This window comes from Aquarana catesbeiana, linkage group LG13 (genome assembly GCF_042186555.1).
Source record: "Aquarana catesbeiana isolate 2022-GZ linkage group LG13, ASM4218655v1, whole genome shotgun sequence".
NCBI classification, from domain to species: Eukaryota; Metazoa; Chordata; class Amphibia; order Anura; family Ranidae; genus Aquarana; species Aquarana catesbeiana.
Window position 1 is genome coordinate 62,980,088 of NC_133336.1, and position 288,358 is coordinate 63,268,445.

The 288,358-nt window shown below is 43.1% G+C and overlaps 1 protein-coding gene and 1 pseudogene across 1 annotated transcript; both read left to right on the plus strand.

Moving 5' to 3' along the window:
* Positions 1-63,152: 63,152 nt before the first annotated feature.
* PRKCH (protein kinase C eta) lies at positions 63,153-231,792 on the plus strand. The gene is made up of 13 exons (XM_073609127.1): positions 63,153-63,235; positions 74,824-74,974; positions 81,151-81,185; positions 103,566-103,654; positions 111,428-111,557; positions 118,958-119,085; positions 129,291-129,425; positions 140,736-140,909; positions 158,431-158,585; positions 191,957-192,095; positions 199,229-199,417; positions 221,914-222,057; positions 227,303-231,792. Exons 2-13 carry the CDS (start codon positions 74,829-74,831, stop codon positions 227,480-227,482), a joined length of 1,644 nt encoding a protein of 547 aa, XP_073465228.1. The 5' UTR covers positions 63,153-63,235; positions 74,824-74,828; the 3' UTR covers positions 227,483-231,792.
* LOC141120734 (U2 spliceosomal RNA) lies at positions 167,279-167,394 on the plus strand (annotated as a pseudogene).
* Positions 231,793-288,358: the final 56,566 nt, after the last annotated feature.

The following is a 288,358-nucleotide window of genomic DNA, read 5'->3' on the forward strand; positions in this document are numbered from 1 at the left end:
ATGGTTTTGGTAAATCTGAAGACAAAATCCTGCAGAAAATCTAATAGTGTGTATGGGGTATTAGTCTTTCTTGTATTTAGTGATTTCACCTGAAGTGGAACTTAAAGCTGAGCTATAGGTAAAACCCGCAGTACAGGTTTTATAAGGGGGCAGAAGGGGGGCAGAAGGGGGACCTGCCCTGGGCCCCTAACCGTAGGGGCCCGTCTCTATACAAAATATACATTTTTTATTAAATAAATGATAAAATAATATTACATTTATAATAATAAATCCTTTTTTTTTAAATGTTTTTTTATTAAATATATCTTGGGTAACAATATTTTGCTGGCCATCATCTGTAAAAGTTTTCACTCTAGACTATTATATTGCATTGTTTTAAAAAATAATTTTAGCAGCTCAAATAAATCACACATAGAGCGCTATGACTGCTTGTGGGTGTGTGTACCCATGACCTCAGAAGGACTTTGTGTCATGCATTTTAAAAATGTATAACTGTCATTGAGAATGTAAACCAACACTGTGTATGAGGGGGCCCCCAAAACCAGAAATGCCCCTGGCCTCCCAAGGTCTAAATATGCCTCTAAGTAAGGGAAGGTTATAACTCCTGTTAAGGTTTTTAATTTTTTAATTTATTTTTTTATTTTTGGCCATCTGGGGCCCAATTATGGAGATTTACCTTTACTTCCTGTCCCATAGCCAAAACAGAAAGTAAGATCAAATACCTTCAAATTAAGGGAATCCCCTGATTTTAGAATTTTCTGTTACTTTCATTTTCGATGATAATGGTAAACAGGAGAATTCCAAGGACACAGCAATGAAAGCCTAATAGGTGTTCTAACCCCTCTCCGCTCTGTGCAAAACTGAAAAAAAAACTAAAAAACTTTTGCCTCTAGTTTAGACTTTACCTTGCCAAATGCAAATAGCTGGAAGAAACTCTTTTTATTGCAGAAGAGACACACTAAAGGATTTATTCTAAAGAAATGTGTAGAGCTATTCTTCCTGTGAAACTGCATGTACATTTGTTCTGTGCAAAGGGGGCAAATCGAATGTTATTAAGCCATTTTTCTCTCCAGGCCAAATGTTCTTTATAGTGTGAATTAGAAAAATACTGCATTATAAAGCAGATGGTAATAGTAAAAAATACTTATTTACTCTGATTTACAGCTCCATCTAGTGACCATAATGTGGTATTTTCCTGATCCACTCTATTAAAGGAACACTAAAGGTAATTTTTTTTTTTAAATAACAAGACATGTTATACTTGCCTCCACTGTGCAGCTCGTTTTGCACAGAGTGGCCCTCGAACCTGGTCTTCTGGGGTCCCTCGGCGGCTGTTTCAGCTCCTCCCCGCAAGAACTAATCACCTTCATATGAGCTCCCTCGCATGGTGGTGAGTTCTTGCGGGCGCGCTTCCGTGATACAGCCGGCGGCCATAGCCGCTCACTGTGTCACTCGGCCCCGCCCCCCGGCGCGCCGCGTCATTGGATGTGATTGACAGCAGCGTGAGCCAATGGCTGTGCTGCTTTCAATCCATCCACTCTAGCCAATCAGCGGTCAGGCTGATCAACGAAGAGGATGTCGGGGGCGAGCACGGGACTTTCGAGGGCTCAGGTAAGTAAAACGGGGGGCTGGGGGCGGCGGTATTGTCAGATGTTTTTTCACCTTAATGCATAGAATGCATTAAGGTGAAAATTTTTTTACCTTTACAACCCCTTTAAGGATAAATGTACATGCTGTTTCACAGGAGGGATAGCTCAGTAAAATTTTAATAAGTTTCTTCTGCAACAAACGCTTCTTACCTACTACCAAACTTGTTTAGATTGTATGCTGTAGGAAGTTGTAGAACGTGGCTGTGTCTAGGACAAAGGCATGATTACATTGCTGCCTCATCAGACTCAGCAAAAAAGGTTTACTTCTCTAATTAGTGAATTGCTCATATGGAGTGTTGGTTCACTTTAAGTACAGCTCTCCCACATAATTTAACATATTTGATGGGACAGATTTATTATGTGAAGTATTAAGTGGCTGAGGACTAAATGACCTCTAATAAATCTTACTGGCTGTGCCGTATATATCATTTCATCCCTATAGGGCCCCATGGGTCACATGAAATAGGCACAATTAAATTCCTCCATCCCCCATGTGATCTTAGTCGTAGAATCAAACCTTTTTTTTTTTTTTACAGATAGTAATTACATTACAGACCAGTAAAATCATGAGTTATTGCCTGAAGCCAGGCCCAACCAAGAACTAAGATGAGGATCAGTCATTTCACACTGTGTGGTCTCTGTCTAGATTAAAGAATTAAATATTTTGTAAGAAAAAATGGCATGATGTGGTGTGTTTTTTTTTTTTTTTTTTTTGGAAATTCCAAGACCGTACACTTTAGGCTGCATTCACACCTGAGCGTAGCGTCTTTGAGCGCTTTTCCCGCATTTTTTGGGGGGCATTTTTTGCGCGTTTGTATGCAGCGTTTTTTGGTGTTTTTTATATTAGCCAATGGAGAAAACTATTATCTGTTGCATCATTTGATGCTAGGTATTTCAGCCTTTTTAGCTTTTCCATTAGCTTTTATTTCTTCTTTTATTATTATTATTTATTATAATGTTTTTTTTTTCATTCGGGTAAGGGGTTTGAGTTTAGGTTGGGGTTAGGGTTATTTATTTATTTTATTTATTATTTTATACGAATAATAAAAAATGAATAAATGTAAAATAAATACACAAATAAAAATCATTAAAAAAAAATGTAATACTAAGTAACAATAAATAAATAATTAACCCTTAACTTTAACCCTTACCCCTTAAAAAAAAACTAAACACCCTAATACAAAAATTATTATTATTATTAATGTTTTTTTTTTTGTTTGAGTTTGGGTGTTATTTTATTATTATTAATATATTTAATATTTTTTAAGGTTAGAGGTTATTTTTTTATTTTTTTTTAATGTATTACATATTAATTTATTTTACTTATTATGATTTTTAGTTATTTGTGTGATTATTTTACATGTATTTATTCATATATTGTTACTATTTTATTTTTAAAATTTTTAATTTGAGCAGACAATCGCACAAAAACAGGAGGCAAGACGCACAAAAAACGTGCAAATGGCGCGTTTCCATTAATTTCTATGTGAATAAAAATGCCCAAATCTGTCCGATTCGAGCGACAAAAAAAGCTCCAGAACTTGTTTGAGCTTCAGGCATTTGACTTCAGGTGTTTTGGAGTGGAGATGTGAACCATCTCCATAGAGAATAATTGATTTTTTTTTTCCCCCTCCAGCGCTTTGGAGCTTCAGGCTTCAAACTACAAAACGCCGAGGTGTGAATGGGGCATTAAAGCTGAGCTGTGAGCAAATTGCTAAATACAAAGATAAAATACATATTAAAAAAGTGGTTTTACCTGCCGAGGGCTTTGTATTTGTCCATCCAGCTGTGAGATTTACACATCTCTGCAGCCCAGTCCAATCTAGCAGAAGGAGAGGACCTGATTTTCTCTGCAACAATTTCACTTTTACTTAGAGGTAGAGGTGCACCGAATGGAAATTTTGATGCGGAAACCGAAAATTCAGAATGCTCTTTGCCGAAACTGAAAATGACAGTGTTTAAAAATATATATATATTTTTATATATACAGTGCCTTGCAAAAGTATTCACCCGCCTTGGCATTTTTTGTGTTTTGCTGCCTCACAACCTGGAATTAACATGGATTGTTTGAGGATTTGCATCATTTCATTTACAGAACATGCCCACAACTTTGAAGATTTTTTTTTTTTTTTTTTTATTGTGAAGCAAACAACAAATGGGACAAATAACAGAAAAGGTCAATGTGCATAACTATTCACCCCCCTAAAGTCAATACTTTGTAGAGCCACCTTTTGCGGCTATCACAGCTCCAAGTTGCTTTGGATAAGTCTCTATGAGCTTGCCACATCTTACCACTGGGATTTTTGCCCATTCCTCCTTGCAAAACTGCTCCAGCTCCTTCAAAGTTGGATGGTTTGCGCTTGTGAACAGCAATCTTTAAGTCTGACCACAGATTTTCTATTGGATTGTGGTTTGGGCTTTGACTAGGCCATTCCAATACATTTACATGTTTCCTCTTAAACCACTCAAGTGTTGCTTTAGCAGTGTGTTTGGGATCATTGTCCCGCTGGAAGGTGAACCTCCATCCTAGCCTCAAATCACACACAGAGTGGTACAGGTTTTGCTCAAGAATATCCCTGTATTTAGCACCATCCATCTTTCCCTAAACTTTGACCAGTTTCCAAGTCCCGACTGCTGAAAAACATCTCCACAGCATGATGCTGCCACCACCATGTTTGGGAGTCTCCCACATGCCTTTTCGCAAACTCAGAATGTGACATTTTTTTTTTTTGCTGCAAGTAATGGCTTTCTTCTGGCCACTCTGCCATAAAGCCCAACTCTATGGAGCGTACGGCTTATTGTTGTTCTATGTACAGATACTCCAGTCTCTGCTGTAGAATTCTGCAGCTCCTCCAGGGTTACCTTAGGTCTCTGTGCTACCTCTCTGATTATTGCCCTCCTTGCCCAGTCCATGAGTTTTGGTGTGCGGCCGTCTCTTGGCAGGTTTGCTGTTGTGCCATGTTCTTTCCCTCTGGTTATGATAGATAATGGTGCTCCTAGGGATCATCAAAGATTTGGATATTTTTTTAATAACCTAACCGTGACTTGTACTTCTCAACAACATTGTCCCTTACTTGTTTGGAGAATTCCTTGGTCTTCATGGCAGTGTTTGGTTAGTGGTGCCTCTTGCTTAGGTGTTGCAGCCTCTGGGGCCTTTCAAAAAGGTGTGTATATGTAATGACAGATCATGTGACACTCAGATTGCACACAGGTAGACATAATTTCACTAATTATGCGACTTCTGAAGGTTATTGGTTGCACCAGAGCTTTTTATGGGCTTCATAACAAAGGGGGTGAATACATACGCACATGCCAATTATCAGTTTTTTTGTTTCTGAAAAAGTTCTATGTATATATTTTTCTAATTTTACTTCACCAACTTAGCCTATTGTGTTCTGATCCATGACATATAATTCAGATTAAAAAACATTGAACTAAAGGCTGTAATGTACCAAAATAGTTAAAAAGCCAAGGGGGTGAATACTTTTGCAAGGCACTGTAACTAGATTATATTCAACTTTTTAATTAATTTCATGAATTTAAATGAATATGATGTCGACCATTATTGGCACCTTTAACGCAAGAAAAGCTCAAGAAAAATGCATCCCTTTAAATTCTATGATTTGTCTTCACACTGGTCCGTTGCGCTTCCGTTGTGGTGTTAAAAATCTTGCTTGCAGCATTTGTGGTCAGTTAAAAAAAAAAAAAACCACACCAAAAACACACATGCCCGTTGAAATACATTTAAAAATGCAGCAAGAACGTATCAACAACGCACCCGTGTTACACTTTTGATGCGGTTTTTGAGTCGCATGACCAATAAAAAACACACCATAAGCACAGTAAAATCGCCGCAAAATTACATTTATCGGCACCCTTTTCTCTAAAAAGGTGAACAAAGATGAACTTTAGCCTTTAAACTTAAAGTGGTTGTAAACCTCAATCTTGTACTTGTGCCTCTAGGTAAACCTATAATGAGGCTTACCTATAGGTACTGTAAACATCTCCTAAACGTGCGCCGTTTAGTTGATATTTACGATGTATACGTTATCGGCACGTGGCTGTTCCTTCAGACTCATGTGCCGTAAATGATGGCTCCCCCATGCTTGCGTGGGAGTGACGTCATCGCAGCTCTGGCCAGTCACACAGCTGGAGTCCATGGACCTGGAAGCAAAACAGGTGACGATGGAAACAGCCTCCAGCGATGACATTGCATCGCTGGAATGCTTTGTTTTCAGGTAAGTTTCACATAATGTGCAAGTTCTGCAATGCCATGGTTTCTTCTAGTAGAGGATCAGTGCCTTGCACGCATAAAACAATAACAAACTAAGCAAAATATGCTGGGCCCTAGTAGGTGCCAAGCCCTCCACCAAGCCAAGCAAGCATGTTGCCACCGTCAAGGGCACAGGCACAGATGTAATCTCCGTTTATACAGCAGTGGCTCTTCATTTTTGACAGAAGTTGATCAGTAGATCGAATGCTGTTAAACAGGGTTGTTGAAAAACTTTCATTCGATCGGCTGCTGCAGCAAATCAGCTGTAGTGCTGATCAGTGTATTCTGGGGTTCCTGCTGTCAGGATATAAGGGCACAACATGGAGGATTCCTTGCTTGTGTAGATGAGGGTACCCGTTCATTTGTTTTTTTGTTTTTTTTGTTTTGTTTTTTCGTTCAGCCTGCCAGCTGTATACCCAGCTTAGGCCATCGTTGGCCTAGATCAGAGTGGGCCCCCGCACGGGCCTTGGGCTTGGTAAGAGTTACTTCTCCTTTTGTTCTAAAAATGTTTTTTTATCATGTGTGAACGGGGCCTGATTCAGCATGATTACATCAAGCCCACATACATTTTTATTTTGTTATTTTGTTTTTTTGTACTTTTACTTGGCTCATCTGTCACACTGAACATTTAAACATCTAACATGAGTAATGGAAAAAAAGCTTCCTGTTCAGTAGTAGCGACTATATTAAGGTCACAGTTCCTGTGCAAAGAAACGACTTGTTTTAAAGATATTCAGCTTAATGCAGCCATGGTGCTGTTAGATTCCAGACTGTGATTATATTATGCTAAACACTCTGTGTCCACTATTCTATCAAAGGCCCACCTCTGTTCTAGAATATCACGTTTTCACCATTAATATAGTAATGAACCCAATCTGTAATGGACTGTTCAATCATATGTGTACTTTAAAGTGGAAGTAAACCCTGATGCAAAGTAAAAACATAATGGGCTAGTATGTAGGCCTTGGGAACAAATCGATTTGAATCTTGAATCGAGTTGAGAGGTCAAATCGATTCAAATTTTCAGCAAATCGATTTTTTTAGATTTTTTTTTTTCGCTGACACTGCGCCGGTCCTGAGGAGCTGCGGGCAGGAGTTTTTAGGCGAGACGCTGCGGACTAGGCCGAAGCCGAGGCCTCGCCTAAAAACTCCTGCCTGCAGCTCCCCAGGACCGGCGCTGACACCGCGCCAGTCCTGAGAAGCTGTGGGCAGGAGTTTTTAGGTGAGGGCGCGGCTTCGGCCTAGTCCGCGAGGCCGGACGTCGTGGACTAGGCCGAAGCCGCGGCCTCGCCTAAAAACTCCTGCCCACAGCTCCTCAGGACGGGCGCGGTGTCCATCAAAAAAACTTGAATTGTGAATCGAGTTTTTTGGATAAAATCGCCCAGCTCTACTAGTATGCATCGCATACTAGCCCATCATGTGCCACTTACCTGCAAATGAAGCCCGCGTTGTCTCCGCTGGTGGCCGCATGCACACGGGAGCCATCAGTCACGGCACTTGCTAATAAATGGCACAGAGCCTGTCTCTTCACAGCGCATGCGCTGATGACATCGGCGCACTACAAGGCAAATATCTCCTAAACGTGCGCCGTTTGAGTACCTATCATTAAGCCTTATTATAGGCTTACCTATAGGTACAACTTCCGCATTGGGGGTATACAATCACTTTAACTGCCAGGTGTTGTACGAAAGTCAAGTCAGATATGACTAGTGTTGTCCATGGCAGCACTGGCTTAGAGCTTCTTCACCTTCATTCATGTTTGAACCCATTTACTATTGACTGATTCACTACCTCTACCGGAAGTCTATTCCAAGCATCAACTACTCTTTTAGCAAAATTATACTTTTTAAGTTTAGACTGGTGCTTTGCATCAGTCAAAAAACTTGTTTGCTCCCCTTTAGGGGTTTTGATCTGTATGCAGGTATACCCAAGTTATACATATACAGATATAAATAACTCCCTGAATGGAATAGACTAAAACTGCCCTATAGAGAAAAGCTACATACTTAAAATCGGTCACTTTGCCTGTTCAAAGTAATTTGACAGGTTCACCCCCCACCCCACACACACACCATCAGATATTTCCCTTTGCTTCTGTTCCATTATAGCCCTTGGGAAATCCCCAGTGCTTCCCCTTATGGAGTAGCATGTGGTCTTCTCCTATTTCTACCAGGAGACAGTGCTTGGATTAGATTGGTCAAAGCAGTAGAGACTGCAGTTCAATGTTTCTAAATGTAAAATAATGCACCTAGGGAAAATGCATGACCTGAGAGAGTACAACATTGGGGTTACAGTGTTATCTAGCACTACAGAAGAAAAATATTTGGGGTGCCTATTTCAGATGGTTGCAAAATGAGCAAACCGTGTGACCAGGCAGTGGGAAAAGCGAATAGAATACTAGGATGTATCACTAGAGGGATCACCAGCAGGAGGAAGGATGTCCTGATTCCTCTATAACGATCTTTATATCACTAGAGGGATCACCAGCAGGAGGAAGGAGGTCTTGATTCCTCTATACAGTATAGATCTTTAGTGAGACCTCATTTAGAATACTGTGCCCAGTTCTGGAGACCTCGCTTACACAAAGATATTGATGAGATAGAACGAATCCAGAGACGGGTAACAAGAATGGTGAAAGGTTTGGGGGATAAAGCCCATCAAGAGGGACTTCATGAACTTAATATGTACAGTCTGGAGGAAAGAAGGGGAAACATTATTGAAACCTTTAAATACATCAAATGGGTGAATAGGTTTCAGGGGGCCAGTTTTTTTCAATATGAAACCAAAATTAAGAACACGTGAACATGACCTCAAACTAACTGGAGGAAAGTTTAAAACTAATCTTAGAAACTATTATTTTTCTGAAAGGGTAGTTAAAGCTTGGAATAAACTACCAGCAGAGGTAGTGAGACAGTCAACAGTAAATAGCTTCAAACATGCTTGGGATAAACATAGATCTATAGTCAGACAACAAAGTTAATGGAAAAAAAAAAACAAAAAAAAAAAAATTGGCAGACTCGATGGACTACTTGGTCTTTTTCTGCTATCACTTTTCTAAATCAATTGAACCCCCGTGGGTCTTTTCAAGCAGAAATAGAAGTCACAGAGGTATGTAATACATAAAATGTTCAAGGCTTTATTTAAAAACACTAAAAGGTGAGCCACAAAGTCACAGTATCAAAATCATACTCATAAAAAAGTTATTAGACAATGTACATTACAGTAGCAAGATACCCTAATACTCATATAGCTGGAGCACTGGATTGGCCTTATGTAGCAGGTGGCCAAATCATAAGGGGTGTTCGCAGATGCCATCCCAATGTGTTTCAAAAAATCGAAAGTTTCCTTCTTCAGGGAGAGAGTAGGGTTCAATGGTCTGAGGATGTATTGCAAATATACACCGTTACACGTGAGGTACACATGGTGTAAATCGAGAGGTCTCCAAACTTTCTATACAAAGGGCCGGTTTACTGTCCTTCAGACTTTTGGGGGTCGGACTGTGGGAGTAGAAAATGTTCCGGCATCAGTGGGAGTAAACAATGCCCTATCTTTGGTGTCAGCGAGAGGAACTATGCCCCATCATTGGTGTTATTGGGCCCCATTGTTGGTGTTGTTGGGAGGAACTGTGCCCCATCATTGGTGTCATTGGGAAGAATTATGCCCCTTCATTGGTGTCAATGGGGGAATCATGCCCATTCACTGGTGTCAATGGGGCAATTATGCACCATTGTTGGTGTCGGTGGATGAAATAGTGCTCCAAGGGCCAGATAAATGCATGGATTGTGCCCCATCATTGGTGTTATTGGGCCCCATTGTTGGTGTTATTGGGAGGAACTGTGCCCCATCATTGGTGTCAATGGGGGAATCATGCCCATTCATTGGTGTCAATGGGGCAATTATGCACCATTGTTGGTGTCAGTGGATGAAATAGTGCTCCAAGGGCCAGATAAATGCAAGCAAAGGGCCGGATCCAGCCCCCGGGCCACAGTTTGGAGACCACTGGTGTAAATCACAGGTACAAAAAATACAGGCTGATAAACATATACTTACAATTGTTTTTATGAAATGTGATTTTGATAATGTGACAAATGATCACCTTTTAGTGTTTGTACATAAAGCCTTGTACATTTTTATTTATGACCTACCTCTGACTTCTATTTCTGCCTGAAAAGTCCCACAGGGTTCAATCCATTTGTATGCACTACATAGGGATGTGTCAGATACATTTATGTTCTACACAGCACCCAACCATTATCTTGATTAACAAGCAAACATGGAGCACTGACAACTTTAATCTGATCTGTTGTGAAGATGGATGTTCTGTTAACTAGTTGAGGGGGGGAGAGAATCTCCTCAACGGGGATCGGGAAAAGTAAAATAGGGGTTCCTTGAGCAAGGAACAATTTTTGATTCTCAGATAAGTTCCCACTGATCCTTTTAGCTATCTGTATGGGGGTTATTCTTCCTAATGACCAGAAGAGTAAGGAGCATTCTTCCCAGTGACTATCACACTAATGTATCATGAGTTGTAGATTTAGTCATTTTTAACAGGGATTCCCTGAGACTGGAAATTTTATTTCAAGGGTTCCTCTGTGTTAAAAAGGTTGAGAAAGACTGCTCTAGGAGAACAGAGGACATACTTCATTGGAGGCAAGTTATGTCCTTGGTGCTGTATCCAAACATTTTTAACCAAACTTTATCTTTAATACATGTCAATATAGACCGTCTTCTGTACACCTCCCTGGAGTACAAGTTTCACTGAGAAGTTCAGATTGTTTTATTAGTGCTTATTTGCAAATCTCCATGGGAAACTTAAGGTACGGTAAATAGTGATGCCTTAGATACCATTGTAGATAGACAATGCAATTCAAAGTGAGTGTCATTAGGATTAGTGACAATACAACAAAAGGCTCCGTAATTGTTGAACCCAATATTTGCTTACACTAGAGACCAAGTAGACTTTTATATAGAGTTTATTTTAAAGCGGTGTTCCGCCCCAAAAAATAAAAAAATATTAAAAGCCAACACACATACTGCAGCTGCTGGCTTTTAATAATAGGACACTTACCTGTTCTGGAGTCCAGCGACGTCGGCACCGCAGCTGATGTTTCCATCAGCTGTCGCGTGCTGCTGCCACCATTGCGGGTGAGGGTACCCGGCAATGTAGCCTTAAAGCTTGACGCCGGGAAATCTACTGCGCATGCGCAAGGCCCTGCTCCTTTCTCCTACTGGCCCAGTGACAGGGAGAGGAGGAGGGAGCCCCGCGGTGATGTCACAGGCCGCGACCCGGACTCCCGGAAGTGGGAACAGGATACCTGTCCCCCTCCCCCCAATTGTGGCACCAGAGGGGGAGAGGAGACAAATGAGCGGAAGTTCCACTTTTGAGTGGAACTCCGCTTTAAGATCCGTCGCAAAAAAAAAAAAAGAACAAACGTTATATCTGTAAATCAATGGTTACAATTTATTCTGACTTTCAGGTGGTTTATCAGGAACTATCCAAATGTGCATAGTGCATGGCCAGATTTAGTTTTGTTAAAGCTCTGTGTATAAAGGGTTTCCTTTTCTTGAGTATGAAATACTGTTTTTACCTAATTTGTTACATTTTTTTAAAATTCAGCAACAGAGTTGCTATTACCTGAAAATGTGTCCTTTTTTATGTTTCTGTTAAAATATTTTAGCTAATTTATACGCTTGCCCTCGAGCTTTTTCCAGTATCTCTACTGCTTCTACTTTTGAGAAGTTGCTTCTTCAAACAACGTCCCTAAATCCCACTGTTCCCTACCTTCCTATACTTCTGCCTGGGAGAGAGAGCCTCTGACTGTTACAGCGGGTAAAATAAGTATTGAACATGTCACCATTTTTCTAGGTAAATATATTTCTAAAAGTGCTATTGACATGAAATTTTCACCACATGTTAGTAACAATCCATGCATACAAAGAAACCAAAACTAATAAGTTGAGAAATTAAGTTATGTGTAATAAAATTGAATGACACAGAGAAAAAGTATTGAACACATGAAGAAAGGGAGGTGCAAAAAGGCATGGAAAGCCACCAGTTGAAATCTTTCAGTAATTATAAAGCAATCCTGCCCCTTGTCAGTGCAAATTAATGTCAGTTGGTTCAGTCTCAACTGATGGCCTATAAAAAGGAGTCTGCTTACCAAGGTGTCCCACAAGAAACATCTCATGATGGGTAAAAGCAAAGAGCTTTCTCAAGACCTTCACAACCTTATTGTTGCAAAACATACTGATGGCATTGGTTACAGAATGATTTCTAAACTTCTGAATGTTCCAGTGAGCATTGTTGGGGCCATAATCCGAGTCAGATGAGACCAAAATTGAACTCTTTGAATTCCATAATACACACCATGTTTGGAGGTCAAAGGGCACTGCACATCACCCCAAAAACACCCCCATATCAACAGTAAAGTTTTGAGGTGGGAACATCATGGTGTGGGGCTGTTTTTCATCATATGGTACTGGACTGGCTGAATGGAAAAATGTACCAAGACATTCTTAAAAAAAAATCTGCTGCCATCTACCAGGATGATGAAGATGAAACAAGGGTGGACATTTCAGCAAGACAATGATCCCAAACACAAAGCCAAGGAAACTTTCAAAAGAAAATAAAGCTGCTAGAATGGCCCAACCAATCACCTGACTTGAATCCAATAGAAAATCTATTGGAAGAACTAAAGATCAGAGTTCATAGAAGAGGCCCATGGAACCTTCCAGATTTGAAGACTGTGTGGAAGTATGGGCCAAAATCACACCTGAGCAATACATGCGACTAGTTTCTTCATACAGGAGGCATCTTCAAGCTCTCATTACCAACAAAGGATTTGTATGAAGTATTAAATACGTTTCAGTTAGCGTGTTCAATACTTTTTTCCTGTGTCTTTCCATTTTATTACACATAACTTCATTTCTGAACTTATTTTTTTTTGGTTTCTTTGTATGGATTGCATTGGTGGTTACCAACATGTGGTGAAAATTGCATGTCAATAGCATCTTTAAAAATATATTTACCTAGAAAAATGGTGACGTGTCCAGCACTTTACCTGCTGTATCTCTCCTGAGGAATGGGATAAATGTTTCATTCTGACTCATTAACTGTCAATGGCTACACAGATACAGAAAAAAGGGTTTAAACATATTACTAGGTAGTATAGATGCCTGGTTGTCCTCAAGCGTAAATTTTCATCCTACTCAGATACCTGCTGGCGATGTCACAGTTCCATGGGAACATGACACACATATGTTGGGATTGTCCCCTATTCAGACATGAATGGGTGCGTTGGAAAATTTTTCTTCAATTGGGGGCTATAGCCAGTAGGCTGCAGCGCTGATCAGTGTATTCCGATGGAGGAGTCGTCTCACTGTTAGAATAAAATGACACACAACATGGAGGACCTCATTTGTGTGGGTGATGGAATCCGCTGGCTGATATAAAACAAAACGATATTTGTATGGCCAGGCCATGGGAAGGGGGAGTGTGGACGTTGTGGCCAAATGGCCTACAGGTATGGCAATTGCAATGATCTACATTTTTCAAAGCTGCACATTTGTTTTCTCTATTGGTGCCCCTTGCTACATAGGTCATTTAGGCAAAGGACGCCATTGTGGAAAGCCAACGTGTGTGTGTGTGTGTGTGTGTGTGTGTGTGTGCTTATGGTGGGGATTCTTTTTGGACACCCTGGTTGTTATTGAGATCTGCCATGGCCATCTAAACTCAACAGGCACCTTCGACCAGTATGGATGGAATGAAGTCTCCTACTGTCTTCTCTGCACAAATAAAGCTGAAGGGAGGCCAGAAAATGAACATGTGCCTTTCCTCATGTGAATTATTATGGGTGCTTTACTAGTTCAAAACACAATGAGTCACCCTCCGCAGGTTGCTGTGAACGAGCCGGTCACCTGTGCAGCATGCTGCTATTCAACTCGTGTCACTGACAGCACCATCCCACTCACCTGAAAGTCAAGGTAATTGAAGACTGGAGAAAGAACACACCTGGGGATGTGGCCGTGTGAAAAGCTAGTTTAATTCTTAGTGTTTCCTGCTGCGTCTTAGTGGATTAGGTGTCGCCTCCCTTTTTACTACGTCCTTTTTTTTTTGGTTTAACTAAAGTGTTTATAAACCTTAACCATTACCTATTCTTCTTTGCTCACGTTTGGTTTGTTTATTCTACTACTGTTATATCTGTTTGCAAAGTGCAAAAAAAATCCTGTGTGCTCTACACACTTTCTATGTTTGATCTCAAAGAGCCCTCCTCGTTCTTTTTTACGGCCTATAGAATGATTGACTTTTAATTGGTTAAGTTCTAAGGCCGCGTACACACGAGCGCACCTTTCGGCAACAAAAGTGCAATGGCCATTCCGGCGGACTTTCGTCAGACTTTTGATGGACTTCAGACGGACTTTTGATCGAACGGACTTGCCTACACACGATCACACCAAAGCCCGACGGCTTTGTACGTGGTGACGTACAATCGGACTAAAATAAGGATGTTGATAGCCAGTAGCCAATAGCTGCCCTAGCATCGGTTTTTGTCCGTCGGACTAGCAAACAGACAAGCTGATTTTTCGACCGGACTCGAGTCCGTCGGAAAGATTTGAACAATGTTTCAAATCTAAAGTCCGTCAGATTTTCGACTGGAAAAGTCTGCTGAAGGTCCGATGAAGCCCATACACGATCAGATTGTCCGTCGGACCAGTCCGGTCAAAGTCCGCTCGTGCGTATGCTGCATAAGAGTAGGTGTGGTTGAGTAGTTTAGCAAAATACACAGACCAGGGCTGACACCTGCAGTGTGGTCAGTCTACAACAGGGCTTAAAGATGGGTATTTAACTCAAAAACAAAAATGTTGTATATCACAGCTTACCTGTCCATACAACCCATATTAGTGGCCCTCTGAATGCTGCCACACAACACATCCCTGTTTGGAGGGCAAGAGACCTATTTTTTGTGCTACATTTAAAGTGTAATTCCACTTTTGTCTAGAAAAAAACCTTCCCCTCTTTGTGATCTATGCACATTGCAGGGATTGTAAAAACCTTTGCAGATTCCTACCCTTTGTTATTCTGAAGAAATCCCTGTGTGTTTGTCTGTGCCTCTGGACTGAGTGGGTCTAATGGGAGTGGTTTCATATTTATCAGTCAGCTGTGGCATCTGCAGGGCACTAATGAGGAAAGCTGCTGGGCTTGCATCCCTTTAGACGTGTTCCTATTGGAAATATCTCACCAAAAATGACATTTTTGTTGCAGGAGATGCCTGAAATCTGATCTGTATCTTAGGCAGACTTCTGGGAAAATTGGTGAGCCAATCACACAAGTAGAAAATGACGTATCTGGGGAGTGGTCAGTACACATTTTGTGTACAGAATAACTCCAGGTAGCCATATTGCATTGCTTTGATAGAAATTTACAGCGGCTGCAGATTGAAAAGGAAAGGTAATTTTTAATAACATTCAATTACAATATGACTTGTATCGCAATTGTACACGCTAGATTATTTTTTCTTTATTTGCTATTTTTTTATCCCCATGAAAGCGGAGTTATCCTTTAATTGTAATTATAATAGTAGAAAATACTGCGCTAAGTGCAAATCGAGGAAAACAAAACAAAAGAAAAAAGCGGCTGCTAGAAACGTGAGATACACGCATATACAAATATAGAGTTAAGCAAAGCTGCACTAAAAAAAAGAAAATAAAAAGAATGTGAATATAGTCCAAAAAACACAATGAATATGTGTGAGCTTCCAACACAACAGCAGCCTATGTGTTGCACAAATTCAATCCATATGGATCATCAACAAGTCGAGGGAGTAGGTCAATCGTTACCCAAAAATGTAACTCACCATAATCTAAAACCTACCAAATAAGGTTTATTAAAGCTAATAATTGCACTTACAGGAATGCAGAATAAAATCATCAAGAAAACAGCCGGCCGGTTTGTGAACACCCGTCCACTGCGTTACAGCGCGATGACGTCAGCACGTCAAACCTCCCGATGCGTGTTTCGTCACAATCTGATGTCATGGACACAGCTCACTCTACTCTGTCTCTCAGTGGTGTTTACCCTTTAATTGTATTGGCTGCATTAGTTTCCAATTTTTTTTTTCCCTGGTGATCCGACCAGTAGCGTTTTCTGCTTTGGCCTCTTCCCCACTTGCTCAGCAGGGAATCTGTCCGCTGATCCCAGCTGAGCAGGCTGATGACAGGTTCATGTCAACTCTACTCTGCTATGCAGAGCGGACACGGTCACAGCCCGCTCTACTCTATGGGTGGTCGGATGGAAATGGACCGCCTGTCCGTTTACACTCGACTGCCATCCGATCCGCTAGACGGAAGGATCCAATCGGATTGGATGTAGGTGGGTGTAAATGAACACATATTCATTTACACCATAGAGGAGAATGGGGGGTCTAATCGAGTCCACCTAAAAAACTGATAGGCAGACCCGATTGGTCCACTCGTTTGAAAGGGGCTTTAGGGTGTCTCCACTCTGGATGGAGGAGCAACAAAGATCCCTTTGGACAGCAGCATATTCAGTCTGGGGGGAAGGGTAGTGTTAGGCAGGCCTTAGATTATACAATTTTCTTTTCTTCCACCACAAGTGATCAACACATCCTCCCACAGCGCTATTGTGTTCAGCAGGCAGGGAGCGCAGGTAGTCTTCCCTGCCAGCAGAACACAATGACTAGTGTTGGCTGCTATCATTTGACAGGCTGGTTGTATACAAGCTGATCGATAGAGTACAATCAGGGTATCTATAAATGGATCGCACTTCGTCCGGTCCCTGCTGAACCTGACAAATCTTGATCTATGTAGGGCCAACTTTAAAATAACAGATTTAGATGGACTTGAATAACAAATTCTCACCACCCGCATCCAGGGTAAGGACTGACCAGCAGACAGGGGGGGGGGGAGGTGTTAGTGCCGCGTGGGGGAGTTGTTGTTTGCCACCCCCCTCCAAAGAAAATACCTCCACCAGCCGCCAATGGGTTTCACACTGACAGGAAGAATCAATGAACTACTAGAGCGCTCAACAGAGGCCTCATATTTCATTGAGAACTACAAGCCGTCCGCTGCAAAGGCTGTCGGTACTTTTTTTTAAATTGTTACAGCGAGCAGGGGGAGAAGATCTCCAGCTCGCTGTCACAACTAGGGATCAGGGGGATGCGGGGGCCAGTGCTACAGTCACATGTGACATGTTACACCTTGAATATGGGTGTAACATGTAACGAAAGTTGAACTTATCCTTTAAAGCTTGAGGCTGGGTTCACACTAGCTGTGCCTGGGGCTCACAGCAGGGGGGCGTCTCTCTTCATTGTTTTAGGTGCGAATCTGATCTGAATTTTTGGCTAAATTCGCACCTGAAATGGACCGGAAGACGCACAGTTCTGCAGTTCGGACCGCGGCTGGCCCAAAGGGGTGTGAACCGGCTCCACTGAGAGCCGGTCACGCTCGCCTGTCATGCGAATTGGATGTGGAGAAATCCACATCTAATTTGCATCAGTGTGAACCCAGCCTGACGTGTTGGGTATCTATTTACTCGCCGCAACCTCCTCATTTATATTCTACACAATTGGGGAATATATTACGTTTGTTCGCTCTAACATCAATTTGAGTGTAACAGTTTTATTCTCCAGGATCTCTTTTAAAAATTAAATAATGTTTCAAGGTTTAACTAATCCTCAGGTTTAACTTTTTTTCCAATGTGTGCAAAAGGCACAAAAATAGCTCTGACATGGAAAGGGTTAAGAGCGGAGTACATTCCTGGCAAATTTACAGGTATTTTTTCCTTTCCCTGCAGGTTCTTTAAAAGGACAAAACAGTAAAAATATGCATACTCTACATTGCAGAAAAGTACTGCATGTCTTTTTAATTTTGCCCTGACATAAGCTTTAAAGAGGAAGTAAACCCTACACTTCATATTACTGATGAGCCTGCTGTACCATGTACTTGTATGAGAAAGTCTCCTGACTTTGTATTGCTTCCACATAAGTATAATATATTATTGTAGCAATTAGAATCATTAGAAAACCAAAACACACACAGTCCGTGAAAAAAGGTGACTTCCGTTGTCAACAGTCCTTATTATATTATATTCCACCCATAGTGACTGAAGACTTTAAAGACATCTTGTGAAAAAAATCCACCACCTATGAAGGTATATGATTACCAGAGATAGGTTGTAATGAAGCTTTATGCCAGAAATCCACTCAATAGGGACATCACCATCTGTCTCAGCATGGAGGAAAGATCACCCGGGATTCATCGGTAATGATTGGCTCAGTAATGGAGACCCAAGGAGATAAGAAATACATCCACCATAGTGTAAATCCGTTTAACCAGTTTATTTATAGATAAAGTAGCACACTTACCAAAAGAAACAGTTAAAATAGCATGTATAAAATCAGCCGGCCGGCCTGCATACACCCGTTCGTTATGGAGTGGAAACGATGACGTCAGCGCGTCTGCCTTCCGACGTACGTTTCGTCCTATTGGACGTTGTCATAGGAACATTTTACATTTTACCTATTTTATTCTATACCTAAGAATTAGAACTGCAGCTTGGAGTTAGAGGGAAGCGCAGTAATTTTATATTATTTTTTGTATTGCTTCCCTTGTATGAAATATCTGGTGTCCCTGCCAGTCCCCCTGCTTTCCTATTAACAACTGACCACACTAAGCAGGGGAGCACACCGTTCAGTTCTCTAGCTGTGCTGGGAAATCAGTATGCTCTACCCAATGATCAGATTTGTCCTGACATGCCCCCAATGCACAGTCATTCATTGGCAAGCTCAGTGTGCTGCTGCTTCTCCTCCCCCCAGCTCTTATGCAGCTGAGGAGAGAGGGAATGTGATGATTTAGAAAAAATGGAAAAAGGTATTTTATAATTTTTTTTTTATATTTATATAAAAATGTTTTGCCATTCATTTCTATTTTAAACGGAACGGTTTGTTTTACAAGGTGATCATTTACAGTCACTTTAACTTCATTCATTTCATGTCATTAAATACAAATGGCAGGAGATGGTAGTAACTATTTCTTAAAGGGCCCAAGTTATGAAAAAAAGTATCTAAATACAATTCCATTATGCGTTTTGGTTCCAGTGTTATCCAATATAAAGAGCACCTGTCTGTTACTTGCAAAATGTGAAGATGGAATGCTATGTCAGTAGCTTCATCCATCTCCAGGCCAGTGATAATTTTGTTGACTAAAACATTTTAGTCGACTAAATGAATACTATTTTAGTGGACTAAAATACAAATAAAACTAAAACAATTGAATTCCGCTCAAGCTTGGCTTGCATACACACAGTCACACAAAAGTTCTCTGAACTTTCGACCGTCAAGAACGCGTGATGTACAACACTACGACGAGCCGAGAAAATGAAGTTCAATGCTTCCGAGCATGCGTAGAATTGTTTCCGAGCATGCGTAGGAATTTTGCGCAACGGAATTGGTACAGACAATCGGAATTTCCGATCGGAACTTTTTCCGACCGAAAAATTGAGAACCTGCTCTCAATCTTTTGTTGGCGGGAAATCCGCCAGCAAAAGTCCGATGGAGCATACACACGGTCGGAATTTCCAACCAAAAGCTCACATCGGACTTTTGCTGGCGGAATTTCCGATCGTGTGTACGGGGCATAAGACTAAAACTTATTCGAAGTTTGCTGCCAAAATTAACACTGCTAGAGGCAGCTGCCCTGAAACGTAAATTCCAGGGCAGTCAAGCTGATCCTTCCTTTTTAAATGTGGTTGAGCGCCCGTTCACATTGGCACGATTTGACATGTGAATTAACATGTCAAATTGCATACCAAATCGCAGCCTATTGCCGGCAATGGCACTGTCCCAAACGGTGTGATGCTGACTTTGCGGCGCCACACTGATTTCCAAAAGTGGTTCCTGCACAACTTTTGGCAACTTCGGGGTCGGTTTCAATAGACATCTGTGTATGAACCCGCTCAAAGATGTCTTTTAAATCACCCCTAAACTCGCACTGAAATATGGGTTTGAAATTGTGCGTGTTTAGCTGAACTCGCACGATTTCAAACTCAGGTTCAGTGTGAACGAGGGGTTACGTTTCTGACTAGCAGACAGTGGAGTTGGGACTCCAGAACCATCTGAACTTCCTTCCCTACTTGTAGCAAGGCTGCATGATCAGTTGGACTCTTGCAATGGTTCCTTGCATGCAGGAATTAGAGTTGTCTCCCCATAGCCTAGAGTGGCAAGGCATTCCCCTATTCCTCCCTCCTCTTCCTCCCTCCTCTTCCCCTCCCTAACTGACTCCAGACTGCACTGTCCAGCTGTGTAAGCTTTTGGATGAAGACTGGAAGACTCCAGATGAAAACTGGAAGTTTAGGGAAGTGGCACTGAGAGAGTAGGATCCAGCAGCATTGAAAGCTGAAAGCTGCCACTGTTACATTAAGAATTTTCCCAACTAGTTTACTGGGGAATGTGTGTTTTTTATTGTGCTCAAAGTGTTGAAATAAAAAACGCTGAGGGTTTAACACTGCTTGAATGCAATTCACATTAATGCCAAACTCCACTCTGGAAAGTCTTTATCAAGTCATTTTTGCAGCCTCAGTGACTGAGTGCATTATACCTGTTTACTTTTTGAAGTGATGTAATTTCAGCGCACAATAGGTAAGAGTTAGTGGAGTAAAGTGGGGATTCCCCGAAAGGTGTTCTTGGAGCTTCCACTGTAATAATAATCCCAGAAACAAACATGCTTAGCCTTGCAGGTCTTTTGCAAAATCAAACAACAAGGAAATGGTTGGCGGAGGGGTTTAAGCAGCCGGGAGGCAAAACAAAGACTGTAGTGCTGTCAACATAGCTGGCCTGATTTCCCAAAGTCAGCTTAAAGTGGATTTAAAGGCAAGACTTTTTTTTTTTTTTTTTAGCTTCAAGCGGTAGTAAACCGCAAATAAAAAAAAAAAAAGAGATAATGTCATAATGTGCTAGTATGCTGATGACGCGCTTACCTTGAAGCGGAGGTCCGCCCCCCGCTGCAAAAATCAAAAGCCATCAGTTACACATACTGCAGCTCCTGGCTTTTAATAAGACGCTTACCTGTCCTGGAGTCCAGCGATGTCGGCACCACAGCTGACGATTCCATCAGTTGTCCGGTGCTGCCACCGCCATTGCAGGTTAGGGAACCCAGCAGTGTAGCCTTATGGCTTCACGCCAGGAACCCTTCTGTGCATGCGCGAGACTCCGCTCCTCTCTCCTACTGGCCTGGCGGCAGGGGGAGGAGGAGGGAGCCAAGTGGTGACAGAATTGGGAACAGGATACCTGTCAGGATACCTGATAAAAAGGTGCCAAATGTGGTACCAGAGGGAGGGGGGGAGAGAAGACAAATCAGCCGAAGTTCCACTTTTGGGTGGAACTTCGCTTTAAAACGATGCCCTCCAGCAGCGTGCTGTCGCTGCTGCCGGGGCTTTTATCTGGTCTTCCTTCTAGGTTTGTGGGCTTCGGCTGTTTGACTGAATGACTTTACTCTCATGCATGTGCACGGAAAACACGGCTGCGGCACAGAGCTTAAAAGCATGTGCACATGCGCTGGTGACGTCACCAGCATCAGTGACGTTACCTGTAGGTATAAATCAAAAAATTGGACTTTACTACCACTTTAATGCATTCCCTGCATTAGAGTAAAGAATGGGGTAGATTTACTAAAACAGGAGCATTCAGAATTCGGTGAGTGCACCAGTTTTAGTACATTTTTAAAGCTGTGAAGGGATCCTAGCAGTGGCGTTATGGGCGCCGCCCCCCCATCCACGCGTGGCCCCCCTGATTTACATACAGGGTCGCCGGATGCATGGATTCCAATGGCAGGGGTGTTTTTTTTTAAGCATGTGGTTAGAGCCAGAGGCTCTAATTGGCTTCAAAAAAGGGTGGGGGTGGGCCCCCACTGTGTGATAACGAATGAACTGATCCTCCTCCTGGCCAAACGCGAAGTGGGTCTGAGACCCGTCACCCGATTTGCTGAATGGACAGGTGATCCTATTGGACACATAGCAGGAGGAGAGGAGAGACGCACGGCGGAAGCCGCCATGATCTAGGAGAGGACACAGGAGCCACTGCCTGATCCACAGCTCACCGCCTGTTACCCACTGCCTGACGCACAGCTCGCCGCCTGTTACCCGCTGCCTGACACACAGCTCACCACCTGTTACCCTCTGCCTCGCCTGACGCACTTCTCGCCGCCTGTTACCCGCTGCCTGACGCACGGCTCGCCGCCGGTTACCCGCTGCCTGACGCACGGCTCGCCGCCGGTTACCCGCTGCCTGACGCACAGCTCGCCGCCGGTTACCCGCTGCCTGACGCACGGCTCGCCGCCGGTTACCCGCTGCCTGACGCACGGCTCGCCGCCTGTTACCCGCTGCCTGACCTACAGCTCGCCACCCATCACCCGCCACCTAGCTGGGGTAAGTGCCGGACAGACCGGCAGACATCGGGGACCACTGGATCCTAGCTTGCAACTTGCTACTTTATCAGTTCTTTGACACACTTCAATGTTCATTTTTTTCTTCTGTTGTCATAGCGGAGATCTGATAGTTGGAAAATGTGGTGTGAATTTTTAAAGCTGAAGTCCAATTAAAAAAAAAATCCTGCTGCTTAATTCCAATTCTTAGTATACTGCACATCTGGAGGGTTGATGAGGATGCTAAAAATCTTCATTGTGTTATGTCGCATTCTACTATCTGCTTTGATCTTCTGGCTCAGCTGCTGTGAGATCTATTGTTCATGCAGTGAGGATAGGAGGCCACTCGCGCTTTACCTCCTTAATTCAGAAAATACCCTGTATTCTTTTTCCTGAATAAAAGGTTTTCCCTGTACAAGGTGAGATCCTGGCGTTCATCCTTCATTCCCTCTTTTCTTGTCCATTCAGAGAAAGCTTTGTATTCAGTGAAAAGTATACAAGACATTTTCTGAATGGAGGTGTTAGTGAGTGACCCCCTATCCTTATTGTACCAGTTGTGGAGCTCACAGATTCTAAGCCTGAATATCAAAGCTGAGAATGTGGTTTAGGCCCGGTTCACACTTGTGCGATGCGAGAACCCTGCGAATCCACTGCGGGTTCCGACTCGCATGGCAGTTCACACTGCCATATGCGAACTGCTGGGGAGTGTCAATACATTGTTAACGACACCCCCAGTTCAGCTTGCGTATCGCACTGCGAACTGACAGTTCGCACATGAATCGGATCACATATGTGTGAACACACATGCGATCCGATTCTGGTCCGAACAGAAAAAAGGGTCCTGTGCATGTTTGGACCGAATGCGGTGCGATATCAGGCATACTCTGTATGGCTAAAATCGCACCGCACAGACATCACATGTAATGTGAAGCAGTGCGCTGCAAATTACATGCAATATCTGTCATCGCACAAATGTGAACCGGGCCTTAAAGTGTTACTAAACCCAGGACCCTGCATTCACTATATCTGGTCTCACACAGTACACAGAACATGGAAATGCAATTATTTTAGTAAATATAAACTGCTAAATACCTTTTCTCATCAGCAGTTAGGAAAGTCTTATGACTTCTATCAGTGTTCAGCTAAGCACTGGTTAAAGCTTGTAGAAGGAGTTTTCTGACTGTCCAATGAGACTGCAAGACTCCTTATTCTCTGCCTGGACAGTGCTTATTGGCCCTATGCTGATCACATGCACCCTCCCAAGAAAAAAAAAACTCTCTAGCAATACACACCAAACTGAGCATGTGCAGCCTGACTCCATAGACTCTGTGTTATCAGGAAAGTATCTGGGGACAGTGGAAGGAGGTGAGGATCAGAGATCAAACAGCCTTAGGTTCCACAGTGAGTATAACAAGCATGCTTTACTGCATATACAGACTGATTTTACTGTTGTGGGTTTAGTAACATTTTAATGCACCAAAGTTTTTTTAGCATCCCCAGCAACTCTCCGGATGTAGTATACCAAGAGTTAGAGGTAACTAAGCTTAAAGTGGAGGGCCACCCTAAAATAAAAAAGTGCATTAATATTCTTAAAAAAAAATTTGAAAAAAAAAATGAACTTATCTGAAACCCCTGTTGTTAGGCAGTCTTCCTAATCTGCCTCTTCCTATTCCACGGCATTTCCTCCTCTTCATCGAGCCCCATGTGTGTGTCCCAGAAAACAACGGGGCCATTCACAAAGCGCCGCGCGACTCGCGCATGCGCAGTAGGTAACTGGCAATGAAGCCGCAAGGCTCCACTGCTTGTTTCCCTTCGTTTTAAGATGGAGGTGCCGGCAGCCAATCCGATGGATGGATCGGCCTCGGGGGGGCGACATTGCGGGCTCGCTGGACAGGTAAGTGTCCTTATTAGAAGTCAGCAGCTACAGTGTTTGTAGCTGCTGACTTTAAAAAAAAAAAAACATTGCAGCCGGAACACCGCTTTAACAAGCACACAACAAAATATATATATATTTTTTTGGAGTTTAGTTTTTAGGGTGCAAACAGAATTAGCAAATTTTCAAAAGCTGTGACCAAGGCGTGTGGAGTTGACCCAAACCAGTGGATGAAACCACCGATGGCTTACAGGCACAAAGGAGGCTTGTATTACTAACATGCATGTACAGCATTTTATTCCAATTTCTTAGGAATGGGGTAAAAAATAATAAAATGCATGACAAGTGGAATCTTATTTGGTGACGTATTGAAGGGAAACAACAAGTTCTATTAAACAAGCACTTTATAAAGAATGAATGTGTGAAGTGGAACATTTAATAGTAAAATGAAATGGAAAATTGGTGAAAGAACTTCTTCACACATTTATAAATAGGGTAGATTTCGGTTTCAAGGTCTGTTGATTACTAGATATGCAGTGTTTTTTTCTTCTGGGAAATATATGTTCTTTCCTTTTCCAGAAGACTGACAATTCAGAACCCTGGCCTGGACACTTCAGATCCCGAATGTATTGGGGTACATGCACTAGATCTCATACACATGGGTGTACAATAAGTTGGGTTCAGATCCATAATTTATACAAATCTGAACACAGAAGCGTTGCATACTACGGGCCCATTCACACAGCTGAGTTTTTTTTTTTGCCCAAATCTAAACTGCAAAACTTTGAGTTCAGTCTCTTTTTTTTTATTTTTTTTTACCATATCTTATGCTGTACCCATGTAAATGTTTCTTCTAATGTCAGCGCTTGGGAGCCGGTCAGCAGACCTTTTTCGGTCATGACCCTTCGACAGAAGCTAGCCGTTCTGCCGTACACACGAGCCGAATGTCGGCCCTTGTGTACTAGGCTTTAAAATGTACTGCCTGTCCAACCAAAGCTTTGTTTTGGATTAGGGGGGGGGGAGATAAAATCTCCTGTCAGGTTTAGGCCCTATTCACGCTTGTGAATGGTGCCGATACCAATTACATGCAGGAGTCCCAGCAGGGGTTCTTAGCAATTAGCTGTGGGCAGCAGCATCATTGAAAGCAATGGGAGGCTGATTGCTCCCGCAGCTAATCATGGCCGCTCATGGAGTGGTTACTTGTGATGATCGGAATTGGACGCAGACTGTCTGTGTCCAGGGTCAATTATCGCAGGTTATTACTCCATGAGCGATTACATGTGAGCAGCCATGGTTAGCTGTGGGAGCTGTTAGCCTCCCATTGCTTTCAATGAGGCTGCCTCCGGCAGCTAATTGCTAGGAGCACCCGCTGGGTCTCCTGCATGTATTTAGTTAGTGCTCCAATTGCAAATGTGAATGGGGCCTTGCTATCCAGGGCTCCATTATAGAGCTGCCTCTTATTACTTTCACAGTGACAACAGTTTTAACATAAAGGAAGTAAATGTTTAATAGAGAAGCGAAAACAAACCTCTAACGGGGGTTCTAGCCTTCCCCTAATCTACTCTTAAAAAGCACTTTTTTTATAATCATAAAAAGCAATAATACCTGGCAGAGGATCGAATTTTCCCACTGTATCCAAACTAAGAGAGGATGTTTTTGCTTGATGTATACGTAAAAGGAAATGTGTACTAAAAAGAATAGGGAGGCTGCAGTAGTTGACCTCCTTTTGAAAAATCTAGTTACCTGGCCATCTTTGGCTTCAGCATTCTGAGTAACTCGCTTAGAACGCAGAAAAAAAGTAGAGGATTCAAATCTCCAATCCACCTCCCAGGTCAGTGAGTCACAAAGTGCCGACCCCATGAGATCGCATCATCCACCCCATTAGATTGTAAGCTCTTATGAGCAGGGCCCTCTTAACCCTCTTGTATTTTATTTTATTGTATTGTAACTGTACTGTCTCCCTTTATATTGTAAAGTGCTGCACAAACTGTTGGTGCTATATAAATCCTGTATAATAACAGCCAGGAAGCAAGCATTTTCAGTAGAGGAAGTCAGCAACTTGTTCTCTTGAATTTTTTACCCTTTTGGGAATGGGAATATTACATTGTTTCTTTGGACACCAGTGTTATTTATTCCCTGTATTATGGCAGCCAGTGCACACCATAATCGTGATAACCGTGATGTTAGAAAAAAAATTAATAAAGCATAATTAACCTTCCTACCACCCCCTCTAACTGCTGGTATGAAAAAATATTGCGCCCATTTTAATTACCATCTTCTTTTGGGGGAGGCAACACTTCCAGTATCTGGGTCTCCTCTGGCTCTAGAGGGAAGAGAGCTTCTAGGGGCAGTGAGGAGACCAGGATCCAAGAAGATACCCAACAGAGAAAAATGTCTAGTCCCCAGAGCAAAAAAAAAAACCTGAGGTGGCGGGGGGGGGTTGGCGGAAAGATAAAAAATGGAGGGGGGGGGGGGCTGGGGCACACCAAAACAGGTCTACTGAGCATCCAAAATAAGAGGTGGTGCGCTAACCCTGACCAGTTTGCGTGGAAGAATCTTGAGGGACCTTATCTACCAGGTACGTAGCATAGTCCCGAGAATAGTGGAAAATATGCCAATAAAACCATGTTTTGTGAAATTGCCCATCTTTGCGTTTCAAAGCAGCCATCAATCTTTCCATATCAATTTCGTTTACCACAGCTATCCGTTACCCAATTGTCGGTGGGTCCGTACTTCTCCATTTATGGAGTGGCATTGAGAAGGTGGATCAAGAGGGTGAAGTTGAGCTTTGTCTCTGTCTTGCAGAATACATTTATGGTTTACAAAATGAAATACAGAAGATACATTTGTCTGTTTTGTAAATGGAAAAACACCCAATTAATGTCCTTGTTTTTATAGACTCATCCAAGATACCCTTGAACTCTCTACAAGGTAATGAGAGCAGTGAGCCAGTTGCTTACAAAGGCTGGTAACTCTAGATGGCTACATTTAGTTTCAGCTGTCTTCAAGGCCACCCTCAAAGCCTTGAAATATGGGATGCTCGGTTAGTCAAAGAACAACATACGCTAAGAAGTTAGCACAGCAGCTCATCTGCTCACTTATCTCACTTATGTCCTGTGCTTGGTGGCTCATTTGTCAAGAACGATGAAATGGTCCGGGTGGACCACCAAATCCCATCCTAGCTCAAGTCTGTATTTGCATAATGTTTTTTTTAGACTTGGGGGCACTTTAGAAGAAAGCTGAAGCTTCAGCAAGGCATCTATAGATGCCTGCTTTTGCATACAAGTGGCAGATTGTTAAACATTTGTATCACTGCAGGCACACTTTAATAAGTTAAAAGATAATGTCTATTGGGATTTAGGTTTTCATGACCACCTCTTTTTGAATTGTGTTTATCTGTAAGAAGTAGGTAGGCAGTTACTGGTTTATGAGCTTCCACAGACCAGTAATTAACCAGTAGGAGTGATCATTTTTTAAAGAATATAGTCACAAAACCGTAAGTCCATCTGTTCTTTTATATATACAGTCCATCAATAAATGATTGAATGTTCGTAAAAAAAATAATGTGCAGTCCTATACACCAGAAACTCTTCAATAATTGCCTCTGATCACCGCAGTGCCCTTCACCCCACCTATGGGTGTCTTCACACCTGCTTGAATGGACCTCACTAATTACAGGAGCTCTTAATGCACTTTGCAGTGTTATAAGTGGCACCGCTCCCCTGGCTGTACACTCCAAATCCGTGGCTCTCAGCAGCTCTCAGCATGGTGTCAATCATATAGGAGGCAAGAGGAAACGACCATAGTGCAAATCGCTAATAAATATTGTTTTCCTTATAAAAATTCATTCACATTTCAGAAGTAATTAATAAACAAGTTATACTCACCTGCTCTGTGTAATGGTATTGCACAGAGTGGCACCGAACTTCCTCCTCCTCTTGGGTCCTCCACTGGCTATCTTGGCTGCTCCTCTTCTTTGTGTGCCCCCATAGCAAGCTGCTTGCTTGCTATGGGGGCACGCATGCATGCTTTCTCCCGAGCAGTGTGTGTCTATGGAGCCATGCTCCATAGACCCACACAGCGCGGCTTAGCCCCGCCCCCCCTTCCTCCTCACAACATTTGCTCCTGCTGCTGCCTGGATCCCTGTGAGAAGAGGATGAGAGGGGAGAGAAGAGATGCAGCCATGCACGTCGCTGGATGGATTTGAGGAATCAGGTAAATATTTAGGGAGACGAGGGAGGACAGAAAGCTATGAAATATTGTTTACTTTAATGCAGGGAATGCCTTTCTGAACATGTTACACCCTTATTTAGGATGTAACCTGTTCAGCATCTGACCCCTCTCTCCCCGATTCCCCCCCCCCCCTTGTGACAGCGAGCCAGGGATCTTCTCTCTGAATTCACTGCCAAAATTCAAAGAGCGCACGGCCATGTGAGACTCTGCCCATTGAATCGCAGATCCCTGTGACTCAATGAACTACAAGTACCGACAGCCTTTGCGGCTTGTAGTTATCAGTTAATTCCCAGGGCGCTATTGAGCACTCTAGGTAGTACGTTGAGCTTCCTGTCATTCAGTAACTGCCTTCCTGTTTGGGCAGACATCTATACAGACAGTCTGCAGGACCGTGGCTTTATACCCACAATCTGCTGGTTTTGACTGGTACCCGCTCCCACTTCCTGACGGATTGCCAGGGCGGATCCACTAAAAGTTCCCATACATCAGTACCTTATGCAGGGACCCATGTGCTGTATTATGTTGTGGACCTTTTTGGTTTTAGTACAAGCTACAATTTCCGCAGCTCAAAATTCTGTAACTGTTCATTTTCTGTTTTAGTTCCCGTTTTCTATAAAGATTGGTTTGCGTTATTAATTGGTTTTGTTTTATTTCCTATGAGATCCATGAAAAGATACAACCTGTTGTGTGTATTGTATAAATAATAGATATAGCAGTGTCACAGTGCCTACCCATACTAAACAAAGATCATCTGGGGTTATTTAATGATTAATAAATTACGACTAGAAAATGCAACAGTTCTTAAACAGATCAGCGCTTCTTATTTGCAGTCTTCATACGATTATTCTTGCACCTATCACTGACTTTTTCCATAATGGTTCCCCTGCTGGCATATCTGCTTCCTCATTTGTTTTGTCGATCTGTATAAAAATGAACAAGTTTAAATCATGTGAGTACTTTTGGAAAAGAATTGTTCTGTTTTGTCCTTTATTGTGCCAGATAAGACATGCCCCAACTTGGTGGATTAATAATGACTTGTTCCAGCAGTCTGAAGCTTTAAAAAGAGAGCTTTCTCCGACAGCATGTCTGCGCTTATTGACAGAAACTGCCTGCGCTATGATTCATCCCGGCTAGCAGGCTGTTAAATGCAGACTGGGAGGGAGTATCGTACTGCTCCTCTACACCCAGGTGAAGGATGAACTTGACTGGCAGGTATTACATTCACTGGGATCATCTAAGAGGCCCTGTCTGTAAATGCAGTGAGAGATGTTGTATGGACATGTCCAGGACTAATGCTAAACAAATGAAAAATGGCAGGCCGTGTAATTCTTATCCCAGGCTTCCTTTACCATGCAGTTAGGTTTCATTCTGCATGAATTGTCCTCCGCTGCTGGCAGTGAAGCTAGCTATGGATAAATTGGCAGTGTGCTTGGGTATAATAAACATATAACATGTTGCAGTTTGTTTACGCCGTTGATTTGTTGCCTGTAAGGCCATTAAAGCATATGGAGAGAACTTCTTTCACAACATCAGCTGTGGAAATCATGGCTAGGTTCACATTTTTGCGGCTTACCTGCAGTTACTTTTGCACGGGCACAATTAAATGGGCTGCTGTACCTGCGGGAAGCACAGGGAGAAGGTTCCTGCACCTTTTCTGAATCTGCAGCCGCATGGAAACCCCATAGTGCTATGTGTTTCCAATGTGTGGTGGGACGGGGGAGTTAAGAATTAATGGCACTCCTGTGTGCCTGCTAAACAGCAACACATATCGGCTGCAGGTGGGGGAACATGTGCAATTTACACATTGTCCCACCCTGCAAAGATGTGAACCTAGTTTAAAGTGGAGTTCCACCAACATTTTTCACTCCTCACCATGCAGCACCAATGTGCATCCTTAAAATGTATTGGCAATTTATTTTTTTTTCTGTTCATTGATTTATGCCTATATCTAATTTCACTTCCTCCTCTAGGGCACCGTGCGTCATTTCTGGTTTTGCATTTGCTCCTGGGAGATCTTGGTCAGCTTGGCATGGCGTCTGGAAATTCCTGGCCAGCTTGGCATTGCACGGCTCCAGTAACATTTAACATTGGCGTCTATGGAAATTGCTGGCCAGCTTGGCATTGCACGGCTCCCAGTAACATTGGCGTCTATGGAAATTCTTGGCCAGCTTGGCATCGCACGGCTCCAGTAACATTTAGCATTGGCTTTTATGGAAAATCTGGGTCAGCTTGGCATGGCTGTGCCATGCCAAGCTGACCAAAATTGCACTGCACATGCACAAGATCGGCAGGTGCATGCTGTGTAGCCAGCATGCACGCAATCCAGGAAGGACACTGTGGCTTCAAATGCCCACACTGGAGATGGCAGCGCTGTGCAGAAACTTCACAAAGTAAGAAAACAATGCTACACAGATAGAAAACTGGCTATAGTTTACAGCATACCTATGTTACATTGCACGAGGCATGAGTGCACGAGTTCAGACTGGTGCGTCGTTGCACATTGCATGTGATTTGCACCGCATTGCTGTGCAGATCACATGCGACGTCTGTGCAATACGAATTCAGCCATACTTCCTGTATGGCTGAATGCACATCACATTCGCACCAAAGTGGTGCAGGACCCTTTTTTGGTCCGCACTGCAATCGGATCGCATGCATGTTCACACCCATGCGATGCGATTCCTGCACCATTTGACAGTTCGAGTTGCGAATTGCGAACTGATCTGGGGGTGTCATTAACTGTCTGTTGACACCCGCAGCGGTTCGCAGAGGGCAGTGTGAGCTGCCTGCGAGTTCTATGCGATGTAGGAACTGACACTGGAATTGTGCTGGTTCCCGCATCGCGCTAGTGTGAACAGAGCTCAACAGTGCCTTCCCTGCGTTGTACTACATATGAAGGAATCAGCTACTGTAATATGCCCTGCTGTGTACCCAATAATGTGCCTTGTCCCCATGTAATGTGCCCTGCTGTGTGCCCAATAATGTAATGTGCCCTGCAGACATCATGTGCTCTTCCCTGCTGACCCCCTGTACACGGTTATTTCAAGCTTGACCCATAATTGAGCATTTGTGCAGAAAAAAGCAAGCACACATTTCACATTGAGTAGGTCTGTTTTTATTACGGGTTCTATTATTTGATGCTATTTCTAAAAATAAATTGTTATATCAACACCCCCCTGATCGCACCAATGTTCCGTGAGCTGTAGATGTGAACATCATTGCAGGGGTTCCCTGAGATCTCAAACTTTTTACCAAGTGTTCCTCCAAGGTAAAAAAAACAAAGTTGAGAAACTCTGCTGTAGAAGCTGGAAATTACTGTCGTGGATATCGCTATTCAGGTGATCTCCACTTGCTTCCGGATCCCGTGGTGAGTGGCTGGGCTGCTGCATTGTGATCACGGTAGGTCAGCTTCTGGGCACAGGTGCCATTTAGAGAATGCTTTGCATCTTCTCAATCAATGCAAAGCATGCCCTTAAGGAATGAGGTGGACAGCATGATGTCAGTACAATGCACAGGCCATACGCATATGTGTGTTGCGATGAGCCATAGTGCGGGTGTGTTGCAGCACACGGTAGATTTTCATTGGGGTGCAGTTAATTGGGAAATTTACTGAGAATATTTTAGAACTGTATTATTTAATTTATAGGTTTGGGCTGAAGGGGAAAATGGAACAGTCACTTTTATTTATAATAAAACATTGAGTTTCATTAAGCAGTTATAGTGCCTCCATTCTTAATTTAAAACACATATTAGTGGGAATTTACTAAAACTTGTGCACACAGAACCTGATGCAGCACAGAAACAGATCGGCGTCTAGGTTTAAAGAGGAAGAGTAAGCTTCCTCTGCTAACATTTACCTATAGGTAAGCCTATATTAAGGCTTACCTATAGGTAGTGTAAATATCTCCTAAACGTGCACCATTTAGAAGATATGTACATTACGTGCAGCCAGTGACATCACTGGCGCATTCCCTCTGAAGGAACGGCTGCGGGAGCCGTTCTTTCCGAGCCCCGTGCTGTAAACGACAGCTCCCATGCGCATGCCAATCACAGAGCCGGAGCCCACAAACCCAGAAGCAAGACGGGTGAAAATGGAAGTGGCTACAGCGCTGACATTGCGGTGCTGTTACACCTTCGTTTTCAGGTACCTTTTTCACATAATGTAGTATGCGGTGCAGGAAGAAGGAAAAGAAGTAGGGGGAAAAAAAACTGAATTCAGTAATTTGAAATCAGTTGCATTGCTCCTCCCTCATGCTGGTATAATAAAAACTACTACTTTCCAGTTCAGCCAAAGGCCTCTTGTAGGCATACAGGTGTTTTATTTTTTGTAAATGCAAACTATCCTTTTCAATGTGGCTGTACACACAGGTGGGTAAACGTGCTACGTACAGTCCAGTAAAACAAATGACAGAAATCAGTGTTGCCGGTCAGTATTTTTATGCGTATACGTGGAAATATCTGCATACGCCACACTTCCTTGATTAAAATAAAGCTAGAAGAATTTTTATGTGTGCGTATGCTGAAATACACACAAATGCTATAGGCCTCATTCACATGGGCAGAAAAAAATGCATCTACTAGGGGCGCCTGGCTTTTTTTTTTTTTTTTTATGCCTCTGAAAGCAGCTCTAGGTTTTCTAATGTGCTTATGTGTTTAGAGACATATTTAGGAGTGGTGTTACAGGGGTATAAAAAAAAAATAAAAATGCCCCAAACCTGTGTTTAGAGAGGAGTTTTTCAGCTTCAACTTTATGCCTGTATGAACATAAACACATCTACATGTACTTTAATACATTTATTCTAATTTATTTATTCTATTCTAGCCAATAGAATTAGTTTAAATGTATTCTAAATGCAATGCATACATAAATGTGTGTGTGTATATGCACTAGAGCTGCACGATTCTGGCCAAAATTAGAATCACAATTTTTTTGCTTAGAATAAAAAGATCATGATTCTCGCGGCATAAAATCTTTCACGTTATACAAAAAAAATTGGGGCCAACTTTACTGGTTAGTTTTTTTTTTTTTTTAATTCATTAAAGTAATTTTTTCCAAAAAAATTGCATTTGGAAGACCTCTGTGCAAATACAGTGTGACATAAAATATTGCAACAACCACCATTTTATTTTATATATATATATATATATATATATATATATGTATGTATATATATATGTATGTATGTATGTATATATATATACTGTATTTATTGGCGTATAACACTCACTTTTTCACCATGAAAATCGGGTGCAAATAGCATGTGCGTGTTATACGCCAATACTTAAATTTTAGCTGCCTCGGAGGGCACAGGGAGCGGGGCGGGACGAGCGCCGTAAGATTACATGCAGTGAGAATCTCCTGTTTACTTGGTTACCTCTGTAATAGGAAGTCCCGTTTCCTGGGCCACCATTGGACCACTGTTCTGTCTATCATAGGATTCTCACTGCATGTAATCTGTCGGCACTCATCCCGCCCCCCTCCCTGTCCCCTCTTGCTGCAGATGGGCATCGATCAGGCTGCAATGATGGCAATGGTGAAGCTGCTGCATTGAAGGCAATGGTGAGGCTGCTGCATTGAAGGTAATGGTGAGGCTGCTGCATTGAAGGCAATGGCAAGGCTGCTGCATTGATGGCAATGGCGAGGCTGTACTGATGGCACTTGTGAGGCTGCAGATGGGCATTGATCAGGCCGTATTGATGGCAATGGTGAGGCTGCAGATGGGCACTGACCCTTCTTTTGCTTCTGCTTTGTTCCTTATTTAAAATTTAAGTTTTTTTCCTGAAATTTCCCTCTTAAAATGAATGTGCGTGTTATACGCCGATAAATACGGTATATATATATATATATATATATATATATATATATATATATATATATATATATATATATATATATATATATATATATATATATATATATATATGTTTGGGGGTTCTAAGTAATGTCTAGCAAAAAACTTGAAAACAACAACTGTCAGAAAAAGGTTTAGCGTTTAAGCGGTTAAACGTTCTTAAATTTACATACAGAAGTCTATTCCTTTGATGTAAAAAACAAATTGATACAATGTTTAGACTTAACATCTCACTGATAGAATGTTTTAGAATTTGGCAGACTGCCCAGACTTTGACTTTTGATGGCAGAAAGCAGAGAGAATATTCTCTGCATACCAAAGATCGGGAAACCCTTTGTCAAGATTGCAACGGGGGAAAAAAATCGCGATAACGATTCTTGACGATTAATCATGCAGCTCTAATATGCACATAAAAATGCGTCATTAGAGGCATAGGGCCGTACAGCCAATGCTTGTGTTTGTTTTTTTTTTTTCTGCCAGGAATGTCTGATGTTTATAGTGTGCAAGTACCCAAAATGTTGGTGACACCCCCATGAAATTGGGTTTGCCCCCTCAAAGCCATTGCATAAAGATAAAGGCCCATTCACACCTATCTGCTTCCTTGTGGTGTGCTAACATGCATTGCATTCATTATACTGTGTTGTGTCTTGTCACTAATGCAAACTGAGCTCTGTAAAAGCAATAAACACGAAAATAAAACTTTATAGTGTAGTAAATTGTTTTGGTTTTGAGACACATTTCCCATCTGAACTTACAATATCATAGTATAAATCTCCACAAATGTGTGTATTGTTATTACCACACACACTATGAAGGAAAGAGAGCGGATTATCTGGGTGTGACACAATCGTCATGGTTTATCCTGTCAGACTATACTTTACACACGCCGTTCACCTCAGACACCTGTGATAGTTGACCTCTGTGTTTATTTAACATTGTGTCACTAGCCAAGGCCTCATTGTTTGGAGGTCATTTTGAAATGACTAATCAGTTTCAGCTTTTCTTCTGTGCAAGGTTTAGCACGCAGGCCTGGGGTGGCCATTCAAAAGCCTTTGTCAAAGGAATCGACGCTATTTACAGTGCCTTGAAAAGTATTCACACCCCTTAAAATTTTCCACATTTTGTCATGTTACAACCAAAAATGTAAACGTATTTTATTGGGATTTTATGTGATGGACCAACTCAAAGTGGCACATAATTGTGGAAGTGGAAGGAAAATGATAAATGGTTTTCAACATTTTTTTTACAAATAAATATCTGAAAAGTGCGGCATATATTTGTATTCAGCCCCCTTTACTCTGATACCCCTAACTAAAATCTAGAGGAACCAATTGCCTTCAGAAGTCACCTAATTAGTAAATGAAGTCCATCTGTGTGTAATTTAATCTCAGTATAAATACAGCTGTTCTGTGAAGCCCTTAGAGGTTTGTTAGTGAACAAACCGGATCATGAAGGCCAAGAAACACACCAGACAGGTCAGGGAGAAGTTGTGGAGAAGTTTAAAGCAGGGTTAGGTTATAAAAATATAGCCCAAGCTTTGAACATCTCACAGAGCACTGTTCAGTCCATCATATGAAAATGGAAAGTGTATGGTACAACTGCAAGCCTACCAAGGCATGGCCATACACCTAAACTGACAGGCCGGGCAAGGAGAGCATTTATCAGAGAAGCGCCCAAGAGGCCCATGGTAACTCTGGAGGAGCTACAGAGATCCACAGCTCAGGTGGAGAATCTGTCCACAGGGCAACGATTAGTCGTACACTCCCAAATCTGGCCTTTATGGAAGAAGAAAGCCATTGTTGAAAGAAGGCCATACAAAGTCTCATTTGCAGTTTGAGAGAGGCCATGTGGAAGGAGGTGCTCTGGTCAGATGAGACCAAAATTGAACTTTTTGGCCTAAAAGCAAAATGCTATGTTTAGCGGAAAACTAACACTGCACATCACCCTTAACACACCATCCCTACTGTGAAACATGGTGGTGGCAGCATCATGTTGAGGGGATGTTTTACTTCAAAAGGGACAGGAAAGCTGGTCAGAGCTAATAGGAAGATGGATGAAGCCAAATACAGGGCAATCTTAGAAGAAAGCATGTTAGTCTGCAAAAGACTTGAGACTGGGGCGGAAGTTCACCTTCCAGCAGGACAACGACCCTAAACATACAGCCAGAGCTACAATGGAATGGTTTAAATCAAAGCATATTCATGTGTTAGAATGGTTCAGTCAAAGTCCAGACCTAAATCCAATTGAGAATTTGTGGCAAGACTTGAAAATTGCTGTTCACAGACGCTCTCTATCCAATCTGACAGAGCTTCAAATCTGCCTGGAGTTAGCATGTTCTCCCTGTGCCTGCGTGGGTTTTCTCCGGGTGCTCCAGTTTCCTCCCACACTCCAAAGACATGCTAGTAGGTTAATCAGATCCTGTCTATAAAATTGGCCCTAGTATGTGTATATATGTATGTGTTTGTAAGCGCGTCGGGACCCTTTGGGGTAAAGGACCGCGCGCTATATCAAGATGCAACTCAACTCATTCGTATTCTCTGAAAAATGGCCTAGAAATCATAAATTCTGCCAGGGTATGTAAGCTTATGAGCACAACTGTATTATATAAATTAATAGTACAAATTTCAAGGAGTGGAAACTGCGTTTATTTTTCAACATACTCCCCTGCTACATTTATACACTTATCCCAGCGTTTAACTAATACCTGGAATGCTTCTGCATAGAAAGGATGTGTCAGTAGGACAGCCTGCTTCACTTCACCATCAGTGCTAAAATGCTGACCGAGCGGAAAGCTGTTTTGGTACCCAGCGTGCGCTAATTTATGAAAATGCAAATGTTCGTGAATTATTGTGGTCACCATTCCCAAAGAAAGATTTGTCTCTTGTGCAATTTCACGACAGGTTATGCTTCGATTAACCAGGATCAGGCGTTCCACGTGCTGAATGTTCACAGGAGTGACTGCTGTGGGCTGGGAACCACCACGGCCGGGATTGTCACTGATGGACGTACGGCCATCTTTTAAAAGTTTACACCAATCTTACTGCAGCTGAGCATCTCGCTGTACTGTGTATGAAGTATTCTGTAGATATCCGCGTGTTTTACATCTTCGTTCAAGAAACATAATCATCACATGCTGTTTCATGAATGCACTAACAACTGTTGTCTGCCATCTTTGATTAACAGTCTCTGGACACACAGTGGTAGTGACAGAGACCTTGTGGAAGAAGACACCTTGCCCGCATCCCTTTAAGGAGGGAGAGGAGAAGAAGCGGCTGTCAGCTGCTTTATTGAAAGGCTATACAAGGGGATCAGTGCTTGTAACTGCCCCACCGCCACACCGGTCACCTGTGCGGCTGCCCGGCACCCCCCTGTTACACTGAGGACACTTGGCCCGATGCAACAGGTATCAGATTAGGCATCGGAGCATTTGCATGAGTACTGATACTCGTGCAAATGCTTGGTATCAGCACCGATACTAGTATCGGTACAACCCTACTAGACAGGTCTAGATGAAACATACAGATTGCCAATACTGCATGTTTATTCTGTCCTGTGAAATTTACGAGAGGCGCTCAAGTCAAACTGGGACTTTTCATTTTACAGGTATAAAAAAGGATGCCAGCGTGGCGGTACTACACTCAGTAGTAAGTGGCAAGTGTGTCTCATTACTGACGCACATGCTGCAGGCCAGTCCAGAGACTGTTCAATGGGAGATTTCCTCCAGTGGGACTTTATAAGGCAAGAGTCTTTGAACAATGATGTATCAAAAAAGTATATAATTTTATTATCAAAAGTTAAAACATGACAAAAATAGAATTAAAAGAGGTGGATGCCAGCAAATTCAGATGGTGGTAACAAAAAGGAGTATACATATCTGTTTACAACAATGCAAATAACCCCACACAAACTATTTCAGCGGGGGGGCTAAAAATGGAGGTCCGATGCGTTTCTTCTCCTCTCCCTCCTGCAGCTGTCAGCTGGTTTATTGAAAGGCTATACAGGGGGATTAGTGCTTGTAACTGCCCCCACCACCGCACCGATCACCCCCGACTGTCCCCTGTGTGCTCCTCTGGCTCCCCGGGTCTTCCTCTGGCTTCCGGTGTCCTCCTCCCTCTCTCCGGTGTCGTCCTCTGGTCCATTCATCTGCAGGGGTCTGTTTAGATCTCCAAACAAAACCCCCCTCCCCCCAACATGATCGGCAAGTGCTTGAAAAAAAGTATTGGTATTTGTTCTTAAAAAAAAGTGGTATCTGTCTACCTCTGCTGTTGGTTGATCTTAAAAGTATAACTAAAGGCAAAACTTTTTTTTTGTTTTGGATAGAGGGGAGGGGGATTAGAACACCTGTCAGTTCTTATTGCTGGCCAAGCCCCCCGTTATGCAGATTCTCCCTCTCTGTTGGTCCTGTATACCATTCTCTGTGAAGATAAAAGAAAATCCAAAATTTTGGGTTGTCCCTAAAAAAGAAATAGAGGGGAAATCTCCCAATAGGGGGCTCTAGTTATGGTGTCCTGGGGGTTCCCAAGGAATTCCCTATAATTTTCCTGGATTTCCACTCACTTCCTGTTTGTTTATGGGACAGGAAGTGAAGGGAAATCTCCTTAATGGGAAACAGATGGCGGAAAAAATAAAATCTGACGGGTTAATACCCTCCCTTACTCTTTCCAAAATGAAAAAAAAAGTTTTGCCTGGAGTTCTACTTTAACCTTTACCCTGTTGGTGAATGCACAGCCTTACCGGTGCTGCTTTTGGCTGTGTTCATTGTACACAAATCACAAGATGAGGAATTATATTCAGCGCTATACAATCCACTTCCCTGTGAATCATTTCTCCACAGGCTTCTAATCCTAAAGTGTCTGTCACAAGCTCATAAATACACGGAGCGCGAACACTGTTTTAGCAGTTATTTTCACATCTTGTGCTGGAGTAGCTTTATATATAGGTACCTAAGTGACAAAATACACTTCTTTTAGCAATTGTGCTGAACGCTAGTAACTTAATGTCTGATGACTGCCTTCCCTGCTCATAGTTCTGCAATAAAATTCTATCTTGCAAAGACCAAAAAGGGGCTTTTGTACATACGGACCCTCATCTTTAAGAAAAAAATATGCTAGTTGATTTGCTGTAATGATTATCCTAGGCTTCAGTAATATTTGAGTCACTGACCGACACAGGTATGCTGTTAAAATGGAACTAGAGAAATAAATACATTTTATATATATATATATATATATATATATATATATATATATATATATATATATATATATATATATATATATAATTTATTTGTTTCTCTAGTGTCATTTTAACAGCATACCTGTGTCGGTCAGTGACTCAAATATTACTGAAGCCTAGGATAATCATTACAGCAAATATATATTATTAAATCTAAATTATTATTCTTATTATTATACAGGATTTATATAGTGCCAACAGTTTGCTATTAATGAATAAATGTAATTTTTAAAGTAAGAGTAAGTACCTAAAATAAAAAAAAAATAAAATAATTTTTGCTCTAAATTTCTTGCTACTACCAACACCTACCACCCAGAAACAATGGTCCAAGTTTTACTTTTTTTACCCTACCTAAAACGCACTGTTACCGATGCTAATTTTTAAAAATGTTTTTTTGCTTTTGTTTTTTTAATTCTGTCTAAAATGCGCGGACCTTGGCCTTGAGCCTAACTCTAAGGATTATTGTACATGGAACATTTTAAAACCTCACCTGAACGATTTAACTTGACAGATAGTAACCAACATTTAAAAACATCAGGTTTGCTGCGTTTACATGCGTTTTTGCGTTTAGAAGCAAAAAAATGAAAAACGCCTGTAAACGAAAAGCGTCGAGGTACCGCGTTTACAAACTGTTACAGGCATTTGGTGTTTCAAATGTCTCTGAACATCCATCCTGAACGCGTTTTTTTGCTTTCCAAAAAAATGCTTCTAAACTCAATTGCCTAGAAACGACTATAAACGACCCTGTGTGCATGTACTAATAAGATAACATAGAGGAGAGTTCAGGAGCAGCTGAAAAAAAACGCCTAACTGCTCCTAAACATCCGTTTACCAGAAGCAGTGTACATAAAGCCTTAGGCCTCTTGCACACTGCAGCTTGAAAATGCTCAGTACAACTTTTTTTTTTTATTGAGCTAAAATACAGCCCATTAATTGTAATGAGCCTATGCACACAGGCGTCTAAACAAGCGCCGTGTATTCTTCAGTTAAAAAAAAAAAAGAAAAAGAGGAATCTGCAATTTTGGTCAGTAATTTACGCCTCATGCGCGCATTTGCACAAATTCGCACATATTTGTCCATTTGACATTATGAATGCGAGAACAAGCTTCTGCACATGTGTGGAAATTTGCGCAAAAATTGCGCGAACGCATATGCATTTAAAAAAAAGTCTGAAAAAGTAGATGCTCAAACAGGAGTATCGTGTACAAGAGGCCTTACCCTGATACTAACCTAGATCAAACGCTTATCTGGCTCCTTTTTTTAAATTTTATATACTGCACACATTTTTTTTGCATGCTTCCTCTCTAGCAAGGAGAAATAGATACAGTGTTTCTTTCTCTCCATTCAAGAGGAGAAAAACACTGCGGGATATGTGCAGCGTGTTCCCAACGCAAACACATGTACCCATATATGTGGCCCCACAGAAGAAGACCCTCATATATGTGTAGAGTCAGTGGCCAGGGGTTAATAAAAGGCATTATTACTCTTATGCGGTTCCACTATGGGTGGAATTGGAAAGCACATCCATGCTTTTATTGGCATCCTTAAGGGTATACTTACGTTGGCATTATGTGGTAAATTGCTTGTCAGGGCATTTTTATAGGCGTTATATCTCCTGTTTTAGCCCCTGAAGACCAGGCATTCAGTTGAATTTATGTCGTGTGGCGGAGATAATTTTTGCAAAGCATCACAGCCACAGTACATATATACAGCCCCGCCTGTTGCTTTTGCTGCTTAAGGGGTAGCACTTGGTTGGTAACTACTTGTCTCAGCCTCATGTTTTTAATGCCCACACACACACACACACACACACACACACACACACACACACACACACACACTGCAGCTCAAAAAAAGCTGCTTTTACAGGCATTTTAGCTTTTATATCTCTCCATAAAAGCTTGAAGCTTGTGCTTTTTTGTGCTCTTTTACATGTTTTTATTGAGCTTCTTTGAGCATAAGTGTGTTTGTTTACAAACACTCCCCTGAGCTAATTTTTTCTCTCCCTTTTTTTTTTTTTTTTTTGTGTGTGTGTTTTTAGTGCTTTTTTTGAGCGTCTTCAAGCTTTATTGTGCTTTTTCATGCGTTTTCCTTTTTGGGCATTTAGGTTTCTTTTCTGCTCAAAAACTCCTCTCAGAAACGCAAGGTTTTTTTTTTCCTCCCTGTAAGAGCTTATGTCTGTAAACCCCTGAAAAAGCCAAAGTGTGCACGGACACATTGGCTAACATAGAGGGGAGTTTCCAGGCAGAAAAATTGTGAGATCAAAAAAAGCTCAAAAGCCTGTAGAAGCCGGTCGCTTCTATGAGCTGCAGTGTGCATGAGCCCTTAAGATTTTTTTTACCCTCTGTATTATATGCAGGAAGGTAACAAAAAGCCTTCTCTGTGCAGCAGCCCCCCTAATACTTATCCGAGCCCCATTGAGATCCAGCAACGTGCACGACCGCCTTGGCTTTCTGGGGACTCTCGCTCCTCCATTGGCTGTCAAGTGGCTGTCAATTGCTGTCACAGCAATTGAGCCAATGAGGAGAGAGGGGACGGGCCGAGCTGTGGCTCTGTGTGTGAATGGACACAGGGAGCTGCGGCTCGGTTTGGGTGCTCTCACAGCAAGCTGCTTGCTGTGGGGGCACTTGGCAGGAGGGAGGGGCCTGGAGCGCCGGCAGGGGACCTGAGAGGAGGAGGATCTGGGCTGCTCTGTGCAAAACTACTACACAGATGAGTAACAAGCAAGTTTTTTTTTTGTTTTTTTTGTTTTTTTAACAAAAACAACAAGCCTTTAAAGTGATTGTAAAGGTATTTTTTTTTTTAACTAACAAGTATATTATACTTACCTCCACTGTGCAGCTCATTTTGTACAGAGTGGCCCCAAACCTGCTCTTCTGGGGTCCCTCGGCGGCTCTTGCGGCTCCTCCCGACATCTGATAACCCCCTCGGAGAAGCGCTTCCTCGATGTGGTTACCTTGCAGGCGCGCTCCCAAGTCCAGCACTCGGCATCCATAGAGGCCGATTGCAGGACTCGGCCCCGCCCCCCCGGTGCTTGTGTCATTGGATTTGACTGACAGCAGCGAGAGCCAATGGCTGCGCTGCTATCAATCTATCCAATCAAGAGCCGAGAACCCCAGGCAGACAGAGAGCATGTCCCTGTGAGTTAAGTTCAAGGGTTCAGGTAAGTAAAACGGAGGGCTGGGGGGCCGGTCACTGACAGGTGTTTTTTTCACCTTAATGCATAGGATGCATTAAGATGAAAAAACACGAAGGTTTACAACCCCTTTAATATCAATGTAAGCAGCCCATAGGTGAGTCCATTTTTTTTCATTCAACCAATGGGTTGAATGAAAAAAAAAGTTGACTGGATTCCCCCATTCGCACTTTCGAGATGGATATAAGAATCCTCCCCACAGAGCTATTGTATTCTGACAGCAGGGTGACAATGCAGTGTTCAGTGTTGAAGGCTATAGCCTGCAGCGCTGATTGAGTGGGGAATATCCTTTTTCATCTTTTATCTCAAGAGAGTTATGGAATAATATATTCTTGGTAATAAGGGAATAACACAACAAGTAAAGTATTATGGAGAATAATCAGTTGGTTGGCGTATATGGCATTGCAAAATGGTGCGACTCTGTGGTCTGTGGCACAGTTTGATCCCATTGGGGGTGCCAGGAGTCGTTACTGTACCTAGTATTGATTCAAGACCAACATAACCAAATAATTCTACACAAAGGGAGAACTCCTTTTCTTTAAACATACATGATGTACCATTAATATCCCCATTGATGGGAGCTTATGTATTTGACAACATTATGTAACTCCCAACTATTTTATGTACTTGTTAAAATTCTAATAAAAACTAATTGAAAAGAGTGGGGAATATCCGACAAGGCTGTCGTACAGAAGTGGATTGGTAGAGGAACATCTGTACAACCTCCCTGATCATACATGGATTGACTTTTGTCCGGTCCCAGCTGAACCAGCTGAATTTGGATCCATGTAGGGCCACCTTTAGTTCTACTTTAAACGTTTGTTCCTACATTCATCCAATCTCCTTCATCGGTACATCGTAGCTGAGCAGGTTTGAGCCAGAAAATAAGATCCCATGATACAATGGAGGGGAATCTGCTATCTACTGATCATGGACGAGTCAAGTGGATAAACCTGTAATTTGTGACTTCAGCTACTGTACAGTTTTTATTTTGTATAGAAAATAAAATAGTTAAAACCTTCATACTAAACTCACAATAGCGTAAAAAGTCCCTTCTCACAAACAGGTGCAGAACCTACGAAAAACCTTTTCTCTATTTTCTCTAAAATTCCCTATTTTTGTTCTTTGAGAATTGAAGTGAAGGATGAAGAATACAATATTGTGCCTTGTATGTGAAAGTCTAGCAAGTTCCCTTTAGACAGTGTGTATTTGGGATTAATGTGAAAAGTCCGATCACATGGTTAGCACAAGACTGCTCATGTGTTTGGGTACATTCAAACTTGATGGGAGAGAGATGAGGCTCTTTTATATCATTGCTGTAATCTTTTTTTCAACACATTGCCAGCACTGACTTTTCTCCCCCATTGGTAGCATTCTACAAAGGGGACTGCTGTTATCTGTGTGTAGTGTAGGCTCTCCCACAGGCAGCATTCTGCAGTAGGGACTGCAACTAATTATGTGGAAGCAGTGGTCTCTCCGCTTCGGTCTGACAAGCTCCCGCTCTCTATTGATTGCACAGCTCTAGCTCTGGGTCAGTGGGGGTGTTGGACAGCTACATTGAGGCCTGGTTCACGCCTAAGCATTTTTTAATGTGTTTTCAGTTTTGCAGAAACACGCTACAGTCCATTTAACATATTTTCCTATGGATGTAGTTCACATCTGTGCATTTTATGGGAAGGGCCAGGGACTTTTTTCTGGTTTTTGGTTCCATAGACTTCAACGGATGAAAAGCATGTATTGAAAAATGCAAAGTGCACCTGCAATATGCAAACTGCAACCGGCATAGGTGTGAATCAGGCCTAATGCCGCGTACACACGAGCAGAATTTCTGTCTGAAAAATCTTAGATGGTTTTTCCAACGGAATTCCGCTCAAGCTTGCCTTGCATACACACGGTCACACAAAAGTTCGCTGAACTTACGTCAAGAACGCGTGACGTACAACACTACGATGAGCCGAGAAAATGAAGTTCAATGCTTCCGAGCATGCGTCGAATTGTTTCCGAGCATGCGTGTAGGAATTTTGCGCGACGGAATTGGTACAGACGAACGGAACTTTTTCCGACCGAAAAATTGAGAAAATGCTCTCAATCTTTTGCTGGCTGGAATTTCGCCAGCAAAAGTCCGATGGAGTATACACACGGTTGCATTTTCCGACCAAAAGCTCTCATCGGTCTTTTGCTGGCCGAATTTCCAATCGTGTGTACGCTGCATTAGACCACTGCTTGGATTGATGACTTATAAGCTTAAAGCAGAATTTAAGGCTGGATATATATGGTGCAAATTTCTTTCCTGCAACCACGGGTTGCAGGAAAGAAATTTCCATGTATTCCCCATCAACACTGACAGCACTGACAGGGGAACCAGCAATTATCTTCACCACTCATCTCATTCGGTTGTTATGCTGATTTAAAGTGGTTCTAAAGTCTAATGCCCCGTACACGCGGTCGGATTTTCCGATGGACAATGTCCGATCGGAGCGTGTTGTCGGAAATTCCGACCGTGTGTGGGCGCCATCGGACATTTTCCATCGGATTTTCCGACACACAAAGTTGGACAGCAGGAGATAAAATTTTCCGACAACAAAATCCGATCGCGTCAATTCCGACCATGTGTGGCCTGTTCCGACGCACAAAGTGCCACGCATGCTCAGAAGAAATTCCGACACGGGACAGCTCGTTCTGGTAAACGTAGCGTTCGGAATGGATACAGCACTTTCGTCACGCTGCAATGTTCAAAATGGTTTAATACAGCGCACTCTCTTCTTCTTTATAATGTGACAAGAATTAAGTAGTTTTGCTGCTCATATTCACACACACTTCTCACAAACTTATTTCGTTACTATTTATCGGGATTCCCTCAATATATTTTGATTTCTCACATCTGACAACAACATTTTTTTTTTTTTGGACTTTAATGTAGATTCTTTTTGTGTTTCTCTTTTTTTATTTTTTTATTTTTTGGTGATTTTGATTTGTATTCCCGAAAATGTTTGTGTGTGTTTTTGGTGACAAGTTCCCACAACACCACTAATATGTTGTTCTATTTAATCTGTAGGAGATTGTTTGGTGTTGTTGTCCCTTGTTAATTTCACATTGTACTTTAGAAATGTACTTGAATCGTCACCAACAAACTGTCCTTTTTGGATGAAAAAACACACACAGGAGAGTAGAATTTACCCAAAAAAATTTTATTAAGGGCTCACAACTAAACAAAGAGGGAGGCAACGCTGGAGAAACTGCAGAAGTGGGCGAAGCCTTGGACCCCTGGGGCAGACATCAACTATTTAAAAGCAAAATTGGTGGCCTGAGGCGTCCATATCATAAGGGAGGGCAGTCTGGTCCAGAAGTCCCAGAGATCCGGAAAGCAGCAGATGACATCTGTGTCCCCAGGCTGTGGTCATACAAGAGACTGCATCTTCTGTCAGACCAGACTGAACCCAGGGTCATCACTCTCAGGTCTTCCTTCCACGCTTCCTTCCAGGCTTTGGCTGTGGTGGTGGAGTTGTGGCAGCAGGAGGAGGAGGAGGAGGAGGATCGTCCCTCTCAATGACATCCGTCTTGTGTGTCAGTTCCCCACTCTCCCCCTTACGAAGGACTTTATAAATCAGGTCCTCAGAGATCTTGCGTTGACCCTCCTGCATGCCCTGCAATTTTGTGGCAGCCATGCAGGCAAAGGCCTCTTCAGGACTGGGGAAGGCTCGGAGGGACGCCGAAGCCTCCTGGATCAGCCTGTACGCTGAATCCTGCACGGGACTCGGAGTGGCCTTCCTGGCTCGTTTATACGGCAGGCGGAGGGGAGGGACCTGAGACTCAGTCAGGCTGCGACTTGTCCCCGGCTTCTCTTGGCTGCCACTTAGCCCCGCCTCCTCCTGGCTGCCACTAATCCCCGCCTCCTCCTGGCTGACACTAATAATCCCCGCCTCCTCCTGACTGCCACATTCCACAGCCTCCTCCTGGCTGAGGTCTTCCGGTGTATGAAAAAGGGACATAGTTTTAGTTTTTTATTCATCAATCACACACAATTTTCACCTCCTGACTGCTGCAAATTGAATGTTAACAAATATAACAGACTATCCTTCTGAGCCCAGCAGTTTTCATTCTTTTCCCAATTTTGGGTGCCCACTACTGTCTATTGATATGTAAAGCACTTTTTTTAATCAGCAATTAGTGATCAATAATAACATCTAATAAACATCATTTATTTATTGACCAGAAATCTGTAGAAGAATGCTATACCTGACTCCAGCTGGGCTCCTCCATTTCTTCCTGGCTGGAAGGCCCAGGTTGGACATCGGAAGCCTCAGCTGGGATGGAAGGAAGCGTGGAAGGAAGAGTAGAGAGGGATTCCCTGACTTCAGTGTGGTCTGACAGAAATCGCAGTCTCTCATAGTACCACAGCCTGGGGACATAAACGTCATCTGCTGCAGCTCCGGATCTCTGGGAATCTGTGACCTTCTTGCGCTCCCTAAGATAAGTGCTCCTCAGGCCACCAATTTTAGCTTTCAAATAAGGGATGGTTGCTATGGGGACCACCGGCTTCACCAACTCCAGCAGTTTCTCCAGCGCTGCCTGCCTCTTCTGTTTGTGATTATAGTGGGGGTGTCTCACTTGCCACAGACAGGGCAGCTCCCTGTACTTGTCTATGAACAGGGGCAGGAAATTGTGGTCGTTGAACCCATCCATTTTCTCTGTAAGACACAACACAAGACAAAGCCTAATGTCAGGCCAAACTCCCCTAATCTTGTTACAATATAGGCTTCCGTTTCGAAGCAGTATAGGCCCAAGTTTAGATCCTACCTTCGTTAGCACGATCGGCGTCTCCGATGCTCCTTCCTCCGCTCACAGATCGTACGTAAGACGTGCGCGTTACGATTTATACACACTGCGCATGCGTATAACTCCGCCCGCCCCTGACGTTCTTTCTAGTCTATTCCCCGCCCCTTTTCGTTCGGCGCAGTGGGGGAAGAGCACATGGCGGATAGACAGCAGGATCGTGCTAATTGTAGCAACAAGGAGGAGGAGGAGGAAAGGCTGGAGCCTGAAACGTCCCGATCCAGAAGGAGATTAAAGGACTCAAATATGTCCTTTGGGGAGATGTTGGAGATGGTGGACATCCTGAAGAAGGCCGACTATGATGGAAAGTATGGGCCTTACCCCAACCCCAATGTCAGAAAGGCCAAGATCATGGCGAAAGTGGTCAGGAGTCTGCACCGGAAATTCGGGGTACGACGATCGAAAGATCAGCTCAGGAAGCGGTGGTCGGACCTGAAATTACGAGAACACGAGCAGTACAGAAAGATCCGGAGATTGCTGCAAAAAAGTAAGTAGTTGTGCTGTGTTCCTATTCTTTATGTCTATTACGTTCGTGCTGCTCCATGTGCTTTTAGGAACTGTTGTACAGTTTAAAATGGCAACTTTCATGTTCATGGGCACATTATTCGTTCGGATCACACATTGTTATTTCGGACGATAAAATACCATTGTTTAGGCCACATTTGGCCACCATTTTGACGCCCTATACTTGTCTTCAAAGAATTGGGGTGTGTAGATGGCTTTGTTACTAGAATGAAATGCAAACTAGATTGTGTGTAAGGAGAGGACACTGAGCAGCTGTTTTCACATCTGGACACTGGAGCACTAGTGTGGGACACAAGAACACCATTTTTATTAGGGGGGCCACACAGGTGCCCCAGTGTATACTATAGGGGGGGGGCTACATCTGTGAAGCTTTTACCAAACAGGTAAAGTATTGCAGCTTGACAAAGGGCACTAAAAAAGCTACATCTTGGAACTCGGCTAAAATAGACAATTGTACCCCACTTCCAAGCAATGTTTCATCTTTATAGTTCTGACATTAAATATCTGTGTGCTAATTATACCATTTTTGTTTTACATAGGGGAGAAAAGACTCGGAGGACACCCCTCATCTGAGGAGACCAGAGCCCCCCCCCCCCCTCTGGAAGAAGGGGAAATCCCCCCAACACAAGATGAGCAGGAGGAAGAAGACGTGGTGGAAGTAGTTACCACAACAGGTGAGTGTCTGCGACCACAGGCTCCGATAAGAGATGGATTGCGGCATTTTTTTTCGACCTAATTTATTTTGGGTTTCCTCTCTTTTTAGGTGATCGTGAGGTTGTGGATCCAGATCCTTTCACATCTTAAAGTGCCCAGATCCTGATCGGGGAGATCATGGGGTGTAATTTACAATTGGAAAACATCAAGCAAAACATCAATGATGTTATTCCAAAATATAAAAACATCATTGATGTTTTGGGGCGAGTTTAAAACCCCTCCAAATCACTTTCTTCTTTTGTGTGCTACAATGTGCGAAATGTTTTTGTGATTTTTCCCAAAGCCAAATTTGGAGGATGCACACAGTGTGTCAACATGTGCTATCTGCCATCACGGGAGATCAATGGACGCGTTTTGGGGGTGCAACCCCTTCCTCAATTATAAAGTAGCGGTGAGGAAGGGCTTTCTCCCCCAAAACACATCCCTTGATCCCCCGTGATGGCAGGTCGCACATGTTGACATTGGGAAATTTGTGTGCATCTTCCAAATTTGTCTTTTCCAGGGGTGATTTCCCCCCATCTGAACGCAATATCAAACACAGTTCCTAAATACTCATGTCTGATATTGCCTTCCAGTTCTACCAAATGTGAACTTTGTAAGATCAAGATTTGTGTCTTTCTTGTGGGTTTTACACAGGCCTGTTTTCTATAAAATGCACATTTTGATTTTGGATAATGACACCACAAAAATTGTTATACAACAAACATGTCGGTTTGTCAGAAAAACCTTTGGTAAATGCACATGTGATTGTGCAGGTATTAAAAAGATTGTTCATCAAGAATGTGTGGATTATTGCCTCAACGCTACAACACTTTTGGGGTGATGTAATTGTTGTTTTATGAGAAAATGGGGGTAATTTCCTAAGGGCAAATCCACTTTGCACTACAAGTGCAGTTTCAGTGCAGTTGCAAGTGCACTTGTAGTGAAAAGTGTCTTTGCATTTAGTAAATAACAGCCAACAGTGCTTTGTATAAGGTTACACAATCATGACATTTTCTGCACTCCACACATTTCTGTCAGGGTCAGCTAAAACAAACACAAGCAGTAAATGTCCACAAAGAAGAGCCTGGGGGGAGATGCCTGTCGAGAACTTGAGGTCCTGCAGGCTTCTCCCTGTGGCCAAATACCGCAAGGTAGCGACCAACCTCTTCTCCGGAGTGATGGCTTGCCTCATGCAGGTATCCTGCCTGCTAATATAAGGGGTAAGCAAAGCCAACAAACGGTGAAATACGAGGTCCGTCATCCTGAGAAAGTTCCTGAAATCATCAGGATTATTCTCACGGATCTCACGGAGCAAAGGCATATGAGAGAACTGGTCATGCTGAAGCAACCAATTCTTGGTCCATGAATTCCTCCTCGCCCTGTTCATGGACTGGACTTGTGTCAAGGTCAGGACCCCAACACCAAGCCCCCGCACAGCACGAACTCTACGAGGAGTACGCATACGAAACATGGCTAGAAAACGGTCGGCTGCTCAGAACGAAGTAACAGAACGCACTGAAGAACAGCAAGGCCTGTGAAGAGCGACCTGAAAAACAGCAACGAGCAGGCAAGATCACACAGAAAACTCCGATACGAACTGACTGCATGCACTGAAGAGCAGATACAAACCCACAAGCACAAACTGAACGTCAGAAAACGATCTGAAAGCCACGAGTCTGAAAAAGCGCGAATCGTCTCTCACCAAACTTTTACTAACACGAGATTAGCAAAAGGAGCCCAAAGGGTGCCGCGCTTGGTTCTGAACCGGCCTTTTCTAGTCTCGTCGTACGTGGTGTACGTGACCGCGTGGTTGTCGATCGGAAATTCCGACAACTTTGTGCGACCGTGTGTAAGCAAAACAAGTTTGAGCCAACATCCGTCGGAAAAAATCCTAGGATTTTGTTGTCGGAATGTCCGAACAAAGTCCGACCGTGTGTACGGGGCATTAGTGTTTTTTGTTTTATCTTAATGCATTCTCTACATTAAGGTAAAAACCTTCCCACTACTTCTCCTCCATCCCCCAATCCATACCTAAACACTTACCTGACTCCTTGCACCACTCCAGCGCTGTCTGGACAGGAGCACTGCTCCCATCACTTCCTGGTCTTACAGGGGATACTGAAGGCAGTGGAGCTATAGGTTCCTACTGCTGTCAGTCAAACTGTGAGAAGGGAGAGGGGGCGTGTCTAACCTGTGTGTCTATGGATGCACACAGCTCGGCTCAGGAGTGCCCATCTAGCACCGCCCTAGCTGAAGGGGCATTTGGAGGAAGGTGGAGCAGATAGAATCCAGCAGGGGACTGCCAGAAGAGGAGGAAAGAGACCAGGTAAGTATAACACCTTTTTTTTTTTTTGTTCTTTCTAATTTTAGCCAAAAAAAAAAAAACTTTAATATCACTTTAAATACAAAATACATACTCGCCCTTCCATTGGATCCAGTGTTGTCCTGCAGTGATCTGATGTTCAGCTCTTTATTCCTTCCGGCCATCTTGGTTCTCTTCAGCTGACTGCCTCTTCTGCCCAGTCTCCAATGGTGTGAAGTTCCTGGGCCCTTGTATTCCAGCTTTGATAGTGAGCAGTCTATTATGATGCAGAGAATGGTGCCACATACATACCTCCCAACATTTTGAGATGAGAATGAGGGACACCTACTAACAAACGTATGTAGGCATAGGACACGCCCCCTGCCACACCCCCTTAAAGGAAAATTAACCAAAAAAAAGGTTAATCAAATCCACCATTTTTTGGACCACTACTATTCCTTTTATATTGGCTCTTAAAATGTACAAATTAAGCAGTTTAGAAAACACTTTTTGAAAGATAAAAAGTACATTTTATATACGACTTTGAGCATCAGACCAAAATGAGGGACGAATGAGGAGTAAAGAGAGAGGGATAGACGGACATTGCTCCAAATTAGGGACAGTCCCTCGAAATCAGGGACAGTTGTGAGCTATGCACATAGTGACATCAGCGCTGTTCTCGCCAGCATTCTCCTGTGAGCTTAGGTTGGCTTTATGACACTCCCCAGGACAAGTTGCCTTAATTCCCTGGGATTACAGGACCCTCTGATTCCTCCTGTATTAAATTGTATTGTAATTGTACTGTCTGCCCTCATGTTGTAAAGCGCTGCGCAAACTGTTGGCACTATATCAATCCTGTATAATAATAATAATAATTACAGGAGTGGGTTAAATGACACTGGGCATCATTCAGCTGAAAAAGAGGACCAGTGCCGAACCACAAAGGAGGACTACTGGATGAGAGAGTGAGGTGCAACGATTTAATTAAGTGCTGGTTCACACTAATTCAAGTTCTGATGCGACTTGAGGCAAGTCATATATTCAATGATTCCCCTTCTCATCAATGGGACTCAGCACGGTTCAATTTTGGAAAAGATTACTGTGCTACTTTGATGCAGTTTACAGTGCGACTTGGCCCCATATAATATGCAAAAACGCAGTGAAGTCACATCAAAGTCACACTACATAAACAGAAAATCGCACCAAAATCGAATCGCAGTAGTATGAAGCAAGCCTAAGAATATTGGCTGGATGTGGACTTTTAAGTGCTGGTTCACACCAGATGTGTTTTAATCTCAATCACAAATGCATGCACAGTGTTTTCCATGTATTACAATGACCCTAGTTCACACCATTGCAGGGTATCCCAGTGCAATCAACAAAAGTAGAACATGTTGCATTTTTTTCTGTATGAAATGCATCTGGAATAAATAAAAAAACGGCACTAGAATTGAGGAAAACCCACCAGAATGCAGAAAAAGGGGGAAAAAAAACACATGCATAAGAATATCCGGAACGCAGAGCTTGTGGTGTGAACTGACTGTAAAGCCTGGTACACACAGGTATTTTTTTTTTTTTTTTTTCATTCAACCCAGCGGACTGAATAAAAAAAGCTGCGGAGCTCGCTGTACTAACTATGGGATATTAGTACAGTACTATTGTTTTCTGGCAGTGGGACTGTCCCCCAGCCAGAATACACCAGTCATTTTATTGATTACACCTTTTATAGTGTACGGCTTAACTTCGAAGGCTTGTGTGCAGAATTTTTGGTTTTTATTAAGCCTCTTTGTGCAAACTCTAGGGAGTAAAAGCCTGGCAGAGGTTTTGACACTTTCCAAGTTTAAAAGTAACGTTTTTTTGTTTTGTTTTTTTGTTTTGCTGTTATGGGTATCCAGTAGCAAGATATACCCTTTCTGCCTATCACTAGGACAGGAAGTGAGAAAATCTCCCCCAATGGGGACACAGACAGCAGCTAAAGAGTGTTTTTGTCTCTTGTCAATGCAATAGGTTTGGGTTCCACTTTTGGCTGATGCCGGGCACACCTTAATCTGTTACCATGGTTCCAATTTACAGAATCTGGAGCAAAGAAAACTAGAACCAATTACCCATAGAAACTGCTGTGAAACCTCGCTTTTACCTTTTTTTTTTAACGTTTCATTTTTATTTATGAAATTGTTTTCTCTGAACAAGCGCTCTGCTCTTCTATCTCCCAATAATACAATTTTCCCCATGCTCTAAAAACAGCAGACCAGATTACAATTAAATTTTAGATAAGATTACAAAGAATCCTCATGTATCTATTCAAAGAACTCTGTTTTGTTGGATTTGTTGTACAGAACATTGAGCTCCACCTGTAAATTTGTAGCCATGCTACGAATAGAAACCAGACCATTTCCTGCGGTATTCGAATGGTGAATCAGTTTTATAGGTTGGGCAACTGCTATATGTTTGATGACTTTGCTCCAGTTTATTTAAAAATGTCCCTACAGGTTTATGCTTATTGGAAGGAGAAACTGCGGCGTGTCATGTGACCGCGAAAAGGTCGCCACTGATGAGTGAAATGCACGTCTTTTGCTACAATGTTTAAAGATTTGAGATGATCAGCAAAGCATACATACATGTTTGTTGTGAAGTTACTCACAGGGAACAATGGTCTCTGTATAATCATCAATCTGGAATCACATAGTACCAGTAGACATTGTATTGTCACCTGATCTCAATGGAACTTGCTGGATTGGAACTTGCACTTGCATGTACCTGATTGGTTGCGATGTCTTGCTGCCAGTGGCGGCTGGTGCTCAAAATTGGGGGGGAGGGGGGGCGCGCAAACAAACTGAAAAATACTAAATCCCCCCCATCATTTGCAGCCTCACTGTGCCCATCGAATGCAGCCATTGTGCCCATCATATGCAGCCACTTGTGTGGCTGTTGCACTTTTCGCATTTCTTTTTGCATGTGTGATATTTATCTGAGCAGTTACCTTTTCTTTTACCTTTGTTTTGTCAGTTTCTTAGAAATACATGAAAACTTGGCGATAGACTAGTTGAGTGGGGGGGGTACAAGATCCGGCCAGCTCTCTCACCACTGATAATCATATGCTATGTATACTTGGCTGCAGGGATTTTTTTCAGCAGGAATGCAGGGGAACGTAGTTTCGGCACCTCCTTTACTGAATGTGTTTAATGGAAAGGAGTGCAGGTTCTATTGATGTTAGCTGCTCGGGGATCAATTGTTAATGGAGAAGATCTGTTGATGTTGGGGAGGTCTATTGTTGCCAGGGGTGGGATCTACTGTTGATGGATCTATCAATGCTTGCTGCAGGGGGATCTGCTGTTGCTGCTGGGGGGTCTATTATTGCGGGGGGTATTTTGTTGCGGGTGCTCCATTGTTGACGGGGGGGTCTATTCTTGCTGACTGCTGGAGTGTCTTTTGATGCTGGCTGCAGGGAGATCTGTTACTGCTGGAAAAAGAGGAAGGAATCCCTAGTGCCGTACATCCACGTAGTCCTATAGTGGTAATGACAGTGGCAACCTCAGCCTGGGCTCTTGCCGGGCCACGCTTAGTCATGGGGAATGGGGATCTGTTACTGCTGCTTGGGATCTTTTATTGCTGGAGGGGAGGGGGTATTTTGTTGCGGGTGGTCCATTGTTGCTGGCTGCATGTGATCTATTTTACTGCTTTTCTTGTTGTCATTAACAAATTCCATACAAATTACTTAGCTATAGCACGGTCGGCAAGTGGTTAATTGCTATGTGTTGTTAATTATTGTTTTATTTATTAATATTTATTTTTTGTGTTACTAGACAACATAGTTATTTTGTTTTACACATGATACATAATGTTGATTTTCACTTTATTACTGAAAGTGATTTAAATATTAACATGTAAGTGTTACTACAGTTGGCGAGTTCCTACTGTTACAGATCAAGCTAAGGACTTGTTTGTGGACCAGTTCTTTATGTTTACATTATTAAAGTTTGTCTAAATAAGTCTATGTGTGTGTTTGTTTTTTTGGGATGTTGGGGTGGAGAGCAAAATTGCAAGGGGGGGAGGAATGTTTGCCCAGGGTCCGATCCATATTAAAGACAGCTCTGCCACTAATGATTAGAAATCGAATGAACAATTAAAAAAATATGAATTTTGAACAAGATTCTACTAGTAAATGGCCACTTTAAACCAGCTCCATAAATACATGTTTCAAGAAGTTTGGAGTGGAGGAACACAAGTGGTCAGAGCCCACAGCCCTAACGTCTCTCTTACTAAACACCTTTTGGGATGAATTGGAATGCTGATTAAGATACGGGTTTTCTCATCCAACATCAGATCCTGAACTCACAAATGCTCTTTTGAATGGGACCAAATTCCTATAGACCAGGGGTCCTCAAACTACGCCCCGCCAGGGTGATTTACCCAGCCCACAGACTGCCCCTTCCATAAAATCGCAGCACTCGCACTCCCCCTCCCCTCTGCTACCTTATTCACGCAAGACAGGAAACATGACAGGCCCGGACAAAGGGCTGGACTTTTCATGTTAAGAAGCAGGTGATTGGTTACTGGTCAGCGGGGCAGTCCCAGCAATCAATTACCTGCCTTTAACATGAAAAGGCCCGCCCTTTGTCCAGACCTGTCATGTTTCCTGTCTTGCGTGAATAAGGTAGCAGAGGGGAGGGGGAGTGCAAGTGCTGCGATCCTTTGGAAGTGTGTAATATCAAAAGGGGTGGGGGGGGTCTGTGATTTTAGGGCTCTGTGGTGGAGGGCTCTGGGAGGGGGGGGGGGGGGCTGTGTGATGGAGAGTAATCTGTAATGGAGAGGAATCTGTGCTATGGGGCTCCATGATGGAGGGCTCTGTGGGGGGGGCTCTGTGATGAAGAGGAATCTGTGATCGCGGGGCTTTGTGATATTGGGGGGGCTTGTGATGGAGAGGCATCTGTGATGGGGGCTCTGTGATGGGGGGGGGCTCTGTGATGGGGGGGGCACTGTGATGGGGGGATTTTGTGATGGAGAGGAATCTGTGATGGGAGGACTCTGTGAGGATCTGTGATGGAGAGGAATCTGTGATGTGGGGGCTCTGTGATGGAGAGGAATCTGTGACGAGGGGGGCTCTGTGATGGGGGACTCTGTGATGGCGAGGAGTCTGGCCCCCCCAACAGTCTGAGGGACAGTGAACTGGCCCCCTGTTTAAAAAGTTTGAGGACCCCTGCTATAGACACTTCAAAATATGGTGAAAACACTTTCCAAAATAGCCTTTAGCCCTCATGCACACAGGCTGTTAAAAAAACGTTATGAAAACGCCAGTATCTTTGCAGTGATTTTTTTAAACTTTTTTCAGCTTTTTTCAGCGTTTTTGCAATAGCGTTTTTTAGCGTTTTTTAGCGTTTTTCCGCGTTAGCGTTTTTGAGCGTGTTTGAGCGTTTTTTTTTTTTTCAAATTTTTTTTTTTTTTTTTTTTTTTTCAATGGATCAAAAACGCTAAAAAACGTTGGTGAATGACGTTTTTGAGCGTTTTTGAGCGTTAGAGTGTTTTTACAGCTGAAAAACGTCTTTCAGAACCCACTGGTCCTGGGTTTTTTTTACAGCTTAAAAACGCCTATGCCACTTGCAGCTCAAAAACGCCTAGGTGGGCATGAAGCCATAGACTAACATAGACAGGCCTTTTTAAGCTGCAAAAAAAGCTCAAAAAAGCAGCTGTAAAAACGTCTGTGTGCATGAGGACTTATAGCCACAAAAGAAAGGGGAAAGGTAGGGGGGCGGCAGCATGACTCCATATCAATGCCCATGGTTTTGGAGTGAGATGACCAGCAAGCTCATATAGGTGTGAAGTTCAGATGTCCACACACCTTTGGAAATCTAGCGTAGTTCACATGCGATGTGTGGCAGGCAGTCAAAGATGTTGTTTCATGTTATGAAAGTGTGCATTGCTGTATCTATTGGATTGCCAGGAATGAAGATCGCAAAGTTACCTAGCAAGTTCTTAGACATTTTTTTATCAGGTGGGCCAGTCATCCTGACTAACCAATTATTGGGTATCCCCATAACCGGTACTCCAAGTTTGCGCAGCAACTCTGCTTTGACATCGTGGCATTTTCTACGTAATGGGACATTTAATTTCTTAAAGTGACAGTAAACAGGTTACTAAATAAGTGGAAGGTATGATGGCATTTACTGATAAATCCAGGAACAAATCAGGCTTCTGTATAGTCTAATTCCTGTACAGGGGACATATGGAAAAAAATCAACCACAATGTTCTTTCCTCTTGTAGCCTAAAAATAACAGATATGGAAACTTTTATATGTGAGTTAATAAATGTGATGTTTCATGGGAAGCTGCGGTGTTTCTTCAGAGTAGATACAGTATTCAGGGTTTTTATAGAAAAATTTACTTTTTTGTGATTATTAGTTTAGAAGATACTCCCTCTAGCCGGCCCAGACTGGGACAAAAAATATGCCCGGGCATTTTAGGCTGAGCAGCATTTTTTATTTTTTAAACCAAATTACAAATGATGACAACTACTGGTTTCTCAATGTCTTTTAGTCCCCGGTCACACCGGTGCGACTTGTCATACGATTTGATAGTTTCAAATTGCATGACAAGTCGCACCCTATTGTCCACAATGGAAGCTGTCAAATCGGTGCAACTCGGAGTTGCACCGATTTTAAAAGTAGTTCCTGCACTACTCTTTGCAAGTTCAGGTGCGACTTGCATAGACATCTGTGCATGAAGTCGCCCAGATGTCGTGGCTTCAAGTGAAGTCGCACGATTTCAAAGTGGGATTCAGTGTGACTAAAGACTTAGTTGTATTTAGCCTGCTTCAGTCACTGTAATTTATCTATCATTTGGAATTATGTAAATCTATCATAATAAATAAAAGAAAGAATGCAATATATAAAGTGCTATATCTATATGAACGATTCAAAACAGTAACAAATAGCAAAATATATTACATTTTTTGGCATATATTTTTATATATTTAAAATCACAGGACAAAATAACTGCACTCTACGTCCATCGTGTATTCTGAGCATGTTGCATATCCAACGCAATGTGCATACCCTGATACATCTTTTATATCTCCTCCTGCCTAGGTTACCAACCTACTATCCCTCTACTAAATGGCAGCATCCTCTACTGAGCGCCGAGAGAGGTGACACCCTGCAGTGGGAGGATTGCTCGAGCAGAGTAAATTCCTGCCCATGTCACAGTCCCTCCCTGGAGGTCCCACACCAGACCCAAAATGGAAGTAGAAAACAGAATCTGGATACGCACATCGTGTAACAGATTCTGTTTTCTGTCTTCCTCTGCCAGGTTTTTACAGCCGGGATCCTGTTTCTTGTTGAGGCTGAAGAGAGGACTCGGAGTCCTGCTCAGTAGGTGTCACTTCCCTAGAGGCTCACATGGTTTTCGGGTGAGAGCCAGGTTCATGATATATGCAATATAATCACATATTTTCTGTTGCTGTTCTCACCCTCTGGAGCTCGCTCTCTGGCACCTTAGCCACCTCTTGTTAGGACATGATGCGGCCCCGGCAAATGCCTGTGTGCCCTATTGCCACACCGGGCCTGCCCTTTAGTAACTAAAGATATTTGAGAAAGTACCGTATATACTCGAGTATAGGTCAATATAAGCCGAGGCCCCTAATTTAACACAAAAAACTGGGAAAACTTATTGACCCGAGTATAAGCCGAGGCTGAGAAATGCAGCAGTTACTGTAAGTGGAAAAAGAGGGTCAACAATGCCCATCTGCAGCTGTATACCTCCCTGTGTCCTGTGCATGCCTCCCTGTGTCCTGTGCATGCCTCCCTGTGCCAATCTGCATCCTCTCTGTGTCCTGTGCATACCTCCGTGTGGCGATTTGCAGGCTCCGTGTGCCGCTCTGTATCATCCATTGCACTGATCAGCATGTCATAAAAACATATGGCGGCCATTCCACTGTTCAAAAGCCGCGCCTCCTCCTCGTCTGTGATAGGCAGAACAACCAATTTCCCAGCAGTCAGTGTTCAGCCTATCACGGACGTCCGCTCATCCTCATACCACGGACAAGGATGAGAGGATGTCCGTGATAGGCTGAACACTGACTGCTGGGAAATTGAGTGTTCTGCCTATCACAGACGAGGAGGAGGCGTGGCTTTTGAACAGTGGAATGGCCGCTGTATCTTTTTATGACACGCTGGCCGCCGTCTGTCTGCATGACACGCTGATCAGGTAGGCAGACGGCGGTGACTCGAGTATAAGCCGAGGGGGGCACTTTTAGCCTATAATAAAGGGCTGAAAATCTCAGCTTATACTAGAGTATATACGGTATATGGCTAACATTTCAGGGGGTTAAAAAAAAGTCCTCAGACTTTTCTTGAGCCCTCCTGCACAGAAAAGAAAACCACAAAGCTGTTCTGACCAGTCCACTGTCGCGGGAACTTCCTATTTACTTCCATGGTGGGAGGTCTTCACTTCTGCACTGCTCAGTGTAGTAATACATTGACACCAGACTGTGTGATGACACTGCCCAAGGGGGCGGATCCATGACAGCCTGGGCTCAGAAAAAGTGTGCTAAATTACACTTGCTGTCGTTTGCTCTGGTTATGCTTTTTTTTTTTTTTTTGCCTCAGTTTTTGAATTCTGACAGACTTATGCTAAAGCTGAACTATAGATGCTAACACTTCAAGTATATTGTCTTTAATAGCCACAAAGGATATAAATCCACTTTGTGTGCACCAAATGCCTTTGCAAACCTGCATATAGATGTCTTAGTGTGAAAAAGTAATGAGAACTATATTTTAAAAATTATTTTATTGAAAAATTTTACAATTGAACATTTACAAAGTATGCACTTTGTAAAGTGTACACAACGGTCCCAGACATTTCTCTATTCTTCATAGCATCCCTGGAAGTGGTGAGATGGCATTCAGAGCCTGCATAGTGGCTCTGTGGACGTTATCCCCGCTACCAAAATTGTGTCTTTCAAACCCTTCAAATCCTGAGTCTCGATTTCATGAACAATTGAATGACTTGGTAATTCCCGTTTCCTCTTAATTCTGATAGTGAGCCTTTGGTCACAGTAGAGAACAGACCTCACGGCATCCATATTCAATTCAGTTTTTGACGAAGAGGTGGTCCTGATCATTGTTTGTCTTCAACATCTCCTCCTCCTTCCTTGAAGGCCTTGTGCACACTTGCGCAGATGATAACCTAGCTTCTCTATTCGCTTTACTCACCATTTCCAACGTTTCTGATGCACTTTTACCCAATTTCACACAAAATTTTATTGTGTACCGCTGTTCCAAACTCGCTTGCATTCTTCTTAATATGAGGCACTTGAACAGGGTGTCACAAAAAAGAATGTCTCGACTCTGATAGGCCAGGAAAGCAACTGATCCGTGTTCTAACGTATACATGGAACCCAACCTCAAGTGACCTTTGCAACTTCAGAGTACTAATGACGATTTTATATTAACACAAAAACAATAAAAATGAAATGCTTGTTGAGCCTTCAAGAAAAGAAAAGTTATAATCTATGACCTCCAGGCACACCCTGAACATACCTCTGCTGTGCAGTCACATTAATTGATACTCCCATGTGTTGGCCATGTTTTGTTGGCATGTGCAGTTCAGTGTACAGAACGGGTTGTTGTGTAGTAGAATATTGTAACGTTTTAGCCACTGATTTAAAGTGAATGTAAATGATCACCTTGTAAAACAAACCATACAGTTTAACATAGAAATGAAAGGCAAAACATTTTTTTATAGATATAAAAAATACATTATAAATACCTTTTCCCCCTTCTTTTTATAAATTATCACATTCCCTCTGTTCTCAGCTGCATAAGAGCTGGGGGAGGAGAAGCATCAGCACACTGAGCTTCCCAGTGAATGGCTGTGAGGGGGGGGTTTCAGGACAAGTCTGATCATTGGAGAAGAGCAGGCTCCTACTTTCTCATATAAGTACATGGTACAGCAGGCACATACAGTGATGGGCTCACATGTGGCTGCAGTTTGTAGTGTCATGGCAGATTGATTTCCCCTATGTCCATGTATTCATTCACCCAGCTTGTATCTAAGGATAGGCAACTTCTTGTTCTGGGTTACATAGGGAGTGCTAATGTGATGAAAACACATCTCCTCCAGCATAGTGATCTCTCTGTGAATGCCCCATCTGCTTGTGGCTATGTCAGATCTAATTAATGCGCCCTGGGATTGTAGGATATGTAGTTTATTCACAGGAAGTGTTAGTTCTCACACAGGAGACAGAGGTCTTGCATTAACCTGTGCAGTGCCATGCTGCATGCCTCATGTTTGAATACAAACAGAAGCTTCTGACTTCAGAATGTGAAGATTTACTCTACTATAAACTTGTATACAGGGCAACAAATTACACTATGAAATTACATTATCAATGCACCTCTTAAGCCTCGTACACACGATCGGATTATTGGCCAACGTTGGCCCAAACTTGTCTTGCATACACATGGGCGCACAGTTGTTGGCCAACAATTACGAACGTAGTGACGTATTACGTTGTTTTTCAGCTCTTTAGCACCACCCTTTGGGCTCCTTCTGCTAATTTCGTGTTAGTAGAAGTTTGGTGAGTGTTGATTCGTGCTTTTCATTTCGTTCTTTTCATTTTGTTTCTGAACGGCCGTTCGTCAACCAGACATGTTTCGGAATCGGAGGAGATAATGTGTTATTTATTATCGGCCTTGGAGTTATTGCTTTGACATTATTTTTTTGGTTGAATAATGATTTGATTTGGTATATTTTCTATATTTTTGGATGCATAGAATGCACTTTTTGGTTAAGTTCTATTGGCAGATATCATGTCTAATTGTATTTGATTTCTTTAATGCACAATAAAAAAAATTGTGTAGAATAATACTTGGCTATGTGTTTTACTTCAAATGACAGTTTGGGAGTAGGCAGTTACATTTAAAAAAATACAATGTAAAATTAACAAGGAACACCAACATAGTTGTGTCTTTGATCTTAAAACTACGGGATAATGGTGTTGTAGTAACTTGCCAGAAATAAAAAAAAAAAAAGCATAATATTATTATTCTTGATATCACTAGAAAAAAAAAGCCTTTGAAAATTTGTTTGCAATAACTCCATCCGTATCACCAGCAAAGCAGCTTCATTATTATCCCATTAAAGAAGAGAATTGTGCGCTGCATTTCGAGATTTCATAATTTGCCACGTCACGAATGTTAATTCTCCATTACGAACGCTAGTTTACAAGACCAGCCGCTTCTGGCCCGTCCTTACTTCCGAGCATGCGTGTTTGTACTTTGGACTTTTGTCCGACGGACTTGTGTACGCACGCTCAGAAAATCCGACAACACACATTTGTCCGCGTCAAATTTATAAACCTGCCATCCAACATTTGTCCACGGAAAGTTGGCCAACAATTGTCAGATGGAGCATACACACGTTCGGATTTTCCGCCAACAGCCTGTCATCACACATTTCCCCTCGGAAAATCCGATCGTGTGTATGTGGCATAAGGCCTCATGTACGCTGTTGCTCAGCTGCTGTAAATAACTTTTCTTCTGGCAGGAGAAAAACTGCCCAAAAAATGTGGTAAACGCTGTGTTTTGCATACGCGGTTGGTGTTTATTCTGGCCATTAGAATGCATTAACATGGGAACACGTCTAATGTTAACACGCACTCGTGGTTTATGTGCATTCAGGCTTTTTTTTTTTTTTTTTTTGCCCATACGCTCCTCTTCTGAACGAGATGGCACATAAGCTAACATACAAGTGCGTTTACAGGCTGAAAAAATAAATGCCAAATGCTTGTCAAAGAGATGAGTTTTCCAGTGTTCCTGAGGCCTTATGCTGGTGAAAAGCACAGGGTGCAGGTTGAAAAAAGTTTATAATGCATTTAAGTTGTCTCGATTAAAGGTATCACTAAAACTGCAAACTTTTTGAAGTTATTGTGTGTGTTCTAACCTATAGAAGAAGACTCCTGTAACCTGTGAAGGTGACACAGGGAAAGCTAATAAAGATGTTTGTATAAAATGTAAGCAGACAAGCAATTAGCAGTACAGTAGTGTATATCAACATTGTTTGTTTATTTTTGCAGATTGATTTGGAACCTGAAGGCAAAGTGTTTATTGCCATCACCCTCGTAGGGAGCTTCACAGAAGGTAAGAGACTTTTGAATCCTTGCTTGTCCAACACTATAGTGGTCACCTGTGTCTGATATCCTGGGAAGGGCCAAAGTTTTGGAGATTTGTCCCTGGAACTAAACAGGCCTCACAACCCCAGTTCCAAAAAAAGTTGCAACGTTGTGTAAAATCTACAGAATGCAATCACTTGCAAATCTCATAAACCCATATTTTATTCACAATAGAAAATAGAAAACATATCAGATGTTTAACCCTTCCTTGTTGTGACCCAGAAAGCGACGTCTATGACGTCACTTCCGGGTCAAGCTCCCGGTGTTCCCATCTAGCTTAGCCAGGAAAAGATGTTTTGCAATGCGGTCTGACACCTAAAAATCATCACATAGGGGACTTTTCGTCCCCTATGTAATGAAAAAAAAAAAAAGTTACACCCAAGCACATAAACCCCCCATCCCCAAAAAATTATTTTTGAGGCCCCCCACCCCCACATATAGGCACATATGAACGTAAACACGTTGCGTATTACCTCGCGCGCCAGAGGGAGAGCAATAATTCTAATGTAAGACCTCATCCGTAACACTAAACTGATTCCTATAGGGGGCTTTCGAAGCATCCCCTATAGAAATTATAGGGTACTGAAGTTTGTCACCATTTCACGGGTGCACACAAATTTTAAGGTTCGACATGTTGGGTATCTGTTTACTCGGCGCAACCTCGTCTTTTATATTTTACCAAAAATGTGGGTAGTGTATTGCGTTTGTTTGCCCTAAAATTCACTTTAGTGTGTTTTTTTTACTGAAATTTTGCATTCACTAGACCTTTGTGGTAATAACATGTGATATAAAAATTTGGAATTACCACTATTTTATTTTCTAGGGTGTCTGCTTTCAGAAAATATATAATGTTTGGGGGATTTGTGTAATCTTCAGGCCTAAAAAGATTTTTAAACATGTGCAAAAAACACAAAAACGCCTGTGGCAGCGAAATGGTTAAACTGAGAAAATGTACCATCTTATGTAAGAAAAAAAAAAAAAGATAATTTTGAACATTGTGGCAGCAACATGTCTCAAAAAAGTTTGGATAGAGCTATGTTTACCACGGTATAGCATCCCCTCTTATTTCAACAACACTCTATAAATGTCTGGGAACTGAGGAGACCAGTTGCTGGAGTTTTGGGAGAGGAATGTTGTCCCATTCTTGTCTAATATAGAATTCTAACTGCTCAACAGTCCTGAGTCACCTTTTGTAGTATTTTTTTGTTGCAAGATGTGCCAAATATTATCCATTGGTAAAAGGTCTGGACTGCAGGCAGGCCAGTTAAGCATCCAGACTCTATTACTACAAAGGCATGATGTTGTCATAGATGCAGTATGCAGTTTAGCATTGTCCTGCTGAAATATGCAAGGCCTTCATGGAAAAATACATCATCTGGATAGGAGCATATGCTGCACTAAAACCTGGATATATGTTTCAGCATTGATGGTGCCTGAACATCTTTGTTCAGGTTTTATAATGTATAGGCATCTACTTTCTGGGCTGAGATTCTGGTTAGGAGGTATACATAAATGTCTGGCACAGATCAGCCCTTACTTCAGACTCATGCCTTATGACTTGCAATGTTGATTGAGGGAAAGATTGAAAATGCTTCCTCTTGCCTGCAGCAGACTGATGACATCATCTTAGCCTAGGCAAAGTCACTTGGCTGGAGCCTATCTTTTTTTTATCATGAAAAAAAAAAAAAGAAAGATGTTATGAAAAAACTACACTGTTATTGTATATTGTGAGGGGAGCATATCAATGGGGACTTACTGAAAATTCATTAACATTGCGAGGTAGGTGCAGCTCTCAGTTGATCTAAGACTGTTGTTTTCACAGTTTTACTACTTATTCCAATCCTTTGTTTTATTTGAGCTTTATATGCTTGTTCTAACTAAACAAGGAAAAAAAAATAAGAAACCGGTGTTTTAATTTGCTTTTAATTTTCCCTAAAGCTAATGTTCCCATGAAAACTGTCACCAGGATAGGTAGGGAGGGGAAATCTTTCAAACAGACCATAGTCCACAATAAAAAGTAAAAAAAAAAGTTGTAAACCACCTCTGTTTAAAAACTAAATTATTTTTATTGGACTTTCAATTTAAGTCCAATCTTTTTGTAAGATACACATATAGAGTGTGCTTATGAAGATGATTTAACAAAAGTAATTTAATATTTATAAAAACGAGTGCAAAGCACCACATAATACCACGTAAATACTAGATCAGATGGCAGGGGTGGGGTGCGGTTGTCAGATAGATAGGTTATTGTCTTAAGTAGAATGAAGAACCATGCAGATTTCTCACTTGTAAACTATAATAGCTGCTATGATGATGTTTGACATTGTAAAACAATAAGTAAGGTCTTGTCTTTCTTGCTGCGGGTTATGTGCCCTGTGCAAAACTGGGAAAGCAGCACAAGCTGTGGTGTAGGGCTGTATAGCAACTGGGGAAGGGGGAAGAATTAATGCAGCTCCAAAAGGCATGGGAAAAACCAAATAAAACGGTCTGGTGTTGTTTTATAACAATTCTTATTAGCCATATTGACTGTTACATGTGCCATCATATTAGGCTGTCAGATACTTGTAAATGTCAATTCCAGATGGCTTGACCTTGAATATATTTTATCACCCATGGTAATGGCCAAAGCCACATATGTTCACAGGTCATTGAAATTGATTGCATGAGAGCTACATCCATGAGTGTATGCAGCTCACATACAATTGCTTCTTCCATCTCAGCTGGTGAGTATCTTTTGGCCTTATGAATAAGTGATGGCCCACACATGGACTAATTATCTGCAAAAATATTCTAGGTGTATAGACACCTGTTCGGTTTCCATTACATTATTTAATGGATCGAAATTTGAGTGTTTGGTTAAAGCGGAGTTCCACCCAAGAGGGGAAGCTCTGCTGGTTTGCCTCCTCCACCCCTCCGCTGCCACATTTGGAACCTTTCGGGCGGGGAGCGGGTACTTGGTTTTGATCGTCGCCAGGCTATTCACAAAGAGCAGCACGGTTCGTGCATGCGCAGTAGGGAGCTGGCTGCGAAGCCTCAAGGCTTCACTGCTGGTTTTCCGTAGCCTAGGTAACGGGAGCAGCACCCGAGAGCTGATTAAAAAATCTGCTCAGGTGAGGACAGCGCATGATTTGTAGACAGGTAAGTGTCCTAATAGTGTCCTAATAATTGTCTGAAGGAGCTTGGAGCTCCGCTTTAATTTTATTGTAATCTTTGAAAGTTAACAACTTTCAGACTGTTGGCTTGTATCATTTATTTATTGTATAAAATGTTAAACCTTCAGACATGGATGTTTCTCCCTGGGTGCTGCGTACTTTACCTGTGCAATCTGTGAATCATTCGCTTGATTTGTATTCAAGCAACTTATCTGCAATTTGCTCAGCTAAAGTCTGCACCAACCAGGGAGTATGCACGTCAAAAGAGATGTTGGAGATATGTTCTTTCCTATAGTCAGGGCTTTTTTTCTCAGAAAATAGGTGTAGGAACTCTACCACGACTTCTCAAAAAAACCCTCCCTACCCCACACAAACCCTCCAAACCGCATCAAATAGTGAGTGTGGTCAGATTTCACTAAGAGTGGAAGGGGCAATAAATACCAGGAGTGCATTATGTACAGAGTGCAGAGTGACCTTTGCATGAAACCCCCCTTCCACTGTCTCCATCTTTCCCTTCCTTCCTTAAAAGCTCCGCCATCTTCCACTTGTCTTACTTGTGTTGGTGTATTAAGCTGAAGCACCCAGCCGGCTATAGTACCTCCCCGCACACTGTAAGTGTCTCTGCCTCTCTCACTCGCAGGGGATCATTCATTTGGTATCTTCACCTGCATCTCCCTGGTCCCCATCATGCACTCAGTGGCAGTCATTTAGGAGATTAGATCTATGGGAGCCGTTGGGAGACAAGCTTTCACTTGTAAACACAGAAGCCGGAATTCTGTGTTTGCGAGCGATAGTGGTGATCAGGGAGCGGAGGGTCTGAGCCAGAGGTGGTGGAACTGAGTTCCACCAAGTTCCAGCTGAAAAAAAGCCCTGCCTATAGTGCTAAGGAACAAAATTATGGCACCACAAGCAAATAGGTGTGAGAGGAGGGCAACGACACTTAGGGATCAGGAGGATTGATTGACATTGTTCAAACAAAAAATGAAGGTGGGCTCAAGATGGCTGCTGCAGCTTTAAAGAGTTATGTTGTGGATATGCAAGGAAATTGAGAGGAGTCAATTTCAGCACAGGAGAGGATTTGCTAAAAGTGTGTAGAAAATAGTAAGGCTGCAGTTCAACTTTTAAGGCTGGGTTCACACTTCTCTGCATTCAATTCGCATGACAGGAGAGTGTGACCAGCTCTCAATGGAGCCATTTCACACAGCTTCGGGGCTGCAGCAGTCCGCATTTAAAAAGGGTTTTGTGTGCGTCTTTGGCTCTGAATCAGGTTTTGAATTTAGGCAGAAATTCATACCTGATTCGCACCTGAATCGTGAACAGGGACGCGCTGGGCCCCCTGCTGTGCCTCAGAACTTCACCCTAAATGGAGAGTTCCAATTTTTTAAATTCAAAAATGGAACTTCCACCTTAAGTGTTGGTGACCCCCTGACATGCCACATTTGGCATGTCAATTTTTTTTTGGGGGGGGGGAGCGGGTACCCTGTTTTTACAGGCACCCAGCTCCCACTTCCTCTCCTGGTGCCAGAAGGAAGATCACCTCTCCCCCTCCCTCCCTGCAATTTTCTGGGATACGTCACAGGTCCTAGAAGATTACCCAGGCCAATCACAGCGTACAGCGTGGCTCGTGCGTGCGCAGGGCACCCGGTTGTGAAGCCACAGCCGAGCACCCACAGTTAGAATGCTGGGGAGAGGAGCGAGGCTTCATGTGTGTCTGATTATTAAAATTCAACAGCTACACTCTTTTTCGCTGCTGACTTTTAAGTGGGTGGAACTCTGCTTTAACAACCCCCTCCCCCCCCTGCTGTACTAATGTGAGGTTTGGCAGGTACCCGCTCCAACTTCTGCTGAAATCGCCTAGGCAAATTCATCTGAAGTTTTCTTCTCTTCCCTCCATGCCCGGAAACTCTTTGAACGTGTCACAGGTCCCAAAAGACTGTGAGACTATTCGCAAAGCGCAGCGAGACTTGTGCATGTGCGATGGAAAGCCAGCTGTAAAGCCTCAAGGAGTCACAGCCGGCTTCCCACACTAAACATGCTGGTGCTAGGGACCAAAAGCCTGGCGAAGAACTGGCTCGGTTGAGGACAGCGCTGTATCCATGCACAGGAATGTGTCCTGAATGATATTAAAAGTCAGCAGCTACAGTATTTGTAGCTGCTGACTTTTTAAATATTTTTTTTTTCTAGAGATGGAAGAACCTCTTTAATGATTAAAAAAATATATTCTGTTGCAGGTATAAAGTGCAGATACCTAAAGGTGTGGATACCTGCAGTAGCTCCCTAAACCTTGCTGTCAGTGAATACACTTCCTATGGGCAAAGCTGTGACACTTCAGGTAGTGTCAGTGCTTGAAGCTAAGCTCTGGCCCCCACACATTTCTGTTGGACCACCACTCTGGTGGGCAGCTTCATTGGCCAACAAGAATGTGGATGAAACAGAGGGTAAGCTTTGGCAGCAATACATTATGAAAAATGTGGGAACACATAGGTGATAGCAGCAGCTTACTCTATCAAAATATTTGTTCAATTATCACTAGGTGGCAGCGCGCAGCTATTCTGATTACTAAGCTTTGGCAGCAGCTTCACATGGAGAGCATTCACATAGTACGCAGCCTTAGTCCTCATGCCACTGCCCTTTTTTCACCTATGACATGGCCTGTCTTCTCTAGAGGCCTGGTCACAGTCACAACCTTGGTAAACCCTGTTTGTAGGCCTCTCTGATTATTTTAACACAACATTCAAAAAAAAATTGAGTACTGTCCATTATACTTTTTTTATTTGCACTAACATCCACATTTTCAGGACAAGCTTTCGGGGTGCAGGGCGTACACCTCAAAAGCTTGTCCTGAAAATGTGAATATTAGTGCAAAAAAAAAAAAGGATCCACAGACAGTACTTTTTTTTCTTCTTTTTTTTTTTTGTTGGTGCAAGTGCACTAATACGGCTACAATCCGTACAATCCATAAGATGTCATGCTTTAAAATTGCACAGGCTCGTTGATTGGCGACAAACTACAATACTTAAAAATCTCCATAGGCAACATTTTTACAGGTTACCTGTTTTGAGTTCCAGAGGAGGTCTTGGGCTAGAATTATTGCTCTTGCTCTACCGCAGTGATACCTCACATGTATGGTTTGAACACTGTTTACATATGCGGGTGCGACTTGCTTCTGCATGCGAGTTCGGAGGAATGGGGTGATTTAAATGTATTATTTTCTTTTCTTTAATTATTTTACTTTTTATTTTTACACTGTTCCTTTTAGTTATTTTTTTTTATCACTTTTATTCCTATTACAAGGAATGTAAACATCCCTAGTAATAGAAATAAGAATGAAAGGTCCTCTTTATTGAGAGATCTGAGGTCGAAAAGACCCCTAATCTCTCATTTACCTTTTAAAAGCAAAAGAAAATGTAATTTTGACTTTAAGAAGGGAAAAAAAATCCCTTTAAGCCCGAGAGGCAGAAGTGACGTCAGACGTTGCTCCGGTCCCCCAAGGGCTGAGTGCAGGCACCTTGCCCTCACTCGACTTCCTGCTCAGGCATCAGAAGGATCGGATCGACCGTGAAGCTGCGGGAGGGGGCATCTCTCCCGCTGCCTATAAAAATGATCTCTTGGCAAGTACCCTGCTGGGACAACTTTTATATGAAAGCTGACCGCCTGACTGAAAAAAAGATACCGGGGTTATGGTAGCTACCTGCTGCCATAATACCGGCATTTAACGTTAAAATAATGACGTACATTTACAATTAGGCGGTCGGCAAGGCACCTGTATGACAAAAACAAGTACCAAATCCAGTTACTATGTGATGCAGCCTCATAAAGTAAACAAAAAACTTTCTTTACGCTCCCTGACTGAGCCAAAGCCACCTTCCTTTGGGTCTCACACGCTCCCCATCTCAGGCACTGCAGCTCACAGTGGGAGGAGTTCAATAATAGACGCAATGCTGCCAATCCAGAAAGCAGTGGGCAGGACTAGGTGTGGCCAGGCGCTAATTGACAAGCTACAGTTTTATGAATAAATAGTGACAGTTCCAATAGCGAAATGTTTTACATCCCACTGTACAGTATACAGTACAAGCAGGCACAGCCAACATGAGAGTGGCAACTCCGCTCTGAATTCAGGTGCAGTGTAGCATTGTTACCACACCTTCACAGGAAACTGCATTAGACTTCAGTGGCAGGATCAACTGAAATTTTGTGGGACTTTGAATGGGGACTAAGAGAAAACCGTAAGGGAAGATGCACTTAATCAAGTGCTGCAGCACATGTTTTTGGGGAATTCTGCTTCAATAATCGTACTGTGTTTATAAAATGCATGCAGCTGTGTAATAGGGAGGTATGATGTATTATGGTTCTATGCACTCTGTGTTCTTTATTATACAGCTCTCTATCCACTTCCTGTGCTAAGCACTGACCACAGGTTCACAACGCCGTGTGCAGTGCCGATATTCTAACAGAGACTGTTTTCCTGTGGGTCGTATTTCATACTGATATAGAAAGCCGCATAAAGCACATGCTATGATCAACCAACCACAACACATACACTACAGTTCACACACAGTCTGCAGACTGAAGAGGCGCCATTTTCTGGGTTGGATGAATATTTCTGGTTAATGTGCCTGAAAGTCGATGACATCAATGAGGTATAAGTGAAAAGGGTTCTGCATTGTGGCTAGCTGTGTGTTTGTAAATTCCTAACCTTCTTTTTTATAAAAGGCTTACAAAACAGCAAAGAGTTGCATTAAACCACGAGCCAAGTGCAAAACATGTACAGTATTTATTAAAAGAGGGGTTAGGGACTTTAAATGAAACCATGACCGGATGAGGTCATGTGTTTCCATCCCCATACTAATCTAAAAGAAAGGAGCAACAAGAGTGGGACTTTATGCGTGATTGCAAAGAAATAAAATTGGCGAACAATTAGGAAAATGTATTTGGTTCATAAAAAATAAAACATGCATATAATAATAATATCAATCACAAATAGAAATATTGGCATTAATAGCAACAATTATACATGATAATATGAATACAACAATTTTCCATAGTGCACCAATAGATGTTAATATATAGCCATATAATATAGGGTATTGCCTACAAAACAAGCCTCCAAAACCTCAAAAAATATTAATTAGCATAACACTGATGAAAGATGCGACATTGATAGCTCTACGTGTTTCGTGGCTGGAGTGCCACTTGTCAGGAGCAAGCGCGTGTTTTATCTAGGATAAAGAATGGTCTAGTAAATGCAGACATGAGGTGGGGTAATGAGAAGGGCCCCACACAAAGTACATGCTTACGCACTATGATTCGCGTGATGGTGGCTGAAGGCCGTGCACCGCCGGCCACTCGGAAGCACCAGCCCCCGGGAGCTGAGGTGGGTGGATCGGCGGGGGCAACCCACAAGGCGCAATCCAGGCCTGGCATGAACCCACGAGGCCTGAAGTGGGGAGTGAAAATAGAAAACTCAGAGTGTGACGATACCAGAGAAGTGAACAAGTGATAGGTGAGGGTGACAGAGAAGAAGGAAAAAAATAGAGTCGAGTCATGTTGAAAATAAAAAGGAATTTGGACTGAAATACCTGAAAGCAAGTGCTGGGGAGAGAAGACCAAGTGCCACAGTGAAAGTGGAATGAAGAGAGAGAAGACAAGTGAACCATGCGGACGTAAATAGTACATGATGTGAGAGGTGAACCAATGTGAAAAAAAGAAACAGTAACAGTCCCCAAACAAGCGTGGCATCCGATGGAATGGGAGCCTCGAGAGCCAGCACAGCCGAGGCTACGCCTATATAGGCGCCACCACGCAGACCGCCCACCAACGTCACACCGCACACACATTGGAGGGGCGAACGGCTCCGCCGAATGGGCACGGAGCGCCTGGCCAATCAACGACAACGTCCCATCCCTGTAGTGTGCGAGATGGACACCATCCGATTGAGCGTGTCAGCGTCCAAAGGGCGCGCACGTCCGATGGGGAGTGCGTGACGCTGACGCGCAGTGGTGGCGGATCTGCCCCCCCCCCCCAAGAGGGGAGGGACCGACAGGCGCATCACAACTCCCGGACAAGAGGAAATCCGAAACAGCCGGCGGTGTTGCCCAGCCAATTGAGCCACTACAAATACAGACGAACAATGAACATGACTGATACCAAAATGAAACACAAAAAATTGTCCAAGATAAGATAAGTAATAATGAAAAAATTGAGCAATTCAATGAGGGGAGGCAAATAGGAAAGTTAGTACATCATGACGGATGTAATAAAATTATAGGGCAGTAATAAAACAAGGCATGCACTTCCTTGAAAAAGTATCCATACCCCTTGAAATTTTCCACATTTTGTGATGTTACAACCAAAAACGTACATTTATTTTATGTGATGGACCAACACAGTGGCACATAATTGTGAAGCGGAAGGAAAATGATAAATGATTTTCATTTTTTTTTTACAAATAAACGTGAAAAGTGTGGCGTGCATTTGTATTCAGCCCCCCTCAGTCAATACTTTGTAGAACCGCCTTTCACTGCAATTACAGCTGAAAGTCTTTTGGGGATGTCTCTACCAGCTTTGCACATCTAGAGAGTGACATATTTGCCCATTCTTCTTTACAAAACAACTCAAGCTCTGTCAGATCAGATGGAGAGCATCTGTGAACAGCAATTTTCAAGTCTTGCCACAGATTCTCAGTTGGATTTAGGTCTGGACTTTTGGGACATTCTAAGATGAACCTCTGCCCCAGTCTCAAGTCTTTTGCAGATTCTAACAGGTTTTCTTCTAAGATTGCCCTGTATTTGGCTCCATCCATCTTCCCATCAACTCTGACCAGCTTCCCTGTCCCTGCTGAAGAAAAGCATCCCCACAACATGATGCTGCCACCACCATGTTTCACGGTGGGGATGTTGTGTTCAGTGTGATGTGCAGTGTTGGTTTTCAGACACACACAGTGTTTTGTTTTGTTTTTAGGCGAAAAAGTTAAATTTTGGTCTCATCTGACCAGAGCACCTTATTCTACATGTTTGCTGTGTCCACCACATGGCTTCTTGCAAACTGCAAACGGGACTTCTTATGGCTTTCTTTCAATAATGGCTTTATTCTTGTCACTCTTCCATAAAGGCCATATTTGTGGAATGCAGGACTAATAGTGGTCCTGTAGGCAGATTCTCCCACCTGAGCTGTGGAAGTCCGCTCGTGTGTACGCGGCATAATTGGTAACAGTGAATTAAAATCAATTTGTTTATACAGTATATAAAGAAATATAAACTTGTAATCACGATTACAAAATAGCTAAAATTGGTCTATTTATAAATAAAAAAAATTTCTCAGCCATTTGTCTGTTCAAATTGGGCAAAGACCAATGTTCTTTAGGCTATTTTCAATTATGAACAAATGATTTTCTTTTTTTTCTTTTATAGTCCCTAGAAGGAGCCGAGGAGCATAATAAAAATACACACATCCTTGTAATAAGAGATACGAGGAACAATTCTAGAGAACTCTAGAGGGAATTGGCAAATGTAACCATGATTACATGGTTGTACATTATGGTCATCTTTTAGCTATTGATCAAAATCTACTTCCCTGAGTGTGGCATACCAAATGGGTTGGTGACTATACATTGATTATTTCTAACAGAAGAGATCAATTGGGAAAGAAATAATTTATTGAAGTGTCTATGGGCAGCATAAGACAGATATGTGAGTGGTCTTCAACCCAAATTGTCATGCACTACACTGCAAGCTGTGATGAAAGAATAAGAAGTGACTGAGAGTAGTAATAAAAGTATGCTTGTATTAGATATAAATATTGAATATAAGGTATAAATATTAAAACACGTGTCAGGCTCTTAGTGCTGTCTATTTGTTTGTTTATTTAGTGTTATCACAGAGAGCGAAAAGAAAACCCAAATTTTGGGTTGTCACTAGAACAGGAACGGAGGGGAAAGTATCTAGTGGGGACACTAGTACTGGTAACAATCATAGATTCCCTTGCTTTGCAGGGATTTTCTCCCATTTCCTGTTTTGGCCAGAGAGCAAGAAGTGAAGGAAAATCACCCCAATGGGACAGAAATTGAAAAAAAAAAGTTTTTTGCAATTTCTCCCTCACGCTATCCAAAATGGAAAAAAAAATAGTTTCGACTTTAGTTCCACTTTAACCCTTTGCAGGATGGGGAAGTTGGATTTGGGGAAAGGGGTGGGAGCACAGCAGGGGTATTTTATGTGCAGATCCCAGATTTCAGCTTAGACACATTAGAACTTATGAGATTTAGTGATTGGTTTAGCTGTACTTGAAAAAATATATTTAATATAGCATTAGTCCTATAAATGTAAAATAGGTGCCTGTAGACAAGTATAATGTGACAAGTACAATGAATTGTGTCACCTGTAATTTTTAAATGTGACTCCTATTTTAGGAACAATGCGAGATGGGCGGCTGCTGAGACACTTTACGAGAAAACGCCAGAGAGCCATGAGGCGGAGGGTGCACCAGGTCAACGGACACAAGTTTATGGCAACCTATCTGCGACAGCCAACATACTGCTCCCACTGCAAAGATTTCATCTGGTGAGGCTCACCTATAAGGTTGCCTTTATGGTATAGTCAGTATATGCTGGGACAAACATGGTTTAGATAAAGGAGAAGCCTGTAATTTACATTTATTCTTTATTCATTCTAATATGTGTGCTGCCCAGCATGTGGGTGCAGAATTACTCATTAATATCAACGTGGTCCCTGTGTCTGGAGCAGCATCAGGGTTGTCAGTTTTGCGGCATGTTTACATTGGGGAGGGGGTTTGCCCTGAGCATTGACACTGACAAACTGCAAAGCTTGGCTGGGGTTCCAGTCTAGGCTTGCTTCCATGGCAGTCTGCAGTCGGACTTCCCTTTACCCTCTAGCATGGGTCCATCCTCAAAGGTTCTCCCATATCAGTGCACAGCAAACAAACTCTATGCTAAGGCTGGTGTCCAATAGAACCTATTCAGGCCTCCAGTGTCCATGCTCAGGGCAAACCTATTCCCCAATGTAAGCATGTTGCAAAACGAACAAACAACCCTGATGCAGCTCCAGACACAGGGACCACATTGATATCCATGTGTAATTCTGCATGTACTGTAAGGAAAGGGAAAAAAATTGCCTAGCTGGAAACTCAAACCCTTCAATATCCAAATGTTATTTTTAGTTTTGGATAGAGTAGGCCAAACTAGGTTGTCAGTGTGGTTTGTGCTCCTGTTAGGGAGATTACCTCTACTTTCTTCTACCTTGAAGTCATTTCAAACTCTTTGGCAATATATTTTGGTTTTATATAAAGGCATCTACACTATTACATGACTTCTGAAGATGAATACGACACACTTAGTTAAAATAAACCGTTTAAACATAATAATCATATTAAGGACATAATGAACTATGGATGAGTCAAGTGGAATTGTATAACAAATACTGGACCGACGTCTCCTATTCCTATTCATTTTTTTATATTACATTAGGTTACAAAAAGTAGGTCTTCTCAGCTTTGCAAGGATTGGCGGGGTCCAGTCTAGGTTTGCTTCCATGTCCAAGCCCAGGCAATTCAAGGCTGTAATAGTGGTAAATGCCTTACATGCAGAATTATGGCTTGATTTCAATGTGGTCCCTGTGTCTGGAGCAGCATCAGCAGCAGCTAGTTTTTCAGCATGCTTACATTGGGGAGGGGGTTTGCCCTGAACTTTAACACCGAAGGTCTGAATGGGTCCCATTGTACACCAGCCTTAGCAGTGAGCGTTTTTGCTGTATGCAGAAATGGGAGAACCTTTTTAGGGTGGACTAGAGGGGAAAGAGAAGTTTCACTGCAGACTGCTATGGAAGTGTCAGTAACCATGAATCTGACTGAGACAGAAGTACAGTTAAATCTCACTTGTTTAATAGTAATAAAAAGGTAAACGGAGTAAACGTAGTCAAAATATAGCCAGAGTTCAGGAAGCGGAAACAGATAGTCAGATAAGCCAAAACCTCAGGGAGCCAGAGATGAGCGTAGCAGAACAGCAAGCAGGATCTGGAGCCAGAAGAAATGTCAGCCAAGCAAGTCTTTAACAGGAACACAGGAGAGCGTCTCTATAGATGTGAGCAAGGCGAAGACAGAGATCATCTGGGCAGGACGGCATAAGTAGGCAGGACTGACGAGCAGGATATCATCAACAGGTGAGTCACTGTGGAGAGATAGGAGCTGGCAATTAGCCGACAGCTGAGCGGCCAGCTCAGAGAAGGAAGGGCTGAGCCCAACCCTGATAGGAAGCAATCCTAGACTGGAACCCTACCAAGCCTGGCAAAGCCCAGAAGACCTACTTTTTCTAACATCTTCTTTGAGTCATTAAGATTACATACAACACAAGCTTGCTAGTACTCAGAAACCTCTCCCTACCAATGCTGTGCTATCAGTTCTCTAATAGTATGGTTATAATGAGATAAACAGTGCTGAGTCATGTGCATACTCCTGTGATTTATATGTTTGGGATATTTTGTGTGGCTGATGTGAAATTGCATAAAAAGCCTGACATTGAAATAGGTGCCCTGGTGGACACTGCCATGTTGGAAAAAGGCCCAGTGGAATCACATGAAGAGCACCCTGCAGCTTTTGGTTGCTATATAATAACCCTGCCCTGTTCGCAAGATTGTTTTCACATAAATGTACTCTTATCACTAAATGAAAATATAGCTTAGAAAGCTATATTTCCAACTGCATTTTCACTTGGGGGACAGGTGCTTTCTATATTGGGGCTTGTATAAGAACCAGAAGGAAAAGGGCCTACAGTCGCACTCAATACTTCCTTTATTTCAATAGTTTTTGTTATGGTTGGAACTGGTTAAAACACCGGACTGAGGTTCTAACACTGCCCATGCTATTCAAAGAAAAAAAAATTACTTACAATATATTTTAATTTTGTCCCAGTAATAAACATCATTGAAATCTATATTACTTTATATCAACTTTCTGGTGAAAAAACAACTATATAAAACACAACACTGTATTTTTCCCCATAATCCTAGGCACATGCAAGATATTGATCAGAAATTGGTATAGAAAATGCTTATAAATCAGGAGTGCATGATGGTACATAATGATATTCAAAAATGGATAGGAATAGGAGACGTTGGTCCAGTATCTGTTTTCCAGCTCCACTTGACTCATCCATGCAGGGCCAATACAAGGGGTGGGCAGAAGGGACAGCTGCCCTGGGCACTGTGGTATAATGTGAGATGGGGGCACCACAATGTGGTTGGGGGGAGGCGGAATTTGGGGGGGGGAGGAAGGGATAAGAATTGTTCTAGGAGGGGAAATTTGGTGAGGTGTGCTAGGAGTGGTAAATTGAGGGGATTTGTGTTGGAAGAAGGGATGGGGGAAGAAGATTTGTGCTAGGAGGGGAAATTGGGGGGGGGGGGGGGGGGCGTTTGTGCTAGAAAAAGTAATATGGTGGGGGGGGAGGGGATTTGTGCTAGGAGGGGAATTTTTTCTGGGGGTGGGGTTTTGCTAGCAGGGGGGCAATTGGGGGTATTTCTGATAGGAGTGGAAATTTGGGGGGGATTTGTGCTAGGATGGGGGATTGGGGGGAATTTGTGCTGGAAGGGGGATTTGGAGTGGGGTGAGGGGATTTGTGCTCACAGGGGAAATTTGAGGGGTAGAGGATGTGTACTAAGAGGGGGGAAATATTTTTCGAGGGGGGAGTGGATTCGTGCGGGGGGCATATGGGGAATGAGAGGATTTGAGCTAAGGGGGTTGGAGGGGCAAGATTTGTGCTGGGAAGGGGATTTCAGCAAGGGGGGATTTATGCTTAGGGGGTAAGCATGCAGAATGGTGCTAGTTTTTTTTTTTTTTTTTGGGGGGGGGGGTATTTTTCTGATACACAATGCTCATACATCTTGGGGGGGGGGGTTCACCCTGGGCTCTAGATGACTCCCCCAGCACTGCACCCATGGTTCATTATGTCTTTAAAATTATTGTTCTGTTTAAACAGTTTATTTTACATAAGTGTATCGTATTCATCTTCAGAAATCAAGGCTGTAATAGTGTAAATGCTTTTATACAAAACCGTATATTATATATTCCCAAAGAGTTTGAAATGGCCTCAAAGACCTCATCAAAGTTCATCTTGGTTATGAGTAGAGAGCAGGAAGTAGAAGTAATCTCCCTAACATGTGCACAAACCACAGTGACAACCTAGTTTTGTCTTACTCTAACCAGAATTAAAAATACATTTTGGATATCAAAGGGTTTGAGTTTCCAGCTAGTCAATTTTCTTGTACAAATTTCAATTAAAATTTACCAAAAACATGTAATATGAGGTCAAACCTAAACACTTTAAATTTGAGTGCGAGCAGGCCGGCCCGTGCACTACATGGTTTTGGTAAATCTAAAGGAAATCGAATAAGAAAATTGTATAATGTATGGTCAGCCTAACTCTGTGTATATATTATATTTTCCCTTGAAGAAACAACTGTAGGGTCAAGTCTTGCTTTGAATAGTTCCCGTCAACAGATCTCCTACAGCAGGGGTCGGCAACCTACGGCTCGCCATCGCTAAATGTCCGGCCCGTCAGTGCATGTGATAAATTCACGTGCCCCGACCCGCGGACATTTTAACCTCGGCTGGCTTTCTTGGGATAACAACCGATGCGGCCAAGAAGCTGCTCAAGTATTTTCCCAAGCAGTGGGGGGAGACGTCCCCCAATCCCCCCCGCAGTCTTCTGTGGCTCACCAGGCTCTCCTGTCCCATCGGGAGGCTGAAGCGACCAGTCAGCACGAGGGGGTTGGAGGGGCAAAGATTCATGCATGACCTGAATGTAGCTGGAATCATCACCTACTGAGATTTTTAAGTACCGTAGCTTGTCGCTATTCTACGAGTGTGTGCAATTTTAAAGCATGGCATGGGGGGCTGTGTAATGTAAAGGGGCCCAGAAGTACGGGGCTGTGGTAATGTAAAGGGGCCCAGAAGTACGGGGCTGTGGTAATGTAAAGGGGCTCAGAAGTACGGGGCTGTGGTAATGTAAAGGGGCCCAGAAGTACGGGGCTGTGGTAAAGTAAAGGGGTCCAGAATTGCGGGGGCTGTGTAATGTAAAGGGGTCCAGAACTGCAGGGCTGTGTAATGTAAAGGAGTCCAGAAGTGCGGAGGCTGTGTAATGTAAAGGGGTCCAGAAGTGCGCGGGCTGTGTAATGTAAAGGGGTCCAGAAGTGCGGGGGCTGTGTAATGTAAAGGGGTCCAGAAGTGCGGGGGCTGTGTAATGTAAAGGGGTCCAGAAGTGCGGGGGCTGTGTAATGTAAAGGGGCCCAGAAGTGCGGGGCTGTGTAATGTAAAGGGGTCCAGATTATTATCTTCATTTATTAGCAGGTGAATGAGGTCCTCCACATACATTTAATCTTGCCCTTAAGTGGAAAAAGGTTGCTGACCCCTGTCCTACACCCACTCTGTTGTTTACAAAATGGCTGGTCAGGGAGATGTGGAAAAATTGTTGGTTGTTTTGTGAGCCTGGCTTTTGTGTATATGTGCACATGTATGTATAGGTGTCTTTTGTTTTTCTTTTACTTTTAAGTGTTTTTTTTTTTTTTTTGTTTTTTTTTCCAGTCAAAAAACTTTATTGAAGCAATAATCAAATGCAATGCACATTTCATTTTTTTTTTTTAAATCAAGGTTTAAACAGGAATTTTCAACAGAAAGAACTATATGTATAGAAAGCTAAGGCTCTGCTTACCTCCCTATTGGTTGAGGTGTTATTGTTATTCTTAGACCAGTGCTTCATCTCCTGTATTTTTAATCTTCTCTCTTAAAAAAAAAAAGAAAAAAGCCTCTTTCCACCAGACTTTTTTGGTGCAGGGGACACTATATTTTTCCACCACAGTTTCCAATAGAAGGGACACCATCTCTTTGTAAATGCAGACTTTGGTGTCACCATACAGAAGTGCCTACCTTAGAGTCTGCTCCAGACCCTGCCCCAAAAACCTTTGGTCTTTCAGGGGATGTGAAGCAAAACAACGTCCTCTTTGGTATGCAGAAATGAGAACGTCCATCGGCCGCAATAACTAATAGGGTTTTAAAAATAGCACAAGTACCCACAGAGCTTAAAATCTAGTTGCCCCAAAGCAGAGCTGAATCGTCCACAATGCAATAAAGGGACCAGCTTCAGCCATCACCCTCATTAAATAAACCAGGAGGATAGCGAAAAAGTGTTACTAAACCTAAATCTGGTCTGTCACAGTACACAGAACAGGGAAGTGCAATTATTTTAGTAAATATAAACTGCTAAATACCTTTTCTCATTAGCAGTATATAGCAGTCTTGTGACTTCTACCAGTGTCCAGCCGAGCACTGATTAAAGCTTGTAGGAGGAGATGTCATTCTCCTCTGACTGTCCTATGAGGCTGCAGGGACCCCTGACCCTCTGTCTGGACAGTGCTGATTGGCCCTTTGCTGATCACATGCACCCTCCCAAAAACAAAAAAAACACTGTCTAGCATTACACACCAAACTGAGAATGTGCAGAGTGTCCCAAGGCTCTGTACTATCAGAATATGGATTGGGGTCAGTGGAAGAAGTGAAGGATCAGAGAAGACAGGCTCAAACTTTTTTTTTTTATGAGTGGAGACTTGCCTGTATATAATGGGAAAAAAAATAATCTGAAAAGTATTTTCTGGTATTGTTATAACTGTTCTAATGCAGCTGTGAGATCTTGATGACAGAAATGTGATAACTGTAATTTTTTTGTTCATTACAGGGGAGTGTTTGGCAAGCAGGGGTATCAGTGTCAAGGTAAGGTAACCAGATCCAGTATCATTTATCTGATGGGATTGAGTTGTAGGCAAGATATAGACACTAAATGACTAATGGCTTTCTACATAACTTGGAAATGCTTGCATGCAAACCAAATGCATATCACTTTTACTTGGAAATTACAATTTTTTTTCAATCCCATGATGCTACCAGTGGCGTTCAAGTCAATCTAGGACTTTTGAGTTTATATAATAAAAGAACAAATTTCAAGGAGTGGAAACTGCATGTATTTTTCTACATACTCCCCTGCTACATTTATACATTTATCCCAGCGTTTAACATATGCCTGGAAAGCTTCAGCATAGAAAGATGTGTCCGTACGCCTGAACCACCCTAGGACAGCCTGCTTCACTTCATCCATAGCTCCCAACTGTCCCTGACTTTGAGGGACTGTCCCTGATTTGGAGCAATGTCCCTCTTTCCCCCTCATTTGTCCCTCATTTTGGTCTGATCCATATAGTTGTATAAAAAAATGCACTTTTTATCTTTCAAAAAGTGTTTCAGAGTGCTAAACCTTTCATCCAATTTCTAAATTGCTGCAGTTGTAAATTTCAAAAGCCAATATAAAGGAATAGTAGTGGTAAAAAAAAAGCCCTTGTGGATTTAATTAACATTTTTTTGTTAATTCTCCTTTAAGGGGGTGTGGCAGGGGGCGTGTCCTATGCCTACATACATTTGCTAGTAGGTGTCCCTCATTCCCATCTCAAAATGTTGGGAGGTATGCTTCATCCTCAGTGCTAAAATGCTGACCGCCTGTGGGCTGGGAACCTCCATGGCCGGGATTGTCACTGACAGACTTACAGCCATTTATGAAATGTTTACATTCATATGTCTTACTGTGGCTGGGCGTCTCATCACCGTACTGTGAAGTAATTAGAAAAAGTCCTGGACAGCCGTACTCAAAATAATACGTTGCCTTTATTGAATAAAGATCATCAAAGATACATGCCACAGCAGAAAAATGCAGGAAAGCTGACGCGTTTCACACTGTAGTCAGTGCTTAATCATATGATTAAGCACTGACTACAGTGTGAAACGCGTCAGTTTTCCTGCATTTTTCTGCTGTGGCATGTATCTTTGATGATCTTTATTCAATAAAGACAACATATTATTTTGAGCGCGGCTGTCCAGGACTTTTTCTAATTACTTCATTGTACAAGCATTGCCAGCACCTGTTGCTTCCAGCATGGAGGAGATGTTCGTTCCTAATTGGCCTTCCTGGAAGCGGTGATATCTCTCTTTCTCATCACTGTACTGTGCTTGAAGTCTTCTGTAGATATCCGCGGGTATTAATTCTTCGTTCACAAGCAATTTCATCACCACATGCTGTTCCATGCACACAGTAACACTGTAGTCTGCCATCTTGATTAACCGTCTCTGGACTGGCCCACGGCATGTGCAACTCCTCTTAATGGGTCCAAATGCAATATTCGCCACGCACACATTTTAAGAAAATGGCTGTACAGTAATGCTGGGTGCAGTAATGACCATAGGGTTTAAACCATGGACAATCAAAGTGAAGAAATGTCATCAGCACACCATCTGGAAAGGGTCCAAAGCTCTATGCACATGGTCACATGGTAAACATACAGCAATGTTTCAGAGCCACACAGGGCCCCTTCATCGGGCAAGTCACTTGCCTGATGAAGGGGCTCTGCGTGGCTCCCGAAACATTATAGTATGTTTACAATGTGATTACCAAAATAAAGCTTTGGACCCTTTTGAGGAATCCTTGGTGTGCTGATGACATTTCTTCACTTTGCCTATCAGTAATAGGGCACACTTGCCACTTACTGCTGCGTGCAATTCCGCCACGCTGGCATCCCTTTTTATACCTGTAAAATTGAAAGTCTGGGTTTGACTTGAAGCCCCCTCGTATGTGTGAATGAGGCAACATCAGGTAGAGATATGGTTCTCATCAATATCTAACACCTCTCCGTTTGTTAAGGCATCCACTCTTAAATACACATACTGGCCTCAGAGCTGTATTTGCCATCATTTGAGCTTCAGATAATGTAATTCTGACTTGCAGTTGTACACAGTATATTTGTGCAATACAAGCCAATGCTTTGTCTTTTTAAAAAAGCTGCTATTGAAAAATACGGGATGATCCACCTGAAATCCACTGAGTTTCTAACTTTCTGTTTTAGCTGATAACTGCTGCATTGAAACCAGTGTTGTCAGTAGGGATGAGCTTCGTGTTCGAGTCGAACCCATGTTCGACTCGAACATCGGCTGTTCGATCGTTCGCCGAATTGCGAACGATATGGGCCGTTCGCGCCAAATTCGTGTGGCGCGTCACGGCCCATGATTCACTGCGGCATTGCAGTGCATTGCTTGCTGATGGTTGGCCAAGCATGCACTATGACCCGCATGCTTGGCCAATCACAGCGCCGCCTTAACAGAGAGCCATAATTGGCCAAAGCCAAGGAGGCTTTGGCCAATTATGGCTCAGGGGATTTAGTACACGCCCCACACTATATAAGGCCGCCTGCACGGCGGCCCTGTGCAGTGTGTTCCGGTGTGCTTAGAGAGAGAGAGAGACAGTGTCATTTCATTTGAGTTAGCTAGATTAGGCAGGACAGTCAGTCAGTTAGCTGCACTTAAAGTGTATTATATATGCATCCCAGGTGTTGCATATATATATATATATATATATATATATATATATATATATACACTGTATTCAGTTTAGCTAGATCCGTTCCTGTTATCTTCTAGACTATTTACATTTAGTGCAGTGCGTCCTGCTCACAGTGTTCAGCTAGATCCGTTCCTGTTATCTTCTTACTGACAGGCAGGCTTGTCTTGTTACAGTATTTTAAAGAAAATTACTGGTGTTCTTTTGATCCTATTAGTACCACAGTCAGGCAGCTAGACTATTTACAGTTAGTGCAGTGCGTCCTGCCCACAGTGTTCTGCTAAACCTACAAGTAAGTGGGGTGCGTCCTGCTCACAGTGTTCAGCTAAACCTACAAGTTAGTGGGGTGCGTCCACCTCACAGTGTTCAGCTAAACCTACAAGCTAGTGGGGTGCGTCCTGCTCACAGTGTTCAGCTAGATCCGTTTCTGTTATCTTCTTACTAACAGGCAGGCTTGTCTTGTTACAGTAAATACAGCTACCTGAAGAAAATTGCTGGTGTTCTTTTGATCCTATTAGTACCACAGTCAGGCAGCTAGACTATTTACAGTTAGTGCAGTGCGTCCTGCTCACAGTGTTCTGCTAAACCTACAAGTTAGTGGGGTGCGTCCTGCTCACAGTGTTCAGCTAAACCTACAAGTTAGTGGGGTGCGTCCACCTCACAGTGTTCAGCTAAACCTACAAGCTAGTGGGGTGCGTCCTGCTCACAGTGTTCAGCTAGATCCGTTTCTGTTATCTTCTTACTGACAGGCAGGCTTGTCTTGTTACAGTAAATACAGCTACCTGAAGAAAATTGCTGGTGTTCTTTTGATCCTATTAGTACCACAGTCAGGCAGCTAGACTATTTACAGTTAGTGCAGTGCGTCCTGCTCACAGTGTTCTGCTAAACCTACAAGTTAGTGGGGTGCGTCCTGCTCACAGTGTTCAGCTAAACCTACAAGTTAGTGGGGTGTGTCCACCTCACAGTGTTCAGCTAAACCTACAAGCTAGTGGGGTGCGTCCTGCTCACAGTGTTCAGCTAGATCCGTTTCTGTTATCTTCTTACTGACAGGCAGGCTTGTCTTGTTACAGTAAATACAGCTACCTGAAGAAAATTGCTGGTGTTCTTTTGATCCTATTAGTACCACAGTCAGGCAGCTAGACTATTTACAGTTAGTGCAGTGCGTCCTGCTCACAGTGTTCTGCTAAACCTACAAGTTAGTGGGGTGCGTCCTACTCACAGTGTTCAGCTAAACCTACAAGTTAGTGGGGTGCGTCCACCTCACAGTGTTCAGCTAAACCTACAAGCTAGTGGGGTGCGTCCTGCTCACAGTGTTCAGCTAGATCTGTTCTTGTTATCTTCTTACTGACAGGCAGGCTTGTCTTGTTACAGTAAATACAGCTACCTGAAGAAAATTGCTGGTGTTCTTTTGATCCTATTAGTACCACAGTCAGGCAGCTAGACTATTTACAGTTAGTGCAGTTCGTCCTGCTCACAGTGTTCTGCTAAACCTACAAGTTAGTGGGGTGCGTCCTGCTCACAGTGTTCAGCTAAACCTACAAGTTAGTGGGGTGCGTCCACCTCACAGTGTTCAGCTAAACCTACAAGCTAGTGGGGTGCGTCCTGCTCACAGTGTTCAGCTAGATCCGTTCCTGTTATCTTCTTACTGACAGGCAGGCTTGTCTTGTTACAGTATTTTAAAGAAAATTGCTGGTGTTCTTTTGATCCTATTAGTACCACAGTCAGGCAGCTAGACTATTTACAGTTAGTGCAGTGCGTCCTGCTCACAGTGTTCTGCTAAACCTACAAGTTAGTGGGGTGCGCCCTGCTCACAGTGTTCAGCTAAACCTACAAGTTAGTGGGGTGCGTCCACCTCACAGTGTTCAGCTAAAGCTACCTGTAGAAGGTTGGTGGTGTTCTCATACTACAGGCAGTTGATTTTGCTAGCTGCAGTATCAGTACATATATATATCCCAGCTTAGTGCAGCTACAGGCCATTAGTATGTCTGGAAGGCCAAGAAGGAGAGGCAGACAGTCACAAGCCAATAAGAGAGGGCAAGCAGGCTCTGTGTCTAGTGCTGGTCGTGGAGACGGTGCATCCTCATCAGCACGTGGCCATGGGACACGCTTGGCCTTTTTTTCGGCAGCTGGCCATGTTGAGCCGCAACATGCGGAAGACTTGGTCGAGTGGATGACCAAGCCGTCCTCATCCTCCTCATCCTCTCTCACCCATGCCCAGGGTACTTTGTCTGGCAAAGCAGCAGCCTCTTCCCTTGGCTCAATGTCATCAGTGACTCCTTCCCTAGCCCCACCATGTCCTCCTGAGGAGTCCCTCGAACTGTTTGACCACAGTGTTGGGTACATGCTCCAGGAGGATGCCCAGCGTTTGGAAGGCTCTGATGATGATACTGAGCTCGATGAAGGCAGTAACACGAGCACGGACAGAGGGGGTGCCCAAGAAGGACAGCAATCTGGCAGTCATGCTCCCCCTGCTGCAGCATACTGCCAGGTTTGCTCCAGTGATGAGGAGGGAGGGGATGATGAGGTCACTGACTCAACGTGGGTGCCTGATAGGAGAGAGGAGGAGGAGGAGGAGGAGGAGGAGGAGGCGGCGGCACATCACCAACGAGGCAGGATGCCCTCCAGGGGCCAGCCTAAGGGCAGCACATTGACTGCATCACACCCCAAAGCTCCACATGTGCAGGGCGCTGCAGTCTCTGCGCGTTATTCAAAAAGTTCTTTGGTGTGGGCCTTTTTTGAGACGAGTGCATCAGATCGTACCGCTGCTATTTGCAACATATGTCTCAAGCGTATCTCGTGTGGCCAAAACATCTCCCGCTTGGGTACCACATGCTTGACCAGACATATGTTGACCTGCCATGCAGTTCGTTGGCAAGCGTATCTAAAAGACCCACACCAAAGAACAAAGAGGACCTCTGCTTGCTCCTCATCAGCTGAGATTTCCAACCCCACTAGACCTTCAGTCCTCTCTGAGACCTGCACTGAGAGGAATGAAGGTGTAGAATTAGGTGTGTCACAGCCACGTACTTGTGGGCAATCTGATTTTGGTACACCGACGTCAGATTGTACCAGGCAAATTTCCCTGCCCCAGCTGCTGCACCGCCGAAAGAAGTTTGCTCCCAGCCATCCACATGCCCAACGGTTGAATGCTAGCTTGGCAAAATTGCTAGCACTTCAACTGCTGCCTTTTCAGTTGGTAGACTCTGCCCCCTTCCGTGAGTTTGTGGAATGTGCGGTTCCTCAGTGGCAGGTACCCAAACGCCACTTTTTCTCACGGAAGGCAATTCCGGCTCTCTACCAGCATGTGGAAGGCAATGTCCATGCCTCGCTGGACAGGGCGGTCAGCGGTAAGGTGCATATTACCGCTGACTCATGGTCCAGCAGGCATGGACAGGGACGTTGCCTAAGTTTCACGGCGCATTGGGTGACTCTGCTGGCAGCTGGGAAGGATGCAGGACAAGGTGCAGTAGTGTTGGAGGTTGTTCCGCCACCACGCCTCCAAAATGCTAATGATTGTGACACACCTCTCTCCTCCACCCCCTCCTCTTCTTCTTCCTCCATGGCCTCTTCCTCGGAACCAGCGGTGCTCCGTAGTCGTTCAAGGGGCTACGCAAGTACGCAGGCCAAAAGATGCCATGCGGTGCTTGAGCTGGTGTGCTTGGGGGACAGGAGCCACACTGGGGCAGAGGTTCTGTCAGCTCTGCAGGGGCAGGTTCAGAGGTGGTTGACGCCACGCCAACTTAAGGCAGGAATGGTGGTTTGCGACAATGGCACCAACCTCCTCTCTGCCCTCCGACAGGGACAAATGACCCATGTGCCCTGTTTGGCTCACGTCCTTAACTTGGTGGTGCAGCGGTTCTTGGGCAGGTACCCGGGCTTACAGGATGTCCTGAGGCAGGCCAGGAAAGTCTGTGTGCATTTCCGCCGGTCATATAATGCCAGTGCTCGGCTGACGGACCTCCAAAAGGAGTTTAACCTGCCCAAGAACCGCCTAATCTGTGACATGCCCACCAGGTGGAACTCAACGTTGGCCATGCTGCAGCGGCTGCACACGCAGCAGAGGGCCATCAATGAGTACCTGTGCGACTATGGCACCAGGACAGGGTCAGGGGAGCTTGTTTTTTTTTCCCCACGCCAGTGGGCCATGATCAGGGATGCATGCACTGTCCTGTCACCATTTGAGGAGGCCACGAGGATGGTGAGCAGTGACAGTGCATGCATCAGTGACACTGTCCCCCTTGTCCACCTGTTGGAGCACACGCTGCGTGGAATAATGGACAGGGCACTTGAGGCAGAACAGAGGCAGGAAGAGGAGGACTTCCTTAGCTCTCAAGGCCCCCTTTATCCAGACAGTGTTCCTGCGTGCCCGCCGATCACACAGGAAGAGGACGAGGAGGAAGAGGAGGAGGAGGAGGAGGAAGATTGTGTCAGTATGGAGGTGGAGCCTGGCACTCAGCATCAGCAGCAGTCTTTAAGGGATCAGTCCCAAGAAACACATGGACTTGTACGTGGCTGGGAGGAGGTGGCTGCGGACCATGTCGTCCTTAGTGACCCAGAGGACTCCGGACCGAATGCCTCAGCAAACCTACGCTGCATGGCCTCCCTGATCCTGCAAAGCCTGCGTAAGGATCCTCGTATTCGTGGTATCAAGGAGAAGGACCAATACTGGCTGGCAACCCTCCTTGATCCACGTTACAAGGGTAAGGTTGCGGACCTTATCTTGCCATCGCAGAGGGAGCAGAGGATGAAACATCTTCGGGAGGCCTTGCAGAAAGGTCTGTGCAACGCGTTCCCAGAGACTGGGAGGTTACAAACTCCTGTTTCTGGACAACGTGTTGCTGAGGCTTCGGTCAGTCAAAGAAGGAGCGGTGGAGAAGGTGGCCGTCTGACCGATGCGTTCAGACAATTTTTTGGTCCGCAGCCCCAAGGTATGATCGGTTCCAGCAACCATCGCCAGCGTCTGTTTTACATGGTGCAGGAATACCTAGGGGCAAGATCAGACTTGGACACCTTTCCCACCGAAAATCCTCTGGGTTACTGGGTCTTGAGGATGGATCACTGGCCAGAGCTTGCACAGTATGCAATTGAGCTACTGGCCTGTCCTGCATCCAGCGTTCTTTCGGAACGCACATTCAGTGCTGCTGGAGGCGTGGTAACCGATCACAGGGTGTGTCTGTCCACTGACTCAGTCGATCGACTGACCTTCATAAAAATGAATGAGTCTTGGATCACCACCAGCTACCAAGCACCTGATGCTGATGTAACTGAATAATTTTTTTTGAAATCTCAGATCCCTTCAAAGACTGCCTATGCTGATGCTGAGTGACTATCCCTGAGTAATTATCCTCTTCCTCCTCAATCATCACGCTGATAGCTTGTAAGAACATTTTTGGTTCTGGGTGCCACCACCAGTGCCTAAGGCACAATTTTTCAGCCCCTGTTTAACAGGGGCGTGTAATTACGATTTCTGATGCAATACTTTGCAGCAGGGCTCGTTCCTGCATTCCAACTAGAGTGTCTGTGAGGGGTTGCAGTGTTGTGGCACCAGCACCAGTGCCTAAGGCCTAATTTTTCAGCTCCTGTTCAACAGGGGCATGTAATTACAATTCTTGATCTAATATTTCACAGCAGAGCCCTGTGAGGGCTTACAGTGTTGTGGCCACAGCAACACCTAAGGCCCAAATTTCTGCTGAGTATATAGGGCAGGACCCTACTTTCAAACAACTAACTTACAAACGACTCCTACTTGCAAACGGAAGGAGACAACAGGAAGTGAAATCTACCCCTAGGAAGGGAAATTCTCTCCTGTAAGAGTTAATATGGGAAAAACATTTCTCCTTTCCACTGATGCTTTCCAATCCATTGGGACAAAAAGTGAGGTGAAATCTTCTGAAGAGGAGGAAAGACAGCAAAACAAATGTCACAGGGGTGATAACCCTTCCCTATGTTTTCCAAAAAGCTTAAAAAAGATTTTTTGGCTGGAGCTAAACACGTTAAAAATGTACCCGTTCAAAATTACAAAGAGATTCTACTTAACAACAAACCTACAGCCTGTATACTGCTGTTCAGAGTATATAGGGCCTGGTGGCCCCACACCTTTCCTTATTTTAATTTGGGTGCGGGGTCCCCCTTAATATCCATACAAGACCCAAAGGGCCTGGTAATGGACTGGGGGGTACCCATGCCGTTTGTCTCACTGATTTTCATCCATATTGCCAGGACCCGACATTACATTAAACCCGCAAGCAGTTTTAAATGAGATTTTTTCCTTTAAAAATGACATTTGGTGCAGGGACTGTTCTAAACACGGGAAACACGCGTCACTTTACAGGCATACTATAGACACCCCTCAGGTACGATATTTAAAGGAATATTTCACTTTTTTTTTTTTTACTTTAAGCATCATTAAAATCACTGCTCCCGAAAAAACGGCCGTCCCCAAACCCTTTTTAGGACAATACCATGCAAATTAGCCTTTAAAATGAGCACTTTTGATTTCGAACGTTCGAGTCCCATAGACGTCAATGGGGTTCTAACGTTCGTGCGAACTTTCGGTCCGTTCGCAGGTTCTGGTGCGAACCGAACCGGGGGGTGTTCGGCTCATCCCTAGTTGTCAGTAGGGATGGGCCAAACACCCCCCAGAACATGCAAACAGGCAAAAAGTTTGAGCGAATATGCGAACCCTATTAACTACTTAAGGACCAGCCGCCGCAGTTGTACTGAGACAATGTGGCTGCTTCCTGCGAATCTCCGTCATTGTACGTCGGCTCGTACACATCGATTTGTGGGCGCGCGCCCATTGGCCAGTTGGGGGAAGCCAATCAGCGGGTGGGGCGGACTCGATGGCCGCCGGCCACACGCGATCATTCCTTGCAGTGACAGAACGTGGATCTGCCTGTGTAAACAAGGCAAATCTCCGTTCTGACAGGGGAGATCACACAGATCCTGTCTTTCTGCTATGCAGGAAGACTGATCTGTGTGTTGTCCCAGTCACACAGTCCTCCATACAGTTAGTAAACACACTTAAACCCTTGATAGCCCCTGATGTTAACCCCCTCCCTGCCAGTGTCATTAGTACAATAACAGTGCATATTTTTAGCACTGATCACTGAAATAGTGTCACTGGTTCCCAAAAAAGTGTCAAAAATTTCAGTTAGGTGTCCGATCTGTCCGTCGCAATGTCGCAGCCCCGCTAAAAATCACTGATCACCGCCATTACTGGTAAAAAATAAATAATAAAAATGCCATAAATCTTTCCCTATTTTGTAGACGCGATAACTTTTGCACAAACCAATCAATATAGCTTATTGCAATTTTTTTTTTTTTTTTTACCAAAAATGTGTAGGAGACCACATATTGGCCTAAACTGATGAAGAAATTTTGTTCTTTTACATTTTTTTTTTGGGATATTTATTATAACAAAACGTTAAAAAACATAGATTTTTTTTCTTCAAAATTGACGCTGTTTTATTTTTTATAGCACAAAAAATAAAACCGTGAAGGTGATAAAATACCACCAAAAGGAAGCTCTATTTGTGGGAAAAAAAGACATCAAATTTGTTTGGGTACAGCGTCGCACGACCGCGCAATTGTCAGTTAAAGATACGCAGTGCCATATCGCAAAAAATGGCCTGGTCATTAAGGGGGAAAAAATCTTCCGGTCCTTAAGTGGTTAAAGTCTTTGGGACACGAAGATGAAAAATCAAAAGTGCTAATTTTAAAGGCTTATATGCCAGTTATTGCCATAAAAAGTGTATCAGGACCTGGGTCCTGCCCTATGGGACATGTATCAATGCAAAAAAAAGTTTGTAAACTACCGTTTTTTCAGGGGCAGTGATTTTAATAATGCTTAAAGTGAAACAATAAAAATGAAATATTTCTTTAAATATTGTGTGTGTGTGTGTGTGTGTGTGTGGGGGTCCCTTAGTCTGCTTGTAAAGTGGCGCATCTGTGCATGCGGGAACCAGCGCGATTACATCGTTGGTTCCCGCATCGCATCTCTCCCACAGGCAGGTTCACATTGCCTTCTGTGAACCGTTGTGGGTGTCAATACATTGTTAATCACACCCCCAGATCAGTTCACAGATCGCAGTGAGAACTGTGAACTTGCACAGGAATCGGATCGCATAGGTGAGAACACCCATGCAATCCAATTTCAGTTCCGGGAAAAAAGCCCCTGCACTTTTTTTATGGCTGAACTCGCATCTCACAGACATCGCATGTGATCGGCACGTGCAGTGCGGGTGCGAATCACATGCAATGTCTAAGATCGCACTAGTGTGAACCTGGGCTCAAGGTCCAGGGGGTTTGGTCCCAAAGTATGGGCCAGCGGTCTCTGTTGCAGATTAGGTGTTCCACCAGAAAAGAAAAGGGTGAGGCAGGAAAACCCCTATAGTGTAGTTGGTTGACTCAGAAATGATGGTAATTGAGTCAAAAGGTAAAAAGAAAACTCAAAAGTAACTTAGTAGCATCTGTTGAGACTGGTCACGCTATGGAGTGGAAACGCGCAACTTTCTGAGTATGCAGGTGAAGGAAATCTTGTCTCCACACAGGATTCAGCTGGTCATTTTCCATTCCACAGGGGTCCCAATCCTGGAATCTCTAAGTCTGGTGCAGGTGTGAAATCTGTAAGTTAAGAGGTCTAAAAAAAAAAAAAAAACACACGGTAGTCTGATTGGCAATGGCGCCCGTTGTTATGTCTAAGAATAGGTCTGAGTCATCTGGTTTGATGAACATTAGGTTTCTTATTTCAGAAAAAGAAAGTGTTTTGTGGCTTCAGATTGCCAATTCCTCATTTTCGGGGTGATAAACTGATGTTAGAAACCGTACAATGATACCATGTGATCAGGGTGAATGTGTAGGGCCATTGTACTGTTTCTAACATCAGAGTTTTTTGTGACATAAAGAAACTTGATGTTCAGTAAACCAGATGACCTCAACCTATCCTTAAGCCTCGTACACAGGATCAGAAAATCGTACAAAAAATACCGCTTTCGAAGCAATTGTATGATAATCTGATCATTAGTACACAGCTTTCATCCAAAATTATCCAAAGGGACAAACGCGAAAATTTTTCTTTCACGATACTAGATCGTACGATTTTCGTATCAATCAGTACAGTTTTCGTCTGAAAATACAGTGAGGGGAAAGAAGTATTTGATCCCCTGCTGAATTTGTACATTTGCCCACTGACAAAGAAATGATCAGTTTATAATTTTAATGGTAGGTTCATTTTAACAGTGAGAGATAGAATAACAACAAAAAAATCCAGAAAAACACATTTGAAAAAAGTTATAAATTGATTTGCATTTTAATGAGTGAAATAAGTATTTGACCCCTTCACAAAACATGACTTAGTACTAGGTGGCAAAACCCTTGTTGGCAATCAGAGGTCAGACGTTTCTTGTAGTTGACCACCAGGTTTGCAGACATCTCAGGAGGGATTTTGTCCCACTTCTCTTTGCAGATCCTCTCCAAGTCATTAAGGTTTCGAGGCTGTTGTTTGGTAACCTTCAGCTCCCGCTACATATTTTCTATGGGATTAAGGTCTGGAGACTGGCTAGGCCACTCCAGGACCTTAATGTGCTTTTTCTTGAGCCACTCCTTTGTTGCTTTGGCCATGTGTTTTGGGTCATAGTCATGCTGGAATACCCATCCACGACACATTTTCAGCACCCTGGTTGAGGGAAGGAGGTTCTCACCCAAGATTTGACGTTCCTTTGATGGGGTGAAGTTGTCCTGTCCCCTTAGCAGGAAAACACCCCCAAAACATAAGGTTTCTACCTCTATGTTTAAAATAAACCTACCATTTAAATTATAGACTGATCATTTCTTTGTAAAGGGGCAAACGTACAAAATCAGTAGGGGATCAAATACTTTTTTCCCCTCACTGTACATTACTTCCGAATTTGTATTCTGTTGTACGAGAATTTCCATACTTTAGTAACCTCTTTGTTTTCAATATAAACACTAGCATGCAAAAAAAAGAAACGGACAATCATTTGTCTGATAATCTCATCGTGTATACTAGGCTTTAAACCCATGACAATGGCCACCTCTGCTGATTTGACTGCTGATGGACTTTTCAACCCCTTGGTGCTGGCCGCCGCCAGCCCTTTAAGGGGTTTTCTATGCCAGGAGGCGGGCCTTTTGGCCACATGACCGCCGTGATTGACTGCCACATGATTGGAAAAGTCCCGATCAACTTTCCGTGAGCCGTCGGACACTGTGCCAGGAGCGCGCAAGGCAAACACTCTCGCCACAGCACTGTTGGTGCAATGGCACATAAATATGCGGCCGCTAGGCGCCAAGGCCTGGCCACCGAGAGTCTGCATATTTGCGTACGCTGGGCGCCAACTGGTTAAAGACCTTTTTTTTTGACCTAGTAACTAATTAAATGTTTTATTTTTTTTTTTTTACTTTGCCCAGAAGCACGCTTCAAACTTAATGCTTTTATGTTTGCTTAGGCACTGGCCCACAAGTGCATTATGTTTAATACAGCTTTTCTTATAGGAAGCGTTCTGTCTCCTGCATTATGTGTTTCTGATAAAGATGAGATCAGTCAAAATCTATGTAATATTTATAAGGTCATAAAACTGATTACTGTCCCTAGTGACAAAATAACTGTTCTACGTTGGTCATTGACTGAAATAGGCTGCAAACTTTTTCATTAGAGCTACAAACTCAAGTAACAAGAGAATCACATAGGAAAGGCTGTGGCTAGATGGTGAAGGTTAGGTTAACATTGTAAATAAGATAAGACATCTAAAATGAATATGCATTACACACTTATCAAGATGGCATACTTCAAAGGTTGTGCCTTAAAAGCTGTTCAGACTGACAAGTATTTATTCCCAGTCGTGAAGTTTCATTTTGGGAAATTCCTCAAAGAGCAAACAAGGAAAGATCACCCCTAAGTATTACCGGCTCATTTATTTATTGTGCCTGCTGGTTATTAATATTGTAGTCTATAAAGCTGAGCTCCACATAGGTCAGATAAAGAGAGGTTTAATAGATTTTTGCATTGAAATGGGTTTCACGTATAGCATAAGTTCCTGTGTCTGTCAACCCTTGCACAGTAGCACTCATACTGGGAGAGGGAGGGGTAGCACAGGGAGCCAATCATGCTCTGCTGCATACACATGTACTGACAGGAGAATGACTAGCTCTGATGATTTATTAGTGTGTTGCTCCTTTATTGTCCAATCAGCAGGCTGTTGGAGGGAAGGCGATGCCCCTGTTTTCCTTAACCCCTTCATGTCTAGGGTTAATCAAAACTTTGGGACAAGATTTTGTAGTATTAGTATGCAGCCGATTATTCAACAGTATATTTCAAACCACTTTGCATACCAAAGTTATTTTCACACTTCTTTTTAGAACACGAGGCCTTTAGTTAGTTGAGGTAGCGATGCTGCTCCAAGCGTGTTGGTGTCTCTAATAACCGCCCTCCCCCACTCACAACTTCAGGTGCAGGCTCTGCAATGGTGTAGAAAATTGAAGAAAACAACTGCAGCACTCTGAATAACACCTTTTATTTGTGGCAAAACAGTGTAGAAGATCCAAAATCTCTTACATCATGATAAAAGGTGTAGACAGAGCCTGTCCGTACCTTTCATCACCATGATGTAAGAGATTTTGGATCTTCTACACTGTTTTGCCACAAATAAAAGGTGTTATTGGAGGTGTGGCCGTTCAGCTGTTATCTTCAATTTTCTACGCCTTTAGTTAGTTCTATGGTTTTATTAAAAAAAAAAAAAAATACCCTGAATATATTTTTTTATAATAACCAGGAAAATGGACAAAATTGCAAACAAATTTAGTTTTGGTTCAATATGCAACGTATTATGTGTAATTAAAATAGTACTAAATCTGCTTGCCTCGTCCCAGACAGGAGTGTGCATGTCCTCATGTGTGTCTCCTTTAGTAGCCGACTAGCTAAAGGTGACACCACAGAAGGGGGGGGGGGTTTGGGGTTGCTAGGGGCTTGTGAAGTTAGCCAGCAAGAAGAAAAAGGACATTTTTCAGGAAGAAGACCAATCTTGTGTTATTGTGAACCTCCTCTTCTGAAAAGAATGGTTTAATACAGTGGCGGCTGGAGCTAAACTTTTTGGGGGGGTGGCAAACAAACCCCCCTCCATGGTCCCCCTGCATTCAGCCCCCCCATGGTCTCCCCGCACTCTGCCCCCCCATGGTCTCCCCACACTCTGCCCCCCCCATGGTCTCCCGCACCCTGCCCCCCATGGTCTCCCCGCACCCTGCCCCCCATGGTCTCCCCGCACTCTGCCTCCCCATGGTCTCCCCGCACTCTGCCCCCCCATGGTCTCCCCGCACTCTGCCTCCCCCATGGTCCCCCCGCACTCTGCCCCCCCATGGTCTCCCCGCACTCTGCCTCCCCCATGGTCTCCCTGCACTCTGCCTCCCCCATGGTCTCCCCGCACTCTGCCTCCCCCATGGTCTCCCCGCACTCTGCCTCCCCCATGGTCTCCCCGCACTCTGCCTCCCCCATGGTCTCCCCGCACTCTGCCTCCCCCATGGTCTCCCCGCACTCTGCCTCCCCCATGGTCTCCCCGCACTCTGCCCCCCCCATGGTCTCTCCGCACTCTGCCCCCCCTCTGTCTCTCCGCACTCTGCCCCCCCCTCTGTCTCTCCGCACTCTGCCCCCCCTCTGTCTCTCCGCACTCTGCCCCCCCTCTGTCTCCCCGCACTCTGCCCCCCCATGGTCTCCCCGCACTCTGCCCCCCTGCACTCAACCCCTTCAAGGTCCCCCCCGCACTTAGCCCCTCTGTGTTTTTCTCTGCTTCTCCGCCTGGCAAACCCAATCCGCCTCCTGTCCTGATTGGCCGGGAGGAGAAGCCGGAAGACAATAGTGAATGTTGATTTGCTAGTGTCACCAGTAAGTGGGTTCATTTTAATGCTGTTGCAGATTTCCCTTTATTTTCTCTCTGGTGAAACCATTGTCAATAGAACAGGAAGTGAGGAAAACTTTCTCTAAGGCCATACATGGTTCGAATCTTGGCCGTTTCAGCAGGAACTGGCCGAGATTAGAATCATTAGTGGGCAGGCTGAATGTACCAAATTGATCAATTGAACAACTTGGGTACAACCAGCCTGCCGGATTTGCTTGTGGTTATCACTAGTGGCTGCTATAGCCGCTAGCAATAATCACTGTCTTCTCCTGGCAGGGACAGCTTCCCCCGCCGGGAGAAGACAATTGCTGATTTCCCCTGTCAGCACTGTCTGTGTTGATCTGGGAAAGAAATTCACTTGATTCCCCCCATCAACACAGACAGTGCTGATGCCGGAATCCCTCCTGCCGGGCCATTGTTGTTTGTCGACGGGGGTCAGAGGAAGTCATCCCCGCTGGGAGAAGACAGCGATTATGGCTAGCAGCCGCTGGGGATAATCGCAAGAGAATCTAGCAGGCTGGTTGTACCCATGTTGATCGATCAACTTGGTACATTCAGCCTGCTCATTAATGGTTCAAATCTCAGTCGGTTCCTGTTAAACTGCCCGAGATTCGAACCATGTAGGGCCGGCCTATCAGAGCCCTGATAGCAGTAAAAATCTGATAAGGGACCTAATCTTTCCTCAGTCTATCCATAACTAGGAAAAATATTTTTTGGCTTGATGCAAACCCTAAAAGCATTTTTTTAATCTAGGTTGTGACTGATGCAGAAACTGACTCTGTACTTTAGTAATCCGGTGATTTCTGGATTTTCTTCTGTACAAGGAAGTTACCAGCCTGTATCTATAGGTCAAAGATTGTACCTAATGCAAATAGTTTAGTCTGTCTGAATTGTATCTTTCTATAGTTCTAGTTATAAAAAAGCACTTATAGTCAGTGGATAAATACTTCAAGGCTCATGCACACGACTGTAAAAAGTACTGACGTGTACGCAGGATTTTGCTGGTTGAAGGACCCTGCATTAAAAATGGTGGTCCATAGTGTCAGCTGTATTGACACTGTCTGCTTTCATCTCCCCCCTGGCCCTAAACGAGCCATTCAATGGGGAGCAGCGGGCAGCCCAGGAGGATCTCATGCAAGATGAAAGAAGGCGATGTCATTCTGCGTCGTCACTGTCTAGAGAAGTAAACCTTAACAATGTGTTCTTAAGTGACACCAGGCAGTGCTAACATGTTACATACCGTATAACCTCAAGTATAAGTCGATCCGAGTATAAGTCGAGGCCCTAATTTACCACAAAAAATGGGAAAAACGTATTGACCCGAGTATAAGACGAGGGTGAGAAATGCAGCAGCTACTGTAAGTGGAAAAAGAGGGTCAACAATGCCCATACTTCAATGTCCTGTGCATGTGTCCTGTGTATATGTGCATGTGTCATGTGCATGTGTCCTGTGTATGTGTGCATCCTACCTGTGTCCTGTGCATGCCTCCGTGTGCCGCTCTGCATCCACCGATCAGCTTGTGCTATTACTATTCAGCGGCCATTCACTGTTCAAAAGCCGCGCCGCCTCCTCGTCCGTGATAGGCAGAAAACTCCATTTCCCAGCGGTCAGCCTATCACGGACATTCTCTCATCCTCATACCATGGACGAGGATGAGAGAATGTCCGTGATAGGCTGCTGGGAAATGGAGTTTTCTGCCTATCACAGACGAGGAGAAGGCGCGGCTTTTGAACAGTGAGAGGCTGCCGAATGGTATGTAGCACTCGCTGGCCGCCTTCTGCCTGCATGACACACTGATCATGTAGGCAGATGGCGGTGACTCGAGTATAAGTCGAGGGGGGCACTTTCAGCCCAAAAAAAGGGCTGAAAATCTCGACTTATACTCGAGTATATACGGTATGTAAAGTTCACACCAGCCTTTACATATGCACTGAGTAAAACATGATTCACATCAGATAGCTGATGCACAATTTTTTACTTTTGATTTATGTAGCTCAGCAATACGATGGGGATAATGACTACAACACGGCGGTGTGCATCGGCCTATAGCCTACAATACTGCTGTGTTCAGGTCCATATAAAACTATACATACAGTGTTTTATACACCCAAAATGTACATGATATTCTAAGAGTTCATCTTGTAGAATAAATTATCACTCACATAGTGTGTCAAATGGATAAAGTGTCTCTGGCAGTCTCTGCGTCCTACAGCAGCCAATCAGATTCCATCTTTCCTCCTCCTATGTTCTAAAGCAGGAGCCTGATTAAAGCTGTGAGCCAGTGCAGATCGTCGGAGACAGATACTTTAATAAATGAGGAGCTTTGTGTTAATCAGTTTAGGTCTGATGGATATCAATGTCATCCATGCACTCTGCAGTTTGGTTGGCAGGGTGAACAATGCTGCCTGTATTCAGTGATAGGGTGGTTCCGAATTCATTTGTGGGACTGCAGTTATCGGATGTCTAAATAATTCAATTAGATTCTAAGAGTAGGTCATAATCTGCAGTTGTTCGCATGCTAACTGACCCTGTGTAATGCAGGCACCAAACTCTTTGAAGTCCATTTTTGCACTTAGACACAGATAAAAAAAAAAAAAAAAAAAGCATTTTCATGGAAATTATGCTTTGTAGAGTTCTTTAACCCCTTACTGCCAAGCCTATGCAAATGTATGCATGGTCTTCTTCCATAGGACCGTACATGTTTATGATGAGAGCATGCTGTACAGCGTACTCCCAACATGGAGGCCAAGCTGTCACCGTCAGCTCTGGGTCTCATACTAACTGGGTGCTGGCAGGGAACGGCCCTTGATAGCCCTTGGCTGTCAAAGTGGTCAGTCGCTGTTTAATCTGCCTCTGTGTTCTTTTTCCTCTTGAATGAAGAAGAAGATGCATTGTATATTTTTCTTCTTGCTAGAGAAGAAGATTGTAATCTCACACAAGAAAAAATTAAAAACTAAAAACAAAATAGCTATATCAGGGTTTGAGTCAAAGGTCAGAGTCAGTGTGTTTTAAGTAGGATAAAAAAAAAAAGCAACATGTTCACTATTGTCTTTGGATCCTGCTACAGGTGCAAACAAATAATACACACATATGTATGAAAGGTAATAGATCATGGGAAACCGTTCAATGGGGACACTCATTCTGGTGACCTGGGGGACCCCAAGAGATTCCCATAATTTGCAGGGATATCCACTCACTTCCTATGTGGCTATGGGACAGGAAGTAAAGAGAAATCTCCCCATTAAGGCAAAGATGGCAAAAATAAACCTTACAGGGGATATACTGATAACCCTCCCTTACTCTCCAATAAAAAAAAGTTTTGCTTCTAGTTCTACTTCAAGTATACATTATTGAGTGCCGAGTTGCTATCCTGTACCAAAGTCTGTAACAAGATTATTTCAGCTGGTTCATTTCTCCTAGTATAATTGATGCAGTAATAAATGTATCACTATGTTATTGGTATGGCGAATAATTATTAACCACTTCATGAACACTCATTTAATTTAATCTACAGTGCATTTCTACAGATGTAGGTGTTTTAATAAAGCTGTGCATTTACAAAAATGAGTGCTGCCATTGCTGACCTTGACAGGATGCATTTTCCTTTGCTGTCATCCTGATACCCTGTTCACTTTCCAGTGAGTCATTGAGGAAGTATGCATCCATTGTCTGGAGTTTGGACCCTTAGAAAAAGTCAACGATGGCTTTCCACAACGAGCCATCTTAGAGAGCCATAGTGTGAAATTAGAAGTCACGTTCATTCACAAAGTTGCTTTCTCTGTGTAGCTGAATGGGGATTTTTGATTGGTTAATATAGATAACTGCCCACCCAGCAATCTTTTCTTTGTCATTAAACAATCCCTAAAGGAACCTGTCCCCGAAGGCAAGCTGGCCAACACACCCTGGTAGGTATACATGAGAACCTAAAAGAACTTTCTTGCAGTTTCCTTGCTTTCTCTATACAGTTAAAAAGAATCGCTTTTTAAAAAAAAAATTTTAACCAATACACCTTCCAAAAGTGTTTTTTTTTTTTTTAGCTGTACCATTTAAAGTGATCAGCTTTATGTGTATAATGTGTTCATTGCTTTTTAAAAAAAAAACTTTTTTCTGTTTTTAAAGGTACTAATTATAAATGTGTAGGGGGGGGGGGGCACAGCGGTAGGTTATTGGTAGCAATGACCTTGATCTGTTTTCATTTCATGGGCTCCCCAGCAGTTTCCTGGGATCATGCAATACAGTTTAGGCATTTCCTACAGGTACAGGGAGAGTGCATTTGTATTATATATGGTTTATTTGAATACCTTCAAGTGACCCTGTCATTATAGGGAAGATCTTAAAGCAGCCCTACCTATAAAAGAAGTCAATACCTTCTTTCCCTGCTACCGATCCTGAAGTCTGAAGGGAAACTAATACTTTGGTAAGTGTTGATCTCCTGGGTCTCCTGCACCTCCTTAAAGTTCCTCCTGCTGACCTCATTGCTAGTGATCCACTTGGCGAGAGAAGGGGGGAAGGACAAGGACAAAAAGTTGGGACTTTAGATGATCCACTTGGGTTTGAAATGAACGTGGTTCGGCCAGAAGGCAGCTTTTGTTCCCTGGCCACTGAGCTGTGGGCAAAGGATTCCCAGCCCCACAGCTGGGTGCACAGAAACAGGTGAGGATGCATGTGACATCGCTGACGAAATAAGGTCATGTTGGGTTATTGATGTCACCAGCATCTCTGCCCCTGTGTGTACATGCAGCCAGGGGGTGGGGAATCCCCCACCTACAACTCATTGGCCCAGCACTAACAGATGACATCCGGGCTCAGCTGAACATGGGTTAAGTCCAAACCTGAAGCCAAACCCAAGCTCATCCATACTCCCTGTTATATGCTGTCATTGTTGGAGGTCAGATGGAGAAACCAGTGAGAGCTGTAAGGCACCCAGGAGGTCAACTCTCCCAGAAGTCTCATGGGTTAAGTCCAAACCTGAAGCCAAACCCAAGCTCATCCATAGTCCCTGTTATATGCTGTCATTGTTGGAGGTCGGATGGAGAAACCAGTGAGAGCTGTAAGGCACCCTGGAGGTCAACTCTCCCAGAAGTGTCAGTTTCCTTTTGGGTTTTTGCACAAAATGTCTCAGGATCTAAATGGCATTCGAGGACACAGGCAAAAGGAAAGGCAGGTATTCTTTCACTTCTTTTACAGGCATGGCTGGGTTTATAATCTTTACTGAAGAGTTGCTTAGAGGGAACCTTTCCTGAGAGAGGCTAGTACTGCTTACCACATTCTGAAGAAGTCTATAGGTTTCTAATTCAATGAAGTTGGGGGAGGTGCTTTATACAGATACTGGCCTCTGGAGTGTAGAGAAGGAGCCCCATGTAAGCTCCAAGTTGCTCTGGTTAGAGCTGATACAGAGATAAGGGCTCTCTCCTTGCCCCCACAAAGCAACCATGGGGCCTGGAGATTGACCACTAAAGCACCCAATAGTGCATAATTGGAAGAAGGGTAAGGAGTCCCTACTGGGTATTTCTTTTTACCCCTATAAGAGAAGGTTAGCATGCGCAGTTAGGAGGACAAGAGAGTATGTAAACAATGAAGTTATCTTATTTGATTTCTTTTAATCCGTTAAATATAACATTAAAACATTTTATTATATCTGATCTGTGCAAAAAAAAAAAAAAGTTTTGTGTTGTCAGAAACTGGAGTCGGACTATGTGGATTCAGTAGTGTAGTACAGCTGGGTCAGGCTGATACAATTTATTACAATTTCTAGCTAGAAAATACACTGTTGTCTGCCCAAACAGAAAAGTATGAGCTGAGTTAATTTTTGACAGATCAACAAATATATTTTTATTGTACTTCAAGGGTCTTTAAAGGGATTGTACATGGCGAAATGTGCATGTATTTTAGATATGTACTGCATGTGTTTTTTTTTTCTGTTGCCTTGCTCTACAGAGGCAAAGCACGTACTCACTTTAGAGTTTTTTTTCTGGCGTTAACATGGTTTGACAGATATGCTTTAAAATGTTGAGTGCTACAGTTTGGTACCTATCCCTTTGGTTGCCCATTTTATTAGCAGAGTGTGGATACAACAAACTGCTGGACATTCATAAAATGCTGTGGTGTGGAGTCTGCAGTGTCCCACTGAATGGTCTCTACCTTACCCTTCAGAGAACCCTTCATCACTGGAAGCTAATTTCCTTTTGCAACTGTTTTTTTTTCATAGGAATAAATGGAGCTTTGTTGGCTTTGGCGTTCCAAAGAAAGTAGAGAGTCATGAACATTTAGAAAGTACATTGTTTTTTTCCCCTTCTTTTGAAAGCAGTGGAATTCCCATGGTAAGGCCATAGATACCACCTGCTCTGGATTTGCCAAGGCAGTCCCATATCTTGACCCTCCCTCCCCTAGTGATGTGTCTTGAATCAAGGCATCAACCTAATTTGATTTACTGCAGATGCCCAGTAACTCAAAAAGACATATATTGCAGGGATTCGGGCTTCAAGTGGGACCTGGATGGGACCAACTCATAAAGTGGGCATAATTTGAACGTGGGGTAATAAAATGCAGACCGTGGGCGTAGTTATGTTTCCTGGGATCTGGGACCATAATGTTGGTAAATATGGGAAAGGCTATACTACTGCTTTCTAAATGTGACCCTTTGTGAGCTTAAGACTGCCAACCCCCTGCACATATGATTTACCGTATTTATTTTTTTTTTGTAAGTTTGTTGATTTGTAATATTTTTTACAGTATATAACAAACATTTAAAAAGTAGTGGTTAATGGATAGAAATTGTGTTTTTAAATGGCTGTTTTTGTATTCTTTTCTAGTCTGCACATGTGTGGTTCATAAACGCTGCCACCAGCTGATAGTGACGGCCTGTACATGTATGAATAACACCGCTAAAGTGGAAAAAAAGGTGACGTACAACGCTTCTTTTTCTTAATTTTTTTACTTTTCAGCCTATTCTGGTCTCTACGGCTCATTCTCCACAACCACATCCTGTCTGTTAGTATCAGAATTTATATTTTAAACTAAAAATCCCCCCTATATCTATAGTTAGATACTCTTCATAGTGCTTAGTAATTTAGCTCTTTTCTTTGCAGCCTATATACTCACTGATGGAGCAAGGTAATTGCTTCACCTACCTGTTATTATGATTGTATTCTTATTATGGTTTTAGAATTAATATAATTATATAATATATATATATGGTGATATATTTCAAGCATTTTTCTTTTAATTTTGATGATTCTGGCTTACAGTTAGTGAAAACCCAAAAATCTGAATCTTTGAAAATGAGATAATTAGAATATTACATAAAACCAATAAAAAAAATGATGTTTAATTCAGAAATGTTGGCTTACTGAAAAGTATGTCCATGTACAGTATGATATGCACACAAGCATGAAGTGCTCTAGAATTTCCTGGTAGAGGGCCGCACTGACTTTGGACTTGATAAAACACACTGGACCAACACCAGCAGATGACATGGCTCCCCAAATCATTACTGACTGTGGAAAATTTTGCATTTCATTTGGAAATCAAAGTCCCAGAGTCTGGAAGAAGAGGTGGAGAGGCACAATCTAAATTGTATGAGGTCCATTGTGAAGTTTCCACAGTTTGTGATGATTTGGGGAGCCATGTCATCTGCTGGTGTTGGTCCACTGTGTTTTATCAAGTCCAAAGTCAGCACAGCCCTCTACCAGGAAATTCTAGAGCACTTAATGTTTCCCTCTGCTGACCAGCTTTATAGAGATGCCAATTTCATTTCGCAGCAGGATGTGGCACCTGCCCACACTGCCAAAAATACCAATACCTGGTTTAAAGATCAGTGTATTACTGTGCTTGATTGGCCAGCAAACTTGCCTGATTTAAACCCTATAGAGAATCTGTGGGGTATTGTCAAGAGGAAGATGAGAGACACCAGACTCAACAATGCAGATGAGCTGAAGGCCACTATCACCGCAACCTGGGCTTCCATAACACCTCAACATTGCCAGAGGCTGATCGCCTCCATGCCACACCGCATTGATGCAGTAATTCATGGGAAAGGAGCCCTGATGAAGTATTGAGTGCATATTATACTGTACATGGACATACTTTTCAGTAAGCCAACATTTCTTTTTTAAAAATCCTTTTTTAATTGGTCTTATGTAATCTAATTTTCTGAGATACTGGATTTTGGGTTTTCGCTACCTGTAAGCCATAATCCTCAAAATTAAAAGAAACATTTTCAAATACAGGAAGTCCCCGAGTTACGAACGGCTCCTACTTACGAACGGCCTCAAATGCCGGCCACTTGTGCTCCACGCTGGTCCTGGATACCTTGCGAGCACCTCCGGACACACCCCACACTGCCGTACTATGCCCCAGATAACATAACAGGCGCCCGGAACATCCCACATCCATGCACAGGCGGCAGTTACACTTACGAATACTTGCGAATGCAGTGTTCCGACCGGAACTTACACTTACAAATGCAGTGTTGCGACTTAAGAACAACTTTGACTTATGAACAAACCTACAGTCCTTATTGTGTTCGGAACTCGGAGACTGCCTGTATGTCACTCTGTGTGTAACGCATTTATATAAATCATATGAGTTTCACTTTTTGAATTGAATTATTGAAATTAACTGTTTGATGATATTTTAATTTTATGAGATGCGCGTATGTATGTATGTGTGTATATATATATATATATATATATATATGTATATCTCTTCAAATGTGGTTAAGGAAAGCTGCACCTGGTCCCCATTTAGTGCAAAGCAATCAGGTCTTCCCACTGACCATACATATAAGCAAAAAAGTCCAAAGGATTGCTGCTCTTAAAAACATTGTTTATTCGTTCAAAGATATGTAAAGTTACATCTCAGAAAGTGTTCAAAAAGATTTCCATTTCGGGCTCACATGCTCACGGCCTTACTCAGATCAGAACATTTTGATCACAGACATTGCAATTTAACATTTTTTCCCCCAAAAAAATCACATATGGAATCAATCTATGGTTGATCGCTCATTAGTTCAATTGTATTCCTTCATTCATTAATAATTTCACACCACTGATATACAAATGGTTAACCATGTAGAGACTCTTCTCACTATTCACTCAGGAACCATCACATTGTCATTCTGTAGAAAAAATATATATATATATGTAAAAAAACATCATAATCCAAATATTCAGAAGGATACCATAAAATACTTTTATAGATAATGTATTATAAATCATACAAATAAATAAAGATCCAAATCTGTGTTTAAACCTTTTGTAGTAATAGTATTAAGAAAACGTATCCAATGAGCCTCACGTTTTCTTAAGATTAGTTCACGATCACCTCCTCTCCTGTTTTTATTAATGCCTTCCAGCACCATGAATTTTAACTGGGAAATTGTATGCCCCTTCTCTATAAAATGTCTAGCTAGTGGTAACTGTATTCATTTATCTCTAATTGAATATTTATACCTGGCTATATGATCTTTAACCTTTTGGGTTGTTTCCCCAATATATAATAATCCACATGGACATTTTATGGCATAAATCACATATGGTGATTGGCAGGTATAGTGGCCCTTGATAGGAATATCAACGCCTTTATGTAGGTGTGATATACTTTTTCCCTTTATCATAGAATTACATTGGATGCATGATAGACATGAAAATTATCCCAGGTTTTTTTTTTTCCCAGAAAAGTTATCCTGGGGATAAGAGGAGAAAGTTGATCGGATCTTACCAATCAATCCCCCAAAGGTCTCCCCCTTCTATATGAGGGTAATGGTAAATTCCAAAATTCTTCTATAGTGGGATAACTTTCCCTTAGTAAATTCCAATGTTTCTTAATTATGTTAAACATAGTATGTGAAAACGGATGAAATTGTGTAACAGAAGGTATCCTTTTAGTGTGTTTTTTATTTGGATTAGTTGGGTATTGGGTATTGAAGCCTATAAACGACTTTTGAGGCTGTCGGATTGCTACAATAGTCGACAGATTGACTTTTTTGTTGGACCTACTAAAAATTGTCCTTGAGGAAAATTATTTTCTCTTCAAGGAAACTCATTATTTGATGTGAATGTACAATGTATATGTAAAGCGCTGCGTGAATTGACGGCGCTATATAAGTACCTGAAATAAATTATTTACAGCTTAAAGGCGCATTGATGGGTTCCAATGTCGCACCCCCATACACAAACGCATTTATGAATATGATTGAAATGTCCTTTATATTTAATAATACAATCTTTATGGAAAATTGCCAGGGATGGTATAGATTTGTGGACGATGTGTTTGCAGTGTGGGGAGGCGAGATTGGAACCCTATTATTGTTTGATCGATATCTGAATGATCTTATTCCTGGTTTGAAATTCAATATGGAGTACAGTGGGACAGAAATTTCCTTCCTGGACACCATGTTGAAAACCAACCAGATGAAAATTGATAGCGATCTTTATGTTTAAAGTACAGATCGCACCCAATTGTTACTTTTTGACAGTTTTCACCCTCAATCTGTTTTTAATTCTATTCCTAAAAGCCAACTAATGCGGGTTCAGAGAATAGTTAGTGATCCGCAACGTCGTAAACAAAGATTAAAAGAAATGGAAACTAAACTAATCAACAGAAATTATCCTGAAGCATCAATAAAAAGGGAACGTTTAAATTTAAATAAAACTAATCCAAATAAAAAACACGCTAAAAGGATACCTTTTGTTACACAATTTCACCCGTTTTCACATACTGTGTTTAACATAATTAAGAAACATTGGAGTTTACTAAGTTATCCCACTATAGAAGAATTTTGGAATTTACCATTACCCTCATATAGAAAGGCGAGAACTTTGGGGGATCGATTGGTAAGATCCGATCAGTTTTCTCCTCTTATCCCCAAGATAACTTTTCTGGGACCAAAAAAACCTGGGATCATTTCCATGTCTATCATGCATCCAATGTAATTCTATGATAAAGGGAAAACGTATATCACACCCACATAAAGACTTTGATATTCCTATCAAGGGCCACTCTATACCTGCCAATCGTCATATGTGATTTATGCCATAAAATGTCCATCTGGATTATTATATATTGGGGAAACAACCCAAAAGGTTAAAGATCGTATAGCCAGGCATAAATATTCAATTAGAGATAAATTAATACAGTTACCACTAGCTAGACATTTTATAGAGAAGGGGCATACAATTTTCCAGTAAAAATTCATGGTGCCGGAAGGCATTAATAAAAACAGGAGAGGAGGTGATCGTGAACTAATCTTAAGAAAACGTGAGGCTCATTTGATACATTTTCTTAATACTATTACTCCAAAAGGTTTAAATACAGATTTGGATCATTATCTATTTGGATGATTTATAATACATTGATTAATGAATGAAGGAATACAATTGTACTAATGAGCGATCAACCATAGATTGATTCCATATGTGATTTTTCTTTTTGGAAAAATGTTAAATTGCAATGTCTGTGATCAAAATGTTAGATGTGTTCTGATCTGAGTAAGGCCGTGAGCATGTGAGCCCGAAACGGAAATCTTTTTGAACACTTTCTGAGATGTAACTTTACAAATCTTTGAACGAATAAACAAAGTTTTTAAGAGCAGCAATCCTTTGGACTTTTTTGCATATATATGCACGACTACCCATTTTTGTAAATATTTTATTATATCTTTTCATGTGACAACCCTGAAGAAATGACACTTTGTTACAATGTAAAGGAGTGAGTGTACAGCTTGTGTAAATTTGCTGTCCCCTTTAAAATAACAAAAGTGAGTACACCCCTAAGTGAAAATGTCCAAATTGGGCCCAAAGTGTCAATATTTTGTGTGGCCACCATTATTTTCCAGCACTGCCTTAACCCTCTTGGGCACGGAGCTCACCAGAGCTTCACAGGTTGCCACTGGAGTCCTCTTCCACTCCTCCATGATGACATCACGGAACTGGTGGATGTTAGAGACCTTGCGCTCCTCCACCTTCCATTTGAGGATGCTCAATAGGGTTTAGGTCTGGAGACATGCTTGGCCAGTTCATCACCTTTACCCTCAGCTTCTTTAGCAAGGCAGTGGTCATCTTGGTGTTTGGGGTCGTTATCATGTTGGAATACTGCCCTGCGGCCCAATCTCCGAAGGGAGGGGATCATGCTCTGCTCCAGTATGTCACAGTACATGTTGCATTCATGGTTCCCTCAATGAACTGTAGCTCCCCAGTTCCGGCAGCACTCATGCAGCTCCAGACCATGACACTCCCACCACCATGCTTGACTGTAGGCAAGACACACTTGTCTTTGTACTCCTCACCTGGTTGCCGCCACACATGCTTGACACCATCTGAACCAAATAAGTTTATCTTGGTCTCATCAGACCACAGGACATGGTTCCAGTAAATCCATGTTCTTAGTCTGCTTGTCTTCAGCAAACTGTTTGTGTGCCATATCTTTAGAAGAGGTTTCCTTCTGGGACGACAGCCATGCAGACCATTTGATGCAGTGTGCGGCGTATGGTCTGAGCACTGACAGGCTGACCCCCCACCCCCTCAACCTCTGCAGCAATGCTGGCAGCACTCATATGTCTATTTCCCAAAGACAACCTCTGCATATGACGCTGAGAATGTGCACTCAACAACGGCAAGGCCTGTTCTGAGTGGAACCTGTCCTGTTAAACTGCTGTATGGTCTCAGCCACTGTGCTGCAGCTCAGTTTCAGGGTCTTGGCAATCTTTTTATAGCCTATGCCATCTTTATTTATTTATTTATTTATTTCAGGTACTTATATAGCGCCGTCAATTTACGCAGCGCTTTACATATATATATTATACATTCACATCAGTCCCTATACCCTCAAGGAGCTTACAATCTAAGGTCCCTAACTCACATTCATACCTATACTAGGGCCAATTTAGACAGGATCCAATTAACCTACCAGCATGTCTTTGGAGTGTGGGAGGAAACCGGAGTACCCGGAGGAAACCCACGCAGACACAGGGAGAACATGCAAACTCCAGGCAGGTAGTGTCGTGGTCGGGATTCGAACCAGCGACCCTTCTTACTGCTAGGCGAGAGTGCTATCCACTGCACCACTGTGCCGCCCGTAGAGAAACAATTCTTTTTTCAGATCCTCAGAGAGTTCTTTGCCATTAAAAGCCATGTTAAACTTCCAGTGAATGAATGAGTGACTTGTATAGCTCTACCTATGCGAACTGAATCACCTCAGGGCGCTTTTGCCGCCAGTGTCCATCTGCGGTATAGCGCGGTCCTTTGCCCCATGGGGTCCTGACACACTTACAAACACATACACATACAACATACATATATTTGGCCAATTTTTCCGACATGATCTAATTTAACTATCAACATGTATTTGGAGTGTGGGAGGAAACCGGAGTACCCGCAGGAAACCCACACAGGCACAGGGAGAACATGCAAACTCCAGGCAGATGGTGTCGTGGTCGAGATTTGAACCAGCGACCCTATTGCTGCTAGGTGAAAGTGCTATCCACTACACCACTGGTCACCAGGGAGGGAAAATGGCTAATTGGGCCCAATTTGAAAATTTTCACTTACGGGTGTACTCACTTTTGTTGCCAGCAGTTTAGACATTAATGGCTGTGTGTTGAGTTATTTTGAGGGGACAGTAAATTTACACTGTTATACAAGCTGTACACTCACTACTTTACATTGTAACAAAGTGTAATTTCTTCAATGTTGTCACATGAAAAGATATAATAGTTACAAAAATGTGAGGGGTGTACTCACTTTTGTGAGATACTGTATATCTATAGATCTATATATCATTTTTATTTGTTTTGTTTTTTTGTTATTTATATTGTTTTTAGTTCTGCAGTATCATTATTTACTGCTTGGCTAAAGAATGATGTGCTGGGAGGAGGAGAAATGATGTCATATGACCAGTTTAAGGTCATGTGACAGTGGTGTCGTCCTATCCATGAATGTTCTCTGCAGCATCATGCAGAGGACACATTGCAGAACATTGGCAGATCCACTCTGCACCCTAGATTCCTAAAATATCAGCACAGTGTGGAGTCTTTCCAATACTGTCCTGCAGTACACGGGGGGGGGGGTGGCACTATGAGTTTTTATAAATAGGCCCCTTCGTATACCTGTGTGGTTTCTTTAAAACTGATGTTTAGCTAGAAAAATACACAACTTTAATCACAGCACTTACCCACCCTGAGTAATGTCCCATGTTGTGCAGGCAGCTGGATCCTGGCGATATCCTCACTGTAGGGATGCCCCGTCCTCTTCCTGTCTCTGAACTTCCAGCACTGCAATGATTACGAGCTTTGGGTCTTCAGACAATAAAGCAGTAAATTGTCTGATGGGGACATGCCCTGCCCTTCCTTCCCCTCCATCAATCTGTGAATGGACTATCTGTATTATTCTGCCTGAAGACTTGCCACTGTTAACCATTGCCATGCTGGAAGTTCATAGACAGGAAGAGGACAGGGCATCCTTGCAGTGAAGATTTCTCCAAGATCCAGCTGCTAGCGCAAGGTGAGACATATTCATTACAGGTAAGTGATATGACTAAAACTATAGGATTTTTTTTTTTTTTTTTTTTTTAGTCAAACTTCTGCTTTAATGGGGCCAGTTTGGATGCAGATTTAGCTGTCATCTGCTTTAGAGTTTTTCCCTTCATATCGCTTACATCTTTTTCTATCATTCATCAGATCTTTGAACAAAGATTTGGGATCAATTTACCACATAAGTTCCGCGATCACAATTACAAAGTGCCAACATTCTGCGACCACTGTGGATCTCTCCTATGGGGGTTGATGAAGCAAGGACTGCAGTGTAAAAGTAAGATGCACTCAACATTTATTTGACAGATTGTTGTTTTTATGTACAGTACAGTTATTGCTGAATGCTTTATGCCTTTTAACGGAAGAATCTTCTGGACTAATGTATAGTAAGTATGCTAGCAACTACATTACTTGCTGCCTGTAGCAATCAGTCCGCTTCCTATGGTCATGTCTGCAGCTGAAAATGAACCCTCAATTCTGTTATTCTTCCTGCAGTGGTGTATTTCATAGTAAGACCAGATATTGTCTATAGAGATTCCATACATTCTCCTAGTTTGCTGATAAGCAAAGATTTTGTCTGGTAAACCCGTCTTCTAGTTCTAACACTGTAATTTGATTATCACACTCACATACACTGTGAAATAGTTATCATGGGCCTTGATATCAAACCGCTCCTTATACTGTATGGATACCTGTACTTACTCAGGGCTGCTAGTATTTTCAATTATTCTGCAAGATATAGTTAGGAGGAGTTATTATTTATAATCATGTACAGAATAAATCTCCAATATCTGCAAGTGTTGTGGTTGATCTGAGCATTACAATTTAAGGAATAAGGCTCAAACCATTCTGGCAAGTAAGCAGGAAGTAAACATAAGACAAAATTTACCCTAAGACGAATTACTTTGTAGCTAGGTATCCCAAATGTGTATTATCACGCTAAAAGAAAAATGGCAGCAGCAAGTAAACATGTTGTCACTGAAGTTGATTTGTTGAAAGCGGAAAAAATCGGCATCGCAGTTTGTTGTGTATGCAAACCAGTCAGGGTGCCCATGCTGACCTGTGTCCACAGCCAAGAGTGCCTACAATGGCCACGTGAGCATTAAAACTGGACCACTGAGTGATGGAAGAAGGTGGCCTGGTCAGATGAATCGTGTTTTTTTTTTTTTTTCACATCATGTAGATGGCCGGGTGTGTGTGCGTCACTTACCTGGGGAAGAGATGGCACCAGGATATATACTATGGGAAGAAGACAAGCCAGTGGGGGCAGTGTGATGCTTTGGGCAATGTTGTTCTGGGAAACTTTGAGTTCTGTCATTCATGTGGATGTAACTTGACACGTACCACCTACCTAAACACTATTGCTGACCAAGTACACCCCTTCAAGGAAATGGTATTGCCTGGTGGCAGTTGCCTCTTTCAGCAGGATAATGCACCAAACCACACTGCAAAAATGGTTAAAGAATGGTTTGAGGATCACAGGTTTGAGGTGTTGACTTGGCCTCCAAATTCTCCAGATCTCAAACCAATTGAGCATCTGTAGGATTTGATGTGTAAACAAGTCTAATCCATGGAGGCCCCACCTCCCCACCACCTTACAGGACTTGAAGGATCTGCTACTGATGGCTTGGTGCCAGATACCACAGCATACCTTCAGAGGTCCAGTGGCGACCATGCAGGTCAGGGCTGTTTTGGAGGCAAAAGAGGGGAACCTACTCAGTATTAGGTGGGTGGCCATAAAGTTACGGTTGACCAGGTGTGTATATACAGTGTATGTATATGTGTGTGTGTATGTGTATATGTGTGTGTATATATATATATATATATATATATATACACACACACACACACACACACACACACACACACACACACACACACACACACACACACACACACACAATAAAACCCCTTAAAGTGATTGTAAAGTTACATTCTTTTTTAATATAGCGAACACATTCTACTTACCTGTTCTGTTGAATTAAACAGAGCCACCCCTATCTTCCTCTTCTGGAGCCCCAACCCCGGTGCTCCTGGTTCTTCCTCTTCTCAGTGTGCCACCATAGGAAGGTGCTTTCTATTGTGGCACATCTGTGGGCTCGATCTCAATCCATGCTGCCTGCGTCCATCATAGACACACACACACAGAGCGCAGCTCGGCCCCAACCATCTCAACCCCCACTCCCTCTTCACAGGATTTGACTGACAGCAGTGGGAGCCAATGGCTCTCGCTGCCTCACCAAAGCCCATGAGAGCTGGTAGAGCTTCTGCAGAGGGGCACAGTGCTGGATCAAGTTAGGTATGGGGAGGGGGGACTTTTTTTACTTAATGTAGGGAATGCATTAAAAAAATGGTTAGGCTTTAGAATCCTATCATAATGTAGTACCTACAGTAATGCAGTATAACACCTTAAAGACACAAGCACATGCAAGGAGGATTTTCACAATAGTCTTTTAAAAGAGTTAATTCTTCATATGGCCCAGTGGTCTCCATACTGCTGCCCTATGCTTGCCCCACCGCCAACGATGAGGCATAATTCCATCCACTGCGGCCAAGGATGGGGCATAATTCCATCCACCGCCGCCAAGGATGGGGCATAATTCCATCCACCGCCGCCAAGGATGGGGCATAATTCCATCCACCGCCGCCAAGGATGGGGCATAATTCCATCCACCGCCGCCAACGATGAGGCATAATTCCATCCACCGCCGACAACGATGGGGCATAATTCCATCCACCGCCGCCGCCAATGGGGCATAATTCCATCCACTGCCGCCGATGGGGCATAATTCCATCCACCGCCGCCAACGATGGGGCATAATTCCATCCACCGCCGCCAATGATGGGGCACAATTCCATCCACCGCCGCCAAGGATGGGGCACAATTCCATCCACCGCCGCCAAGGATGGGGCACAATTCCATCCACCGCCGCCAAGGATGGGGCACAATTCCATCCACCGCCACCAAGGATGGGGCACAATTCCATCCACCGCCGCCAAGGATGGGGCACAATTCCATCCACCGCCGCCAAGGATGGGGCACAATTCCATCCACCCCCGCCGCCGATGGGGCACAATTCCATCCACCGCCGCCAAGGATGGGGCACAATTCCATCCACCGCCGCCAAAGATGGGGCACAATTCCATCCACCGCCGCCAAGGATGGGGCATAATTCCATCCACCGCCGCCAAGGATGGGGCATAATTCCATCCACCGCCGCCAAGGTTGGGGCATAATTCCATCCACCGCCGCCAAGGATGGGGCATAATTCCATCCACCGCCGCCAAGGATGGGGCATAATTCTTCAGATCATATGCTCCACACGTATTATGTCCAAGCCACTTCACCAAGAGTGACACAGCTTCCAGTGATATGGCTCAGCCACGACACTTGTGTGGCCTTTTTTTGTTGCTTCAGATAGGGTAAGTATAAGAAACCATTTTTTTTTATTTTCTGTATCCCATTAAGGAGATTTATCTCAACTTCCTGTATCAGAGACACAACAGGAAGTGAGGGCAAATTTCTCCAAAGTGAGGGGGAAGCCCCCTCAGTGATAGTTGTGAAAAATAGTGGCATCTGTACTTGAAACAATAGATTCTGATTGCCATGTCTTTAAGAAAAAGATTTCAGGCCAGGATTGCATAACAGAGACAGTCCAAATTATTGTGAGTTTCAGCCATGATTGCAGACACTGGTCATCAGTGTAATCATTGTCTGTTATGAAAGGCAGCTGAGTGGCTGATCCCAAAGCTGCTTATTTTTTATTTTTATTGATTTAACTTCCAGTATCTCACAAAGAAAATACCGGCCCAAATGTTCTTTCAATCACAATGGAAAATTATACTTGCGGGATTGCCAGTTGTACTCAGAAATTGGATTTGGTTTTTAGAAAAGTTTTGACGTCAATTTATAGGATTTAGTAAGTATTCATTGTTCTGTATTCATGAAGCCTAAACCCTGGGACACAATGTCATTCTATAATAACATCACCCGTTGCATGTATGGCTTAACGATGAACTCCGGACACAAAAACTATTACACAAATATATTCCTCAATAGCCTCACAGGATATACATCTATTTTGTGTGCACCAAATGCATTTACAAACCCAGATATTGCCATGTAAATTTATCAGTGATATTGAGACTATGCTGTACAGAGAGCCTGTGCAGAGAGCAAAGCTGTGGGAGGGGCCCAGCAGGCAAGAGGAGCACTACAGGAGGGGGCGGAGACAAGACCAGTCACCCTGCACAACGAGAGAGAGGAGCAGTGACTGGTCTTTGTTACAGGAAGCTCCTGCACAGAGGCAAAAGTTCACACTAGAATATGGAATACACATGACTTGTGTTTAGACAGTATTTGATTATCCCAGAGTTCAGCTTTAAGAACTATCCATGAAAGTCCACCACCAATCTACATTTTTTCCCCTATGTTTTGGATAGAATGCGGAAGAGTTAGAACAGTTTTTTGGGGGGTTTTTTAATGCTTTTTATGTCCCCATAGAGGAGATTTATTTTCTCCTTGTTTTGTGTCACCTGGACAGGAAGTGAGATGAAATGTTCCTTATAGGAACACAGGACTAGAATACTGACAAAGGTACACATTGGCCCCACTTTACTAGTAAATGTATTTTTATTGCTACTGCAGTACTAGGGAGTTTTAAATGTTCAAATTGAACACAGCCTACTCTTTCAGGAACTCTTTTATTAACTGTTTGAACTGGCCAAGTGGAATATGTAAAAGTTTGTCAACTCTGGACAATTTTTCTAGTTTGGACAGCAGAACCTCGGTCATGGTTTTTGGCCATCTGTGGTAGCATTATCTCTGGAAGGGGAATTATCCCAACCGGGAACGTTGATGGCAAAAACCTGACCCATGATCTAACCCTTATCCAATAATATATCCAAAACCAAAAAAAGTTTGGATGGAGTTGCACTTTGAAGCCCAACTTGGAGCAATTTCTTTTCACCACTAGATGTTCTCCGTCTTATAGGTAAATGCTTGGCTGCATCATTGAACCTGGAAGACTGAGGGAATCTTTTAGGTACATGGACCCACCCCTTAAAGGGGCATCACCACGGCACCCAGCACTTACAGTGAGGGGAAAAAAGTATTTGATCCCCTGCTGATTTTGTATGTATGCTCACTGACAAAGAAATGATCAGTTTATAATTTTAATGGTAGGTTTACTTTAACAGTGAGAGACAGAATAACAACAAAAAAAATCCTGAAACACACATTTCAAAAAAGTTATAAATTGATTTGCATTTTAATGAGTGAAATAAGTATTTGACCCCTTCGCAAAACATGACTTAGTACTTGGTGGCAAAACCCTTGTAGGCAATCACAGAGGTCAGACGTTTCTTGTAGTTTGCCATCAGGTTTGCACAAATCTCAGGTGGGATTTTGCCCCACTTCTTCTCTTTGCAGATCCTCTCCAAGTTATGAAGGTTTCAAGGCTGACGTTTGGTAACTCAATCCTTCAGCTCCCTCCACATATTTTCTATGGGATTATAGTCTGGAAACTGGCTAGGTCACTCCAGGACCTTAATGTGCTTCTTCTTGAGCCACTCCTTTGTTGCCTTGGCCGTGTGGTTTGGGTCATTGTCATGCTGGAATACCTATCCACAACCCATTTTCAATGCCCTGGCTGAGGGAAGGAGGTACTCACCCAAGATTTTGACGGTACATGGCCCTGTCCATCGTCCCTTTATGCGGTGAAGTTGTCCTGTCCCCTTAGCAGAAAAACACACCCAAAGCATTATGTTTCCACCTCCATGTTTGATGGTGAGGATGGTGTTCTTGGGATCATAGGCAGAATTCCTCCTCCTCCAAACACGGCGAGTTGAATTGATGCCAAAGAGCTCGATGTTGATCTCATCTGACCACAATACTTCCACCCAGTTCTCCTCTGAATCATTCAGATGTTGATTAGCAAATTTCAGAGGGGCCTGTACATGTTCTTTCTTGAGCAGGGGAACCTTGCGGGCGCTGCAGGATTTCAGTCCTTCACGGCGTAGTGTGTTACCAATTGTTTTCTTGGTGACTATGGTCCCAGCTGCCTTGAGATTATTGACAAGATCCTCCCTTGTAGTTCTGGGCTGATTCCTCACCGTTCTCATGATCATTGAAACTCCACGAGGTGAGATCTTGCATGGAGCCCCAGACCGAGGGAGATTGACAGTTATTTTGTGTTTCTTCCATTTGCAAATAATCGCACCAACTGTTGCCACCCTCTCACCAAGCTGCTTGGCGAAGGACTTGTAGCCCATTCCAGCCTTGTGTAGGTCTACAATCTTGTCCCTGACATCCTTGGACAGATCTTTGGTCTTGGCCATGGTGGAGAGATTGGAATCTGATTGATTGCTTCTGTGGACAGGTGTGTCTTATACAGGTGACAAGCTGAGATTAAGAGCACTTCCTTTAAGAGAGTGCTCCTAATCTCAGCTCGTTAACTGTATAGAAGATACCTGGGAGCCAAAAATCTTGCTGATTGATAGGGGTTCAAATACTTATTTCACTCTTTAAAATGCAAATCAATTTATAACTTTTTTGAAATGTGTATTTTTGTCGTTATTCTGTCTCTCACTGTTAAAATAGACCTACCATTAAAATTATAGACTGATCATTTCTTTGTCAGTGGGCAAAAGTACAAAATCAGCAGGGGATCAAATACCTTTTTCCCTCACTGTATATACAGTTATCCAAAAGGAGAAAAGAAATGTTTTACAGGGGAGTCTACGAGCAATTCTTGCTGTTTATGAGCTTTCTCCAAACCCCTCTCATCATCACTGATGAAATCGATAAGTAAATAATGTATGTCCAGCCGAAAACGTCTTTCTTCATAGTTTGGAACCCCCGTCAGGTTTTACTGCCATCTGTGGCTTCATTAGGCCTTGTTTAGACTTGTGGTTAGGGGGGCATAAAAAAGATGTGGTTGAGATGCATTTTGCCAGCCACCAACCACCCCCCTTTCCCCCTTTAACCCATGGTAAAGTGGACACAACATCCAATGATCAGCAGATGGCAAGCCCACCAAACGCAATCAAGTCAATAGGGAAACGTCGCAAACACCCTGCAACGTTGTGCAATGCGGAGCATTTGCCTGGGGGGTTAAAACAGGCAGTGAGGAGGTATGCAGATTGGGCTTCAGCGGTAAGGGAGATTTAGTCTCTTGTCTTAATCTATCCTTAGAGAAATTTCCCCTCATTTCCTGTTCTACTGAAAACAATTTACCAGGAAGTGAGGGGAACTCTTCAACAGAAGCACGGACCAAAATAAAATTGTTTTTTGGTAGAATATTGAAAGGCTGTTGGATGTTTAGTTCTGCTGTCTGTGTCCCTGTTGGAGTTTTTCTCTAATTTCCTGTCTAGTAAGGCATTGTCAGTAGGACAGGAAGTGAGGGTAAATCTCTCTGACAGAGCCATGGATAGCAGGAAGAACCTGACAGCGGTACTAATCCTTCCCCACACTAAAACTAAAAGAACGTTTTTGGCTTGACATACACTTTAGTGAAGGAAATAAATCTACATACATTGAATATTGTCTTGTGACAATTGTCCTTTGAACAAGGGAACAAGGTTTCTGTGTTTCTTGAACATCTTTCCCAGTTCCCGGATTGGTCTCAGTGGTCGATTGTAGTATTTAATAACATTCTCATCCTTTTCTCTCTGCAGTGTGTAAAATGAATGTTCACAAGCGGTGCGAGGCAAACGTGGCTCATAACTGTGGAGTGAACTCTGTGGAGCTGGCAAATGCCTTGGCGGGGATGGGCCTGCAGCCGGGAAACATTGCGGTCACACGGGTAAGTCTATGGAACAAAAAAGAGGCATATATCTGTTGCTGGTATACAGTAAGTACAGGAGTGCAACACAACTATCACCTATGATGACCAGAAGCTTGTTTCCATTATAATCTGCACTAGTAAAAAAAGCTATTTAAATCTGGTAGTAACACAAACACCTTGAGGACTTTTTGACCCATAGAATCCAAAGTGGATCACTTTTCAGAGGGGTTTGACAGGCAGTAAGGAGGCGTCTTCCTCACTACCTGTTTTAACCCCTAAAAGCCTTTATCCCTGCACTGCACGCAGTTGTAGGGCGGTTGCGCCGTGGTCCTATTCACTTGAATGGGTCACCTTTGGCAGGCTGTACTGCCCAACAAAAGCAACAAAGGGGTAATTTTTGCTGCATCTCAATGAAAACCATCACAACTGTGGCTTATGTATACTCCTGTACAGCCGGCTTGGCAGCTTTTGAGGAGGCAAGGGAAAAAACGCAGCTCAACTGCCTGTTTTTTCTGCCCCCCAACTACAATTGTGAACCAAACCTAACCGCTTTTGTTAATGGGTAAATACACTTTGCTATCAGGGGTATTCTAATTGCATTTGACATCAGTTTGAGATTCTTCAGAGATCATTCAGAGTTTGTTCACAAGGGCATTTGACCTACTTCAAGTGATTTTGGGTTCTGTTGACCTATATGGGAGGAGGGGTAGTCCTGATGCAAACAAAAGCTTGTTGACACAGGCTGTAAACCAATTTTTATAAATGGTCCCTACTGTGTATTGGTTAAAGTGTCACAGTGACTTCAAATCCCATATTTATTTCTGATTATGGACACTAGACAATCCATTTGTTGATATTTATTCCAGATACCTGTAGTATGACTGTTGACAAGATCAGGATATGAAAGGACTATTCTAATCAACTACTATAAGCAAAACAAATTATTTTCTTTCAGTATGTGAACCTCATAAAGTTGCGTATACCCAAACTAGTTATTTATATCTTTCATATGCGTCAGTTCAAACTGTAGCAGTTTGAGTTTAAATGTGTTCCCCAAAATATCCACAAGGTGGCAGGCAAGGACAGCATTTATTACTGTTGTTCTTTCTGTTGTGGAAGCAATGGAAGGATATTCCAGATACTGTACATACTAAGAGACATTAGATCTCCTGTTTATTAATATCCAGCAGTATTGTGAATAATGATTTCATGATTAAGCTGAATCGCTTTGGTGGGGCTGCTTCGATATACCAAAGCAACCCCCCAAAAAGAAGTGCGTCCTAAAAGAAATGCAAATAAGTAAATATATATATATATATATATATATATATATATATATATATATATATATATATATATATATAAATACATACATTTTTTTTTCTATATGCAGTGGGGAAAATTATTATTTGATCCCCTGCAGATATTGTACGTTTGCCCACCTACAAAAGAATTAAAGGGGCTATAATTGTTATCATAGGTGTATTTTAAATGATAGAGACAGAATATTAACTAAAAATCCAGAAAAAAACGCATGATACAAATGTTATAAATTGAGTTGCAGTTCAGTGAGTAAAATAAATATTTGATCTCCAAACAAAACATGACTTAGTACTTGGTGGAGAAACCCTTGTTGGCAAGCACAGAGGTAAGATGTTTCTTGTAGTTAGTGACCAGGTTTGCACACATCTCAGGAGGGTTTTTGGTCTACTCTTCTTTACAGATCTTTAAATCCTAAAGATTACTTGGCTGTCGCTTGGCAACTCGAAGTTTTAGCTCCCTCCATAAACTTTCTATGGGATTAAGGTCTAGAGACTGGTTAGGCCACTCCATGACCTTAATGTGCTTCTTCTTGAGCCACTCCTTTGTTGCCTTGGCGGTATGTTTTGGGTCATTGTCATGCTGGAAGACCCATTCACGACCCATCTTCAGTGTTCTAGCTGAGGAAAGAAGGTTCTCATCTAAGATTGTACAATACATGGCCTCGTCCATTGGCCCCTCAATGCAGCAAAGTCGGTTTGTACCTTTAGCAGAGAAACAGCCCCAAAGCATCATGTTTCCACCTCTGTGTTTGACTGTAGGGATGGTGTTCTTAGGGTCACAGTCAGCATTTTTCTTCCTCCAAACACGGCGAGTCGAGTTAATGCCAAAGAGCTCAACTTTGGTCTCATCTGACAACAGAACTTTCTCCCAATACTTCTCTGAATCATTTAGATGTTCATTGGCAAACTTCATACAGGCCTGTACATGTGCCTTCTTGAGGGGGGAGCCTTGCCTAGTGCTTCCGGATTTCAATCCATGGCGGCATATGCTTACAAGATAAAAATCTGTATTTCTTGCTAGAAAATTACTTAGAATCCCCAAACAATTTATATATTTTTTTAGCAGAGACCCTAGAGAATAAAATGATGGTCGTTGCAATATTTTATGTCACACTGTATTTGCGCAGTGGTCTTTCAAACACAATTTTTTGGAAAAAAATACACTTCAATGAATTAAAAAAAATCTGAACAGTAAAGTTAGCCCATTTTTTTTTGTATAATGTGAAAGATGATATTGCGTCATGAGAGAATCGTGATCTTTATTCTAAGCAAAAAAAATTGCGATTCTCATTTTTTCCAGAATCGTGCAGCTCTACTTGAGATCCTTCACAAGCTCCTCCTGTGTAGTTATGGGCTGATCCCTCACTTTTCTCATGATCATCCTTACACCAGAAGACAAAGTCTTGCATGGAGCTCCAGACCGAGGGCGATTGATGGTTATTTTGTATTTCTTCTATTTGCGAACAATCACCCAACAGTCGTCTCCTTCTCACAATGCTTCTTGCTGATGGTCTTATAGCCCATTCCAGCCTTGTGCAGGTCTACAATCTTGTCCCTGATGTCCTTTGACAGCTTTTTGGTCTTGCCCATGACGGTGAGGTTTGAATGGAAGAGATTCTGTGGACAGGTGTCTTTTATACACATAACGAGTTGTCGTTAGGAGCACCTTCTTATGTTGACGGGACTAATCTGTGTACCACATGAGCACATTCTGTAGCCAGTCTGTGGGAACCAGAATTATTGTTGGTTGGTAGGGGATCAAATACTTATTTTACTCACGGAACTGCAACTCAATTTTATACCCTTTTTATCATGTATTTTTTTCTGGATTTTAGTTGATATTCTGTCTCTATTTAAAATACACCTATGATTAAAATTATAGACCCTTCATTTCTTTGTAAGTGAGCAAACTTACAAAATCTGCAGGGGATCAAATAAAAATTTTCCCCACTGTATATTATACAGTTGCATAGTAGGTGAGGTTGAAAAAAGACACAAGTCCATCGTGTCCAACCTATGTGTTTGATTATATGTCAGTATTACATTGTATATCCCTGTATGTCGCAGTTGTTCAGGTGCTTATCTAATAGTTTTTTTAAACTATCGATGCCCCCCGCTGAAACCACCGCCTGTGGAAGGGAGTTCCACATCCTTGCCACTCTTATAGTAAAGAACCCTCTACGAGTGGCCACGTGTCTTAATAAACTTCTTTCCACAAAAAAGTTTTATCCCTACTGTGGGGTCACCAGTATGGTATTTGTAAATTGAAATCATATCCCCTCTCAAGCGTCTCTTCTGCAGAGAGAATAAGTTCAGTTCTCGTAACCTTTCTTCATAACTAAAATCCTCCAGACCCTTTATTAGCTTTGTTGCCCTTCTTTGTACTCGCTCCATTTCCAGTACATCCTTCCTGAGGACTGGTACCCAGAACCGGACAGCATACTCCAGGTGCGGCCGGACCAGAGTCTTGGAGAGTGGGAGAATTATTGCTTTATCCCTGGAGTTAATCCCCTTTTTAATGCATGCCAATATTCTGTTTGCTTTGTTAGCAGCAGCTTGGCATTGCATGCCATTGCTGAGCCTATCATCTACTAGGACCCCCAGGTCCTTTTCCATCCTAGATTGCCCCAGAGGTTCTCCCCCCAGCGTATAGATTGCATTCATATTTTTGCAACCCAAATGCATTATTTTACGTTTTTCTACATTAAACCCCATTTGCCATGTAGTTGCCCACCCCATTAATTTGTTCAGATCTTCTTGCAAGCTTTCCACATCCTGCGGAGAAGTTATTGCTCTGCTTAGCTTAGTGTTGTTAGCAAATACAGAGATTGAACTGTTTATCCCATCCTCCAGGTCATTTATGAACAAATTAAATAGGATTGGTCCCAGCACAGAACCCTGGGGGACCCCACTACCCATCCCTGACCATTCCGAGTACTCCCCATTTATCACCACCCTCTGAACTCACCCTTGTAGCCAGTTTTCAATCCATGTACTCACCCTATGGTCAATGCCAAAGGACCTTACTTGGTACAGTAAACGTTAATGTGGAACTGTGTCAAATACTTTTGCAAAATCCAGATACAACTCGTCTACGGGCCTTCCTTTATCTAGCTGGCAACTCACCTCCTCATAGAAGGATAATAGATTGGTTTGGCAATAATGATTCCTCATAAATACATGCTCATTACTGCTAATGATACCGTTTTCATTACTAAAATCTTGTATGTAGTCCCTTAACATCCCCTCCAAGAGCTTTCATACTGTTGATGTTGGGCTAACTGGTCTGTAATTCACAGGGATGTATTTTGACCCTTTTTTTAAAATTTTGGTGCTACATTGGCTTTTCTCCAATCAGCTGGTACCATTTCAGTCAGTTGACTGTCAGTAAAAATTAGGAACAATGATCTGGCAGTTACTTGACTGAGTTCCCTAAGTACCCTTGGGTGCAAGCCATCTGGTCCCGGTGATTTATTAATGTTAAGTTTCCCAAGTCTGTTTCTAATTCTGTCCTCTGTTAGCCATGAGGGTGCTTCCTGTGGTGTGTCATGAGAACAAACACTGCAGTTTTGGTTACTGACCCCCCCCCCCCCCACCCGATTCCCTCGTGAAAACTGAGAAGAAGAATAAATTCAATAAATCTCCCCATCTTTTGTAACCATATGTGCTTCCTCTGTCTTTATGGGGCCAATATGGTCTGTCCTCCATTTTTTACTGTTTATATACTTAAAGAATTTCTTGGGATTTTTTTTTTGCTCTCCTCCACTATGTGTTTTTTGTGTTCTATCTTAGCCGCCCTAATTGCACCCTTACATATCTTGTTCCATTCTTTGTAAAGTCTGAATGCTGATGATGATTCCTCAGCCTTGTATTTTTTGAAGGCCTTCTCCTTTGCTTTTATATGCATTTTTACATTGGAGTTAAGCCATCCAGGACTTTTTGTTCGCTCTTTTAAATGTATTTCCCAATGGGATGCTCTGGCTAATGCCCTTATTTAATATGCTCTTAAAGCAAACCTATCTCTCCTCTGTGTTCTTTGTTTCTAAGATTTTATCCCAATTTATTTCTTCTAGCAAGGTTCATAGTTTAGGGAAGTTGGCTCTTTTGAAATTCAGTGTCTTTGTGTTCCCCTTGTGTTTCCTATTTGTGTGATTTATACTGAAGCCAATTGACCTGTGATCGCTGTTTCCTAAATTGCCCTGTATTTCCACATCTGTGATCAGGTCTGTGTTGTTGGCAATCAGTAGATCTAGTAACGCCTTGTTTCTAGTTGGTGCGTCTACCATCTGACCCATGAAATTGTCCTGCAAGACATTTAGGAACCGGCGAGCCTTAGACGAAGGCATGGTTCCCTCCGCCCAGTCTATGTCTCGATAATTAAAATCCCCCATTATGATAACACTTCCCATCCTTGATGCTAATTCAAATTGTGATGTAAGGTCCGTCTCCCCCTCCCCCCTCAGGTTAGGGGGCCTATAGCATACTCCCATTATTATTTTTCCCTTAGCTTCATCCCTTTGGAGTTCTACCCATAAGGATTCCACCTCCTCCCTAGCTCCCCTAGTGATGTCATCTCTCACATTCACGTGTACATTATTCTTGATATATAGGCATACCCCCCCTTTTGTACTCTCTCTATCCCTGTGATAAAGGTAATACCCTTGAATGGTTGCCAGCCAATCATCAAAGCTGTTGAACCAGGTCTCTGAAATTTCCACAAAATCTAAATCTTCCTCGTTCAACAGTATCTCTAGTTCACCCATCTTGTCCGCCAGGCTCCTGGCATTGGTGAACATGCCACGTAGTTTAGACCGGTTGCATACTGTTCTTTTATTGGGTGTTCTGAGATTACAAACAGGACTTGTAACTATTCTTACCTCGGGTTTATGTGCTTTAGTCAACCTACCACTAATGCACCCCAAAACTACCCTCTGGAATATGTTCATTGCTGACTATCTCTACCTCTGGACCCTCCCCCCTCATCGCCTAGTTTAAAAACCCCTCTAACTTTTCGGCCATCTTTACTCCCAGCAGATCTGCACCCTCCTCATTTAGGTGCAGTCTGTTCCTTCTATAGAACTGGTGACAGATTGAGAAGTCGGCCCAGTTCTTCAGGAACCCAAACCCCTCCTTACTACACCAGCTCCTCGGCCACTTGTTTACTTTCCTAACCTCCCTCTGCCTTTCTGGTGTGGCTCGAGGTACCGGGAGTATTCCTGAGAACTACCGTGGAGGTCTTTTTCCTCAATTTAGCTCCTAGGTTTCTAAAATCATTCTTTAGGACACTCCACCTGCCTCTGACTTTGCCATTGGTGCCAATGTGCACCACGACAGCCGGGTCTTCCCCAGCCCCTCCCAGTAATCTGTCCACCAGATCCATGATGTGCTGAACCAATGCACCCGGTAGACAACATAAAGTTCGTCGCTTCAGGTCTTTGTTACAGATTGCCCTCTCTGTCCTTCTAAGAATTGAGTTCCCTACCACCATATCATTTATAGACTCATAAAAAGTATAAATATTTTGTTATAAAAAGTCCAACAGTCACTTGATATTATAAAATGGTAACCACAAATTATAAAAATCTATTTACAAAAAAAGAAATAAAGTATTTTTTAATAATAGAAACACAAATTGTAATGATTTAATGTAGAGAAGTATTTTTATCACACTGTCATAATACACAATGGGGTTATTGCCTATATAAATGGATTATGCATCTCAAGAAACTTTTATTATTCATGGAAACTACAATGAAAGGGAAAAATGGATGCACCTTCGCTATCTGATATTATTTATGATGAACATTGAGCTGGAGCATACAGGATATGGTCACAAATTGTATCGTTAGTAGGAACCACAAAAAACAGGAAATGCATACTAAAAGCACTAGAAACTATGTTTGCATAAAGAATCACACAAACACAACAATGAAAAACAATACCAGAAAGAGAGAAAAGCGGTCTTTTTATAACACAGATGAGAGCTAGCACCAGTTAATATATGGCTAAGGCTGGCCATACATGAGTCATTTTCTTTAATTCAACCTGCTGGTTGGATGGGAGAATCCTTCTGCTGAGCCTTTGTATTCTGACAGAGAGGAGACTTCCCTGATGTTAAAATACACTAATCAGCACTGCCAGCCATAGTTGGCTGCCTGATTGGGATTTTTTTTTTTACAACAGCCTGGTTGCACACAAGTCGATCAGTAGATCAACTTGTGTACAACCAGCCTGCCCATACATGGATCAAAATCCGGGCAGTCTCTGCTGACCCGGAGAAATTTTAAAGCATGTATGGCTGGATTAACAAGTGTACTTGTGTTAAAAATATGTACATTAAAAGGCATAGATGTAAAGGAGCCCTTAAAATCAATAAGAGGTGTCAACTATGGTCCAAAAGGTGATGTCCCAACATCCTTATCTATACAGTATATGTGTATGCAAAACCGACCACTGATAAAGATATCTACAAAATACAATATAAACCATGTGTGTTCTGTCCTCGCTACAAGTTTCCCTGTGTGTAACTTGACATGCAGCTAAACCCTCCTATTCTGCAATAAGCCAGACTGAGTGTCATTTTGAAGATTTATTAACAAAACAGGGTTGGGCAAAACTATTGAGAAAAAACAAATACAGATATAATCCGTATATATAAAGTATACAGAAATGCAATGAATAAACTAGGCTGAAGATGGTGATAAGTAATTTTTACCAGCAATGCTGCATTTAGGGGATGCAAGTTTTAGTCCAACATGTGCTCAGATAGCTGGTTCCTTATTTCAGTCTCTAAGATTGAGTCTGAGTCTCCAGGATACACCTGTTATTCTTCCTTAGACTAAAGAATGATGGGAACTTTTAGTAAAAGTTTCTAGTTTCTGCCTAAATAATAAATTTACCACTGGCTCCATCTTGTGGTCAAATCTGATATTGCAAGCAAAACAACCTAATTAATATCCTGTTAGAGGCAGAACAATGTGAGTATTCTAGCAGGGCTCAAAATTTCAAGTCCTGAGCTACTCGCGACCAGTTGCCTCACCCAACCCCTTCCCTGCCCCTAATTCCGCCCCTAAACACGCCCTCGTAAATTATCTCATGAATTGATACTTAAATGTTTTATGCAGAATTAAGTTACAAAAAAAAATCTGAACAACAACTTTATCGGTGCCTATCAGTGCAGCCTCACCAGTGCCCATCAATGCAACCTCACCAGTGCCCATCAATGCAACCTCACCAGTGCCCATCAATGCAGCCTCACCTGTGCCCATCAATGCAGCCTCACCTGTGCCCATCAATGCAGCCTCACCTGTGCCCATCAATGCAGCCTCACCTGTGCCCATCAATGCAGCCTCACCTGTGCCCATCAATGCATCCTTACCTGTGCCCATCAATGCATCCTTACCTGTGCCCACCAATGCAGCCTTACCTGTGCCCACCAATGCAGCCTTACCTGTGCCCACCAATGCAGCCTCACCTGTGCCCACCAACGCAGTGTGACCAGTGTCCATCATTGCAGCCTCACCTGTGCCCATCATTGCAGCCTCGCCTGTGCCCATCATTGCAGCCTCGCCTGTGCCCATCATTGCAGCCTCGCCTGTGCCCATCATTGCAGCCTTGCCTGTGCCCATCAGTGCAGCCTCACCTGTGCCCATCAATGCAGCCTCACCTGTGCCCATCAATGCAGCCTCACCTGTGCCCACCAACGCAGTGTGACCAGTGTCCATCATTGCAGCCTCGCCTGTGCCCATCATTGCAGCCTCGCCTGTGCCCATCATTGCAGCCTCGCCTGTGCCCATCAATGCAGCGTGACCTGTGCCCACCATTGCAGCCTTGCCTGTGTCATCCCCCCTCACTCAGAGGCAGCCCACACCCGCCAGAAACCATTTTCCAGTAGGCGAGTGGAAAATTTGGGGGCTGATAGATCAATATTATAGAGACATTGAAGATGTCACTATGTCTCTATAAAATTCATCTATGCTTTCCATACTATACTGTTTATGGATACTACTATACTCACATGGTTTATTTTGTATAACTGCATTTTGTAGATATCTTAATAATAACATCCACTCCTGATGAAGCAAATTAGAATTCACGAAATGCGTTGCAAAAACTGTCCCACCCAGTGGGCCTGTGTGAGAGTTAATATACGGATAAAAAAAGGATACTGTGTAAAACCTAAGAGATACTGTGTTTGTATTAAATCAGCCATTTTGTTTTCAATTGTACTTGTGCTAATAAAGTGTAAATATTTGTTTAACTATATGGAAATTATTGTATGGATGGTGATGTACCCTTAGAACAGTCCGATGGGTATCATTGATCTGTTTTGCATATATAGATATGCCAGGGCCATCTTTAATAATTATTGGACCCTGGGAAAACATTTTCTTGGCCCTCCTGAATCTACTTATTAACTATTTGCAGATAGGGGGTGGCTCAAGGGGCAGCTGCTTTGGGCCCCACGACAATGACTAGGCCCGGGGCAGCTGCCCCTTTTGCCCTGTGTTAAAGACTTTCCCCTATTCTGTAGACAAGGGCTATTTAAACCTTCCACATTCTCTGAAACTTCTGTCCGAGGGTCTCAGAATTCATGTAATTACATCATAGTTATGAGCATGATGACCTTACATACTGTAGCAACTCAGAATGCAATATCATAGTACTAGGAGCCCAAGCAAGTGACTGTTATTATTTCCCATTACATATTTCCCAAGCCTTTTTTACTTTAAAGCCGGCCATAGGTGGATTGAATCTCAGATGGTTCAGCAGAGACTGTCCAAGATTTGATCCATCTATGGGCAGGCTGGTTGTCATGAAGTCAATACATCAATTGTTTAGCAATGCTATACTATACTAACTACTATAGCTCTACTAACTATAATCTGACTCTCTTTGTAGTGTTCTGATGGCAGCCCTGCAAGATCAGAAAATGGTTCTGAAGAAGATTCGCTTTCCAACATGTCTACACAGTACAAATTAGGAATTGAGGATTTCACCTTCTTTCGTGTGTTGGGAAAAGGAAGTTTTGGAAAGGTTTGTATTCCAATTTAAATACATTGCAACAAAATATACTGTATGTGGCCTCATTTAATCAATGTATGGTCTGTATCTTTTTATGGGGTTCTCACATTCCTTGTTCCACACCTGAGCAAAGGATACGGCTGCTATAAGCAACAAGAACACTTTGAAACAGAAAACATTTTGAGATCATATCACAAAGCTATACACAAGGATAAGGATCTTTATTTTCAGCCATGTGACTATAATGCCCCATACACACGGTCGGATTTTCCGACGGAAAATGTGTGATAGGACCTTGTTGTCGGAAATTCCGACCGTGTGTGGGCTCCATCACACATTTTCCATCAGATTTTCCGACACACAAAGTTTGAGAGCAGGCTATAAAATTTTCCGACAACAAAATCCGTTGTCGGAAATTCCGATCGTGTGTACACAAATCCGACGGACAAAGTGCCACGCATGCTCAGAATAAATAAAGAGATGAAAGCTATTGGCCCCTACCCCGTTTATAGTCCCGACGTACATGTTTTACGTCACCGCGTTCAGAACGATCGGATTTTCCGACAACTTTGTGTGACCGTGTGTATGCAAGACAAGTTTGAGCCAACATCCGTCGGAAAAAATCCTAGGATTTTGTTGTCGGAATGTCCGAACAAAGTCCGACCGTGTGTACGGGGCATAAGGCTTCATGTACACGGGATGTTTTTACAACCTCTCCTGAACGATTTAAGTTGACCGATAGTAACCCATGTTTAAAACGTCCGTTTAGCCACGTTTAGAAGCGTTTGAAATGCCTCTAAACTCAGCTTCTGAACCCATTTTTTTGCGTTCCAAAAAAAGGCTCTAAACTCAACTGCCTAGAAACTACTAGAAACAACCCTGTGTACATGTACTGATAAGATAACATTGAGGAGAGACCAGGAGCAGTTGAAAAAAATGCCCAACTGCTCCTAAACGTCCATTTTACCAGCAGTAGTGTACATGAGGCCTAAAGCTGGTCTTAACCACAGAGATTTTTATTGTTTAGCCTGTGTAAGAAATCTAACAGATTTCAGGGCTAATCACAGATTGAGGTAAGAAGCCAATTAGGGGCTCTTTACCCCATAATCAGCTGTGTCCAATCACAGCTGATCACGGATGTAAATAGAAGCCGGTTATCAACACTCCTTTCTTCATGCTTACTGTGTGAGGAGTAAGGATGAGCTCTGGTGTCTTGTCGAATACTGTCCCCCATCCAAAGGTGTCCGCCCTGTACTGCGCAGGCGCAGTACAGAGGACAAACAAGAGCCGAAAGTCTCCGAAGTTCAACAGCTGATCGTCAGCTGTACACGGCGCCTGCGCTTTTATTCTTACCCTGTGTCCAGGTTCATTCCCTACTATCCAAGTGGACATAGAGCAAGAATAAATAGATGCCGAGCGCAGCGAGGCCCTGCCTGAAGCGTGGCGAGTGAAGCGAGCCCGCGAGGGGCCCTCTTGCAAAGCCATCGCTAATAAGTGCCCAAGCGCCGTGTACAGCTGATGGTCAGCTGATCAACTTCGGACACTTTCGGCATCTCCTTCTCCTCCGTACTGCGCAGGCGCTGTGCCTGCGCAGTATGGAGTGGACACTATCTGATAGGAGGACACTTCTCGTCAGAACACCGGCATGTTCGCAGAGCCCGCCAGGAAGTCAGCACTGCGCTCCGCTAATCACAGGCAGTGAGACATTGTCCCGATGCGTGGCTGCAGAGATCAGGACAATATCTCACTGCCTGTGATTAGCGCAGCATAGTGCTGACTGCCCGGCGGGCTCTGCGCGTGGGCTGTGTGAACACGCCGGAGCTCATCCTTAGGAGAGAAGAGAGCCGATAACCAGCTTCTCTAAACGGGACATATGCACTCATAAACACAGCACTTATTATCATTGTCCTGATTACCAGTGCAGTCCCTACAGTGCCCACCAGTGCGGCCAATCTGTGCCCAGCAGTGCTGCCAATCAGTGCCTCCTCATAAGTGCCACCTATCAGTGCAGCCTCATTAGTGCAAATCAGTGCAGCCCATCAGAGCCAGAGAAAAAATGCATAACAATCTATGAAAAAGTTTATATTTATTTATTTATTTTTGTAAACCTAGTGGCGATTAAATACCACCAAAAGAAAGCTCTATTTGTGTGAAAAGAAATTATAAAAATGTCACATGGGTACAGAGTTGCATGACCGTGCAATTGTCATTCAAAGTGGAACAGCGCCGAAAGCTGAATATTGGCCTGGGCAGGAAGGGGGTGAAAGTGCCCTGTAGGCAAGTGATTAAAGCAAGAGCTAAACCCTTCAACTTAAGTTTCCAGAAGCAGTTACATTCAAGAAAAGCAGTGAATGATAATTGTCACAGTTGCTTGTGCTCTCTAGAACTGCTGCTACAGAACTGTTAAGCCATCAAATGGCTGCTGTCATAACTGATCACGAGCAGCACCAGGGCAACTGCAGATCAAACCGGCAACTTCCGTGGCTGTGAAGGATGGGAGGATTCATTCTGGTGTTTTAGCTTTGTTTTAGCTTCATGAGTTGAGCTGGTTGTCTGATATAAACACATACAGTTATGGAGCCGTATGATCAAGCTATATCATCTTTCATCACATCAGATCTGACAGCTTCTAATTTGTAAAGTAGAGTCGGGACACTTTGGACAACTAATACTGTTTTTTTTTTTTCCTTTTAGATGTTTAGTAGGAACCCTTTTTTTCCTTTTCTGCTTTTGAAGCTTTCAGATTTATAATGTTCACACAGCTGATTACCGCCGTGTGCCACATGGGGCAGTGTTCTGCCAGCACAGGTTTTGCATGCATCCCCATTTAGGCAGTCCATTGGTGTCTACTGGAACACAATGCTGCACGGACACAGACGCTGTGTCTAAATATGACATGCGGGTTCCCAAACCCAACCCTGTGTGCATTTGAAGACTCCAACCTGCATGTCATATTGGGACATGGTGGCTGTGTCCGAACAGTCGTGTGTACCAGTAGACAACGATGGGATGTCCGCATGGGGATGCATGCAGCACTTGTGCATCACCATGCCAGCAAAAGATGGCCCTGCACTGGGCATGCATGTCATTTCAACAAGGCCTAAAAGTTTGCAATGTTGCATTGTTCCAGATAAAGAGATATCTGCCTGTATGGCAAACTTTAGGCTACATTCACACCTGGGCGTTTCTGGAACGAGCGACAAAACCATAGAAAAACACGCATTTTGCTACACGTTTCAGAAATGTGCTACAAATACACTGTAAATACACGTTGAGTTCCCAGTAATTGTTAATGGCACCCTAACCTTTGGTAGAAAATGTGCATTGTGTGGCACACGCACAGCAAAAAAATGCACCACGCTCCACTCCAAAAAAGTTTTGGAGCTTCGTTGGAGAATTTGCCACGCATAGGTCAGCCCATTTAAGTGAACGAACTGCCCTTTGCGAGACGAGCACAAACACTCCAAAATGCGCAAAAAACGCATTCTAGAACCCGAGTTCCTGCTCAGATGTGAATGGGGTCTTGGAGTCGTACTGATTTGTGGAAACTGGGGCAAACTTTTTAGCTTTCACCTATAACTGTTAATCATATTGTTCCTTTTTCCAAGTGCAGTTGGATTATTATAAACCAGTTTCAGATTTGCTCCAGTTTCCATACATCTGGCCCAGAAGTGGTGAAGCAATCCTTTTTAGGCATATAGAAACTTTCTCTTCCCTTGACTTGATTTTATTAGACTGTTTCAGTTCCCCATTCCAATTTTCAAGAGAAATATGCACTCTGCTACTTCCTCCTCCACTCCTACTGAGTGCCACATAAGTAGGTCGTAGCCTGCAACATATATTACCTGTGTTCTTCATTTTCCCAGTTGTATACTGTACTTGCTCCTTGTATTCTTGCAGCTGCAGGGCGGGGAATGCTCTGGCCACAGATGATTGGCCCAGTACAGTGACAGATTCCTGGTTGGCTCACTCAGGTGGGTTCTGATTAGGATCTGAACATGCCAGAGCTAATCCCTAAGGCTGGGTTCACACTGCTCAAACATGGATGTCGGACGACTTCTGATCCGACTTTGCCCTACGACTTCATGTCTGACTTCCATGCGACTTCAATGAACGGGATCCTACTTTTATGCGATCATACCAGGCCCTTTGAGTCTGGTATGAATCTTGAGGGGAAAACCCCACGCCAAAATGTAAAAAAAAATGGCATAGGGTCCCCCCCAAGACCATACCAAACTCTTCGGTCTGGTATGGATTTTAAGGGGAACCCCACGCCAAAATGAAAAAAAAAGTGGGGTTCTCCCCCAAAATCCATACCAGACCCTTACCTGAGCACGCAGACTGGCAGATCAGAAAAAGAGGTGGATGAGTGAGTGCCCCAGGCCACAACATGGGGGGGTGCATGCTTTGGAGCAGGAGGGTCTCTGCGCCCCCCCACCCCAAAGCACCTTGTCGATGGGGACAAGGGCCTCTTCTCGACAACCCTGGGTGGTGGTTGTGGGGCTCTGCGGGCAGGGGGCTTATCGGAATCTGGAAGCCCCTTTAACAAGGGGACCCCCAGATCCCGCCCTCCCCCTATGTGAAGGAGTATGGCCTACCCATTCACCACAAAAAAGTGTAAAAAATAAATGAAGACAGTACACAGGTTTTTGACAAAGTCCTCTATTAAAAATGAAGAATGTCTCCCGTCGTAGCTCCAGTGGGTCTTCTCCCTCCGGGTCTTCCCCCTCCACTGATGTCTTCTTCCTCTGGTTCTTCTGCCGGTTCTTCTGCCAGTTCTCCCTCCGCTGATGATTTCTCCTGACGCTATCTTCCGCTGTTATGCCGGCTCCCGCTGTCTGCCATTTCTTATATGGCCATGGGGCATGGTCATTTGGTGATGTCATCTAGAGACTCCACCCTCTTGTGATGTCACCACCTGAGGCAAAGCACCCACCCACCCTCGCTCCCCCCCCCGCTCTTCCCCCCCCTCGCTCTCCCCCCCCCCCCTTTTCTGACCTGTCAGGCTTCATGCTCGGATAAGGGTCTGGTATGGGGATGTTTTTTTTATTGTTTTGGTGTGCGGTTCTCCTTCAAGATCCTCGGAGCACAAGTCACATGCCACAAGTCGGATCAGTTTAGATGATGATCCGACTTACATTTAAATCAATGGGCTGAAATCGTGCCCAAGTCAGACCAAAGTAGTACAGGAACCTTTTTCAAAGTCGGACCGCCACATGTCATACCATTGATTTTCTAAATGTCATGTGACATGTGCTCTTAAAGTCGCAGTGTATGTTGCACCAGTGTGAACCGAGCCGAATGGTCACATTAATTAGACTTCGATCATGTCTGCCTTTGTTCATTCACATTATATAGTTGACTGATAAGATTAGTAGTTTACAAAAAAGAGATAACATTGTTTTTGGTGCCTTTAACCTCTCAGGAAGCGATGAGGATACTGCATTTCTGGCAAGAATAACAGGTATTTTCTATACTTGCTAAAAATGTCCTTAGCCTGCAAACAGAAAACTTTTGCAGCCACCATATTGACCGACTGGTAAGCTGCAATATAGTACATTTGTGTTTTCTGTTTTTAGATACACTTAAAACAGGTGTCGTGGGACAAACCAAGGCACCCAGCGAGGGACGCGCTTTCCCACACACCTAAAAGTGTTAACCTGAATGTATCTGCTATAACCATAGTGCAGGTCACCTAAATCCCAAGAGAGAAACAGGATATTTATTTTAGGCTCGGTTCACACTGGAACCCACTGCGGATTGCACAGGAGCGCTGTGCGTCCCTGTTCCCTGTTTCAGGGACGAATCGGGGCCGATTCTATGCCTGAATTTGGCCCTGAAACCGAGCCAAAGACACACAGCGTTTCTGTGCAGTGCGCTCCACAGCCACAATGGAGATATGTGAACCGGCTCCATAGGGAGCCAGTCACATTCTCCTGATATGCCGCATCTAATTCGCATAGGTGTGAACCCGGCCTTAATCAAGGTATTCAATATTTTATCCTATCCTGAACCCTCCTGACCGATCCTGCCACTGCACAAATCAGGCATGTGCCGACCAACAGGACTACTCGGAGTTTCCCGGTGGGCTGATGGCGGTTTCAGAGGCAGCGCTCCTCTGTCCGTCCGCCCCCCCCCCACACACACACACACACACAGTGCTCACCTCCTCTCCCTGCCTAGTTATGCAGTGCGACTGAATAATGACATGATTCTCAAGAGTCGGCACTGAGAAGCTCATCGTATGATCCGGAAGGAGGGCAGCCCACACTACTGTAACATAAGCTTCCCCGACACTCGTTCTCTCCTGCTCTTTCCTTCCCCCGCTCTCCACCCTGTCTGCTGTCAAGGAGAGTCTAGTACTGGGAACTCAGCCTGCTCTCCTCTAATGGTCAGACCTGCCCCCCCCCCCCTTCACAGCCATTTACTCGAAAGACCTGTGTTCTGCTGTTTGTCCTCTTCCAGCTCTCTGGTACACCCCTCACATTTTTGTAAATATTGAATTATATCTTTTCATGTGACAACACTGAAGAAATTACACTTTGCTACAATGTAAAGTAGTGAGTGTACAACTTGTATAACAGTGTAAATTTGCTGTCCCCTCAAAATAACTCAACACACAGCCATTAATGTCTAAACCGCTGCCAACAAAAGTGAGTACACCCCTAAGTGAAAATGTCCCCAAACTGTCAATATTTTGTGTGGCCACCATTATTTTCCAGCACTGCCTTAACCCTCTTGGGCATGGAGTTCACCAGAGCTTCACAGGTTGCCACTGAAGTCCTCTTCCACTCCTCCATGACATCATCACTGAGCTGGTGGATGTTAGAGACCTTGTGCTCCTCCACCTTCCATTTGAGGATGTCCCACAGATGCTCAATAGGGTTTAGGTCTGGAGACATGCTTGGCCAGTCCATCACCTTTACCCTCAGCTTCTTTAGCAAGGCAGTGGTCGTCTTGGAGGTGGGTTTGGGGTCGTTATCATGTTGGAATACTGCCCTGCGGCCCAGTCTCTGAAGATAGGGGCTCATGCTCTGCTTCAGTAAGTCACAGTACTCCAGTAATCCATGTCCTTAGTCTGCTTGTCTTCAGCAAACTGTTTGCAGGCTTTCTTGTGTATCATCTTTAGAAGAGGCTTCCTTTTGGGACAACAGCACTCATAGTCTATTTCCCAAAGACGGCCTCTGGATATGACGCTGAGCATGTGCAATCAACTTCTTTGTTTGACCATGGCGAAGGCCTGTTCTGAGTGGAACCTGTCCTGCTAAACCGCTGTATGGTTTTGGCCACCGTGCTGCAGGTCAGTTTCAGGGTCTTGGCAATCTTCTTATAGCCTAGGCCAGTGATGGCGAACCTTGGCACCCCAGATGTTTTGGAACTACATTTCCCATGATGCTCAACCACACTGCAGAGTGCCTGAGCATTATGGGAAATGTAGTTCCAAAACATCTGGAGTGCCAAGGTTCGCCATCACTGGCCTAGGCCATCTTTATGTAGAGCAACAATTCTTTTTTTTCAGATCCTCAGAGAGTTCTTTGCCATGAGGTGCCATGTTGAACTTATAGTGACCAGTATGAGAGAGTGAGAGTGATAACACTAAATTTAACACACCTGCTCCCCATTCACACCTGAGACCTTGTAACACTAACGAGTCACTTGACACCGTGGAGGGAAAATGGCTAATTGGCCCAATTTGGACATTTTCACTTAGGGGTGTACTTACTTTTGTTGCCAGCGCTTTAGACATTAATAGCTGTGTGTTGAGTTATTTTGAGGGGACAGCAAATTTACACTGTTATACAAGCTGTACACTCACTACTTTACATTGTAGCAAAGTGTCATTTCTTCAGTGTTGTCACATGAAAAGATATAATAAAATATTTACAAAAATATGAGGGGTATACTCACTTTTGTGAGATACTGTGTGTGTGTGTATGTATATATGTGTGTGTATATGTGTGTATATATATATATATATATATATTGCCTTTCATTTCTATACTGGGTTATTTTACAAGGTGAGGGTTTACATAAACTTTAACTTCCATAAAGTTTAAGGGAAAAATATATTGAGAAATAAATGTAGGCTGCCATTGCTGACCTCCTTCTAAAAATTTTAGTTACCTGGTTGTTATGCTAAACATCTGGCTTTAGAAGTTACTCAAAAACAATTCAGAAAAGTGTTGGTTTTCCATGACTCGTTGAAGGCAGAGACATACAGGCAACTAGTATTACCATTTCTTTTTTCCATATTTATATACCACAGATCTTACACCAGTGGCAGAACTACCAGGGATGCAAAGGTCACACTTGCAAAAAGGGCCCTGGTGAGGGGGGGCGCAAGACGGCAGAAAGGGGCCTACTGCAGAACATGGGCTTGGTTCACACTGCTGGGACCCCAAAGTCCTGTGACTTGCTTGCAACTTTTGTAATTTAACATTGAAGTCTTTGACCCTCAAATTGCACCAAAGTTGTAGAAAAGTAAAGGGCCTCAGGAATGACGGAAAAAGGGCCCCGATGGTCAGGGGGGGCCCTTCATGGTTTCACCAGGGCCCTGAAAGTTCTGGTTAAACCTGTGCTTACGCAGTACTTCATAAGCATCATAGAACCCTTAACATCAGTCCCAACCCTAAAGGATATTTCCATATTTGTAGGTACATTGGTATAATGCCTAGTTTATATTTGTTTCATGTCCCAAGTCACATAGAGTAACTAACTGAAAAAATATTTAGAAATTGTAGCTTACTTTTTTAGATGCTCTATTCTGGACCCTCCAGCAAGAAAAAAATGCTAGGTATTTTTCTTTGAGGGGTCTGAGCAGCTCGTTTTGCCATAATTAACTCTGTCTGTACTGTGCAGGCAGATCTTCATTATCAATTGCAACTAAACTTAACAAAGGGTTAAAAGTGTAGAGTCTGGACTTCTTGCTTGCATTGTATGCTAATAAGAGCAGACTTGGGACAGGCTCAGTCCAACATTATTAAAAAAAAAAAAATTGCAGTCAACTATGACACCTTCTGGGAAACCTCTAAAAGGTAAGAAATCTAAAAAAATGTTTCAGGTATGCTCTGTGAATTGGAACATATAACAAAAGTATAGTGTATACACTTTAAAGGAACCTACATTCCAATACCCCTAACACAGTCAGAGAAGCACTCACATACACCCTCTTGTTGATACACCAGTTAACCTACCAGCATGTTTGTGGATTGTAGGAGGAAACCTAAATAAAAAGGAAATTTATACTAATTATATGCAAATAGTCATCAGAGAGTGTTGACTCCAGGTTCCCAGTGCTGCAAAGGAACCTATTAGTTGTGTTGCCGCCTGCATTAAATGTATCCAAAGAATAATAGTGTGTAAAAGCACTTCCAACAGCCAAGCTGATATAATGGAGGTGAAAATTGACACTTTGGCAGTTGAAGACACATTCCGTTCAACGGGTTTTAATGCTGCAAATCCTGCCTGACAGGTTTTCTCCAGTATGACCTTCACTCTGAAGACCTGGCTAGGAGTACATCTCCATACTCTGAAGTGATTCATAAACACAAGCAGAGGAAAACTGATCAAACAGAGCTTAAATCGGAGGTCCACCCATCGCTGCAAAAATTAAAAGCCAGCAGCTGCACATGCTGCAACTGCTGTCTTTTAATAATCGGACACTTACCTGTCCTGGAGTCCAGCGATGTTGGCACTGCAGCTGATGTTTCCATCAGCTGTCAGGTGCATGCCGCCGCCATTGTGAGTAAGGGATCCTGGCAGTGAAGCCTTATGGCTTCACGCTGGGAACCCTACTGCGCATACGCAAGGCTCTCTTCTACTGGCCCGGCGCCCGGGGAAAGAGCCGGCGGTGATGTCAATACCTGTGGCTGAGGCTCACGGAAGTGGGAACAGGAAACCTGTGAAATACAGGTATCCTGGACCCCCATCCCCACTTTAGGGTGGAACTCCGCTTTAAGGAAAATCCATGCATTGCCTATTCTGGTCAAAATAGGTCTACATTACAATATAAAACAAGCAGAGGCCAACGCTGTGCAAAAACAAAGAGAAATGGAAGTTCAGCTGCCAACATCTAAAGTCAGAATACAGACCCCACAGATAATGATAAAATAAAAAATGCAGCTCTAGAACAGTAGCATAAAATGGTAACAAATATCAAACAATGATGAGACTAATGAAAGTCCATATATTGAAGAATGGGTATAATAATCAACATCCGTGCTCCTTGCCCGGACAGTCGGCTTAGTTCCAGGAAGCTGTAGGACATTCTTGGTATCTCTGGTTTGGAGGAGCATGTGGCTCACCCCATGTAACATTTCTGGGCTGTTAAGGAAACAAATAGAAGGAATATTTAAAGTCCATGTAAATATGGTAATGGAAAGATTTATTTTTGTGAAACCGGTTTACAGCAAATATAAAATAATACAAACCTGAGTAATTAGAAAAAAGCAGATGGTAAAAGATCAGTAAGTGGAGGTTGCCCCCTGTTAAAACTGTTAAACCTGTCAGTAAATTGAGAGCTGTAGCTTGCTGAAGATATGTGCAGATCATGACCTGTAGTTGAGCATGACCATCCCCACGGAGCCTCCTGATAGGCCGGTGAGACTGTTCATCACATTACCTGACCAATGATGAGGTTTCGGAGGCCAGGTTAAAGAGGAACTGCAGTCTGCTCACATGATTTGTAATAAAAACATCTTTGCCAATTCTGAAGCTTCCCTCAGACCACTTTGCATATTATTTAATATATACTGTGATTCTGTTCTTGCCAAATATGCTGCAGAAATCCCCCTCCAATAAGTCTGGCTGCAATCATTTTAACTGTAGGCAGCTGAAGCTGCTGCCTGTTCACTTCTTGGATTTACACAGACACACCTCCAACCCTGCAGCTCTCATTGGCCCACTTATATGACTCATCCCCCTCCCTTCTTGGCAAGCTCTCAGGAGAGTAAGAGAGCTGTGCATGATGTCATAAGCCTAGGCTTTTTTCCAGACAAGAAACAGGAAGTGGGCTGTATAAGGTATTTACTGGCAGAAAAAAAAATGTTTTACTATCCAAAGTTAAAACAAGGGCAGAAGATTTAATAGATGGAAAGATGAAAAAAATGACTGAAGTTCCACTTTAAGTTCAAATTCAACAGGGACAGTCAAGATTTACAGTCAGTGTCAGCTGATCATTTTCACACTCCGTTTTCACTGAAGGTAACCTCAGCGTATTTATTTCAATAGCACCTACTAAAGGTATATTCTCATTATGTTTGTTAAACTATTGACTAATTCAGATGTAAATGTAAAGTTCTACAATCTCCCTCTGGTCCTCAGGTCATGCTTACCAAGTCTCGGGATGGGGATAACCTCTATGCAGTAAAGGTGTTAAAGAAGGATGTGATTCTTCAGGACGATGATGTTGAATGCACCATGACGGAGAAACGCATCTTATCTCTGGCGTGTAACCATCCGTTCCTAACACAGCTCTTCTGCTGCTTCCAGACTCCGGTGAGTCCCCATATTGCAACAGCTGAACCTGGATTCAAGGAGCACTTTACATTGAGCATACTCTATGTGGGCTCACTTGAAAGCCAATTCCACCTTTCTGACCACGTTTAGGGTGTAACATGAAACATTGTCAGAGTCCTCAGCCCCCCACCCTCAAGCCACCCCACTACTTACTAGATCTTTGGATTCTTCTTCCTGCAGGTAAATGGCAAGACAACAAGTCCCATCTGCCACAACGGCTGAGGGTCTCGTAGTTCTCAATGGAGCACAAGTCCTGTGACTTCACTGCACAATGGGGGAGTAAAAGGTGGCTGTCCCAATACTCGGTTCGAAAACCTATGCTTGGAATTGGGTCCCACCACACATACTATCTCTATAGTTTATAAGCTGTTGCTACTACCAGATGAGTCTTTTGTGCCCCCATTCCTGTCAAAATGGGAAAAGGACCTGAGCATAGAGTCTTATATTTTGCTCGTTACTTATTAGTTGCAAGAAAATACAGGAGCCTGGGTACAAAGTACTCACTCAGTGATCTAAGCAGGTCCCCATGATGTTAAAGATAAAATATTCTGAGGCAACGAATGTTTGCTGGAGGTGTGAGCAGGAGGAGGGTACCAACCTTCATGTCTTCTGGGCCTGCCAAAAGTTGGAGAACTTCTGGTCCCAGGTGCAGGAAACAAATAAACACTGATTTTGACTTGGTAGGGATCCATCCAAATACCGGTTGCATCTCTCTGATCTCCCAAGACATAAATACAAATGTTGGCCACATGGACAATGCGGCTAGTGCCTGGAACCCAGCGATATGGAAGCAGGAATCCCTTTCCTGCTACTGCCAACCTGGCCCCCACACGAATGCTGAAATTACAGCCTGATAGGGCTGTATACGAGCTGTGGCCACAGCATTGGGCTGCAGAGTTGGACAGACGACACCACCAGTCAAAGTTGGCCACTGAGAACAATGAGGCCACACTGCAAATGTGAGCCAAACATGTAACTCGCAGTTGCGGTGTCCTCCCACAGTGTAAAATTGGTATTCAGCAATTAAACAATAAAAAAAAAAAAAAGTGGCAGGAAACGGGGATGTAGAACCTCCCCAATGCTTGTCGACTGCTGCTTTACTGCCCTCTGAAAAATTATCCACCTTGGATCGCTTTTCAGGGAGTGGTAAGCTCTACACCTGACTGAAAGACACTTAACTGAATGTCTGTACTTCGCTATGGACCTATGGCTGGAGGAATCATTTTTAGGGGCATGAGCATTGCACCTATGATCCACTGATTGCAGCTGCAATGCTTTGCAAAACATCAAAAAATGCACTTTTGTTTGTTTAATCAATGTTCATTGTTTTTGTTTTATTTTTGCAAAAGGTGCAATATGGTTTTAAAGCCCAACTCCAGTAAAAAAAAAACTATTTTGCTTTAATACTTTAGACATTTGGGAAATTTCAGAACCTTTCTCAAAATGTTATTGCTGTCTGGGTCCCCACTCGGGAGAATTCTCCTGTTTGATGTAATTGTGTGGTCCTATCTTGTAGTGACCAGCAGTGGGCACTGTTACATCAAGATCAGTTGAACTTTTCCTGCTGAATGTTCTAATCACCTGCGCCTGCCTACTTCACATTGCACATACTGTAGCTAGAATTGTATACATTTTGTATTGTATACATTGCAGTTGCATTGTACATTCCCAGGGCATGCATCCTTCAAATTGATCATTAAGTGGAAGACAAGGGCTTTAAAGAACTATTCCACCATTCTGAGATATGTATTGTGGGAAAGTGTATCAAGTAGAATGTTTTTTAAATGGTATCTTTGACCCATAGGTGTGCACAGCTTATTGCATTAGGGTGTGCGCCTCAAAGCTCAAATGCATGTGTATATATACTGACGTTTTTCTGTAGATCAGTGGATGGTGTCAGTTTTTATTATTATTATATTTTTTTGTTATTTTTTTACACATTTTTTAGGTGCCCTGTTAGGGGGCTTTGGTAAAACAGGAATCTGCGCCACACAGGGTGACTAGGGTGTGCCCAGGCACGCCTATCCTGTTACCCTTTTTATTACATTGGTTTTTACAGCCTTTTAAAGAATCTTTTAGGCCGGTATTTTTGCTGTGGGAGCCTAAAACGGAAAGCTGTGTTTATCCCACAGATGACCTCAGTCTGGTTAATAATTGTTCGATGCAACCGCTCTACAGAATCCAGGAACAGCAGATTCAGTCGATGTCAGTCTACTGAGACACAAAATGAGATTTATCAACTTCATACTGCCGCTAACTGCACAGCACACACATGTTGTAATATTATGTTTATTGCAATTGCTAATATGCAACAAAGGGATATTCCCAAATATCAGATAAGCCCAATGATCTTGCTTGTGTTCAGTAAATCTAACTTTGTTGATAGGTTTTTGTTTTTTTGTGTTCACACATACACATTTATCTATTGTGGCTACAGTCCCAATCTAACTAGATAAAAACAGACTGACCTTCCCAATATCTGCACAGCACAATGATTGTACCTTCCTATGTCCATGTAAGTCTATGGGCAATGCTGTTAATAACCTATTATATAAAGTGGTTGTGACACTGAGCAAAACTTTCTGGAGTCAACACACATTCTTTGTGGTTTTCTGGCAAGAGTCCTTCAGCAAGGATGCCAAATGTACCTGTACCTAATGGATAGCCTTGATGTATTTTAGCTTAATATTTATTATTCATAATTGTCTAACAAATTATTAGACAATAATGAATAATAATTGCAATAAAACCATAAAGGCAAAATAAGAAATATATTTAAGGGGAAAAAGTGTGTGTGTGTGTGTGTATGTATATATATATATATATATATATATATGTGTGTGTGTGTATATACATAAAACAGTGGCGGCTGGTTTTTCCTTTTGGGGGGGGGCCAAACAGCCACCCCCCTCCCCACCCGGTCTTTGGCGACAAACCCCCGCGCCCCCCAGTGAGGACAGCCGGGACATAAAAGCCCTGTACTTACCCCATCTAGGAAGTGGGCAGGCAGCGTGTCCGGCGACTTTCTTCTTCCTCCTGTGGCGCAGATCACGGCGCCTTCCGCCGTGCATCCCCCCCCTCCTCCTCCTCCTAGGCATCCAATAGGATTGCCTGACCTTACGGGTATCAGACCCATGCTTCCTCATTGGCGGAGAGGCGATTCAGTGTTGGAAAAGCGAATATTCATTTGCTTTTCTAACACACCTGGGTGGGCTCTGAGCGCAATGCTCTGCGCTCCGAGTTCACCCCATTTTGAAGCCTATTAGAGCCTATGGCTCTAATCAGGTGCTTCAAAAAAACCACCCCCGCCGCTCTAATTCATGCGCCTGGCGTCTCGAAAGGGGCTGGACTCATGAATAGGGGGTGGCCACAGCAGCCGTGGATAGATTTATGAAACTATCCATTAACCATAAAGGGGGTGGCGTGGAAAGAGGGGCCGCTCCTGATTGACAAAGAGTTGGGGGGGGGGGGGCACACCCTAAACCTGACTAAATAAAGTTGGTGCTGCTATAAAGACCAATATATAAATAGAACCACAGAGAATAGCGCACACATACAAAAATGAAAAAGGAGTAACTTATAGATCTTACAAGGCTGCTTAAAAGCACCTAATCTTAATGAGTAAATATGGGGATTTGGTCACATAATATGGGAATACCATGCTTAAGCCCACCACTGCTTCAAAGTACCATTTTCAGTGGGCCCTACTATTCATAAAAAAGAAATATAAATCCCACTTCTCTTAACCATGGGAGATCCTCAGCCTTTACATGGGAGATGTGTCATAGCTGCAGACTATACTGCTTAAACTGTACTATGAAGGGACTCTCCCGGAGCAACCAATTAGTGGACACTGACAATGAAGTACTGGTGTAGGAGGGTGGGGTGCTCCACCCCAAGGAGTCCCCTTATGAATAGTGTAAGACCCCTAAAAATGGGGTACTTTGGCGAAGTGGTGGGTTTAAGCATGGTATGACCAAATTATGTGACTAAATCCCCATATTTACTCATTAACCGCTTGCCGACATCATTATACTGCAGAATGTCGGCTTTCCTGCGTGAACCGCCGTAGCTATACGACAGTCCGTGCATGGGAGATAGTGGGTGCGCGGGTCCGGCGGACTCGATGTCTGCCGGCGACTCGCGATTGCGGTGTACAGAGGCAGAACGGGGATCTCCCAGTGTAAACAAGACGATTCCCCCTTCTACCAGATGACAGTGATTGGGAACAGGGTTCTTTGTCATGTCCCTGGCAGCCCATCCCCCTACAGTTAGAACACACCCAGGGAACACACTTAACCTCTTGATCGCCCCCTAGTATTAACCCCTTCCCTGCCAGTGTCATACATTGATCAGTGCATTTTTTTTTAGCACTGATCAATGTAATAATGTCACTGGTCCCCAAAAAGTGTAATTTGGGGTCAGATTTCTCTGCCGCTGTCACACTCCCGCTAAAAAAAAACGCAGATCGCCATAGGGCTGGGGAAAAAATCAATTTAAATCTTGAATCGAGTTGAGAGGTCAAATCGATTCAAAATTTAAGCAAATCGATTTTTTTAGATTTTTTTTTTTTTTCACCGCGCCGGTCCTGAGGCGCTGCGGGCATGAGTTTTTACTCAATGCCGCGGCTTCGGCCTAGTCCGCGGCTTCGGATGGATGCCGCAGACTAGGCCGAAGCCGCGGCCTCGCCTAAAAACTCCTGCCTGCAGCTCCCCTGGACCGGCGCTGACACCGAGGAGCTGTGGGCAGGAGCCTTTAGGTGAGGCCGCGGCTTCGGCCTAAAAACTCATGCCCGCAGTGCCTCAGGACCAGCGCGGTGTCTAAAAAAAAAAAAAAACTCGATTCGAATCGTGAATCAAGTTTTTTTTTAAGAAAATTGAAGATTTTTTTTTAAAGAAAATCTCCCAGCCCTAGATTGCCGCCATTACCAGTAAAAACAATAAAAAAAATAAATAAAAGTCCCTAAATCTATCCCATAGTTTGTAGACACAATAACTTTTGTGCAATCAATATACGCCTATTGCGATTTTTTTTTTTTTTTTTTTTTACCAGAAGAATGTATATCGGCCTAAATTGATTACAGTTTATTTTTCTATATATATTCGACATGTATTATAGCAGAAAGTTTTTTTTTTGTTTATAGCGCAAAATAAAAACCACAGAGGTGATCAAATACCACCAAAAGAAAGCTCTATTTGTGGGGAAAAAAAAAGGACATTAATTTTGTTTGGGTACTGCGTCGCACCACCGTGCAATTGTCAGTTAAAGCGACGCAGTATCGCAAAAAATGGCCTGGTCAGGAAGGGGGCAAATCCTTTCGGGGCTGAAGTGGTTAAGATTAGGTGCTTTTAAGAAGCCTTATAAGATTTAAAAGTTACTCATTTTGCATTTTTATATGTGTGCACTATTTTATGTGGTTCTATTTACACACTCACACACACTCACTTGTCAAAAGTATTGGGACACCTGCCTTTACACGCACATGAACTTTAATGGCATCCCAGTTTAATATGTAAAGTTTAAGTTTTCCTAAATATAAATAACCAACTATATGGTTAGGCAGCAAAATCTCTAATCCACTGTGAGAATAACAGACAGAAGAGATATACTGTATATACTATTAGAGGTTGAATATGGTAAATATCATCAGACTCAGAAATCAAATTTTTTATTCAAATAAAAATAAAGACATGTTTGGTGATTTTCAGACAGAATTGTAATATATTATGTATGACAGACTCCCTTGTCATAGGCAGGTGGCTTGATAAAAGCTCCCCCCGCCTGCTGTCACTTATGCTGGCCATACACAAACAATGTCTTCCTTAAAATAAAAAAAATTATTTTAAGAATGTCAAATCAACGTTCTTTTTCGACCATAGTGACGGGAAAATTCGAAGGAGCAGAATAGAGAACTTCTTAGTCAAAGGAGTTTTCAGACATTATATGTGGTTTTCGTTCAGAAATGACATTCATTTTAGAACTGAGTGTTAAAAAGCAAGTGAAATTTTCAAACATTCTTTCATTCATCAAATGTACACAGATTAGAAATATTCTCGTCTGAAAATCGATACATGTATGGCCAGCATAAGGCTCGGTCCACACCTATGCAGTTTGCTTTTAATCCATTTCTGCTGTGCGTTTTTGCACAAGCGATTTTGCTGCAATATGCGTTTTGCATTTTTTTATGCTTTTTTTGGGAGCAATTTGTTGTTGGGCAGATTAAAAAACGCAAATTGCGGCAAAAACGCACTACATGCTTTTTATGCAGCTTCTCGATTGAAGTCTATTGAACCAAAAAAGCAAAAACAAAAGCAGTTTTGCATTGAAAAAAGCCCTTGACCCTTTCCAAATACACAGCTGCTAAAAAAAGCAGAGATGTAAACGTGTCCCATAGGAAACCATGTTAAATGAACTGTAGTGTGTTTCTGCAAAAAGCACCAAAAATGCATAGGTGTGAACCAGGAGAAGACGTTTAGTAGCAGCAGCATGCTTTTTTTTGTATCACCTGTCATAATAGGGTTAAAAAAACTAAAATTAGCCCTTTTTATAGTACAAAAAGAGCAGATAATCTCTACTATAAGGGGTTCATTTATACTGTGAAATATAGTTGGACATGAAGCTATATGAAGGGTGGAGGGGGGATATAAATCTTTTATATTATAGTAGTACTAAAAGCTGAGCCTTTTTTTTTCATGGATATGATCATTTTAAATATAATGCACAATACTGATAAAAGTTTACTTTAAATGTAATGCTTTATATTACCTCCACCATAAGGCACTTACTGACATGTATGGATGGTGTACTGAGCTGTATGTGTGCTGCACTGTATTTCCTGATATAGTTACATAGTTAATCAGGTTGAAAAAAGTCCATCTAATTCAACCATAAAAAAAATAAATAAAAATAAATAAATAATAAAATAAATAAAATAATATAAAAAATATCATACAATCCCATATACCCAGTTCTATACCCACAGTTGATCCAGAGGATATGTAAACAAATAATGCATTCTGTATGCAGGCCAACTAATCGGCTGACCAACTAATCGATTATGAAAATAGTCGACAACTATTTTCATAATCGATTTGTTTTCAATTATTGATTAGTTGTTTCAGCCCTAATTGAGTTGGCCCACCCTTTGCAGCTATAACAGCTTCAACTCTGCTGGGAAGGTACACAAAGCAAGGTCCATAAACACACAGATAAGCGAGTTTGGGGTGGGGTAACTTGACTGGCCTGCACAGAGTCCTGACCTCAACCCAACATCAGTACCTGACCTCACAAATACGCTTCTGGAAGAATGATCAAACATTCCCATAGACACACTCCTAAACCTTGTGAACAGCCTTCCTAGAAGAGTTGAAGCTGTTATAAGTAAATAAGGGTGGACCAACTCAATATTGAACCCTACTGACTAAGACTGGGATGCCATTAAAGTTCATGTGTGTGTAAAGGCAGGCGTCCCAATACTTTCGACAATATAGTGTATATATAAGGCCTTTAAAATACTCATTTAAAAATAAAATAAAGCCCAACTGTGTACCTTTATAAGCCCACTAGGTGGCGCTGCCTGTCAATTTGAGATTGACTTGGCTGGAGGGGTTGCGACACCTATATATTTTGCTGTTTGTAAAAAAAAAAAATAATTAAAAATAAATAAATAAATAAATATATATATATATATATATATATATATATATATATATATATATATATACACACACATTCAGCAGGTGGCAGGATCACCTTCTGAATGCCTAACAGTGACTCCTTAGCTGCACTCTGAAGAGCAATCCCCCATTAATCATTTTTCAGGGCATGGGCTATTGTGATCTACCCCAAGGCTCTGTTTACATCTGTGCTTTATTGGCACCCTAATCATGCCCAGCAAACATGCGTTTACACGCATGGCAAAATGTGGCCAACATGCTAAAATGTGCAGTAAAAAACACACCAAGCTTTACACCCGAAAAAGGCGTAGGAGCTTCTTTGGCGCATTTGTTCCATGTAGGGTATCCTTTCAAATGAACAGGCTGCCCTATGCATGTTCCCTGAAAAACATGCAAAAAAAAATAACACATTGCAATCACTATCCATGCAGCCTAAGGGAAAAATCATATCTTTTGATCCTGCCAGAAATCCAGTGCTGCCCTGTGTACTCTGCAATGTTGTCTCGAGCAGTCCTTCCTTTCTGCACAGATTAATGTTGTCGCACTGAGGCATGAAGTGTGTTACTGGCGGGATCACCAGGTGACAATAAAGGGGGAAACAAGCTAAAAGAAGATGAACTTTAATATCTGTATGATTAGGTGTATTGGATGCAATATCTGTTGTTTTTTTTTTTTCCCTTGGCTTGTAAAGGTGGAGCTCCCATTTAAGGTGATCTCAGTGCTGTTGCTTGTCAACATTTGAGACAAAACACATTTGCCCCGAGGGTCTGATCTGGTGTTTAGTTAAATGTCAGGATCATGTTCTGTACAGGTCCTGCTCTCTACTACTTATTGCATGAAATGTATGTGGAGTAATTGTAAACCGCAAGCTCTGCGGCCATTCCATGGTGACAAGTGTCGTGTTTCTGCAGTGTCCCCCAGGCTGCCGCTGACAGCTTAGGCATGTGACTTCAGCCTAATGTGTAGATATGTCAGGACATGTGGGAAGGGGTCCTTCGGGTCATGTGCTGGGAATGCCACGAAAGTCAACCTTGTACCCCCATAGTGCCCAGAGTTTTCAGCAAGGTGACCATCAGTGTGTATTTCCTATTGATCTGCTGCAGAGGAGATCTAAGGTCATGCAAAACACACTTATGATATATATTTATAGTTTGTGGCACCGATATCATCTGTCCTGTACACAGGGGGATTAGGTTGCCTGCTATAACATAAGAACATATATTGCTATTTTTCTTGTTGGCCAATGTTGTGTCCTTAGGAAGACCATACATGAGTCTTTTTTTTTTTTATTAATTCAACCTTCACATTTAAGGTGGGTGGGGGGATCCTCTTCACTGACCTATTGTATTCTACCTTCAGGGCCTTCAGGGAGCCTTCCCCACTGGCAGAATACAATGATCAGTGTTCCTGGCTATAGCCAATTGCAAAGATCGTTTGGGAAAAACCCGACATGCTTGTTGTACACAAGTCGATCATTCAACTTGTGTACAACCCCCAAAAACTCATACATGGATCAAAATTCATCCGGTCCCTGCTGAACTGGCTGAATTTCGATCCATGTATAGCTGGCTTTAAACACAGATAATTCTATTCTGGATCGATGGAGAGGATTTATGCCTACCTACAAAACACTTTTGTTTTGGATAGCGTGAGGAAGAGTTAGGCCCTCTTCACACTGGGGCGGTGGAGACGTCGGCGGTAAAACCGCGATATTTTTAGCGCCGATTTACCGTTGTTTTAGCGGCGGTATTCGGCCGCTAGCGGTGCGGTTTTAACCCCCGCTGCCGGACGAAAAAGGGTTAAAACCGCTCGCATAGTGCCGCTACAGCGGCGGTATAGCCGCGCTGCCCCATTGATTTCAATGGGTAGGAGCGGTGAATACACCGCTCCTTCACCGCTCCAAAGATGCTGTTTGCAGTTTTTTTTCTCTCCTGCCAGCGCACCGCTTCAGTGTGAAAGCCCTCAGGATTTCACACTGGAGAAACAGTAGCGGCAGTTTTAGGTCGGTTTGCAGGCGGTATTTTTAGCACAATAACGCCTGCAAACCGCCCCAGTGTGAAAGGGGCCTTACATATTTTTGTTGTTCCATGTAGATAGTCATCAACCAGGTGAGGATGGATACAATTTCTCTTTATTTCATCTAAGGAGTACACGTGTTCCAAACAGAGCCAATACGAACGCGCTTCAGCCTATCAAGGCCTTGCTCATAGTTGATAGGCTGAAATGCGTTCGTGTTGGCTCTGTTTGGAACATGTGTACTCCTTAGATGAAATAAAGAGAAATTGTATTCATCCTCACCTGGTAATGACGTTATCTACATGGAAGGACTCTTGTGCTGCGGGGTGGAGATCGCAAGTCAGGCACGGTGAGTGGAAACGAGGAGCTCTTGCCACCCCTGATTGCATGATTGGGTTGCAGTGCCATTATCCTGCATGTGTGTTTACATATTTTAGTTGGGTTTTTAGTTATGTCTGTGGTAACATTGGGAAGATTTTTTGGAAGAACTTCCGGTTCCTGTGACACCCATACATGAAATCACCAGGACAGGAAGGCATGGTCAGCAATGAAAACATTATCGTTAGTTCTAACCCTTTCCCACATGACTGAACATTCTACTTTGTTTTGTTTTTTCTTTTGTGTCCCATTGAACAGATTTCCCCACAGGTCCTGTCCTAAAAGGAAGTGAGAAAAAAATCCCCAATAAATAATCTGGGGCTATTACCCTTCCACATTTAGCGCCAGGAGTCTCCAAACTACTGTTCACGGGAGATTTTACAACCTCTACGAGATTTTGTCTGGCCCACACTAGGGTCAGTGGTGTATTCTGAGATTGAGGATTTGGATCCATTGGTCTCTTCTTCTTCCCCCACCCCAACCCAAACATCTCTGTCGCAGTCTCCAGTGGACTCTGATGGGGACCCTGATGTAGGGGGAACTCTGATGGGGACCCTGATGTAGGGGGGACTCAGATGGGAACCTGATGTAATGGGGACTCTGATGGGGACCCTGATGTAGGGAGGACTCGGATGGGCACCCTGATGTAGGGGGGAATCTGATAGGGACCCTGATGTAGGGGGGAATCTAATAGGGACCCTGATGTATGGGGAATCTGATGGGGACCCTGATATAGGGGGGAATCTGATGGGGACCCTGATATAGGGGGGGATCTGATGGAGACCTTGATGTATGGGGAAATCTGATGGGGACCCCAATGTATAGGAGACCCTGATGGGGACCCTGATGTTGGGAGGGCTTCTTATGCGAAGTCCTTTCTTGGAGCATGTTTATTTATTAATTTATATTGTATTCATTCAATTATGAAACTTTTTTTTTCAGCCTGCACATATTTGTAGTATATATGATGTGGTCCTCCTTGTACCTAAACGTTTTGAGACCCCTGCTCTATACCCCCTAGAGCTGAGTCTTTATAAATGAATTATTTTGCAGTATATTTGTCTACCTTACGGCTTCTGTACTGCACTATTCCTCCCAATCTCATGAGAAGACATAGGCGTGTGCAAAGGGTGTGCCGGTTGTGCCCGGATACACCCTAATCACCGAGTGCGCATTAGCATTATCGATCTGTGTAGCAGTGGGGAGATGGGAAAGATCTCCCTCTTACCAGCTCTGCCATAAGAGAAATGTATATGCACTTCTCTTTCACTGTGCTGGCAGGGAGATGAATGTGCCGGGGTCATATATACGTAAACACATGCATGTGTGTTTGAGCTTTGGGGTGCAAACCCTAATGCAATACGCTGCGCACACCTATGCAAAAAAACATTCCTGCATTGTGCTAAGGCAGGCCACAGATGATGCGGTTTTTTTTTTGGTTTTTTTTCAACCGGCAGGTTGAACAAAAACATTTTCTGTTCCCCCATCAACACACAAAATACTGGGACTTAGAGGTTCACATACTTCCAAAAGTCGTCCTCCTCCTGAGCTGAAACCTACCTCTTTACAATGATGGGCAGCCTCCCTGACCAATGGGAAGTAGCAGAAGGGGTGCTAGCTGAAGACAAAACTATAAAGTGTTTTATCATGCTTATTAGAATACCCTGGGAATTGGGGCAATATTGGCAATCGTGGAGACCTCTGATGGTATCAGAATATTCTTATCGTCAGCATTGTATTTTTAACATGGCAGGTGGACTTTAAGCGGTGTTGTGTTTTTGAAATGTAGAGATCCCAGGGTGTAGGAAATAGTTGTTGTGTGTTCCAGAGCAATGGTTTGGAATGTGAAACAAAGTATTTTCCTCCCCTATCTTGTGATAGATAGAGCCCTCTCCTGCTGTGCTACCAGTAAAGGGCAAAGCATTAACCCGTGTCAGGTGACATTCGGTACATGGATTTCATACTGTACATGTCTCACATTGTTTTCTGCAAGTGCACGGGATGGGAGAGGACAATAATAGTCCCTAATGAACTGTTTTTAAATGGCAATCCTGAGAGCAGGTCAGAGGAGTTGGGTGGGGTGTCCCCAGTACTTGCATGTCACCAGTAATAGTCCAAGTGCAGGCAGTGCTTGTACTTGGCATCTTAAAGTGTAAAATGTAAAAAAAAATGTAATCATTAAATCAAAAGATCATAAAATCATTAAAAAAAAAAAAAGGTTTAATAGGGTGGGGAGTCAAATCTTTATCTCCTGAACAGTATGGGTGCTGCTACTACCTGAAACTTCCAGGTATATTAGATCCCTGGTCTCCCATTGGGTGCTAGGGTTCCTCCTGCAGGCTGATACATCATTATGCTGAAGCAGCCAGCAGGTGGAACCACAGAAAATGTCCGTAGCACCCTCTAGCTGGTGTGCTAGGTATACATAGTTTAGTTGTTAGTGTTGATAAATTGGCATGGCTAAGAGCCAGGCCTGGGTGGAATCTGAGTCAGGGTTTAGTGAATCAGGGAGGCTGGATGACTAATCTGACAGTTCTTCTGGTGCCTCCCCCTGTTTTCTGGAACCTTGGAGAAGGTTCTGGATGTAGTTAGTGGAAGCTGGGGGGGGGGGGTCTGTCAAGCATTTTTATGAGGACTCTGACCAATCCCCAGCAAAAAAGGTATGAATCAGGCCAGCAGGGGCAGTAGTATGGATGGATATGGAGTGCTGAGGAGGCTGTCGGAGGCTCAAGCAGGGCGCCCCCTAATCTGGGGGGGGTGACCTCGACTTTGACCTCGGGTCTGGAAGAATTTCCCACAACATGGAGGAAACCCTTCCTGGAAGCATGGGAGCAAGGAGAAGTCGGCGGGAGCAGGTCAGCATGTTTGGGAGATCTCCTGGGAGGTCAGCTAGGTTGGCTGGGAGGACTGTGGAGAAGTTAGCCAGGAGGGCTAGTGATGGGGGCAGCTGCAGCCAAGCGGGACGGCAGTGCCTGAAGAGGGGGTGCTGGGACCAGTAGCCACAGAAGGAGTGAATAATGCTGGACACTGACTTTTGCTACACGTCTAAGGGGCCTGCCTATAACAGGCTTTTGCTTTAATCTAAGTGCAAGTGCGTGCTGGAGGAAGCAGTGTAGTGTATATAAACCGTATATAGGAAGAGCTGTCCCGGACTCTTCTCTGAGTCACATGTGCCTGTGGAAATTCGGTGTGCCTGGCTGTGCAGGGTGGGGGATCCCAGTTCATCTGTGGCCCTTAAGGGGGTGCGCTACATGTCACTCATAAAGAATGCACAAATGGTTCCACTCCTACTATGAGCAATATAGATCCATGAGATCACATAACAGGAAAACTGTAATAAAGCATATGTAAACCCTACAAACCAACCCCTTTAGTCTGGTAAATATACCATTTAAAGCATTTTTTATATCTGTTTTGTAAGTCCAAAAATAACGTCTGTTGAATGTTGATATTGCCGGCAATCTTGTCAGCTTATAGTTTTCTGAGCTCTCTGCCTGTGCTGACAGTTATCAGTTTGCATTGTTTCCTGTTGTCCCTTTAAAATGCAGAACAACTCCAGATTTTGTTAAGGAGATGGGGAGAGAGGGGTGTTTTCTGTAGTCCTAACACATGTCTTGTTCTAGGGCAGTTATGGCGAACCTTGGCACCCCAGTGGTTTTGGAACTACATTTCCCATGATGCTCATGCACTCTGCAGTGTAGTGGAGCATCATGGGAAATGTAGTTCCAAAACATCTGGGGTGCCAAGGTTTGCCATCACTGTTCTAGGGTGACAACCCAGCTCCTCTACAAATACGATGCCGTGAAGTGGTCTTCTAGTGACACTGAGTAAAAATAAAGGGGAAAACAAGCCTGAAAAAAAACAAATACTAAAGCAATGAATCCTATTATTCAATTTCTGTCCGTTTCTTTATTAAAGTGTTACTAAACCCACAACAGTAAAATCAGTCTGTATATGCAGAATAGCATGCTTGTTATACTCACTGTGGAACTTAAGGGTTTAATCCCCTGCATTGTGTAAAAATGCTGTTTTATCCCGTATGTACAGATCCTTCCCTCCTGCACTGTGTATCTGGGGAAGGCCAGCTAACACAGGCAGGGTAGCCAACCTGCACATGCTCAGTTGTGTCTTTTATGCTGTAGAGGATATTTCCTTATTGAGCTGAACTAGCCAGGTCACATGATTCTGACATCACACATGTGGGCGTGTATAAATGCTGCAGTGGAAATCTCCTCCTACCTGAACTCTCAGCACTGGAGAAACTGTGCAGTTTATCGCTGACCGTGGTGTACAGATCAGCCAAAAAGGTATATAGTGGCAATATTTTAATGTAAAAAGATGATTTATAAGCTGTGGGAAGATGAACTATTTTCATATTACTGGGTTTAGTAACACTTTAAGTATAACTAAAGGCAAAACTTTTTTTTAGTTTTGGATAGAGGGTAGAGGAATTAGAATCCCTGTCAGTTTGTATTGCTGTCTGTGCCCCCGTTAAGGAGATTCACACTCTCGGTTTGTCCTGTGTACCATTTAACATTGAAAGTGAAAGTAAAAGAAAATCCCAATATGTGGGTTGTCCCCAGAAAAGTAATGGGCGGGTGGGAGTTCCCAATGGGGTACTAGTTCTGGTGACCTGGGGGCCCCAAAGAAATTCCTTTTATTTGCAGAGATTTCATCTAATTTCCTGTTTTGGTTGTGGGACAGGAAGTGAAGGCAAATCTTCCCAATGGGGCAAAGAGGACAAAAATAAACCTTACAGGGTTTATAACCCTCCCTTACTCTTTCCAAAATGGAATATAGAAAAGTTTTGCCTATAAATATACTTTAACCACTTCCTATCCTGCGTATATTAAAATGACGTCTGCAGATGGGATCTCCCATCCTGGGCGGGTGTCATATGACGTCCTCCGCTTCCTGCTGGGTGCGTGATCGCTCGTGACAGAGCAGGAACATGGATCTGTGTGTGTAAACATACAGATCCATGTTCTGTCAGGGGAGAGGAGACCGATCGTGTGTTCCTAGTATATAGGAACACCGATCATTCTCCTCCCCTAGTCATTCCCATTCCCTTAAAGTTAGAACACGCAGAGGGAACACGTTTAACCCCTTGATCGCCCCTCTAGTGTTAACCCCTTCCCTGCCAGTGACATTTATACAGTAATTGGTGGCTATTTGTAGCTCTGATCGCTGTATAAATGTCCATGGTTTCAAAAAAGTGTCCGATCTGTCCGCCGCAATGTTGCAGTCCCGTTAAAAATCGCAGATCACCGCCATTACTAGTAAAAAAAAATAAAAATAAAAGTGCCATAAATCAATAACCTATTTTGTAGGCGCTATAACTATATCAATATATGCTTATTGCCATTTTTTTTTTCTTACCAAAAATATGTAGAATACATATCTGAGGAAAAAAATGTTTTTTGTTTTTTAAATTTGGGATATTTATTGTAGCAAAAAATCCAAAATACTGTGTGTTTTTCAAAATTGTCGGTCTTTTTTTGCTTATAGCGCAAAAAATAAAAAATGCAGAGGTAATCAAATACCACCAAAAGAAAGCTCTATTTGTGGGGGAAAAGGGGCATCAATTTTGTTTAGGTACAGCTTCGCATGACCGCTCAATTGTCAGTTAAAGCGACGCAGTGCTGTATTGCAAAAATGGCCTGGTCAGGAAGGGGGTAAATTCATCCGGGGCTGAAGTGGTTAAACATGTGATCAAGAAGCTGTTGTTTGTACACATTCCAGAACAGTTACTATGTTGCCATCTAGCAGACTGGCCAGTAAAAAGGACTCACTATGCTATAATTTATAGTCTGTCTTGTAACATGAAGTTTTATGTTCTATGTATTCATGTGCTGCAGCTACTTTGTCTATTTTCTTTTACATCAAGCTTGACAGGCAAATAAAAAAACTGATATTTGAAACTCTGGAAATTCCACACAACCCAAAGCATAGGCGAAATCAAGGAAAATTAAAGTCCAATTGGACTTTTAGATTAAATCCCCCAATACATTAAAAAACAAAAGGTGTGCAAGTCTTAGTAATTTTTTATGTTGTCCCGACAAAGCTGAGTAGAAAAGCCTACTAGACATGCGCACTGCCAAAAAATTCATTCGTTTTCGTTTTCGTTTCATTCGTTTTTCTTTTTTCAGTTTTTCGGGTCATTCTTTATGATCGCAATTTGTAAATTCGCACATATGTAAATTTGTATATTGATATAAATTTGTACATTCGTAAATTAGAAAATGTGTAAATTCACACATTCGTACATTCGTAAATTAGAAAATTCGGAAATTTGGAAATTCGAAATTAGAAAATCCGAAAATTCGAAAATCTGAAATAGTAACTAACTATATAATTTGGTATAGGTATTGTAATTTCCTTTCAAATTTGGCTGTTAGTAAACGTGACGAATACAAATTTATCCGAAGTTATGAATTATCCGAAATAACGAATGCCTAATCTAAACAAATGGAACGGAACAAACTAATAATAATAATAACATTTTTTTATTATTATTATTATTTATTATTATTCATTACATTCCATTCGTTTAGATGCAGCATTCGTTTTTTTGGATAATTCATAACTTCGGATAAATTCGTATTCGTTACGTTCACTAACAGCCAAATTTGAAAGGAAATTACAATACCTATAATTTAATAGTTAGTAATAGTTAAGTTATTATTAGGTAATTATTATTTCAGATTTACGAATTTACGAATGAATGTGCAAATTTACGAATGTACGAATTTACAAATTTTCGAATTTACCAATATTCGGAAAAATTCGTTAATCAAGTTTTCGTTAATTCAGATATTTCCGAATTAACTAATTTGTCGAAATTTGTTAAAAAACTAATTTGGAACAAAACTAATTGCACATGTCTAAAGCCTAACCCCTGCCAGCAAGCTGCAGAGAAAGACCCCTGCTCTTTGTATGGAAGCAGTGGTCTCTGTACAGAGGTCCAACACGCCCCCTTCTGGTTCAGACCTTTAACTGCAATTAGAAGAGCTCATACTCCTTGCTGATTGGATAGCTTTAGCTCTGACTTTGAATTTTTTTGGGACAGTATGCCTTCTTCCTACAGTGGAAGTGTTCTGGTAGTTTGAAAAGAATGAAAAATTCCACCTATGACATCACTTGTTAGCAGTGACATCACTGAAGTACTCAGGGTTTAAAGCTTTTAAGTGTTTTATGTTGCCCATAGAAATAAAAGGGCTTCCAGGCATTGTTTTGCAGTGCCAAGTCTGAACACAAAAAGTAGAATTAAATTGGAAAGCCGAACGTGTCCGACTTCCAGCTACCAACTACAGGAGCCACAATTATTGTGATATGAACCTGATGAAGAACAGTTGACCATAATCGCAGCTTCTTGATTGCATTTGTAAACTTGAATTGTCCTTTATTTTTATCCATTTCTTTTTTTCCAGGACCGTTTATTTTTTGTGATGGAATTTGTGAATGGCGGTGACTTGATGTTTCACATTCAGAAGTCACGGCGGTTTGATGAACCCCGAGCCTGCTTCTACAGTGCGGAAATCACCTCTGCCCTCATGTTTCTTCATGAGAAAGGTGTCATTTACAGGTAAGATGACAAACGATGGCAAAATCACTGAGGTCACAGGACATGCAGCCACTGCATTGCCCGCTAGTACCATGGGGTACTTCTACAGTCCTGAGGTCAAAAGCCCTATTAGTGTATGTTAATATTTTAAAAAGTACTGTATCCATGTATAATATGTAATTATATATGTAATGGGGGCAGCCATATTTGTTCATTACCTATGTGGGCTCTGCTTTATGCTTCACAGGGTGGTGCAGTGGTTGTGCTTTACTGTTTCTTACAAAGCAAGTCCGAGTCAGCCGACTTGTTGAAAATCATACACTTCTTATGTGGCTGATATTGTATCTCATCAGTTGGAGACTTAAAAGCCATAGACATGGACCAAATATCGGATGGCATTGGCCAGTTCAATAGAAACCAGTCGATATTTGGCCCGTGTGTATGGCAACCAGTCCGGCCAGCTTCCGTCGAAGGGGCATGACCAAAAAGGTGTGCCGATTGGCATCTGTTGGCTGTTCTGGTGGGTGGTCCGTCCCACTATCAAAACACAATAGGTCAGCGAGTGAGATCACTGTACTAACATCACATAGGAAGGATTTTTTAATGCAGAACAAATACACCTTGGGGCTCATTTGCTAATGCTGGAGCACTCAGAATCTGATGAGGCTGTGCATGGTAGACAATCCGCTTCTAAGTTCAGCTTGTTCAGTTAAGCTTTGACAATAAAACCTAGAAGCTGATTGGCTATCATGCACGGCTACACCAGATTTTGCACTCTCCTGTTTTAGTAAATCAACCTGAGTGTCTCTTCTGCATTAAATTATCCTTACCTGCCTGTTTGCTTTGTACACTGGGCTACACATTCGTAGCCCAGTTTACTCTTTCAGCATCTGCAGAGAGAGATTAACTCCTGTGCATGCGCCTGAGTGACATCATTTAGGCCCATCCAATCAAAATGGCTGAAGATTGAAACTTGGAAAAAGACTGGCCGAAGACCTCAGCGGCCGTCATGAAGCACCTCGGCATGGCATTACTGGAGTTGAAGAGAGCATAGTGGGTCTTAAAGTGGTTGTAAACCCTTATGCCCCGTACACGATCGGAAATTCCGCCAGCAAAAGTCCGATATGAGCTTTTGGTTGTAAATTCTGACCGTGTGTATGCTCCATCAGACTTCTGCTGGCGGAGTTCCCGCCAGCAAAAGTTTGAGAGCAGGTTCTCTATTTTTCAGTCGGAAAAAGTTCCGATCGGGAATTCCGATCGTCTGTACCAATTCAGACGCGCAAAATTGCTACACATGCTCGGAAACAATTCGCCGCATGCTCAGAAACATTGCACTTCATTTTCTCAGCTCGTCATAGTGTTGTACGTCACCGCTTTCTTGACGGTCGAAAGTTCAGAGAACTTTTGTGTGACCGTGTGTATGCAAGCCAAGCTTGAGCGGAATTCAGTCGGAAAAACCATCCAAGTTTTTTCCAACAGAAATTCCATTCTTGTGTACGGGGCATTATACATATACCCAGTGAAGTGACTAACCTCAGGTTATACACAGAGATTAAACAAATTCTCCTACATAAGTTGTACCAGTTTATCTGCACTATTCTCTTCTCTACATCCATTCCATGTGCAGAATTCATAAAGCTTGTCAGAGTTCAGAAAGCAGGGGGAGAGCTCTGAGAGCTAATTGGAGGGAAGGGACACACCCCTCAACACAGGAACAGAGCTGAGGCTGTCAATCTGCTTAAGCTCCCTCCCCTGTCACCTTTTTTCTATTGGTGTCAGGGAAACTTGTCAGAAGTGATTCATGCTGATAGCAGTGGAACAACGCAGCAGACAGAAATTATACTTAGTGCTCTTAATTAAGACAAGCACACACTATAGAGGGATATGCTTTGCTTATATTTCATATCTGCGGTTTACAACTATTTTAATGCTGGGAAGTGGGATGGACTTCAGTCATGTGGACACTGCTTTTGGCTATCATTTTGGTCACGGCGGGATGAGTTCCCAATTGCACTCTCAGCACAGAAACTTAAGAGCCCCATGGACACATACAGTATCTCACAAAAGTGAGTACACCCCTCATATTTTTGTAAATATTTTATTATATCTTTTCATGTGACAACACTGAAGAAATTACACTTTGCTACAATGTAAAGTAGTGAGTGTACAACTTGTAGAACAGTGTAAATTTGCTGTCCCCTCAAAATAACTCCACACACAACCAATAATGTCTAAACCGCTGGCAACAAACGTGAGTACACCCCTGAGTGAAAATGTCCAAATTGGGCCCAATTAGCCATTTTCCCTCCCGGTGTCATATGACTCCTTAGTGTTACAAGGTCTCAGGTGTGAATGCGGAGCAGGTGTGTTAAATTTGGTGTTCTTTCTCTCATTCTTTCATACTGGTCACTGGAAGTTCAACATGGCACCTCATGGCAAAGAACTCTCTGAGGATCTGAAAAAAAAAGAATTGTTACTCTACATAAAGATGGCCTAGGCTATAAGAAGATTTCCAAGACCCTGAAACTGAGCTGCAGCACATACAGCGATTTAACAGGACAGGTTCCACTCAGAACAGGCCTCGCCATGGTCGACCAAAGAAGTTGAGTGCACGTTCTCAGCGTCATATCAAGAAGTTGTCTTTGGGAAATAGACGTATGAGTGCTGCCAGCATTGCTGCAAAGGTTGAAGGGGTGGGGGGTCAGCCTGTCAGTGTTCAGATCATACGCCGCACACTGCATCAAATTGGTCTGCATGGCTGTTGTCCCAGAAGGAACCCTCTTCTAAAGATGATGCACAAGAAAGTCCCCAAACAGTTTGCTGAAGACAAGCAGAAGAAGGACATGGATTTCTGGAACCATGTCCTGTGGTTTGATGAGACCAAGATACATTTATTTGGTTCAGATGTTGTCAAGCGTGTGTGGCAGCAACCAGGTGAGGAGTACAAAGACAAGTGTGTCTTGCCTACAGTCAAGCATGGTGGGGGGAGTGTCATGGTCTGGGGCTGCACTGGGGAGCTACAGTTCATTGAGGAAACCATGAATGCCTAGATGTACTGTGACATACTGAAGCAGAGCATGATCCCCTCCCTTCAGAGACTGAGCTGCAGGGCAGTATTCCAACATAACGACCCCAAACACACCTCCAAAATGACCACTGCCTTGCTAAAGAAGCTGAGGGTAAAGGTGATGGACTGGCCAAGCATGTCTCCAGACCTAAACCCTATTGAGCATCTGTGGGACATCCTCAAACGGAAGGTGGTGCAGCGCAAGGTCTCTAACATACACCAGCTCGGTGATGTCGTCATGGAGGAGTGAAAGAGGACTCCAGTGTCAACCTGTGAAGCTCTGGTGAACTCCATGCCTAAGAGAGTTAAGGCAGTGCTACAAAATATTGACACTTTGGGCGTAATTTGGACATTTTCACGTTTGTTGCCAGCGGTTTAGACATTAATGGCTGTGTGTTGAGTTATTTTGAGGGGACAGCAAATTTACACTGTTATACAAGCTGTACAATCACTACTTTACATTGTAGCAAAGTGTCATTTCTTCAGTGTTGTCACATGAAAAGATAGAATAAAATATTTACAAAAATGTGAGATACTGTATGTGGGCTTTAAAGCGGTTGTATAGTCAAATTTTTATCGTTTACCTACAGGTAAGCCTATAATAAGGCTTACCTGTAGGTAAAAAAAATATCTCCTAAACCTGTACGGTTTAGGAGATATTCCCCTTGCAATGAGCTGCTGACTGCATGCGCACAGGGGATTCTCGGCTGAAAGCCCGGCAGATGCCGGACCTTGCCGGAAGGAAGTCACGACATCGCGGCTCCAGCCACTCACAGCGCTGGAGCCGCTATACCCAGAAGACACGCCGAGGCAACATGTCAGCTGGACCAGGTGAGATACTGAGGCCTCATTCTAAGGTAAGTATTTCATAATGAGCTAGTATGCGGTGCAAACTAGCTCATTATGCCTTTTTCCTTACAGGTGTATAAAAAACGAAAAAAAGTGTCAGCGGGTTTACTACCGCTTTAAGGACCACACTCCCCTGTCGTTGCACTTATGTGTTACAACAGTGGTCATCAATCCTGTCCTCAGGGTCCACTAACAGGCCAGGTTTGTAAGATAACTGAAATACATCACAGGTGATATCATTTGCTGCTCAGTGATTGCAGTATTCTAGTCTGCATCTCCCCAAGGTAATACTTAAAACCTGGCCTGTTAGTTTGCCCTGCGGACAGGGTTGATGACCACTGTGTTACAAGGTTGGCAAGAGGTTAATGAATACAAAGCTGCAATAATTTGGCCTTTTTATATCTGTATTTTTATGTAATTATAAAGTGTCAGTGTATTAGAACTGATTGTTTTTCTTCTGATTTTATTCAAGGATAAACGTGTGATCTTGCACGCATCAATGTTTGTTATCCTGTTGTATCCAGTGACACATGTATCTTGCTAAATCCACTTAACCTACTAAGACAGATTGGTGCTGAGACAAGTGACAACTTGAGTCAGGACATTCACATACCGGGACTGATAATGCAATGTACAGGACCTGTCTTGTAGGCAGAAAATAAGACAAGCCTGGCGTTCCGGAAAAAGGATTTCAAATGTGAGACAAGGATGTGTAGTCCTATAAAAAAACAAAGGAAAATATAAAGGTGGTTAAAAGCCGTACCAGCTGAGGGTGGGAAGGGGAGCCAACCATGACCGCTAGGTATTTTATATAGAATAAATAAGCTTTAAGTTTGCATTTAAATAATTATAATCATATGTACTAAGTGCATCTAAAGGAATCTAGGTACGAGCGATCACAAACAATCGATGCATCTTTGCTTAAAACAGCACAGGCAGTATCAATTGAAAATCCAATCTTTCACATATCGTTTAAATAATCAATTAATCTGGAAGGGTCTGTGGCTTTCAGGTTATAATATTTTGATCATTTTAGACCCTTTGGATGATTAAATGATCATATTTGATGCATGTTTGGCCACCATAAAGTGGTTTTAAAGGTTGTAATTTTTTTTTTTTTAATAATAAACAGGATATACTGACCTGCTCTGTGGTTTTGCACAGAGCAGCCCCGATCCTCTTCTTTTTGGGTCCCCCCACTGGCGGTCCTGGCTCCTCCTTTCTGCTTAAGTGCCCCCAATAGCAAGCCTCTTTCTATGGGGCACTTGAACAGGCTTGCTTCCGAGCCACTCTTCTGTGAATGAACATTGAAGCACAGAGCACGGCTAGACCCCCACCCCCCCACCCCACTCTCTCCTCATTGGCTTACTGGCTGGGATTGACAGCAGCAGGAGCCAATGCGCCTGCTGTGCGAGCCAATGAGGAAAGAGAGACCCAGGAGAGCCGCTGTTCTTATGCAGAACGTTGGATCAAGATTAGTCTCAGGTAAGTAGAATGCATTAAGGTAAAAAGCCTTCTGCCTTTAGAACCACTTTAAGAGAATGCAAGCATAAGCAATATAGGAAGACACAGAGCAATAAAAACCTGGCTATTGTTCTAACCCTTCTAATTCTGCTATCAAAAGGTGCTTAGTTGCTTTCTTTGTCCCCGTCAGAGAGAGTTTTTGGCAATTATTGTCCTTGTGCAACCCTATTAGGATGTGACTTTGAAAACCCCAATTAAAAACTTTTCGATTTCTAACAATACTGGTGACCCCACAATAGGGATAAAACTTTTCCGCGGAAGGGAGTTTAATAAGACACGTGGCCACTCATTAAAATTAGAAGAAAAGAGGTTTAACCTTAAACTAAGTAGAGGGTTCTTTACTGTAAGAGCGGTTGGGATGTGGAATTCTCTTCCACAGGTGGTGGTGGTGGGGGGCATCGATAGTTTAAAAAAACTATTAGATAAGCACCTGAACGACCGCAACATACAGGGATATACAAAGTAATACTGACATATAATCACACACATAGGTTGGACTTGATGGACTTGTGTCTCTTTTCAACCTCGCCTATTATGTAACCCTTCTACATTCTGTGCAAAACTTAAGAGAAGTTTTGCCAGAGTTGGGCTTTAAAGGCTAATTCCACTTTTAAGGGCCGGTTCACGGCACAATTTCAGTGTTCCAGTTGCATTTCTGCATGCACGTTTTTGATGCATTCCGATGCATTTTTCTCCTCCTTTTTTTTTTTCTTCATCTCAATTAAGTACATGTGCACTCTGGTGTGTTTTTTAATGTGTTTTACTGCACTCCGTACAGAAAAAATGCAACATGTTACACTTTTGTTGATTACAACGGAACAAATGGCACTGGTATGAACTTGGGCCATTGGAATCCATGTTAAACACCGTGCATGCATTTTTGATGCAGAATAAAAATGCATCTGCACTTAGAACAGGTTACATGTTACATCCATATTTAGGGGTTTAACATAATTAGCAACAAATTTCGCCATGTGTCCTGGCCCTAGAACATCATTGGTTAATATGCTGCTGGTGGCCAGCACCGCCCACACCAAGGCAACTCATGGCTCTGATGCAGGACAGGATAGGTCCTGTGCTCATGGCACACTGTTTGAGGGCTGATTCACATTAATGCAGAGAGCTGCAGTTTTCTGTGGAAAAAATAACTCTTCACCAGGGCACACAGAAACAATAGTCTTCTGTGTGGCTGGTTTGCACTTCCACACTGTGGGCCAGAGTGATGCAGAATAATGCATCATGTTTCCATTTTTCTATGTCGCTCTGTAGCCGTCTGGGTGACCCTGCTTTCCCTTTGCATGGCAGGTGAGCTAAATGCATTGAAATAAATAAATAGGTTTAGGAAAAAAAGGGGAACCAGTGCCTTGCTTTGTAAAAAGGCAAAGAACTGTCCCCCGGCTGCAAGCTTTTTTCTCTATGGGTAGTGTGAACCCGCCCTTAGTGAATATGAACTACTGATTGCTATGGCTTATTGTGCCTTATCTCTTGCTGCACTCACAAAGACCATCAGGACTGGATATTATACTGTAAAACCTTACTACCAAACAATCGTCCTTTTGTGTTTTGACCTTATTTATCCAGCATCAGCCAAACCGTACACCCATTCTGTAAACAGCTGAAGCTGATGATTAAGTACATAATTGTAGATAAAGATTAAACTGCAACCACATTGGCAAGGTTAATCTGAATTGTATTTCTCATAGATAACATGCCAAAGCTTGCATACAAGTATTGTTAAGTTAATGTTAACAATGCTTGGGGAGACACAACTTTGTTTTAAAGGAAACGTACTGAGACGAAAATATGGAGGCTTCTTCCAATGTTGACCTCCTTTTCGAAAATGCTTGTTGCCTGGGTGCGTCTGTGTTTTCAGAACCAGAACAAGGTTATGGGAGTTAAACCATCTGCTCTGCATACTTATTTGCCCATTTATAAACCCTGGTACACTGAGTTTTTTTTTCCATTCAACCCAGCAGGTTGAACAAAATAAAAACTGTCCACTCTGTTTGGGACTGTTTTGTTCTGTAGAGCTATTTACAATGAGGGAAAAAAGTATGTAATCCCCTGCTGATTTTGTACGCTTGCCCGCTGACAAAGAAATGATCAGTCTATAATTTTAATGGTAGTTTTTTTAACAGTGAGAGACAGAATAACAACAAACAAATCCAGAAAAACGCATTTCAAAAAGTTCTAAAGTGATTTGCATTTTAATGAGTGAAATAAGTATTTGATCCTTCGCAAAACATGACTTAGTACTTGGTGGCAAAACCCTTGATGGCAATCAGAGGTCAGTCGTTTCTTTTAGTTGGCCACCAGGTTTGCACGCATCTCAAGAGGGATTTTGTCCCACTCCTCTTTGCAGATCCTCTCCAAGTCATTAAGGTTTCGAGGCTGACGTTTGGTAACTCGAACCTTCAGCTCCCTCCACATATTTTCTATGGGATTAAGGAAGGTCTAGAGACTGGCTAGGCCACTCCAGGACCTTAATGTGCTTCTTCTTGAGTCACTCCTTTGTTGCCTTGGCTGTGTATTTTGGGTCATTGTCCTACTGGAATACCCATCCATGACCCATTTTCAATGCCCTGGCTGAGGGAAGGAGGTTCTCACCCAAGATTTCACGGTACATGGCCCCGTCCATTGTCCCTTTTGAGCCGGTGAAGTTGTCCTGTCTCCTTGGCAGAAAAACACCCCGAAGCATAATGTTTCCACCTTCATATTTGACGGTGGGGATGGTGTTCTTGGGGTCATAGGCAGAATTTCTCCTCCTTCAAACACAGTGAGCTAAGTTGGTGCCAAAGAGCTTGATTTTGGTCTCATCTGACCACAACACTTTCACCAAGTTCTCCTCTGAATCATTCAAATGTTCAAACCTTATACAGGCCTGTACATGTGCTTTCTTGAGCAGGGGGACCTTGCGGGCGCTACAGGATTTCAGTTCTTCACGGTGTAGTGTATTAACAATTGTTTTCTTGGTGACTATGGTCCCAACTGCCTTGAGATCATTGACCAGATTCTCCCGTGTAGTTCTTGGCTGATTCCTCATTGTTCTCATGGTCATTGAAACTCCATGAGGTGAGATCTTGCATGGAGCCCCAGACCAAGGGAGATTGACAGTTACTTTGTGTCTCTTCCATTTGCGAATAATCGCACCAACTGTTGTCACCCTCTCACTAAGCTGTTTGGCGATGGTCTTGTAGCCCATGCCAGCCTTGTGTAGATCTAAAATCTTGTCTCTGACATCCTTGGACAGCTCTTTGGTCTTGGAATCTGATTGATTGCTTCTCTGCCTTTTGGCTAAGATCAAGTGTAGTATCTGTTCTTATCAGTTGCCAGAGGAGGCGCTGTGCTACTCCTATAGAGAGGAGGGCTATGCAAATCCAATGACGTAATTGTGCCTGGAAGGGCGGTTTCAGCAGGGATTATGTCGAGCTGCCTGACAGATTACTGGGGGCCGACCACTGGTCGAGTCTGAAGCCGTCCGGAAGGGTGCTCCTGGTGAGGATGGGTGCTGCATTGAGTCTGACCAGAGGGTCGGGTCCCTGGCCTTCTGGCCTAGATTGGGGTAGTTCTAGCTCCTGTCAGTTTTTCGGGAAAGAATGCTTGCTCCCCTCCAGGGGGAGCGGTTAGTATTTCCCGAATGTAATTAGGTAGGAGTGATGGGAGCGAGGGTTGAGCCTTTGAGAGAGGGGCTCTCCCCAAGCTGCCAGATCTTCAGGGCTTCCTGGCTGGGGTGGGGGCTGTCTGGCCTGGGCTGTTGGTCAGGGTTGGGACGAAAAGCCTGTGGTGAATGTGCCCCTGAAGTGGCAGTTCAGGGGTGCCGTATAATCACTGTGAGTGAGGGTCACTTTGATTTATGGCACCATGTTGGTGCACCATGACACCAACACACGTTTTTCACACCTGCTAGGACCAGGGGAAATTTTTATTCCTGGCCGAAGGGCCTGGCCATTGTATTGCACAATGGTCACTCTTTCACTTCTCCCACTTCCTTCTCCCCACTTTCCTATTTATTTTACCCCCGTGTTCATCACTTTTTTGTATTTTTTTTGTTGAATGTGTAACACGTTTGTCACTGTGTGATTAGTAGGGTGTGGTTCCTCTGGCCTACCCTGAACGTCTTGGGATGGGGGTGGACATAGGCCTTTTGGCTTGCTTCACCCTCTCTCATGGGGTCTCCCTTCGGGGAAGTCCCACCGAGTACATGGGTGGGTCTGTTTCAGCAGACCTTCCAGAGAAAGGGGGTCCGTCTGGTTTCGGCCAGATGGACCCAAGTGAAGTACCTCAGTCCCCGTCTGGAGCCTAACACCCCGGGGGATCAGGGTAAGGTCCTTCCTTGGGAGGACTAGTGTAACACCCGTTGCACGATTTGTTTCACTCTTTATGTGTGTGCACTTTTTTTGGAACCGGGTGGAGTTTTTGGGTGTGTTTCACACGCCACAGGCTTTTCCCCCCAAAAAATCTGATTGCTTCTGTGGACAGATGTCTTTTTATACAGGAAAGCTGAGATTAGGAGCACTCCCTTTAAGAGAGTGCTCCTAATCTAAGCTCGTTAACGGTATAGAAGACACCTATGGATGGTATATAAAGGAAGTATATTGTTGTAAGGCAAGTCAGCACAAACCAATAAATGGTCAAAGATCATTATACTAGCCTTAGGTATGGCAGTTGGCTTAACATTAAACCAAACTAACATGTATTCCACAGCATTAACAAGGAGCCACATATACCGTGAGATATAGAACAACAGTAAAGGAAGACTCTCAGTAACTCTGCAATAACCATTCAAAGAAAGTGTCCTGGAGTGCACTCTGTAGTGATGCCCCCAGATGTGGGTATGCGTAAGTGTTCCTAATAGGGTACCACTGGAAAGTTTGCATGATACCTGGCGCCTAATGCACAATGTTTAGCAGGCTGAGGTTGGGGCCCGTCTGTAAGGTGGTGCACGTGGAGCTGTCCCTTTAAGACAATGTGCAATGGATGGCTGATGAGCTGCTAAATAGAGAGCAGTCTCTATTGGCATTAACTATGTGCAGCAAGGGATTGACCTTTGTAGTTCCGCTCACCACTCCTGTCTTTGATCTGGTCCCTTATGCTTGGCGGTCTGTTGTGCCTGAAGGCTCAGTCAGTCCATATGATTAGGTCCTCATGAACATGTCCTCACTGATGTGGGCACACACGCCAACGGGTCTCCCTAGCTCTGGTCCCACGACACCGACTCTCTGTGGCTTAGTCTCTTAACTCTCTGGGTGCTCAGAACACAACAGCAGGTCTGCACACTCTGGTTCCTCTACTATTCTGTCTCCTCTGCAGCGATCTCTCTGGTGTGCACTGGCAAGCCTGTACACTCTGCTTCCCTTTTGGCAAAAAACCCTGACCACCAATGAATTGGATAGGGAAAGACTAATCTCTCCTTCTTTTGTGAGCAGGAAATCCTGAGTATTAAATTAAAAGCCCCATAGCCTCCATTGTACAGCACTTCTTCAAGGACTACATGTCCCATGATCACCCTCCAGCCTCCCACTGATTGCTGCCAGGAGAGAGGGGGATTTTACACAGCCGCTCTGACTCACACAGCTGATAGCACAATGTGGTGAAGCGAGAAAAGCCAGCACCGACGCCTGCAGCCCAGTGGCAGGGGGGAAAGGTAGGAGGATAGCGGGCACAAGGTGGGGGGGGGGGGTGCCACTGAGTGCCATCTGGATGTGAACGTAATCCTTGTTTTGTTTTTTATTTATTTATTTTTGTCGACTTCACACTACAATAGAGAAAAGTTTTATTAATGGTAATTTTATTCTATGACTTTCTCATTATGAATTGTTTATTGGCCAGTTCCTAGGAAAAATTTATTTTTAATTTGTAACATGAGTATTTCTTTAGAATTTTTGTATAGTCAATTTATTGTTCTATAATCACTTTAAAAGATAAGAGTAATGACACCCAGTACGCAGGAAAGATAATTACGTCTGATCATCACAGCATTAGCACTTGTCAAAATACTTGCTGTAATTTTCCAGAGGATAGAAACTTTATATAAGCAGTTTGATGTACATTGATAGTGTGCAGAGGGTAGAAACTTTATATAAGCAGTTTGATGTACATTGATAGTGTGCAGAGGGTAGAAACCGATAACAGACAGTTACATTTTAAGTTACTGTCATCAGATCAAAGGGAGATGGGTGGGTGTCATCATAATTATTGTTAAAAAAAAAAAAAAAAACAGTGACAGGAAGTCCTCCACATGAACTGCAAAAACTACAGGAGGGTGCAACCATCTTGTGCATTACCAATAATGTTTTATTAAATCCACACAAACAAATGGATACTCACATGCCAATAAAAAACATCAAGCAAAACTGATCTGCTCCAGTCAAAACGCAACAGAACTCGTCCTAGGAACAAATGGTTGGATGGCTGACGCGTTTTGGGGGTTAGTCCCTTTTCCTCTGAGTTTTGTTGCGTTCCGACTGGAGCAGATAAGTTTTGTTTGATGTTTTTTTATTGGCATGTGAGTATCCATTTGTCAGTGTGGATAAAACATTATTGGTAATGCACGAGGTGGTTGCGCCCTCCTGTATGTTTTTTGCAATATGTTTTTTGTAGGGTGTCATCATAACTTGAACGCTGTCTGCATTCATGGCCACTGACCTGCACAGCTGTCAAATTAGGAGCAGTGGCAACGCTATGGGGGGGTGTGGACCGCACCCGGGTGACACCCGCCAGAGGGGTGACACCACCAAACAGCACTGTGGTAGGCTAGGGGAGAGAACCACGGTGATGTACTAGGCTGCTCAGTGCCCTACTGCCTGTCTGCTGTCACTCCGCGGACTGGGCAGGACAGAGCACTGTGGCAGTCTAACGGGGGTTGGGAGGAGGGGTTCAGGGGTTTGTGAACCATGTTTTACCCCCCAGGTGATGCCACGGATTAGGAGCAGTGGTTATGTCCATGCAATCGCTGCGTCCCAATTGATATGAATAGAACTGCCTGCATGGGGATGTATGGAACACCTCTGAATCTCCATGTGGGCAAACGCGGCCCTCACATGCATGTACACTAAGCACGCCCGTTTGCACACGGCCATAGATACAGTGGAGAAGTGAGTGTAGGCACAGTAAGTCAGTTATTTACAGGATTACCAGGTGAAAATAAAGGGAAGCCTAAAAAAATATTAAATGCCAGCATTTCATCTAAGGACTGGTATGCTACAATATATTAAGGGCCCGTTCACACCTCTCCAGTGTGGGGTGCTGCAGGATCTTGTGTTGTTGTTTGATGTGTTGAAAAACTGAGGCATGTCCGATTTTCTTGCATTGGCTGCCCACTGATTTGAATGGGCTGTCTTCATATAATGCAAATGAACACTCAACATAATGCACATTAATGCAGGTGAGTTAATGCAAGACACCAGAACAGACAGGTGTCAGACACTATCTAAGGCTAGGTTCACATCTATGCGGTTTCCCTACAGCTGCATTTGCATGAGCACAGCAGCCCCATTTAGTTTAATGGGCTGCTGTACTGACAGAAAACACCTTTTTTCAAAAACGCAGCGGCAGGGAAACCGCACACCACTATGCAGTCCCCAGTAGAGAAAACCACACCATCATTTCCAGTGCTTGGGGGTGCCACTAAGAATTAATGGCACCCCCACGCATCTGCTAACAGCACCTTTTTAGTGTGGGAAAGTGTGCGATTTACATGCAGTCCTGCACCTGCATATAGTGCAAACCTAGTCCTATGCCATATAAGTGTGACGTGAGACTGCAAATAGTGCCCACACCCCGGTCAAGATGTATATCCAAAGAAAAATAAAATCTGTGTCAGATACTAATAATTTTAAGATTTTTTTTTGTGTAATCTGGATAGACCTGACCTGAGGTTAACAAGGCATTATTGCCAAACCACAGCCCTATGATAGCCATCAGCGGCGGTCGGTCCATAAGGGGCGCTGCCCCCCTAATCTCCATGTGCTGACCCTCAATCTCCATGCAGGGCACTGGACGCATGGATTTCTATGAGTTATTTTCTTTTGTGAAGCACATGATTAGAGCCTGAGGCTCTAATTGGCTTCACAAAGGTTGGGCAGAGTACTGCGCCCCGAGCCCACCCACTTGTGATATTAGCGAATGTTTATTTGCTATTGTCTTCCTGTTTCTTCTCCCGGCCAATCAGGACAGGAAGCAAGTCCTAAGACCAGATTTGCCCGTAGAGAAGGGACTGGATTGGCCAGGAGGAGACGCAGAGGAAGCCGACCACAACCTGGATGGGGTAAGTGCGAGGCTGGCGGGGGGCGGGGGTGTTTGTGGGGGTTTTGTTTGCCGCCCACCCCCCCCCCCCCCCCCCCAAAAAAAAATAGAGCACCAGCTGCCACTTATAGCCATATGCCTCCTCTACAGTCACTGGTCGATCTGCAGCAGTTGCAGGATGTACAGAGGCAAGAGATGGAATAGGTGATGCAATTTCTTATCGGGAGCATTGGATTTCTCTGTGACAACCAAATCCAATCAAACTTATATCATATATCGTATCGTATATAACATATCCTGACTTCCATATACCATTGCTGGTAACTGTTGAGAGGCAGATCAGGAATATGAAGTATTCTCAATCAGGAATGTTCCAAACGCAGAAATATAATGAGATGCAAAAACATGAAACACTTTAGTTGATTCATCCAGTTTTGTTCTGCCAGCGGCCTGCCCTGGGCTGTCATATGAGACTATATAGGCCGTGCTTCAACACGCTGGGCATTGTGACGGCAGCATTTACCTTGTAACTGAGCAGCCAGAACTGGTTTTTATTAGTCAGGTCCTTTCTTGTCAGATTCTAGGTTTGTACACCCAAATTAAGGTGATTTATAACTCCCTTCCAAAGGCTGAAATGTTTTAATACTCATCCATTCATTGAATACGTGTATAACTGCAAGTCTGCAAAGAATTTAAAGTGACACAACCTTATTTTCCAAAAATAATCCACATGCATCTACTTCTTCATGGCCCTGTAATCAATTTTTAATTACATTTTTCTTGCTGTGTAAGGTAAAAAACCTTTATCCTTTTACAACCACTTCAGTTAAGTCAAATTTTTATTTTTTTCCTCTGTCCACTAAACACCCCCTAACCCAGCAGCGGTAGTGTTCCGGTGCTGCAGGGGTTACTAGAGCAGAGCGAGCTGTGACGGGCACTCTTTAAGAGACTGGGCTATATCTGCCCTTCTGTCCCCCTCCTCCATTCATAGAAGCTGTACTATAGCTTCCGTGAATAAAAAGCCAACTATGACTGGAGGACAATTGGATGAATTTAAAGCAGAAACTTCACCTAGAAGCAGGGGCGGACTGACCATTGAGCCACTCGGGCACTGCCCGAGGGCCCTGGGCCACAAGGGGCCCCATCAGGGTTGCCAGCCTCAGTAAAACCAGGGACAGTATGTACAAGTCTGTTTTTTTTTACATCTGTCTGTGTATACTGTGTGATTGTATACTGTGTGTGTGTATACTGTGTGGCCCCATAATCTCTGATTGCCTGGGGGCCCCATAATCTCCTATTCCCTGGGGGCCCCATGAGTTATCAGTCCGCCCCTGCCCAGAAGGGTAAGTTCCACATGTTTGCATCCTCCCCCACCCTCCACTGCCACATTTGGCACTTTTTTTGGGGGGGGGGGATGGGTACCTGGTTTTTGCCAGACGATCAGTCCCCCCCTCCTTCCCCCGCAGCCTTCTAGGACACATTACAGGTCCCAGAAGACTGCAAGACCATTCACAAGGCACAGTGCTGCTCGTGCATGCGCATGTGCATTAGGAGGCCACAAGGCTTCACTGCCAGTTTCCCTTACGATGCTGGCGCCTGCACCCGAAGCTGAATGAAGAATCTGCTTAGGTGAGGACATCGCTGGATTCCCTGGACAGTTAAGTGTCCTTATATTAAATGTCAGCAGCTAAAGTATTTGTAGCTGCTGACTTTTTTTTTTTTTTTTAATCTTTAATGGTATGCAACAGATACAATAAAATGGTAGCTTCACAAAACATCCAATCAGATGAAGTAGTATATGTTCAGCACATGCACGGGTACATCATCTGCTGACTTTTTATTTTTCTGGATGGGCCTGGAGCACCTCTTTAAGTTCCACCTCCTCCATTCATAGATCACAGCACTCATGCCTGCTCATTTATTGAAAAAAAAAAAAAACAATCTGCTCAGTGTGTGGACAATGCCCTGAGAGCCACTGTCAGTCACCACCTTGGAGGAGGATCAGAAGTAAGTCTGTTTTCCCTTCTTCATGTCAGACTGTTGTCCAGGAGTGCATGAAAGGGTGCCTCCATAGGTCCCTGCTATTGCAAGGAGACTCCCGATAACAGAAAAGAGGGGGCATTGATCATGGGACCGGTCAGAGAAGAATAAAAAGAACACTTTGGAGGAAAAAAACAAACAAACAACTGATGTAAAGTACTGTACAAATGTTTCAGGCAGGTGTGAACAAATGCTGTAAATTAAAGTGGTTGTAAAGTCAAAAGGTTTTTTATCTTAATGTATTCTATTAGTTATTAGGCTTACATATACTCAGGGCTTTTTCAGCGGGAAAGCGGGGGAACACAGTTCCGGCACCTCCAGCACTAAATGTATGTAATAGCATGGGGTGTGGGGGTGTGGGGTGTGCTGGAGGGTCTATTGATGTTGGCTGCTGGTGATCTATTGTCACTGGTAGGGATCTGATTTTGTGTGAGGATCTATTGTTGCTGATGGGGAATCTATTGTTGCTGGGGGGTCTTATGTTGCTGGAAGGGATCTACTGTTGAGGGGGAGGTCTATTTTTACTGGCTGCTGGAGGATCCATTGATGCTGGCTGCTGGGAGATCTGTTGTTTCTGCTGGGGGGGGGGGGTCTAATGTTGCTTGGGTGTGATATTTTGTTGTGGGTGGTCCACTGTTGCTGCAGGGAATCTATTATAGTTGGGGTGGAGTCCATTGTTGCGGGGGAGTCCATTGTTGTGTGGGGCTCTATTGCTGGAATTCTATTGTCCCTGGCTGCAGGGGATCTATTTTACTGCTTTTTTTTTCATTAACATGTCCCATACAAATGATTTAGCACCACAAAATGATACTTGGTTCTGTATTCTCTAAAAGGGGCAGTTCTGGTAGGTGGGTAGGGGGTGGAATCAAGGGACGGTGGTCAGAGGTGGGTAGGGGGCAGAGACAAGGGGTGACTCAGGCGGAGGGAGTTCCTGCACCTATTCTCCAAGAAAAAAGCCCTGCATATACTTTATTCATTATTGATTTGGAAAACATCAAAGCTTTCATTTTAAGAAAGTAATGAAAATATGCAGCAATAATTCCAGAGTCGACTCCACTGTGAAATGTCAGCAATGTAAACACTGGGGATGGTAAAATATTGTGTTGATTTATTCAGAGCTATGTATTAGATAGTTGTGGCTGGAAGACGGAGAGAAGGATTGGGATGGTAAAGTGTTCTAAATACAGGATTGGTGGGGGAGTTCTAAACTGAGATAAAGAAAGTAGGATGGGATGAGTCCCTGATATCATGACATCACAGGTATGAGCAGCGAGAGCTCTGCAACGTGTATTCACTGCATATTGCACCATCTGTCATACAGCAATGATAAGAGCAGGGAAATTAATCTGGATTTTCAGATGCCCAGTCAAGCATTGGAGAAGTCTGAATTGCCAAGGTGACCCCTCCTAATGCGTCAGGCAGGACTTAATGATTTAAAGCGAACACATGAAAAAGGTTAACCAGTTGAGTCAGGAGTTTAAATACAGTACTGTGCAAAAGTTTGAGACTCAGTATTAAATGGTTTTCCATATAAATTAACAATCTATAATGTGCATAAACAGGGGAAAAAATCAAATGATTGGTGATATGGTTCAGTGCATGGTCAAAAAATTCTAGGCATGGTATACTTTTACAGTTATATTAGTACAGTTTGAACCATTGTATCTATGTACAGTGGGGAAAATAATTATTTGATCCCTTGCAGATTTTGTATGTTTGCCCACTTACAAAAAAATGAAGGGTCTATAATTTTTATCATAGGTGTATTTTAAATGATAGAGAAAGAAAAGGTTGCACTTACATAGGCAGAAGAAAAAAATCTCGCTTTGAAAGAATGGGAGGGACGCCATCTGCCCTCCACCTGCATTCCAACGAGTGGCGGATCCGGTGATATGTGCTATGTCACTTCCGCCACTCGTTGAAACGCAGATGGAGCGCAGATGGCGTCCCTGCTGTTCTTTCTTAATGTAATTTTTTTCTTCTGCCTATGTAAGTGCAACCTGTATACTTTTAATAAATGCTTTGGTGCTGCACTACGAGGAGCTTCTGTTCTTGTCTTTTTGATAAACATGCCGTTTCCATTCGGAGATTGTGCCAAATCTCTGAGCTGCCGGTTTCTGGACGTCCTTTTGCTTTGCTGATTTTGACTACTTGTTATGGGTGTCAACTCCGTCCGTTGAGTAGGACATCTACCTAGAAGTTGGTGGAAGGAAATGCACTGGAGATACAACACTTTGCTTTTCATTGTCACATCTGATACCAAAAGAGGAATCTCCAGCACTTTATGCGCGTTCAATTTAACTGTGGTGATGGATTATTGGACTTTTATATACTATTATATGACTTTGCACTTTATTGTTTTGAGCGCATTGTAAAATCTTGGATGAGAACCTTCTTCCCTCAGCCAGAACCCTGAATATGGGTCATGGATGGGTCTTTCCAAAACATACCACCAAGGCAACAAAGGAGTGGCTCAAGAAGAAGCACATTAAGGTCATGAAGTGGCCTAGCTAGTCTCCAGACCTTAATCTTACAGAAAATTTATGGAGGGAGCTAAAACTTTGAGTTGCCAAACGACAGCCAAGAAACCTTAAGTTTTTAAAGAAGATCTGTAAAGAGTGGACCAAAATCCCTACTGAGATGTGTGCAAACTGGTAACAACTACAAGAAACGTCTTACCTCTGTGCTTGCCAACAAGGGTTTCTCCACCAAGTACTAAGTCATGTTTTGCTTGGGGATCAAATACTTATATTTCTCACTGAGCTGCAACTCAATTTATAACATTTGTATTGTGTGTTTTTTATGGATTCTTGGTTGATATTCTGTCTCTATAATTGTAAATACACCTATGATAAAAATTATAGACCCTTCATTTCTTTGTAAGTGGGCAAATTTACAAAATCTGCAGGGGATCAAATAATTATTTTCCCCACTGTATATATACCATACCTGGCCAATGCCCCTGGAAGCTGGAAATCACTGAAGTAGACACCATTACTCCACTACTTCTTGCTTCCGGTTCCCGTGCAGAGTGGCTGGCTTGATATTTTTTAAACACAGGAGGTCGGCTGCTCAGCATGGGCAGCATTCAGAGAATGCTTTGCGTTTGTTTCTGGACCTGAACAAACTCAGAGGTAGTCGGATATAAACAAATGCATGTTCGTGTACATCCACCTGCCCTTAAGCCTGGTATAAGCCATCAGTTTTTTTTTTCGTTCAACCCAGCGGGCTGAACGAAAAAAAAAGTGAGGAGCTCAGGAGGAGCCGCTGTACTAACTATCTGATGTTAGTACAGACATCTCCCTGCTGAGCTTTGTGTTCTGACAGGCAGACAGCAACCCCCCCCCCCCCAGCCAGAACAAACCAGTCAGCGCTCACTGCCATTGGCTGCCAGCACTGATTGGGTGCTGGTTTTCCCGCATGCCCACTCGACAGCTGGCCATGCTGATATACACATGGGCCGATTGTCGGCCAGCTTATATTGGACTGGCCAATATTCGGCCTGTGTGTACCAGGTTTTAAGCTGGCCATAGATCGATCAAAATTCAACAGGTTCAGCAGGGATTGGCGGAATTTCAATCCTTTCATGGCCATTCCCATTCCTGGGAATTGGGTTTGTCGGAAAATTTTTGTTGGATCAGCGCTGCTCAGTGTATTTTGACAGAGGAGAAATCATGCGGGGAGGATTCCTCTATCCACCTCGTTTGTATGGATGGGGGATCAATTTTTTTCAATCAGCCCGCTGCTTGATCAAAAAAAAAAAAAGGATCCATCTACTGACAGCCTTAAGCCTCGTACACACAATCGGATTTTCGCCAAGGAATTGTGTGATGACAGACTGTTTGCCTAAAATCCGACCGTTAGTACTCTCCTTCAGACAATTGTTCAACTTTCCGCCGACAAATGTTGGATGGCAGGCTAGTAAATTTTATGGTCTGTTGTCAGATTTTCCTATCATCTGTACATAAGTCCGTCACACAAGTCCAAAGTACAAACACGCATGCTCGGAATCATTGCTCGCCAAACACGACATTAGCAGAAGTTGCCCAAAGGGTGGCGCTCAAGAGCTGAAATTCCTCGTAGTACATCACTATGTTCGTTTTTGTTGGCCGAAACTTGTGTACCATTTGTATGCAAGTCAAGTTCCTGGCACACGCCCCTTCGGACAAAAGTCTGACGCTTTTTTGGCCAACAATCTGATCGTGTGTACGAGGCTTTAGACTCACATGGATCTTCCTATCAGTTCTGCCTGAAAACACTTACCTTATACCAAGGGGCCTTTTATCAAACAGGTGCTAATACTCAGCAAGCTAAAAACCGCAAAATCAGCTGCAGAAAAATGAAACTGGGTAAGAAAAAGACATGCTTTATTACCAATCTGAGGTTGCTGAAGACCGTGAAATGTAGAAAATCTTTTTTTTTTTTTTTTTTTTTTTTTTTATATGTAAATAGTTTTTTATATATAAATAGTTTTTTTTTTTTTTTTTTTTTGCACATTCCATACAAAAATAAGACAATAAGAAAGGGAAAAAAGAATCGCTACAATTGGGTTACGGTGATAATGTTACATTCGTGTTGTAGATTAATAGCTGGAATGTGTAATATGCACTTGTACCATATGGTATTGAAAACAATGTTTGTAATACTTTTCTGCAAATTCAATAAAATTTTGTTGGATATAAAAAAAAAGAAAGGAAAAAGAAAAGGTGAATGCAATCACATCTTAAACATTATAAGGAAAATACCTCTAAAAAACAATGAAAATAAATCAAAATAAATCACCTTGTGATATATATTCAGATAAATAATTTACAAAAGCAAAAAAAACACTAACAAGACCGACAAAACTGACACCTCTCAGATTACAATAACTAAATTCTACTTAGCAATACATAATATTGCCCGAAGGCATAAGCACCCGCTACGCACTGATTTTATCAACCCTGATTACCTACTTTGAGCTTATGGCAACATTCCTTCTCTTACGGGCCCGTTTCTCCTCTTCTGTCCCTCCCCCTCCTCTCTACTAAGTGAGCCATCATATAATGGATTGTTAGGGTCCAACCAATAAATCCATACTTTTTAAAACTTTTGGGGTTTTCCTCTATTGTGTTCCGACAGGGGTGCTCTCAGCAGACCTTTTTCTGACATGCCCCTTCGACAGAAGCCGGTCCGGCTGCAGTACACACAGACCGAATGTCGGCCACTTTCTATTAAACCGGCTGATCCCAGGGCTTTACCCCAAACTTTGAATGTGTAAAGGCTTTTAAAGCGTTCCCTATGAATTGAATTTAATTTGTTGTCATTTCATGGGCGCTCCTAAACATTAGGTATTTTATTGTGTATGTGTGCACTAAAATTCATTTTAGTGTATCTTGTCCTGAATATATGCATTTGATAAATAGCTGCGCAAATATAATGCAACATAAAAAATTGCAACAACCACCATTTTATTCTCCAGGGCCTCTGCTTTCAGAAGATATATAATGCTTATCATTTTTTATAGAAGTTTATTTCTAGCAGAAAGATGCAAATTTTAACGCGTGAAAGATTAGAAAATTGTGCTGGACAGCAGTTGGTTAAAGAGCATGTTTCTATAGTTTTCCCACAATAGAGTCTAATAGTGTGAATGAGACCTTTTATCTAGTCGGTGAACCCTATGTGTCGGGCACAGTTGGCCATTATTATATTTGCATGACAGGACAGTGCTTCGCTGTGGAGGTGGGTGCAGAGGACACTTCTGACAACGGAAGCCCCATAGTAAATCTATGGGTGACGTCACTCCCCGTTCATTCCACAGCCGTTGTCGGCTGTCTCCTCTGCAGAGCTTCCGCTGATGGGCCGGAGCAGCTTCAAAAAAGGTATGTGATAGCGATTTTTTTCTTTACAGGGCTAGATAGGATGGCTGTAGACTTAGCAATTTTAGTGTTAGGGTGGACTTTCCTTTTAGCTAATTCAATTCTGGGCACTTTCACCCCCTTCCTGCCCAGGCCATTTTTCATCTTTCAGCGCTGTCACACTTTGACAATAGAAAGGGGGGGGGGGGAGAAATTGCGCTTGGTATAATAATATATTGATATTAATAATTAACAAATAATTGAAATTAAAAACCGTGAAGGAAATCCTGCAGCTAAAACACAATAACCCCAATACAAGGGCACATAGACAAAACAATATAAAGGACAGTGTAGCGCTGGACTAGTAAGAAAAACGCATATATTAGAATATGCGATTAAACCAAAACCCACAAAATTATGAGTGAGTGATATAAAGCCGAAAATACGTATGGCACTATTCCAGAGAAATCAGGTGCACATATATAGATGTGTAAATCATAATGACATTGATTAAAATAATCAAGTGTATGTATTTCAAAATGGTAAGTAATATAAAGCATTCAATAAAGAAAAAAAAGGGAATGCGAAACTGTGTGTATAGCTAAAGTGAATAGTGTAAACCAATATGTCAACACACAAATGAAAATAATAATTATATGTGATGGGGAACTATGTCAGCCAATATACCATTGATTAATCCTTAGTCTATATATCACGTTGTGACCCAACGTGAGCACGTATCGCGCATGCGCGATTGCATTTTAAACGGCGGTGGAGTATTTTTTTTGTTTCTCCCTGTCAGAAGCTTCGTTTTTAAGTCTAATTTGTTTGTATAAGTTTTAAATAAATTTGTGAGATTGCTCTGCACTATTGGAGTCCCCCTTTTTTCTTTTTGGGCACCTATGGACAATCTTTGTTACACTTTGCTTGTAAGCATCCCTGGCTTGCCATAAGAAGTGTGTTCCCGGAGGACATCTGGAAACCACAGGCAAATCCTTCTGCGCTACCAGTGGAATTTCTATAGAGCTTTCCTGGTCGATATCCAGTGGATCTGTACATCTCTACTGAGCCTGTTTTGACCCCCCTGAATAAGGGCGGTCGCAGGCTGTCCGGTAAGCCTCCAGCTATATTCCCTTGGTGGTGGGCAACACTTGCGGTGGAACACGGAACCAGGATTTTTGTTGGAATTCCACCACGTTTTGGAACTTTATTTCATTATACAATTATTTTTGGGACAATTTTTCATATTTTCAGGGTGATTATGTTTAAGGATTAATCAATGGTATATTGGCTGACATAGTTCCCCATCACATATAATTATTATTTTAATTTGTGTGTTGACATATTGGTTTACACTATTCACTTTAGCTATACACACAGTTTCGCATTCCCTTTTTTTTCTTTATTGAATGCTTTATATTACTTACCATTCTGAAATACATACACTTGATTATTTTAATCAATGTCATTATGATTTACACATCTATATATGTGCACCTGATTTCTCTGGAATAGTACCATACGGATTTTCGGCTTTATATCACTCACTCATAATTTTGTGGGTTTTGGCTTAATCGCATATTCTAATATATGCGTTTTTCTTACTAGTCCAGCGCTACACTGTCCTTTATACACTTTGACAATAGCGTGGTCATGCAACACTGTACCCCAATGAATTTTTAATCATTTTCTTCACATAAATAGAGCTTTTTTTGGTGGTATTTAATCACAGCTAAGTTTTTTATTTTTTACAAGAAAGAAGACCGAAAATTATTTAAAAAAAAAAAAAAGTTTTCCTTATTTACAAAATTTACTGACAGAAACGAAGTAATTTTTCTCCTTCACTGATGTGCGCTGATGAGAATGCACTGATAGGCGGCACTGGTGGGCACTGATAGGCGGCATGAATGGGCAGCACTGACGAGCAGGCACTGAAAGGCAGCACACACTGTCTCATATATATATATATATATATATATATATATATATATATATATATTATACACATGCTATATTACCAAAAGTATTGGGAAGTCTGCCTTTACATTCATTTTCTTTGGCACATTTGGCAAGTCCTGCAACATTTATTGATATTTGATCCTTCAATGTGTTTGTCTGACCTTTGCTGTGTTGTCTGAGTTGTTCTGGCACTTACTAGAGTGGCGTCAATGCCGAGAAATTTGAATCCCAAATGTTTGACAAAGGACAGTCTCTGCCGCGGTTTATGATGATTTTACAAGAAAACAGGCTGCAATTCTATTATTACAAGGGAAATGTGTCAACAAGACTTGAGGAAGCAAAGGAACAATATGAACAAGCTGGGTGTCAGTGCAGGGCATGTACAAAGTGCAAGTTTCCGGTCTATAGTCACAGTAGTTTTCCAAGTGTTTCTATAGTGTGGGAACAGGCTTTTTATCTACGGTAATAAAAAAAAAATATGTAAGGGTATAAAATGGAATATACAATCATCCTGTTTCAGCTGCTGGATTGCTGTCATTTGTTGAAATAATGTAAAGACAAGCTCATAAAGATATCAAGTTATAGTCCAAACACAGAACAGGTGCAGCATTTAAGCATATGGGTGTCTGGTGTTCTGCTTTTTTAAAACTTAAATGCGACAAATTAATATTTCATTTAGCTCTATGCACTCCAGCGCGTTGCAGTGCATTGCCTGTGCTGCGTAAAAATGACACCTGTCCTACTGTTTTTCAGTGCACACCAATGCAGCGTGTTGGTGTGAATTTAAGCAATAGGGCAGTGGTCTCGAAACTGTGGCCTGAGGGTAACAAAGGGCCCGATTTGGCCCTTTGTTACCCTTTATCCGGTGTTCTATCGATTTTTGCCCTCCGTCGAAAAGTGCCCATGCATGCGCAAAACCGTAGGGCAATCCAGCTGGAGTGACGTCACCATAGCGCATGCGCACATCGTAGAAGGGTTTTTTCAAAGGGAGATACCATTTCTCTGCCACAATTTAATGCTGTGCAAAGAGCGGAGGGACACCATAGATGTCAGATTGTGCCTCGCTGTAAACCTGCGACGCAATAGTGAGGCACAATATGACAAATACAGTGTCCCTCCGCTGTTTGCATACCATTCAATCGTGCCTGAGAAATTGTATCTCCCGTCGAAAAAAGGCTCCTACGATGTGCGCATGTGCTATGGTGACGTCACTCCAGCTAGAGTGCCCTTCCGTTCTGCGCATGCGCGGGCACTTTAAGACTGAGGGCACAAATCGACAAAACACAGGCCCTTGGGGCACTATCCCCCCCCCAGTAATATGAGGCACTATTCCTCCAACTGACACTAACAGTGGGGCATTATTCTTGCACTGACACCGATGATGGGGTGCTATAGGGTACTATTCCTCCCACTAATACCAATTATGGGGTACTATTCTATCCCCACTGGTCACAATCTGACCCCCTAAAGTCTGGAGGACCGTAAATTGGCCCTTTGTTTGAAAAGTTTGGATACCCCTGCAATATGATATAAGGCAAATTGCCTTGCCTTATACCTAAAGGAAAACATTTGGAAAATGACACAAGCTTATGGTTACTGCAAATTTTATTACAAAAATACAAAGTACAAAATATAAAATGACAGCCCAGTAAATAAAGGTGAAAGGCCAGGTTCCGGGGCTCTCTCATCCCTGTTCCTGGAGATGCTGTAGCTGTCATGGAGCAGTGGGACTGCTGTGCCCAGCACTTCGTCAGAAGACACCGGGAGTCCAGAGAACTGCCAAACTTTGGAGGATGTCATTAATGGACTACATGTTGAGGTATGCCTGTGCAGCATAGTTGAGTTAGATAGGAGTTATTGCACTGTAATGTATTTGTTGGACTTTGCCTCAAATGTTCAGTAAAGGTGCATTAACTGTTTTAAGCCTGGTCTGAAGTCATTTAAAGGGGTGCATGAAGGTTCCTGCCATATGACTGATGTGAATGTACAATGTATATGTAAAGCGCTGCGTAAATTGACAGAGCTATATAAGTACCTGAAATAAATCAAATAAAATAAATAAATATGAAAGAACAAGGGTCTGTATAGCACATGTGGGGTAAGAAGCAAACCCACTACGGAAGTTGTTCTCAGCAAGACAAGCTGAAGGAATAATGCAGTTTCTATGGGTAACCAGAAATAGTACAAGGTACATTGCAGCCAGTCATGAAGCGTGGTACCTGGTGTAGGTGACAGGTCCTCAGGTAGTGAGAGGGTCGTTATTCTGGCTCCTTTCCTAGAGGTTGGTTTCCCAAAGCAACGGGGGACTGGTACAGAGACCTTGTGTACACCTTTAACGCTGCACCACATTTGTAATAACGATTATTATTTTTTTTTTTTATTTGGTTTATTAGCATTCACTTGTTCTTATGTAGTCAGTTACATGAGCATTGCTAAAGAATGAGAAATTTCTACTACCTCTTAAATCTGAATTCTGGTTACTTTGTTACTTTTCCTTAAGCGTATCGAAACCTCTAAACAAAATTGTTTTTGCAGCTTACCACATTACCACAAGGGCAGGTAAGCTGCAGCATATTACATTTTTGGTTTGGTCTTGGATATAGCTATCCTTAAAGTCACTGTTAAGTCACGGAGTGTCATTTCTACAATCCCCTCTATTACATTAAGGCCCCTTTCACACTGGGGCGGTGGGGGCGTCGGCGTTACAACAGCGCTATTTTTAGAGCTGCAGTACCGTCGTACTTGCAGCTGTATTCGGCCGCTAGCGGTGCGGTTTTAACCCCCGCTGGCGGGCGAAAAAGGGTTAAAATCACTCGTACAGCGCGGCTGTCCCATTGATTTCAATGGGCAGGAGCGGTTTAGGAGCGGTGAATACACCGCTCCTTCACCGCTCCAAAGAAGCGGTTTGCAGGACTTTTTTCACCGTCCTGCCAGCGCACCGCTTCAGTGTGAAAGCCCTCGGGCTTTCACACTGAACAAACAGCGGAGGCTGTTTAGGGGCAGTTTGCAGGCGGTATTTTTAGCGCAATACCGCCTGCAAACCGCCCCAGTGTGAAAGGGGTCTTACTGATGTGCCCAGTGTATGTGGTTTTGTAAAAATAAGCCATTCTATACCTTATTTTATAGCGCCGCTCTGCGCTCATGTGACCGGCTGCCTCTCTCCTCTCCCAGTCTGACAGCTACAGTGGGAGAGGCCAAGAAACCCCGCTGATGTCAGCTTGGAGGAGGAGAGAGGCAGAGGGTCACGTGGACGCCGAGCAGCGCTTGGAAATACAGTATAGAACAGCTTATTTTTACAAAACCACATACACTGGGCACATCAGTTAATGTAATAGAGGGGATTGTAGAAATGACACTCAGAAATGATCGCAGGAGTCGGAGCTGACAGGCAGGGAGGGGAGGGGGGAGGAGGGCAGAGGAGACAGCGGATGACAGAGGCACGTAAACTGACCACAGTGTCAGGGCTTAACAGCCATGATAAACCGTGGTCAGTTTACAGAGGGGAGGGCAGAACCAGGGAGGATCAGCCAGGTATTTCAGGTGATACAAGAGGCCAAATTACACAGCACAAGCACTGTGCTGTTGATCATGCTTTAAAGGAACAGGATCTTTTTATTTTATTTTCATATTTTTTTAGGGTTCCAAACGCTTTAAAAAAATATTGAATTGGACCAATATATACTTGTATTAAAAGTAATAAAAAAAAAATAAAGATTTTACTTTTTTAGGCTGTAAAAAAAAAAAAAAAAGTGATATAATTTCTCATTGTGCCCTAGTTTATCATTTGTACCTTCTCACTTGACAATGAGACATGTTCTGATAATTGAAATTTTTATTTAATCTACCCTGAGGCTTCTCTGTAAATGTTTTGAAGCCTGTGTAGTTACGTAACTGCGCAATACTTCTAAATTCCAGTTCTAGTGTCTCCATCTGTGATGACTTCCCTAGCCAAAATGACACCTACATTCTATTAGGAAGCTTACAGATGATCTGTAGGAAAGGCAAATAGCACTCATTTAACCTTATGTATAAAGTGAAGAATACATTCTTACAAAAACTGGTGTGTTTATGTTCTTGGTGCATGCTGGCTGATTGAATCACACATGGACTAATATCTTTTGGGAACTCTGGCAGCGCGGTCTCTGTCTGTTTTGCTTACTTTCTGCAATCATAATGGCAAAGTCTCATCCTTCTGTCGGATTGGTTGTGTTTTTTCCATGACATAATGGCATTAAGTGTACTGGAAATTGCTAAACATCGCCTGTTGCAGAAACAAAAGAAAAGTTCTATTGCGAAATGGTGGGGGGCAAAGCCAAAAATTTAGTAAGAAATGCCTAATTTCCAAAGAAGTTACAAGCTTTGCAACCAGAACTTATTCAAGACTTTATTACAGCCGGATGGTGGTATTTGCGTTTTTTGTGCTTTCGTTTTGAGACATTTTTGTAATCGAGCCTGGGTGACAATCGTAACTCCCTCCATAGATACATTGGAGGAGTGAGTGTATAGGAACAGGAAGTATGTTATTTATAGGGAAAAAAGGGGAAAAGGCCCCAAAATTAAAAGCAGTGCAGGCACCATATCTAAGGACTGGTAAATTTATAAAATTTTGTTTTGGGGTTTAGATATACTTTAGGAATTCATTCAAATCTTGCAATGGGCTGTTTAGTGGTTTACCACAGCGCAGCGAAACAGTGTATATGCATGCTTTCATTCATTTGGAGTGACATCTCGGTGCACGTACACAACACAGTGGCACAGCACACTTTAGCTCACCACAATGCAATTGCCTGTGTGGCTCCCCTGTACACCTGGACAGGAGGGGGGGCGGTGGGGGCGGCATAAAGAGGAACTAAATTCCTCCGAAGCCTGCTTCTCCGCCTCGCCCGCAAGCATTCAGCGGCTCCAGGAGGAAAATGGAGGAAATCAGTTCCTGTATATGCCACCCCACCGCACCTCCTATCCAGGTTCTGCTGCCCCCGGGCCCCTGTGTATTCCCCTGGCCCCTCCCTCATCCCCCCGCAGCTCTGCGGGCTTCTGCCCTGCCTTCTGCTGGCTGCTGTGGGGATGTGCCAGGGTAGAGAGCAGGTAAGGGGCCAGTAAATTACATATTTACCAGCTCCTTCCTTTTTTGAATAAACAGAATGATCGATAACGATCACTGACACTGTCCATTCATAACTGAAGCATAGCAAACTGTGTTTATTATGCTTCCATTTGTGAAACAGAGTTATTCCTGTTCATTTATTCTGTACAGCTGATGCTGCAGAGATGGAGACTAAGAGCTGTGTCCTCAATCTCCTCTCTCTGTCTCGAAGGTGAAACATCAAAGGTCTGTTTAGACCTATGATATTTCACTTAAGCTCCCAAATGGGGCTCCTGAATTTTTTCTTAAAATGTAAATAGAATGGTAAAAAGATAATATAAAAAATAAATACTGACACCAGTGCTGGAACTACCAGGGTCGCAAGTGCACTTACAACCGGGCCCTGTCGTTACGCCACCGGAATCGGGGGGGAAGGACCCTGGCTGGGAGGTCGGGGGGGGCCTTCATGGTTTCTAGCCCAGGGGCCCCCAAAGGTTCTAGTTACACCTCCGAAGAAAGCTATTCAAAAAAACTGTACAAAACATGTTTACCTGTAAACATCGGGCGTTCGCTTTACAGATCAAGTAAGAAATGATTGCTAAGTGGTTGGAATGGGTTATTGAACTTTGAGCACCCCAAGTTTCTCTTTGCATTGCCTGTCTCAATATGTTGGTGTGGGTATTATGAAAAGAAGAACATTAAAGTGAAACGCCAGCTAAATACATGATCTACAAATTTTACCTTTTGGACAGCCTTACTTGTGATAGACACACCTTTGATAGTCAGTGAGATGTCTCTTCTCAGCCCAGGTTAAAATTCCTGCTCCCTAGCCACTTGCCAACGCCCCCAGTAAATATCATTAGTTTGACATTAAATACCTGTACCCCGGTATCATTATTTACTGTGGGCGATTTTCTACAACATAAAAATGGTCCAGGCAGCGGATTCGCCATGGGATCACTTTTATAGGCGGCGGGAATGGTGCGCCCCCGCTGCTTCCTGGTCGTTTCCAAGCTTACCAGAGCCATTGGGAAACCTGGAAACGATCCAGTTCAGCTGATGGCTAGGCAGGAAGTCGAGTGAGGGCAAGACGGCCCCCACTGAGCTCTATGCCCTTGGAGGAGCGGAGCGACCTCCGACGTCACTTCCGGTTTTCGGGCAGATAGACAGGATTTTTTTTTTCTTGAAGTCAACATCATTTTTTTTTTTTTTTTTTTTTGCTTTTAATGGTAAATGAGAGATCTGGGGTCTTTTAGACCCCAGATCTCTCAATAAAGTAAACCAATCATGCTTATTTCTAGTACAAGGGATGTTTACATTTCTTGTAATAGGAACAAAAGTGATAAAAAAAATAAAGGGAAGGTGTAAAAAAGAAAAAGTAAAATAATTAAGGAAAAAAAATTTTTAAGCTCCCCATCCCTCCATGCTCACGTAAGTCGCACTTGCAAATGTAAATGGTGTTCAAACCGCACAGGGGAGGTATCACCATGATCATTGGAGCGAGAGCAATAATTCTAGTGCTGATCCTCCTCTGTAACTCTAAATAGGTAACCTGTAAAAATGTTTAAAGCGTCACCTATGGAGATTTTTGAGTACCTTATGCCGAGTACACACGAGCGGACTTTTCAGCATCAAAAGTCCAACGGTCTTTCCGACAGACTTTTAAAGGAGTTACGATGGACTTTTCGAATGACTTGCCCACACACACGAACGGACTTTAGTCCGTTGGTTTGAAAGTGATGACGTACAAAGGGACTAGAATAAGGAAGTTCATAGCCAATAGCTGCCCTTGCGTCCTTTTTTGCCCGTCGGACTAGCATACAGACGAACTGATTTTTCGAACGGACTCGAGTACGTCGGAAAGATTTGAAACATGTTCCAAATCTAAAGTCCGTCTGATTTTCGACAGGAAAAAGTCCGCTGAATGTCCGATGAAGCCCACACACGGTAGAAAAGTCCGGTTGTGTGTACACGGCTTTAGCTTGTCGCCATTCCACTCGGGTGCAATTTTAAAGCATGATATGTTAGATATCTATTTACTCGGCGTAACATCTTTCACATTATACAAAAAAAGTGGGCTAACTTTAGTGTTTTGGGTTTTTTTTATTCAAAAAAGTGTATGTTGTCCAAAAAATTGTGTTTGAAAGACCGCTGCGCAAAGACACTGACATAAAATATTGCAATGATCCCCATTTTGTTCTCTATGGTCTCTGCTGAAAAAAAAATATGATGTGTGAGGGTTCTAAGTAATTTTCTAGAAAAAAAAAAAAATACTAATTTAAACTTGGAAACAAAAAGTTCCATAAAAGGCCTGGTCATCTCCCTACTTGCTGGACACAGGTGATGATGCTGATTTACTGTTCAATGAAGAGGCCGGAGGTTGGCCCGGTGGTTTTCTTTAAGCCGAACCTATTTTGTTCTACTATATATAACCCAGCAGTGGCTGCACCAGCAGTTATTAGACCAAACCTGCCGTGATGACAAGCCTTTTCACTGTAAAGTTGAAGAAATGAAGGGCCTGGTCCAACTGATATGATTGGTTAACACGTTTTTTTAATGGTGTGAAAAAAAGGTGTCATTGCATGAGGCAGCAATTCTCTTCTGAAGAGGAAGAAAAGTGAATCAGTGTTGCTAAGGAAAAATGATTGATGAGAAACTGCTGAGGTGTGAAGAATATTTTCCTGGAATGCTAGCCATGGGCAGAGAAAAGAAGCCTTTGTGCAGCTTTATAGTGTGCGCCAAGGCTAGAGCTGCAATCCAATCACAGTTTTAGGATTAAAGCCCTGAGCTTAAGTCTGGGAGATATGCCCAATAATTTAGTGACCGCAGAGCCATATACCACAAACTGCCAAGGAACCATCGGGGCCGGACCTGAGAAATGTCACATACATCAAAAATTGACTGCCGTGATCGTCAGAGGAGACCCCGCCTAACCCCATCATTGTATTAACCCTGTGCTTGGATTGGATAAATGCTTAAAGTAGATATAAACTTTGAATGAAATACATTTAACTTCCTAAAGCACAGCAAATCCTAAACCTCTACATTTAAATTTTTTTTTTAACATACAATACTTGTTCCGTCCTATGTGGTATCCAAGTGCTGCAGATCCTCTGTAGTCACTTTGCAAACACATCGTATCTACATGCTGTCAAGCGATGGCTGCATTGCATTTTTCAGGGTGGGTTCCCTGATGGTGAAAAACGTTCATCATGCTTATGTAATGTGTGTTGAAACAATCAATTGTAGTCTTCATCGGAAGCCCATGTAACAGGTTGACCACACAGGAGCATAATTGGGAGATGGGGACAGAGCATTGTCACCCTATAGCAGAAATATCCTGCACAAGCACCTTCAGTTGCATCACCAGGTATTTTAATAGCTTTAGTTCTTTCATAGCTCACCAGTGTAGAAGCTATTATTTTTGGTCTTCTCAACATAAGCACTTTGAGGCGAACTTACTAAGGGCTCCGTCTCATGTGTGGTTATTGTTGTCCCTATGAAAAGCAATCCACAGTAGATTGCTTTTCCGAGGGCATTTGACAGGTGGTGCAAAGGGGATATGTCACCTCCTCACCACTTGCTTTAATGCTGACCCGCCGCGCACACATCTGGGTAGTTGCAGTGAGGCTCCATTCATTGGAATGTGTTTTGTTCAGCGGTAGAGCCCACGATAAGTGACATGCTGTTTAATTTTTCCCATGGCCGTGACGCAAAGCATCGGGGCCACGGCATGTGTACAGCTCTGAGCAGCTGCGTTTCTGTGCTTGGTTGGGTGGTCGGGGGGAGGTAAAAGCACGTTTTTTAACAACCAGTAGCTGCCTGTCTGAGCGAGCTCTAAGGGAGTTGATAGTCTTCACAGAACACAATCAAACTGTGTGAATACACAATTGAATCATCCAATCACGTGAAAAGCAAATCCCTGAACACTAATGCCCCGTACATACGGTCAGATTTTCCGATGGAAAATGTCCGATCGGAGAGTGTTGTCAGAAATTCCGACCGTGTGTGGGCTCCATCGGACATTTTCCATCGGATTTTCTGACACACAAAGTTTGAGTGCAGGCTATAAAATTTTCCGACAACAAAATCCGTTGTTGGAAATTCCGATCGTGTGTACACAAATCCGACGGACAAAGTGCCACGCGTGCTCAGAATAAATAAAGAGATGAAAGCTATTGGCCACTGCCCCGTTTATAGTCCCGACGTACGTGTTTTACGTCACCGCGTTTAGAACGGTCGGATTTTCCGACAACTTTGTGTGACCGTGTGTATGCAAGACAAGTTTGAGCCAACATCCGTTGGAAAAAATCCTAGGATTTTGTTGTCGGAATGTCCGAACAAAGTCCGACTGAGTGTACGGGGCATTAGAACACCTAATCATGTGCCGTTAACATGAGTTTGCTTTTCACAGAATTGGATATTTGAAGTGAGCATACTCAGTTTATTGATTGAGGATTCCTAACTCTTTTTGTAACTCAGACCAATTGTCTTGCTAGAATCCAACTAGCAGTCCCACACCAGTCCCGCAATCCATTACATTCGTGCAAGGATCATTACATGGACCTACCTGTTGCCAGAAATGTCATATCAAGACAGGTCCAGTTGAATGGTTTATACAATTGATTTTGGTCCTTTAAGAGAAATGTGTCATTTAAAATATTAATCGGATGCTAGTATAAAAAATAATTTGGAATGTTTGCTTCTTCAGACATATCCATCGCAGATTAGTGTCTAGCTTCTCTTGGATGACTATAATTTGTAAATAAACTGCTTTAATCTCTTGCAGGGATCTGAAGCTGGACAATGTTTTGCTAGATCATGAAGGACACTGCAAGCTGGCCGATTTTGGGATGTGTAAAGAGGGTATTCGTGAAGGATGTACGACATCAACGTTTTGTGGGACTCCAGACTATATAGCACCAGAGGTATCTTAACTATCAATCATGTTATTCTCAAGACTGCCTTAAACAAAGCCTCCCAGAGGTACAAATCAGTCTAAAGCTGGCCATGCATGGTTCGATTTTCGTTCAAATGTTTATACAAAAATTTTGAAAAATCATTTGTCAGAAAATTTTTTCTTACCATCATTGACTCAACTAATTTCATGCGAAAGCTCTTAAAGCGAAGGTCCATCCAAAAGGGGGAAGTTCCACTTGTCTGCCTTGGCGCGGCATGGCAAAGTGAGCTGGAAGTTTGGCCCCTTCTCCTCCCCCCCCCCTGCAAGCCGACCCATTGAGAAAGCACAGTGTAGAACACGCAATGCGCAGTAGGAAACCGACTGTGAAGCGGCAAGGCTTCACTGCTGGTTTCCCTCAGCCAAGGTGACCGCGGCAGCACCTGAAAGCTGATCCAAAAATCAGCTCAGGTGAGGACACCGCTGGATGCCTAGACAGGTAAGTACCCTAATAGTAAAAGTCAGCAGCTACAGTATTTGTAGCTGCGGCTTTGAAATTTTTTTTGGTGGGGGGCCTGAACTCCTTAACATTCACCCAGATCTTCTACTCAAATGGGATCGCAGAGGTAATAAACAGGTTTCATAGCAATATATAGGATTTTAAGTAAAGTAATAAAAAGTAAAGACCACGCTCCCCACCTTCAAACATATAAGGGAGCAGAAGCAGCCAACTTAATATTTGGGTATTACCAACATATAAAATATTTGTGCCAAGAGAGGCCCCAGGTACGAAAAATACCCCAGGTAACAAACTAGTATTGTGAAAGGTACAAATATGATGATAATACATAACCATACAAATCAATTAAACAATATCTAAAAAGTTCAACATAAAAAAAAAAATTGTGAACTGATAAAGTCCAGAAATATTGGTGTAACCACTAGTAGAAACATATAGCGCTTAACAAAAGTGGAAATGGAGAAAAGCGATCGGTGTGCGTGATGCCACTACATAGGCCAAACTCATTTCAACGCTGAATGCCGGCTGGAATCTTTTAAAGTGATGTGACTCTGCTAATGTTGTGATTGCAATGTTTTTACAATAAAAAGCATACTGAAGCATTTTACACAGTTGCAGGCTTTTTTTTTTTATTATTATTTATTATGTATATACCTTTGCTACATCCACCCTAGGGGTAGAGTCCAGAGGACATCCTGAGCATTGATGTCCTTAATTGGGCGGATTGTTGTGCAGCAGACCAGTTGGGGGTTGTAGACATGCTTCCATGACCACTCATATACATAGGGTAGAGAAACTACAGAGGGTATGAACCCCTAGCTATGGTGGGGATGTTAAAGGCACAACTAAAGTCATACTTAAAATATAAAGATAATTACAATTTTGTAATAAACGTTTTATTTTAAGTACGACTCTGGTTGTGCCTTTAAAATCCCGCCATAGCTAGGGGTTCCTCTGTAGTTTCTTGATTCAGTATATTGGGATGTGGCACCAAAAGGACTATACTTAGTGTTACATATAAAGAGGGTCAAGGTGTTCTGGTAAGCTTTCAAGAAGCTCCTTTTCTGCACAAGGTGAAATGGTGGAAACATTTCTTCTGTTGAGCACTATGTTTCTACAAATCCAGTATTTTTGGACTTTATCCGTACACTTATTTTTTTTTTTATTGTTTAATTGATTTGTATGGTTATGTATTATCATATTTGCACCTTTCACAATATTCGTTTGTTACTTGGGGAATGGTGCTGCCTTTCTTTGCACAAATATATAGGATTTTTCCCGAACGAAAAACCCCATTTACAGGTAGAATTTCATACGAGAATTTTTTTAAATCCTGCTGTGTTCAAATATTCTTAGTACTACAGCTAAAAACAAATGTTGAATAGAATATTAAATGATTCTACCTTCTAACCTTCCAACTGAATTGGTTGAAATTCAACCATGGGTGGCCCTGTTGGCATTGCCTGGCTCCACAAACTTTGATCTGAAAATCTAAGGAGCCAGGTGGAAAACTGATGGCCAGCGACTACATCTGATCAGATGCAGCCACTGTTCAGATATTCTGATAGCAGTGGATTGTCGGTGGCTGTCTGAATACAGTAGCTAGAAGGGAAGATTCCTTTGTCTATGCTGTTTAGTGAATTTTAGGCGCCCACATACTACACAAGTGAAATCTATACATTTATGACTAGACATAAGTGAAGTCACATTCTGCCTTGTAGTGACTGGTATTCATCTCAAACTACTGTTTGTGTATTTGTCAGTTTAACATGGAAGAAGTGGTTATGCGCCATTTGAGTGTTTTATACCTACAGTAATGCATTGTGGCGTATTAGTCTTACATAGTAGCAGGAACATTAATTCAGATATAACCTATTTCTTAATAGCTGTTCTGTTCCTCTCCTGCACTGAACACTGGAAAAGGTATTCTGTTCAGAATAGGAAACTAAATAATTCATGCAAGATTCTGCTTGCCTCTGTGAATGATAAACCAACAGGAAAGGAAAGTAAATAGGCAGAGAACTCTAATGAATGAGTATCTGTATCCTCCAGGTTAAAGATTATAGTGGACCTTTCAGTAGCGTTACAAGTCAGCATGAATGCACTTCTGACACGCCACAATGTATAGCAAAACAATATAATTATTAAAGATGTACCTTTTATTATTAAAAAACAATCATTGAGCTCCAGGCAAGTGACTTTGCCTAGGGTAGGATGATGTGATGAGTCTTCTGCAGGTGGAAGGAAGCTTTTTCTCAGTCTCCTCTTCCCCTCAGTGATCAGACTGCAATATTGTAACTGTAATAGTCACAAGGCAAGAGGCTACAGCAAGGACTGATCTGTTTCTGAACACTGACCAGAACTGCACAGATACCAGAATTTACATAATTGTGCCATCTCTGAGCCAGGATCTCTGTCCAGCAAATATACTGTATGCTGACTAGGGATGAGCTTCGAGTTCGAGTCGAACTCATGTTTGACTTAAACATCGGCTGTTTGCAAGTTCGCCGAACAGCGAACAATTTGGGGTGTTCATGGTAAATTCGAATGCCGCGGAACACCCTTTAAAAGTCTATGGGAGAAATCAAAAGTGCTAATTTTAAAGGCTTATATTCATGTCATAAAAAGTGTTTGGGGACCTGGGTCCTGGCCCAGGAGACATGAATCAATGCAAAAAAATGGCCATTTTTTCAGGAGCAGTGATTTTAATAATGCTTAAAGTCAAACAATAAAAGTGTAATATCCCTTTAAATTTCGTACCTGGGGGGTGTCTATAGTATGCCTGTAAAGGGGTGCATGTTTCCCGTGTTTAGAACAGTCTGACAGCAAAATGACATTTCAAAGGAAATAAAGTCATTTAAACTACTCGCGACTATTAATGAATTGCCGGTCCGACAATACACATAAAAGTTCATTGATAAAAACGGCATGGGAATTCCCCACAGGGGAATCCCGAACCAAAAAAAAAAAAATGACGTGGGGGGGTCCCCCTAAATTCCATACCAGGCCCTTCAGGTCTGGTATGGATATTAAGGAGAACCCCGGACAAAATTTTAAAAAAAAATGGCGTGGGTTCCCCCTCCAAATCTATACCAGACCCTTTGGGTCTGGTATGGATTTTAAGGGAAACCCCGCGCCAAAATAAAAAAAAAATGGCGCGGGGTCCCCCCAAAAATCCATACCAGACCCTTTTCCGAGCACGCAACCTGGCAGGCCGCGGGAAAAGAGGGGGGATGAGAGAGCGCCCCCCCTCCTGAACCGTACCAGGCCACATGCCCTCAACATTGGGAGGGTGCTTTGGGGTAGCCCCCCTCAAACACCTTGTCCCCATGTTGATGGGGTCAAGGGCCTCATCCCCACAACCCTGGCCGGTGGTTGTGGGGGTCTGCAGGTGGGGGCTTATCGGAATCTGGACGCCCCCTTTAACAAGGGGACCCTCCCCCCTGTGTGAAATGGTAAGGGGGTACAAAAGTATTTCACAAAAAAACTCTCACGAATGTTAAAAATGACAAGAGACAGTTTTTGACAATTCCTTTATTTAAATGCTTCTTCTTTCTTCTTTCTTCTTCTTCTTCTATCTTCCTTCGGTTTCTGCCTCCATCTTCTTCTTCTTCTGGTTCTTTTGGTTCTTCCATCCATGATGGCATGGAGGGAGGCTCCCGTGTTCTCCTCTTCTGACAATTCTTAAATAACGGGGGGCAGGGCCACCCGTTGACCCTGCCCCCCTCTGACGCACGGGGACTTGACGGGACTTCCCTGTGGCATTCCCCGTGATGTCACAGGGAAGTCCCGTCAAGTCACCGTGCATCGGGGGGGTCACCGGGTGGCCCCGCCCCCCGTTATTTAAGAACCGTCAGAAGAGGAGAAGCGTCACACAGTGGGAGCCTCCTTCCATGCCATCATGGATGCGGAGCGGCCCGAAAAGAAGATGAAGACAAGAAGATGAAGTCAAGAAGATGAAGAGAGAAGCGTCACACAGCGGGAGCCTCCCTCCATGCCATCATGGATGCGGAGCGGCCCGGAGAAGAAGGGAAGAAGACGCCGACGCCGCGGAGGAAGATGCTGGACGAAAACACTGGAGGAAAAACCAGAAGAACCAGAAGAAGAAGAAACCGAAGGAAGATAGAAGAAAGAAGAAAGAAGATAGAAGAAAGAAGAAGCATTTAAATAAAGGAATTGTCAAAAACTGTCTCTTGTCATTTTTAACATTTATGACACTTTTTTAGTGTCCCCCTTACCATTTCACAAAGGGGGGAGGGCGGGGATCTGGGGGTCCCCTTGTTAAAGAGGGCTTCCAGATTCCGATAAGCCCCCCGCCCGCAGACCCCCACAACCCCCGGCCAGGGTTGTGGGGATGAGGCCCTTGTCCTCATCAACATGGGGACAAGGTGTTTTGGGGGGCTACCCCAAAGCAACCTCCCAATGTTGGGGGCATGTGGCCTGGTACGGCTCAGGAGGGGGGGGGGCGCTCTCTCCCCCCCCCCCCTCTTTTCCTGCGGCCTGCCAGGTTGTGTGCTCGGATAAGGGTCTGGTATAGATTTTGAGGGGGACCCCACGCCATTTTTTTTTTAAATTTTGGCCGGGGTTCCCCTTAATATCCATGGTATGGAATTTAGGGGGACCCCCTGCATCATTTTTTTTTTAATCTTAATTCGGGGGTTCCCCTGTGGGGAATTCCCATGCCGTTTTTATCAATGAACTTTTATGTGTATTGTCGGACCGGCAATTCATTAATAGCTGCGAGTAGTTTTAAATGACTTTTTTTCCTTTGAAATGTCATTTTTCTGTCAGACTGTTCTAAACAAGGGAAACATGCGCCCCTTTACAGGCATACTATAGACACCCCCCAGGTACGAAATTTAAAGGGATGTTACACTTTTATTTGACTTTAAGCATTATTAAAATCACTGCTCCCGAAAAAACGGCCGTTTTTAAAACTTTTTTTGCATTGATCCGTGTCCCCTGGGGCAGGACGCAGGTCCCCAAACACTTTTTATGACAATAACTTGCATATAAGCCTTTAAAATTAGCACTTTTGATTATTCATGTTCGTGTCCCATAGATTTTAGCAGTGTTCGCGTGTTCAAAGGAATTTTTTGCCTGTTCGCAAGTTCTGGTGCGTACCGAACAGGGGGTGTTCGGCTCATCCCAAATGCTGACCCTGGATAATGGAAGGAAAAAATGGCTTTGCTCTTCTGGAAAAAAAATAGATAAAGGCATTGTCAAGGGGAGTTCTGTGATCTGTCTCTGTAATTAATACCCATATGTTTTCGTTATAAACAACATGCACTTAATACTAAAACATACTGTGTATATGTGATACTAGGTCCACTTTAAAGCAGAACGTCACCCAAAAGGGGAAGTTCCGCTTGTTTGCATCCCACTTCCTCCTCTTTTAGGCCTCATGCACATGGGCATTTTAAAAAAAACATGCTGTAAAGCTAGGTCCGACGCCTGGAAAAAGTGGTGTTAAAAACGCGATTTTTACCGCGTTTTACATTAGCGTTTTTGCACGTTTTTTTTAGCGTTAAGTAGGGTTTTTAAAGAAAAGCACATCTCTCAGCTATATGCACTCCCTTTGGAGCAAAAAAACGCCAGAGATCAAAAACGCTGCATCAGCTTTTTAGAGTGTTTTTGCGCATTTTGCGTCTTTACAGCTCTAGCGCCGGGCCATGAAACGCACTAGTCCTGGGTTTTTTTTTTACAGCTTAAAAACGCCTATGCCATTTGCAGCTCAGAAACGCTTAGGTGGGCATGAAGCCATAGACTAACATAGACAGGCATTTTTAAGCTGCAAAAAACGCTCAAAAAAGCGGCTGTAAAAACTTCCGTGTGCATGAGGCCTTACAATTGGAACTTTTGGGGTGGGGGGGGGGGGTGGGTGGGGGGGCTGGTACCTGGTTTTGACAGGTACCTTCTCTGCTCCCACTTTCGGTCGGATCGACATGGCGATCTGAGCAGAAGTTCGGTCCCCCCGGAGCCTTCCGGGAAATATTACAGGTCCCAGAAGACTGCGGGACCTTTCACAAAGTGCAGGGTGGCATGTGCATGCACAGTGGAAAGCTGGCTGTGAAGCTGCAAGGCTTCAATGTCCATTTCCCTTTATTAAGATGCTGGCACCTAGACCCGAAGCTGATTTAGGAATTGGCTCAGGTGAGGACAGCGCTTGATTCCTGGACAGGTGAGCATTCTTAAAATAAGTCAGTAGCTACAGTATTTGTAGCTGATGACTTTTAATTTTTGGGGGGTAACTGGAGCTCCTCTTTAAGCACTGGGAGGATACAACTCTCCCTGTCAAGACCAGTCAAACTGGGAACATCTTTTTTTCTGTTCTGCCTGAGCAATGAAAACCTGACTAGCTGTATCGTTTTTTACCCCATCCAACTTTAAAAAAAAAATTGGCTTTCAATACATTCTAACAACAGAAACTTTGCAAGTTGTAACACAACTTGCAGTATACCCATGGATGGGGCAAAGAGAAAGTTTCATTTAGGCTCATGAGCCCCAACCATGACTGTTCTTCCTTCTTATTTAGCAGTCAAGCAACACTGTGTTTTTTTCTTTTTTAATTTTTTGCACCAAAGTCTGTCCTTTAATGATACTTCTGAACATTACTATAATACTGATGGTTCTCTTTGATGCAGATTCTACAGGAAATGCAGTATGGACCCTTGGTGGACTGGTGGGCGATGGGTGTTCTTCTCTATGAGATGCTTTGTGGCCATGCCCCTTTTGAAGCAGAGAATGAAGACGATCTGTTTGAAGCTATCCTGAATGATGACGTTATCTATCCAGCGTGGCTCTCCCAAGATGCTGTGGGAATTCTGCAAGCTGTAAGTATATTACTAAGATCTTCCATTACTCACTTGCTCATGAGATGCTGGCATGACTGGAATATTTTGTCCCAGTATCCAACACAGTGCAAAATTTCCACTTGTTCAGTAGAATTCTTTTGGCATTCTTCAGCATTTTCAGTAGCCCATATGTGAGGTTTTCTAAATACGTGTATTTTTTAATATGCTGAAAGATCAGAGACCATGACATGGATTGAGAAGAACTCTTCATAATGAAGACCTACAGATTCAAAAACATATCTTAAAGAGTTTTGTATACAATGTGGGCTTTAAAGTAGCTCTAAAGTAGATGACATTTAATTTGTTGAAGCACTGTGTATTACTGGCAATCACCCTGATTTTCTATAAAATGCTTTCTAAAAAATAGAATTTTTTCTATAGCTTACCTGTAAAATCCTTTTCTTAGAGTACATCACAGGACACAGAGCCGGTTATTATATTAATAACTATCTGGGTTATACGCCACCTATAGGTGAATGGACACTGGTAGATCAATCAAACAGGAAGTCCTCCCCTATATAACCCCTCCTACACAGGAAGCACATCAGTTTTGTAGCAAGCAATACATTCCCAAAAGAGGGGAGGGACCTCCGTGTCCTGTGATGTACTCCAAGAAAAGGATTTTACAGGTAAGCTGTAGAAAAAATCATATTTTCTTTATCGTACATCACAGGACACAGAGCCGGTTATTATAATAACTGCTTGGGATGTCCCAAAGCAATATCCTTGAGGGGAGGGAGACACCATCATAGAAACTGCCACCAGAGAAGGACCTACTTTTTGTAATCCGCTGAGGCCATAGGCAGTATCTTCTACGTGATTGACATCTATCTGGTAAAATTCCTGTAGATGTTTAAACCAAAGACCAAATAGTGGTCTCGCACCCCTTGGCCACTGACACCCAATGACGGATGGCCCAATATATTCCCCCACACCTGGTAGAGAATCTCTCCCCAGACAAAATGGGTTTTTGCCATTTAAACCATACGCATCATTGATAAACTGGCAGATCCACTGCTAAATATTTGACCTGGATGCTGCCTGCCCTTCCTGGGCTCTTCTGGCAGCACAAACCAGGATTCCTGACCTGTGGCAACAACTCAAGTAGATCCTGAGCACCTGAACAACCTCTAGAGTATGTAGCGATCTTTCTCCTGCCGACTGTGTATTAGGAGAAAAATAAAAGGCAAGACACTGTCCTGATTCAAGTGAAAACTAGAAACCACTTTAGGCAATAAAAGTGGATGAGGACGCAACATCACCTTATGATGCGAGACCAACAACAGCTCCTTGCGTGAAAGAGCCGCCAGCTTTGACACTCCACTCAGTGAAGTGATGGCAACCAAAGATGCCACCTTCCGAGATAAAAGGGCCAACAGAATCTCCCAATTGGTTCAAAAAGTGGCCTTTGCAAAGACAATCAAGATCAAATTCAAGTCCCAAGGACACAAGAATGGCCTGACAGGTGGGACTGTCCAAGTTACACGCTGTATGAGGTATGAAACAAGGAGTTAGAAACAACGGCCTCTGGAAAAGAATTGATAGGGATGAACTCTGAACCTTAATGGTACTTAAGGTCAATCTCCTTTCCCCTACCGATTGCAGAAAGAAAAAGAAAATCTCTCACTCACATATTTCTGTGGGTGCCACTTCCTGGCTTCACCCCAGGCAAAAAAAATATTTTCAAAACCTGTAATTGAAGATCCCCGAAGCTGGCTTCCAGGGTCTCAACAGTGCTGAGATACAGGACTCGAAGACCATGCAGGACTGGGAGTGTCCAATGAGCAACCTCCGCAAGACTTGCTATGTCAGTGTACCAAGCCCTCTTGAGCTAATTCAGCCAACACTAATATCAGTATTACTACCTCACGGATTCTTCGCAAAAGATGCGGCAGAGGCCGAAACAGCGGAAAAAACATCAAATGAGGGAGAACCAATCCTTAAGGTGTTACCAGTACATCTACCCCTATTGGCAGTTGAACTCTCATCCCGGACACACCTGTCCAACCTGTTGTAGAACTTGGAATCTAGTAGATTAAGGTACCCCTCCCTGAAATCGCATGACCTCTGGTGCCGCCCTGGTGGTGGATATATATGCCTGCAGAGGCATTTCCGGATTAAACCTACAACTGGTTTGCCTTATAATCCAGAGCAAGGCTTACTGGCCAAAAATTCCACAATTTTTCTTCCTTTTGATACAATATCAGATATGGTGCGCTGACTCAGAAATCCCTCATTCACAGCCAATTTCAGCGTGTGTGCCATACACGGTATGCTTTTAATCCCACTGTCCTCCATTGCCTTTGCCATGTTCCGCGCATTATCTCGGACGATCAAATGCACTTTAGACGTCTCAATGTGCCAAGTGTCAAGCATGGTTTTTAAAGCGTCAGATATTGCTGCTTCAGTATGTGATCCAACAAACTCGCGTGTGTTAAGTAGGATGTTTTGCAATTAAAATTTTGCGTCTATCCACTGCACTGTCAGGCTAAGCATGCTCGTTGGACTGACGTCTGAACTCCAAATGTCGGTAGTAAAACTGATTGCTATGATGTCGGTAGTCATTAGCTCATGAACGTGTTTTCTAACACTGCAAAACAATTCAGGTAGACAGGTATCTGCAAAGTAGCGTCTGCTTGGTATTGTGTAACGCGGCTCAATATGTTGCATGAGCCTACGGAATCCAATGTCCTCCACAACAGAGAATGACTGGTCGTCTATTGCAATAAATTCCATAATTTTATCTGTAATGCCCCAAGCTTTGGGACTGTCACTTGTAAATTTATTAACCTTTTCAAAGGCTTTGGCCACAGATGGTGTTGAGCCCTGGCCCTGATGCACTTTTTGGAAGAGGTACAGATTTCTTGTATTCTGTATACTGAACTGGATGACGTGTTTTCAGGTGGTGTATCAAACCTGTTGTTGAAAAATGCCTTGGCACTGTATCCCCTCTTGAAATTTCTGCTGAGCAAAGACTGCAGATTGCAAATTTGGGGTCTTTATCAGAAACGTTAAAATATTTCCACACTGGAGACATGGTCCACCTTTGCTGGTAGCGTAGAAGAATAGCATAGAATGATCTATAGTGGGAGTGAAATCTGAGGGGAAAAAAAGGACTAAAATCAATCTAAAAAACTAAACCCCAGGCAGCTATAAAATAAAAAAATAAAAAAAATAAACCTAACCACTTTTTTTTTTTTTTTTTTTAACAATGAGTGCACCTCTCTTGCCATGCACTGCAGTACATCTGTACCTAAGAATATATATTGAATTTGATTTGATTGCACATTGCTAATATTTCTGAGATATAATATTCAGTAGGTAGTATATTGCTTGTTGTTGCAGTTGTAGTGCAACTGCATACTGTCATGTTTAAAAAGCTCTTGCGCTTGTCAGTGTAGTATTAGTATAACATACGAATAACCGAATGCTATCTAAATTAATTGACGGCGCTATATAATGTAGTACTTAAATAAAATATACCTGGCCTGTTAGTTTAGCAGAATATATATTGGATTTGATTGCATGCTATTTGTGTGAGATCTAATATTCAGTAGGTAGGTAGTATATTGCTGCATAGTGCAACTGCATACTATCAGTCATGTTTAAAAAATTCATGCACTTGTCAGTGTAGTATATAACATACGAACAACTGAATGCTATCTAAATTATTGACTGCGCTATATAAGTAGTAAAAGTAGTACCTAAATAAAATATAATTATTACCTGGCCTGTTAGTTTAGTAGTAGAAGAACTAGTAGAAGTAGAACTAACTATAATACTACAAGTACACAATCACATACAGCTGAATATCTCTATAGCAAAGTTTGTATTACATACATATTATATAGTACTAGATGGGTTGTTTGTCACTGTTAGTAGTTAAAGAGAATGCTCACAGGTGAATAGTAGTAAGAGCAGCCATCCAGGAGGGACGGTGCCCACTCTCCGTTGCAGCCCTGTATGCAGCGGTCTCCTGAGCCACAACTGCGTCTCAAGTCTCCTCTCAACCACAAGGAATGTCCGTGGGGAAAGTGCTCCCAACTCCAGCCACAGCGAACTCCAGGGTCTCCACCGCGGAGAACGTGCTCACGAGTCCAGAGTCTTAACCACGAGGAACGTCCCTGACGTCACACGTCGGTGTGCGCACCGCTACTGCGCATGCACAATTTTCGGCGCCATTATTGGTAAGATTTTCCTTTCGGCAATATGCCGAAAACACAATTTTCGGCCGATATGTTTCTGCAGCCGAAATTTCGGTGCATCCCTAGTACCCAGGTATGCCATTATATCAGTACCTAGATATGCAAACATGCAGGTATACAAGTATTCTTGCCATTGCTGCATTTATGTATGCAGTTCAAGGCCAATAAGCACATATGTATGTATCCCAAGGTAAATAAGCACATACGTATGTACCCTCAGGCAAACCAGTATGTAGTGCCAGGCAAATAAGCACATATGCATGTAGTCCTCGGCAAATAAGCACATACATATGTAGTCCTAGGCAAATAAGCACATCTAACACATAAGTTAGACTTGGGTTGAACCCTTGGGCCCCATTCTGACTTGTGCATTGCAGTAAAGGTGCCCATACATGGATACAAATTTGTCCGGTTCAGCAGGGATTGGATGAATTTCAATCTATGTGTGGGGAGGCTGGTTGTACAGAAGTCGATCTACCTGTTTTTCATGTTCCAATTTCAAAGTTACAATTCCAAATGAATGGGCTGTCCTAATGCAGTGTGTGAATATACATAACCATTGTATTGAATTTAAAGTGGAGGTCCACCCTGAAAAAAAAAAATTGCACAAAAAAATACCTAAAAAAAATGGAGGAAAAGAAAAAAAAATTTTTTTTTACTTACGTGAAATGGCTGTTGGTAGTCAGTCTTCCTAATCTGCCTCTTCCTACACCACGGTGATGTTGTCTCTTCTCCTTCCCACGTTGTCTTCTGGGGAATGGGGCGCGGTGTGTTATGGGAACTGTGTGTGTCCCACAACACATCGCGTCCCATTCACAAAGCGCTGCACGACTCGCACATGTGCAGTAGGAAACAGGCAGTGAAGCCGTAAGGCTCCACTGCCTGTTTCCCTTAGTTAGGATGGCGGTGCCGGGACCCAAGAGCCGAGGGACGGGTCAGCCTCGGGCGGCCGACATCGCGGATACCCAGGACAGGTAAGTACTTATTTAAAGTCAGCAGCTACAGTGTTTGTAGCTGCTAACATTTAAATTTTTTTTTTACGGCCGGAAGCTTTAAACCGTACAAATTTGGCCCTAAAGAGACAGTGGAACATGGAGAAGGTAGGAAGGGGGGTAGGCAAGTTTCAGCAGCACTACCATGAAGTATCACGGGATGTGACTAGAAGCTTTGGGAGGCTGCTTCAGGTATGTACACACCTAGATGCCTGTGCTTCATACCTGCAGCAGTTTGCCTATCTTTTCCTGATGGCAGAATCTCTTTAAACTGTACTCTAGTCCAGTGTTTCTCAACTCCAGTCCTCAAGGCGCCCCAACAGGTCATGTTTTCAGGCTTTCCATTATTTTGCACAGGTGATTTGAGCAGTTTCACTGCCTTAGTAATTACCACAGCCATTTCTTCTAAGGGTAATCCTGAAAACATGACCTGTTGCGGCGCCTTGAGGACTGGAGTTGAGAAACACTGCTCTAGTCTTACCTTTAATCTTGCACATTTGTTCAGGCTCCTCTACTGTACTGAAAATGCGTACTCTTATTTCACTGTTCAATGTAAGCTTCTCAGAGTGTTCACTAGAAGCCTAAAAAAACTAGATGGAGCCCATCTTGTTCCCTAGCTGTAGGACATCCGGCATGATCTAGCCCAGTGATGGTGAACCTTGGCACCCCAGATGTTTTGGAACTACATTTCCCATGATGCTCATGCACTCTGCAATGTAGATGAGCATCATGGGAAATGGAGTTCCAAAACATCTGGGGTGCCAAGGTTTGCCATCACTGATCTAGCCCATTTATTCACAACCTAACTGTTCCAGGCCTACCCTTTAATTGATTGGATTTCAATTCTTTCAGTCATGGATGCTCAGCATCACATGTGAGCGTTACAAAGGGCAGACGGTCTTTATGCAAATACAGCTCTCCTAGGAACGTCAACTCCTCCAGACTGGCATATACCAACCAAGACATTTGATATTTGCATTACTTTTCCCAAGAGCCAACCCACTACCTGTATCAGGGATGAGGGCTCTTCAAAGGAGTACTGAGGCACGGTGCTGTAATGTTTTCAGGAAGCTATGTACAACAGCCTCCTGGCCCCTCCCACCAGCCATAATTTGCCTGCATTGTGGACAGAAGCAAAGACCCAGTGATGGTGTAACTTGGACTGAAATACAGTATGCACTAAAAAAATAAAAAAATAAATAAAAAAGGCAGCAGCAAAATATTAAGCAGATTAAATTTCAGTTTTCATTCACCCTATAGACACTTTTATATATGATGATACTCTTATGTGTCTGGACTTGGCTTCTCGGAACAATAGGGGAATCCAAGAAAGACACACTAACTTTGATACATTGTTTAATATAAGTTTAGATTAATCCCCACTCTCATTACTGCCTAATCCCTTTACATTCCTAGTGACGCAGGTAAACTTAGGTCCACCTTTTATTTCATAAAATAGCAAATGCTTATCACACACCCCTACTGCACAGTTATTAGTAGCAAACATGTAGTGAAGATTTAAATGAATTGGGATTATTCAGCAGACCTTTTCTTTTTTAAAGCAAATCCTTGATTTAAAACTCATTCATACTTTACATGACTTAATAGGATGCTTGTTCGCTTAATAGGATGTTTAACAGGATGCTCGCTAAATCACAATACTATAAATTAAAAAAGCACCTCTTTCTTGCCATGATAGAAAACAGTTTCGCCAAGACCATTGTGGGTGTTTCATGTCATTAGACACTGTAGCAAGTCTATTCTTTTGAATCAGCAGAGCTAGTGGCCACTTAGGGTGCTTGATTAATGCTCCTAAAACATGATATATATATATATATATATATATATATATATATATATATATATATATATATATATATTTTTTTTTTTTTTTTTTTATTTTTTTTTTTAATCAGGTAGTTTTTATTGAAAAGTTTTCAATTTTTCAAATACTGAAAACACAGCATACATCAATAATACATGAACAAATATAAACCAGAAATTAAATTGTACAAGTAAATAAAACAGAGTATATCATGCATTCCAAAGTATTACAAGACATATAACAGTGTTTCTACCATGGAGCGAGAGTGCCTCATTATCTTACCAGAGAACCAATCCGAACAAAGTCACTCGGGTACAGAACAACAATTAAAACCTTCATAAACCTAGTGCCATTGGCAGAGCAAGCACACAACTTCCCTAAATAGATTCTGAGGACAATGAGGTATGTGTCGCCTCAGTAGATGACAACCATAAGGATGGAATTTCTCAGGACAGCCCCTATGTTTAGAAGTCTATTCTTCCCTCCACAAATTCAGATTAAGTGCATCTCTCCTTTGCAAGTGGGTAGGGGGTGTGGGCGAGAGCCATCTTTATAAAATTAACTTGGAAGCTAAAAACAAGGACCTTGTCCACAGCAGGCTAGTGTCGGAAGAAATTATGTCCTCTGGGGCAATGCCCAGAACAGCAAATTTAGGGTCCATAGGCGCCCACGTAGAACAAACTCCATTAAAGCGGGAGTCCGGCGACCAATCTTTTTTTTTTTTTTTTTTAGGTCATTGAGACACTTTGCTAACCCCAAAATAATACTCACAGTTTGGGTGTAATATTTCCACCTCTGTCTGTTTTCGTACTGAAGAATAACTTAAAAAATGTGATGCTGGCTGTTTCCATCTTGCTTGTGGGCATGTAAAGCCCACAAGCATTGATTTCCTGGATGCGGTGAATGCTGGTTATTCACAGCTTGTTCACACACATGATCATTGTTCCCGCATTGAATCTTGGGAAGCCTGACACTAAGCTCCCAGGAGACAGTGCGGCGCCGGGGAAAGGCAATAAACACGCCTACTCCCATGGGAGGAGAGACAGGAAGTGCCACAATAAAGTACAATATAAAGGTAATTACAGCGATAAAAAAAATTTTGTGCGGCATTTGAACATCTATGCAATTAACTGAAGGGGGTAAGATTAAGTTAAAAATTTGAGTGGAACCCCGCTTTAAGTAATTGAAAAACGGATGACCAATAATGATGAAGTTTAGGGCATCGCCACAACATATAAATAGGAGCGCCTGTGGCGGTAGCACATCTAGGACAATTTGGCGATGCGGCTCTCCCCCAAGAATGTAGCTTCTGTGGCGTATAATACAGTGGCGGCTGGTGCAGTCAAACCCCCCCCCCCCCGTCGCTCGCTCGTCCATCCGCCCAACAGCCCTGCACTTACCCCATCTAGGTCGTAGGCAGCTTTGGCTCCTTCCTGTATCTCCTCGGCGGCTTCACCCTGCGTCTTCTCCTCGGAGGCTTCACTCTGCATCTCCTCCTCGGCAGCTTCCTCCTCAGTGGCCAATGTGATCGCTTCTCCTCTCGGCCAATAGGTTCTTAAGAACCCCTTCCTGATTGGCCGGGAGGAGACTCAGGAAGACAATAGCGAATATTAATTTGCTATTGTCGCACAACTGGGTGGGCTCAGGGTGCAGTGTTCTATTCCCCCAAGCCCACCGTTTTTTGAGGCCTCAGGCTCTAATCATGTGCTATAAAAAATAAGGCATTGAAATCCATGCGTCCAGTGCCCTGCATGTAGATTAGGAGCTAGGTGCAAGGATTGGAGGGCAGCGCCCCTGCGCCCCTTATAGATGGGCGGCCACTGGTATAATGTACTCTGTGGACTGTAAACAACTGGGTCAGTCTTTGCGAGGGAGACAAGAAGACCAGGGAGATTATCTCGAAGGCCTGAGTCCTCTGATCATCATCTATAGCGTCTAAGGCTGGCTATACACGGAGCAAATTTCTTTCCTGCAACCACGGTTGCAGGAAAGAAATTTGCGCGATTCCCCCATCGACATAGACCGTGTTGATGTGGGAATCCCTAATACTGGGCCATTGTCTTCTCCCAGCGGGGAAAGCCATCCCTGCCAGGAGAACACGTTGATTATTGCTAGCGGCTATAGCATCTGCTAGTGATAATCGCAGGTAAAACCCGGCTTGATGGTTGTACCCAAGTTGATCAATCGATCAAGTTTGTACATTCAGCCTGCCCATACACAGTTCGAATCTCGGTCGGTTTCCGCTGAATCGGCCGAGATTCGTACGGTGTATGGCCTGCCTAAGTCCTGCCGCCATACTTGACTACATTTTACCAGCTGGCAGTCTGCAATGCCAGAATATAAATCGGCCCTCTTTTCGAACAGGTCATAGAAACTGCCATATTGAGAAATGAGAAGGGATTGTATTTCAAGGGAAAAGATGTAGATTGGGTCTGCAAGGCATGAGGTAGACACTAAAAAAAAAAAAACTTAGGAACATCATGGTATTGCTATGCCAATGCATTAAAAGGAATGAACACATCCTTATCATACAGCTGATCTAGAAACAAAATACCAGCTTGTTTCATATTCAAAACCTTCAAGCTTTGCAAGCTCTGGTATTTGTGGATTATTTCAAACGGGTATAAACATGGGAAGTAAGTGTCCTAACTGATTCTCACAGTTTGTGAATTAAATTAAATGTAGGAAAGCTGTGCTTGATATTAAAATTACCCGCAACCACTAGCATAACTGGTGCAACTTCAGAAAACTAGAAAAGTATGATTTGCTGTGAAGGCTCATGAGGGTCAATACTGTGCCATCCATAAAGGTGCTGCAGCTGGAAGGCCAAATAATGCAACTTGGCATTTGGTACCCCTAAGCTATTGTCACCCCTCCTTTTTGCCTTGAGGAATTGTGGGCTATTGTTGGTGTCGGTGGAGGAACAGTGTCAGTGGGAGGAATAGTATCTCAGCAATGGTATGACATCACAGAGCCGGTCCAGGCTGGGGAAAGATCACGAACATATGGTCAGGATCCACCCAGAACCCTGGACCAGCACCCGACTCAGCCTCTCAGTGAGCCGCTGAGAGCCTGAGCCAGCCGCTCAAGTGAGTGTGTGTGTGGGGGGGGCAGAGCAGACAGTGGTGACTGGCAGTCAACAGCTCTCTGCTCACTGGGCACTGAGAACTGAGCAATCAGCGGTGTTTGATCGCTTGGTTCTCTGTCTTAAGCCAGGTACACACGGGCCAAATTTCGGGAGACAAGAAAAACGGGCAGCATTCGGCCCGTGTGTATGTCTGCCGTGCATGTTGGAAAACCAGCAGCCGACCGACTCTCAATCAGCGCTCTCAGCCAATGGCAGAGAATACTGATCAGAGTGTTAGTGTAAGCCGGCAGGAGACAATGCAGCATCGGACCAATGCTGCATCCACCTAGATAAGTATGATTTTAAAAAAACCCTAACTTCTAACTTCTCTTTTAACTTTGTGTAGCACCCTGGAGTTTAGTCAGGGAGGTCCTCACAAATTTACGTGCCAAGAGTAGTTATCTTGGTCGATTGATAGGGATCTATTGATTTCTCTCTAAGCTTGGCCTTGTTGCATTTTTCTCTTCTACCGTTAGGTGGCCGGGTACTTGGTGGTACTGGATACGAGAAGGGAAACCCAAGGTCAGATTATGGGTATGTGGGTATCTCAGCCAATGGGCAGGGGTTTTTTTGAATCCCTTGGCCTGCTGGGAGAGCCTATATATTCGTGTGAGGTCAGGTGAACTGTGTTCTGTGCCACCTGGACGGTTATCTGGGTGGACGTTTGTCGTACGCCCGGGCTGCTAGGCTGGAGATTGGGCCTATCCCGGGGGCATCTGGCTGCTAGGCTGTGTAAGGGCCTATCCAGAAGTGAGAGAGCAGCGCAGAATTGGGATTGTGGCTTGCAGTCCAACCAGAAGTGACGGTTATGGCGGTCCGAGAACCTGTCAGTGGTCGGAGGTAGAAGGGAAGCTGTCGCCATGAAGGGACCAATTGCCTTTACCAGGGACTTCAGTGAGTAACTGAAGCAAGTACCGGCACCATATTCTCACCGAAGGGCACAGTGGAGAATCGGGAAACTTCAGGCAATAATCAAGTCAGGGACCCAACCAGTGGAGGAGACGCTTGCAGAGCAGCCTTGTGTGTCAAGCCAGGGACCGAGCCGGTTAGCAGGGGTAAAGCTTAAGGAGTATCTGAAGTGCCAAGCTAGGGACCCAGCAGAGAAGCGTGGGTGACGCTTGACGGGATACCACCGCAAACCTTGGAGGAGCTCAAGGGATTCAGAGTCAGTGAATCAGTGGGTCTAGTGAGAGACCAGGAGCTCAGTATTGAAGAACTACAAGGAGCAGTTGTAGTGGAGCTGAAAGAACTGAAATGTTTGCGTTAGGAACTATTAAAGGACTGTTACCATAGGAGACAGCAATCCTGCACGTGCAGAAGTGGCGCCTTGCTTGGGACCTTTCCCTGCGCGGCTGTTCTCCTATTGAAGTTCTGTGAGTCTGCCAATTGTGTTTGCAACTATCTAAGGGTGTCCTGGTCCTAACCCTCTTTCCCCCAAAATATATAAAAAGGACTGTCAAAAGAAATCCTCTTTTACATCCAAGAAGTGTCTGGCACCCAATGACTTTCACCATCTTTGCACCCACTATGCCTCAGAACTCGCCACATATTGAAGGATGCCAGCTATCTTTGCCTTTGGAAGTTCTCATTAGACCAAAAGAGGTAAAAGACCTTGCCACAAATGGCATTTTACCAATTTTGTGAAACTAATGGATTCCCACAGTTTGTGAATTCAATGAAATGTAGGAAAGCTATGCTTGATTTGAAAATGACCTGCAACTATTAGCTTAAATGGTGCAACTTCAAAAAATTGGGAAAGTATGATTTGCTGTAAAGGCTCATGAGGGTCAATACTGTGCCATCCATAAAGGCGCTGCAGCTGGGAGGCCAAGTAATACAACTTAGCATTAGGTACCGCAAAGCCATTTTCTCCCCCCTCCTTTTTGCTTTGAGGAATCATGTGCTATTGTTGGTGTCAGTGGAAAGAATAGTGCCCATTGTTGGTGTCAGTGGCAGGAATAGTGCACCATTGTTGGTGTCAGTGGCAGGAATAGGACACCATTGTTGGTGTCAGTGGCAGGAACAGGGCACCGTTGTTGGTGTCAGTGGGGAAGAATAATGCCCCATTATTGGTGTTAATGGGAGGAATAGTGCTCCATTGTTGGTGTTGGTGGAATGAATAGTGTCCCAATATTGGTGTCAGTGGGAGGAATTATGCCCCATTGTTGCCAATGGCAGGAATAGCGCATCATTGTTGGTGTCAGTGGGAGGAATAGCACCTGCTTTTAGCAATGGTTTCATTGGGAGGTATGGTGCTTTGTGTCAAAGGAAGGTATGGTGCCCCAAGGGGCAGATAAAGGCAGGCAAAAGCATCCGGCTCATGAGCCGCAGTTTAAAGACCTCTGGCCTAGACAAAATGAATTTTCAATCCTTTATTAACTTGGCATTTTAACAAATTAGTGAATGCCCAAAGTTAGGGTTTGAACCATACCAATTCAAAATCCTCCTTCACAAGGCTGAGTACTCTAACCTGCCAAAATCTGCTTGTTTTAAAGATGGTTGTCATTCAGTTCCAGCTTGGGGGGGGGGGGGGGGGTATAGTATCATTTCAGTTTTAAGTTACATTTTAAGTTTTATTTGTTTCAATTAAAGTAATTTTAATATGACACATCACATTTTACATGCTTGTCCTTACATATTTTTATTGTATTAAATGTATTGATTTGTAATTTATGGGCTAGAGGGAGCTTTAACCAGCTCAGTAAAATGACATGGTATAACATGATCAGAAGAGAGAGAGGCTAAGCTGCAGAGAGTAATTTTACTTTGGTGCATTAGCAGGTCCCACAAAGGCCAGCCAATAGTGTGTGAGCTGGTGGGGAATCACGTTACATGCAGCCTGTTCATTGTGAGTCTGTGCCAGGGAGTCATATGAGCAAAATGTAGTATAGAGAATACATCAGGGAGGGAGATGTTTTCTCTTTGGTTTCTATATATTTCCTGCTCAGCCCTGGCACTGAGTCTTTGTCACATTACAAGTTCAAAGCCTGTCTCCATCTTTTAATCATTTAGTTATGTAAAGTGTCAGTCAGCGGTTTCCAGTGTTCTGAGATGCAGATATCGGACTGGGTTATTTTTGTCTATGGGGATTTCTTGCTATTCATACACAGACCTTTATTTTAGCTGTGGATACGGAAATGTTGTGTAGCTTTTCTTGCAGCGCCCCAGGAGTATGCTGTAAGTGTGTACATTTCCATCCTGTTGCTTAGTCTCGTTCACTTCCTGTGGGAGAATCCGTCAAATTCCCAGCTAATTTTGGAATGCAGATCTTTAGCAGCACAATGCTGTTCTAGAATGATCCTCTGAAAGCTTAATTTTTTTTCCTAAGTCCGCTTAGGAAATATATGTTTGCCCTAGTAAAGGGAGCAGAATATCGTCATATATACTGCATCATAGAGAATTAAATCACTTTATAGATCCTTGATAAAATGAGATAAAGGTATGGTGCGTGAAATTTAACGTGTTGTTGTTGTTTTTGTTTTTTTATGTAATTTTTATTATTTTCCAAGAAATTACAAAGTAATATAATCAAACTGAAATGAAAATATAATAAAATTCCAATATAAAAAGCAAGATATTTTAAAGCTGAACACCAGGTATGATCTTAATTGCATCGCTACACTGGTCCCGCTTGGACTGACGTAAATATGTACATCTCATACCCGATGGGCTGCTGGGACAGCTGACAAACACTGTAGTATTTGCCGCTAATACAGTGATCTCCACTATCTTACAAGTCCTGTGCTGAGTGGCTATACTACTGCATACTGACCACAGGGGGTTGCTCACCATTTAGAGAACACCTTGTATTTTTTCAATGGATGCAATATGTTCTCTGATTTGACGAGGTGGCGATCCTGACATCACCACCCAGCTTCTCTACCTCATCCAATCAGAACACTTTGTATTAATTGTAAAAATACAAGGCATACTGTGAATGGTGGTGGTGCAGAGTCAATGACCGCCTTTGGGACAGCCACTCAGCACAGGACCTGGAATATAGCAACAATCACTGTAGTAGTGACAACTACTACAGTAATTTTACATGGTCCATCAGGTATTAAATATACATAGTCTTCGTAGTCAAGTTTAGGAGAGCAGCCTGGGTTGACAATGCTGCTCCTCAATAGATACAGTATGGTGAGTGTCATCACCCTAGGAGAGTGGAGCGTGTTACTCGCAGGATCACTTGGTTAAAATAATAAAAATACATATTAAAAAAAAATACTCAAGGGGTAACATGTCCAGCCTCCAGTCTTTAAAAAAATAAATAATTGCAGCCACCGTATATATGTATTGGTAAGCTTCATTATATAACCATTTTGTTTTTGGGCTCACTATGGCCGAGTTCACATATGTGCGGCTGCATTTTTCAGTCCGTGGTCATGAGCGTTTCTGTTCATGTGCGATTCAGGTGAAAATTTTTACCTGAATTTGCACCTGAACCGGATCCAAAAGCGCACAGGACCCCTTTTAGAAGCTGCACCACAGCCGCCCCAGACATATGTGAACCTGCTCCATTGAGAGATGGTCACATTCACGTGTCATGCAAATTGGATGCGGTTTAAAATGCATCCAATTCGCATATATGTGAACCCAGCCTTAGAGTCTGCATTGTCCATTCCACTCACTGTTGGCAAGCATTACCACTCCTATACATTTTTTAAATGCTTGCCTGTAGCGCTGGTAGATTTACAATCTACCGCAGATTAGGTAAATTTAGTAAATTGGGTGTTAGGAAGGTTAAAGGTTCGCCTCTGTTCCAGCTTGGCTGACGTTGTGTGTGCTTCCGTGCTGACCGGTGGGTGTCGCTGTTACCATTAGTCAGTGTTGGAAGGGCAACGTGTCGAAGTGTATAGATGCTCCTCTGTCCCGGAGACAAGCTCGGTGGAGGTGGTCCTCCGAGTTGCATTCTGGGAAGGGGGTATTTATGGGACAGACGCCATGTGGGGAAGGTTCGTTTTACAGCCACCTGCTGGCCCTCCTGGCTGACAGGTATGCGTTAAGGAGCTACCTCGTGGTACCTCGTGCAGGGGTGGGTCCAGAGGCTTGTCTGGGGCCTACCACCGTGGCCAAGGAATGGTCCTGAGCTGTTGGTCCTGTGTGACGAAGCTGGACAGCCGAGGAGATCCCAGGGGAGGACCCGTCTTGGAGAGATCACGCAGCGTGCTGGTCTATAGAGGGGCCTGGTGACTAGTTGCAGGGCGTATCCAAAAGAAGTAATTATACAGCATAGTGTCGCCGGTTCGGCTTAAAGGTTCAGGCACTGTGACTGACTGTTCACTGCAGAAGATCTGATACATCCTGTGGCAGAGGATCGGGCAGATTTACCCCCCCCAAGTAAGTCTGTGGCAGAGACTTTAGATTCGTGCTGCGTGCTGGCTGCTGGACCGGTGAGAGAGGCCTATCCAGACGAGCAAAGAGTGCATCCCATGAGTGGAATGCATTCCACATAACTATCTGAAATCTACCGGGACATTTGTTGCTAAGATATTAGAAGAAGATATTTGAGTTTCTCCTGAAGGTGTCCTTTTCCACCTCTTTCTTGCTACTTCCTAAAGTTTGACTGTTTAATAAAGCATTGAAAACGTACTCCAGTGTTGGTGCGTGTGTCGTCTGGCAGTAAACTCAACGGAACCCCTAGACCCGGTGCCGGTGAAACAGAGGGAAGCAAAGTGAAGGTAACAGACCCGCTTAAACCAGCAGCTCCACCGTGAGTTATTGCTACATGCCTATATGACCAAATTGGAAAGCGAGGAAAGGACCTTCCTACAGCCTACTCCACACAGTAATACTCCATGCTTATAGGTCCCCTTGTGCTTTTTCAGTCCTTGTATAGCAAAGTAACCTGCAAAGATAGAATGTTCTCTTATACCCTCCTCTCTTCTATTTTTTATATGAAATGCCCATTGTAGATCACCACTATTGTAGCAGAGGAATACGATTTCAAGCCCTGAAAATCCCATATACCACATATAAAACACAATCCTGTCTGAGTAGGATTGGATCACACAAGGTCAAGCTACCGTCCTGAGATTGCAGGTTTCAGCTAGACTAATTATGGCAATGCTGTGGTTGAACAGGATTTAAAAAGAAATTTGAAGCCACTTTTTTTTTTCCCTGTACATTGTGGGTTTTTGTGCACCAATGCCATAAATATCCACTTTATTTAATTTCGGGAATTACTTGTAAATGTTTCACTTACTTCCCCCCACCTGTTGGAGCTCAAACAGAACCAGCATTCACCATAGCGAGGTGGAATTTCTGCAACTGGAGGCTCGCCAGGGCAAACTGAAATGGCATCAGACAGTCTGCATGAGATGAACACAGGACTTTTTAATTTTATACAGACAGGCTGACAGGCTCATAAAATACACTTTTTTAGGAATTCTTTAGTCAGCGTAGCCTTAACTACCTGTAATATTAGTGTTCCCTTCATGCACTAGAAACCCGAAATCAAGAATTGTTGCCGTGGACGACACATACAGTTTTCGTTTCATTCACGGATGAAGTAGTCTTATAGGAGCAGGAGCTGCACTGTTTGCATCAACAATGGACCCCAAGTTCTTGAAATTTGTTGTCAGGCTCAGGTCAGTTTTGTTGCAGGACCTACTTTGTTTAGGTGCAGCTACTCCCTGGCTGAGATATCTAGTAACAAGGGGGTTTACTTTAACCACTTCAATACAGGGCACTTATAAACCTTCTTGCCCAGACCAATTTTCAGCTTTCAACGCTGTCGCAGTTTGAATGACAATTGCGCGATCATCCATCACTGTACCCAAACTAAATTTTGATCATTTTGTTCCCACAAATAGAGCTTTCTTTTGGTGGTATTTGATCACCTCTGCGGTTTTTATTTTTTGCTAAACAAACCGAAAATTAAAAAAAAAAAATTTAAGTTTTGCGTTTGTTTCTGTTATAAAATTTTGTAAATAAGTAAGTTTTCTCTTTCACTGATGGGAACTGATAAGGCGACACTGACAGGCACTGGTAAGGTGGCACCGATGAGGTGGCACCAATGAGCGGGCACTGATGATGGGCACTGTTATGCGGCACTGATGGGCACTGGTAGGCAGCACTGATATGCAGCACTAATGGGCATTGATAGGCGGCACTGATGAGCACTCATGGGTGGCACTGGTGGGCACTGATGGGCAGTGATAGGTGACACTGATGGGCACTGAAAGGCTGCAAAGATGGGTTTTTTTATGGGTGGCACTGATGGGCGGCACTGATAGGCGGCACTGATGTGCATTGATACATGGCACTGATACGCGGCACTGATATGAGGCACTGATAGGCATCCCTGGGGGCACTGGCAGTGGTAGGCATTGTGAGTGGGCACTGGCAGCTGCCCGGGCATTGATTGGCAGCTGCCTGGGCACAGATTAGCATTTCCCTGGGGGTCTAGGAGGGCATACCTGGTGGTCCAGAGTGGATGGCCATCCTGGTGGTTCTGGGTGGCATGATGGTGGTCCTGGGCGGGATCCGAGGGGGGGGCTGTGCTAATAAACAATCAGCACAGACCCTCCTCGTCAGGAGAGCCGCCGATCGGCTCTCCTCTACTCACGTCTGTCAGACGCGAGTGAGGAAAAGCCGATCACCGGCTCTTCCTATTTACATCGGGATCAGCCGTGATTGGACACAGCTGATCACATGGTAAAGAGTCTAAGTCAGAGACTCTTTACCCAGATCGGAGTTGCAGTGTGTCAGACTGACACACCGCGACAACGATGGCCGCGCTGAAGCGGCTTAATATCCTGAGGCGGGCGGTAAGTGGTTAAGTAACAAGGTTTGGTTTAAGGGGCTAAATCCAGCCATAGATGGAGCGATTTTCTTGAAAATTGCTCAATTCCCCCATCAACACAGACTGTGTCGATGGGGGAATCCCTCCCGCAGAGCTATTGTGTTCTCCCGGCGGGGAGGCGTGGGAGCTGTCCCAGCCGGGAGAACACACAGCGATTGTTGCTAGTGGCTATATGTGCTGGCAAATATTGCATGAAAAATCCAATGGACTGATTGTTCCCAATTTGATCTGCCCATACATAGTTTGAATCTCAGCCAGTCCCTCCTGACCCGGCCAGGATTCTAACAGTCTATTGCCAGCATAGAAGTTAGTTTGGGAAATTAGGAGTGAGGTTAAGTATTAGGGAAAAGGGAAAAGCCTAATCCCAGGCACATTTTTTTTCAAATTTTGGATAAAGTGGAGAAAAGTTAAACATTTTGTCAGGTTTTTGTTTCCGTTTGTGACCTTTTTGGGTGAATTTCCCCTGTGACACCCATACAAGAAATGAGCGCTGTCACGAGAACAAGATGGCAATAAAATCATTATCAAAAGTTCTAAGCTCACTCTACAATGCTTGTGTTTTGTCTCTCCTTTAGAAAGATTTCTTATCATTTCCTTTCCTGAAGGTAATTAAAGTGGTGTTCCGGACGAAATTATACTTTTTAAATAAAAATACCCCTATAATACACAAGCTTAATGTATTCTAGTAAAGTTAGTCTGTAAACTAAGGTCTGTTTTGTTAGTTTATAGCAGTAGTTTGTTATTTTATAAACTTACAGCAGGCCATGGCCATCTTAAGTGTGGGCATCTGAAGCCAGACTGTATTTCTTCCTGGATCTCATCCTTGCAGATCTCGCACATGCTCAGTGCAGCACAAGCAGTGTAATAGGTTTCAGGTCAGGTTTCCATAGCAACGGCAGTGTCAGAGGAAGTTGCCGCCCCTTCCCAGAAGGCATTGTAAACAGGAAATGATGCGATGTGCCACGGCCAGGGAGGAGGAAGTGAAAAATGAATACAGTAGATATACAGTAGGTGCTGAGAAAAATAATTTAAAAATATCCAATTCGTTTACAGTGCACAGTTTAGTGAGGGATGCTGAAGAGTTGTAAAAGTGGGAGGATCTCCACTTTAATGAGAAATTCCACCAAGAAGGACACACATGGCAAAAAAACAAAGGTGTTCTAAACTCTCCATGCTCCATTACAAAGTAAAAATTGTCTGGAGTTCGGTGTCTAGTTTGGAGTTTAATGGTGTGGTTAAAGAAGTAGTACAGCCAAAGCTTTTTTGGCCATACTTCTCCTATGGATCATAGGAGTGCAATTCATTCTGCACTTCTGTGACCTGTTTTCAGCTGACAGTGGGCTAAAGTCCGCTCTTGGCTGATGTCATTCTGTCAGACCAGGCTCAGGAAAGATCCCAACCATATGCTCAAAATCCACTCAGAAGCCTGGATCGGCACCTGGCTTGGCCTCTCAGCGATCCACTGAGAGCCTGAGCCAGCCTCAGGCTCCACCCCTTCACAGTCCAGCTCTCCAGTGAGTTCTGGAGGGGAGAGCAGAAAGCCACTGACTGACAGTCATGGCTCTCTGCTCAGAGCGGAGGTGAGAACTGAGCGATCAGTGGTGTTTAATCGCCCAGTTCTCACTGCAGAGATGGTGGGGGACAGATGCAGTATCCACCTAGGTGAGTATAAATGTTCTTTTACAATCCTGAATTTCTCTTGTAAGGTTAGGCATTAGCACAGAGTGAACTAAATATGTTATATAATAAAATAAAAAATACTGTTAAAATAGGTGTTGCAATAAGTCACAAAATTATTATTATTATTGTACAAAATGTTAGCTTGTTAGATGTAGCTATCCCAAACCATATATACAATAGTTAAAAGAAATGGTAATCAGGGATAGATACAAAATTGAAACACACAATACATCATAATATAAATACTTGAAATGACCACCCAAACAATAACATTATTAATAAAGCTTTTATTAAAGCACAACTAAAGTCCTGCTGTAAAGAATGTCTAGGAGCAAAGATTTTTGGCACTAGTGACCCTATAGTGATATGGTCACTTTTAAGTGTAAGGGGACTCTACTATAGGGAATATTTTTGTTTTTTCTATCATATAGAGGAGACATGGCCAGGAGGCTTGCATATCAGGTATATATAATATATCAGATAAAGGGGTGTGCCAAGAAGTGGGATAACATGGGAGGGAAGAAGCAGTTGCAAGAACTGTGCTTTCAGGCTGATCTTTACCCTAGTTAAAAAAAAAAAATTTAAAACAATCATTAGGAAATGTAAAAGATGCCAGATTCAGAAGTCATTGAGTTTGTGATGCTTTTGGAAATTCCCATGATTGCAGCAGTATTACAGCAACCATATATAGGTATGAAAAGATATAAACTACCAGGCAATGAATTGGCAATGAAAAAACATCATTTAACTGCACACATATGTTCTACAAAGCAGCGAATTACCTCTACTAGAAGTCACTTGAGGTTATCAAAGAGCTGGAGACATGAGGAAATGCTAAAAAAAATGATTGTGTTCCAAGATTAATGGTGGGTAGGAATCAAACAGGGTGGAATTGTCAGGCTTGTTAAACTATTATTGATGGAGCCAAACACTTGAGGAGCAATGTCCTTCAGAAGGTCAGCAAGAGACACATACAGCTGCTGTAAATACCTACTCGGCTGGCACATGAGCCAAGACAGTAGTGCTTTGGATTGCTGCCTGGAGAATTATACAAAGTGCTGAAATTTTTACTTAAAAGGATGAATGATTCAATAAGTGAAAGCATTACAGCTGAATTCTAGGTATGTATTTAAAACAATAGTTACAATTATTAATTATTAAAACACATATTAAATTTATTCAAAATGCAGCCAATATAAAGACCTGGATTTGACTTGGTTTCTGCCTCTTGTATGTCTCTGTACATCAACACTCAGACTGGGGAAGAGAGGGGCAGTACCTGGGACCAATCAGCTGTCCTTCATGCACATGTGCTGACAAGGAATATGCTTAGGAGAGAGCATAGAGATGACCTCATCATTGGGTTGCTTCTTCTTTACTGTCCTTTACTGTCCAGTTAAACTGGCCACATAGATGGATTGATATTCAGCCGGATTAAAACTATCAGCTTCCATCAAATGAGCGTGTTGGATAGAATGTTTTTGATAACGGGGGCACTCAGCAGGGAGGATTCCTCAATCCATCTTGCTTCTGTGGACAGAGTAATCCATTTTTTTTTTATTCAGCCCAATGGCTGAACATAAAGGAAAGATCCATCTATAGCCATCTTTATGTGCTGAGAGCAGGAATACAAATTTTTTAAAAGTAAAGCCAGCCATTGATGGTTTGAAACCATATATTGGCAGGCCAATTGATCAACTTAAATACAACCAGCATGTCGGATTTTTACATGCGATTATTGCCAGCGGCTATAGTAGCTAGCAGTAATCACTGTATTCTCCTATCAGGGATAGTTCTCCGTACCCCCGCCGGGAGAACAAAAAAGCTCTGTGGTAGGGATTCCCCCATCAACACTGACTGTGTTGATGGGGGAATCGTGCAATCTTTTTTCCTGAAACCCGTTGGTGTAAGAAAGAAAATGGCATCATCTATGGCCTGCCTAAGACCAAGCTCCTATAGGCATTTCAACTGTGGATTTAGCTGCCAGGAGTAGCGAAAGTAGATTATATGTACGCAGAATCGCATTTATCATAAGGTGCTGTGGACCTGTAGAACTGCAACGTTTTCCATCTGATAAACATCAATAATCAAGACTGGAACAGCGACTCTAGACAGTGCCATTACAACCCACACAGGGCCAGAAAACCCAGAGATTGTTCCATATAAAGCACGCGTGATAAGTAGATGGGGCACGGTTTCTTCAGATAAATTTTTCTTTACACAGGGGCTAGTTCACACTTGTCAAATTTCAAAAATGCATTCATTCATTGCTAAGGAACTCTGACGTGAGATATCTGCTAAGTTCCTGGATCTGCATATCTGCTTTGGACATTAGGTTTTTTATTTATTTATTTTTATTTATTTCAGGTACTTATATAGCGCCGTCAATTTACGCAGCGCTTTACATATACATTTTACATTCACATCAGTCCCTACCCTCAAGGAGCTTACAATCTAAGGTCCCTAACTCACATTCATACATACTAGGGACAATTTAGACAGGATCCAATTAACCTACCAGCATGTCTTTGGAGTGTGGGAGGAAACCGGAGTACCCGGAGGAAACCCACGCAGGCACAGGGAGAACATGCAAACTCCAGGCAGGTAGTGTCGTGGTTGGGATTCGAACCAGCGACCCTTCTTACTGCTAGGTTTTTTGTTCAGTTTATATGATTTGTTGTGATGTAGATAATATCAATACCATGACGTATCTAGAATGACTGGAAAAAGACACTGATCGTTACAATCATCATTACTAATCATGATTATTACTTTATGCATGTAGGGTTTGGAAGATCTCTGTACAGTGTACTAATTGCATGCTTCTCCCTCGTTTTAGTTCATGAAGAAGAAGCCCAGTAAGCGTCTTGGAAGCCTGGCCTTGGGGGGAGAGAAAGCCATCCTTTGGCATCCGTTTTTCAAAGACATTAACTGGGACCGACTCAACAAAAAAGAAATTGAGCCTCCATTTAGGCCCAGAATTGTAAGTATTCTAGAGTCCAAAGTCACCACTGCATTTTGGTAAATTGACAGTAGATTCCACAACTCAGAAAGCAGAGGCCATATCTAGACCAAAGGGAAAACACAAGGGGTCTCCAAACCAAGTGCAGTATTAACCACTTCAATACAGGACACTTATACACCTTCCTGCCCAGACCAATTTTCAGCTTTCAGTGCTGTCGCAGTTTGAATGACAATTGCGCGGTCATCCAACACTGTACCCAAACTAAATTTTTATCATTTTGTTCCCACAAATAGAGCTTTCTTTTGGTGGTATTTGATCACCTCTGTGGTTTTTATTTTTTGCTAAACAAATAAAAAAAGACCGAAAATTTTGAAAAAAATAAAAGTTTTGCTTTTGTTTCTGTTATAAAATTTTGTAAATAAGTAAGTTTTTTCTTTCACTGATGGGCACTGATAAGGTGGCACCAATGAGGTGGCACCAATGAGCGGACACTGATATGCAGCACTGATGGGCACTGATAGGCGGCACTGATGGGTGGCACTGATATGCAGCACTGATGGGCATTGATAGGCAGCACTGGGCACTCATGGGTGGCACTGGTGGGCACTGATAGGCAGTGATAGGTGACACTGATGGGCACTAAAAGGCTGCAAAGATGGATTGTTATGGGTGGCACTGATAGGCGGCACTGATAGGCGGCACTGCTCTGCACTGATAGGCGGTACTGCTGGGCACTGATGAGCATTGATACTTAGCACTGATGGGCACTGATACGCAGCACTAATATAAGGCACTGATAGGCATTCCGCATTAGTATTTCCCTGGGGGTCTGGGGGGGCATACCTGGTGGTCCAGTGTGGATGGCCATCCTGGTGGTCCTGGGCGGGATCCGAGGGGGGGCTGTGCTGATAAACACCCCCTGTCAGGAGAACAGCCGATCGGCTCTCCTCTACTCGCGTCTGTCAGACGCGAGTGAGGAAAAGTCGATCACTGGCTCTTCCTATTTACATTGTGATCAGCCGTGATTGGACACGGCTGATCACGTGGTAAAGAGTCTCCGTCAGAGACTCTTTACCTAGATTGGAGTTGCAGTGTGTGTCAGACTGACACACCGCAACAACGATCGCCGAGATATGACGTCCGGTCGGGATATTGAAACCACTTTGCCGCTGTCATTCTGCTATATGGCAGGCGGCAAGTGGTTAAGATCATCTTTGTTTATTAACAACTACAAAGAGAAATATTTATATAGACACAAACAGGCATGTCTAATAGTCCATGACAGAATGTAGAAGTTCTCCCATGTAAGTCCCGATTAGGTGCAGTACTCACACTTCACAGTTGGCTTGTACAGATGACACTTCCGGTCCAGCGCCATCTGCGTTCCACACTGGTTACCTCGGCTTCCGGCTGCTACTCTGTGCCATCTGTACAAGCTAACTGTGTAATGTGAGTGCCGCACCTAACAGGGACTTACATGGGAGCCCTTCTGCATTCTGCCACAGACTATTAGACATGCCTGTGTCAGAAACCATGAAATCAGACCGAGACAGAAGTACAGTTAAATCACTCTTGTTTAATAATAAAAGTAAAAAGAACAAACGTAGTCAAAACATGCCAAAGTTCAGTAACCGGAACGGATAGTTAGCCAAGCAGAAGTCAGGGATCAAAGTAGTGGAACAGCAAGCAGGATCCGGAGCCAGAAGGGATGTCAGCAAAGCCAGTCTTTAAACGGGAACGCAGGAGATAGTTTCTTGTGATGTGACCAAGGCGAAGGCAGAGCTCCTCTGGACTGGACGGCTTAAGTAGGCAGGATCATCAACAGCTGGGTAACTGTGGAGAGAGATGGGAGCTGGCAATTAGCTGACAGCTGAGTGGCCAGCTCAGGGAAGGAAGGGCTGAGCCCAGCCCTGACAGCCTGTTTGTGTCTACATAAATGTGAGTGCCTCATTGTAGTTTTTAATCAACTTAGTTTGGTGCCCCCTTGTGTTTTCCTGTTGCGTCTCTATGGGGTGCTGCCTTTGCTAAGTTGCCTTTTTATGGAGCTATAAACTTAGATGTTGTTATGGACATATAGTGGACATAATTTATAGAATTCTTTAGAGTATCCTTGCTTTCTCCGGCACTATTTTTTATTCACTTCATATCTAGTCCAAAGATTTACAGACTCCGATTTGTTAATTATGCATGGGTCCAGACAGGTAACGGTCAGTCCAGAAGTGGACATACCAGTTGAGCAGATGCACAAGGGCCCCTGGGGCTTTTGGGCTCATTTATATCAGATCTGAATCTGACAGACCCTCTCCAATCCCTTAGACCCAGCCACTTGTAGGGAAAATAACATGTAGAAGACATTCTTCATCACACCCTAAGGGCCATGCCACACACAGGCTGTTCTTCTGTTGCCAAAAGCACACAGAAGAGGCTTCTGCTTATCTTAATGGAATCACACAATCGATTGCCCAGAATGCTGGGGAATGCCACTTGCTAGCGGGAGAGCGACATCGCGCTGTTCCAGCTAGCGAGGGAGCGACTCCATAGAAAAAGTAAAATGGTGTGTGAGAGATCCTGTGTATCTCTAGTGTCTGGATTGTTTGTGTGACATAGACCTAACTTGTTCTATTGGTCTGTAAAATCCAAGCGGTGTCAAGCAGCCAGCGCCCGAGCAACAGTCTGTCTCTCCGCCTATCCATCCATCCCTCTGCCCATCTGTGGGGTTATTTAGGAGAACAGAATAGGTTTTAAACAGTTTTGTAGGTAATCGAGTCTATGGGCACATTGGGTCTCTGTAAACAACTTGGCTGTAATCTTTCAAGGTTAGTAATGTCTATAAAATAACCACACTGCCTAAATGAGCTCTATAAAAAGCCTGCATATGCTTGTGCTTAAGTGGAACTTAAAATATGTGTAAACGGGCAGGCTTTTTTTATGGCAGGAGAGATATAATGAGGGTGTTTTACTAAAGGCAAATAGGCTGTTCACACTCCAAGGAACTTTACCTTTAGCTTAGTGACACAGTCGCTCACTTTGTAGAAAATACCCATTCATATGCAAGGGAAAAAAAACAACAAAAAAATGTATTTTTGATTGAACACTATTCACTGGGTAATTCCTTTACAGATTACTAATTCCCTTGCAAAGTGAACAGCATATTTGCCTTTAGTAAAGCAACCTCAGCATGCCTCTTCTACATTGAAAAGCCTGCCTGTTTGCCAATATTTTATGTAAAATTCCCCTTTTGCAAAAGCATATGTTACTTCAGAATGCACTCTATAAAAAGCCTGCATATGCTTTTGCTAAAGTGAACTTTTAAAATATATGCAAACAGGTAGGCATTTTATCACAGAAGAAACATTCTGAAGTTGTTTACTAAAGACAGGCTATTTACTTTGCGAGAGGATTTGTATTCGGCAACTTTTACCCTTAGCGAATGAGGCTTCCATCATCCAATCATGTGCAAGCAAAAATACTTTTTTTTTTTTTTGTCCCCTTGCTCAGGGCATTTTTTGCAATGTGAGTGCATCACTAAGCCAAGGGAAAATTCCCTTGCAATGTAAGCAGCCCAATTGTTTAGTAAATCAACCCAAAAATGTCCTCTTCTCTTCTCCTTTTTGAATCCTCCTTTCCTGCCAGTCTGTGACCTATCTGATAATGTACACTAAGTTACCCAGGCAAGTCTGGATTCTGATGTAGATGCTACAGATACAGAGAAGCATAGGAATGCCAGAGGTGACTTTGGAGTTTTATTTTGTGGAAGGCAGGGCTATGTGAATAGTGTCAGGGTTCTAGGTAGACCTTTTATAAATAAATCCAGTGCAGATCTTTACCTCTGAGTCCTCTTTTACCCACTTAGCGAGCACCCGCCCGCAATGTACTGCAGACGAGCAGTCGCTGTAGGCAAAGCGTCCTACCCGTACGCTGCTGCCTACTTCCAGGTTTAGGGTGTGTGATTGTACACAGCGGGAGCCTGTCAGCATGTCCCGGACAATGGTTCACGGCTGGGACCTGCTGATCAGCTGTGTGCAATCACAGCTCAGAGCTCTGTGTTGTTAAACAACACAGAGCTCTGTATGAAGGAGGGATCTGTCGATCTGCAAAGCAGGGATGAGAAACTGACAGATCAGTTACTAAAAGCAGCACACTTTACACACATTACAAATAGTTAGGCATATATTTAACCCCTTGATCACCCTAGATGTTAACCCCTTCCCAGCCAGTGCCGGTACAGTGACAGTGTATAGTATTATTGATCACTGTATTAATGTCACTGATGATGTCAGTGGCAGTTATTCAGTTTCCTCCAGCGTCGGTGTCGGATTGTCCACCGCGATATTGCAGTCCCATTATAAATTAGTTGCAACAAAAAAATCACACTGCTCTGAACAGAAAAGCCAAATGATGAGATGGACGATGGCATATCTAGTCCAGGTGCTCTGGCTCAGGATGTCCCTCCCACATCCAGAAACGAGCCACAAATGTACATAGAAGAGCCGGCACCAATGGAAATTCAGTCTTCAATTAAAAGACGAGGCCTGCGTGCTGGAACGTGTCTGCGTGTACTTTTTATCATGGTCATACGACAACAGTAAAATTGAAAGCTGAATTCCCAGAGGTGATCAAATACCACCAAAAGAAAGCTCTATTTGTGTGAAAAAGATGATATCAATTTTGCTTGAGAACAGCGTTGCATGCCCGTGCAATCGCCAGTTAAAGTAGCACAAATTTTGTTTGGGTACAGTGTTTTATGAGCGCGCAATTTTTTATTTTTATTTTTTTAAATAACAAATATATCATTCTTACCTCCACTGTGCAGCTCGCTTTGCACAGAGTGGCCCTGATCCTTGATTTCTGGGGTCCCCCGGCAGCTCTTGCGGCTCCTCCCCACAACAGATAACCCCTAGGAGAAGCAGGTTACCTTGCGGGCACGCTCCCAGCATTCGGCGTCCATAGACACCTAATGTATGACTTGGCCCCGCCCCCCGCATCATTGGATTTGATTGACAGCCAAAGGCTGCGCTGCTATCAATATATCCAATCAAGAGCCAAGAACTCCCGGGGAGATGCACAGTGCCTCCTCACCGTTGGAAATTCCAGGGCTCAGGGAAGTAAAATGGGGGGGGGCTGGGGGGCCGGTGACTAACATAGGATGCATTAAGGTGAAAAAACACAGGGGTTTACAACCCCTTTCAGTCACATATGTTGCTGAGTAAACTATTCTTTGATGATCTGACTGTGAGATAATGTTTCTTCTTCTATTGTACAGAAAACCAGGGAGGATGTGAGCAACTTCGACCCAGAGTTCATTAAAGAGGAAGCAGTATTAACCCCCATCGATGAGCGGTTGATCCCAATGATTAATCAGGATGAGTTCAGGAACTTCTCATACACAGCTCCGGACCCTCAGGGTATTGCACAGGATGGAAATGCCAGTATGTTGCAATGAGAGCAGGCCAGCAGAGTTTAGCCCTGTGTCTCTGCAGAAAAAAAACATAACAGCAGCCCAGGACACGAGAGAAGAAGCCAATGTGTCTTTGTTGGTATAGTGCATTCCTGCACTGGGGAGATTCATTATTTATAGCACTGGTACTGTATCTGCATGCCCTGAATCTTAAGCATCCACTGTTTGAAAGCTGAAGGCTCCAGCATTTGACACATTAATGACTGTGGTGGAGAATTCTCCAGACCGTTAATTGCCACATTCTTGCTGTCTTTGGCTTGCAATCTGCACCTGAGTCCATCTGTGCTGAACCAGCCCACCAGTGATGGAAGTTCCTTGCTTGAGGCTGCAGCTTCAATCTCTGCTTCACAGCTGTAGGCACACCAAAGCCAAAATAGAGTGCAAAATTGCAGGAAACTCTTGAGAGTAGAAACTCAGAACTGTGAAAACCTATTTTTTACGTTGTTACAAAACTGGTCCTTTTCCATCCCATAGCCATAAAAAAACAAGAAAAAAAAAAAAAAACACTTCAAACCAAGTCATTAAATCAAACTCTATCTGGATTCAAGGAGACTGTGTGTGAAGGACAAGATTAAATCAAGATACTTCTGGATCCTTAATAATGTTGAAAAGCATCCTAAGAGTGTCTTGCTACAATAAAGGATAATGGCTTTCCACCACTAGGTGGCGTGATTGAGCAATATGGCAAAACAATATGTATTGGAGGCATATTTGAAAATGAAGTGAATACCTATTTCACTTTTTATTTTTTTTCTTAAATAGCTACTCCTCCCAGGCAGTAGGACTCCTCCCGGGTAGTTGGACGTAGACTGTTACATAAGAGCACAAGATACAGCACAAGCTAATTTCATTGTTTCATTTTTTTTAATTCCATTTTCTATTTTATTTCTTACTTGAAAAAAATCAACCAAACTGAATCCCCATTTACATCCTGATAATGTTTTATTCAATAAGAGGATTCCTGAACAACAGAAACAAACAAAAAAAAAGCTTTAGAAGTGTTCATTGTGTATGTGTTTGATACATAAGCTTGAAATCACAATCGAGCAGACCCCAGTGCACTTACTACAACCAAGGCTGGTTTATCCGTTAACGTGGCACACAGAACAGTGGAATAAACGAATATATATATATATATATATATATATATATATATATATATATATATATATATATATATATATATATTGGGCCCCTTAGAAAAAATATTATAGTATTCTCAGGCTGTTAGCAATAATGATTTCAGTTATACAAGAATTGGAATATTCACTTGTGCAGGCTTACTTGTCAAATTGTTATCTTTGTATCCTCATTTAGGACTTGTGAGTCTGATACTTTTGCTTTAATGATCAAAGGTGTCTTAAAGTTTGGCAGTCGCTGCCTCTGTTAAATGAGTGACCTCACGCACTTTCTCCCAGCTTCTGGTGTCCAATATCAGACACCCATGGTTATGAACAATGTTAAGAACTATGGTCTTTGTGTGCCCCTGTTATGCAGTCTCTGGAGTTGGAAGACTATGTGAAGCCAGGCAGTCGACAAAGCAGAAATCTCAAGTACAGAGCTCTGATGTGACATCCGAACCATATTGTTGGGCTTGGGAAAAGTTACTAAAGCTACATAAGGGAACACATAAAATATTTTTATTATTAAGTCTGCACACATATAATGATTGTAGCTTAAGTGTTCCGATTCTTGTAGTTCCAATCATGACAGGTCCTCTTAAAAGGCAATCTCACTAATAAGTCCTGCACCATTAGACAAGCTTGTGCTTACATAGCCTAGTTGAGGTGTCTGACTTAAAGGACAAGTTCATATTTATTCATAATGCCGTTAGCTCACCCTCCCCAACCTAGTCTATCCCGGACACCTCCCACAGAGTTGCTTGCTAAACCTCTGCCTGGCAGTGGTGGCTGCATCTGTTAATGGGACAATACTCTGATATGCAAGGAATATGTTCTTATTAAAATCTGTGGGGGCTTACCTCTCAGGACAGAGGAGGGTAAACACAGAAGAATACTATGAGGATGATATGAGTAGTAAGAACCTGAATAGGTAGGGAGGCCTGGTGTTTTGTTTTTTATATCAACATGAACTTGTTCTTTAGGAGTTTTCTCTGGTGTCCTATGGAAACTAATCAGATTCAAAACATACATCGCTGACCTGCTCTCTTCCCTTAAGGCAGGGATCCTCAAACTGACATTCACAGACATGAACAACTGGAGGGCCATAGTTTGAAGACCCCTGCCTTAAGGCTTCATTCACACTTGTGTGACCTTGGGCATCAAAATTCCATGACATGTTTTCCAATGATAACCATTCATATATATGCGACTTAAGGTTGCAGAAAATTGATGTACTACTTTGGTCCGACTTTTATGCAACTTGAGGGCCAAAGACTTTAACGTTGACCCTCAAAAGTTGCATGAAAGTCATACCTGAATGTTATACATTGCAACTGTTGTCCATTATCACTGGTCAAAGCCAAAGTCGTATCCAAGTTGCAGCCATCCAAAGTTGTGTCAAAGTTGCACTGCAAAGTCAGCACAACTTTGGAGTCCTACAAGTGTGAATGGAGCCTAAAACACCTTTAAGACAAAAAGATATATTGTGTTTATAAAAATCCAAGTGAATTGTAAAATAGCCATCCAATATAATGCTGTTTTTTTTTCATAAAAAAAAATCAATCCTCTATAAAGTGTCCATGCATTGTAAAATAGTCTCTTATTAGAGCATAATAAACACCATAAAGTGTTAAAAAATAGGTAATCTTACTCACATTCAATGGTGCTATACCTTGCACCCAGGTGAATTCACATGATAAAATCTCTCAATATTTGTGTAAAATTTATTCCAGCAATACAGCCGCTTTAATTCTTTGTATATTGCTCCTAATGTTTTGGTAGGAGTAAGATTATGAATTGTAATCACAATGTTTGTGAGTAAGATGACCTATTTTGTTACTTTATTAAAAGTTTAAAGCTTTTACACTATGGCGACCCTCCTTGTTTTCCATATAACTCCTGCATAAGACATCTGAATATAGTTCCATCCCTGTGAGAGGAACGGTGGATATTCCAAAGTTGTTGTGGAAGGCAGATCCACCAATGATAATAAACATGGTGCCTTTGGGGATTTCTTGATGACCATAAGCATTTTATGACTTAACCTTTAGTGGGTGGTCATGTGGAGTCGGTGAGTTTTCGAGCGTGACAGTGGTGGATCACTTTCGGAACACTTTGGTAAACACTTTTGCACAACTTGAAGATTTATTTTATTTGCACAGCACAATAGCACTTTATGGTGTTTATTATGCACTAATAAGAGACTATTATAATGCATGGACACTTTATAGAGGATTGATTTTTTAACAAAAAAAAAAACCCCTATATTGGATGATCACTTTATATGGCATTAGCTACATAATTGGATTTTTATGAGCACAATCTATCTTTTTTTTCTTTCTTTTCTTTTTAATAGTGTTTTAAGGGAAGAGAGCAGGTCAGCACTGTATAGTTTGGAGTGTTGTTACTTATACCCTTTTAGGGACTGATCTGTAGCTGCTTTATCTGCATAAATCATCCTAGCACTGGTTGTACTAATACATAACCAGATTCAAAGCTACACTGGAGGTTGAAAGTTTGAATTGTCAAGTGAGATAAACATGGAAGTTTACAGACAGACTAGTTGCTGACCTCTTGGACTTCAGTCGCTGACTTTGGAGAAGTATGCAGGTGTAAATTCAGATTTCTCTGACCTCTAAGTACTTGTTCAGAGCGGTTACTCATACAGTATTGAACCCATTGGGTCAGGATAACAGACTAGCAAAAAGCATGTTCCCTATGCTAGGTTTACTACAATTCTAATGCTGGCCATACATGACAAAAAGGCAATTGTAATTTTAGTTTCAAAATATCTTTAACTTAAAAGCAATCATTCTACACAACAAAAAAAGCAACTTGTTAAAATTCTAAATGGATTTTCAATTGAAATGCATGATACAACCCTTTCTTCCAAATGATCATTGTATCAAGCGATTCATATGAAAACATGTATGGCTAGCATAATGCCGATAAATATGTCTGCCAAACCTTTTCCATATTTTGGAGGTGTCATGTTATGGATCTGTAGGAGTGCACAGTAGAGTTTCCAGCTGGGGCTGACTTATGAAGAAGTGCATACGCGTTTCCATTCCCTTTGTTTTTAGCTTCTAATGCCAAACACGAAATGTAAACCCGTTTTATCCCTGCTTATTGTATTGGAATATTTTGACTTTTAGAAATATATTTATGATACTGTGTGAAGCGTCTTTGTTTTCTGTTCACTTACTTACCAGCCACAAATCACAAATTCGTTTCAAATTTCCTCTGGTTTTAACACAATGAAGTCATGCCAAAGTGTTTGCCAACATTTCTCAAGTGCTGCCCTTAAGTTATGCTTTCACTCCACGTAGATGTAAATCCTGGATGACAATTGCTTTTGTGCAATTCTTGTACTACAGGTTTGGAAACAAAAGCCACGTTTAACATTCCTTTGGCACCCTAGGGAGTAATATGAATTAAACAGGGATCTTTCTCAAAGTCAGGTGGGAGAGTAGGTCCTAATGCACCTCGGAGTCTGAATGTGAAAGACCAAATGTGATTTTCAAAATGGTTTAGTTTAGGGGTGGCCAACAGCCCTCTGATGTGGCCCGCGATCCCCTGCTCTGGCATGGCAGCTTGACAAGCCAGTATTGCTGGTTCCCAACCCGCCATCCCAGAGCATCAGTGTTCTGAATGGAGCCAACGCTAGAGGAAGCATGGCTGTGGAGGGAGCAGAGCTGCAAAGCCAATGCTTCCTGTATAGCACAGGCGGAGTAATACCAGTTGCACTCCGCCTGGGACAGCAACCGCTGGCAATACATGTAGCAAGGGAGATTCCTGAATGAAAGATTATTAATAAAGGTCAGTTTATACTGTGTATATATGGGCATATCTCTTCTGCAGTGGTTACTGGGCTGCTGTCATACTGATCTGCATGTGCATCTGCGGGGTACCTGCACTGAGCCATAGACTTCTGGTATTACCGGCAGGTTTGGTGCGCTTTCTGAAAGCGCACCAAACCTCCTGAATGCAAGAGTTTTGGTGCGCTTTCAGAAAGTGCACCACACATGCAGGATATAATAGAAGTCTATGGCATAGTGCAGCTAAGCCACAGGTGTACTGTTCTTCACCCATGGTGCAGGTAAACCGCAGTGCATCAGTGTGAAAGGAGCCTTAGGCCCCTTTTACACAACTGGTTCGATCGGTGCTGCTTGTCCATTTCTTAAGGTGCACCCATCGGACCGTCCATTCACCTCCATAGAGTGGCAGATGTAAATGAACTTGTCCGTTTACACCTGCCTACCTCCAATCCGATACATCCCTATCTGTCTGTGCAGAACCAATCGTGGGGCCCATAGAGTGGGCTGTGTCTGTGTCCGCTCAGTATATGCCTGCTCAGCTCATTGTTGCCTGCGACCGGTCACCAAGTCACTTAAGTGGTCCTCGCTCTTCAAAAGGTTGGGCACCCGTCTTTTAGGAGAAGGTAGGTTGCTGATGCAGCCACATTTACTACCCCCTTCAAAGCATTTCCAGGCAAGTTTGGAACTTCTGGTCAATGCTCAAGTGTGTGTTAGGAATTATATGCAGGGAATGCTAGCCTGGCCAGTACACAGATGTTCAGAGGTTGGAGTAAATAGTCAGAGTTTGTGAGTCATTCCTATTATTGGTTCAAGCAAGACACTTATTACAGTTTTGGTTTCCTGACTAACATTATCTGTCTGCTTTGAGAACAATAAATGATGCAACAGTTCGAAGTACAGGTATGGGAACTTTCTTGCATAATAAAGAAAAGTAAATTCTACCTTTTGGGTATTACCCAAGGAAGCACCATTGTAAAATAAGGCTTGTGAAAGGCTTTGCAATTTACATAGTGGGACCTGATTTTTACAAACAATGCTGAAGGGTCATTTCAAACCTTTTAATTGTTGACTGGTGTCCTGTGTTACCTCACAGATTGGGGTTTGTGTCGATTTGTGCCGAATTAATAATGAATCCACAAGGGGCAACTGATATGTGAAATTACATGATCCGTCTGCTTAAATCTGGAAGTTCATAGTAAAGAAAAGGGGTATTGCCTACAGATACTGGTCACCTTTTACCCACTAAACTGCTGTGTAAAAATTAGACACCAAATCTGATTGCTAAGGACAACAGTAATGAAGACTTCAAGTTCGCCAGAACAGTGGTTTTCACCCTTCTCCTTTTTTTTATCCTTCCCCTGCATGGTTAATACTCCTTTTAGAAGTGAGGGGAAAAGTGCCTCATCTTTGCACCACTCATCCACAGCACACCTCTGCAATCCCTGCACCCTTCTTTCACAGCTCACCTTTTCACTCCCTGGACCCCTCTTCCCTAACTCACCTCTGTACTCCCCGCACCCCTCTTCTACAGCTCACCTCTGCACTCCCCGCACCCCTCTTTCACAACTCACCTCTGCACTCCCTGAAACCCTCTTCCACAACACACCTCCTGTACTTCTGGCATTCCTTTTCCACAGCTCTCCTCTGCTCTCTGTGCACCCCTCTTCCACGTCTCATCTCTGTACTCCTGCCACCCCTCTTCCACAACACACCTCTATACTCCTGGCACCCCTCTTCCACAGTTCATCTCTGCACTCCTCTTCCACAACTCACCTCTGCACTTCTGGCACCCCTCTTCCGCAACTCACCTCTACACTCAGCACTCATTTTCCACAGCTGTCCTCTGCACTCTGGGCACCCCTCGTCCATAGCTCACCTTTGTACTCCTGGCACCCCTCTTCCATATTTCACCTCTGCACTCCTGGCAACCCTTTTCCATATTTCACCTCTGCACTCCAGGCACCCCTCTTCCACATTTTACCTCTGCACTCCCTGCACCCCTCTATCACAACTCACCTCTGCACTCCTTGCACTTCTGTTCCACAACTCACCTCTGTACTCCTGGCACTCCTTTTCCACGGCTCTCATGTGCTCTCTGGTTACCCCTCTTCCACATCTCACCTCTGTACTGGCACCCCTGTTCCACAACTCACCTCTGTGCTCCTGGCACTCCTTTTCCACAGCTCACCTCTGCATTGCAGTCACCCCTCTTACATTTTTTACCTCTGCAGTCCTGGCACCCCTCTTCCACATCTCACATCTGCACTCCCTGCACCCCCTTCCACAACTCACCTCTGTCTTCCCGGCACTCATTTTGAACAGCTCTCCTCTGTACTCGTGGCACTCATTTTCCACAGCTCTCCTCTGTACTCCTGGCACCCCTTTTCCACATCTCATCTCTGTACTCCTGGCACCCCTTTTCCACATCTCACCTCTGCACTCCTGGCACCCCTTTTCCACAACTCATTTCTGTACACTCGGCACTCCTTTTCCACAGCTGTCCTCTGCACTCTGGGCACCCCTCTTCCATAGCTCACCTTTGTACTGCTGGCACCCCTCTTCCATATTTCATCTCTGCACTCCCTGCACCCCTGTTCCACAACTGACCTCTGCACTCCTGGCACCCCTTCTTCTATATTTCAGCTCTGCACTCCTGGCACCCCTTCTTCTATATTTCACCTCTGCACTCATGGCATCCCTCTTTCACCGCTCACCTTTGCATTCCTAGCACCCCTCTTCCACAGCTCACCTTTTCACTCCTGGCACTCCTTCTATATTTCACCTCTGCACTCCTGGATCCCCTCCTTCACATTTCACCTCTGCACTCCTGGCACCCCCTCCTCCACATTTCACCTCTGCACTCCTGGCACCCCCTCCTCCACATTTCACCTCTGCACTCCTGGCACCCCCTCCTCCACATCTCACCATCTGCACTCCAAATGTGGATGGGCGAGTTCTTTGATGTCAAGGCAGCAGTATGGTTTTTGCTGGGGAAAAAAAATAAATGTATGCAGGTGGAGCGAAACAAAGAGGGTAGGAATAGGTGATGTTCTGTAGTCCAGGAGGCTGGGCTGGGAACACTGCTTGGGATTTCAGGCAGAACTCATTGTGTCATCAGCCCAAACAGGAAGTTAGAAGTAAAGAAGTATTTTTCTTTGTATGCTGACTGAGTGGAAGGCAAGGTGGATGAGGATTTAAAGTGACAGCCCCTCGAATATTAGGTTGATCGATGGATCCCGGAACATTATAAAGTAGCATCTTGTGTTGATTTGAGCGGTTTCATAAAGGAGCCAGGTGAGGGCATATCTGGTTGAGTGGCACACATTGCATGAGAACTTCGAATTAATCACAAATAAAGGCACGAGTGATATGAGATACATATATAGATATATATATATATCTATAGATATAGATATATATAGTGCCTTGCAAAAGAATTCACCCCCTTGGCTTTTTACCTATTTTGTTACATTACAACCTTTTTTTTTTTTTATCTGAATTGTATGTGATGGATCAGAAAACAATAGTCTAAGTTGGTGAAGTAAAATTTGAAAAATGTATACATAAAACAAATTTTCAGAAATAAAAAAATAATTGGCATTATGTATTCACCCCCTTTGTTATGAAGCCCATATAAAGCTCTGGTGCAACCAATTACCTTCAGAAGTCACATAATTAGTGAAATGATGTCCACCTGTGTGCAATCTAAGTGTCACATGATCTGTCATTACTTTTTGAAAGGCCCCAGAGGCTGCAGCACCTAAGCAAGAGGCACCACTAACCAAACACTGCCATGAAGACCAAGGAACTCTCCAAACAAGTAAGTGACAATGTTGTTGAGAATTACAAGTCTGGGTTAGGTTATAAAAAAATATCCAAATCTTTGATCCCTAGGAGCACCATCAAATCTATCATAACCAAATGGAAAGAACATGGCATAACAGAAAGCCTGCAGCACAAAGAGACGGCCGCACACCAAAACTCACGGACCGGGCAAGGAGGGCATTAATCAGAGAAGCAGCACAGAGACCTAAGGTAACCCTGGAGGAGCTGCAGAGTTCTACAGCAGAGAATGGAGTATCTGTACATAGGATGACAATAAGCCATACGCTCCACAGAGTTGGGCTTTATGGCAGAGTGTAAAAAAAGGGAAAGAAAAACTGCGCTATAGACCAAAATGAACAATTAATCGTTGAAAAGCTGCAATCCTGACAATAAACATCAATTGTGGGAAAAACATAAAAAGTAAAAGGAATTGCGCTAATGCATGTGCAAAATAACATAAAAACGATATATATAAAGTTAAGTGCAAAAGTAGAAATAAAACTGGATGTGAATAACAGTTGATGATAATCCACCGTAATGTCCCAATAAAATAAGAGCTCAATGTAGTATGTAAAGAACTCCAATTCGCCCAAAAAGTGCAAAAACAAAAAGTCCAAGTGATAATACGATCAGTGACAGCAAAGGAGGGTCCACCACCAGGGATAGAAGGGGTTGCTCCTTACCAGATGGCCATGACCCCCCACTACAGAGGGTCACAGCAAGCAGATAAGATTGTAACACAGAGATTGGGGACTTCTATCAGCATCCACCAGAGTGGCCAGAAGAAAGCCATTACTTTCAGAAAAAAACAAAATGGCACGTTTTGAGTTTGCGAAAAGGCATGTGGGAGACTCCCAAAATGTATGGAGGAAGGTGCTCTGGTCTGATCAGACTGAAATTGAACTTTTTGGCCATCAAAGAAAACGCTATGTCTGGTGCAAACCCAACACATCACATCACTCAAAGAACACCATCCCCACAGTGAAATGTGGGGGTGGCAGCATCATGCTGTGGGGATGGTTTTTAGCAGTCGGGACTGGGAAACTGGTCGGAAGTTGAGGGAAAGATGGATGGTGTTATACAGGAATATTCTTGAGCAAAGATTACTGTTCACAAGCGCAAACCATCCAACGTGAAGGAGCTGGAGCAGGTTTGCAAGGAGGAATGGGCAGAAATCTCAATGGTAAGATGTGGCTGTGATAGCTGCAAAAGATGGCTCTACAAAGTATTGAATTTAGGGGGGTGAATAGTTATGCACATTGACTTTTTCTGTTGTTTTGTCCTATTTGTTGTTTGCTTCACAATAATAAAAAAAAAAAATCTTCAAAGTTGTGGGCATGTTCTGTAAATTAAATAATGCAAAAATTCTCAAACATTCCATGTTAATTCCAGGTTGTGAGGCAACAAAACACAAAAAAATGCCAAGGGGGGTGAATACTTTTGCAAGGCACTGTATGAGTAGTGTAATTGGCAAGTATAAGAGGCATTGCTCTAAGGATAAGGCACTATGTGTTTTTTTTTTTTCTGTTTTTTTTTTTATTTTAAATGCGTTTTGAGTGGAAGAGAAGCTTCTGAAGAATTGGTAGCAGCACACGTTACAGCACTGATTATTATTGCAGGAGGGTAAGCAAGAGTGATTCATATTATAAGCACTACTTGACCATACTTGATTGTAAGGTCAATCAAACAAGGTGAGAGCACATCTAGACTTGAGGAAATTGAAAGAAGGAATTCACACAAGCACACGGATTAAAAAAAATAAATAACATTTATTGAATGCACAAGGATATTGGAGGACTATTCAGATTTTTTCACATTTATGGTATATTGTATTTAAATCAGCACTGCATTGCTTTTTTATTAATAAGTACTATAACACATTTATAAGAGCGTTTGGTAGGGTGCTAGCAACTATATACTTAAATAATCCTTAGCAACCCACAAGACTCATACTAATAATTTATAGATTATTACTCTATACATTATAGAGTCTGTCTGTTCAGGTCACTGAAGAATATGAGAAAGAAGTTTCTCTGCATACCTATTTTCTTATCAGTCTTTCTTTTATATCTTTCTGTATGGTCAGGTAAAGGGAATAATATTGATTTATTTGTTACATCTGAAAGTGGGTGGGATATACAGTGCATCAGGAAAGTATTCACAGCGCATCACTTTTTCCACATTTTGTTATGTTACAGCTTTATTCCAAAATGGATTCAATTAATTATTTTCCTCAGAATTCTACGAACAATACCCCATAATGACAACGTGAAAGAAGTTTGTCTGAAATCTTTGCAAATATATTAAAAGTAAAAAACGAAAAAAAAAAAATCACATGTACATAAGTATTCACAGCCTTTGCCATGACACTTAAAACTGAGCTCACTTCCGGTTCCGGTGCCGCATGGAGTAGCTGCTCTTCTCCTCGGCTCCCGCAGCACGACCCCAAATCGGCCTGAAAAATCAGCCTGAGCTGCCCCAAACATCCACAGGCTCCTCCGGGTGACTGTCGCCTACACATGGACCGGTTTGTGGAGAAAACCGGCAACCGATCGCACGCGGCCCTGACGGCACCTCCGGCCCAGCCGCAAATCGAGGCCCTGGCTTCGGCCTACATGGAGCCTCCTGTTGAAACACAGCCTGCCGAAATTGAGGTAAGCGGCTGCTCGGCCCCTTAAGCCTCCTTGCATGCCTCATCCCTACATGCCTCCTTCCCACACACCTCCGCTCCACAGGCCATCTCCCCACAGGCCTCTGCTTCACAAAGGAGACAACAGCACGGAATGCATAGCACAGGCTGTGGCAGCTCTGTTATCCCCCATGATTGCTGCCTCTGTGGAGAAAGCAGTGAACGCAGGGATGAAGCAAATCAAGGCCCAGCTAGGAGAGCATACCACCAGATTAAATGATTTAGAGCACCGCTTATCTGGTGTGGAAGAGGAGCTCTACCAGGCCCAGGCCACTGAACAAACGCAGGATAAGACCAATCAATATATTATCCAAAAATTGGACGATTTACAGAATAGGTCCAGAAGGAGCAACCTGCGATTCGTGGGTGTCCCTGAATCACTCCAAACGCAGGCTCTCTCTGAATTCTGCACCAGGCGCATCCCTGAAGTACTAGGCCTTACAGGCCCCTGCACCGTGGAACGGGCCCACCGCATGGGATCTTTTAACATTGAGCGCAAATCACCCCGGCTAATAATCGCTAAATATCTGAACTATTCAGACAAAGCCCTCATCCTACAAAAGTTCAGACAAACCCGCTCAATCCAAATTGATGGAATAAGGGTACTGATATTTGCTGACTACTCAATTGAGGTATCAAAAAAACGGAAAGCTTTCCAGTAGGTGTGCACGGAACTCTATAAACAGCAAATAAAGTTCACACTGGCGTTCCCGGCCACCCTCCACCTTAAGACCCCGAATGGAGAGCAATTATCTTTCCAAGACCCCTCTGACGCGGAAGCCTTGTTACGGTCTCTGCATGCAGACTTGCACCCCCACACCCCTTCCAAGGCTGCTCCTTTCAACCGCTCCCTGGATCAAAGGAGCCCGCGAAAGGACTCCCCTAAATGCTTCAGGCCCTCGGACCCAGAAGACCAGCGTGTCGCCCCTCACTGAAAGGGAGTCACATACTGTGTCTTCATCACTCTCTCCATCAAGGGCGCCTACAATGAACTACCGCACAGTCTGACATTATCAGTTTTTTTTTTCTTTTTGTCTTACATCTCAAAGGCACTCCTTTTTTATTCTTTTTTGTCGCTACCAGCTCTGCCTGTTTTGTAACCACTATTTTGTTTCTAGGTGACCATATAACAACTACTATGCTTCATGTTATGTTGTTAAGCAATTAATACTCTTTCCGATATAAAATGCTTCTGTTTGCTCTAACTCTCCTCCTGGCCTCACTGTGTACCTCTTCCCATTTTTGACTTCCCTCCCCATACATGACCCGAAGCAACCGAGCATACTCTTCTCACTAAAGTGGGGGCTCACATGCCACTCTAATAGGGTCTTGTATTGGGAGCTGATCTACACAGTGTCCCCATGCGGAAAAAAGAGAAGTTCACACGATTGTTCTTTTTTCAAGTTTCCCCCTCCTACCTCTATTCCCCCCCCTTCCCCAAAAGCCCCGGGGCTCATGCACTACTCTAGACTCCCCTCCACTACACTACTATCACAAAACCAGAACCTATTCTCCTGATATAAAAATAAACAATACTTCACTTGACCGCCTACACAGTGATAAATCTACAACAGCAACCCAAATCCCTCTTTCCACCCCCCCAATATGAAAATAGTCTCCTGGAACGTAAAAGGCCATAGATTCCCTAACAAGAGAAAGAAGATCCTCAGACATCTTAAAAGAATTAAAGCTGCCATCGCCCTACTCCAGGAATCCCACTTATTGTCCCAAGACTTCCACCGTATGAAAAAGCTATGGGTGGGCACGGCCATAGGCTTAGATGCTGTTGGGCGTAAAGCAGGAGTTCTTCTGCTGATACACAAAAATCTCCCCTGCACAGTCCTCTCCGTAAAAGCAGACACCCAGGGACGTCTTCTATCAGCACATATCCAAATAGGTTCCAAGGACCTAGTAATAGCTAATGTCTACGCCCCTAATAATCCCAACAAACAGTTCTATAGCGAACTCTCTACATGGCTACTTAGCAACACACATCTTCCACACTTAATTGGAGGAGACTTCAATGACATTCTCCATCAGACTGACGACAGATCACCACCCAGGGTAGGATCCGATCCTACTACCCCTACGCATTTTGCATCCTCTTTGGAATCCCTTCACCTCCAAGACCTTTGGCGACTCTCGCACCCAGTTGACAGGGAATTCACCTTTTACTCTAACCCCCACCAGGTCCTCACCAGGATCGACTACTTCTTTGGCTCTAACAACCTAGTCCCTATGCTGTCCGGGGCAGCCATACATGACATTGCCATCTCTGACCATGCTCCTATCGAGGTGACACTCGATAACCTAGATCTACCTCCCCACCCCAATATCTGGCGCTTCCCCTCCTACCTACACAACAACACTGATTTCCAACAGTTCATGGAGAAAGCTTGTCTGAATACTCCACGGCCAATGCATCCCACATTGGTGATCTGAATCTCTTCTGGGATGCCGGAAAAGCATACCTTAGGGGACGGATCATCTCCTATGCCACCTCCTACAAACGGAACACTTTAACAAACTACAAATTAGCCAGCGCACGACTACATCAGGCACAACGCTCCCTGATCACCAAGGACTCCCCTGACAGTAGAAACGAATGGCAGGCAGCCAAGAGGCTTTCGATTCATGGCAGACACCCTTGAATTAACCAAAAAAGCACACTAGGATGCCACTCTTCATAAATTCGTGAATAAAGCGGGCAAACTTTTAGCCAGACTCTGCAAGGGCCCCTTTCGCCCGACCCATATCACCTCTCTATGAGACATCACAGGCATCATACACTCCATACCGCAAACAATAAACAATGCCAAGCTAAAATACTACTCAGCTTTATAGGCCCCTGATCTCATAGATAAACAAATAGCACATTACTTTTTACAGAAAATCGACATGCCCAAAATCACTCCCCTACAACTAGAAGCTCTCAATGCGCCCATCTCTCTCTCCGAAATCTCAACCACCATCCGCAACCTAACTCTTTCCAAGGCCCCTGGACCTGACGGATTCACTAGTGAATTCTACAAAACTCTACAAAATATCATAGAACCCTCTCTCTACATGGTATACAACAGTATGTGGTCCGGTGGATCATACCTTCAAACGGGAAATCAGGCCATTATTAAATTACTCTTTAAGAAAGGCAAAGACCCCCAGGATCCAGGCTCCTATAGACCAATTTCACTGCTGAATCTGGATGTCAAAATCTTATCTAAAATCATTGCCACTAGATTCGCTGCTATCATCCCCTCACTGATTCACCCTGCCCAATCTGGCTTTGTAAAAGGCAGGACCGCCACCCTGAAGATACGCAAAGTCATGCTGGCCTTAGAACACGCTAAACATAACCCAAGCGGAGACTACGCCATCATCACGTTAGATGCGGAGAAAGCCTTTGATAATGTCAGCTTCGAATGGCTCTCCTTGGCAATGTCAAAAAAACTTCTGCCATCTCATCAATACCATGTATACAGCCCCTGCAGCTAGGCTGGTGGCAGCAGGCCTACTCACAGAGAACTTCCGCCTCCATAAAGGTACGCGGCAAGGCTGTCCACTGTCCCCGCTCCTTTTCAACATTGCACTTGAACCTTTATCCAGATATCTAGCCCTATCAGCCCCACTTCATGGCATCATAATTGGTAAACACGACCTGCGCACCTCCGTTTTTGCGGATGATGTCCTTATATTCTCATCCGACCCCTCCTCCAACATGCCCACTATCAAAAAGATTTTCGATGAATTTAGATCCTGCTCAGGCCTACATATCAATTATAGCAAGAGCGAAATCCTTCCTATAGGTACCCTCTCCAATCCACCCTGGGCCCAACACTCCATCTTTTCAGTAGCCAAATCCCACATCACCTATCTAGGAATCAAAATAGGGAAACTACCCTCCTCTTTATACCACCTCAATTACCCCCCACTGATCACTAAAATATCTCAGGAACTAACTGGATGGATCTGCCCCTCTCGCTCCTGGGAAGATGTCATCTAGTAAAAATGGTTAGTTTTGCAAGACTGCTATACCCGATGCAAACTATTCCTCTACTTTTACAACACAAAGATATCAAACTTCTAAATTCAGCCATTTAAAAATTTCTATGGCAAAACAAAAGACCATGTATAGCCTAAAAAACACTGAATCTTCACAGACGCGAAGGGGGAATTAGTCTCCCAAATGTTAGGACTTATAACTTGGCATGCTTATTAAGAACTAGCCTGGACTGGATAACACGTTCCTACCGCTATTCCAATTATCACATGGAAACTGAAATGGCTCACCCCTACTCCTTAGTGGCCCTTCTCCACTGCAAATGGAAATCAGCCCTCCCCTCCGCACCAACACAACCTGAGAGACACAGCTATAGCCTGGAGAGAAGTCCGGAAACTCCTCAAGATGTCTCCCTTCATGTCTAGCCACCTACCAATTCAAGGGAATCCTAGCTTCCCCCCTGGTCTGGCAGGAAAAAGGCCTCACAAAATTTTCTTCCCTATGTGACACGAAAACAGGATGTCCTCTTCCCTTCTCAACCATTGCGGAATCTTTCTCTCTTCCCCAAGCCCATGCTTTCCACTATGGTCAATGCATCGCATTCTTAAAGGCCGCATGCAAAGAGGAAAACAAGAGGTTTAAACCTAATATTATGGACCGAATGCTCCTGGACGACTCCTATAAAATTTCTGACATCTACCAACCTCTTCTACGAGAGACCATTCCCCATTTGACTTCCTCATCTGTAGCAAACTGGAAAAAAGACTTCCCGGATCCGGACTTGGTGCACAAATTCTGCAAGGCCTTAACAAAGTACAACAACTGACCCCCAATGAAATATGGAGAGAAACTCAACTAAAGATCACACATCGAGCCCACATACCTTTCTTATCCTCCAAAACAGATCAGAGCAAAGCCTTCTGCCCCCTCTGTCACCAACCGAGACCATCCCTGACACATCGCTTCTGGACTTGCTCCTCCATATTCGTATTCTGGGACCAGGTCCTATCTTACATTTTTGAAGTTACCCTACTAAAGCTACCTAAGGACCCACTGCTGCTCATCTTCTGTCTCTGGGACCCCCTACTGCTGCCATGGTCTCAAACTACCAATACGAATACCAGTGGAATCTCCAATGAGCCCCCCTCTCACAAGGACTGGTCTTTGATCTGTCTCCTACTTGCACGGAGAACTATACTGAAATACTGGACTTCATCTCATTCTCCTACCATCGCTCAAATCAAATGAGAGCTCCTTCTCCTACTATTTAAGGATCGACTCAACACCGATTTCAAACATAACAAATCCTGCTCTCGCTTCTTTTCCAGATGGCAAACCTTCATGATTTCAGCACTCTCTCCAGAAGAACAAGCCAACCTCAATCAATTTACATTCTCATACTACAGAACTTTACCTTCAAATCTAGGGGACACGGACCCTCCCAATGGAAAACCCACAACCAATGGTCTTTAGCTCCATCCAGATTTGGCTTGTATTACGAGTCTCTCTACGTGATATCTACCCTACTACTCCATCTATCTCTACCAACAGTGTGAAGAAACCCACCTTAAACTGCCCCCATTTCGTTCATGGAGCCCCCCCCTTCTTACTTTAAAGACAAAGTTAACACCACCTACTATATCACCCTCCCCATTTAATCCACCCCAACCGCCCTCCCACTTCCAGTTGTTCCCCCTCACCTCCTCCTGCAAACATAAGGGTTTACTGTATACAGATAATGTAAGCAGATCCATCCAGGTATCTTCTTTTGTTGATAACTTTTGCCCGGTTGTGCTATGTACATCTTCTTTAGTTATCTCACCCTGGTATGTATGTCTACAACCCCTAGATTGTTACCTTGCTCTCAAAATATTTTGTAAAAATGTCCTTACAAATGCTCTTCTTTTGTTAATCTGTTTGGTTTTTATATCTCAATAAAAACTTTTTGAAAAAAAAAAAAATTGAGCTCAGGTGAATCCTGATTCCATTGATCATACTTAAGATGTTTCTACAGCTTGATTGGCATCCACCTGTGGTAAATTCAGTTGACTGGATTTGATTTGGAAAGGCACACACCTGTGTAAATAAGGTCCCACAATTAACAGTGCATGTCAGAGCACAAACCAAGCCATGAATTCCAAGGAATTGTCTGTAGACCTCTGAGACAGGATTGTATTGAGGCACAGATCTAGGAAAAGGTACAGAAACATTTCTGCAGCAATGAAGGTCCCAATGAGCACAGTGGCCTCCATCATCTGGAAATTGAAGACGTTTGGAACCACCAGCACTCTTCCTAGAGCGGGCTGGCCGGCTGGCCAAACTGAGCGATCAGGGGAGAAGGGCCTTAGTCAGGGAGGTGACCAAAAACCAGATGGTCACTCTGACGGAGCTCCAGCATTATTGTGTGGAGAGAGGAGAACCTTCCAGTAGAATAACCATCTCTACAGCACTCTACCAATCAGGGCTGTATGGTAGAGGGGCGGAGACTAGTCAGGATCGAGGGAAAGATGAATGCAGCAATGTACAGAGACATCCTTAATGAAAACCTGCTCCAGAGCACTCTGGACCTCAGACTGGGGCAAAGATTAATCTTCCAACAGGACAACGTTCCTAAGGACACAGCCAACATAACAAAGGAGTGGCTATGGGACAACCCTGTGAATGTCTTTGAGTGGCCCAGCCAGAGCCCAGACTCAGTGGCGTAGCGTGGGGGGTGCAGGGGGTGCCGTGGCCCCGGGCACGATATTTAGGGGGGCGCCAGTATGTGTCACTGGCTGCCTCCTCCTAATTTCTAATTTTGTGTCCCCGGGCTCCGGCCACCATGTTAAGTGTCTGGCGCCCTGTGATTGGGTGTATGGGGGTCATGTGAGGCGTAGGGCTGGCCTGTCCTCGATCGCTCCTGAAGTCCCGCCTCCGCACATGACCCCCATACGCCCAATCACAGGGCGCTGGATACTGAACATGGCAGCAAGCAGAGCGCAGGGGAGAGAAGAAAGTGAACCGCCGCTGTCTTCTCCTCCTCATCCGGATCGATGCAGCCAGGATAAGAAGGTGAGTGAGAGTCATGTTACTGGGAGGGGGAGGGAGGGGGGCGAGAGAGAGAGACTGTAGGCAGGACAGTGTAGTGTAGTATAGTATGGAGATCAGTGTAGTGGTCACTATGGGGGGTCAGTATAGTGGTTAGTGTAGTATAGTATAGTGGTCAGTATAGTGTAGTTTAGTATGGAGGTCAGTGTAGTATAGTGGACAGTGTAGTGTAGTGGTCAGTGTAGTATAGTGGTCAGTGTAGTATAGTGGTCAGTGTAGTATGGTGGTCAGTGTAGTATGGTGGTCAGTGTAGTATGGTGGTCAGTGTAGTGTAGTATGGTGGTCAGTGTAGTATGGTGGTCAGTGTAGTATAGTGGACAGTGTAGTATGGTGGTCAGTGTAGTATAGTGGACAGTGTAGTATGGTGGTCAGTGTAGTGTAGTATAGTGGTCAGTGTAGTGGTTAGTGTAGTGGACAGTGTAGTGTAGTGGACAGTGTAGTATAGTGGTCAGTGTAGTATAGTGGACAGTGTAGTATGGTGGTCAGTGTAGTATGGTGGTCAGTGTAGTATGGTGGACAGTGTAGTATGGTGGTCAGTGTAGTATAGTGGACAGTGTAGTATAGTGGTTAGTGTAGTGGTCAGTGTAGTATGGTGGTCAGTGTAGTATAGTGGTCAGTGTAGTATAGTGGACAGTGGACAGTGTAGTATGGTGGTCAGTGTAGTATAGTGGACAGTGTAGTATGGTGGTCAGTATAGTGTAGTATAGTGGACAGTGTAGTATAGTGGACAGTGTAGTATGGTGGTCAGTGTAGTATGGTGGTCAGTGTAGTGTAGTATAGTGGACAGTGTAGTATAGTGGTCAGTGTAGTATGGTGGTCAGTATAGTGTGGTATAGTGAACAGTGTAGTATGGTGGTCAGTATAGTGTAGTATAGCGGACAGTGTAGTATAGCGGACAGTGTAGTATAGTGGTCAGTGTAGTATGGTGGTCAGTATAGTGTGGTATAGTGGACAGTGTAGTATGGTGGTCAGTATAGTGTAGTGTAGTGGACAGTGTAGTGTAGTGAACAGTGTAGTGTAGTGGACAGTGTAGTATAGTGGTCAGTGTAGTATGGTGGTCAGTGTAGTGTAGTGGTCAGTGTAGTATAGTGGTCAGTGTAGTATGGTGGTCAGTGTAGTATAGTGGTCAGTGTAGTATGGTGGTCAGTGTAGTATATATGGTGGTCAGTGTAGTATGGTGGTCAGTGTAGTGTAGTATAGTGGACAGTGTAGTATGGTGGTCAGTGTAGTATAGTGGACAGTGTAGTATGGTGGTCAGTGTAGTATAGTGGACAGTGTAGTATGGTGGTCAGTGTAGTGTAGTATAGTGGTCAGTGTAGTGGTTAGTGTAGTGGACAGTGTAGTGTAGTGGACAGTGTGGTATAGTGGACAGTGTAGTATAGTGGACAGTGTAGTATAGTGGTCAGTGTAGTATAGTGGACAGTGTAGTATGGTGGTCAGTGTAGTATGGTGGTAAGCGTAGTATGGTGGACAGTGTAGTATGGTGGTCAGTGTAGTATAGTGGTCAGTGTAGTGGTTAGTGTAGTGGTCAGTGTAGTATGGTGGACAGTGTAGTATGGTGGTCAGTGTAGTATAGTGGTCAGTGTAGTATGGTGGTCAGTGTAGTATGGTGGATAGTGTAGTATGGTGGTCAGTGTAGTATAGTGGACAGTGTAGTATGGTGGTCAGTATAGTTTAGTATAGTGGACAGTGTAGTATAGTGGACAGTGTAGTATAGTGGACAGTGTAGTATAGTGGACAGTGTAGTATGGTGGTTAGTGTAGTATGGTGGTCAGTGTAGTATAGTGGACAGTGTAGTATGGTGGTCAGTGTAGTATGGTGGTCAGTGTAGTGTAGTATAGTGGACAGTGTAGTATAGTGGACAGTGTAGTATAGTGGTCAGTGTAGTATGGTGGTCAGTATAGTGTGGTATAGTGGACAGTGTAGTATGGTGGTCAGTATAGTGTAGTATAGCGGACAGTGTAGTATAGTGGTCAGTGTAGTATGGTGGTCAGTATAGTGTGGTATAGTGGACAGTGTAGTATGGTGGTCAGTATAGTGTAGTATAGCGGACAGTGTAGTATAGCGGACAGTGTAGTATAGTGGTCAGTGTAGTATGGTGGTCAGTATAGTGGACAGTGTAGTATGGTGGTCAGTATAGTGTAGTATAGCGGACAGTGTAGTATAGCGGACAGTGTAGTATGGCGGTCAGTGTAGTGTAGTGGACAGTGTAGTGTAGTGGACAGTGTAGTATAGTGGTCAGTGTAGTATGGTGGTCAGTATAGTGTAGTATAGTGGTCAGTGTAGTATGGTGGTCAGTATAGTGGACAGTGTAGTATGGTGGTCAGTATAGTGGACAGTGTAGTATAGTGGTCAGTGTAGTATGGTGGTAAGTGTAGTATGGTGGACAGTGTAGTATGGTGGACAGTGTAGTATAGTGGTCAGTGTAGTATGGTGGTCAGTATAGTGGACAGTGTAGTATGGTGGTCAGTATAGTGTGGTATAGTGGACAGTGTAGTATGGTGGTCAGTATAGTGTAGTATAGCGGACAGTGTAGTATAGTGGTCAGTGTAGTATGGTGGTCAGTATAGTGTGGTATAGTGGACAGTGTAGTATGGTGGTCAGTATAGTGTATAGCGGACAGTGTAGTATAGCGGACAGTGTAGTATAGTGGTCAGTGTAGTATGGTGGTCAGTATAGTGGACAGTGTAGTATGGTGGTCAGTATAGTGTAGTATAGCGGACAGTGTAGTATGGCGGTCAGTGTAGTGTAGTGGACAGTGTAGTGTAGTGGACAGTGTAGTGTAGTGGACAGTGTAGTATAGTGGTCAGTGTAGTATGGTGGTCAGTATAGTGTAGTATAGTGGTCAGTGTAGTATGGTGGTCAGTATAGTGGACAGTGTAGTATGGTGGTCAGTATAGTGTAGTATAGTGGACAGTGTAGTATAGTGGTCAGTGTAGTATGGTGGTCAGTGTAGTATGGTGGACAGTGTAGTATGGTGGACAGTGTAGTATAGTGGTCAGTGTAGTATGGTGGTCAGTATAGTGGACAGTGTAGTATAGTGGTCAGTGTAGTATGGTGGTCAGTATAGTGTAGTATAGTGGACAGTGTAGTATAGTGGACAGTGTAGTATGGTGGACAGTGTAGTATGGTGGTCAGTGTAGTATAGTGGTCAGTGTAGTATGGTGGTCAGTATAATGTAGTATAATGGACAGTGTAGTATGGTGGTCAGTATAGTGTAGTATAGCGGACAGTGTAGTGTAGTGGTCAGTGTAGTATGGTGGTCAGTATAGTGTAGTATAGTGGACAGTGTAGTATGGTGGTCAAGTGTAGTGTAGTGTAGTATAGTGGTCAGTGTAATGTAGTATAGTGGACAGTGTAGTGTAGTGGACAGTGTAGTGTAGTATAGTGGACAGTGTAGTATGGTGGTCAGTGTAGTGGTAAGTGTAATATAGTGGACAGTATAGTATAGTGGTCAGTGTAGTGGACAATGTAGTGTAGTGGACAGTGTAGTTCTCAGTGTAGTGGTCAGTATAGGAATCAGGTAGGTCAGTACTATTGTATTTGAAGGGACTCAGGGATAGCTAAAAGTCCGCAGGTTGGGGGGGGTGCAAATTACTTGCCTTGCCCCGGGTGCTGACAACCCACGCTACGCCACTGCCCAGACTTGAACCCGATTAAACATCTCTAGAGAGATCTTAAAATGCCTGTGCACTGACGCTCCCCATCCAACCTGATGGAGCTTGAGAGTTTCTGCAAAGAAGAATGGGAGAAGCTGACAAAAAATAGGCGTGCCAAGCTTGCAGTATCATACTCAAAAAGACTTGAGGCTGTAATTGGTGCAAAAAGGTGCTTCAACAAAGAATTGAGCAAAGGCTGTGAATACTTCTGTACATGGGATTTTTTTGCTTTTTTATTTTTATTAAAATTGCAAAGATTTCTAACAAACTTCTTTCACGTTGTCATTATGGGGTATTGTTTGTAGAATTGTGCTGTGAACACTTTCCGGACGTACTGCATTAGGCAGCAAATGAACATGTTGTCCCTGAAGTCAATGTGTTGAATGCAGTAGAAATGGACAAGCGCAGGGACTTGAGCGACTTTGATAAAGGTCAAATTGTAATGGCTGGACGACAGGGTTTGTGGGATGTTCCTGGTCTGCAGTGGTCAGGACCTACCAAAAGTGGGCCAAGGAAGGAAAACTGGCAAACTGGTGACATGGTCATGGGCCGTCAAGGCTCATTGATGCACGTGGGTAGTGAAGACGGGCCCATGTAGTCTGATCCAATAGAGGAGGTACTGTAGCTGAAAAAGTTCATGCTGGTTCCTCTTCTCCATTACATATCGGGAGGTGTTCTGTAGTTCATGAAGAGACCTGGGAACAATGTAACCGATAAGAGTGCAGCATGCGATAGTATCAGCTTGATCTCTAGCAGAACCAACTGTATTTTTGTTGAACTTGAAGAAATGTAACAAAATGTTTTAATTAAATATTTAACAGACTCAAATGGAGAAAAATAGGTTATTATTGTTATTGGAGTTTGAAAGTGTCTTTTATAGTTTTTCCCATATCCCATTCCCTTACATTGTCTTTTTTTAAATACCAAATACATTTATGTAGGTCTATAGATTTTGGGATTGTCTGCAGATGTCCAGATTTCCTGACCTGTCAATTTTTAGGTCTTTCTTTTCCTGTTATTTTCTTAGTGCTGGTGAATGTGACAAACGCGTTTGCTTGATGCATTCAATTCCATCCGGGTCTGTAAGTTCAAAGTGAACTGTACATTTTTTTAATTTTTTTTTTTTAGATATAGCAGTTGTTTATTGTCCTCTGAGCTCTGTGTCCTAGAATAGCATCCTTTCATGTAGGATTTATAGATGGTTACCGCAAGAACATTTTCCTCTGAAAATTGCAGCAGAGCTGTGTCCTCTGATTTGTGATACTTGGAAATTCTAAAATAAAAATGCATTGAAGACCCCCTGAGCAAAAAGATGAGTTTTGAGAGACCTTCCTGATATGAGGCATTGCTGCGTGTGAACAAAAAGTTTCTATACAGCCTGCAATAAAGTGGAATTATGAGAAAAAAATTTATAAAATTAGATATAAGGTACAGTCTGTTTTTCTGAGTCCCTTCTGTAACATAGCTTTATCCATTGATCCTAACAGTAGCTCTTTTTTAAACAGTGATAACACAATTGGTTTTGCTGTGAAGTCATGGATGGACGTCACCCTGTGGATGGGTTAGTCTTAGATGGACATATCATTTTAAGTGGACTTTGAATTAGCAACTAACAAATTAAAACCTAATTTCAGGTAACTTTTTTTTTTTTTAAGCCTCCCCCCACCCCAATACCTACACTATATTACCAAAAGTATTGGGACACCTGCCTTTACACACAGATGAACTTTAATGGCATCCCAGTCTTAGTCCGTAGGGTTCAATATTGAGTTGGCCCACCCTTTGCAGCTATAACAGCTTCTGGGAAGGTTGTCCACAAGGTTTAGGAGTGTGTCTATGGGAATGTTTGACTATTCTTCCAGAAGCACATTTGTGAGGTCAGGCACTGATGTGGATGAGAAGTCCTGGCTCGCAGTCTCTCTCGTTTGAATAACATTGGCTCCCCAATTTAGCACTGTTTATATTTCCCTGGTGAGCTACATCTAATCTTTCAGTGTTCTCATTTATGGCTGAACCACAATATCAGATTTGACCGTTGCCAGTTTTTGTTTTTGCTATTTCTCCAAAGGCCTAAAGAACCCCCTCTACCCACGCTTATAGATCTATAATGCTCCAGGGATATTTAAATAGTATCATACTCGAAGTATAAAAGTTGCTTGATGTATAGGGTACAATGTAGTTAAAACCCTTTGTCTTAATTTTGTTCGTACGACCATACCCCCCCCCCCCTTTTTTTTGTCTTTAAAAATCACAGTGTCATGCATGGGACTGGTCCCCTTACTAGTTTATGCCCCTGTGGCATAGGTACAAGTGCACGTTCTAAAACAGTGAGGAGCCGCTGTCCATTCCAGTGGCAGTGGATGATGCAGAGGGACTAGGTCAGTGATGGCGAACCTTGGCACTCCAGATGTTTTGGAACTACATTTCCCATGATGCTCAACTACACTGCAGAGTGCATGAGCATCATGGGAAATGTAGTTCCAAAACATCTGGGGTGCCAAGGTTCGCCATCACTGGACTAGGTCTTTCACATTGGCATGCCCCACAGTGCATTGGCAAGCTAAACATGCTGACATTGCAGGATTGATTTACTAAAACTGGGGAGTGCAAAATCTGGTGCAGCTCAATAAGCTTCCAGGTTTTATTATAAAAGCTTAGTTGACCAAGCTGAAGTTAGCAGCTGATTGGTTGCCATGCAGAGCTGCACCAGATTTTGCACTCTCCAGTTTTAGAAAATCAACCCGTGTTCTACAGCTAATCGGCCTATAGTGGGAACATGTGTTCCAAGTTCGACAGCACTGCTTGGAATCTGTTGAAAGAGGAAGTTGAGAGAGGAGTAACTTCTGGCAGGATCAATAAATAGGCTGTGTTATTGGGTGTTATTTTTAAAATCTTCCACTTGCAAAGCAAGGTAATGGTAAATCATTTTTAAAATTCGAATTTGACTATACTTGAAGCATGGAAAATGAAGGTTTGAATCTAGTCCACTTCTATACAGCAACACAAGCAGTTCCTACTTCAACCACAGATAAAAATATAATCAATATTATAAGATTCACTCTGTCCCTGCCATAGTTCTTTTATTAAAATAATTAGAATGAAAGGAAAGTCTTGCCAGGAAACATGCAGAATCGAGCAGACGTGCTCAGTCCTATTTTCTTTGGCACAGGATTGAAGAGATACAAGCTACAGAACACATTAATACCCATTATAACAAAACATAAAGGTGAAGGTGAATACATGTAACATTTGTGTTTCTTTATATCTGCTAAAGCTGCCAAGGTACACAATCTGTCTACTGAAAATGCGTCTAAAGCCAACGTTTTTTCTTTTTTTTTGGTGTTGAATACAATAGTAAATGGTTAAGGCCCCTGCCAGGTTTTTTTCTGCCCCATCAGGAAGATTTCCCTTCATTTCCTGTGCTAAAAATGCAACAGGAATAAGGGGTCTCCCCAAAGTAAGGGATATCCCCGTTTAAACAATTGTTAACACAACAGGTTTACACATTGAAATATTTTTGCTGTTCCCATGTCCCCAAAGACAAATGTCACCAGGATAAATAGAGGTTCAGTCTCTTCAATGGGGACCAGTGGCGGCTGGTGCTCAAAATTTTTGGGGGGGCGCAAACAAACTGACAAATTCTGAAAAAAACCCCATCAATTTGCAGCCTCACTGTACCATCAATCGCAGCCACTGTACCCATCAATTGCCACCACTGAGCAACAAACGCAGCCACTGTGCCCATCAAACGCAGCCACTGTGCCCATCAATTGCCGCCACTGTGCCATCAAATGCAGCCACTGTGCCATCAAATGCAGCCACTGTGCCCATCAATTGCTGCCACTGTGCCCATCTAACGCAGCCACTGTGCCATCAAGCGCAGCCACTGTGCCCCATAAAATACAGCCACTGTGCCCATCATTTGTCCCCACTGTTTCATAAAACGCAGCCACTGTGCCCACCAATTGCCGCCACTTTGCCCATCAATTTCCACTACTGTTCCATCAAATGCAGCCACTGTGCCCATCAATTGCCGCCACTGTGCCCATCAATTGCTCCCACTGTGCCCATAAATAACAGCCACTGTGCCCCATCAATTGCTCCCACTGTGCCGCATCAAATGCAGTCACTGTGCCATATCAAATGCTGCCAGTGTGCCCCCCCGCCGGCCCGCCGTCTGCACTTACCTGTCTCGGTGGGACAGCACCTAGATGTCTTCTCCTGTCCTCTCTACCCATCCTATGCTATGATTGGACGCCTGGCGTCCAATCACAGCGCCTGTCGTTTCAGCCAATCAGATGACGGGTAACAGATCCAAGCACCTGATTGGCGGAGAGGTGGTTTAGTGTTAGAAAAGCAAATATTCATTCGCTTTTCTAACACAGCTGAGTGACCTGCGAGCGGCCAGCATGTTGCTCGCAGGTCACCTTTTTTTACGCCTATTAGAGCCTATGGCTCTAATTGGGTGCTTCTAAACCACCCCCGTAACTGTAATTCAGGCGCCCTGCACCTGAAAAGGAGCCGGGCGCCTGAATAGGGGGTGGCAGTGGTGGCCATAGATAGATTCATGCAATGCATGAATCTATCTATTGGTGATAGAGGGGGTGGTGCCGGTGTGCCCTTATGGACTCACCACCGCTGATGGGGACACAGACGGCAATAGAAACCTCATAGGGGTTCTAATGCCTCCCTATTACATTTAAAACTTAAGGGTGAATTCCAGGTATGGATATTTTATGCATAGTTATATACATCCAGCTTGGACCAATGCTGGATGTATATACCATGCTTGGCTGACTCCCCTGGAAGCAGGAAATCACTAAAGTAGACATTGATACTCCAGTGATCTCCACTAGCTTCTACATCCCATGCAGAGTGAATGCCTTGCTGCAATCTGAACACAGGAGGTTGGTAGCTGGACTTAGGTGCCATTCACAGTATGCTTTACACTTTCTGAATAAATGCAAAGCGTTCTCTAATATGACAAGGTGGAGAGAGTGATGTCACCACCCCATTGCCTCCAATCTGAGAACGCTTTGCATTCATTCAGAAAATGCAAAGCATTCTTTGAATGGCTTTGCTGAGAAGCTGACCTCCTGTGTTCACAAGGAGCAGGCCAGCCACTCAGGGTCCCAAAGCAAGTGGAGATCACTGCAGTAGCGGTATCTACTTCTGTGATTACCGTCTAACAGGAACATCAGCCAGGTATGGTATTTACATAATGACATTAATCAAGCTGGACATATGTAACTATGTACAAAATATCCATACCTGGAATTCACCTTCCAAAGTAGAAAAAATGCCTAAATCTCGGTATACAGTAGTAGACTATCAAACAAAAATTTGAACAAAAATTCTTAGGAAAAATTCTACAAAAATTCTCAGGTACATTCAAATGTCGTTTGAAAGTAGTTCAAGATTTTGTTTGCTTTTAGCATTCAATTTTGGAACAAATGAACTTTACCGAATGAAAACCACACTGTTAGAAATTCACACATTCAAGAAAATATTTCCATTCTGCTCTTTCAAATCTTCTTGTCACTGTGGTTGAAAGTGAATGTCGATTTGACCCCACTAATCATTAGAAAAAGTAACGAACATTCTTGCAACAAAAATATTCAACAAAATTCAACTAGTGTATAGCCAGCTTAACACAAACGATTCTTAAAAACATTACCTCCCTCCTCCTACCTGTCCTGCATAACCTGGGTACTTACCTTTTTTTTTTTTTTTTTTCAATCCTGTCCAGACACATTATCATGCAGCAACAGTTCCCCTGTGTAAGAGAGCACTCGACTATGGCTGTGAATTCCAAGGGCCGTGCTGTCACCTATAGGCTCCTGTGGTCCAGCCATTGTCAGAGCTGCAGAATCACGTGACTATAGTGGACTATAAATAATTAAAAACATAGATCTTTTTTACATGGGGTATGCAGGACAAATAGGAGGAGGGATTTTTTTTTTAAGATTAGTGTTAAGATTTTCTTCTCACTTTAAAAACATGTTTTGGATTCACATACATTAAATTTAAACCTGTAATCTTTTCCATGCAAGCAATGTTAGAGCTCATGTTGAGGGGCATTCTTTTTAAATGCTGCACTTGCTATTAAATGTAAATGCGTGCTTTGGATGCAGTTGAAACACACCACAGTAGGACATGCTGCCTCCAAAGAAACTTGGTGCAAAGGAGGTCAAACGCAGCCCCTGGACTGCCATGTTGACTGCTCAGTTTAAGTTCATGGGATTTTGCTGGCTTTGGTTTGACAGGTATTCTACATGCCAGACGCAGGAAAACAATGACTGTTGGTGTTAGCCCTTACAATAATGCAATACAGCTGGCACCCCAAATTTAAAACCCATGTCTTAGCTTTCCCTAAAATTTAGGGTAGCAGAACCATATAGTGCACACCCTACATTCAGGCTGGGTTCACACTATTGCCGCATGTGGCTCACAACAAGGGTCCAGTGCGTTCCCGTTCACTGTTTCAGGTCCGATTTCAGCTTGAATTTTGGGCTGAATTCGGACCTGAAACAGACCAAAAGACGCATAAGACCCCTGTGCAAATTCGCAGTAGAGCCGCAGCAGAGATATGTGAACCGGCTCCATAGAGAGCTGGTCATAATCTCCTATCATGCTAATTGGATGTGGAAACCAGCATCCAATTCACATAGGTGTGAACCCAGCCTTACATTTAATTAATGTAGTAAAGCATCCACCATGTACTCTATGTGACCTTTGATTTGGGCCTCCTGTGGTTCAGAAAGTGAGTAGATAGATCAGTATAGTAGGCTTGGCTCAAACAGTCTGAAGTCCAAGAGAACTATAGTATCTGCTTATGATAAAAGGCTACAGGAAACCTACACGGAATGATTTACATGGTCTACCATTGTTGCCTCTCCTGGTGTCAGGTATGGTTAGCTTTGTGAGTTGGGTCTCTAAGTTGTGTATATAGTCTCTACAGGAGTTGTTTGTCTGATACGTGCAGATGCTCATAATGCACTCTGTTTGACATGGCAGCTGAACAATTCCTAATCAGGCATGTTTAAACTGCTCCCCGGTGAAGTTACTTGGCTCTCTACCTGCAACGCCGAGTCTCACAATGTACCTGCAATGGCTTTTACCAGTTTCATTGTTTGATACAAGTCTGGAACCCTTGAGGCTGATTAATGGTTGTGTCTTGTAATTGTGGATGAAAACGTACAAGTGGATGGGGAAGTTTCCAGGAACAAAACAAACACATGTATTTTGTGTATTTTATACTACTGATGTGAATAAAATAAAGATCTTTAATGGGTTCGCACTGTTGTGCTGCGGTAACATTAGAAGCATTGGTGGAATGTGATGCTATTCATTCTAAGTGGCAGCTTATGCTACTTAACAACACACATCTGCAGTGTGGCAGCGCACTAATACACATTGTGCTGCTGAAAATGTTGCATACACCTTTTTTTGTTGTTGTGTGTTACCCTGCATTAGGCAGCCTATTAATACATTGGCTGCCTTAATGCAACGCAATGTTGTGAAACAAGCAGGAAGTTAAGACCACAATTAAATCTGAATATTTCCCCTAGTATGGGGAATTGAGATATCCCTGCCTATAGCTGATCTATATTGGAATCATATGAAGTCTATAAATGATGTAAAGATGCCTAGACTAACAAAAGACAGTGATGCCAATAGGAGGAATTTACTAAAACTGGAACAGCTGTGCATGGCAGCCAATCAGCTTCTAGCTTTTATTGTCAAAGTTTGGTTTGTTATGCTTTGAAAATGAAAGCTAGAAGCTACTAAATTAATAAGGGGACTGGAGGACCTCAATTACAAGGAACGACTACAAGCACTAAACTTAATCTCCTTGAAGAATAGACACTTGAGAGGAGATATGAGCGCCATATGCAAATATCTCAATGGTGATCTCAGCGCAGATCCCAGCGCAGAGCTGGAGGTGTGCCTCTGTGTGTCTGTGTAAATCCAGGAAGTGAACAGGCAGCAGCTTCAGCTGCCCACAGTGAAAATGGATGCAACCAGACTCAGTGGAGGGAGATTTCAAATTCTGCAGCATATTTGCCAAGTACAGAATCGCAGTATATATAAAATAATATGCAAAGTGGTTGGAGGGAAGCTTCAGAATGGCAAAGATGTTTTTATTACAAATTATGCGAGCAGACTGCAGTTCCTCTTTAAGCTGCGTAGGGGTTTTTTATATGGTCAGGATGATAAGGATGTGGAACTCCCTTACACAGCTGGTGGTGTCAGCGGGAAGTATTGATAGTTTAAAAGACTCTTGGACGTGCATCTTAGTGAACACAACATACAGGGATATGGGAAATGATTATTGAGATGGACTAGTGTCTTTATAAAACCTTACCAACTATAAAACTAATTGGTTGCCAAGCACAGCTGCTCCAGTCTTAGTAAATTCCCCTCAATATGTCCATCATTAAAAAGCCATATGCCTGCTATGGGGCCTGGGAAAGGGTGCCCTTTACAGCATACCCAGTTACTTTACTGCTTCAAGCATCTCTGTTGTCCAATTGATGCAGTAGTAAGTATGCTGATTGCATACTTCCCAACTTTTTGAGATGGGAACTAGGACACCTGTTAGCAAAAGTATGTAGGCATAGGATAGACCCCCTGCCACACCCCCTTAATCGCCTGCTGTCCGGCTCACGCTGATATACGTCGGCAGAAGGGCACGTACAGGCAGATTAACGTACCTGTACGTTGCCCTTTAAGAAGCGGTTTGCAGGCACGCCCGCCGCGACCTCCGTGAGTGTGATCGCGGGTCCCGCGGACTCGATGTCCGTGGGGATACCCGCAATCATCTTAGGACGAGGAAGAACAGGGAAATGCTGATGTAAACATGCATTTTCCTGTTCTGCCTAGTGACAGGACACTGATCACAGCTCCCTGTAATCGGGAGCAGTGATCAGTGTCGTGTCACACATAGCCACACCCCCCCACAGTTAGAATCACTCCCTAGGACACACTTAAGCCCTACACCGCCCCCTAGTGGTTAACCCCTTCACTGCCAGTCACATTTACACAATAATCAATGCATTTTTAATTGCACTGATCGCTATAAATGTGAATGGTCTCAAAATAGCGCCAAAATTTTCCGATGTGCCCGCCATAATGTTGCAGACATGATAAAAATTGCTGATCGCTGCAATTACTAGTAAAAAATATATTATTAATAAAAATGGCATAAACTATCCGCTATTTTGTAGACGCAATAACTTTTGCGCAAACCAATCAATAAACGCTTATTGTGATTTTTTTTTACCAAAAATATGTAAAAGAATATGTATCGGCCTAAACAGAGGAAAAAAATGTTTTTTTATATATATTTTTTGGGGATATTTATTATAGCAAAAAGTAAAAAATAATGCATTTTTTTCAAAATTGTCGCTTTTTTTGTTTATAGCACAAAAAATAAAAACCACAGAGGTGATCAAATACCACCAAAAGAAAGCTCTATTTGTGGGGAAAAAACAACGGCAATTTTGTTTGGGAGCCACATTGCACGACCGCGCAATTGTCAGTTAAAGCGCCGAATCGAAAAAAACGCTCTGGTCTTTTGCCAGCCAAATGGTCCAGGGCTTAATTGGTTAAAGGAGAATTATACCAAAAAATAATAATTAGATAAAACCAAAAGTGCTACTTTTTTTGCTACTACTGCTATTCCTTTATACTGGCTTTTGAAATTTACAAATGCAGCAATTTTGAAACTGGATGAAAGGTTTAGTAGTGGGAAACACTTTTTGAAAGATAAAAAGTGCATTTTATATACAACTCTATACAGTATCTCACAAACGTGAGTACACCCCTCACTTTGCTGTCCCCTAAAAATAACTCAACACACAGCCATTAATGTCTAAACCGCTGGCAACAAAAGTGAGTACACCCCTAAGTGAAAATGTCCAAATTGGGCCCAAAGTGTCAATATTTTGTGTGGCCACCATTATTCTCCATCACTGCTTTAACCCTCTTGGGCATGGCGTTCCCCAGAGCTTCACAGGTTGCCACTGGAGTCCTCTTCCACTCCTCCATGACGACATCACAGAGCTGGTGGATGTTAGAGACCTTGTGCTCCTCCACCCTCAATTTGAGGATGCCCCACAGATGTTCAATAGGGTTTAGGACTGGAGACATGCTTTGCCAGTCTATTACCTTTACCCTCAGCTTCTTTAGCAAGGCAGCGGTCGTCTTGGAGGTGTGTTTGTGGTCGTTATCATGTTGGAATACTGCCCTGCGGCCCAGTCTCCGAAGGGAGGGGCTCATGATCTGCTTCAGTATGTCACAGTACATGTTGCCATTCATGGTTCCCTCAATGAACTGTAGCTCCCCAGTGGCGGCAGCACTCATGCAGCCCCAGACCATGACACTCTCACCACCATGCTTGACTGTAGGCAAGACACACTTGTCTTTGTACTCCTCACCTGGTTGCCACCACACATGCTTCACACCATCTGAACCAAATAAGTTTATCTTGGTCTCATCAGACCACAGGACATGGTTCCAGTAGTCCATGCTTGTCTTCAGCAAACTGTTTTCGGGCTTTCTTGTGCATCATCTTTAGAAGAGGCTTCCTTCTGGGATGACAGTCATGCAGACCAATTTGATTGTGTGGTCTGAGCACTGACTCCCCCACCCTTCAACCTCTGCAGCAATGCTGGCAGCACTCATATGTCTATTTCCCAAAGACAACCTCTGGATATGACGCTGAGCATGTGCACTCAACTTCTTTGGCCGACCATGACGAGGCCTGCTCTAAAGGGAACCTGTCCTGTTAAACCACTGTGTGGTCTTGGCCACCACTCTGCAGCTCAGTTTCAGGGTCTTGGCAATCTTCTTATAGCCTAGGTCATCTTTATATAGAGCAACAATTCTTTTTTTTAGACCCTCAACTTACAGTGACCAGTATGAGAGAGTGAGAGCGATAACACCAAATTTAACACACCTGCTCCCCATTCACACCTGAGACCTTGTAACGCTAACGAGTCATATGACACCGGGGATGGAAAATGGCTAATTCGGCCCAATTTGGACATTTTCACTTAGGGGTGTACTCACTTTTGTTGCCAGCAGTTATTTTGAGGGGACCGCAAATCTTAAGGCAGTGCTGGAAAATAATGGTGGCCACACAAAATATTGACACTTTGGGCCCAATTTGGAGATTTTCACTTAGGGGTGTACTCACTTATGCTGCCAGTGGTTTAGACATTGATGGCTGTGTGTTGAGTTATTTTGAGGGGACAGCAGATTTACACTGTTATACAAGCTGTACACTCACTACTTTACATTGTAGCAAAGTATATTTTCTTCAGTGTTGTCACATGTAAAGTTATAATAAAATATTTACAAAAATGTGAGGGGTGTACTCACTTTTGTGAGATGCTGTAGGTCCGACCAAAATGAGGGAAAAATGAGGAGGAAAGAAGGACAGAGAGACTTTGTTCCAAATCGGGAACAGTCCCTTGAAATCAGGAACAGTTGGGAGTTATGGGATTGTGCTCCCTGCTACTGATACAAATATTGGGGTTTGGGTGGTCAGAAAACAACAAAAGGGTTGTGTTAATACTAGTGACGTACTGGTTATACAGTATATGAAGTTTTTTTGCCTATAGTTCCACTTTTAATTAAACTTCCATTGTTTTATTTTTTTACAGCGGTTCTTAGGTATCTTTTCTACTTCACATTCAGGATAAGCATAGAACACTGCAGGAACATCTAGATGACACATAAGCTGAGAGCTGTGAATTGAATTGCTTTGGTGTTGATTGCATTTTACGGCATCTTTTTTTCAGCTTTTCTGGCAGCGCTGACACCACAGTCAGGAGCATTATATAGAATGTTATACAAGGCTCCATATATCAGGCAAAGACTCCTGGAAGTATTGATTTCCCTTTCCCAGGAGTCACAGAACAGAGCTAGAGGGTGACAATGACATGCATTGTATTGCAATTTGTTTCCAGAAAGCGCCTTAGTCGAAGAAACTTCCATGTGAAGGTGTCTTACCATCTTGGGCTATGGGGTTGTGTGTTTCTATTGCTGCTCACAGTGTACAGAGACACAACTCTAGCCCCTGCATGCAAGGGTGGCTCCATAGTCTGCTGCAAGGGAAAGGAGCCACCCTGAAACAGGAAACCTGGGGGGGTGGTGATCATGGCACCAGCTTAAACTGGAACATAGACGAGGAATAAAAGGTAAAGAAGCTGCATACGCAGAAAGTGATTAAATCGGCTGCTGAAAGTGCTTAAAAAAACAGAGGGTTATTATCACTAAGGCCCTAAGCGATTTTCTGCTTGAAGCTTGTAGCTCTAAAAAGCTCAATAAGCCAAATCCCTTTCATTTTGATGGCCCCTGTTCACATCTGAGCGTTTTGTCACCTGAAGCTCAAAAAAGTACATGCGCCTCTCTTTGGCAGATTTCAAGCATATTTGGCCCCATATACTTTAATAGAAACGCCTGACTTGAGCGTTTTGTCAGTCATTTTCTGCTCAAACAGCAGCTCTCCACCCCTAATTTCCTCTCCCTCTCCACCCCCTAGTGCTTTCTATTGGCTAAACAAAAGCTCCTGAACCTGTAAAACGCTTGTAATACATTTCTAAAATGCTTTAAAAAAAGCTTGTAAAAAGCTGCAAAAAAGCTTAAAAAATACCAGCCAATAAATTGATACGCTCAGATGTGAATGGAGCCCAACTAGGAGTAGGGATACCAAAATTAATTGGCAAAGTAAACCCTTCCTAAGAGAAGCATGGGGCAGCCGTTGCTGACCTCCTTCAAAGTATGTTAGTTGCCTGGTTATTATGCTGAGATTGAGCTTTGACAAGCCTACCATGCCCTGTTCTTTTCCGTAGTTCACTGTGTGTCACAAAGAGGCTTACACAACCCTTGGATTCCCCCAGACCTGGTATATTGTCGGGGTAGTTGAGTGTGTGATAGATGTTGATAATGAGAGGAAACATGAGGCTCTTTTTCACAGTTTTATTTATCAAACGGAGAAATGCTCAGGAAATGAACGAGTGACGTCTCTTCCCGTATGTGCAGAAGTTGATGGTAAAATTTTGTAGATCGAGAAGGATTTGATATTGGGCAATGTTAAGCAATCATTTGAAAGCTGTAAACAGTATATGACCCTAGCAAATGCCCCCAGGTTGAACTTCAGAATAAAGAGAACCAGTTAATACTGAGTCTATAAAATGATCTAAATATTCATTTTAAATTATAATAAATGTACAGGTGTACTCATGAAAACTTTATATTTGTTAAATTTTAGTCTTGGCTCAGGATGACTCTAGGCAGGCCAATCAAAAAAATTGTTCACCACGAAGGAACCTTTGAAATACTAATCAGGTGACAGGGTCCATGGTACATTAGCATGATCATTGAATGTGGTGTATATGACATATTTGACATCAAAGTGGATTATTTTTTAACACCCTCATGTTCTATATGACAATATTATGTTCAATAATATTCACAAATACATTGAAAATTGTAGTATCTCTTTACAGTGGTGGTTGGTAGAAATGTGCTCCCTTACACTTGTGGTCAATGTAGAAGTACTACCTTACATTAGTGGTCAGTGAAGAAGTTCATGAAAAAGTGCTCCACTACATTGGTGGTCAGAGGGGAAGATGTTCCCTTATATTGGTGGTTAGTGGAAAAGTGCTCCTTTACATTCGTGGTAAGTGAAGAAGTGTCCCCTGATACTGAGTGTCAGTATGTAGAATGTCCTGTTACACTGGGGGTCTGCGAGAAGTATGTCCCCTCGCAAAGACAGCCAAAAAGATCATTGGTATCAGTGGTTACTTACCAGATAAACAAGAGGATAGGTGCTAGTTGTTACATTCCACTGGCTCTTACAAGTGTAATTGATGCCAAAACTAGGAAGGCACCATCAGGCAGAAGATTAATCTGTTATTACTGAGTACTCAAGAAACACCATAGCAGCATCTGGAGGAACACTTGGGTTATATGGAACCCTGGTTGGTAAATGTGACGGAATCCGGATACTCTGTTGCAGTGGCGGTGTGTCCATTAGGGGCACTTGGGAGCTGCCCCCTCTCTCCACCCACCCCCTCTGTGTACTATGCATAGATTCATGCATTGCATGAATCTATGAACGGCCATTGTAGCCACCCCCTATTCAGGCGTCGGCCCCTTTTTGGGCGCTGGGCGCCTGAATTAGTGGCGGGGGGTGTTTTTGAAGCATCTGATTAGAGCCATAGGCTATTATAGGCGTCAAAAAAGGTGCACCCAGGTGTGTTAGCAAAGCAAATGAATGTTTGCTTTGCTAACACAGAACCGCCTCTCAGCCAATCAGGAGGCCCGGATGTAATACCGGGAACCTGATTGACTGAAGGCAGAAGCAATCCCATTGGCACCAAGGAATACAGGAAGAAGACACGTACGGAGGAGTCAGAGGACACAGCATCCATTGTCATGCTACCGTCCCACAGCTCGCCGCTTGTCCAGCTGCCTGACATGCCACCACGATGGGTAAGTACCGGGCAGACAGTTGGCGGGCGAGCACAGCGGCTGCATATTATGGGCACAAAGGCTGCAATTGATGGAGCACAATTGGCTGCATTTGATGAGCACAGAGTCTGCATATTATGGGCACAGAGTCTGCATATTATGGGCACAGTGGCTGCATATGATTGGGCACAGTTGGCTGCATTTGATGAGCACAGAGGCTGCATATTATGGGCACAATTGGCTGCATATTATGGGCACAGTTGGCTGCATATGATGAACACAGGTGGCTGAATTTGCTGGGCACAGAGTCTGCATATGATGGGCACAGTTGCTTGCATATAATGGCACAGTGGCTGCATACGATGGGCACAGGTGGCTGCATTTGCTGGGTACAGAGTCTGCATATGATGGGCACAGTTGGCTGCATTTGATGGCACAGTGGCTGCATATGATGGGCACAGTGGCTGCAAAAAAACTTGAAGTTTTTGTTTAAGTATTTTTCAGAATTTTTCAGTTGGTTCCCCCCCCCCCCCATAATTTTGAGCACCACCCGCTACTGCCCTATTGGGTATTTCCCCCAAGAAGCTGCTTCCTAATTCCTGGAACACAAGACTAATGGATCTGGCTATAGTAACTCCAAGGACCAGACAACACCAGTCTTATGCCCCGTACACACGGTCGGACTTTGTTCGGACATTCCGACAACAAAATCCTAGGATTTTTTCCGACGGATGTTGGCTCAAACTTGTCTTGCATACACACGGTCACACAAAGTTGTCGGAAAATCCGATCGTTCTATACGCGGTGACGTAAAACACGTACGTCGGGACTATAAACGGGGCAGTGGGCAATAGCTTTCATCTCTTTATTTATTCTAAGCATGCGTGGCACTTTGTCCGTCGGATTTGTGTACACACGATAGGAATTTCCGACAACGGATTTTGTTGTCGGAAAATTTTATCTCCTGCTCTCCAACTTTGTGTGTCGGAAAATCCGATGGAAAATGTCCGATGGAGCCCACACACGGTCGGAATTTCCGACAACACGCTCCGATCGGACATTTTCCATCGGAAAATCCGACCGTGTGTACGGGGCATTAGAGTGAACTAGAAAAAGGACTACTTTTATTGAGAAACAGACACTAAATTTATACAGAAAACCATCAGAGAAGGGCTACTCCCATTATCTCACACAATGGTCACCTTAGACAATAGAGCTAATCCTATTATCAAGACAATGACCACCTTAGATAGTCCAGCTCCCCCATAGGACTACCTTATTCATAAGAAGCCAAAATAAATTAGTGACCAGATCTGGATAACCTAAGAGCACATTAAAATCCAGAATTCTCCAGGCAATGGTTCTCCTGCAGCCCAAAGTCCGTGACCGTAAAATGTTAACAGTTTGGTGTCACCATTGCCTGTGTACATTTTGCATTTTCCTTTTGTATTTCCACAGTACTGCTTGGGACAAACCTCCCCTTTAAATGCCAATGGCCAAGATTGGACCAACCACTATACACATACAGCTGGTCAACTTCCCTATTGGAAGATGTACCAGTACGTCTTCCAGAAACTGGACTCCTGTACGTATGCTGTAATCGGACACATCAGATAACAGGCAAAAGGAACAAAAATCGGTCGGCGGTGGCAGCTTTCAAAAATCCACTTCAAATGTCCATGTGATGTTACACTGAAGAGCATGGCATTTCTTAAGAAATGAAAGCTCCTAAATTTGAATCTCTACCAACACTTAAATAACAACGTATTGTTTTTAAGAATGGGTATGGGCGATTTCCGCCATAGACGCATTTCCTCGATTCTGCTGTTGAATTAAAATTGCAGATGTTTTTATACCCTAACTTATAATTGGATACATGAATGTCTTTCCATTATGTAGCTTGCCTATTGTCTCATCAGACCCATACGTTCTCCAGGAGCTTTGAGTTGGACGTTTCCCAATGCTGAAGTCGTTTCCTGGATAGTTCGAGCAGGATCAGAAACATCTGGAAGAGAACCAGATTAGCAACTTGCAGTAATTATTTCAGCTTGTGAGAACATCTGTGGACAGCCGCTAAATGAAAAAGAAATATCCTTTCTTCTGTTTGCGAGAGCCAAAAATATTCTTATTAGATGTGTTTGGTCACCTCCAAGCAGCAATCACTGTGTATACATACCTAGATGTTTCCATTGAACAAAGTATATCTCAAGCCAAAACTTTTCAGCTCAGGTCCGTACTAAGTAAAATTACCTTCTCTGCCTTGGTGACTTTTGTCGCTGAGAAGTGTTAAAGGGGTTGTAAACCCTCGTTTTTGTTTTTTTAAACAAACATGTCATACTTATCTCCACTGTGCAGTTTGTTTTGCATAGAGTGGCCCCGATCATCTCATCATCGCTCCCGAGTCCCACATCTGTGCCCATTCACACAGAATGCAGGACTTGGCCCCACCCCCGGCGCCACATCATTGGATTTGATTGACAGCAGCCGGAGCCAATGGCTGCGCTGCTATCAATCTATTCAATCAGGACACAAGACACTAGCTAGTGATGGTGTGTTCATTCCCGGCCAGAGAAAGATTGGGGTAAGGTAAGTAAAACGGGGGCTCGGGGGGACTACAGCACCACAGAAGGTTTTTTACCTTAATGCATAGAATGAAGAAATCTAAAATGTTAGTTGTCACAGGAACTGGAATAGAGGGGAAATCTCCAAATGTGGACACCTATTAGGCCCCTTTCACACAGAAGGACTGATCGGGTCCACCTGTCAGTTTTTTTAGGAGGACCCGATTGGACCATCCATTGCCCTCTATGGTGCGGCGAATGTAAACGGAGATGTGTCTGTTTACATCCGCCAACCTCCGATCCTATCCACTGAAAACAGATGAATGAGGGATCCGTTCCTTATCTGTCTGGTGGATTATCGGATGACAGTCCGATGTAAACAGACAAGCGATCCGTTTACATCCGACTGCCCATAGAGGACAGTGGGCTGTGTCTGTGTCCACTCTGCATTAGCAGAGTAGACACTGACCTGTCATCCATCTGAAAGAATGACTGTTAGTCGGTTGGTATGGAAAACAAGTTTGTAACAATTGTCAACAAACTGGGACATATAAAAAGGATTGTCAGGTATAGACCAGAAGCCACTCATCATGGATTAACACCAGAGCAGGAGGAAGAATCTGTAATAATCGAAGAAGAAGGTGTCTAGTCTCCAGGAGCAACGGAGATCATGATTACACAGTAACCAGAGATAAGTAACTTTTAAGTCTATTTCTACTGTTACAGACCATAGGCTGTTTATTTGCTAGGCATTTTGCTCCTTATAGATATCTGTTAGTCTTGATTTGCATTCCTTATATTGTAATAGTTTTGTATGTACAGCATTTTTTGTATAGTAAAAGCACATTTACACACTGCAGAGGTCTCAGCTTCCTTGCTTATACTACAAAGTAACCTTGCTAGTTAGACGTAAGCAAATTAACAAAAATTCCATGCTTCCCATGGGGGCACTTGTGCGTGCTTGCTCCCGAGTCCTACTGCTGCGTCCATTGACACAGACAGCGGATCTTGGCCTGCCCCCCCCTATCACTGGTGTTGATTGACAGGAGCGGGAGACAGTGGCGAGAGCCGCTGCTCTCATGCATGTCACTGGATCGCATCAGATTCAGGTAAGAATAAGGGGGGCTGGGGGGATCCTGCAACAGAGAAGGCTTTTTACTTTAAAGCATACAATGCATTAGGGTAAAAAACCTTGAGGCTTTAGAATCACTTTAACTAAGCTTTGTGCACCATTGTATTGGCACAGGAGACTGTTAGGAGTCGTGTGCACCACATTAATTAGGCAGGTGGACCTGTGTCTGGTCTTTCTGCACCACCTGCACCAGTTTCTATTTCAGAATGAAATAAAAACTAGCCACAGGTCTGCACCTTATTACCAGAGGGAACAGATTGCAGATTCCCACTGCACATGACCTTGTATTTTGTGAACTGTCAGAAGACAACTCAAACCCCTCTTTCTGCTGGTGCAGTGATTACACTACACAAGCATGCAGGGTTAACAACCCTCCTCCCTTACGCTCTGAGCTGAGCAGGGGAAAGGGACACCAGAGAGATCAGAGCATGCAGCTCCAGCTCTCTGTTCTCTGTGCTGCCTGTTATAGTACATGTGACGGGAGTCACTTTGGGCGGAGGGCTTGTGGAACCCAGCTTACCTTGGAGAACTCTGAAAACTCCTTGTCCAGCTCCCCCGGCCCCTCCTATGTGTAATTCACCCTGTGTCCACTAGGGTCACAGGGTGACCCCAGTCTGATCAGTACTATTCGGACTCGCTGTACAGCCACACTCAAATGTTTTATATATTGTGTGTTGTCTCGGGCTGTTGGACTCTTTGCTGGGATCGTTTGGGGTGTGGCTGTGTCCCATTGTTCTGTTGTGTTTGTCTTCCTTAGAAGAAGTGTATTATGGGATGGATGTTTGTATTGGTGTTCCTGCCATGTAAACCATGGGCAGGGCAGAAAGGGGAGGGGGGGAATCCCTCCAACAGCCCTCCCTGCTGATAAGGTGTTCTATTGTTCAAATGTTTCAATACCTCTGTGTTCCTTGTTGCTGATTGGACAGTTTACCCCGACCTGAATCCAAGGGAGGGAGGGATTGTCCCTGAGTTGTATATCTGTTGTTACATGTGTTTTGAATAAAGATTCTGTTTTTACCCTACATTGAGTTACGGCTAATAACTGGGTGCTCTGAGGGATCTTGGATCATGTGGTAGCACAGGGGAAGCATTTACGGTGGGCAGACATCTTGAGTATGGGGCCCATCACAATTGGTTGGCAGCGGTGGGATCGTGCTTCCTGGCTGTGAACATGTCCTAACCACCACCAGAATCCAAGGTCTGGATAGCAGGAGAGGAGAGGTACAGATACCAGCCGCCATGGAAGAGGGATTCCAAAGGAGGTTGCGAGAGATGCGGATACAGCACAAGGGACCAGTATCAGTGCAGGTCCTGCTGGGAAGGTATGATTCTGTCCGCCTACAACTCTGGAAGAAAGTGCTAGCTACAGATAAGTGATTGCTCCAAATGAACAAAGGGGCTTGCACCCTTTTTGTTAATTTGGAGCAGCATTGGTGCTATTTTTTATGTTTAGAATAGTGCAAGATTCTGCTAGCACTACTCTTTGTTAATTCCCCTTATTGTATCCAAATGCATTTGCCAAGTGCTATTTTAACCAGCATACAGTACATTATTAATGTATATAGACAGTAGGGATGAGCCGAACACCCCCCTGTTCGGTTCGCACCAGAACATGCGAACAGGAAAAAAGTTCGTTCGAACATGCGAACACCGTTAAAGTCTATGGGACACGAACATGAATAATCAAAAGTGCTAATTTTAAAGGCTTATATGAAAGTTATTGTCATAAAAAGTGTTTGGGGACCTGGGTCCTGCCCCAGGGGACATGGATCAATGCAAAAAAAAGTTTTAAAAACGGCCGTTTTTTCAGGAGCAGTGATTTTAATAATGCTTAAAGTCAAACAATAAAAGTGTAATATCCCTTTAAATTTCGTAGCTGGGGGGTGTCTATAGTATGCCTGTAAAGGGGCGCATGTTTCCTGTGTTTAGAACAGTCTGACAGCAAAATGACATTTTGAAGGAAAAAACTCATTTAAAACTACTCGCGGCTATTGCATTGCCGACAATACACATAGAAGTTCATTGATAAAAATGGCATGGGAATTCCCCAAAGGGGAACCCCGAACCAAAATTAAAAAAAAAAAATGACGTGGGAGTCCTCCTAAATTCCATACCAGGCCCTTCAGGTCTGGTATGGATATTAAGGGGAACCCCGGCCAAAATTAAAAAAAAAAAATGACGTGGGGTTCCCCCTAAATTCCATACCAGACCCTTCAGGTCTGGTATGGATTTTAAGGGGAACCCCGCGCCAAAAAAAAAAAAAAAAAACGGCGTGGGGTCCCCCCAAAAATCCATACCAGACCCTTATCCGAGCACGCAACCTGGCAGGCCGCAGGAAAAGAGGGGGGGACGAGAGTGCGGCCCCCCCTCCCTCCTGAACCGTACCAGGCCACATGCCCTCAACATTGGGAGGGTGCTTTGGGGTAGCCCCCCAAAACACCTTGTCCCCATGTTGATGAGGACAAGGGCCTCATCCCCACAACCCTGGCCGGTGGTTGTGGGGGTCTGCGGGCGGGGGGCTTATCAGAATCTGGAAGCCCCCTTTAACAAGGTGACCCCCAGATCCCGGCCCCCCCCTGTGTGAAATGGTAAGGGGGTACATAAGTACCCCTACCATTTCACGAAGAAAGTGTCAAAAATGTTAAAAATGACAAGAGACAGTTTTTGACAATTCCTTTATTTAAATGCTTCTTCTTTCTTCTATCTTCCTTCATCTTCTGGTTCTTCTGGTTCTTCTGGCTCTTCTGGTTCTTCCTCCGGCGTTCTCGTCCAGCATCTCCTCCGCGGCGTCTTCTGTCTTCTTCTCCTCGGGCCTCTCCGCACCCATGGCATGGGGGGGAGGCTCCCGCTCTTCTCTTCTTCTTTTCTTCTCTTCTTCTCTTCTTCATTTTCTTCTCCGGGCCGCTCCGCAATCCATGCTGGCATGGAGGGAGGCTCCCGCTGTGTGACGGCGCTCCTCGTCTGACAGTTCTTAAATAACGGGGGGGGCGGGGCCACCCGGTGACCCCGCCCCCCTCTGACGCACGGTGACTTGACGGGACTTCCCTGTGGCATTCCCCGTGACGTCACAGGGAAGTCCCGTCAAGTCACCGTGCGTCAGAGGGGGGCGGGGTCACCGGGTGGCCCCGCCCCCCCCGTTATTTAAGAACTGTCAGACGAGGAGCGCCGTCACACAGCGGGAGCCTCCCTCCATGCCAGCATGGATTGCGGAGCGGCCCGGAGAAGAAAAGAAGAACAGAAGAAGAGAAGAAGAGAAGAAAAGAAGAAGAGAAGAGCGGGAGCCTCCCCCCCATGCCATGGGTGCGGAGCGGCCCGAGGAGAAGAAGATAGAAGACGCCGCGGAGGAGATGCTGGACGAGAACGCCGGAGGAAGAACCAGAAGAGCCAGAAGAACCAGAAGAACCAGAAGATGAAGGAAGATAGAAGAAAGAAGAAGCATTTAAATAAAGGAATTGTCAAAAACTGTCTCTTGTCATTTTTAACATTTTTGACACTTTTTTCGTGAAATGGTAGGGGTACTTATGTACCCCCTTACCATTTCACACAGGGGGGGGGCCGGGATCTGGGGGTCACCTTGTTAAAGGGGGCTTCCAGATTCCGATAAGCCCTCCGCCCGCAGACCCCCACAACCACCGGCCAGGGTTGTGGGGATGAGGCCCTTGTCCTCATCAACATGGGGACAAGGTGTTTTGGGGGGCTACCCCAAAGCACCCTCCCAATGTTGAGGGCATGTGGCCTGGTATGGTTCAGGAGGGAGGGGGGGCCGCACTCTCGTCCCCCCCTCTTTTCCTGCGGCCTGCCAGGTTGCGTGCTCGGATAAGGGTCTGGTATGGATTTTTGGGGGGACCCCACGCCGTTTTTTTTTTTTTTTTTTGGCGCGGGGTTCCCCTTAAAATCCATACCAGACCTGAAGGGTCTGGTATGGAATTTAGGGGGAACCCCACGTCATTTTTTTTTTTTAATTTTGGCCGGGGTTCCCCTTAATATCCATACCAGACCTGAAGGGCCTGGTATGGAATTTAGGGGGACTCCCACGTCATTTTTTTTTTTTAATTTTGGTTCGGGGTTCCCCTTTGGGGAATTCCCATGCCGTTTTTATCATTGAACTTCTATGTGTATTGTCGGCAATGCAATAGCCGCGAGTAGTTTTAAATGAGTTTTTTCCTTCAAAATGTCATTTTGCTGTCAGACTGTTCTAAACACAGGAAACATGCGCCCCTTTACAGGCACACAATAGACACCCCCCAGGTACGAAATTTAAAGGGATATTACACTTTTATTGATTGACTTTAAGCATTATTAAAATCACTGCTCCTGAAAAAACGGCCGTTTTTAAAACTTTTTTTTGCATTGATCCATGTCCCCTGGGGCAGGACCCAGGTCCCCAAACACTTTTTATGACAATAACTTGCATATTAGCCTTTAAAATTAGCACTTTTGATTTCTCCCATAGACTTTTAAAGGGTGTTCCGCGGCATTCGAATTTGCCGCGAACACCCCAAATTGTTCGCTGTTCGGTGAACTTGCGAACAGCCAATGTTCGAGTCGAACATGAGTTCGACTCGAACTCGAAGCTCATCCCTAATAGACAGACAATACACAGTTGACTTTACTGATTAGTTTGCATGAGCAACTTAATAATGATTTCCTTTTCTTCAACGATAACATTGGGCACTACTGATATTATGTCTTTCTAGTTCAACTTGGCTTTTTATTACAGCAGTCTGTTGCCTTCTACCTATTTAATAAATTTTAATTCTTGCAACATCCACATACAGAGCTTAGAATGACAACTGTCTGCCCGCAGAACCCTTCCAACTTCTCTATTCTGAACTTGACAGTCAGCTTCCCACAACACAAATATTGCAAGAGGCATTAGAAGAAATTAAGAGGCTTGCGAAGGTTATTTACCCACAAGATCCACATTGCGTCACGCGTTTGTCTGTCAAGCATCTTGGCAATGCCGCATCCTGACACACCTCAAGGCAAGTGTGCTGCTTTTTCACAATATGATAATAAACTGACCAACTTAAAGTGGTTGTAAACCTAAGGAGTAGAAAAAAAAAAACCTGCAAAACAAAGGCATGAGTTAGTATGCATAGCATACTAGCTCATTATGAAATACCTTAGATCGAAGCCCCCGCAGCGGTCCCGGCACACCGATGTGACCGACGACATGTCTCCTAGAGTTATTTCCGGGTTTGCGGGCTCCGTCGCTGTGATTGGCTGGAGCCGTGATGACATCACATGCGCGTGGGAGCCACCAGTAATGGCACAGCAGCTGAAGAAATGGCATGAGCGAGCCGTTTCTTTAGTGCGCATGTGCCCATGATGTCGGCACATGCTGATAGAGTGAATATCTCCTAAAAGGTGCAGGTTTATGAGATATTCACGGTACCTACAGGTAAGCCTTATTATAGGCTTACCTGTAGGTAAAAGTGATGTGTATGGGTTTACAACCACTTTAAAATGTAACTTCACACAAAACCTAGATAGGAGGAAAGATTAGAACCTCTTTCAGGTATTTTCACATTTTGTGCCCCTATGAGACAGTGATCACTATAACAAGTGGCGAGAAAATCCAACATTTTCAAGATGTCATAGAAAAAAACCTTAAGAAAAGAAAACAAATGCAGACACCACTTCTAAGGAAAGTTGCAATATAATATTTTTTTGTTTTGGGGTTTAATACCCAAGAGCAGGGGTCTCCAAACTATGGTCCTCCAGTTGTTCAGGAACTACAATTCCTATCATGCCATTCATGTCTGTGAATGTCAGAGTTTTACAATTCCTCATGGGATGTGTTGTTCCACAACAGCTGGAGGGCCATAGATGGAGATCCCTGCCCAAGAGGGTAGAGAGGGAAATCCATTCAGAGAGGACCTATGTAGAACACCCCAGGTTTCGGCCATTGAATCTCCCTGATCAGTCAGTTCCAGGAGGCTATCAGAGCAACACAAGGCTGAAAGTGGACCTAACATCAGATACACTATATTGTCAATAGTATTGGGACACCTGCAATTACAAACACATGAACTTTAATGGCATTCCAGTCTTCATCCGTAGGGTTCAATATTGAGTTGGCCCACCCTTTGCAGCTATAACGGCTTCAACTCTTCTGGGAAGGCTGTCCACAAGGTTTAGGAGTGTGTCTATGGGAATGTTTGACCATTCTTCTAGAAGCGCATTTGTGAGGTCAGGCACTGATGTTGGACAAGAAGGCCTGGCTCGCAGTCTCCGCTCTAATTTATCCCAAAGATATTTTATCGGGTTGAGGTCGGCACTGGAGGAGTTCCACCCCTTGGGACATTGTATTTTGACGGCAGCACGCATCTGTGTTGACGGGGGAATCCTTCCCGTGTCTACAAACTATGGGATATTTTTATTTTTACTAGTATTGGTAGTGATTAGCGATTTATAGCGGCACTGCGACATTGCAGCGGACAAATCGGACACTAAGTGACACTTTTTGGGGACCAATGACACTACCCCTGAATGGATAGCAATATGGGGGTTTGTGAGTATACCCTGATGCCATTATCCACATACACCAGGGAGGAAACCTAGTCGCTCAGAACCTCAGATCTATTATAACAAGTAACCAGTCTGGGATAAACGTATAGTGGGATTTCGTAAGAATAATTGTCCTTGTCCAACAGTGTATAGTGCCTTGCAAAAGCATTAACCCATTTTTCGTGTTTGTTTGAGGATTTGCATCATTTAATTTACAGAACTTGCCCACAACTTTGAAGATGTTTTTTTTATTTTTATTGTGAAACAAACAACAAATAGGGCAAAATAACAGAAAAAGTCAATGTGCAGAACTATTCACCCGCCTAAAGTCAATACTTTGTAGAGCCACCTTTTGCGGCTATCACAGCTCCAAGTCACTTTGGATAAGTCTCTATGAGCTTGCCACATCTTACCACTGGGATTTTTGCCCATTCCTCCTTGCAAAACTGCTCCAGCTCCTTCAAGTTGGATGGTTTGCACTTGTGAACAGCAATCTTTAAGTCTGACCACAGATTTTTGATTGGATTGAGGTCTGGGCTTTGACTAGGCCATTCCAACACATTTACATGTTTCCCCTTAAATCACTCAAGTGTTGCTTTAGTAGTGTGTTTGGGGTCATTGTCCTGCTGGAAGGTGAACCTTCGTCCTAGCCTCAAATCACACACAGAGTTGTACAGGTTTTGCTCAAGAATATCCCTGTATTTAGCACCATCTTTCCCTCAACTCTGACCACTTTCCCAGTTCCGTCTGCTGAAAAACATCCCCACAGCATGATGCTGCCACCACCATGTTTCACCGTGGGGATGGTGTTCATTGGATGATGTGATGTGTTGGGTTTGCGCCAGACATACGTTTTTTTTGATGGCCAAAAAGTTAAATTTTAGTCTCATCAGACCAGAGCACCTTCCTTCATACATTTTGGGAGTCTCCCACATGCCTTTTCGCAAACTCAAAACGTGCCATTTTGTTTTTTTGCTGAAAGTAATGGCTTTCTTCTGGCCACTTTGCCATAAAGTCTAACTCAATGGAGCGTATGGCTTATTGTCGTCCTATGTACAGATACTCTAGTCTCTGCGTTGGAACTCTGCAGCTCCTCCAGGGTTACCTTAGGTTTCTGTGCTGCCTCTCTGATTAATGCCCTCCTTGCCCAGTCTATGAGTTTTGGTGTGCGGCCGTCTCTTGGCAGGTTTTCTGTTGTGCCATGTTCTTTCCATTTGGGTATGATAGATTTGATGGTGCTCCTAGGGATCATCAAAGATACATCCCCCATTCCTTTTACCCCCCCCCCAGTCCTATCAGGGGAGGACTGGGCTGGTTGGCATATTGTATGGCGCAAGAATACATTATTATAAATGGCACCTGAACACTTTGTATAGTGGAATGCAATGCACAGTTCACAACTTAGTACATACTGTGCATTGCAGTGAACTGTTTGGAAAAAAGTGTTTGTGATTTTTTTTTTCTTTGTCCATTATATTAGCACACCACATTCTGTCTATCCAAAAACCGTTTTTGGAAATGGTGGAATAGGATAGCACTTCCACAGACTTCTGCATTTTTTCTGGTGACAAACCTTGTTATTATAGGTGACAATGAAACGGGAAGAGTCTAAGAGGCACTTTTAAAAGATTGGTCCTCATATCCTATTGTCTTCTGGACAAAAAGTAAAGGGGAAATCTTCCCAAATGAGAAATAGCAACAAAAAAAAAATCTAAAAAATAAGGATAAGTTCCTACCAAGGCTTTTTCACAAACAGGGAAACTAAGGGTTTTAAGTTGACTGTTTCCATTAAAAATATGTGTACCTGTCTTCTTTCTGATGTTTCGTTTGTCAAAAAAAAAAATATGTATTGTTTCTTGAATATCCTACTAGCAGCAGTGTCATGTTCTGTTGGCTCACAAAAGCTTATATTCATTGTTAAGCACGCCAGACAATTTGTCTCAGAATGGAAAGCATCTGAAGGAGAGATAGTACCATTTTAGGGCAATGTAAGCTACAGAGCCATTAAAAAAAAATAAGTTAAAGTTCAAATCTGGACTAACTAAATACTGTCTACCTTTAAGAAGGCATGTGTATTATTAATTGAATATTGACATGCTTTGTGTATTTCTTCTAGGTCTGTGCAGTACTCCAACATGAAACAATTCTTGTATCCACCCCCACCTGTAATTTTCTGCAGGTGGCCTCGAATGCCCTAGTATCCAACTTGTGGCCCGGGGGCTGCATGTGGCCCTTTGGCACTTTTTATGCGGCCCTTAGGGAGGATGGAAGAGGCTTGCTGGAGAAGCCATGCTATAGCAGTGATTACTAGCAGTCTTATTTAATTTGTATCCAGTCAATGACTGTCTCCTAAAGCATGTCTCCAGTGTTCAACAACTCCTATAGCATGTTCACAGTCTCTGACAGTCTCCTGCAGCAGCCCTGACCAACTGTTGAATCATGTCTGCAGTCCTGCCATCTCTTGTATCATGTTTGCAGTCTCTGACAAGCTCTTGGATCATGTTTGCAGCCTCTGACCAGCTCTTGTGTCATGTTTGCAGCCTCTGACCAGCTCTTGTATCATGTTTGCAGCCTCTGACCAGCTCTTGTGTCATGTCTGCAGTCTCTGACCATCTCTTGCAGTATCTGACCATCTCCTGCATTATGGCCACAGTCTCTGACCATCTCCAGTATTATACCATTAGTCTTTGGCTATATCCTGTTGTGTGCCTGCTGTCTCTGACACCAACATATTCGCTGAATTTTCCATGTGGCCCTTTGGTAATGTTGAGGGCTTTACTTGACACCAACCATATCAAGAAATTTGACCACCACTGCTTTAACCTCCCTGGCGGTATGATTATTTCGGATTTTAGGTGCTGAAAGTGGTACAATTATTTTGAATGGAAATTTGGCGTTTTATATTGTAGGTCTGTAAATCTTAACAATAACACACTTAAATCTGTCCAAACCAGAGTCTAGTAGATATCCCGGGTATGATAAAGTTTGAAACACAAAAACATAAATTATAATATAATAAATAAAAATAAATAATTAAAAAAATTTTAAAAAAATAGTAATAAAATAAATTTCCCCACAATTCACTATCGCTCAATTCTGCAAGTGTTCTAATTTACTATCGCTGTTTTCTAGCTGGTTTAAAGCCACTTTTGACATAAAGGGACACTTTTTGGTTGCTATGGACAATCTCCAGTTTCCAGGCAGAAAGAACAGTGTATATCACATAAAACTGCATGCAGGGCATAGGACAAAGCACTGGGGACAAAAGGGATGTGAAATCATTTCATACAGTACTGTAATCTGTAAGATTACAGTACTGTATGTGTTATGATTTTTACTTTTTTTTAAATTTGCCGCCAGGCTCCGCCCCCGTGCGTCGTGCCGCTCGCAGGGAACGGAGCCTGGCACGGAGAGGCTTCGGAGGAGGACGGAGCCCTCGGACACTGCGGGTGACATCGCAGGATCCCGGGGACAAGGTAAGTAACGCCGCCCCAGGATCCTGCAATGCGATCCCGAGTGTGGCTCGGGGTTACCGCTAATGGTACTGAATTTTAACCCCGAGCCACACTCGGGAAAACCGCCAGGGAGGTTACAGAATGGACCTTGTGCAGCCCATAGATGATGTCACCACTACTTTTACAGGGTAATATCCAGGTTGGTAAAGGCACTTGGTGCACATAAAAAGGGTTTATATCCTTTAATCCTTTGTGAATTTTGATGAATATATTTGAATAAAATGTTTTCTGCTTTGAGTTCAACTTCTATTTTTCTTATTATGTTTCTATAGTCCTATCCACAGCAGAAATCAGACTGATGGAGGGTTCTGTACTGTGAGCACTGCACATTCCCATCAATCTAAAACATTTTCATGTACTGTGAGCTGGAGGGAGAGGTGTTTTGGTAGCTTAGAGGAAGAAGAAATCACTTAAAGGACCTTAGGAGTGTGATGATGTTCTTTCATGGTCCAATCTGCAGATGGACTATGAAGTTAAAATGTTGCTGTTCCGAATAATTTCATCACCATCCAGACTATGCAATTCAGAAAGGCAGTATGAATCCTAGGAGTTACTGAACAAATAGTCTGGCCGGTGAAAAGTTCACATAATATTTATTTTAACTGTGTATTTAGCTGTTTGGCATGGCATTCCACGTTATCAAGTATATATGTGTTCAAAATGGGACTGTGTGCTTATTCAACCAAAGGAGAATTTTTAATTTGTAGACCTGGATACCAATCAGCATTCCAATTCTTCCTAAAGGTGTTTATTGGAGTTGAGGTCGGGGCTCTGTGCAGGCCAATCGAGTTCCACCATACTAAACTCATTCAACCATATCTTTCTGGACCTGGATTTGTGTAAAATGTTGCCATAAAGTTGGAAGTGCCATCTGTTTAAAACTGATTTGGATGTTTAGCATTAACAGTACCCTTCACCAGAAACACTAAAATTAAATAATTGTAGGCCATATACTTTTTTTTTTAATACTAGTAGTATTTATTGAGTATTTAGCATAGTTTACAGAGCATACAAAATAACGTTAAAATAAATCTTACAAAATAGCAGCAACACGTGTCGTTCTTTATACAAAACAATGGTGTTCACAGGCATCTGAACTACACCCAAGTTGCACAATTTACAATAACAGAGCTAAGAGCTTACAATGTACATAGCACTAATTTTAGTACTGGATGATATGCCTGCCCCCTCCATCTCCGCAATCACAGCAGCTTATGTATTATGTGAACTCATTCTCAAAATACAAAGGCTTCTCTGAATGGGCAGCAGAGGGGAATGGTGGCATAACTGCTCTGTGTGCCTCTCTCCTCCTTGAGTGTCTGGAGTGTAATTCCCGCCAGAGCAATAAACCTGTCCAATATGCACCTGCACTTTTTTACAAAGTGGCTGAATTCCTGGAATTTAGCTTTAAGTGCAGAGACATATGCACAACAAGGGACACAAACAGCTTCTATCAAAAATAAGTGTAAAAAATATTATAATACAGGTCAGCTGAATAAATTTGGAGAGTGAACAGAGGAACAGGCTAATGAGGGGGACGATAGCCAAGGGGACCATCTTTTTTTACATTTCTTTGGGCATTGTAGGAAGGTGGGAGGACCAGGAGACAGCCATCTGTGCTATGAGATTGTGAGTAAGAAAGAACAAATGCACCATAAGTAATTTTGATGATGGTGAAACAACATCTTCAGGCATAATAGTCAGGAGAGCTACTTTAGGATCAAATGACAATGGAGTAGAGCACAGGTCTTAAACAGTTTGAAATAAAGCTGATCAGTATCTAAAACATTTGGGACAAAACAAGAGCACACAGTGAGGGAAAAAAGTATTTGATCCCCTGCTGATTTTGTATGTTTGCCCACCGACAAAGAAATGATCAGTTTATAATTTTAATGGTAGGTTTATTTTAACAGTGAGAGACAGAATAACAACGAAAACATCCAGAAAAATACATTTCAAAAAAGCTATTGATTTGCATTTTATTGAGTAAAAATAGGAATTATTTGATCCCCTATCAATTAGCAAAATTTCTGGCTCCCAGGTGTCTTCTATACATGTAATGAGCTGAGATTAGGAGCATTCTCTAAAAGGGAGTGCTTCTAATCTCAGCTTGTTACTTGTAAAAAGGCACCTGTCCACAGAAGCAATCAATCAGATTCCAATCTCTCCACCATGGCCAAGACCAAAGATCTGTCCAAGGATGTCAGGGACAAGATTGTAGACCTACACAAGGCTGGAATGAGCTACAAGACCGTCGCCAAGCAGCTTGGTGAGAGGGTGACAACAGTTGGTGCTATTATTTGCAAATGAAAGAAACACAAAATAACTGTCAATGTTCCTTGGTCTGGGGCTCCATGCAACATCTCACCTCATGGAGTTTCAATGATCATGAGAACAGTGAGGAATCAGCCCAGAACTACACAGAAGAATCTTGTCAATGATTTTCCTTAAAGAGTGGATATTGTTTGTGATAGATAGTTTCACTGAACTCCCACACTCCGCTTGAGTGCTTCCATCAGTATAACACTTCTTCCCAGTCTGACTCTAGATATCAGATATTCTAACCGGTCACAAAGCACAAAACAGGGCGAGACTTGCTTAGCTGCTAACATGGACTGTTTTATTAGAACCAAAATTACGAGTCCCAACAGTATGAATCAGTCACTATTGCTAATATGGCAAATACAGGGTCCCCAGAGTCTGTGTGTCCCGGGGGACAAGGACCCGAAGCCAAAGTAACAACACCTCAAGGATACCCCAAATGCCAGGACCCATAATCTGTAGGCAAGAGGCTGAAATTCAGTCCCTTCCAAAAGCCTTTGTCCCGGGTGAGTCTGTCACAGATAGGAAATGCACCTTCTTTGAGAGTGGCTTTGTATGGTGTGCATGAAATATGTCCTACATCTAGATCTGTTATAGACCAGACCTGGGGGTCTATATCCTCAAAATCTTCTTCACTACTTTGTTGTGACAGCATCAATAAACCTGGTTTACATGCTACTATAGTATTATATATATACGATTTTATCTGAGGAAATGTCTAGACCTCCTTCTGAGTTGGTCCTAATTGTGATTCCTAGCGGCCCAAACAAGTCTCTTCCCATCACATTTACAGGGCACCTTGGTATTATCCTAAAAGAGTGTGTGCATATGGTGTAACCTTCATCATCTTCTATTGGAAGGGGTGGGGTCCTATATGTTTTTGTCAGTATCCCATTAATTCCCAAAGAGGGTTCTGCTGGTTCCCATTTGCCTTTGAAATGATCTTCACAAATAGTACTCCTAGTAGCACCGCTAACAACGAGATAGGGAAGAAGTCTCCCATTTATTGAAATAACAACCACTGGACTGTCAGTGAAATCATTTGAGACAAAAGGAAAAGCTGGAACACTACCCTCCGGGCCCCATCATTGATGTTGATTTCCCCATTTGATTGGAAATGTTGGACCTTGTTGGATGGATGCCTGTGGTTGTTGTGTCTGGTTAGGGGCAGAGCTGGAGTCAGGAGTCTGAGGAGAGGTGGGGTGGAGACACTGACTCACCCAGTGATCCTTGGCACCGCAGTTGAAACATCTATTGTTTCTAGGGCAACTCATCCCTCTTCCATTTCTGCCTCTAAACCTGCCTCTACCTCTTCCTCTAAAGTTTCCCTTCATATTTCCTTGGAAATGTTTTGTGGAGACAGATGTTTGAGATTACTCAGGAAAGTCTGGATCAATAATGGATCCATAGTTGGCAGAATACCAAAACCGGCTTCCTGTGTCCACACATCATTGAATCTTTTCCAAAATTCAAGAACTGATTCTCCTGTCTTTTGTTTGCATGCTATGACGGTGGGCAATGAAGATTTTGGTTTAAAAATCTCTAACATGTGAGTTGTTAATTCAGTCCACATATCATCTCTCCCTGTGTTAAGCTTGTAATCGGTTGCAGCTGTACCTGCCGGTTCTACAGTAGATATAGTTCTGACCTTGGTCCAGTCCTAACCTGTACCCGTCCCTACAACACCCTCAATAATTAACCTCATATCCTCCTGTGTGTAGTTTCTGCCTTTACAAGCTCTTTTCAGGTAGGCGAGAGTGGCGGATTTATGTTTTTTTTTTCTTTTTAAACATTCTGATTATGTTCTTGTAGATACTCTGAGTCTTTTATTTCTTGGCAAAATGCCAATAAGCACTCTTTATGGTCAGAGGTTCCCCTGATCACAAGCAAGCTTTGTACATTATTACTTTTCTTATTTTTATAACCAAAGAATTTTTATTTATATTTCAAATTTTTTGGCAGAGTGCCAACAGGTTCAAACAGTGCCTTCAATTGCGGTAGTACTAATGTCGCAAACAATTCCCCACTATCTATTGTGGTTAGGGAGATATTAGCACTTGAACCCTGTTGGCAAAAAGCCAAATATCGAAATTTTGCACCTGACTTCCCCTGCGCAAGAGATGTCAGTAGCAAAAAGAATTATTCAAATAGCATGTTTTGATCAAGAGTTAGCCTCAGAGTATCCTGCCAATGACGCCAATTTATTTTCCTTAACAGAATAAATTTGTTCTGTCCCAAACAGAACTAAAACTCTAGCGTACTCTGTAAATTCACTTAGGGTCCTTTCACACTGGGGCGGTTTACAGGCGCTATTGCGCTAATAATAGCGCCTGCAAACCGACCCGAAAGGGCCGCTGCTTTGATTCCAGTGTGAAAGCCCCGAGGGCTTTCATACTGGAGCGGTGCGCTAGCAGGACGGTAAAAAAAGTCCTGCTAGCAGCATCTTCGGAGCGGTGAAGGAGCAGAGTGTATACCGCTCCTTCACCGCTCCTGCCCATTGAAATCAATGGGACGCCGCAGCTATACCGCCGGCAAAGCGCCTCTTACAATAGCGGCGCTTTACCACCGACCCCGCCTCAGTGTGAAAGGGCCCTTAAGGTTACCAAACCTTTTCAAGTGTTCCCAAAACACTATTTATATGACCGGTCAACTTTTATCTCTACTTATGAGAGGTTCTATAACCCAGCAGCAATCTCTATGGGGTGAAAAAGATAAAAAATGCAACGCTAGTGTGTAACAAAGTGCGAAAGTGAAGTATCACCTCACGTGCAAATATAAAGATGATAGTAACTTGTAGGTCAGATATCATTGTGAACAATATAAAACAACAACAGGACAAACAAATCAGGAAAGTTTGTCACAGGTAGGTGAAAATGTCCATATAAGACAGCAAAGAGAAAAAAATTGCAACTAAAACTGTCTGTGATAAACCAAAAAAATGGGAGATTCTTCAGAAAAATGAAATAAAGTCCCATGCGTAGATGATGCCTGTAGATGATAGTAAATTAACCACTATATGTGACAGGAATAACCTCTTCATTAGATATTTTGCCGCATCAAGAGGCTAGGACAGCCCGGCTGACGAACTTGGACTCCCATCCGATGGTCACACTTGGTAGGATATACGAACTCCAAATGGTGTCACATCAAACCATAAAAAAGGAAAGAGGAAAAGGGCCTCCACATAGTGCGTGAATCCAACAATAAAAATTTATTAAAACAGCAAAAGCTTAACAGTACAATCCACCTAGTCGGGTGGGTACAGGGAGTGATCACATAAAAAGTAAGATAAAAAATAGTATCGCGTAGTATCAGAAAACACAAAGGCTCAGCAACCCGACATGTTTGGGACAAAAGTCCTTCAACTGGGGCATAAATAAAATAAAATCTTTTTATGCCCCAGTTGAAGGACTTTTGTCCCAAACATGTCGGGTTGCTGAGCCTTTGTGCTTTCTGATACCACGCGATACTGTTTTTTATCTTTTACTTTTTATGTGATCACTCCCTGTACCCACCTGACTACGTGGATTGTACTGTTATGCTTCAGCTGTTTTAATAAATTGTTATTCTTGGATTCACGCACTATGTGGAGGCCCTTTTCCTCTTTCCTTTTTTATGGTTTGATGTGACACCATTTGGAGTTCGTACATCCTATCAAGTGTGACCATCGGATGGTAGTCCAAGTTCGTCAGCCGGGCTGTCCTAGCTACACCATTTGCTTACCACAGATTGTGACGGAAGTATTGAGGCGTATCTCCACACCAGCTCCTTCCATCAAATATCTGCCGGATTGTTGAATCCAAACACCTGATTGACCCACCGCCGTATGGTGAGTGTGTCCACTTCTCATGGTAAGCGTACCCCTTCCTTCAATATTTCCATCTTGATGCTGCAAAATATCTTATGAAGAGGTTATTCCTGTCAGATATAGTGGTTGATTTACTATCATCTACAGGCATCATCTACGCATGGGACTTCATTTCATTTTTCTGAAGAATCTCCCATTTTTCTGGTTTATCACAGACAGTTTTAGTTGCAGTTTTTTTTTTCTTTGCTGTCTTATATGGACATTTTCACCTGTGACAAACTTTCCTGATTTGTTTGTCCTTTTGTTGTTTTATATTGTTCACATTGATATCTGACCTACAAGTTACTATCAGCTTTATATTTGCACGTGAGGTGATACTTCACTTTCGCACTTTGTTACACACTAGCACTGCATTATTTCTCTTTTTCACTTGTTTGTGCAGTTTACTATACTGTTTATGCTAGCTGATTTACTACTTTTTACCTAATTTTAAGTTTTATCACTAGTAGCGCGACATTGTTTTATACTTATTAATCTCTATGGGGTGAAAGCCACATGGACCCCGGCAAGTCAATTTCACTCAATAAGAATAAGATTCACTTACCGAATCCGTTAAGAATAGTCTTCCATCCCTTAAGGGTAGTCCTCCATCCCGGACGAGCCCCCAGTGCTTAAAGGGTTAATACCATGTCCAGGGTGGTCCCTTTAACCTTTCAGACCTTGGATCGATGTATTATGCAGTTTCAGATATATCTGGAACCAAGTCCCCGAGAACTGAAAAATGACACGCACACGGTATTGTATACTTGGGAACTGACTGTATTTGATTTGCATCATAGCGTCTTTATAGCAAATTACGACTCCCACAGAAGATTCATAATAAAACATGCGTAGTAGATATTAATGCAGTTACAACTGGTCAAGACAAGTAGCCTTTGTTCTCTGTTCTCAGCTTCTGAAGGAATGTGAGAGAATGTGTGAAAATTTAGATAAGGAGTGTGTGAAACAGATGAGTTAGAAGAATCTCATGCTGATATAGATTTTGCAAAGCTAAAGAGGTATTCTAACTGTACATACTGTGTAAAATGGAAGCTTTTGAATATAAGACAGAGAACCAGATGGATGCTTAGCATAACCTTTCAAATTCCGCTCAAGCTTGGCTTGCATACACATGGTCACACAATAGTTCGCTGAACTTTCGACCGTCAAGAATGCAGTGACGTACAACACTACGACGAGCCAAGAAAATGAAGTTCAATCCTGAGCATGCGTCGAATTGTTTCCGAGCATGCGTAGGAATTTTGCACGGCGGAATTGGTACAGACAATTGGAATTTCAGATCGAAACTTTTTCCGACCGAAAAATTGAGAACATGCTCTCATTCTTTTGCTGGCTGGAACTCCGCCAGCAAAAGTTCAATGGAGCATACACACAGTCGCATTTTCGGACCAAAAGCTCTCATTGGACTTTTGCTGGCAGAATTTCCGCTTGTGTGTACAGGGCATAAGTGAAAGAGAACTGGGCATTATGCTAGTTCAGTTACTCCAGCCATTTTTTTCAGATAGATTGGAAAAGGGGTATATTGTCAGTGATCTTTTCATTGCTGTCTGTTCCCTCCTATCACAATGTAGCCACCAGGCCAAGAGTAGGAGTATTATCCCTTTTGGATACAGCAATATAATGGCAGCAGAGACTGAAACATTTCCCCCACTCTATTCAAAACTAAAAGGAAATGTTAGAATTTTAAATCTGGAGATTTAATAAAAAGAATGAAATGTTTTATTGTAACCAAACCTTTTGCTTGCTTTCCAGATATCTAGGTTTATTATGACCTTGACGTTAAGGAAACACAAGTTTTTATCTCATTCTTAGGGCTGCATCAAAGTAATTGCAAATGTATTGTCTGGTTATGGTGTTTTTTTTCAAGTTTATGATCTTTTACAACAAAAAGATATAATAAAAAAAAAGAAAATGCTACAGGAGCAAACGGCTTTTTCACAGTAATTATCCAGAATTTATTTAAATTCATCACATAATGGTTAGCACCTCCTATTTTATTTTTAACATTCTTTATTTAAAGAAAGGAGTACACCTCATACACTTTACAGAAAAACTGTGTACAAATCAAATTATTCAGGAAGAACAAAGCAAGAAGCACGATAATTGTGCAGGTAGGAAATAGGGAACAAGTGACAGCGGTCACATCGAGGAACAGATCCATGAATTGCACATGGATTCCAAAAACAGGTGCTCTGGCTCGTTATAGTGTCCTCAATACACTAGAATTCAGCATTAAGCAAAAGTAGTAGACGGCAACTCCAACATCCGTAGGAATATATTTTTTTCTTGCACAGGATGAATAGCACTGATAAATTAAAGCAGGGTTGTCAAACTCAGTTTCATTGCGGGCTGCATCAGCAGTATGGTTTCGCTCAAAGGGTCAGTTGCATCAGGGGTGGGCTATGAACAGAGTGCAGAGTTCAGGAGTGCGCTATGTACAGAGTGCAGAGTTCAGGAGTGCGTTATGTACAGAGTGCAGAGTTCAGGAGTGCGCAATGTACAGAGTGCAGCGTTCAGGGTTACATTATGTACAGAGTGCAGAGTTCAGAATTACACTACATACAGAGTGCAGGGCTCAGGAGTGCGCTATGTACAGAGTGCAGGGTTCAGGGGTGCATTATGTACAGAGGGCAGGGTTCAGGGTTGTGTTCTGTACAGAGTGCAGAGTTCAGAGGTGCGCTATGCACAGAGTGCACAGTTTAGGAGTACGTTAAGTACAGAGTGCAGAGATCAGAATTATGCTAGATACAGAGTGCAAAGTTCAGGATTACACTATGTTCAGAGTGCACTATGTACAGAGTGCAGGGTTCAGGGGTGCATTATGTACAGAGGGCTGGGTTCAGGGTTGTGTTCTGTACAGAGTGCAGAGTTCAGAGGTGCGCTATGCACAGAATGCAGGGTTCGGGAGTGCACTATATACAGAGTGCAGAGTTCAGAGGTGCGCTATGCACAGAGTGCAGAGTTCGGGAGTGTGCTATGTACAAAGTGCAGAGTTCAGTATTGCGCTATGTACAGAGTGCAGCGTCCAGGGGTACATTATGTACATAGGGCAGGGTTCAGGGTTGTGTTCTGTACAGAGTGCAGAGTTCATAATTACACTACATACAGAGTGCAAGGCTCTGGAGTGCACTATGTACAGAGTGCAGGGTTCAGGGGTGCATTATGTACAGAGGGCAGGGTTCAGGGTTGTGTTCTGTACAGAGTGCAGAGTTCAGGAGTGCGCTATGTACAGAGTGCAGCGTTCAGGGGTACATTATGTACAGAGTGCAGAGTTCAGAATTACACTACATACAGAGTGCAGGGCTCAGGAGTGCGCTATGTACAGAGTGCAGGGTTCAGCTGTACATTATGTACAGAGGGCAGGGTTCAGGGGTGAGTTATGTACAGAGTGCAGAGTTCAAGAGTGCACTATGTACAGAATGCAGCGTTCAGGAGTGCGCTATGTACAGAGTGCAGGGTTCAGCTGTGCATTATGTACAGAGGGCAGGGTTCAAGAGTGCACTATGTACAGAATGCAGCGTTCAGGAGTGCGCTATGTACAGAGTGCAGCATTTCGGGGTGTGTTATGCACAGTATGCAACCCAGATGTTGCAAACATCACCCAGATGGTGCTTCCTCTGGGCGGCGGCTTCACCCTGCGTCTCCGCCTTCCTCGGCTCCACGGCTGCACTGCTTCAACTGTGTCTCCTCCCTCCTCCTCCTTGGCGGCCAATAGGATCACTTCTCCTCTCAGCCAGTCAGGTCTCAGGACCCGCTTCCTAAGCCAGGATTGGCCAGGAGGAGAATCACGAAAACAATAGCGTATATTATTCGCTATTGTCACACAACTGGGTGTGCTCCGGGCACAGTTTTTTGAACATACAAAACTAAAATATATGCAATTATTGAGTGCAGCTAAGACATCCAAGTGTCAACAAACACTGTAAAATAAAAATCTGTACAGTAAAAACTTGGGTTGCGAGCATAATTCATTCCGGAACATGCTTGTAATCCAAAGCACTTGTATATCAAAGCGAATTTCCCCATAAGAAATAATGGAAACTCAAATGATTAGTTCCACAACCATTATTCAGAAGTCCTTCACTTTATAGTCCATATAAAAAGATTATAGCAATGTGACAGGTTGTGTAACCGAAAAATGTCCATCCACAAATGACAGCCTCCACAAGGGGATTAGGAGCAAAATCCAGCAGGAGCTAGAGAGTATAGAAGAGAAGAGAAACGCCTCTAAGTGTAGTAATAAGGTTACATTTAATAAAGGTACAAC

Excerpts from the sequence above, each read along its gene's own strand:
- PRKCH (XM_073609127.1), top strand. The coding sequence starts at position 74,829 with ATGCGAGATGGGCGGCTGCTGAGACACTTTACGAGAAAACGCCAGAGA. Across the intron at positions 103,655-111,427 it reads CCGCTAAAGTGGAAAAAAAG|ATCTTTGAACAAAGATTTGG; the intron begins GTGACGTACAAC and ends ATCATTCATCAG. Across the intron at positions 222,058-227,302 it reads CTCCATTTAGGCCCAGAATT|AAAACCAGGGAGGATGTGAG; the intron begins GTAAGTATTCTA and ends TCTATTGTACAG.